Source organism: Amblyomma mixtum, chromosome 9, assembly GCF_055824585.1.
Source record: "Amblyomma mixtum isolate Tamu chromosome 9, ASM5582458v1, whole genome shotgun sequence".
NCBI classification, from domain to species: Eukaryota; Metazoa; Arthropoda; class Arachnida; order Ixodida; family Ixodidae; genus Amblyomma; species Amblyomma mixtum.
Window position 1 is genome coordinate 62,868,815 of NC_143020.1, and position 248,572 is coordinate 63,117,386.

The window sequence follows — 248,572 nt, forward strand, 5'->3', positions numbered from 1 at the left end:
ATTACCTTTTACCAGGTAAGTGGACATATGCAGGGTGTTTTCAGTTTGGGCATATTGCCGCTTTGCACATAGTTCCTCCACAGTGCCACGAGGTATGCCTTAACGAGGTTTTACTGTACTTATGAGTAGTAGGGTTGCTGAATTTGATGTGTCTCAATGTGAAATCTGAACCGATCGGTAAACCTCCTGCAGTGAGGCCCATGAGCCAACTATAAAACGGAAGTTCTGATCTACTGCTATGCGATGCATTCAGAACAGGTGCTGACCGTGAGGTCCTAGCAGATGACTTTGACAACAATGGCAACACAGACATCAAAGTTTGCGTTGTGGGTTCCTACGTGGACACAGGCCACCACCCACCGCGGGTTCGAGCTTCGCGCGAGCCAAGGGCCCCGATCAGCCGTCACCACACACACTGGGACACCGATGCAGCGCACTCAACCTCCGCTGGGAGGAGAGCGATTCGCCGCAAAGAAATAGGCCTCCAAGTTCACAAAGGAGACGTTTATTCACGTCGTCCTCTAGCAGATACACAAACACTCAATAGTCACCCCGTCCCGGGGGCGCGCGAGGAGCAAGGCTCCGCTGCGCGCACGAAGCGACCAGAGTAATGCGCGCCGCTAGCACGCCGCTGCAGGAGAATGTCCCCGCGGCAGTGCTGTGATCTCTCTCTCGTGTCGACCGTTGGGCCGGTTGCGAGAGAGAGTGGGCATTCAACGCAAGGTACGCCTGTCAGAGGTCGCTGGACCCCGCTGGACAGGCTCGAGCCGCTGCAGGTCAGAGGACACGTGCGGGCGAGCTCGAGTATGCACTGGTCCGAGCGGCAAAGCCGGCACGGACAAACAGTAACGTACGCACCTTACGCTGTCTCGGGAGGGATCTCCCTCTCTGGGCCCCGCTCGGACGGTCGCGCGGCGCGCGGCCGCCCAAAGCGGGGTCCCGAATTCCCGCCAAAAGGCGCCAATGGCAAAGGCCCTTGGGGAGCCGGGGCGGAGCTGTGGCTAAATGACAGTGATTAGTCACCCAGCCGCCTCTCCACCGCCTGAGGCGGGAGCAAGGGAAAGAGGAGAAACAACGCGGGCGGCCGGCACAGCCGCGCAAAGGCGACGGCGGAAAGCCAGGATTCCCACATCCCCCTCTCCTTAAATGCCCTCCTACCCATCGGCAAAGCACGCGGCCAAAATAAAGAAATCAATACACAAAAAAACTAAGCTACACTTCAGTTCCAAAATAAAGAAATGAATACACAAAACAAAACTAGCTACCCTTCAGTTCCAGCCAGAACAACGTAAGAAAACAAAGGGAAAAACAAGGCAAACAAACAAACACTGGCATACGCTTCAGTAAATCAAAACAGCTTGCAGATTATATACACGGTACACAAGAAGATGTGAATAGAACTGTACAGCTATGTTACAGGTGGATGCCAGCCTCAAAGTTCGATGGCGCGGCCCAGTGGGCCGGTCAGCGACTCACCGCTCGCAGACTTCGTTGAACGGGTTGGGAGGGCCGACGACTGATGGCGGTCTTCTTACCGTTGATGACGACGGGGCCGCGGCAGAGCATTAACCCCGCGCCCTTGGGCACGACATCACGTTCGGGCACAACAGAGTTAGTGCACCCCTTTCACGCTGGCTGAAACGGGCGAGGACGTTCGGCGGCGTCCTGATGTGTAACCTTGGCCACAGCGAGGGGTCCTTCTCATCCTCGCGCTCACGCAGAAGCACACAACGGCACAACTCACAGGCGTCGCCTTGGCTCATGGTTACGCGCGCACACAGTCACAGCCACAACCACGCATACACCGGCACGTGCGCGGACGCTGGTCGGCGACAACGACCCCCCATCAGAAGCGTCCAGAGGCGCCGCGGCGAGGGTCAAAGGGTGCACTTTCCGCCCCCCCATCGCTCCAAACGCCCCGCCAACTTCCCCTCCATACGGGCCGCACAAAACTCCACCGCGACACACGGCTCCTTAACGAGCCAACCACCCACAGTCGGGCCGCAAATGAGAAAAGGCGCGCTGTACAAACGACACCCATCGTTTTCTTCTTGAAGATAAGAGCAAGCTATGTATATACAAGTCTGGTAGAAAAAAAAACTGAACGCCAACACGACCGCATGTTACCTATGTACATCTCGGTACGTTAGAACGAAAACAGACGTACAAGCGGGGAAACGAAAGTGGCTAGAAACTGACTCAAACAAAACAAATAAATAAATAGATAAACGCACAAGGCTGGAACTGATCATGCTGCCAAAACAACAAAAGAAAAAAAATAACACACCGTGCTTCGCCTAGGTAGGGCCTGACGAGAAAGCTCGCCAGCTAGCTGAGGCTGCGTGCCTTCGGTTGCGGAAAAGTCCGCCGTCCGGCATCGATCACACCGGTGACCGTCGCCTCAGATTGTACCGGTGCTCCGTACGCTTGCGTTCCGCAGCACCAGTTGTGCCTTTGCGCTTGCCTTTGATACCAATGGGTACCGGCGCAAGCTCGTCAGACCGTGACGCGTAGGCCTTCAGGTCTATGAACCCCTGCTTGCTCCTGGGGAAAGGCCCCATCAAATCGCAGGTGGCCATCTGCCACGGACGCACACTGTCAATCGGTTTCATCATTCCAGGCGGCTTGCCGCCCCGTGACTTCACCGCTTGACAGACATGGCAGGAACGGCAATAGCGGAAAATGTCACGCTTCATGCCGGGCCACGTCACCGAATGACTCAGTTTCGCAAAAACTTTGGAGCCACTCAGATGACCGGCCAGTGGTTCGTCATGAGAGAATCGCAAAAGTGCGCCTCTCAGACTTTTGGGGATAACCACCTAGAACGGGTCGATGGACTCGTCATCGGTGGCTATGTACTTCAGCACGAGCCCGTCATGGTCCAGCAAATATGACTCCCCGGGGTTCGCCGCGACACACGCTGGCTTCTGCCCCCCTGCGCCCGCTACAATACAAGTAGCGTCACGGCGCTCCGTCTCCCTGAGACCGTCGCTCACCTCGCGACAAAAGGGGTCATTTTGCTGGGCTTTCAGTAGCTCTTACGGCTGAAAACGATTCCAGTCATCCCAGAGGGGAGCCTGGTCTCGTCCCCACTCAGGTTTGCAGCCAAAATTTCCGTTCGCGTCGGCAACTCCGAGGCGCTCACGAAGAGCTGTGCCTCTCGTCCGCTTTGCGAAGCGCTGCTCGCCTGGTTAGCGGAATGGGTTAACCCGTTTGCGGGTTCCCCCTCCTTGCCGCCCGGCGGCTCGTCCGCTGTTTCGCCCCCTCCGCCTACAGGCGTCAAGGCGCCGCTGGCGAGTGGGGCACGGGATAGCGCGTCAGCTACCACGTCGTGCTCCCCTTTCGATACTGCACCGAAAAGTCGTAATGCTGTATCAGGAGAGCCCAGCGCGCCAGCCGACCCGCAGGCTCGCGGAGCCGCATCAGCCAACTGAGCGCACTGCACCCCTGCCTCAGTGGAGGCTTGGGCGGGCTGCACGAACGAGGGAGGCAAGGCTCCTAGTTCGATGAGCGGCGCGGTTTCCGCAGGGAACCGGGCCAGCGCCTCGCCGTTTCCAGAGCAGAATTAACTGCTCGCGGGGCACGGCTGCTGCTGTTCGAAACTGCCGGTTGCGGCAGCGTGACACGAACTGCTTTCGCACTGGGCGGAAAGCTTGCGCAGCTGAGGCATGTGACCAGCGGATGCACCGCAGGGTGCTCCGGGTACAGCTCCAATGGGAGCCGCGTGGTCGACATTTTGGGTTGTGTCGCCGTAAACCCCAATGGGGGCCGTGGCCAACCACGGTGTCTAGCTATTCGAAGGAACAGCAGCCAGCGGATCAAACGACGCTACAACTCCGTAGGGAGCCGACATGTAGCTGCCGAGTGCCGCGCTGGGGGTGGTAGACACGGTGCGCAAGCGTGATCGTCAAGGCGACCTGCTCGGCTAATGTGCCATCAAAGGCGTAAGCGCCAATGACTTAGCACGTTGGGCGCCAGTTATGGGTTTCTGCGTGGACACAGGCCACCACCCACCGCGGGTTCGAGCTTCGCGCGAGCCAAGGGCCCCGATCAGCCGTCACCACACACACTGGGACACCGATGCAGCGCACTCAACCTCCGCTGGGAGGAGAGCGATTCGCCGCAAAGAAATAGGCCTCCAAGTTCACAAAGGAGACGTTTATTCACGTCGTCCTCTAGCAGATACACAAACACTCAATAGTCACCCCGTCCCGGGGGCGCGCGAGGAGCAAGGCTCCGCTGCGCGCACGAAGCGACCAGAGTAATGCGCGCCGCTAGCACGCCGCTGCAGGAGAATGTCCCCGCGGCAGTGCTGTGATCTCTCTCTCGTGTCGACCGTTGGGCCGGTTGCGAGAGAGAGTGGGCATTCAACGCAAGGTACGCCTGTCAGAGGTCGCTGGACCCCGCTGGACAGGCTCGAGCCGCTGCAGGTCAGAGGACACGTGCGGGCGAGCTCGAGTATGCACTGGTCCGAGCGGCAAAGCCGGCACGGACAAACAGTAACGTACGCACCTTACGCTGTCTCGGGAGGGATCTCCCTCTCTGGGCCCCGCTCGGACGGTCGCGCGGCGCGCGGCCGCCCAAAGCGGGGTCCCGAATTCCCGCCAAAAGGCGCCAATGGCAAAGGCCCTTGGGGAGCCGGGGCGGAGCTGTGGCTAAATGACAGTGATTAGTCACCCAGCCGCCTCTCCACCGCCTGAGGCGGGAGCAAGGGAAAGAGGAGAAACAACGCGGGCGGCCGGCACAGCCGCGCAAAGGCGACGGCGGAAAGCCAGGATTCCCACAGCGTTCAAACTATAGCTCTCCACCATTGGTGGCATGTTGCTCTGCTGTCATTCTCCACAGTAGCCCACTCACAACTCACCTCAATTCTGACCATGGTGCCAATCCAACAAACAACATTTACGTGGTACTGTGCGGATGAATCTTGTGGCCCTGGCTGAGCTTACAACTTTGTCATGCCCAAGTTGACAGCTCAGCAGCCATACACAGTGACAGTTTGAAAAATTTTGGGGGGGCGGGGGGGCTAAAGCCCCATAAGCCCTCCCCCTGGCTACGCCCCTGCTTAAGAGTGAATGTTTCCCTGTTTTCTTTTTCTTTCTTTCTAAAAAACTAGGGCAAAAAACTGCCGCCCACCCGAATGCAAATCAAATAGCCACATAACCATCCTTACCACAATGACCTGTCACACACTGCAACAGTGCCTTGTAAGCTTTATGCACCTGACAAGCTTCCAAAAAATCAAAGGACATCAAGCATCTTGTCCACAATGTTCATTCCTTAAGCTTAGAGGCCTTAAAAGGAAACTTACTTTTCCAGTCGGCCCAGGTGATCCATGCTAGTTAGCCACCTGGGTCCAAGCACCTTCCCCGTGTAAAACCGATGCTCAGTGCAGGTGGCACAGCACTAGTTTTAAAATTCACAGGAGGTGGAGAACTCACCTCGTGCAGCCTTAAAGCCTCTGCTGATTCCGCATTTTATCCCCCCATTTGTTCAGCCTCTGCGCCAGCGAGCGAACGCCGGACTCGAAGCAGGAATCGGGAAGGTCCGTGCACACGAGCAAACTGCATTTCTGTTCTTCAAATGCTGTTTTCTGAAATGAAAATAAATTTAGAAGAAGAACATGTTTACGCGCTGCAGACACCAAAGCGTAATCGCTTATCTCGCCGCAATTATTGCACCCGTTTCGGAAATCGTACCTTCCTAGCAGCGGGGCCACAACAAATCAGACCGCGTACAAAACTCATCGCATAAACGGTTAGTTCAACTGGACTGTTGTCAAAAGTCTCCCGCCTTTTTCTCGGGCGTTCGCAAAAGCTGGTAATCATGCGTGTTTTATGTGACCAAGAGTTACGCTGGGCTGGGCTGACAAAAGGCACAAAAACATGTTTAGAGCGTATTTTTTTCTGTCGAGCTGCACTGAGCTTTTGAGCAGAACTAAGGATAAAACGGATGAGTCTCCCCTTCAGTGCATTTGTCTCCACTGCCGGGCAAGCGGGCTCAGTGCTAGTCCTGGGTGATCTGCTAACAGAAAATATTCGGGCGCAAGCAAGTTGACAACGAAATGCCGAATGTAGTACATACCGAAAGACAGAAAGAACAGAGAAATTGCTCACAGTAGGCTCCACACACCGGCCAGACTGCTACTATGCTGCTCTCCATGATGCTGCTACCTACTGCAAGCTATGCTCGGCTCGGCTCAACCATGACTTCAACAAAAAAAAATTACCAGACGTGACGTCATTTTGAAAATAACGCTTGCGTTATTTCGACCTTTTTCCGATCACTTATACCTTGAGCACAAATCAAAATTTTTTTGCGTCATTAACTCCTAATTCAGGTTCTTTACATGGTTTTATTATTTTTTTTGTTGTATTTGAACTTCCCCACTTCAACCATGCCTTGGCGGCTGGCATCAACAATAGCGCAATCCAATCCAATCCAAAAACGTACGCTTGTGTTACTATAGCTGTGTTGCCGGTTGTGTGTGCTCCTAAATCTGTTTCTTTACATATTCGATTTTGTGTGTTTTCAGTCTGTGAGTAGAAGCTTTGCAGAAGGAAATCTATGTGCCTACAGAGCAAGGATAACTTTGTGTGACCCGGTGAACGTGACATTTGCAGCGTGCGCGTGTAAAGACATGGCCCGTCTTTGTGCGCGCGTTCCGAAATGTCACCGTGCAGTCACGGAAGATTCGGGCTTATTAGCGCCTTTACCAGTAACATAAAAGCCGCAGAACTGTGTAACCACAATATAGACAAATATGCTTCAATGAAGCCTGCTACTTCAACGCATGTGTCTGCGGGGAAGTAGACGCAATAGGCTGCAAAGATGTAATTGGCATTAATTTGTGAAAATTCATATGGCGTGTGTGTTCAGCTGTGTTTCCGGATAGGGTGTGTTCTGTCGTTTTTGTGTGTGTGCCTACAGAGCAAGGATAACTTTTGCCTTTTTTGTGTGTTCTCGGTTAAGCAGGCATTGGAGGAGCACCAGTAGCGAGGGGAACAAGGTTCCACCTGTCCTGTGAAATATGCAGTGGCGTAAATCGGAGGAGGGAACAGGGGTACCCCCCCCCCCCCCCCTTTCGCTTAGCGTGCTTGTGAATATACCCCCCCCCCCCCCCCCCCGAACATTTTTTCCGGGTCTCCTCGGTCGGCATTGAATGATACGAGCAGTACAAGCAATGCGGGGAAGCAGTGGGAGCGACGAGGCCTCTTCCCTTCCGCAGAATGGCTGAGTCAAGAAACAGTGCTGAAAGGTTGCTGAAATTTGCTGAAAGGTCTGCGACTTTGAACAGAGACCGAAAACAGCAACCTAAAATCATCGGGAGTAACGAAGGCAGTTTTTTGCTGTTCATGTTCATCAACCTCTATCTTCTAGTACCTGCTCTTTAAATCAGTCGAGGAAAAATATTTGGCGTCGTGAAATCGATCAATTACAGTCTCCCAACAATCAAAGGACATACCATGACTGCATGGGATTCCTTTTACTTTTACTGCAAGCCTCTTCTTTTCTGGCATAGAGTCAGTCTGTGATTCAGATAGATGTGAACGGGTAGACGCGCCTGCGTGTTCGGGGCTCGGTACCGCGCAAACCCTCGAAGGTTTCTTAGGGGTTTTTCTATTCTTCGGACTTGGCGAATGTTTTACCAGGGCGCAAGACAGGCGCTGATGGATACCACCTGACAGAATACGTAAAACTGCTTCATATTAGCTGGCCATCTTTATTCAAAAAAGGGAAATAAGTATACCACTGAGCACTACCGGCCACTGTCGCTTTCAGTCTCCTAAATATGCTTGTTCGATTAGAAAAATGAGAATGTCCCTTCCAACATCTCGGGTCCATGCCTTCTCTGAGTAAAAAATAAAGCAGCATAATGGATTATGGAGTGAGAAAGCTATGCTGCTTAAATGCTGATGAAATAGCATAACTGCTGTATTGTATTGGGATGCTTAAATGGCACAAAGCAGGCTTTAGATTCGAGGAAAGCTACAAGACAACATTATACTCGGCACTTGAGGTCTGCACAAACCAGTGTCACAGACGAGTTCCTACTCAAGCTGAACGCAACTGGAAAAATCGGGCTATAAAAAGATCGCTGCATGCCATCGTTTTCTGTGGCTCGTGAGGAAACACTTAAGAGAAAAATTTCTAAAACCAACAAATTTAGCGCAAGCATAACCTATTCCTCTCTCTTAAGAGTACTAGGATGCGTAACGTCCTGATGCACTATGAGTGCATTGTTATGGACCTAGCTTTGCTTACATTGCGAGAAGATTTCGTACAGCAGTGCATAATGCTTTCAAATAAGGGGAGAGTCCCCTTCAAGCAGCGCTGGTAGATTTATAAAGGCCGAACACACTCCAATTCCTGAGAGGCGGATTAGCAACCCCAAGAACCACATCCGCATTGGTTACGAATGCTTCTTCTTGGTCTGACACTCTTTGGGTTAGGTTTCTACCCTGATGTCTTCAATTCGATTTTCCAAGTTTCATAGGCTACATTTTTAAGGTAAATGCAGATAAGTGCTATTTCACCTTTATGCCAGCATTCGATAGCTTATCTATGTTTCACAAATGATTTAGTGATTGCAAGTCGTCGTGGTGATATGAACTCTCCACAGCATGGAGAGAATGGGACAAAAGTACCGGCTCATTACTGGACCCGCATAAAGTTAGCAATGTGAATGGGACAAAATGCCGTCTTCCTAGCTTCCGCAAAATCTCCTTCTTCGGTCGCTCGCAGACGTCGCCAGGCTGCCTCGCCCTCAAGTACACTTGGTCGCAGCCGTAAATCATTCCTGCTCTCCGCCGTCAGTAAACAAGGCAAAAAATCTAAGCGTCCACCATTATTGCGAAAACGATAATATGAGCCTGAGCCCAGACTCGCTCACGACTCGGGTCGCAATCTGAATTAGAGTCCGGGTCCGACTTGTTCACCACTCAGATAATCATGTGAATATGAGCCTAAGTGAGTCTACTCATGACTCAGTCCATTGATCTAGGAGCAAATTACGCGTATTCAACACACAAAGCATGTAAATAATGCAGTTGTGGCCTTGGAGACTTCTCCTTACTCTACTACTCATTGTTTCGAATTGCAGGCATGAGGAGCAGTGTTAGGAGGACGTAGAGTACATGCTTGAGGAAGAACCGTTGAATGCAATCTACTGCTGCAAACATATGCAGAACCTTGCCAAGAGAACTATCCAGACCAACTGTGCTACAAATATCACTAGCTTCATTGCACCTTAGCTGGTAGAGAACAACGTACGAGAATCTACCCGCCGTGGTGGCTCAGTGGTTACAGCGTTCGGCTGCTGTCCCAAAAGACCCGGGTTCGATCCCGGCTGCGGCGGGCGAATTTCGATGGAAGCGAAATTGTACAGGCCCGTGTACTGTGTGATGTCAGTGCACGTTAAAGAACCCCAGGTGGTCGAAATTTCAAGAGCCCTTCACTACGGCGTCCCCATAGCCTGAGTCGCTTTGACATTTTAAACCCCCATAAACCAACTAACCAGTTTCATAAATTTGTACTCCCAGTTTACAGTAGGTTGCCCTTGCACTTCTTTATCCCTACGTGTATCCTTTCACATTCTGTGCCTGCAGGAGGAAGAAAACAGCAGAATGTGTAGTCGGACATGGATTTTGTGCATTCTCGCTTCCTTGTGCGTTGCCATTGGCACAAAAGCACAAAGACCCCGCTGCTTGTGGCATTTGTGTTTGTTTTATTGTGACGCTTGTTTTTTCTCCGTTACTTTGCAGGCCATTATTGACAAGCCAATGCGTACAAGATTCGAGAGGAAGAAACCATCAATACCACACCTGACAACCTTGCATGACTCAATTGCTTGATGCTCATTACCTGAAAAATTGCATGTGAAATGTTCTCAATGCATTGTGTCTATGTACAAAGTGAGATGGAAGTGTTTTAAATTATTTTGCTTGAATTACAGGGATATAAAATAATAAGGAAAATGGGGACCGCCCTCAAAACAAACATTTATCTTTTGAACTCGTTTTGAAACTATTATAATTATTTTCACAGGAATGTCAGTAGGCTTGGAATCGAGAGTGAAGGAGGGGTTAACAGGAATAAAAATAGCCACCAAGTTCTTTTCTTCTTAGCTATGAGTCATATAGCAGGACTCACTGGCGTGCAATGGTTGAACAGTTTAAATAAAGCTCTCGGTGAGATTCCCATTACAGTGGTGGTACTAACAGAACTCCTGACCGGGTACATCACTCAACTGAAGCCTTCAATGTGTGTACTCTTGTCGTGGGCAATTAGTAGTAGTAGTAGAATCGCATTATGTGGTCAACAGGCTGAATGGCCATGGTGCATTCCAGAATGCAATATGTCGAATTGGCGCATGTTTTAGGGCAGTTATAACATTCAGGAGATGTTGCATAGTTTTGTAAGAAAGTCTGTGCAGGTGTCAGCAGGATATCGCGTGTCACTTCGTCAAGTAACTGTGATGCGGAGAATTGAAAAAAAAAATCTGGTCCGCACCTTTAGTGAAGGAAGCCCATTGGTTCCAAAATATGCTCAATCGAAAATACTAATGGCAGAGAATAATGCCTTTATTTTTTGTGCAAAATGGGGTAGATCAGACCCCATCCTGTTATTCAGAGACCAAAGCAAGATCACGTCTGAGGTGATGGTCATTGTGAAAAACTACATGTGTGACATCGCATGAAAGCACGAAATGAAGTTATGCTGGTACTCGTGTGAGCGTTCTGTTGTGTGGATGAATTGATTTTTCATTATATTCAATATTCTTTCATTTTTCAATCAAAGCAGAAGCATCAAGGATGAAAATTGCATGCATTGGAACTTTTAGCCTTTCGTGCCTCTGCGTCTATCACATCAATCTTTATCCTGATTCTTGTGCCATATGGCCTCGAATCTGCGAATTCTTGCTTACATCATTCAGTGTGACTTCGGCACTTCTTTCTTTGTCTCCTGGTTGGCGCTGTGTGATGATGGTAGCTCTGCCAAACGTGTGCTGTATCGTGTGGTGAATTTTATATTCTGTTGTATTTGCCGATGTTTACTGGTTTTTTGGGCGTCCATTTGTATTTGCTGAAGAGTACACTTTGTCCTTGTCGTTAGTCATAAGTGAATGACACTGATTTCGTCATGCACATAGCATTAGTGACTCTGTCCAAGCTATATCCATTGCTGTGTTCATTTAGCCTGCATTCTGACATCTTCCATTTCGTTTTGAGGCCTTTTCAAGAGCAGGTTACATTTGGCTGTATGGAGTGTGCTGTGCAAATGTTTATTTTAGTTTTCTAACAATACTGAATGTGTATCTGCACACCTGGAATTCATAGCGTATGAATTTCATTTCGAGATGGTAGTAGAGGCTTTTATTTGTCTTTAAGGTGAAAAGTGTTTTATTATAATGCGAAGCCATAAAAAAAAATTGGCCTATGCTTTTTTTTTAAGCTGCGTGCTCTATTGATGCTGTACACTGTTGTTCAAGGCTGCTCCAGTTTTACCGGATTTACTGACCCCCAGTGTTCTTGTTTAGTGTTGGCTGACCGGTTCCCTTGCATCACAAAATGTACGTAAGACGAGTGTTTTGCTGCTATAATTTCTGCTCAAAATATTGCAACAACTGATGACTAGTCGCACCTTTTCTTGCTGTTTCTCACTACGTTCACTCTGCCTGCAGCGGTGGCCTAGTCATTGGAGCGTGCATCTCGCATGTAGGATGTGCTGGGTTGGATTCCCTGTGCCACTGGGTACCCACCAGTGGTACAATACGCAAGCTTTCCCCCTAGCTTCTGCTGAATGGAATGCCTGGAGATGGGTATCAGACTTCCCCTAGTGTTGACGAAAGTGTCTCTTCCCACGGTGCTCTCTGACCAAACCTGCCCTTGCATAATGAAATTTCATCACTGTCGTCATCAGCTCTTACTCTCGTTGGTTCCGATGAGGTCACCTCATCACCATGTTACCAGGGATGGACTTCTGCCGTGTCATCCATGGTGTTAGAAAAGCTGGTCACCTTAAAGTGATTCTGAGGCGGTTTTCGAATCAGCTAACGCTCTAGGGTTTTGAAGTATTGTCATTGCTGATCACGTCTGTGAAGTTACTTTTTTGATTTTGGCTAAAACAGCAGCGCAGCCGCCAATTGAAAGCGCGATGCTTAAATCGCAGGAGCTCGCTGCTGTAACGAGGGAGAATTCAAGCCGACCAAAGCAAGCGTACTCTGCTCGAAGCACTTTCCTCAGAGTGTGTGCATGCAGAGCTTGTCCTTTATGTGACCTCTAGAGATTTCTGTCAAAAAGGCACGGCTGAACCGTTACAAAGTTCCTTCAATTTTCTCGCGTATGAGATGCGTGTCACCCTTGCCATGAAATGCCCCTTCTGAAAGTAGAAACATGCTCACTTAGCCCCTGCGGAACCTTTATAGAGGCTCAAACATGCATCGCTCTCCTCAGCTTAGGCGCGGCCAGACCACCGGAGGCGTGCTCAGAAGGTTCGGTTAGTTACTTTAGGCTTGGTTCGATGCGTCCAAGCATGGAAGCATCAATGCTACTGATATGCGGCATCTTGTTTAATCATAGCTAAGCGATTAAAATGAAAGTGTTCGGCAGAGGTCTGTCTGATTTCGGATGCAAATTTAAGGGAGGAATGAACGCCAACAAAGTTTTTGCATAAAAACACGATGTTTTGCAACCTTGCTCGGTTTCTTCATCAAGTTGTGGCAGCAGGCGAGTAGCAGCTAGTCTGGCTTTTCAGCACACATACAGTTAACCACCAGGTCACTGAACCTAAACTACAGATCTAGGAAGGGCAAACGTTTTCCAGGGAACAATTATTATTTCCCGGCATCTGCTACACGCGCCACGACTGAAGCAGCAGCCTTGTGCGCGTATGTGGCTTGGTTTCCAGTGCACATTGATTGCGGTACTATCCTGTGGTCAGATGCCTCGTAGTGCTAGGCCATTGCGCTTTGCTCATTTTGACATCAACTTTCTTCTGCATCATCGATTCTTTGAAATACTTTGTTGTTGCCCCAGCCTACAATGTTGGGCACTGAGAACAGGATTTTTTGTACACAACGCCTTGGGCCTTTTCTTTTGGATGACGCTCTTTCGGTCAAGCCTGGAGGCGTCTGCTGGTGGTCATTGGCTTGAGTATTGCTCGCACCCCTTCCTTTTCGAGGGTACGAGCAGAGGTTGTGCTGGCCCCTTTTACGCATGGACTGCATACGTGTCTTTCATGCTGGCGTATGCTTGTGCTAGGTGTAGAATTTTTTATTGCATCTTTCTTGGTTTCTGGTGACATTTGAAATGGACAAACTGTAGTATCCTTTTCTTTGAAGGTCATTGAAAAAATGGTCGCCATATTCACTTACACAACCCCACAGAGAGCTGCGATCTGCAATCAACGCAGCGCCGTATCCATATCGGTAGCTTCTCCGGTACTCAATGTGTCGTCACGGCCTCTTTGACCAATCACAGGCGGCGGCACACCACACGGTGTGTCCCGCGGCACAGGCCGGATACTTCTGCTAAAAAAGGGCAATTTGCGCTTGTTTTTGCCTTATTTCGATGCGATATTCCAGTATACAGCATGAAAAACTATAGAACTGCCAGTGCAATTTTTAAAAAAAGTGCTTCAGTGTCCCTTTAAACCTTTTACAGAGCAGCTCATTTAGGAAATCACTCTTGATAGTTTCTTCTCTTTTTTCCTTCTGGTTTCTCGTCCCCAAAATTGGTGGTGTGGGTACTAAACGAGTAAACATGGTATGCTCTAACTGCACTCAAGGCACAGTAGTGTGCAGTTTCAGATGTGGTTCTACTCACTTGGTTAATGGAACTCTTAGAGATGGTGGACGCGGTACATCATGTTGGGCATATTGGCTACATTCGTGGGTGGGTGCTGTAACCTAGGCTTTTTTTACCAGTAGTCATGCTCTGAATCCTTTTTCCTGTGCACAGTGCAATGGCTATAAAAAGTTTAATAGAATAATAATCGCTCGAACAATGTTTTGTGTCATTAAGCATGACTGAGACTCGTTAGTTCTTAAGCCTGTGTCGGCAGACTTTAACTGTCCTTCCCATGAAACCAGAAATTGTGCAAGTTCGTCAGTGCAATAATGGCCATTAAATCGGTTCCAATAGGTCTATAAATTTGTGGGCAGTTGTCAATTTTTCTTGATCGTAAGTATAATAATCATCTGCATGCAGAGTTAAAAGTTGGGAAATTTTGCTTTAGAACTCGCTTCTATTCACGCTCGCCCTACTGAATATACGTAAGCTGAAAAAGGTGTTTTACGAGTGTGTATTCCATATTTACCGCCTCATGCAGATAACACCGTGTGAGCTTTTGCAGTCGTAATCTTTTGTCCTAATGGATACAATCTGGCTTTCACATGCAGGTTCAAGCTCCGGGGACCACAAACATGGTGTACTTTCATGGCAGAACTCACCAGGTTAGAATCTGTGCTTCTTCTCCATATATGCTTTCCTGAAGGCTGTTTTTCAAAGAGCAGTTTGTAGGATACGGAAGCTTTAGTTTACTGAACTGTGGATAAGGATGGTGATATGTGCCTTCGATATTCTGGAAAGTTGTTTTCTCTGATATGTGAACTATACTCACTGAACTATGACCGATGTGAGTTCTATTCATTGCTGCAAGAAATTGTACAAGAGACCAAGGCCTCGTATGGCTTTTAGCCTTTAGCCTTTTCCTCCTATTAGACATTCTCTGAGGAGCGAATAAAACAAAACAAAATGGCATTGTGCATTGGGTGGTTAGCTGACTGCCACTTGTTTTCCTATGAAGCCCACCTGTGACTGTAAAGACATCTGGTTTCAGGCCTGAGTTCTCTGTTGCAGATCTGTTGAATGAAACTTTTGATAGAGATCCACTGCTTTTGATGAGTGTGTCGTCTGCATTCAACTTTTCTTCCCAATTCCAAGTGAACTGTGGATGGTTGGTTCATGCACTTTATTTAAATTACTCTGCCTCTGCAACACAGGTTCAGTCATGACGCAGAGCGACCATGGCACACCTGCTGTGGAAGATTCAACCAGTGAAAGGCACCCTGAGGACCATTGCATGGAATCTACTCCTTCTGGCATGGGTAACCACCGGGGTGTTCCCACAGGAAGTAAGGTTCACAAATGCACCCACTGCAACAAGGTATTCAAAAAGAGATACCAACTAGTGCAGCATCTCAGAGTCCACTCTGGCGACCGCCCTTACCACTGTGACGATTGTGGGAACAGCTTTGCAGATAAGTCCAATCTGAGGAAACACCAGCGCACTCACACTGGTGAACGACCTTACTGTTGCGACCACTGTGGTAGCAGCTTTGCACGAAAGGACAGTCTAGAGGCACACCAGCGCACTCATACAGGCGAGCGTCCTTACTGTTGCGACCACTGTGGTAGCAGCTTTGCACAGAGGAGTGACCTGGTGGGACACATCCGTACACACACGGGTGAAAAGCCGTTTCAGTGCCAGCTGTGCCCCATGACTTTTGCGAGACAGTCACATCTTGCAAGGCATACTAGATCCCATAAGCGCGAAAAGTCCTTCCAATGTGACTTATGTCAAAAGACATTCAGTGCAAGGAAAAATTTGGAGCAGCACAAACAGGCGACAAAAAGGTGTGCCAAGAGACATTCAGTGATAGGCGAAATTTGAACCTCCACGAGATGGCCTTTCAGAAAAAATAGTGGTCCGTGATGCTCTTAGTCGATATGTTTTGCTAGCTGCCACTTTTTATGCAAGCTAATGAAATTCTAGCTCTGTACCCTATGAAAGGCATTGGTAGCTAACCTCATCAAAATTTCATTAGTAAGTTTTGTTCACTCTAACGCAGTTTTCAGAAAAGAACATTTGTTCCTTTAGGCAACACATACACAGTCACTCAGTCTTTCCTGAACACAGAGAGTGAGCCTGCCATGCTCGTAAACTTGCATGAATGGAAATAAAATCACTGTCATACCTGTATGTCATCACTTCTTGTTGGAGGGTGCCATTGAAAAACTTGATCTCCAATGTTTATCGCAGCTGGCAGTTGTCAGCCTGCCTCAGTGAAGGAATTTTGTGGAGTAAAAGCGTAAAAACAGTTATTTTTAATCCTTAAGCCTGAGTGAGCTAATATTTGTGACAATCAAAATAAATTCAGTTATTTATATCACTGAATGTAAAAATGTTTGTAAGACAACCGAGGAAAACTTGTTCTTGTGTGAATCTTTGTGTGTTTATTCCAGCAGTGTTAGTGGCAAGAATGAGGGAGGACAAGCAGGTGTCCAGCCTCAAATTGATGTGTCTTAGGTTAGTTTGGTGGTTTGAAGAGTTCTCTGTTGTTTAGAACGGGGACTAGCGAAAGAGTTCGCTAACATCTGCTTTACCATTACAGAGAGCACTGTCTGCCGGATATAAATGGTATAATATTTGTGGATCATTGTGTCGGCACCATTTTTAATAATTTTTGATCGTGAGAATTTCAGTGGTTTGTGATGATTTCACATTGTGCTAGCTTGTGTTGTTTTGGTGTTACCTGAAAAAGCCTTCTCCATTTACATAAGGTGTTCATGATAACACGCTGCAAGGGTCGGGGCTGCTGAAACAAAAAGTACTATTATTAGTGCGTATGAAAAACACTGTAATCTTGTAATGTATTGTAAACCTCGTAATTTGGCTCCATTGTGTTAAATTCCATAGTGCACATTAGTATTTTAAGGGAGTTTCCATTAAAAAATGTTGAATACATTCTGGCTCTTTGTAAAACTCACTTGCTTGACATATTGTGCATTAAAATTCAAAAGCAGTGTAGTTATTCAAAAAGCTGCTGTTCGCTTTTATTTTATTGTTATAGCAGGAAAGAACTGCTATCACACATGACAGCACTAGTAGCAGCACTAAGTGATAGCACTGACTTATAGATTGCAGCAGTAAAGAATACTGCAAACACAGGTAGTGTTTTTTCAGAAGCTTCTCCAAGTTTTTGTCCCGTACTACAAACGGGTCATATCTTGAAAGAAGCCAAACACAATGGCAATGAGTTGGATTACCAGATGAGATTAGGATGTTTTTTGGGATGAGGTTGCTCGACCTGTCTGGAAGAGCACAGGGTGTATTTGAGGTGAGCGAGAGATACTTTTGTTGTGCTGTGGATGTAGTTCAGTTCACAAAATTGAAGAGAAAATGTTTGTCAGCAATTATACCAGTCGCCTTGTTTCCATGAAGCCACACTGAAGCCGCCATTGCAGCAGAGTGGGTCTAAACACTGCCGTTTTCTTCGTAGACCTATGGCCGTTCAAGCTCCAGGCTAAGAGCGTTCCTTTCGATGCCCTTAATTTATTTTTACCCTCTCCTCCGTGCAAAGTACAGAGAAGAGCAACATAACAGCCCCTACTGGACAGCTCAAACTGGCTGGAGTAAAGGGACAATGAAAGGGCCTGTCTTCCTCCTCTTGGGCTCCAGGAACCACTGGGCACTGGTTTGTCAGTCTACGCAGATTCCCCTTCCGCATGGCTAAATCTACGAGGCTCCTGATGACGAAGGCTCCTCTTCAAATAGAAAAATTGGCGTTAATTTATGAAAATTCATATGGGTTGTGTTTTCGGATTGGGTGTGTTTTGTCGTTTTTTTTTTTGTGTGTGTGTGCTCGTTTTTACAGGCTTTGGAAGAGCACCAGTAGCCAGGGGAAGAAGGCTCCAGCGGAACTGCTGTCAGCCTATGCTGACCTATAGCTTGATGTTCCTTGCGTCCTGTAAAATATGCAGTGGCGTAAATCCCAGTAGGGGACATGGGGTTCCTGACCCGCCCTTTCGCTTAGCGTGCAGGGGACCCCAATTGTGAATATACCCCCCCTCCCCCCCTCCGACATTCGTCCTGGGTCTCCTCGGTCGGCATTGAATGATGCGAGCGGTGCTACAAGCAATGCGGGGAAGCAGTGGGAGCGAGGAGGCCTCTTCCCTTCCGCAGAATGACTGAGTCAAGAAACAGTCCTGGAACGTCGCTGAAATTCACTGAAAGGTCGGCGACGTTGAACAGAGACCGAAAGCAACAACTGAAAATCATACAGGCCATCGGGAGTGACGAAGGCAGTTTTTTGCTGTTCATGTTCATCAACCTCTATCTTCTAGTACCCGCTCTTTAAATCAATCGAGGAAAAATATTTGGCGTGGCGAAGTCGATCAATTGCAGTCTGCCAGCAATCGAAGGACATGCCATGTCTGCATGTGATTCCTTTTACTTTTACTTGAAGCCTCTGCTTTTCTGGCATTGAGTCAGTCTGTGATTGAGACAGATGTTGAACTGTGGGCGCATCTGTGTGTTTGGGGTCACCACCACGCAAACCCTCGAAGGTTTCTTAGGCGTTTTTCTCTTTTTCGAACTTGGCGAATGTTTTACCAGTGCACAAGACAGGCGCTGATGGATACCACTTGACAGAATACGTAAAACTGCTTCATATCAGCTGGCCATCTTTATTCAAAAAAGGGAAATAAGTATACCACTGAGCACTATCAGCCACTGTCACTTTCAGTCTCCTAAAAATGCTTGTTCGATTAGAAAAATGGGAATGTCCCTTCCAACATCTTGAGTCCATGCCTTCTCTGAGTAAAAAATAAAGCAGCATGGATGCTGTGATTATGGAGTGAGAAAGCGATGCTGGTTAAATGCTGATGAAACAGCATAACTGCTGTATTGTATTGGGATGCTTAAATGGCTCAAAGCAGGCTTTAGATTCGAGGAAAGCTACAAAACGTAACATTATACTCTGCGCTAGAGGTCTGCACAAAGCAGTATCACAGGCGAGTTCCTACTCAAGCTGGGCACAACCGGAAAAATCGGGCTATTAAAAGATCGCTGCATGCCATCTTTTTCTTTGGCTCGTGAGGAAACACTCAAGAGAAAAATTTCTAAAAACAACGGATTTAGGACAAGCATAACCTATTCCTATCGTAAGTGCACCAGGATGCTTAGTGTCCTAACCCACTGTGAGGACATTGTTACGGACCTAGCTTTACTTACATTGCACGGAGATTTCGTACAGCAGTGAGAAATATAAAATCATAATGCTTTCAAATAAGGAGAGAGTCTCCTTCAAGCAGCGCTGGTAGATTTATAAAGGCTGAACACTCTCCAATTCCTGAGAGGCGGATTAGCAACCCCAAGAACTACGTCCACATTGGTTATAAATGCATGTTTTTGGTCTGACACTCTTTGGACAGTTTAAATTAAGCTTCAGGGGGATTCTCATTTCAGTTGGGGTACTAACAGAAAACCTGACTACATAGAGCAATTGAGGAAAGCCTCCAATGTGTGTACTCTTGTGGTGGGCAATTAGTAGTAATCATAGAATCACATTATTTGATCACTGAGAGGCTCAATGGCCATGGGACATCCCAGAAGTAATGGGTCAGATTGGCATTTGTTTTAGGGCAGTTATAAAATTCAGGAGTTGTATATTTCTGTAAGGAAGTCTGTGCTGGCGTCAGTAGGACATCGCATGTCACTTCGTCAAGTAACTTTGTGACAGAGAGAATTGATAAAAATAGGAGCATATAGTGTGCACCCTTAACAAAGGAGGCCCATTGGTTCCAAAAATATTATGCTCAATCGAAAATACAAATGGCATGAATCCGACCCCATCCTGTTATTCAAAGATCAATGCTAGATCACCTCTGAGGTGATGGTCATTGTGAAGAACTTCATCTGTGACATTGAATGAAAGCACAAAATGCAATTATGATTCTACTTGTGTGAACATTCTGTTATGTGGACAAATTGATTTTTTAATTTATACAATATTCTTTAATTTTTCAATTGAAGCAGAAACATCAGTGATGAAAATTGCACGCTTTGGAACTTTTTGCCTTTCGTGCCTCTGTGTCTGACACGTCAATCTTTATCCTGATTCTTGTGCTGTATGGTGTCGAATCTGCAAATGCTTGCTTACGTAATTCGATGCAACTCCACCACTTTGCACTCCTGGCTCTGGGGCTTTGTGAAGACTGTAGCTCTGCAAAACCTGTGCTGCATCGTGGGGTGAATTTGATATTCTATTGTGCTTGCCGCTGTTTACTGGTTTATGGGCGCCCTTTTAGCTTTGGTGAAGAGTGCAGTATGATTTCTTGTCATTGGTCACAAGTGACTGACCTCATTTTGTCATTGCACATAGCATTACTGACTCTGTCCAAACTATATTCACTGCTGTGTTCATTTAGCATGCATTCTGGGATCTTCCATTTTGTTTTGAGGCTTTTTTTAAGAGCAGGTTATATTTGGCTGTATGGAGTGTGCTGTGACAATGTTTATTTTAGTTTTCTAACAATATTGAATCTTGATCTGCACATATGGAATTCATCCTGTATGGTTTTCATTTCATGATGGTGGTACGGGCTTTTAATTGCATTTATGGTGGAAATTGTTTTATTATATTACAGAGCCATTTAAAAAAATTGGCCTATGCTTTTTTTTAGTTTTGTGCTGTAGTAATGCTATACACTGCTGGACAGTGCAGCGCCAGCTTTACCAGATTTTCTCACCCGCAGTGTCCATTTTTTAGTTTTGCCCGACTGGTTTCATTGCATCAGAGAATATCCGTAAACCGAGTATAGCACCGCTGTGATTTCTCCTCAGAATAATTCAATAACTGATGACAGTTGTCGCACCTTTACTCGCTGTTTCTCGCCACATTCACTCTCCCTGCAATGGTGGCCTAGTCATTGGAGTGTGCATCTCACACGTAGGATGTGCAGGGTTGGATTCCCTGTGCCACTGGGTAACCACCAGTGGTACAATACCCAACTTCCCCCCTGGCTTCTGCTGGGTGGAATGCCTGGAAATGGGTGTTAGGTTCACCCTTTGTGTTGACGAAGGTCCCCTATACCATGGTGCTCTTTGACCAAAGCTGCCCTTGCGTCATAAAATGTCATCGCTGTCATCATCAGCTCTCACTCTCATTGCTGTCCAGTGAGCTCACCTCATCACCATGTTCCCAGGGATGGACTTCTTCCGTGCCATCCATGGTGTTAGAAAAGCTGGTCACGATGAACCTCATTTAAAGCAGCGCTTTGAGAAACTCGGTCACGATAGTTTCTTCCTTTTTTTCCCCCCTCATTTCTTGCCCCAAACTTGGAGGTGTGGGTTTTGCACAAGTAAATGTGGTATGCTCTAACAGCACTTAAGACAGAGTAGTGTACAGTGTCAGATGTGCTTCTACTGTATTAATTGCACTCTTATAGACAGTGGAGGCGGAACATCCTGTTGGGCTTATTTGCAACATTTGTGGGCAGCTGTAACCTGGGTGTGTTTACCAGTAGTATTGCTCCGAAAGTTTTTTTCTGAGCGCAGTACAGCAACCATAAAAGCTTTAATACAAAAATGACGGCTACATCAATATTTTGTCATTATGCATGTAATGCACTCGTTAGTTCTTAGGCCTGTGTAGGCAGACTTTTACGGTCCTTCCCATGAAGCCAGGCTTTATGCAATTGCATTCTTTAGTGTAATGGCTGTTGGCTTGGTTCCGGTAGGCCTGTAAATTTATAGGTAACCGTTAGTTTTTCGTGAGTGCAAGTGGAGTAATCATGTGCATCCAGAATTATTAGTCAAGAATGTTTGCTTTGGAACACACTTTTTTCAAGCTCAACCTACTAAATGTACACACCGTGGAAAAGCTGTTTTACGATATTTTATTCTAGTGTCTTGCACATAACACCACACGAGCTGTTACACATGTAATTTTTTGTCTTAGTGGATGTGATCTGGCTTTCACATGCAGGTTCGAGCTCCGGGGACCACAAACATGGTGTACTTTCATGGCAGAACTCATCAGGTTAGAATCTGCACTTCTCCATATATGCTTTCCTGAAGGTTGTCTTTCAAACAGCAGTTTGTAGGATACAGAAGGTTCAGTTACCTGAACTGTGGTGAAGGATGGTGATATTGGTTTTGTTTATCGGGGTTTAACGTCCCAAAGCGACTCGGGCTATGAGGGACACCGTAATGAATGGCTCCGGAAATTTCAACCACCTGGGGTTCTTTAACGTGCACTGACATCGCACAGTACACGGGCCTTTGGAACTTCGCCTCCATCAAAATTCAGCCGCCGCAACCGGGATCGAACCCGCGTCTTTTGGGCCAGCAGCTGAGCGCTGTAACCACTGAGCCACCACGGCGGGGCAGATGGTGATATGTGTCTTCGATATTCTGGAAAGTGTTTTTCTGTGATATGTTAACTGTAATCACTGAACTGTCACTGCTGTGAGTTCTGTTCATTGATGCAAGAAATCACACAGGGGACCAAGGCTTCCTCAGGCTTTTGGCTTTTAGCGTTAGCCTCCCTGCAGAGACCAAACAAAAGAAAAAAATGCCTTTGGGCATTGGGTTAAGCATAGCTAACAGCTACTTGTTTAGCTGTTAACCCATTCCGGTCTAGTGTATTTTTTCCAGTGACTACTACACCGATCAGCATTCTTTTGTTCCTTCTAGCCCACCGCAAAGAAAGTGACTGCCACATGAAGATTTGGTTTTAGACACGTATTTAAAGCATTTTTGTTCAGCTTAGTTCGGGTCTCACCCGTACTTGTTTAGAGTGTGGTACCTCACAGGTGGAGGCCAGGCTTCCTCTCGCCAATCTTACAAAAAAAAAACACCGTCTCCCGTCTGCCTCCTTTTACCATTCTCTCGCAGCATACTCGTAATCCTTGTCGCCGAGGCACATAGTTTTCTTTGTCCCTAAAGTCATTTTCTTTTTTGCAATGCCATTAGACAACTTTCAATAATATTTGCCGACAGGAATGGGAGTCGTGCCTTGATTTTTTGGCGCAATTTATGGCCCTTAGAACCCTGTTAAATAGTTAATTTGCGGGCTACAATAATTCCAACCAGATGGCGCGAAATCTTTCCATGCCCTCAACTGACTAGACGTGCAACTTTTCACTGTCGAGCGTTGCGCGGCAGATGACCGGAAAGGGCTAAGCCCCATTAGGTGGACTTTGAGCAGTGTCAGTCATTATGCCAGTATTGTAAGTGCAAGGGTCAAATGCAGCAACGCTGGATCGATTTAGAACGCTGCCGTATTTTTTCAGGAGTGATAACATTTCTTGCAGCCTAAATGTTGTTTTTTTTCTGCCTGCATGCAGAATTGACTGTTGAGACGTCTTGTTTCAGGCCTGAGTTCTCTTAAAAAATTTGAAATTTTACAAATCCTTAGCTTTTGATGAGTGTGTCAGCTGCGTTCATCATTTATTTCTAATTCCAAGTGAAATGTGGATTGTTGGTTCATGCATTTTGTATAAAGGGCTCTGCCTGTGCAACACAGGTTCAGTCGTCACACCGAGCGACCATGCCGCACCTACTGTGCGAGATTCAACCAGTGAAAAGCACCCTGCGAGCCACTGCATGGACACTACTCCTTCTGACATGGGTAACCACCGGGGCAAACCCACAGGAGATAAGCTGCACGAATGCACCCACTGCAACAAGGGATTCAAAAGAAGATCCATGCTTGTGCGGCATCTCCGAGTCCATACCGGTGACCGCCCATACCATTGTAACGACTGTGGAAAGAGCTTTGCTCAACTGTCCACCCTAAGGCAGCACCAGCGCACCCACACAGACGAGCGACCTTACCGCTGTGACGACTGTGGGAACAGCTTTCACCACAAGAGTCACCTGGTGGTGCACAAACGCACCCACACAGACGAGCGACCTTACCGCTGTGACGACTGTGGGAACAGCTTTCACCACAAGAGTCACCTGGTGGTGCACAAACGCACTCACACTGGCGAACGTCCTTACCGTTGCGACCAGTGTGGTATCAGCTTTGCGTTCAGGAGCAGCCTGGTGGTACACCAGCGCTCTCACACCGGTGAACGTCCTTTCCGTTGTGACCATTGTAGTAGCACCTTTACAATGAGGAGCCTCCTGGTGGAACACATCCGTACCCACACGGGTGAAAAGCCTTTTCGGTGCCAGCTATGCCCCATGGCTTTTGCGGCACGTGCAGGCCTTGCAAGGCATGTTAGATCCCACACGGGCGAAAAGCCCTACCAGTGTGACTTATGCCAAAAGAGATTCACACAGAAGAAAGATATGAAATACCACAGGGAGGCTATTCACAAAAAATAGCAGTGTTCCATAATGCCCCTAGTATAAGTGTTTTGCTAACTGCCAATTTGTGTGCAAGCTAACGAGATTCTGGCTGAGTACCATATGAAAGGTTTTGATAGCCATTCTGCATCATTAACTTCATTTGTAAATATTGTTCACTTTAATGGAGTTCACAGAAATCCCTTAGGCAACACATAGCCTCAACACTCAGTCTTTCCTGAACACTGAGAGTAAGCCTGCTATGTTCGTAAACTTGCATGAATGGAAATAAATTCGTGGTAATATGTGGATGCTCCTTGGAGAGAGACTTTCAAAAACTCTATTTCCAGTATTTATCGCTGGTGCCAGTGTTCAACCTGCCTCAATGAAAAAATTTTGGGGTTTGGATTAAATTGGTATAACGTTTATTTGAGCCTGCAGTGAAGCATGTGCTTGCGCATGATTCACTGCACAATAAACAAAACAATTGTAATCTTTAAGCTTGAGTGAGCTAATCTTTGTGGCAATCAATATAAATTCACTCATTTGTATCACTGAACCTATAAATATTTGTATGACTGCAGAGGACAACTTGTTCTTGTTTAAGTCTTTGGGTGTTTATTTCAGCAGTTTTTGTGGCAGGAATGAGTGGGGACGTGAAATACATGGGGGGAATGAGGTGTCCAGCCTCAAAAGGATGTGTTTTGTGTTAGTTTGGTGGTTTGAACAGTTATCTCTTTTTTGAAATGAGAACTAACAAAAGTGTTCACTAACATCTGCTTTACCAATCCTCAGAGCACTGTCTCCGCTCAATATAAATGGCGTATTTGTGGATCATTGTATCTGCACCATTTTTAATCTATTTTGGTTGCCGGAATATCAACTGTTTGAGACCATTTCACTTTGTGCTAGCTTCTGGGTTGTGTTGATGTTACTTGAGAAAGCCTTCTTTAATTGTATAAGGTGTTCTTGATAACATGCTGCAAGGGTCGCGGCTGCTGAAACAAAAATATTCTGATTAGTTGCCTAGTCGTAGTTGCTTATGCGGCATAAAACTCAACGCAATACAAAGTACCATATCTTGTGAGCAATATTTGGTCTTGATATTTGTGCCGAGAAATTTTTTTTCAATCCGGCAACTAGATAAAAGCGGAAGTCTTTGTATGTTGCGGAAAAGGGAACAGGGGCTCGCACGCTAGGCTAATACCTTCCTTACTCTACAACGAATGTGTGCAAGCTAACAAGATTCATGCGAGCTGAGTGGTCTAATTTTTGTGACAGTCAATATAAATTCACTCATTTATGTCACTGAACCTAGAAATGTTTTCATGACATTAAAGGAAAACTTGTTCTTCTATAAATCTGTGCGTGTTTATTCCAACAGTGTTAGTGAGAACTAACAAAAGAGTTCACTAACATCTGCTCTACCATTTCTCAGAGCGCTGTTAGTGCTGAATATAGGTATATGGCATATTTGTTGACATTGTGTCCACACCATTTTTAATCTATTTTGGTTGTCAGAATGTGGACTGTTTGTGACCATTTCATATTGTGCTAGCTTGTAGCGTACAAGCGTTATCATCCCTGCCTACCACACCTCCAGGCACACGAACCATGAAAAGACCACCTATCCTCCGCCTGCCCGCACGTCTGCACATCTGTCTTCATTTTTTGTATGCACTGTGAAAGGCATGAAATGACTTGGCTGCCCACATTGTGCTCCACACTGACCCCATCACTATTGGTTTGGTTTGTTGGGGTTTAATGTCCCAAAGCGACTCAGGCTATGAGGGACGCCGTAGTGAAGGGCTCCAGAAATTTCGACCACCTGGGGTTCTTTAATGTGCCCTGACATTGCACAGTACACGGGCCTCTAGAATTTCGCCTTCATCGAAATTCAGCTGCCACGGCCGGGATCTTATCACTATCAAATCATCAACTGAAGCACTGTTATGCTCTGTAATGCACTCCCTCACATGATACCCCTTCAAAGGGCCTTTCGAGGTAGTAAGAAATATATAAATAAATGAACACCTAAATGAAATAATGAAGCAAATCTTAAGATACACCTAGTGAAACCTATTATAGCTGAATGGAATTCTGGAAATCATGGTCACTCCAAAAACGATTCATTGAAATCATTCTATGTATATATTGTCACGACCAGAGGAGCCGTGAAGGTAGACGTCGGGAAGAACCCAGGACTGGGAGCCTTCTTTTAATTATAGAGCCAGCTTCCATGACACAGAACAGAACAAGTGTGCCGCGAGATCCCACCGCCGCTTCGTCGTCGTCTTCGACTCAGCGCGGAGGCCGCGCGGCAGGTTAGGCGCGTGGCATTATATAGAAAAAATATGTTTAAAGATCCTTTAAGTTAGTGCTCGGGCAAAGTAAGACTCACTTCATTTTTACTTAAAGGTAAACCATTTTGATGAAGCAGAGAGGGAGAGCAAAGGTTAAAACTTTAATGTGGGACTCGATTACTTAATTGGGTATCTCAAAGCTGAACTTTTCTAATTAAATATAAGTAAAATAATTTGCTTAATGTTAAGTTTTCAGGTTGAAAGCTCTTAATGTTTGTTGTTACTAAAGTTACTCAGTCAAGCAAGAAAACTGTGTAAAGCATATATTGAATGTTATTGAAGGTGAAGCCTTGAGGAATATACTATCGGATGAATCTGTGCTCACAGCAGAAATGATACAACACATGTGCCAATAGCCTGTATAGAAGAATTTATATGCCAGATTGCAGTAAAAATCAATGATTTGCAACTACATGTGCAAGCATTAATTGTTCTGTACACATTATTTAGTGTACAGAACAATTAATGCTTGCACATGTAGTTGCAAATCAGTTTATGTACTGAGCGGAAGAAAATAAAAGGTACTGCACTCTGGCTATAAGTAAAGCATGAATGCCCGACAGTGTAGCAGCTGTCTTTCGTATTGAAGGCATTCATTGAAGTCATTTTATGCTGCCTTCGCATATCGTACGTGTACACTTATACACACAGCTTATTCTTGCAAAAGAGACCTCAACACGTGAGCTATACAGAGAAGTGGTCGCTATAAATCTTATTTGATGCTAATGCGCAAAGGTAGACAAAGTGATCAGGAAAAAAACATCTTCCATTGCTTTTTTCAGAATGTCTACTTGTCTTTTCGCCCTTGTTTGCTCGTTGGAGAAAGTGGGCTTGTGGACACATGTCTCGTGTTTTTATATATTTAAAAGAAGAATGCTTATCCAACTGAAAATTTAAGCATCAACGAGGTTTCTTAAAAGCAAACAAGTCCTATCCTTTGGTTGGCGCATGATAGTCGTAGTCGCTTATGTGCCATAAAACTCGACGCAATGCAAAAGTACGCTATCTTGTCAGCGATGTTTGGTTTTGATTCATTATTGCACCCAGAGTTTGTTTTTCTTTTTTTTTTTTTACTCCGGGAGATAAATACGGAAGTCCCTGTAAGATGGAAAAAAGGGAAGAGGGAGCTCTCACACTAGGGTACGGTCTCCTTTACTCCACTACGAATGCGCCGATATCCATTACAGCTGCCTAAGGAAAACGTTAGCAGCTGCAATCGCAACGAAGCCTACAAGGATCTCGTCGCAAAGCGTCACCTAATCGCGTTTTCTGAAAACACGCCCGGACAGGAGCTGTATTTTAAATCTCTACGCATGATCAGGTCCTTGTAACAAAGGCCCTAGCCATGCAGAGTTCAGGGTACGCGTGACACATGGCGTGACATGCATTGCGCGCGGCGGCATCGAGGTGGTCGCGTTCTAGCATTGTCATGGTTCTAGTACTGCGCATTCAAAGTAAAGGGGAGAAATATCTTCACACACGGTTTCTATTCGCGCAGTACGCAGAGGCGACGAGTAAACCATCGCACGAACAGGTTAAGCTACGGATACAAAATTCGGATGTAAAATAGACCTTTCCACAAATTCCGCCGCGCCACCAAGCGGCCGCGCAAAGCACTCTGGGAAAACGGAGCGCCGCGGCGCCCGCGGCGCCGCACTCTTGTCTTTTCGTACCGTCTCTCCGACTGCGCCTGATCACCGGAAAGCCTTCCTCTGCCATCTCGTCGCCATCGCTGTTTCTTATACCTGTGCTACACGGGAACGTTCGAATGACATCTGAGTCGAATGACATTCGAAAACTGGAATGACATTCGGACTCGACGGACGCGCGCGCGGTGCTACACGAAACCTTCCAAGCGCATTAGAAAGCCTCAGCTCGTTTTCAGTGTACAACGATGACGACGGCGGTGGTCACACTGCTCCGACAACGACACTATCACGGTCAACAGCAGCATGTGATTATAGTGAAATATCTAGTTTACTATAATATCATTGCAGTGGGACACATTTTTCAGGCCAACGACACCGACGAATCCAATCGGCGGACGGTCAGCCTTGTCGGCGGCTGAGCGAAAGCACGGTGATGAGGCGGCGGTGCAAATATGTTCGCGCTTCTGAATGAGCGAAACGAACGGCCATATTTCACATGTGCACACCTGGACAGTCACCAGCGATAAGCGCTTGCCAAATTAATTTCAGTCGACGACGACTCCCTTCCCCTCCGCGACGACTAGGCCTAGCGGGTCCGTGGGATATTATCTGTGATTGCGGCGGTTGTGATGAGCGAATCACTAGCTTTAGCGAATGAAAATGGTCACCGAGTGTAGTTTTGGCAATAGTGACCTGAAATTAATTATTGCTTACATCGCTGGGCACGCATATGATGAACGTGAAACGCCGGTGTGACCCAGACTGCCGAGCCGTGCTTTACGGCCAGCAGCAGTCGTCGCCATCGCTAGCTTGTGGATGACAAGTTAGGCCGTTTCAGTTAAAGCGAACGGTCGCCAAACATACTTCTGGATAAAGTAGTTTAAAATAAAGTGCTGGTCACGTCGGAGGAAGCCGGGACAAAAAACGAGAAGCGCCGGTCCTGCGCGATGTCAACAGCCCGCGGTTGTTAAGTGTTTCTCAGGCGTGCGATCGCACCATCGCTTCCCACACATTATCGCACTGCGTAAACAAGCACGGCTACAGCTGGTAAAAAAGAAAACAGGTTGATTAATAGAACTAAAGCGCCGATTGAGTTTTATGCCATAAAAACGAGTACTAACTGTTCGTACGCAGCGATGTAAACAACAGTATGAGTGCTGTCCTCATCGGCGCCCTCCTGGGGAAATTTCATGCTGACGCGGTAAATGTTCACTGCTGTAATATATAATCTTCAAGCACTCCCTTAGACAGAACACGAGCTATTTGCTAAACATGACACAGTTGGTTGGCACAGTAAGCGTGACACAGTCGGATGTTGCGTTCCGCGGCCACGGATCACTAGCCGAGCACCAGCAGGCGCTCCCAATGCATGTATATACACAGAGCCCTCGTCGCTCATGTGCCCATGGTGGTGGTGAATAACTTTATTCATAAAAGCCCCCCCCCCCCCCAAAAAAAAAACGAAAATTATGCAGTAGCATTGCGGACGGCCTTCAGGCTGCCGGTTGTGGCGTCCTGGCCGTACCTAGTCGCGACGCGCTCTGCCCCGGTCACCAGCCGAAGTTGGAGATTCGCATGTGCCCATTGCTCTGCGTAATCACAGCAGGCGTCCGTTCCGCATACACTCGGTGTGGAAAGATCGTGGAGAGACGATCCATGTATCCCTTGCGCCCGCTAGTGTTGAAATGCGTAGCATATATTTTGTGGTGTTTCGAATGCTTCCACAGGGTAAATCGCCCTTGCGAACCTTGCCGATTTATCCTGCGCACCCATTCTAGCTTCAGCTTCTTGTCCTTGGGGAATACGTGGTATGAAATGTTGATGTCCTTTCTCGTGTTGTTACTACAGCCGGGCACGCAGCACCTTTGACCGCCACCGCGATTCTAATCTGCCGACATGTCGAATGTCTAAAAAAATCCCCACATAATTGCAGAAAGACTAAGAGACAACCACCACAGCACTGCGCTGCAACATTTACAACGCGCACGAGAAGACGCACAACGCCTGAACACGGCGGCACAACACAGCAACACGCTTGACAGCAGACGACGCGGGCGGCGACCGCTCCTTTCTCCCATCATGCTTTGCGCGGATCCGCTAGGGGATGGCGCGGCGCTGCAATTTGTGGAAAGGTAGGGTGCCTCGATGCCCAGCGCTGCGCCGTACAGGGTGGAGACACGACCTTCGTGGGCGCCATCTTGGGGCAAGCGCTGAAATGCGGGCCTACGGAGCGTCGGCCGGTATCCTTCTTTAGAACGTGCTTTCGCTAGCAGGCTGAGCTGTATAAGGTTTCTCATATATGCTCACAGTTCTGAGCACTTTTTGCTTAGTGATATAAATGAGAAAAGAGCTAGCCTGTGCTTACAAGCGCAGCTTTTAGAGCAAATGACGACTGTGCAGCTAGGACAGCACTTACTTTTTGGCCGTCTCAGATGCTCAAAGCGGTTATTTTAACTGCAGTGACTGCTTTACAGAGCAATGCGTTTTGTACTGCCAGAGCATGACGGAGTTTATAAGGTGCATGACATGCAAAAGGCTTTAACTGCGTCTGTTGATGCAGATGAACAACTAGTTGACGTTTTAGTCAGCCGCGCATATCAAAAATATTTTGCATCGCAGTCGGCTCGGGTCTCTTCCTGGTCAGGTGGCGTCTCAGGGGTTGGCGAAGAGCCTTTTGTGGCGTCAGGTGTAGAATTACCAGGAAAAAGCCGCGGTGCAGGCGGCTTTCTTCGCTTCGGCTGCGCTGTTTGCGCAAGAAAGAAATTAATTCATCAGTACCCAAACATATCCGAGGCTCTAGTGCTCCTCAGATTATCTGATGCGGATACTAGGCTAGCAAGCCGAATGTGGGCAAACACGTCTAAAATCAAACAACGTCGGGACAGCCGTTGACTTGAGGAGCCGCCGTGCATCCATTCTGTTTCTCTCAACTGATCTTCCTCGAAGTGGCGTTAAAATGAGAGAGACGATGAAACTGTCATTTCGCGCCTCTGGTCGTGTGCACGCAAACAAATGAGATAATAAAAAAGCGTTAAGGAAGCGGTGCGATATTATAAGCACAGGATCACAAAGTATTTCTGTGGACGCCAACCAAGCGACAGCACTAATTCGGGTGTCGGACGGGCAAATTTAACTTCACTTAAATTTGGCTTAACCTCGGACCGGTATTTGCGCGTTTGACAACGGTGCACTCCGCCTCGCGATGTGTCATTACATGGAGAAGAAAGAGCTGTATTCGGGATGAACTTCTGTACTGCGCGGGCACCTTGCTTCCTCGCGACCGCTTTCTTAAAGCGACGGCCAGTTCACAATAGAAGTTTCTTCGCGACTTGTCGGATTGCCAGCCATATACTGTAACCGACTTAATTTTCGCGAGGGCCTAACGTTTGCGTTCGTTGCGAATCGCAAATACCTAGAAAAATTATTCCCGCGAATAATTTGAGAAAAGGGGCTTATTATTTGTGCTGCGCGGAATTTAGCACTTGCGAAAAGACCACTTGCAAAATTCCAGGACGGCTGACTCGTAGGCAGGTTTTTGCAACCAAAACTCCCTGTTCATAGACTGCATTTTCACTTCCTACTCTGGCCAGAAAAGTGGGTAGGTAGCACGTGGGAGGTTCACCCGTCAGCCTCTATTATATTCTTTTTTGAAAAGGAGAGAGGGGAATGCTCCTTAATCTGCGTGAACCGGAAGCCTCACAAGATCGAGTGTAAAGGGCAGCTGTTGAAAAAGTACAATGGCGCATTCCTTCGACAAATACCGGGCTCCACCTGCTTCACGTGTTTTCACCGCGGCTCTGAACAAAAAAAATGTGCGATCGCGAGAGAGTAAAGATCATCGTGAGACACTCCGTGAATGATACGGAATGAGTGTAGCTCACTGAAAGTGAAAAGACGCAATGATTCATATATTTAGCTTGTAAGCCTTCACATAACTGGTAATTCAAAATGTTCCGCCTCAAAAACAAAGCGCGCTACTTCCAATGCCAGGCAATACGATGCAACACGTGCTGTACTCACGTTTCTAACTAGGCTTCGAGCTGCAGCTTTGAAGGCACACAAAAATTCTTGTTGCGCACAGTGCGAGTTTGGCGAACAAGGCAAAAATATATATTCAAACCGCACAAAGTCAGTGCTTACAAGCGGATGGGCGGAGCGGTGTGGTATAATGTTATTCCTACTGAAAGCACATAACTGCTAGCGACATTTAGAAAAAGTTCTAAAATCTTTAGCGCAGACAACGACCAAGAGAAAGACGGTACACAAACACAAGCGCTTGTGTGTGTGTGTGTCTCTCATCTTCCTCGTGGTCTGTGTATGTTCGCGCTAAATTTTTTACATTATCTATATGAACAAACTAGCCAAAAAAAAAGAAGTTTTAATGATGCATAAAAACAGCACAGACATTGTGGCTTGCCTCGCAGATCTTCGCGTTGTCATTCGCCTTCCAGTTCTCACGCTTCACTTTCGCTTCCCATATTTTTCTCCGTCCCTCATCCCGTGGAAAAAGAAAACGTCGCGCTCCTTTCTTCGCCGAGCCGGCACACAATGGAACACAACACCCTGGCATGCTATTTTTCGTGAATTAAAGCAGTTCATCAGCTCAGAATCCAGCGCAAAACACAGCTTCGAACCCTCCCTAGCAGCGGCACGAAGAGCGACTTGCCCCAAGATGGCGAGCGCGGAGAAAACGGCGGCGCGGCGCATGCCAAAGCGTGTCACCACCCTGGACGGCGGCGCTGGCATCGAGGCACCCTATGGAAAGGTCTATTCAAGCCATAGAGTTTCTTACTATTACCTAGAGGGAAAGCTGGCAAGCCGTCTATGGGAGTTTGCATGGAGACCCCACGTGACCACCTCAGCCACCATGGGCGCTCAAAGCATCATGGGGCGGTGAGCTACTTGTTGCGGAACTGTAACTTTTGGCCAAAAAATAATAAAAAAATAAAGCTGTTTGATAGCTACAAACGTCCTAACATTCAATATCTTGTCTAATGATTGCAACAAACGAGCAGAAAAGTATTTAAGTGCAAAGTTTGCCTAAAATAAGACATGACTAGCTTTCCTATTGGCCAAGTGATGAACACTAAAAAAACTAATATTTCGTAATTAACAGGCGCACTTTTAAAAGTAAATATGTTTACAAAAAAAATGTTGTTGTTTAGATACTTTAAGAGGTTTTTTAATGGCATTTCGGAAGAGTAAAACCTTTTATTGACGTCGTGTGTCGTCGCGTCTTCACTACTATGGCTTTTGCACACTGCGTTCGCGCGAAAGTCGTCTGCGCACACACGAACTACGTTTTCGGAATGAAACGCCTTAGTACTGCCACTCTGTGTTCCCGAAAAACTACGACTGTGCCGCAACAAGTAGCTCACCGCCCCATGATGCTTTGAGCGTCCATGTTGGCTGAAGTGCAGCGCCGCCAGCTTTCCCTCTAGGTAGTAGTAAGAAACTCTATGATTCAAGCATTGCGCTCCATCAGGTGCGATATCGAAACCAACTGTGTCAAAATTCGGTTTTGCTTTCGATCGCGCTGGAAGGCCAACTGACAGCTAGGTTTCTAGGTTTCAATCAACTATGCCTTGCACACAGATCAAACTTTCTTTCGTCAATAATACTTAATTGAAATTGTCTGCATCGTCTTGATAATTATTTTATATTTATTTAAAATGTGCCCATGCCAACCAAGCAGGGAAGATGTAAGCACTGAAGCGATGTAAGTACGATGGCGCAAGCTGCATCGCGGAAGGCATCAACACTCGCACACATTTTATTTTTGTGTTTTGCTTGCATTGACAGTTCCACCATCTTTTGTATTACGTATTCGTTTTTGTGTGTTGTCAGTCTGTGAGAAGAAGCAACTTTGCAGCAGGAAATCTTTATGCCTAGAGAGCAAGGATAACTTCGTCCAACCCGGTAAATGTCACTTTTTCAGCGTACGCATGTGAAGGCATGGTCCGTCTTTGTGCGCGCGTGCCCAAATGTCACCGGGCAGTCACAAAAGATTCGGGCTTGTTAACGCCTTTACCACTGACATGAAAGCCACAGAAGTGTATAACCGCCGGCAGGCTTCGTGGATAATACATTTGTCATCAGCTTGACAAAAAACGCTCTTATTGCGAGCGAATCCATGTAATTTCGTGTTTTGCGTTTGTTGTGTTTGCTTTTCCATTTCACGTTTTCGCTGTCTCCGCAACCCTGGCTGCCGTGTTTACTTTTCCGGTTCCCCCTTCACTTTTGAGAAAATGGCGTCCAGCGCAGCGGCCCGGCCACCTCTCCTGTACGAATTTTCTCGAAGGTTCGTACATCCTAGCTGTCAAGGCTCGCCAAGCAAATAATTGCAAATGTGTACCAGGATCCGTTTTGCGGATCCGATTTCTGGAGTCTGTTCGGGAAGTACTGAGTGCTGTGAGCGAGGACACTTGAGTATCTCCCCGTACCGTTGCCAAAATCAAGGCGGAGCGTCTGCGTGTGTGCCTTTGGCGTCTCCGAAGAAAAGACCTCGCGACGTGAAGATTTCAAGCTCGTGAACAGTCAAGAATGACAGCTTCACAGTCCGTGCCATCCGTCTGAAAGTGCACAGTATGTACGCGAAGAGGGAAGAACCAACACTGGACAGTGTGCTAAAGGCTGTCAGTGAGGACTACGGCCTGCCGAACTTCAAGAAAACGACGTTGTGGAGGTTAGTAAAGGACATCCGATTCACATTTGAAAAAAGAAAATCGGGCTCTTTCCTCGTTGGCGTTGCATAATCCTCCTCGCAGCGCCGCCCCTCCTCCGCTTTAATGGTGTGTTCCTCGTATTTTCCCGTTTTCGTTTGTTTACTGGATGTTTCTGTTGCACTGATCTGTGCACCTTGTTTCAGTTATTCGTAGCGGCAACTTGAACTTACACTGATACCGCGGAAACGTTACCACGTTCGGGAATTGGCGGATAAGTGTTGTATTTGGCATTCGAGGGAAAAGGCGAGAAAATTTATTTATGTAATCCAGGGTTTGACGGAATCCCGTCTGGTCAGGTAGTGACATAGTAGAATGTAAACTTGGGTCACTCACCACGTCAAAAAGGGGTTAGTTGACGTTTCGGAACCACTACGGGTTCCTTGTTCACAATTGTTTATCAATGGGGCCAGACGAAAGAGACGGTAAAGATCAATGGTTCATTCGCTGACACAATTGTGAACAAGGAATTGTTTATCAATGGGGCCAGACGAAAGAGACGGTAAAGATCAAGGGTTCATTCCCTGACACAATTGTGGACAAGGAACTCGTAGCGGTTCCGAAATGTCAACTAACCCTTATGACGTGGTCAGTGACCCAAATTAATTTATGCTTTGAGCAACTGCAGCGGAAATGAAACAAACTAAATGCAGCATCAGTATTCTGTCTCTAGACTTTTTGAGAGCAGGATTCATTCCTTCTGGGACAGTGGCAAGCAGTAGGTTAACTGCACACAAATTTATTTTCTTCTGAAGCAAAATAAGGAGTGCAAACATAACTATAGAGACCTCTTTGTGCATGCAAACAAGGTGACATGAAAGGGCGTAGCCTGGTGGGAAAAGTCTATTCTGGTCTCCTCACATATCTTGCATGTGTCCACGCGCTTCTCCATTGCCGTTCACAGCTGACCTTGCATTTGATGCACCAAAAAAATAAGGAGTGCAAACATAAGAAAACCCAAGTCGCCTCTACAAATAATTCAAACAAGGTGCACAGATTAGTACAATAGAAACATCCAGTAAACAAACTAAAACGGGAAAAATACAACGAACACACTCTTACAGCGGAGGAGGCGGGGCCGCTGCGAGGAGGGTTATGCAACGCCAACGAGGAAAGAGCCCATTTCTTAGCCATTGAAGGCAGGGCAGAATAGAATGCGTCCACGCTCTCGGATGGTTGTTGTACACGCTTATGGAAGCGAACACTTTCATGAACTTTGTTGACTGGATGAATGAAGTGGGCCGTGAAGCGTACCTTAAAGGGACACTGAGGAGAGCTCTATTAATATTTGTTTTATAGCAAAATCCGACAGTTTGGCATTTCATGGCTTTGTTGCCACTTGGCTGGCAGCGAAAGATGCATTTATTTCTAAGAAATTTGGATTCGAAGTTGAAAAAGTTTTTCCCGCCGCTCTGATTCAAACTTGGGATTCTCCTATGACGACCCAGGACTAAGTGACGTGAAACATGACGTGCACATGACGTAACGCAGACTCCGTGATTTCTGGCGGCCAGCAGTGCGGCCCAGCAGCAGCCGAGAAGAAAGCTACCACCGGCCGCACGTTGAAGGCATCTATCGGCTATTGCGGCCGTCGCTACAGTCGCTTCGTTTACGTTTGCACCGGCGTTTAGCCAGCGTTACAATGGATCCCGTTCTCGAAGTTGTCAACGAAGTTCTCGCAAATAGACACCTTTAGCATACCGTGTACCTTGTTACCGTTAGCGGAATACCGGGAGCCCGCGTACCGCTGTCAGCAGGCGCTGATTGGTCCCGGCGCTGCAGGAAAGCGCGTAGCTGTCGGGTACATGGCGCCATCTGGCGACGTCAAGGAGATTTGCGCATGCATTTTCTGCGCCTCAGTGATTTGTGACTTCTCGTGTCCTAGTGTTGCTAGAACTATTGGTTCTAGCAACACTGTTTTGTCCTATGATGCCATGAAGCTTGTACTTGCGAGTTTGGCCTGTGGCGGCGATACCTGTATTTTGGTTCTTGCTCTTTTCTACGTTACAAGAGCTTTGTTGTCAGTATGAATGGCGTTTTTGTAATCAGGAGCTGGTATTCTGTCGATGCAAGTCAACTTCAATTTTTCCTCAGTGTCCCTTTAAGTTTAGCATATGACGCGCTTTCCAACTCGGTGAGCCCAAGTGAAGAGAGGATACGGCGTGCTTGAACACCCATGCAATAAAGAAGTGTGCGAATCCTTACTTCATCCGTTGCTGAAGACGCATCCGTGGCGACAGCAAAATCTTCAAATTGCTCCACCCACGATGACCAGGAGGCCGGGTCACCGAAGTCGAACGCTGGTGGCGGTGCTAGGCCAGACAAACCAGCGAACCGAGGTTGTGTCTCAGTTGAAGACGATAGAGCAGCTGCAGAAGCCTCGGCGTCCATGGCGCTGCATACGGTCTTGAGGTGGCTTGATTATTTCAGAATATCAGAATTCAAGGACTTCTGACATCATGTGGGAATCTTTTCCACATCCAGTCTCACTTCTGGCACCATGCAGAAATTGCCGAGATGGCACGGTTGCAGAGTTGGGCCGGCTGCTATGCTCCGTTTCATACATCAAGTGCAACGTTGTGAACGCTACGGAAGTAGTCTGCAGAAAAAAATAGTGAGGTGTGTCACTCCGTGCTGTTTTGTAGCCGTGTGCTCTAACGCGTCACTCCGGAGAGTCAACAGGCAACTGGAGGTGCGGGGGTGCAAATCCCGCATGGTGACACTTTTTTTTTTTTTCGCACATTTTTTTTTTTTCATCGCAAGTTGCATTTGCGTGACTTAAATGAAAAATCTCATTTTGTTCAGAATCGCTTGAATATTACACCATGTTCTGAAATGAATTGCATTCATCTGTTCATTTCATGCTTACCACGCCAATGTGAGCTGTCTGAAATTCATTGTCAGTGAGCTCGCACCGCCTTTTGGTCAGCAGTGGCAGTTTTCTTCCCGATTCTGCAGTATTGTGACTGTACTATAAGCGAGAGGTTTATGTGAAAAGATGATGTTCATCTGTCGGGTTTAATTAGCACAGTGGTGAGTGCTCTGTGGCCCGATTAACAAGTGGCCGTCTGCAACTTTCGATTTCGCCATTGCCGAGGAGCCCACCCTTTTGTGGGTCTCTCTTAAGGTACCTGGCATGTTATGAATTGTTCCGTGCAACCGGTTAGTGGTGAATGCAGTCTTCGCCATAAGTGTCTGGGACCGACCTTGGCACTTTGCTGTAGAGTAGCCCAAAAGGACTTGGTGAGAGCAATTATTTTTTTTCGGATCGTAATGTTCAGAAGAAAGATGTCTGTTAATTTAGAAAGCTGTTTTATCATACAGGAGCCTAGAAAATATATTCTACACATCTTAATCCCCTATTTTCTGACTGTGTATGCGTAACATTCTTGTGCATATCTGCAATTCTTTTATTTTTGTTAAGGTATCTTTTGTTTTTAAGCAAAGCGCGTTTTCCTTTGTCATTGAAGATAGCTCTATAACTTGGCTATTATATGCGGAAAAAGAGCAGTATATTTAAACTGATGGGTCAAATTATTTTTACACACACCACCTCGATATGCCCTGTTTTCCCATGTTAAGTGTTAAATTTAGAACATAGTGTTGATTCCACAGTGACAGAAAATAGTACTGCCTCAAGAGTTGCAGATTTGTTGTTGTGCACAAATGTATATGAAGGCAATACAGAGGCAAGTCAGCTTGTCTCGATTTCCCTGCTCTCCTAGCAGAGCAGAAGCTGCTCAGGCAGGATTTTTATGCAGCCAGGCAAAAAGATTTCCGAACTGGGGGAGCGTCAAGTAAGAATACAGAAAAAAATGTACAACGCTATGAAGAAATATTTCGAAAAGAGCAAACAATAAATGAGATAGGACAGTAAAGAATGTTGACCATGATGTATTCTGGAAACAGCCAGTGGCATGGATCACAGTGCATACAAATTAAAGGACACGTACAGTGAAGGTACACCACACAATCAGTCAAGTGCTCCAAAACTGGAAAAAAAAAATGTGGAGGCCATAGTACAACATTATTTCATACAACGAAAACCTGACCAATGTCTGAACAGGGTTGAAAAAGCAGTGCATTTTCAGTCAACAAAATCAAATTCCTGGGACATGTACTAACAAAGACATGACTGAAAACAAACAAGTTCACACTGAACTGAGCAAGAGCGAGCTCGGAATCATTCACACCCGCCAAAAATTAAGGACAGAACATACAGTACTGGCTACCTCAATACTGGCACTGCAGCATTGCTTAACATGTCAAAACGACCAGAGATTGACAGTAATGCAAGACAGCACCAAACCAGGACTCTCTTTTCAGGACATGAAGATCAGACACCCATGCATACCATTCCCAACCCTCACACACAAAATGAGGCCCATTCCTAGGGGTGTGTGAATGTCCGAAAGTTTTGGACTGCAAACTGAATAAATTCCTGTTCAATTAGTTGAACAAATCAAACAGTACATGTTCAAAATTATTTAAAATGAATTGAATTTTCCCTCAAATTTTCAGATACTTTTCGAATAATTGACACAATGCTTGGTTAAAGGGACTATGAAATAAATTTATTGAGATTACGTAAAGATAGGCAATCCATCACTCGTCACCCCAGCGCAAGAATTTTTGAGCTAGCATCAATAACAACGAAGTTATAGACGATTAAAAATCATGCTCCTCCTCTCCCCCCTCAACTCGTACGCGCGGGGCACCATAAAAAAAAATAAAGAACACAGCTCCGGGACTGGGCTCCGCCCATGAATACGTCATTCGCCGACGTTCGGTTTACGACTTCCGGTTGTCCCACTCCCGAGAAGCAGCGTGCGTCGGCAGCGTCTCTCCGGTCTCTGCGCTTTCTTGGTTCCCGAACTCGCGACAGAAAGAGGCGGCAGAGGTAAATTGAAAACATGCGCGAAGGCAATGCCCTGGATCGCGTTGCCCGAGGGGGGCGCGCGGCGGCTCGAGCAGACTATTTTCACAGCTACCGGAAGTGTGCCCGTGACGTCGTAGCTGCCGCAGCTCAAGAGAATGACAGCGTGTGGTGGCCTGCCGACGTCATGGGACTAGTGACGTCTGTTTTCCCGATTTTGGTTCCAAAATGGCTCCCTACGAAGACACCAAACGGCCCGCGAATTTTAAAAAACATGATTTTTAAAAATTTATAATAAATTGCCGGCTCAGTTCCGAAGACTCATACTTGGTGTCAATGCTTCTGAGCATCACTTCTAACATTTACAAGCGGCTTTTAATTCTTTGCATGGTCCCTTTAAGCTCCGCTGTATTTTTCTGCAATGAATCTTCCAAAAACTGCACACATTGACGACTTGTACCACTATTCATATTCTAATTGGAAAAAGTACTATTTGCACTCCCTTACAAATTCTACTTCTATACAGACACTATTAACATGACCACCACGTCCTTCACATCCACCTCACCACCTGCACTACAAGTTACTGCCTGATACAATTCGATGCTAATGAGCATGTGCTTTTGCACACACAAGAGTGGTCACAGCATGCCGATGAGTCCTCCCTCATTCCTCGGTAGACTGATCAAGATACACACACCCACATGCACACATTTTCATGTTTCCACCCACACAAGCACAAAGGTGATTACAGCATGCCGATGAGTCCTCTCTCTTTCCTCGGTAAACAGATCAACACACACCCACATGCACACATATTTTCACCTTTCCACCCACACACTCGCGACGTGTCCCTTCACCTGGCTCCATACAAGTTCAATGGGATTGAACTCGCAGTGGTACGGTGGTAAATGAAGCACTTCGTGGTCATGGGTAGCCGCCAGCAGGGTGTCAATCCAGTACAGTGTTTGGTGTGCTTACTTTTTGAGGAAGCTCCAGCAGTTCTTCCCTCACCACGTCCTGTGACCACGGAACACCTTTCTTTGTGAGCCAAAGCTGAATCTCAGCTTTGTGCGCAGACTTGGTAGGTGCTTTTTCAAGAGCCACACTACAATATGGAGCATTGCCCGTGACGACAATGCTATTGGCCGGAATGTTTGGCAAAAGCTTTTCGGTGAACCACTTCTCAAAGTAGTTGCCATCCACCTCAGAGTGGTAGTCAGCGTGGTTTCCCTTTTTTGCTCTGGAGAAGTCAGCAGTGTCTTGCAAGAATTCTGTTGCACTGCTCCCAGCATGTACAAGGATAAAATGGGTCCCTTTGCCCGAAGGCGCAACCAATCCAGTTGTTAAACCTTTCAGGAAGGCATCTAGGTTGATGATGCACCTGTAAGTGCGAAACAACCAAGTGCACAAGTTAATGCTTGTAAGTAAACAAACACTGCTGACCACTGTCTCACGCTCAAAGACAATCAAGAAAAAGAATTATCATGGCTTTATTGCCCCCTTGTTCGGGCTTATATTTTGCGCCCAGGCGGCATTTGGTAGCCAGTTTATATTCACTGTCTTGACTAATTCGGCAACATTTTAAATCTCTCCATTTGTGGCGACTGAGAACAAAAATTGCCAACGTTCGCAGCAGTAGCGCCAGTAACTCACATCACCGGAGCAACAGGCAGTGTACTGTGCGTGTTCATTCGTTCCTACGGTGACGACAAGATGGCACTACCCATTGCAGTGATACGTATTTGGCAGTTTTGTTGTTTTTGCTTGCCGCACCAACTGGGATTTAGCGATTAAATCTGACCCATGCAGACACGTGCCCCACCGAAACGTAGCGCAAAGGCCATGAAACCTCACCTCTACGCAAAAGGTCGGTAACAGCAACGTGGTTAAGACGATTTCTTTTAAATGTGTTATTCTGAAGCAGCGCTCACTGTTATGACTATGAGGTTGCAACGCTAATATCAACCACTATGAGAAGCCAGTCTAAACGTGCTGCATAAGAAAATAAGCAAGGAAAGACTCATACCTGCCCTGTCCTCGGAATTCCAGCTCTTTCCTCGTTGGCATTGCATAGCCCTCCTCGCAGCGGCGCCCCTCCTCCTTAGCTCTAAGATTGTGTTCGCCGTATTTTCCAGTTTTCGATTGTTTACTGGATGTTTCTATTGCACTGATCTGTCCAGTCTATTTGAATTATTTGTAGCGGCGACTTCGGTTTTCCCGCGTTGAACTCGCACTGATACCGTGAAAATGTTACCACGTTCAGGAATTGCCAGATAAGTGTTATATTTGGCATTCGAGGGAAAAGACAAGAAATTAATTTATGCTTTGAGCAAATGCAGCGGGAATGGAACAAACTAAGTGCAGCATCAGTATTCTGTCTGTAGACTTTTTCAGAGCTGGATCCATTCCTTCTAGGACAGTGGCAAGCAGTAGGTCAACTGCAAACAAATTTATTTTCCTCTGGTGCAAAGTAAGGAGTGCAAACATTATAAGAAACGAAGTCGCCACTACGAATAATTCAAACAAGGTGCACAGATCAGTGCAATAGAAACATCCAGTAAACAAACAAAAACGGAAAAATACGACGAACACACTCTTAGAGCAGAGAAGGAGGGCCGGCGCTGCGAGGAGGGTGATGCAACGACAACGAGGAAAGAGCCCCCGATGCAACCACTGCTCTTCCAGCGTCGAAGACAGGCTGGTTCGTGACCGCTTCGTTGTTGGCCTGTTCGATACCAAGCTTTCAGAACAGCTTTGTTGAACGCCGGATTTGACTCTCGATAAAACGCTTTCACATGCCCACTTGTATGAGGATGCGCAGAAGGAAAGCATGGAACGAGCGCACGACGGTACTTTGCCTGTGCATGTGGACACCACTGCGTGTCGCAAATCCATTCCGAGAGACTCTCGTCGAAATGCTTAGGAGAAACCCTGCAACTTCTGCGGACACAAAGCTCATGCATGTGATACCTGCCCTGCGCGCAACGCTGTGTGCAGGTTCTGCTAAAAGAAAGGTCATTTTGAGAGCGTCTCTGTCACCAAGCAACGCTCATCTGCAAAACACTCGCACTCCGTTTCTGTGCATCCTATTAAGAAGGAGAAGACAGAGAACGCCAAGTTCATGTGTGTTAAGGTCAACGGACTTCCTCTTGAATTTAAAGTGGACTCTGGTGCAGAAGTGACTGTGGTTCCCGACACCTTTGCAGGCATTCCGTCGCGGCTGGACGCGCTGGCGAGTCGCCTCACCGGGCCAGACAACCGGCAGCTGAGGGTTGCCGGCCAATTTTCAGCTACTCTTGGGTGGAAGGCTCGCACTTCGTAGCAGAGAATCTACGTCCTGCCATTGCAGTCGACGCCACTTCTGGGTTACTCAGCCATCACATTTCGTTGATGCGCTGGCACGTTCGCAAGTAAGTCAGGCTGCTCCTTCTCATTCTCCTGGTCAGTTGCCGACACAGGATATTTTTGAAGGCTTAAGGAATTTTGGTGTTGAGTACACTATCCGACTAAAACCGAACGCTGTACCTTTTGTTCTGAGTGTTCCCCGTAGGATTCCCCTGCTCCTCCATAACGGGGTTAAAGATTGTGGGGTTACTGGCACGGTTCGGACCCTGAACTCAGGGCCAACGCCACTCCGCTAGCTCGACCACACCTGTGGCCGCGAAGAACAACACCTCCGAGGAATAAGCCCGCAGGCAAGAGCTTTAATTGGGATCTCCCAATAGTTTTCCTCGGTCGCGCGCAGACAGCCGCGGCAGGCAACGGGCACAGGACACAGGCACAGGAGACAGGCACAGAGCAGTTCAGGTCACCTGGGCCGCCGCTGGTCTCGCGTCCGCTCTCTCTCAAGGCTCGCTGTCAACTCTCCATCAGACTGTGCCCGTGCGCGCGGCCCGCGCGGCCGCCGAAACCGAGAGGGCTGGGAAAGGAGGGCTGCCCACGTGACGACGCGTAGTCGCGGGCGCCTCCCCTCCGCTCCATGTCGGGGGCCGCCAGAGGAAGAGCCGTGGTAGGCCACGAGAGAGAGAAGGGTGCATCCGGCGGGCGAGGGGCAACATGAATCCCCACACCCTCCCTCTCTCAATAGTGACCTCCACCCGCTGAAGCGAACTCAGCGGATCAGCAGGTCCATGCCGCCTTTCCGGAGACTGGGCCCCGGGATGGTAGCTCTGCGCCTGGGGCGCGGGCCAGACCAGGATGGCGCCCGCGAAAGCCGGCCTCCTCCGCATTCAGGCCGCCCATCGTCAGCTCGGCCCGCGCTGTTCCGGAACCGCCGTCGAGGCCCCGTGCGATGGTGTGGGGGCGAAGTTCGGCGGCTCGACCCCGGCCGCGCGCCGCTCTCCGTGCCGTCGCTGAAGCCAGGGCCGTAAATCAGGGCAGCCGGAGGGGGGGGCTCGGCTCCTCCGAGCGGGCGTCTTGCAGTGCTCCGGGTACAGGAACTACACCGGCTTGTGTATCCACACAGGCAGGGTGGGCACGAGACCTCTCGCACCAGGCTTTGCCGTGGTCGGCATGGGTCACATTCGGCGATCTCGCCAAGTTCGGATATTGTGACGTCGGGGGCAAGGATCTCCTTGCATTCGGTCCACCGTGCGCGATCTCGCGCGTCTGGCGTTCCTTCGCCGTTTGCTCGATCTCGAGCTGTTTTGGCCAACCGACGCCGCCGTGTGCGTGATCTCACGTTTTCGGCATTCTCCCGTTCCCCCAGCGAGCTCGCTGGCTTCGGGTATCATAGCGATGCCTGTAGAGATCTCTCTGGGCTTCGCTCGCCTCTGCGCAATCTTGCGCGGGTGGCGTTTCTGCTTCCACAGCAACCTCCCTCTGGAAGTACTGTTTCAGCTCTCCCACGTGAATGGGTCCGCTGATTCGGCCCGATCTCGGGTCTTTCAGCCGGTAGTTGAGCCGCGAAAGCTTCTCAGCGATCAGGAAGGGTCCCACCCATTTGGGCGCTAGACTGGCCGCGAAACCTGCGGCTGCATCGCTGAGTGCGTGATTGCGCTTGAGAACGAGGTCTCCCATCTGAAAGTCCACGTCTCTGTGTGCGCGATCATAAGTGGCCTTTTGACTTTCCCTGGCCTTCGCGCGGCTGCGGTTCGCCTCCTTAATGGCATTTGCCAAACGCTCGCGCAATCGCCTTGCGTAGTCGTCAACATCTGCCGTGACTTCGCGGACACTCTCCGACCCTTCCATGAGAATTGTGTCCATAGGCGTGTTCAGCTCTCTGCCAAACATGAGAAAAGCCGGCGTGAAGCCGGTCGAGCGATTTGTGCTCGTGCGCAGGGCGAAGGAGATGGCGTCCAAGTGCTCATCCCAATCATTGTGCGATCTCGCATATGCGCCCAGGAGCGGCTTGATATCTCGATTTCGGCGCTCGCTCACATTGGACTGGGAATGGTAGCACGTGGTTTTCTGCTGCCGAACACCCATTGCTGCACACGTATCACGGAAAACTTTCGAAGTGAAATACGTGGCATTGTCAGTGATCAGCCGCTTTGGAAAGCCGTAGCGGCAAAACACTTCACACAGCTTTGCCAGGATCTCCCAGGCAGTCGCTTTTCGCAGCGGGTACAATTCAGCGATCCCACTGAAGTGACACGTGACTACCAGCACGTATTTGTACCCTCGTTTGCTGCGCGGCAGCGGCCCCATCAAATCGCACGCCAGGATCTCCCAGGGCTTGGTGCTTATGACGGGTTGGAGTAAGCCGGGTGCCTTTCCACCTCTAGGCTTTCTCTCTTGGCAGACGTGGCATGTTCGTACATATCTACATACGTCAGCCTTCATTCCCGGCCAGGTAGCAAACCGACAAAGCTTCTGCCATGTCTTTGGAGCGCTCCCGTGACCGTCTGCGTCGTGATAGTGCCGCATAGCGGCGCGCCGCAGTTTCCGCGGAATAACGGCTTTGAAACTCTCATCCGAGGCCTCTTTGCCTGGCACGTATTTTAGCAAAGCTCCATCACGGTCCAGGAGGAAGTTCTCCAACTCACTCGCCGCAATACCAGCGACACTAGAGTTAGCGCCAACCACACTACCAGTGGCTTCACAGCGCAATTTGGCCTGACTCGTCGGAGTGTCTGTCTCTTCACTAAGACTATTGATCAACTCCTGACAGAATGAGTCTTCCTGCTGAGCCTTGACAAGCTCTTCTCTGCTGAACGCAACCTCGAGAGGGATCCCCGCTCCAACGAGGTGCACGTGCTCTCGGGGCTTCGAAAACGGGGCACTCCCCGCAACGAGCTCCTTCCGCAGAGGGGGAGACAGCTGCCACTCTGCCTCCTCCTCGTCCTGGCCGGCCGGTTGGGTGTCAGTGACCGGCGCCCGTGACAGCGCATCGGCGACTACATTTGCAGTGCCTTTGCGGTAACGCACTTCGAACTCGAAGCGTTGCAGTGTCAGGGCCCATCGCGCAAGTCTCCCGCTGGGCTCACGCAGGTGTTTCAGCCAGGTTAAGGCCATATGGTCGGTCTCGACCGTGAACTTTGTTCCCTCTACGTACATCTCGAACCTTCGAAGTGCGTAGATGATGGCCAGGCATTCCTTTTCTGTCGCTGAGTAATTGCGTTCTGCCGGCGTCAGGGCGCGGCTCGCAAATGCCACAGGTAGGAGTTCATGCCCCTCCATCTGAAGGAGTACTGCTCCCACCCCGATATCACAGGCATCTGTCTGGATAACAAATGGGCGGTTCAGGTCGGGCAGCTTCAAAGCCGCCGTCTCAGCGATAGCGTGCGAGAGCTGATGAAAGCTCTTTTCCTGCTCGTCTCCCCATATCCACGGAGAAGACTTTCTTAGCAATCTTGCCAAGGGCGCTTGCAGTCGCACACAGTTAGGAATGAAATGGCGATAGTATCCCACCATGCCAAGGTAACGGCGAACACCGCTCACATCTTTAGGCGCAGGAAACTCCAGGATCCCCCGAAGCTTCTCTGGATCAGGAGACACCTGTCCCCGTTTTACTCGATATCCAAGCAAGCTCACCTGAGCCTGGCAGATTTGCACCTTTGCGGGATTGAGCGTGATGCCAGCCGCCCTGAGATTTCCCAGGACATCTCTCAGGTGATCGAGGTGCTCCTCGAAAGTTTGAGAGTAGACGATCACATCGTCCAGGTATGCGAGAGCGTGATGCCATCTGGCGTCTCCGAGTACACGGTCCATCAGCCTTTGGAATGTGCTCGGAGCTCCGGACAAACCGAAAGGCATTCTCGTGAAGTGAAACAGACCTCTGTGACACGTGAAGGCCGTTTTGCACTCATCGCCCGGTCGCATTTCGACCTGCAGGTACCCCTTACTTGCGTCAAGAATCGAGAAGAACTTAGCGCCGCCGAGATTTGAGACGATCTCGTCTATTCTCGGGAAGGGGTACGCATCTTTCTTTGTGACCGCATTCAGCCGCCGATAGTCAACGCACAAGCGCCACGTGCGATCTTTCTTCGGCACAAGAACCACTGGGAACCCCCAGGGACTGGAAGAGCGGCATATGAGACCAGCATCGAGCAACTCCTGGAGCGCCTCGTCGATAGCTTGCCGTCTGGCAGCACTGACGGGCCTTGGGTTACATTTCCAGGGCAGCGCGTCACTCGTATCTATGCGGTGCTGCACCAAACTAGTGCATCCCGGCTGGTCCGTGAATATCTCGTCAAAGTCATCCAACAACGACAAGAGGCGGTCACGTTCGAGCTGTGTCAGCGCACCGGCATCTGCCAGTAAGTTGTGCATTTTCTCCCCCGATCTCGGAGGAAACCCGTGCTGACATGCCGCCGCTGCCGATCTCGGCATTGGGCGGGGAAACCCGCTGTCTCTTAGCTCGCCGACATCTGTCGGTACAGCCTGCCTGCCCTTCTCCGATCTCGGAGAGGGAGCATTGAAGCGGGCCGCTGCTGCCGATCCCGGCATTTGGCGGTGCGGGCTTTGCTCGTGGGAGGTATTTCGCTCCTCCGCGGGCGTGTCGGCCGTGCGTTCTGACAACGATCTCATTGCAGTCGGCGGGTCGACCAAGGGCCTCAGTGGGGCGCACGGGTTCTCCCGATATCCGCCACGGGCGATGTCTACAACCAGTCCAGTTTTCGCCAAGAACTCTCGGCCTAGAATAACTGGCACTGTGAGACCAGGCAGGTGAACGAAACGCATTCTGCGCACACGCTGATCCCAGCGCACTGCGAGGCGAACGTCACCACAGGACCGCACTTCTCCGCTAGCTAGCTGGAGTGGCGTCCTTCGCTGTCGCAACCGGACGGATCTCCGCCGGAGCTGGGAAACGACCTCGTCTCCTATTAGCGAGATGCTTGCCCCCGTGTCCAGCAACGCCTTAAAGGTTCTCCCCGCAACTGCGAGGTCCATGAAAGGAGCAGGCGTGTTAGTTGGTTCTCCAACTTTGAATGCGGACGTGACGGGGTTGGGCTCCCGAGCGTTGGTAGCCTCCGCCGGTGCTGCTACCGGCGGCCTGCCTCGTTTCCCGATCTCGAGGGGCAGTTTCTGGCTATGTGACCACTCTGGCCACAATTAAAGCAGCGCACAGATCTCCATGCTTCTCGCTGCGAAGCTCGGGGGGTCTCAGTGGCACCTCGGCCATCCAGCCGTACATGGATCTCCGTGGGTGCTTTCTGAGCAGGCGTGGGCTTTTGTGGCGGTACCCCGCAGATCTCCGGGGGTTGTGTATCAGCACTCCGCAGCCCGTACCTGTAGGGATCCAGAGCACGATCCGATATTGCGAACGGCATCCGCTCGTTCGTGAACGCACCTGCCATGGGAGTGATCTCACCCCTTATCGCTGCAACGCCGCTCCAGGCACACCTTGGCTCGAGGCACTCCTCAGCCGGCGGTGGGGGCCGGTATTTACGGGCCGCTGAAATTTGAGCCTGGACTCGGCGCGCTTCAACGGCAAGCTCGTTCAAATCGCTGCATCTGCAGCCCCTCAAGTAGAGGGAATATGTCGGATGGCTCTGCCGGATGACACGTTCCACTCGCTCCGAACTCGGAGCTCCTGGGTCTGCATATTCATACAGCTCTTGCATCGCTCGTACGAACTCGACAAGCGATTCATCCGGGGCCTGTGTCCGCAGTTCAAGCTCTCGTCGCATACGCAGCTTGTAATCGTGTGGAAGGAACTCCTCCCTGAACAAGCGTCGAAAATCAGCCATGTTGCCTGCTGTGTGGCCAACCAACTGGTACCACCGGGCGGCTTGATCAACGAGTGCGACGGGGAGAACTCGTCTCAGAATCTCGCTCTCGCTCAGGTCACTCGCTAGCTCGTACCGGCGCAGGGCCAGCAAAAAGTCATTCGCACTTTGCTTGTCGCTGTAGCCACTGTAATTCGGTATCGGCACTCCGATCCGAGGGCCGGGCGAGCGCACTAATTGCAACATCTGCTGCAAAGCGTTTGCGAGGACGTTTGCGATGTTCTCTCCCTCTGCCGGACACACTGCGCGCTCTTCAGCCACCTGGCTGGGTGCGCGTCCCACATTTGCGGGCGTAGTTAGAGCGGGGCCAACTGGCCAGCTTTTGTTGCCTTCGCCAACTGGCGGTGGCTTGTAGTGGTGCTCGGGACCTCCCGGACCAAGTTGCGCTGCGTCACCCTCTGCCATCTGGCGGGGAGCGCGGCCCGCATCTGCGGGCGTTGACGCAGTTAGACCACCTGGTCTGAATGCGTGCGCAGGAGTTGAAATGAGCGAGTAGCCGACGCCAACTGGCAATGGCTCAACGAGCAGTCCAGGATCTCCTGGGTGGAAACTCGGTTTGCGAACCGCATCTGCGGACGCGCCTGAGACGTAGCGGAGCGTTTGGAAGCCACTGACACCTGACTTTGGCTTTCCTTGCTGGCCGGGATCTCCCGGCGCGTAACCAGTTGCGCGACCCACATCTGCGGGAGCGCCTGGGGACACGTTCAGCAGAACGGAACTCCTGTAGCCACAGCCATCTGGCTGCTCCAGCTCGGAGTATTCACCAGGAACTCCTGGCGCAATATTTCGGACGCCAGCCGCGCCTGCGGCTTCATGCATAGCGCCCGATGGACCTTGCGCTACCGCATCCGCGGTCGTTTTAGATGTGGCCACGGAAACGATGCTCGAGATCTCCCGTGCTTCGCCGCATACATCGGCCAACATCATTAGGTCCGGCAGCCCGTAGCGCGGGCTGGTCATGCTGTTCTTCGTGAGCTAGCACCCTACCTGGAACTCCAGAGGGGCCCCACGTTGGGCGCCAAAATGTGGGGTTACTGGCACGGTTCGGGCCCTGCACTCAGGGCCAACGCCACTCCGCTAGCTCGACCACACCTGTGGCCGCGAAGAACAACACCTCCGAGGAATAAGCCCGCAGGCAAGAGCTTTAATTGGGATCTCCCAATAGTTTTCCTCGGTCGCGCGCAGACAGCCGCGGCAGGCAACAGGCACAGGACACAGGCACAGGAGACAGGCACAGAGCAGTTCAGGTCACCTGGGCCGCCGCTGGTCTCGCGTCCGCTCTCTCTCAAGGCTCGCTGTCAACTCTCCATCCGACTGTCCCGTGGGCGCGGCCCGCGCGGCCGCCGAAACCGAGAGCGGTGGGCAAGGAGGGCTGCCCACGTGACGACGCGTAGTCGCGGGCGCCTCCCCTCCGCTCCCTCCGCCGCCGCGCCTAGTCGGGGGCCGCCAGAGGAAGAGCCGCGGTAGGCCACGAGAGAGAGAAGGGTGCATCCGGCGGGCGAGGGGCAACAAGGATCCCCACAAGATGAACTTGACTCGCTTGAAAGACTGGGAGTTATTAGGCGTATTGACAAGCCTACGGCATTGTGTGCAGGCTTGGTGGTGGTTCCTAAAGTTTCAGGTGAATACCGCCTCTGTGTGGATCTGACAAAACTTAGGAGGTTCTCAGGGAAAGGCACGTTTTACCTACGGTTTAATGGATCCTAGGACAACTAGGTGACACCAAAGTTTTCTCAGATCTGGACGCCACTGCTGGATTTCATCAAATTCATCTTTCGGAAGATTGTCTGAAATTCACTACATTCATCGCGCCTTTTGGTCGTTACTGCTACTGTCATTTATTGTTTGGAATAACATCTGCTCCGGAATTTTTTCAAAGGGAAACTGCTAGAATCTTGGAAGGCCAATCTTTCAAAGGGAAACTGCTAGAATCTTGGAAGGCCAATCTAACGTTGTCAATATGATTGATGACATTCTGGTTTTTGGGAAAGATAAAGAGGAACACGACCAGAAGTTATCTGAAGTTCTCGATTGTCTAAGCAGAGCAGGTGTAGAGCTTAACAAAAACAAATGTTGTGGACAACGGCAAATAGAGTTCCTAGGCGTAGTTGCGAGTGAAAACGGTATTTCTCCGAGTCCTGACAAGCTTGAAGCTATCCGTTCTTTACCAACTCCGACAGATGTTCATAGTGTTAGCCGGTTTCTTGGTATGGTGAACCACATTGGTAGCTTCCTTCCAAATCTGTCGCAGGCTACAGCACCAATTAGAGAACTCCTGAATATGCATAGCAACTGGTACTGGGGCTCTATGCAAGAGTCAACTTTCAACAAGGTCAAGTCACATCTTCACTGTGCGTAGCTAAGTATCATCCAAGCTACAACACAACTCTCTCATGTGATGCCAGTTCTTTTGCTCTGGCACAGTTCATTTGCAAGAACAGCCCACTGGCGAGCTACGTCCTGTAGCATTTGCATCTCATGCTCCGTCAGAGACAGAAAAACGCTACAGCCAGACCGAAAAAGAGGCTCTAACAGTGCCATGGGCAATTTACCGGTTTGACCAGTTCATTCGTGGTATCTCATTTATTGTGGAAACGGATCATCAGCCTCTAGTAACTCTTCTAGGGAAATCAGATCTTGACACGATGCCTCCTAGTATTCAGAGGTTCCGTATCAAACTGATGCGATATCAGTTCCGAGTTGTTTATGCTCGTGGTAAGCAGCTTGCTACTGCAGACACACTGTCTCGCTCTCCAGTAGCTCCACCTCCCCAACAAATGGACGTGGTCAAAAAATTCTTACAGCTGCATATTTCAGCCATTACTGAAACTCATCTACTCAGTCGTGATGACGTTCGCAGCCATCAACAACAGGATGGAGTCGTTTAGCTCAATACTGTACTCAGGGTTGGCTGCGTAAGGAAAGACTTCAAAAATATATAAAAAAGTATTAGGAGTATAGAGGTTATTTGTCCCTCAGATTCTATTCTCTTCAAGGACCATAGACTTGTCATCCCTGCTTCTCTCCAAAAGATGATAGAACTTTTCCACGAGGGTCACCAGGGTATAAATAGAACGTGTCAGCGGGCGCAAGAAGGTGTTTGGTGGTTTGGCATGTCCCAACAGATCCGTGACAAGGTACTCAAGCGCCGACAATGTGTTTCAACACGAATCTCTCGTCAGGAGTCACTTATGGTTACAAAAACTTCTTTGATGCCATGGGAGGAGGTTGGCATAGATTTGTTCAAGCACTGAGGTCATGAGTTCATGATTGTCTGTTGGTAGTTTACTATTACTCAAGATATCAGATGTCATTCATCTGAAGAATATTGCTTCTGTTGATGTTATAAATGCCATCAAAAGTATCTTTGCTTGGTTCAGCATCCCGCAGCTAGTAAGAAGCGACAATGGACCTCAGTTCACTTCAAAGCTGTTTTCCTCCTTTGCGGGTCAGTATGGTCTCGAACATAGAACGTCAAGCCCCAATTACCCGCGATCGAACGGTGAAGTTGAGCGAATGGTTCGCACCATCAAACACGTCTTCACCAAGTCTTCAGATCCATTTCTGGCATTGTTGGCCTGTCGTAATACTCCGGGTGCCACTGGGTACAGCCCAGCGCAGCTGTTGTTTGGTAGAAGATTGAGGGCAAGGTTGCCAATGGCTAAGTGCCAGTTGTGACTTGAATGGCCATCATCTACGACTTTCCACTCTAGGGATTGGCAGGCACGCGAGCTTCGGAAGAAGCATTACAACAAAAGACATGCAGTCAGTCGTCAGAGAGATTGAGAGGCTGGGGAATGTGCTTGGGTCCGAGGTGTAAAAACTCCTGCAGTGATACTTAGTCCCGCAGTTCGATCGCGCTCCTATGCGGTGGAGACTCTGACTAAGGTTTTAGTCTGCAACACGATTAATTTGATGCTTTTTATCGATGACATTTCTGTTCCAGTCGACAGAGCTTGTGTGGAATGACAATGGCCACTCGACCTCGTCTACTCAAACACAAGCAGCATCAGGGGCCGACAAGGTGTTAGTCCGCAACAGGATTCATTTGATGCCTTTTGTTGATGACATTTCTGTACCACAGTCGACGGAGCTTGTGTGGAATGACAACCACCACTCGACCTCGTCTACTCAAGCACAAGCAGCATCAGGGGCCGACAAGGTGTTAGTCCGCAACAGGATTCATTTGATGCCTTTTGTTGATGACATTTCTGTACCACAGTCGACGGAGCTTGTGTGGAATGACAACGGCCACTCGACCTCGTCTACTCAAGCACAAGCAGCATCAGGGGCCGACAAGGTGTTAGTCCGCAACAGGATTCATTTGATGCCTTTTGTTGATGACATTTCTGTACCACAGTCGACAGGGCTTGTGTGGAATGACAACGGCCACTCGACCTTGTCTACTCAAGCACAAGCAGCATCAGGGGCCGACAAGGTGTTAGTCCGCAACAGGATTCATTTGATGCCTTTTGTTGATGACATTTCTGTACCACAGTCGACAGGGCTTGTGTGGAATGACAACGGCCACTCGACCTTGTCTACTCAAACACAAGCAGCATCAGGGGCCGACAAGGTGTTAGTCCGCAACAGGATTCATTTGATGCCTTTTGTTGATGACATTTCTGTACCACAGTCGACGGAGCTTGTGTGGAATGACAACGGCCACTCGACCTAGTCTACTCAAGCACAAGCAGCATCAGGGGCCGACAAGGTGTTAGTCCGCAACAGGATTCATTTGATGCCTTTTGTTGATGACATTTCTGTACCACAGTCGACAGGGCTTGTGTGGAATGACAACGGCCACTCGACCTTGTCTACTCAAACACAAGCAGCATCAGGGGCCGACAAGGTGTTAGTCCGCAACAGGATTCATTTGATGCCTTTTGTTGATGACATTTCTGTACCACAGTCGACAGGGCTTGTGTGGAATGACAACGGCCACTCGACCTTGTCTACTCAAGCACAAGCAGCATCAGGGGCCGACAAGGTGTTAGTCCGCAACAGTTGCCTTTTGTTGATGACATTTCTGTACCACATTCGACAGGGCTTGTGTGGAATGACAACGGCCACTCGACCTTGTCTACTCAAACACAAGCAGCATCAGGGGCGTCCTCGGGCACAAGCACTGAACCTCAGAGTTCAAGCACGCTGGTGACTGACGAGTGCACATGACAGCAGCCCTGCTTCTACACCACCTCGAGGGTTGCATGGTCCCTCACCTCATCGTGAGATGCTACAGTCTTCACCAGAAAAAGTCCTGGACGCTCTCCCCTCTTCTTCGTCACCACCTGGGCGCACTACATGATCCAGTCGACGTGTCAGGGCACCTTGCATACTGAACCTATGTTGCTACAGGACAGTGAGTAGTGTCATGTGTGGGATAGGGGTCAGTATGTCAGGAAGGGGAGATGTAGAGGGTGCTTGTTCAGCCCTATAAATATAGACGCTGGCGGAAATAAAGGGTCTTTGACTTGCGGTCTTGAGAGAGTTCATTGCTGCGGCTTTGTCGGTAAGCGTGGGTCCTGGCTAGCCCTAGCAGTCGGCTCAACTCTGCAACCATGCCATCTCGGCAATCTCTGCAAGTTGTATATCTTCATCCATGACCAACTCACTGACTCGGTCGCCAGTGAGCTTTCCACGCCTCATTTTTCTTGTAGCAGGCTTTAGCAAAGACAGCACATCCGTGGAGATCGCGTTCGCATTTCTCCAACGTTTGTGTTCTTATGTGTTCGTAATCGCATAGCAGATGCAAAATGTAGTTCTTTTGCACCCGAGCTTTGCGGTAAAGAAGGTGATAATTTATGATTTCGATGATGATTTGTGTGATAACCGTTTATGGTGACTTGTGGAAGCTGATTCATTATATCCCGATGGTGGTGTCTTCTAACCAGCAGTTTACACCAAAAACTGGTACAAACAGCTTCTTCTTTCGGCATATCACCAGGCTTTTTTTGTTGTATACGGAAGTAGTCTCCTTCATGCTCGCATGGCATGAAAGTATAAAATTCTTTTTCGCGTCGTTAATACTTAGCTTGCACTGACGTTAATACATAGCTTGCACGGTGGCCGTGGGATGCCAGTTGGCTGTGCTGGAGAACCTCCGTCGGACCGCTCTTAGCTTGCAGCCGCCTCTGTTAGCTCGCATTGTGTTGGTTCTTATCCATCCGTAGCTTGAATATGGTAGCAACAGCTCCAGGCGAAAGAGGAAGCCGATTAAAACCTTCTTCCGCATTCGTAAGACAATCGTAGGCATGCAAGTGCGAGTGCTGCAAGACTCTCAGTATGAATCAGCACGGTCTGTGGCTGGCTAGCATTAGACGCAACGATTTGGACTCCGACAGCCCAAAGTCGCCGCGCAGCGTTCTTAGTGACAAGTAAGAGGCTTGTGCCGTGGACTAAATGTTTGCGAAAAGGTGGAATGCAAGGTCTGTTTGATTGACGCCATCCGATTTGTTTGAGAGCACAAGTCCAGACTGGAGTTCCATGTTGCATCTTGGCTACAGCACTATAGGCAAGCTGGTTCGGATCGCTACGACCATAGCGAGCAACGACGGCAGGAAAAGCGGCGTGCTGAGGCCGAGCTTTTCGTCTCATAGGCACATCGCAGGCAATCTTCTCACCCACCTGATGGAGAAATCTTTGCGTGCCTTCACTGATTTGAAGGCTTCCATTTCCTCCAACGTCACAAAGATGGAAGAGTACATGATATCCCCTTGGGTCACTTCAGGGAACACATCAGCGTATATACGGATCCATATCATCGCAAATTTTCACTTTGGCTGTCTAGTGTACGCACGCCGATCGAATAAGCTAACAGCAGTGGCCTGCACTGAATGGCTCATTCCTCTGTAGAGTAGGCATCACGCCCGAAAGGATAAGAAAATAATCCAAAGCATCCCAGGTGCGGTCAGGCGTCGCAAGGCTTGGAAGGGCGGAGATGGCCGAATGGTTCGGCAGCATGGCCACCAAGACTTCATGGCTGTGGAAGTGATGTCATGTGCAAACTATGTATAGCCGCTGCACAGGGATGAAAAATGCATGTTAGCCTTTGATCGCATGTAGGATGTGCCGGGTTGGATTCCCTGTGCCGCTAGGTACCCACCAGTTATACAATACGCAAGCTTTTCCCCTCCCTTCTGCTGGATGAAATGTCTGGAAATGGGTATTAGATCCACCCCTTGTGTTGACAAAAGTGCCTTATACCACAGTGCTCTTTGACCAAAGCTGCCCTTGCATCTTAAAAATGCATCACTGTCATCATCAGCTCACACTCTTATTAGTTCTAATGAGCTCACCTCATCATCATGTTCACAGAAATGGGATTCAGTGTCATCCAAGGTGTTAGAAAAACTGGTCACCTTAAGCCTTTTTTCAGAGCAGCCAATCTGTTAAACAAAACTTTTGATAAACATGTCCACCTGTTGATGTGTGTGTCCTCTGCATTCATCTTTTATTCCTAACTCGTAATGAAATGTGGATTGTAAGTCTTGCGTTTTATTGAAAGTACTTTGTCTTTAAAATGCAGGTTGTCTTCACGGAGACCGGACATGGTGCACCTCCTGTGCAAGCTTCAACCAGTCAAAGGCACGTTGTGAGCCAGTGCACAGCATCAACTGCCAGGGGTAATCACCGTGATAAGCCCTCAAGAAGCTTGACGAGTTCACCCACACTAGCAAGGGATTCAAAAAGAGATCCAAGTTGGTGGCGCATCTCCCAGTCCATACCAGCGACCACCCATACCATTGTGACCACTCTGGAAACAGTTTTGCTCAAAAAGCCAATCTAATGGCACACCATCGCACCCACACAGGCGAGCGTCCTTACCGTTGTGAGCATTGTGGTAGTGGCTTTATACGAAAGAACCATCTAGAGGCACACTATCACACCCACACAGGCGAGCGTCCTTACCACTGCGACCAGTGTGGTAGCAGCTTTGCACAAAAGAACACACTAGAGGCACACCATCGTACCCACACTGGTGAACGTCCTTACCGTTGTGACCACTGTGGTAGCAGCTTTGCACTTAAGTTCACCCTAGAGCAACACCAGCGCACTCATACGGGTGAGCGTCCTTACAATTGTGGCCAGTGTGGTAGCAGCTTTGCACGAAAGGAACATCTAGAGGCACACCATCGTACCCACACAGGCGAGCGTCCTTACCATTGTGACCAGTGTGGTAGCAGCTTTGCACGAAAGAACAATCTAAAGGCACACCAGCGCACTCATACGGGCGAACGTCCTTATCATTGTGACCAGTGTGGTAGCAGCTTTGCACTAAAGAACACTCTAGACGCACACCAGCGCACTCATACAGGCGAACGTCCTTACCGTTGCGACCACTGTGGTAGCAGCTTTGCACAAAAGAACAATCTAGAGGCACACAAGCGCACCCACACAGGCGACCGTCCTTACCATTGTGAACAGTGTGGTAGCAGTTTTGCACAAAAGAGCAGTCTAGAGGCACACCAGCGCACTCATACGGGCGAACGTCCTTATCATTGTGACCAGTGTGGTAGCAGCTTTGCACTAAAGAACACTCTAGAGGCACACTATCGCACCCACACAGGCGAGCGTCCTTACCGCTGTGACCAGTGTGGTAGCAGCTTTGCACAAAAGAACACACTACAGGCACACCATCAAACCCATACAGGCGAGCGTCCTTACAATTGTGACCATTGTGGTAGCAGCTTTAAACGAAAGGACCATCTAGAGGCACACCATCGTACCCACACAGGCGAGCGTCCTTACCATTGTGAACAGTGTGGTAGCAGCTTTGCACTTAAGTTCACCCTAGAGCAACACCAGCGCACTCATACGGGTGAGCGTCCTTACAATTGTGGCCAGTGTGGTAGCAGCTTTGCACGAAAGGAGCATCTAGAGGCACACCATCGTACCCACACAGGCGAGCGTCCTTACCATTGTGACCAGTGTGGAAGCAGCTTTACACGAAAGAACCATCTAGAGGCACACCATCGTACCCACACAGGCGAGCGTCCTTACCATTGTGAACAATGTGGTAGCAGTTTTGCACAAAAGAGCAGTCTAGAGGCACACCAGCGCACTCATACGGGCGAGCGTCCTTACCGTTGTGACCACTGTGGTAGCAGCTTTGCACGAAAGAACAATCTAGAGGCACACCAGTGCACCCATACAGGCGAGCATCCTTATCATTGTGACCATTGTGATAGCAGCTTTGCACGAAAGAACAATCTAGAGGCACACCAGTGCACCCACACAGGCGATCGTCCTTATCGTTGTGACCAGTGTGGTAGCAGTTTTGCACGAAAGAACAATCTACAGGCACACCAGCGCACTCATACAGGCGAACGTCCTTACCGTTGTGACCATTGTGGTAGTCGCTTTGCACAAAAGGGCCATCTGCTGGTACACCAGCGCACTCATACAGGCGAACGACCTTATTGTTGCGACCGCTGTGGTAACAGCTATATGCGGAGGAGTCACCTGGTGACACACATCCGTACCCACACGGGTGAAAAGCCGTATCAGTGCCAGCTGTGTCCCATGGCTTTTGCGGCACGTGTACACCTTGTGAGACACGTTAGATCCCATAAGAGTGAAAAGCTCTACCAATGTGACTTGTGCCAAAAGAGATTCACCCTGAGCCATAATTTGAGACGGCACAAAAAGGTGATTCACAAAGAATAGCAGTGGTTAGTGATGCCCTTAGTCAATATGTTTTGCTAGATACCATTTTGTATGCAAGCTAACGATATTCTGAGTACCCTATGAAATGTGGTGGTAGCTAAACTGCATCATTAACTTCATTTGTAAGTTTTGTTCACTCTAACGCAGTTTTCAGAAAACAACATTTCTTCCCTTAGGCAACAGGCAGACAGTCACTCAGTCTTTCCCGAACAAGGAATGTGAGCCTGCTATGCTCGTAAACTTGCATGAACGGAAATAGAATCATGGTAATAGGTGGATGGCATCTTTTCTTGTTGGAGAGACACTTTCAGTAACTTTATATCAAATGTTTACTGCTGGTGCCTGCTGTCGGTCTGCCTCAGTGAAGAAATTTCGTGGCGTAAAAGTGCACAAAAGAATTCCTTTTAATCTTTAAGCCTGAGTGAAATAATTTTTGCGACAATGAATATGAATTCAATCATTTATATCCCTGAACCTATAAATGATTATATGACAGCCAAGGAAAACTTGTTCTTGTGTAAATCTTTGTTTATTCCAGCAGTGTTAGTGGCCGGAATGAGTGAGGGCAAGCAGGTGTCCAGCCTCAAAATGATGTGTCTTGCATTAGTTTGGTGGTTTGAAGAGTTCTCTGTTTAGAACGGGGACTAACAGAAGAGTTCACTAACATCTGCTTTGCCATTACTCAAGGCATTGTTTCCGCTGTATATAAATGGCATAATATTTGTGGATCATTGTGTCGGCACCATTTTTAGTCGTTTTTGGTTGTCAGAATATCAGCTGTTTGTAACCATTTCACATTGTGCTAGCTTCTTTGTTGTTGTGTTACTTAAAAAATCCTTATCTGTTTACATAAGTTTTTCATGATAAGCTGCAAGGTTAGTGGCTACTAAGACAAAAATAACCGTGATTGGTGCGAAAAATATTGCACTCTTGTAGCATATTGTAAAGCTCGTAATTCGGATCTATTGCATGAAATTCCTTAGTGCACGTGATTATTTTGTAGCAGTTTCCATTTCAAAATGTTGAATACAGTCTGGCAGTTTGTAAAACTCACTTTTTTGACATATTGTGCATTGAAATTCAAAAGTAGTGCAGTTCTTCAGAAAGCTGCTGTTATCTTTTTTTTAGTGTTACACTTCGAGCATCCTTAGACAACATCGTGTCTTGCATCCAGAATGGATTGCTATCATCACTTTCTCTAGGACTCAGTGCTGTTCCCCACAAGCAAGCTATTTTGTCTGATGGAATTGCATTGCCAGTGGCTCAACAACTTGTTGCTTTTTTTGGTTGCTTGGGAGAAAAGTTCTCTCCAACTTATCATTTTATCACCCACTGTGTATTCAGTACATAGACATGCCATTGCACACATTCATTCTAATAAAGATCGATGAGCAACTTTTTAGGTGAATTCCAAATGAATAACCCCCGTTCTTCTCTGTTGCATGTTGTGCAGTCTTCCCCATGCAGGACACCGGTTTTGTGCATAGTAACTGTGAAAGTTTATTTAGCAAAAACATGGAGCTGCTAGCATAGGCTCTAGAGGGTCTATACTTTTTATCTGTAAGGATTGTGTTGAGTTTTTTAGCTTTTCTGTGTTCTATGTGCTCAGAAAGATCAAATGGTATTCTCTGGACACCAGTTTTGAAATTCAACACCATCGAATACATTGTAATTCCGCAATATAGAAACAGATCATTTCTATCTTTTGTCACTAAGGAAACCACTGCGTGTAATGCGAAATGCGATTTTAAAGTCTGTGTGCACACTAACAAGTTGTGAGTCTGCTGAGTATCCTGCATTGTAGGACGGCTTGAAAATTGGTGTTGAGAAATATATTTCGGCCAATAAGAGGATGATTCTGATTTGGTGTTGAAATAAACTTTTTGTATTAAAAATATTTAAATTCAATACTTTCAGATTTTAGAAGTTTCGGCATATACGAGTTCAGGTGTGTACTGAGAGAATGTTTACCTTGTGTACTCAAAAATGACTACAAAGCATGTCACAGCCGCCACCGTGGTCACTCAATGGTTATGGCGCTCGGCTGCTGACCCAAAAGACACAGGTTCGATTCCGGCCACGACGGTCAAATTTCAATAAACGCGAAATTCTAAAGGCCATTGCACTGTGTAATTTCAGTACACGTTAAAGAACCCGAGGTGGGCAAAATTTTGGGAGCTCTGCGGTCTGGCGTCCCTCAAAGCCTGAGTCACTTTGGGACGTCAAACCCCCATAAACTAAACTAGTTACAAAATCAATTGTGTGCAGACAATGCTTTCTATTTGCATAAAGAACATTGGCTTCTTTTTAGTTGCGCTGGCTCACAATTTCATGATGAGAGCTTGTAAGCAGCATCATTAAGGTCATGGTTCTCACGTACAGGGATACCATTTGTTGTTTTAAAATTTCATAAACAAAAGAGGACTTGCTTCTGACTATAATGCAAGAGGGATCTTTTCAAAGTACTCACCACAACTTTAAAACGCGTGATCACTATAGGTGATGTTAAGTGAGTGTTCACACGCATACCACCACATCCTTTACAGAGCAGAACCACAGGAGAGGGATCTCGCTGCTAGCCTTGAACCACCATGGTAGTTGCATGTGAAATATACTGCGGTGTAATAGCTCACAGTGCTGGCACCCCAGTTTCGCCAACATGTGAGCAACACCATGTCATGGGACAGGTTTGACCATTGGCGCGAAATTGACAAGCAGATGAGATATGAGTGCCAGCACAGTTTTGAAGTGGATGTGCATTGTTCTATGTTAACATGACAGCAGTGTGATGAGGTGCACTCGTGCGTCAGAGTTCATTGGTAGGCTGCACGTGCAGAAGCTGGCATTGCTCTGTCCAGCGCACTTCTGTGCAGTTCAGAGCTGTATTGCAGTGAATCATGGAACTGCTGACATCCACTCAAAAGGCTTTCTCTTGGTTAATCATGGCATAGACACAAGCACAGAAAATGTAGTCGTTTTTCGCTATATTGCAAGTTTGGAAAAAGCACAATATTTGAATAGGTACATTCAATAAAAAATCAGTCAAACAATAAATGTTAGTTAAACAGTACAAAAGCATTGTCTGCGTGTTATTTATCATCAGGGCCGGTCACATTTTGACGCTACGAGGCCTGGACATCCTACGCAGTTCTGTTGGTGTACCTTCCCTCATATCACATGGGATGAGAATAAGATCGCCTTTTCGATCAATCACAGTGCGAAAGCCTGCAGTTTTTGTTTTATCCATATTATGATACATGCTTAATGCCCATACCCATGACACTCATCTCATCGCCTTCACAGTTCTTCTAGCAAAGCTCCGCTATCTCTTGGTAATTAAGCCATGCGGGAAAGCCCACTTGTTGACTTTCGCATGGAGTTCCCAACGGAAGTGGGGGAGGGGGGGGGGGGGGGGGTCGAAGTGTCAATGGCTGTACAAGCGTAGTGTAAAAATCCCACCTATTGCATGGTGCACTGAGTCCATGCACCTCTGATGTGCCTATAGCAGCAGTAGTGCCGACAGTGCTGCTAGGCCCTGTATTAGCCGAGACATGTAGATTCAGTTTCTGAGCTTAACTGCTAGCTCGTGGCGATGCTAACTGGACGTCAACTGGCTTCCAGTGGGCACTGAAGCTTCCTCAGATGTCCTGGATGTCCAAGGGAGTGATAGGGCTCATTGCGTTGTCATGGGTCGTCTTTTTTATTTTATAAGCAGTCTCACCATTTCGACACCAACGGGTGTTCCTCTCATTTACGTCCGCTTTGTTCTTCCGGCACACCAAAGCTGCTCGTCACGTGCTGTTCTGGAGCCTGCTCATAAGCAGTCACTACATTTTCGACAGCTTTTATTTTTTTTTTCTAGGGGGGCGGGTGCCAATTGATACGTCAACGTTTGGATAATTCTGGCATTTCTTCTGGCCTGTTGAAATACTGGTTATGAAGTTTTTACCTAATCAGGAAGTACACACTTCAGTGCCCATGATTTTTTTTTTGCATGGTGCTGTGTCAGTGTAACTTTTCTTACTTGGGTTCTATAGTCCATACATTGTTTTGAAAACAATAAAGGCATTCGCGTATTGATCTTTTCTTGAAATTTTCTTTATGCTAAACAGATATCCGATATGCGATGCAATACTTAGTGGCATTTTTTCTTCACATTGGTGTTCAATTCATATTTGAAATTCGCAATATTTTCACATCCCAAATTTATAAGTCCATATGGCTGTGAGTGGAAAGACTGTAGGCTGAATTTACGCGTGAAAATTCATGCGTTAAAGGTACCAGAAATAAACGAGGCGGCATTTCGAGGAAAGGAAACTCTAAGTATTGAGATGAAAAGAACCAACAAGAGAAAGAAAAAACGGGAAAACAAAACAAAGCACTGGGGAAAGGTATTGAAGAGAGTTAAAAATGAAAGGCACACTCAAGTTTCTTTTGTGTCCCAGTGATGAGCCTGGGGGGTGGGTGATGCGTCGAGCGACAAGGTGTGGCTGGGTGTTGGCGCAGTCTTTAGGCAGGCGTCAGCGTCCCAGCGTTGAGGCACGGTTGACGACGTTGTCCACGGCGGCCTCAACGCTGCCGCAGGAAGTAGTCACACCTGTGGGCTCCAGGCACGGCCCTCAGGTCAGGTAGCCCGGGTGAGCAGCGCTGTCGACAGAGGCGGCCCCTGTTCAAAGGCTGTCTGACAGGAAGGGAGGAGTGGCGCCTGGGTCGACGACAGCTGTCCAGCTCTGGTAGCCCGGACGTCTGCGGCCGGAAGCCCAAGCCTGGGAACTCGGGGAGCCAGCTGAACTCGTCCACGTCCATCGCCGACCGCACTCTTCCTCTTCTCTCCCCGCACGTTCTCTTCGCCACGTATCATTTCCCTTTATCTTCTTCGTCCGCCACCTGTGCGTCTTCTGCAGCCGCAGCGTGGCGCTGGCTCCTTACAATGGCACAGTGGACCAGAGCTTCATCTGTTCTGTATTTGATGGCCTGATGACTTTTCATAAGAAAGCCAAAAGTAAAAGCTTCTTCTATTGAATTTTAAGAGTTTATAGATGACAGCAGTAAATAATATTACTAATAGTACTAGGAAACCATTAAATTCAAGTCTACTCGGCAGCAGTTGTACTGTCCTCTGAAATTACATGGGTATCATGTATCAGGCTACTTTGTCAAACATAGCTTCATGCCTCTAGTGCTCTCTAGCACCGGTTGTTGCCCTTGTATTCTTAAATCTGTACTCATGCTTTACTGATATTTGGACATAAATTTTAATTTCTTGGTTTGGTTTGGTTTATGGGGTTTAACGTCCCAAAGCGACTAAGGCTTGACCAATGTATTTGTTTGACACAAACCTGGCAGATAGCTCAAAATACAGGCAATGTTTGCAAACCTTGGAGTGATATGCATTTCCATGCATGAGGTAAGGAAAGAAACCACCTTTGGAATAATGCACTTCTAGCCCACAAAGACTTCCTTTTATCATAGAGCATACTCCTATCACGTCTATCATCATCATCAGCCTGACTACGCCCACTGCAGTGCAAATGCCTCTCTCATGTCTCTCCAGTTAACTCTGTCCTTTGCTAATTGCAACCACCGTATTCCCGCAAACTTCTTAATCTCATCCGCCTACCTAGCTTTCTGCTGCCTCCTGCTACGCTTACCTTCTCTTGGAATCCACTCCGTTACCCTTAAGGACCAGTGGTTATCGTGCCTTCGCATTACATGCCCTGCCCAAGCCCATTTCCTCCTCTTGATTTCGACTACGATGTCATTAACCCGCATTTGTTTCCTCACCCACTCCGCCCGCTTCCAGTCTTTTAACCTTACACCTATAATTTTTTTTTGCATAGCTCGCTGCGTTGTCCTCAACTTAAGCTGAACCCTCTTTGTTAGCCTCCACGTTTCTACCCCATAGGTGACTAATATAAGTCATTAAATGAAGTCATTTTATTATTTATTTATTTATTATTCCTCAAAGGTCCCTTTCGGGACATTACATGAGGGGTGGGGATAACACGGCAAAAAAAATATTATATATTTTATGTCGCCTTCGCATATATTAAAGGGACAAACTTATACACACAGTTGTATTTTTGCAAAAGAACAGTTGGCAACATGCGAGCTCTGCAGAGAACTGATCACCATAAATCATATTTTACGTTCATGCGGAGAACTGGACGTCAGGGAAAACATTTTCCACTGTTGAATGTCTACTGATCTTTTCACCCTTGTGTGCTCATTGGAGAAATTGCACTTGTGGACATGTCTCATGTTTGTATCGTTTTAAAAGAAGTAATAAACAATGAGAGTTTGAACATCAGATATTTCTTAGAAGCAAACAAATTCTATTCTTTGGTTGGTGCATGATAGACGTAGTCATTTATGCGCTATAAAACTCAATGCAAGACAAGTATGCTATCTTTTCAGCGATGTTTGGTGTTGATTATAAGACATTATGTTGCACTCGGGAATTTTTTTTTTTGGTCTGGCAGATTAATACGGAAGCCTCTGTATGTTGCAGTAGAGGGAAGACGAAAATTTCGAATTGGGATCTGCTGGTTCAAGCAGTGTTGGGTTCTTAGCACATTTCAAATATCTGCTGGGACCAATATAGCTGTTGGAACCAGTAGCTATTGGAACCAGCCGCCGCTTTAACCTACACTAAAATAACAGTCACCTGGCAGGACGGTGCAGATATTGCCTTTATAGCGAGAGAACACGTACAGCTTCAAACCCCACTCGACAAGCAGCTACAAGAGTAACAACAAACTGCAACACATATAGAACTTGCATGTAGAACCAACGACTCGTGCTTATATTTGCTCTCCGTATAGGACATACTATAGCACTGGCAGTGAGGAATGGTTAATAAGAAAAGTTTTCCCATCAAATACTGGCACTTTTTATGCAATTTATAGTGGGCACAATCTTTGAGATTTTGCTTAAAATTTCTATTAGCTGCAGGACTTTATTAATGCTAGCAATGGAAAATTTCTGTCCCTCATAGCCTGAGTCGGTTTGGGACGTTAACCCCCTCAAACCTAAACCAAACTACTGAGATCAGCTTAGCAGCACAAACAAGCAGATTCCCAGTTTTAAGTCTTCACCTGGGGAGGGAGCTCCCACACCAGGGTATGATCCTTTACTCCCCTACGAATGCGCCGATTACCGTTACAACTGCTCAAGTAGAACATTAGGACCTACAATAGCAACGATTTTTACGTAGCTCGAAAGGAACTCATTGCATAGCGTCACCTAATCGTGATTTTTGAAAACAAGCCCACACTGGAGCTGTATTTTAAAGCTCTAGGAATGTTCAGGTCCTTGTAACAAAGGCCCTGGCCATGCAGAAAGTTCAGGGTACGCGTGACATGCATTACGAGTGGTGGCACCGAGCCAGACGTGTTCTATATTGCATTCAGCAAATAAAAAATCGGCCACAACGGGTTGGTGGAGTGTCGGTGGAGTACGGCCTCTACTTCACTATGAATGCGCCGATATATCCATTACAACTGCCGAAGGATAACGTTAGCAGCTGTAATCGCAACGAAGCGTACAAGAATCTCGTTGCATAGCGTGAGCTAATCGCGTTTTCTGAAGACAAGCCCGGACAGGAGCTGTATTTTAAATCTCTACGCATGTTCAGGACCTTGTAGGGTACGCGCGCGGCCGCATCCAGGTGGTCGCGTTCTAGTATTGCGCATTCAACGCGTCGGCGGAGCGCAGTTTAGTAAAGGGGAGAACGGGGAGAAATGTCTTCACACACGGTTTCTATTCGCGCAGTACGCAGAGGCGACGAGTAAACCATCGCACGAACAGGTTAAGCCACGGATACAAAATTCGGGCGTAAAATTCAAGCATCGCTCTCCATCAGGTGCGATATCGAAACTAACTATTCGGTTTTGCTTTCGATCGCGCTGTTAGGCCAACTGAAAGCCAGTTTTCAATCAACTATTCCTTGCGCACAGATCAAACTTTCTTTTGTCATTAATACTTAATTAAGAGATTATACAATGTCCTGATAATTGTTTTTATATTTATTCAAAATGTGCCCATGCCGACTATGTAGGGAAGATGTAAGTACGGTGGCGCAAGCTGCATCGCGGGGAGCATCGACAGTCGCGTCTTTGTGTTGCCGGTTGTGCCGGATCGTCAGCTATTGCTTTGCATATTCGATTTTGTGTGTTGTCAGTGTGTGAGAACAAGAAGCTTTGCAGAGGGAAATCTATGCTCATACACAGCAAGGATCTCTATGCAATCCGGTAAATGTCACTTTTTCAGCGTGCGCATTTGAAAACTTGGTCCGTCTTTGTGCGCGTGTGCCCAAATGTCACCGCGTAGTAACGAAAGATTCCGGCTTGTTAAAGAAGTGTATAACCACAATGTATACAAACTTGCTTCCGTGAAACTTGCCGGAGTTATTCCTTTAGACGTGTTACTTGAACACTTGCATGTGCGGGCGAGTAGACGCAATAAATTGCAAAACTGCAATTGCCGTTAATTTATGTAAATTCTGACCATCTCACTGACTGGGTCGCCAGTGAACTTTCCATGTCTTATCTCTCTTGTAGCAAGCTTGAGCAAAGACAGCATGTTCGCGGAGATCGCGCCGTTCGCATTTCTTCTCGGATGTCTGCGTTCTTATGTATTCGTAATCGCATAGCAAATGCAACAGTTAGTTCCTTTTGCAGTCTAGAGCTTTGCGGTAAGAAGGCTGATGATTTATGAATTCGGTGGCGATTTGTGGGCTACCCGTTCATGGTGCATTGTGGTGACTTGTGGAAGGTGGTGAATCATAACCCGTTCGCGGTACCCGTAACCTGCAGTTACAACAAAAAATGGTACAAACAGCATCTTGTTGCGGCATATCACCTTACCTTACCGAATACAAAAAAAGTATTCGGAAGCAGTCTCTTTGTTCTTGCTCGCATGGCATGAAGCTATGAAATCCTTTTTCCGCGTCCTTATACAGCCGGTGCACAGGGATGAAAATTCATGTTAGCTTTTGATCGCTTATAGGATGTGCTTGGTTCGATTCCCTGTGGCACTGGGTACCCACCTGCGGTACAATGCGCAAGCTTCTCCCCTGGCTTCTGCTGGGGTGAATGCGGGGAAATGGGTATTAGATCCCCCCTGTGTTGACGAAAGTGCCTTGTGCCACGGTGCTCTTTGACTAAAGCTACCCTTGCTTCTTAAAAATTCACCATTGTCATCATCAGCTTTCACTGTCAGTTCGATGAGCTCACCTCATCACTTAGGTCCCAGGGATGGACTTGTTTTGTGCCATCCATGGTGTTTGAAAAAGCGGTTCACCTTAAACCATGTCTAGAGCAGTGCATTGAGAAATTGGTCACTATAGTTTCTTCCTTTTTTTTCTACCTGGTTTAATGATCCCAAAATTGGAGATGCGGGTTTTGCACCAGTAAATGTGGTATGGCTCTAACTGCACTTAAGACCGAGTTGTGTACAGTTTCAGACTTGCTTCTACTCAATGGGCCTTTTTCACGTTGGGAGAGCGCCCCTAGCGGCGGCCGCCGAATCACAATTGGTGGTCTGGTCGGTCGGTTCCCGTCCGTGCTTTGATCGGTTGCTGAAGTTTTCGTGCTCATCCAAACGTCGCCTATAGTGTTTCAGTATGGTTTTGCCTTAGTGCTGTGAACATTTTCTTTCTGTTGAGCTGACAATGGATTTCACGCAGTTTTTGGACGCGTGCAAGCAGTGGACGTATGATCTGACTTCTGTGTCTCCGGTTAGTGACAAAGTGATTGACATGCACTTTGGCGCATCGAACCGGCCACTGCGGAAATGACAGCCTTTCAAAGAGGAGAAATACATACGCCGCATTTAATGTTGCCTGCTTAAGCACTTGTCCGAAGACGAGCTGCTGATACTGTGATAGCGGGCGACAGCCCCGATGCGGCTAGCATTCTTGTGTTTGAAGATTGATGGGTTGAAAGCCCGATGGGGGTACCTAGTCGACCATGCTCGGTGTTTGATAAAAAGGCTGTGCCAGAGTGTTGGTGATGCACACACGATCTCGCAACGTGATACAGTGCTGTGGGGGTGCCGAGCCGCCTGACAACCGGCGCATTCGTCTTGCTCGCGAGCGCACGAGAGTTACGCTGAGGAAGCCGTCGCCTTGCACTAGCATAGTCCACTACACTGCGATGGTCTGAAATGGGCACAATCCACTGCAGCAAAAGATGTCGAGGCGACTGCTTTCGCAGAGAAGTTGCTCCTGTGCGAAAGGTACCCGGCGTTCTGAAGACGTCGTCGTCGTTTCGGCGAACACTGCTGTCCTCGGTCGTGCGCTCCCCTCGAGGGCAACCCTGCCAAGGCGCGCGCACATTCCCGCAGGCACACTACATTCATTTTACCTTTCACCCTATCTCTTAGGCTCTCTTCTATCCGCATGCGGCAAAAAAAAAAAAAAGAACTGCGCGAACGAGTCAGGGACGGCGAAAAGGTAAATACGCACACAAACACAGTCTTTGCCTCTTCGTAGTTCGCGTTCGCGAAGTTCTTCGCGTCCATGTGAACCAACTAGCTCGACAAGTTCTACTGAAGTTATTATAATCCACGGGGTGTAGTTGACAGACCCGCGCAGTTTCCGTTTATTCTTTTGTGCAGCCACTTCTGCTACACTAGCAAATGGACAACAGAGGCGTCGCACCCCGTGTTTCACGCTACAGCTTCTTAGAAAACAGTGCAAGAAAGAAGAAATTGAGCTTGCGCCTGTCACAAAGTGGTCGCTGCAGACACGCGAGTTTGCTTCCTCGCAGCTCCATCAACATTCACACTGCCTGCACCCACTTAGCCCTGTTGCTGCATGCAGTGATGCCACTGGGAACTTGAAAAATCTTACACTTCCTGATTTTTTGCTAGAATTAAAGCATCCCGTGGCGGCGCATCGCTGAGGCATCTCGCCAGCGATTTCACCAGGAACGCAAAGCGCAGAGTTGTCGACGACTAGGCAGCAGCGAAGTGCCGACCGAGCGACGCAACCGGCCGCTCAACTATAGTGCCTAGTAGCTCAACTGGCCGACGAACCACCAAAAAACGTGGCGGTCGCGCGCTTCCCGCAATGCATTGCGGGCGCATGCGCAGAGGGCCACCATGAAAAAGGTCCATTAATTGCACTCTTGGAGACTGTGGAGGTGGAACATCATGTGGGGCATATTGGCAACATTCCTGGGCAGCTGTAAACTATGCTTTTGTACAAGTAGCTATGCTCTGAAAGTTTTTTTTCCTGTGCGCAGTGCGATGGCTATAAAAGGTTTGATGAAAAAATAATGGGTCTATCAATGTTTTGTGTCATTATGCATGACTGACACTCGTTAGTTCTTAAGCCTGCGTAACTGTCCTTTGCCATGAAGCCAGAAAATGTGCAAGTTCATCTGTCAGTGCAGTGGCTGTTGGTTTGGTTTCAGTAGGCCTATAAATTTGTAGGCAAATGTCAGTTTTTTGAGCGTAAGTATAGCAGTCAAACGCGTGGAGAATTAAAAGTCGGGAATGTTTGCTTTGGAACTCACTTCTTTACAGGCTCGCCCTACTGAATTTACACAACCTGGAAAAGCTGTTTTACGAGATTGTATTCCATATTCACCATGTCATGGACATAACGCCATATGCATGTGCAGTCTTTTGTCTCAGTGGATGTAATCTGGCTTTCACATGCAGATTCGAGCTCCAGGGACCACAAACCTGGTGTACCTTCTGGACAGAACTCACCAGGTTAGAATCTGCAGTTTTTCTCCATGTATGCTTTCGTGAAAGTTGTCTTTCAAAGAGCAGTTTGTAGGATACGGAAGCTTTAATTTACTGCACTCTGGTGAAGGATGGTGCCTTCGATATTCTGGAAAGTTCTTTTCTTTGAAATAGAAACTTAAGACTGTGAACTGTCACCCTTGTGAGTTCTATTGAATGATGCAGATACTTGCACGGGGTTTGACGCCTCATCAGGCTATTAGCCTTGGCCCTCTCTTAGACAGTGTCTTGGGAGCAAATAAAGCAAAAAAATGGCATTGTTCTATGTGCTAAGCATAGCCCACTGCCATTTGTATAGTTATTCAGCCCATCCGAGTGGACTTTGTACTGTGTCTGTTGTGATGCCTGTAATGCTATTGCAAGGATCAAAGGCAGTGACTGGCAAGGACGACATTTCTTGTAGCCTAAATGTTTTCTTAACTGCGTGCAGAATTCACTGTAGGGACATCTTGTTTCAGGCCTGAATTGTCCTTATGGCCAGTCTGTTAATAAAACTTGATAATCTACACCTGTTGATGTGTGTGTCCTCCGCATTCATCTGTTATCCTTAACTCCTAATGAACTGTGGATTGTAAGTTCTTGCATTTTGTTGAAAGCACTTTGTCTTTAAAATGCAGGTTCAGTCTTCATGGAGACCGGACATGGCGCAACTCCTGTGCAAGATTCAACCATTCAAGAGCGTGTAATCAGCCACTGCCTGGAATCAACTTCTTCTGGCAGGGTCAACCACTGCGATCAGCCCACAAAAAAGAAGCTTGACGAGTTCACCCACTCTAGCAAGGGATTTAAAAAGAGATCCAAGCTGGTGGCGCATCTCCCAGTCCATACAGGTGACCGCCCATACCAGTGTGACCACTGTGGAAACAGCTTTGCAAAAAAGGCCAATCTGAAGGTACACCAGCACACCCACACAGGCGAGCATACTTACCGTTGTGACCATTGTGGTAGCGGGTTTACACATAAGAACCAACTAGAGGCACACCAGCTCACTCATACAGGCGAATGTCCTTACCGTTGTGAACATTGTGGTAGCAGCTTTGCACAAAAGAACCAACTAAAGGCACACCAGCACATCCATACAGGTGAGCGTCCTTACAGTTGTGACCAGTGTGGTAGCAGCTTTACACGAAAGGACCATCTAGAGGTACACCATCGCACCCACACAGGCGAACGTCCTTACCGTTGTGACCAGTGTGGTAGCAGCTTTGCACGAAAGAACAATCTACAGGCACACCAGCGCACTCATACAGGCGAACGTCCTTACCGTTGCGACCATTGTGGTAGCAGCTTTGCACAAAAGAACCATCTGGAGGTACACCAGCGCACTCATACAGGCGAACGTCCTTACCGTTGTGACCAGTGTGGTAGCAGCTTTGCACGAAAGAACAATCTAGAGTCACACCAGCGCACTCATACAGGCGAACGTCCTTATCATTGTGACCATTGTGGTAGCAGCTTTACACGAAAGAACCATTTAGAGGTACATCAGCGCACCCACACAATCGAGCGTCCTTTCCGTTGTGACCAATGTGGTGGTAGCTTTCCACAAAATAACAATCTAGAGGCACACCAGTGCACTCATACAGGCGAACGTCCTTACCGTTGCGACCATTGTGGTAGCAGCTTTGCACAAAAGAACCATCTGGAAGTACACCAGCGCACTCATACAGGCGAACGTCCTCATCGTTGTGACCAGTGTGGTAGCAGCTTTGCACGAAAGAACAATCTACAGGCACACCAGCGCACTCATACAGGCGAACGTCCTTACCGTTGCGACCATTGTGGTAGCAGCTTTGCACGAAAGAACCATCTAGACGTACATCAGCGCACCCACACAGGCGAGCGTCCTTTCCGTTGTGATGAATGTGGTAGCAGCTTTGCACTAAAGAACTATTTAGAGACACACCTTCGCACCCACACAGGCGAGCGTCCTTACTGTTGTGACTATTGTGGTAGTAGCTTTATTCAAAAGGTCCATCTGGAGACACACCAGCGCACTCATACAGGTGAACGCCCTTATTGTTGCGACCACTGTGGTAACAGCTATATACGGAGGAGTCACCTGGTGACACACATCCGTACCCACACGGGTGAAAAGCCGTATCAGTGCCAGCTGTGCCCCATGGCTTTTGCAGTACTTGCACGCCTTGTGAGACACGTTAGATCCCATAAGAGTGAAAAGCCTTACCAATGTGACTTGTGCCAAAAGAGATTCGCCCTGAGCCATCATTTGAAACGGCACAAAAAGGGGATTCACAAAGAATAGCAGTGGTTAGTGATGCCCTTAGTCAATATGTTTTGCTAGTGACCATTTTGTATGCAAGCTAATGATATTCTGTGTACCCTATGAAATGTGGTGGTAGCTAAACTGCATCATTAACTTCATTTGTAAGTTTTGTTCACTCTATCGCAGTTTTCAGAAAACAACATTTCTTCCCTTAGGCAACACGCACATGCACTCAGTCTTTCCCGAAAAAGGAATGTGAGCCTGCTCTTCTCGTAAACTTGCATGAACAGAAATAAAATCATGGTAATACGTGGATGGCTTCTTGTTGGAGAGACACTTTCAGAAACTTTATATCGAATGTTTACCGCTGGTGCCTGGTGTCAGCCTGCCTCAGTGAAGAAATTTCGTGGAGTAAAAGTGCACAAAACAGTTCCTTTTAATCTTTAAGCCTGAGTGAAATAATTTTTGCAACAATGAATATGAATTCAATCATTTATATCCCTGAACCTATAAACGATTATGACAGCCAAGGAAAACTTGTTCTTGTGTAAGTCTTTGTTTATTCCAGCAGTGTTAGTGGCCGGAATGAGAGGGCAAGCAGGTGTCCAGCCTCAAAATGATGTGTCTTGCGTTAGTTTGGTGGTTAAAAGATTCTTTGTTGTTTGGCACGAGCACTAACAGAAGAGTTCACTAACATCTGCTTTGCCATTACTCAGAGCATTGTTTCCGCTGGATATAAATGACATAATATTTGTGGATCATTGTGTCGGCACCATTTTTAATCTTTTTTCTTTGTCAGAATTTCAGCTGTTTGTGACCATTTCACATTGTGCTAGCTTCTGTGTTGTTTTGGTGTTACCTGAAAAAGCTTTCTCTATTTACATGAGGTGTTCATGATAACATGCTGGAAGGATTGTGGTTGCTGAAACAAAAAGTACTGTTATTAGTGCCTACGAAAACCACTGTAATCTTGTTGTGTATTGTAAAACTCGTAATTTGGGCCCATTGTGTGAAATTCCTTAGTGCACATGAGTAGTATTTTGTAGCAGTTTCCATTAAAAAATGTTGAATACATTCTGGCTGTTTTTAAAACTCACTTGCTTGACATAATGTGCATAAAAATTCAAAAACAGTGCAATTCTTCTAAAAGCTGCTGTTCGCTTTTTTTTAGTGTTATACTTGGAGCATCCTTAGGCGTCATTGTGCCTTGCATCCAGGAAGGAATTGCTATCACTTACAGATGACAGCACTAGTAGCAGCACTAACTGACAGCACTAACTTATAGATGACAGCTCTAAAGGATATTAGAAACACAAGTAGTGTTTTTTCAGAAGCTTCTCCAAGTTTTTGTCTCGTACTACAAAGCGGTCATACCTTGAAAGAAGCCAAATATAGCATTGGATGGTAATGAGTGGGATTAACAGATGAGATTAGGATGTTTTTTGGAATGGGGTTGCTCGATCTGTCTGGAAGGGCACAGGGTGTATTTGAGATGAGCGGGAGAGACTTTTGTGGTGCTGTAAATGTTCGGTTCACAAAATTGAAGAGATTCTTTTACCCTCTCCTGAGAGTGCAAAGTACAAAGAAGAGCATTATAACAGGCCCTCTTGGACAGTTCAAATTGGCTGGAGTAAATGGACAATGAAAGGGCCTGTCTGCCTCCGCTTGGGCTCCAGGAACCACTGGGCACTGGTTTGTCAGTCTACGCACATCCCCGTTGCGCAAGGCTAAATCTACGACCTTCCTGATGACGAAAGCTCCACTTCAAGAAAAAGGAAACTAACGTGGCTGAGGTGCATCACTGTATGCAACAGTGAATGAGAAAACATTGCTGAGAAATAAGGGTACGAATGCAGCCTATGCTGTGAGCTTAGGCTAGTGTTTCAGCCCCATAGTTATGTGCTGCTGTCAGCTTGGGCCTGAAGAACGATCATGAAGAATGTCGCTGACCAAAATGAGAAGTGCCGAGCAGTCTGATAGATTTAGCTATCTGGCAAACTAACAAAGATGAGCGCATAAATTTAGTAGACTGTCGAGAGTTTTTCATGTGTTTACTGCTGGTAATTGTGTTGCTCCACTGTGTCATCCCATCTTCCGAATGTATGCTATTGTAAATTAGAGAAAGAACGAAAACTGCGGAGCAGCGTTGAGTTTATTAATAAAACGGTGATCATTGCAATGAATAACATTCACTTTTAATGTGTCTTTGACGAATTGCTGTAATGCATCAGAGCCAAGGCAACTGGTAAGTTATAACAAACTCGTATTTATCACCTATGCGACTGACATCGGCATCTGCAGAGACTGCCGTAGCTATATGCTGGATTGAAAAGTTCCTGTATGTAAGATACTGACCTAATCATGAGCAAACATCACTCGCAGAGTAACAAATTATGGTTTGTGTTCTTTGAGATGTAACTAGACACTGGTAATTGCTTGCATTTTCTGGAATTAAGGAGAGACTCCTGTTGGCTGTGTGTACCGTGTCCGCAGATGTGAGCCAATTAAGCATCGGATCCGACGGGCTGCTTCACCTGCCAGGCAAAAAAGCAGTAGACATTCTGGCTCCGTGACTGGACGAGTTTTGCGCCTGTTTTAAAGATTACCATACGTATTGCATGTTTGCCGCGTTTTAGTTAGAGGAGTGATGGCTCTTCCTTTGGCTTTAATTCTAGCAATAAAATGAAACGGCATCTTCTAAGAACTGCAAAACTTGTCCACCTACCGAGCTAAGCAATCGCTTGCTTCTTCAACTGGCTGTGGGGCGCAGCTCATCGCTTTGGCTGCCCGGACAGCCTTTCTGGAAACTGTATGTATCAGTGGCACCAGTTTTGTATCAGTTACAGAAAATCCAGCCCAGTGCCGATGCTTCAAATTGCTTCTTAAAGAACGCAGATCATGATGCTATCTGGTACTTCACTTTAACGCACATTAGCACATTTTCAGAAAAAATAAACGGCTAATGAACATATATTACAAGAATGTTTAGGAAACAAAAAAAACCATGAATATGCAGCATTTTATGCCAATGGTTCAAAATCAGAATGCTACCTTGGCAGTGCCGTAGTACAAAACAATTGGGAAAGAGCAGTATACGGCTATCTCAAAGTGAGTCCATCTTCATTACAGAGTGTTACACCCTCTCTGAGGCTGTAGAAAAAATAATAAATGATAACAATGTGAACAGCATCATTTTAACTGACTCTCTGAGCATACTCACGTGCCAAACTTCACCATACAAATGCAGTTACACCTCTAATTGGAGACATCATACACAATGTAACAAGAGCCACAACACATGGACATGTCAAAATTTTTCTGGGTTCTGAGCGACTTCGGAATCAGTGGCAATTAGAAAGCAGATCAAGGTGGTGCACAAGCTCGACAAGAAGAAATCAAGGATGAACATTCCCTACAAATGGTACTCTATAAGCTCTAAACTTTATGAGCTTTCAACCACCATCGTTGAAATCATTAGCCTATGTAACATTTGTACTGTTGAGATCAGAGTGTGCATGAGTAATTCGGACCGTAATCTTAATAATTGAACAGTACACTGGAAGCAATGCAAAACCACGCCGCTGTAGGTTCATCTTCTCTGCTTGTTCTTATCGTGAAAGTGTCGCCAAACTAAAATGCAGTGCTCGTCTCACAAATTTAACTAAATGATGTCACATCACAAGACTATGTCTATGTCATGAATTCTGTTATGATATAGTGCACAAGTCTTGTCATCCCTGCCTACCACACCTCGAGGCACACGAACCATGGAAAGACCACCTATCCTCCACCTGCCCGCAAGTCTGAACATCTGTCTTCATTTTTTGTACGCACTGTGAAAGGCATGAAATGACTTGGCTGCCTACATTGTGCTCCACACTGACTCCATCATTATTGGTTTGGTTTATTGGGGTTTGTCGTCCCAAAACGACTCAGGCTATGAGGGACGCTGTAGTGAAGGGCTGCAGAAATTTCGACCACCTGGGGTTCTCATCACTATTCAAATCAACTGAAGCACTGTTATGCTCAGTAAAGCACTCATGTGATGTGGTACCGCTTCAGAGGGCTTTTGAGGAAGTATGAAATAAATAAGTAAATAAGTAAAGACTTCTAAATTAAATATTGAAGTAAATCTTAAGATACATCGAGTTGAATGGAATTCATGTTGACTCAAACGATTCATTGAAATCTTTATATATATCTGTATGTATAGAAAAAATATGTTTAAAGATCCTTCAAGTAAGTGCTCGGGTATAATAAGACCCATTTCATTTTTAATTAAAGGTAAGGCATTTTGATGAAATAGAGAGAGCAAGGGTTAAAACTTTCATGCAGGATTTTGGTCATATGATTACGTAACTGGACATCACGCAGCTGAACTGGTCTCATTAAATAGAAGTAAAAATAATTTGTTTATCGTTAAGTTTTCAGTTTGAAAGCTCTTGGCGTTTATCATCAAAGTTGCTCAATCAAGCAAGAAAACTGTGTAAAGCATATATCAAATTCCATTGAATGTAAAGCCTGGAGGTATATAGTATCAGATAAATCTGTGCTCACTGCAGAAATGATGCAGACAACACAATAATTGTCAAAGCCCCTATAGAAGAATTTAAATGCCCAGGTTACAGTATAAATCTATCGTAAATCAATAATATCGTCAGAGCAATGCATGCAAAGTCGCAAGTCTGTTCACTTGTTGAGCAAAACAAAAGAAAAGGCTCTGCACTATTTGTCTATACATTGATGTAAAGGCTTGAATGTTTGATAGTGCACGGGCTCTCTTTCCTATTGCATTCACTGAGGTCATTTTATGCCACTTTTGCATATTGGACGCACAAACCTATATGCACAGCTTAATGGGCAAAGCTGGACAAAGTTATCAGGAAAAAACATTTTCCATTGTTTTATTCTGAATGTAGGCCGATCTTTTCACCTTTGTTTTTTGCTCGCTAGAGAAAGCACTTGTGGACATATGTCTTGTCTTTATATTTTAAGAAAAAGAAAGCTTATCAAACTGTCAGATTTTAAGCTCCATAGAAGTTTCTTAAAAGCAAAGAAATTCTATGCTTTGGTTGGTGCATGATAGTCATAGTCGCTTATGCGCCGTAAAAGTCAACGCAAAACAACACGTACGCTATCTTGTCAGCGAGGTTTGGTCTTGATCACAGGTCATTAGATTGCGCCCAGAATTTTTTTTTTTTTTTTTTACTCTGGAAGATAAATACTGAAGTCCATGTATGTTGGGGAAAAGGAAGGGTACTTCGAAAGCGAATTAAAGGCGCGCATAACTGGCCCCCCTTGGACAATGGACACACCTTTTTTATTTTTTAAGCTACGAATCCGATGAAGAGCGGCAGCTTCGAAAGCGAAAGAAATGCGCATAACTGTCCCCCTGGGACGGTGGTTTCGCAGCTCAAAGCGTACCGGCCGCGGTGGCTCCGTGGTTGAGGCGCTCGTCTACTGAGCCTGAGTACCCGAGTTCGAACTCGACCGCGGCGGCCGCGTTCGATGGAGGCGGAACGTAAAAGGCGCCCGTGTGCTGTGCGATGTCAGTGCACGTTAATGAAACCCAGGTCGTCGAAATTAATGATGATGATGTCCTCAGGCTTAATCCGGAGACTTCCACTACGTCACCTCTTTCTTCTTTCACTCGCTTCCCTTCCCACAACGGCGCGGTCCAGGTATCCACCGAGATATGTGACACAGATACTGCGCCATTTCCTTTACTAAAAAAAAAAAAAATCAATTTAGCTTAATGCGCGACCAGCATAGTGAAGCTTTCGCCTCAAAACTTTGTGCATGATCAGGGCCTTATAAACAAAGGCCCTGGCCATATGCTGCGAGTTCAGGATACGTGCGTCATATACCGAAACCAACAGTGTATGTTTTGCTTTCGATCGCGCTGGAATGTCACAACCACTGATCTCCACTAGGGGCCCGATTCTCGATATTCGCCAATCCGCCATGAGCGGGGCGTACCCGTGACGTGTGAATCGGGGCGGTGCGAAAATACGTAACAGCAGAATAGAATGACGACATTGAAGAATAAAGAAAAAAGTATGACAAAAAAATAAAGTGTCGTCTGCTACTTGGCGCCAAGTACAAAAAACACCGCCGAGTTGCGTCGCGAAGGTGAGTTAGCACAGTAGCCAGTAGCGCCGTAGTGATGGACGGTGAAATGCGTTGCGGCGGCGGCAGCGGCGGTCTCGGCGTACTCGCCGCACACATTAGCTGGGTGATGGTGCTGAATGCGACGCTAAAGACCCTGTGGCCGGTCGTCACGGAAATAAGAGCGACCGCTTCCGAAGCCATCGCGCAGCGTGTCGCGTCTCCGTACTTGTGAGATGCGATCAGCGTCACGGGGAGAGGAATTGGCGGAGAAACGGCTGGCTCTCGATCGTAACCTCAACGCGTCAGTGGCGTTGGAAAGCTTTACCTCACCGTGTCACTTCTTCAGGTGCATAGAACTTAACGCTACCCTTGGTTACGTTTGCAAGCGGCCGAGCACGAAACGCGACTGCGAATCGCGTCAAGTGCAACGCTATGAGCGCGTACTTCTTATTATCAAAAGCGTCAAATGCGAAAGCAAAATAGGGAGATATTGTTTCCCGCCAGTACTTAAAGAAAAACAGACACAGCTAAAAGTCCACTGTCAACAGAAGCATGTATTTCACAGTGTTGGCGTTTCACTTAATCTGAATAGGACATGGAACTCATCTTTTGCTTTGTGAACATTAACTAAGTCTGCCTGCAAGCAGACTTCACGGCCTTTATTAAAAAAACCTCACGAATGCATGGCGTAGAGTGGCAGGTACATTATTTCATTCAAATAAAGAAAGGCTCTCAATAATGCTATTTAATTTCAATGTTTGAAAAGGCCCTCAATCTCTTTAATTCTGTCTAACAATGAGCACACAGCACTTACCAAGGGCATATAGGCAGCTACACCACTCGTGTGATGCAAGTACGCACCAAAATGTGAGAGGTGAAACAAAATTTGTCATGCACATCCTTACAATTCCTTTGCTGTAGGATAACAGTAATGCATCTACAGCAGCACCAGGCAGCTCCTTGCAATGCAGCAAGATTCCTTGTAAGAGGGCAACGTGTGATGTCAAGAGAGGTGAAGTCGGCTGGAAAAAGATATCTTCACATATGCTACTCAACATTGGGGAGTGGGACGAATATAGAAGAGGATAGTGAAAGTGGAGGGTGATGCCACATTACAAACAGCTAATGCAGTGTGCAAGACACTTGCTTTATTTGCTTCATGCAAGTTATTGGTTTGGTTTATTGGGGTTTAATGTCCCAAAGCAACTCAGGCTATGAGGGACGCCGTTGTCAAGGGCTCCGGAAATTTCGGCCACCTGGGAACGTGCATGCAAGTTATTATCATAGGATGCACATACACGCGTATTATCTAGTGCACATGCCATATTAAGCCTGAACATGCCTCGGTGTCAGGTCAAGGAGCTGAAGGAGAACAACGGTGAGTTAAGAAGGAAGAACAGCAACACAACAAGAAAAGCACAAGCATGCACAGCAGCAAGATAGCACACAAAGGGGGCAAGAAATGCAAGGCTAACATGGCCCACAGTATTTGAGGGAGGCAGCATCATAGACAAGCAGTGGTATTCTGGCAGAAGGTCCATTAATGCAGCATATGATAACACTGGATGATGTGGATTGGTTTTGGCAAGCCCTGTGCACTTCACGAGCAATCTACAAGAGGCCTCAGTCATGTTTCTAGCCTGATGTGCAAGTGCATGACTTTCCCTCTGTGCACACTCCTGACCACATACATATCAGGGCCATTGTTGGTTCTCTTTAAGCAGTGGATCACAATGCCGTTAGGCAACATTTACACCATACACTGATGCAATAAAGACCCTGTGATGCCACTATTGTGCACTGCACTGCATGCTCAATGAAATGCGTTCACTCTCAAAGTACTTTCCTTTACTGTGAACTAAAATAGACAACCCTCTATGTACACTCAAAATATGACATCTACAGTTCAGTGAAGGGCACCATACCAGATGTAGGTGCTGAAATGTCAGCAAATGTCTGAAAGGACACTGAGGACTAATCGAAGTTGCTCTGCAACAGTAGATTACCACATTCCAATAACAAAGGGCCGACCTGTACTGAGAACAAAGCTTGCATACAGCTCAGAGATTATTTGTTCAAAGAAGCAGTTCAAAATTACCATGGTGAAGTGCGTTGGCAGGAAGGCTATTACAGCCCTTGGTTGGTAATAACTTTATTAGTCCCACTTCAGTGGATCAGGTGAGGGTGGGTGAAGGGGTGTTGAACAGGTCGGTGACGGCCCTCAGGCCACTCTAGGTGACGAGGCACTGTTTGGCTGCGGTGACCTTCAAGGCCCAGGCCATGATGCAAAGCTGTAGCTCTGCCTGTGAGCTGCGCAGAGCAGCCTCCCATCGCTCCTGTGATTCCATCCCTTGGAAAGGAGGTTTCAGTTTGTTTGGGCAAGCCTGATATGTGCGTTTAAAATCCGCTCTGGTGCTCGAGCATAAGTGACAGGTTGGAGATTTCTCCCCTCTATGTATGTATTACACTCCACTGCATGAAAAAAAAAAAAATAGAACATTTAAAATGCCTAGTGGTGTGTGCACATGGAGGGTAAATTGTTTTTTTGAGCATGATTAAGGCAGCTTGAAAAATGTTAAGCAAGTCTGACTCAGAGTTTCCAAGAGGAAAACAGAACAGAAGTTATTCATCACCAATGTAATGATAGAACAGGTTGTAAAATGTTGATGAAATTGGAGTCATTGCAAGTGCCTGTGCACAAAATTTAAGCCCCCTGAAAAATTATATTGGGTGCCATGTGCAACCAGAAAAGAAAGGTACGGAAAGCCTGCACACACCACTGTCAAGGAGAGAGGCTGCGATTCAGCAGAAAAACCAGTGTTATCCAGCCGGCATTGCGTCAAAAAACAAGCTTCAGGCGTGGATGTCCGCAGTGAAAGTCACTGAAAAGAGGATTTGTAATCTGAATCAAACGTCAGCACATGTCTGAAGCTACTTCACGTTATAAAATAATAGACTTTACGTACAGAAAATTACTAAATTTCTGTCTGCCTTGAAACCCATGACCCCTGGATCGCCAGCCAGGCACACTACCAACTAGGCCATGTAGGCACATTGACTTTGCTGAGGTACAAAGGGGGGGGGGAGTGATGTGTGGGTGCTGTTGGCTTAATTTGAAGCTTAGTAATGTAATCACTGCAGTGAACCAGAGATGTGCCAATTAGTGAGAAACTAATTACAGTAACATTATGTAGGTGAACTGCAGTGTGGAAGAGTTCAAAGACAAGAATGTGGAACCTGTGTTGAGGCAATTGTGATAAATGTGTGAACACGAATGAAGAACAGCGACTGTGTGTGTGAAGACAAACCACTGCAGGGAGCCGTAAACACTGTCTCGTCATACCCATGAATGCTGAGCTTAAGTGTGCCCCCGTATAATTGGGGAGCGAGACAAGTTGCAATGCCTCTTTAGGTGCTGCAATTTGCCTAAAAGGAGTGAGGTGTCTCTTACATGCACAGTGAAAAGTTTGTGGAAGCCATTATTGGCAAAATAATTAATTTCCATCACTGATCCTAGAATTCATTAGGCAGCCTAACTGCGAATCATTACCTAGTGCAACAATACATATTGACGAATATGTCTCATCTACAAAGATAAGAATTTTTTCGGGACAGAGTAGTCTTTCATAAACGTTTGACAGTGGTGTACATGCACATTAGTGTTGCCTAGTTTGCAAACTGAGGTAGCCAGCTGAAGTAGCCACCTTTGCTAAACGGAAAAATGGCAGCACGGACACTGATACGGTCCAATCGCACTAAGGGTGCAGAGGGTAAACAGGTTGTCTAGGATTTGTCTTAAAATGACCAAACAGCAACCCCAACTTATATGAATCAAAGTGCAAGGGGACGAGTCAATGAAAATGGGATCTAACACAGTTTCACTGGGAGGACAGGTGGGCAGTGACCTTCCATTCAAGGTTGCATTCAAGGTTGATAGCCCAGCACAGAAAAAGATCCCGGACCTGGAAAAACCGCCTGCGTAACCCAGAAAGATCAAGAGCGTTTACTACTACTACTACTATTATGATCCATTTCCAGCTAACTTATTGAACCGGATCATGCCCTTCCAGCTACAAAATGCCATTTGGAGTTCCAGAAGAGGGCAAATACGGGCTGGTTGGTACATGTTTTACGAATTGGAAAAACAGCGCAGTGAAAGACAACACAAGAGAAGGACAAAACACCAGCGCTTGGAGCTTTATTATTGAAACACAAATTATGTCCAGCTGCATAATTTATACTTCCAGTTACCTTCAACTGAACTAATGTACAATTTGTAGGTTTTCGTCAGGGGTACAAATTTCAGCTAGAAGATGGGAATGGGTACACGCGTCAGAACGCTGGCCAGGCCTTGCATTTTCATCCGGGAAATTGAGCGTGAAACAACTGCGTGACTTTTCCTTCAGGAAAAATAGTTCACTGCTGTATAACTACGTGCAGCATGTGAAAGACGCAGTCGAAAGAAAGCAGACAAAGGAAACCAAATGCCATGAGGCAAAGCATGTTGTGATCTTATCACACAAACAGTGCCACACAAGACGTGTTGCACCCTGAAGAAGAGATGTTGTACATAACTAGAGACACAGCGACCATGCTGTATGTTGAGCATGTTCTGGACTGCTGGCTCTCAACAAACACCAAAGCAAACAGAAATGCATTGGTGAAAGCATGTCCAGTCAACACAATGGTGCTGGAAGGAAAACATTTTGGTGCCTTCCTGTGCTTCACTGAACTTAAGCACCAAATAAAATGTGCATTGTGTACAAGCAGGACACATAGGGAGGCACCACACGAAGGGATGGCACTTCTTCACAATCACCAAAGCATGTTTTGAAGCACGCACTCAGCAAGTTGGCAGACGGTAGGCTGAAAACACTTGGGGCACTTCCTGACTCACACAAAACTGCAGCACCAGACAAAAATGATTTCTACTGTCATGGATACCACCAATATGGTCCTATTCAAAGAACAGCACCAAAATGATGAAGACTTCACCAGCTTCCTAGCAGTATGCTATCAAACTTGAAGCAGAGCAAATGTACGCTGATTACTTGTGGCATAGCTACACGTGACAACCACAGCAGTGAGTGCAATTCCTGCACGCAGCTGCTGATCGTGCACTTCCTGTCTGTCAGGTAGAATCCAAATGGTGCTGTGTCCTCCTCCTTGTTGTAGATGTTGGTGCTCCTGCTATTATCACCACTTGCCAGAGGTGTCATGGTCCTGCAGCTGAGTGTGGATGAATATGTTGGGTTGCACAATGCAAGCTGTGGTGGCCTTCGCAGAGAACTCTTGCTCATGCTGTACCATGGCCTTTGCAGACACCTCAGGAGCCTGGTATGGCCACCCAGCTGGGTAACCAGACCAGCTGGGAGGTGACCAAACATGAATCTGGTATCCTGGCTCCAGAGCACGAGACCCCATGGTGAGGGTGGTCTGCCACGTCTGCATAAGATGCACACCATCACCTGCACACTAATCAATGCTGTGCACTGAAATCTCCCAACGAACTAGACATTGTGTTCAAAAATAGTCTAGTTTTACGTAAATATGTAAAATACGCTCACTGCAAAACCAATCATTAGTATCAAAACAAACTGTTTCTATATAGCTAGAGGTACTTGATGGCAGACTTCCCAAACTGATGCACACAAATAATTACTACAGTCTTTCTATACTCAAGAAAACCGCTACAGAATGCACTGCAAGGAAGGGCACAAGTTTAACTGTTTATGACTACCTTGAGTTTTTCAGTATATGCATGCTTTCGCATTTTGCACCAATCGAAATGGGGCTACCTTGACACTGCGGTCACTGAGAGAAATTCAAAACCACAGAACAACACTGTGTGTCACGCACACCTATCTCTGTTGTCACCTGAAAAGTACAGACATGATTAATTTACATTATTTTCATATCTGGTTCTATTTACACTGTTCTTGCTTGCTGAATAAACTATATATAAATGCAATCAGATATCATTAGCCGTACGCAATCTTAAAGGCAAACATGTTATCCCTTAATGCTTGCCCCAACACACTAAGCGCGTGCTCACCAGTTTGACGATTTCCATGCGGGCAGCACATGAAGAGAGATTGCACACAAACGGGTCATGGATGGATCCCGTACAGACTTCGAGTGAGCTGGAACCTTCACCGGCAGGAACAACACGCCTGTAAATAAAGTGTACAAGAGTCATACATGTTTGTTTGTCGCGCGCCCTAAGAGAGATGATTTTTTTCACCATCCTACGGTCATTTCCACGTGACTGCTGTGTAACTGATGATGTAACACTGTTAAGAAAATTTTACCTTGAATAGCAAAATCACTTTTCTGTGCTTCACTAATAATGCTTAAGCCAGGGTATAGTATTCTTTTAGAGTTTCACGCAATTTTTTTTTTTTTTTCCACACTTAAGGAAACGACGCCTTCCAGCTGATTTCACCTATGCTGCCTATCACATTCATCAACACCAAAAACAAAGCAATCGACCAACGTACTAGCATGCTAGACTTTGCTTTCTCAACTTGAGCTGTGTGCAAAAACTGAAAACAGTATGATGAAAAAAGCAACGCGAAATGCCGAATAAAAATTTCGGATTCGCAGCATGCATGCAAAAGGAATGAGAATGACGCTACACACACACGGATGTCCCGTCGAGAAGCCCGACACATTCCTGGAGTTTGTTGGTCGGCCGCGCGAACACCTGTCGTGTCATCCGCTCATCACGCGCGAAAGCCCATCCGTTCAGCGACGTTTCACAGCTGGCGATCACCCCTCAGAGCTCGACAGTTCGGTACTGCTTCTCGCCGCAATGCATCCTTGCATAGCCACCACACCATATGCCTCGTCAGGTGACTGCACAGACGAGCTGTCTAGTCAGAGACAACTCGAAAGCATCGCGGTGACCTCGAAAGTCGCTCACCTTTCCCACTTCTAGGGTTTAACAAACGACGAATGAATGCAAGGAGCAGCAAATCGCAGCGCCGGCACCGCCATTCGAGCAATTTTCGCGCAATTTTCGCGCTTCACTAACCGCACGGACGGATGATTTCTCACTGAGAGCGAAGGGTTTGCAACGGGAGAGCAGTTAGCGCCCCTATGCGGCTGTACACTTAAGCCTTCACTATTAACGCTCCCAAGGGTTGCTTATTTCAGATGTGCTCTTATAACGCCATACCATTACATTGTGCAATCAAAACAAGACTTTTGTAAGCTTAGTTTTGTCTTGAAATAAATACCCGTTAAAGTGCGGCTACCTAACGCCGTATAAATCAGCATTTCACAAACTCATTTGCATGATCGGGTGCCTTTCGCCGAGCGAAATGATGGCGGCGAATTTCAGCCATTTTTTGCAATGGCGGCACAACGTAAACGTGATGATACGTCATTCTGACATCACTCCAACATGTGTGCCTATCACGTGATTTACGTGATATTGTTCCAACCAATCAGATTTTAGGAAGCTGCCATTTCCGGTGTGCAGCTATTTTCTCCAAATAGACGATATGCGAAATTGCTTGGCGGTCTGGCAACACCGCGCCCACAACTTCCGGTTTCCATCTTGGCGCGGTCGAGCTCGTCGAGCTGGTGCATCGTTTGCTATGCGTACTTTCTTCTTGCGAGTGGAATTTCAACAGGCAAGCTTCAGCTGCTGCGTTGTTTTCACAGCTGATCTTCGACCAAATGTAGGTGCTTTCAATAAGCGCCAGCTTACTCCTACCGCATCCTTAGCTTCGCTTGAAGTCTGGCGCTGATGATCGCAATAATCCGCACTCGAAAGTGGGTTGGAAAGTCGAACCGTGACCGTGTGCTGTTGTCGTTTTAATGCTCGCATTAAAGCACCAGTTCAAGCATCACGCATTATCATGGATATTTTATTCCCAAGTGGACGCGAATTCATCTGGTAGGGTAGCGAGCGGTTATTTTGCGGTGAGTGAGCACGTGTGTTGACAAACTTCTGTGACAGTGCGAACTTTCGTTCGCGCCGATGCCAGGAGCTTCGTGCATTGCAGTATAATCACACAAGACCCTCGACCAGCTGCGTAATTCGATTCCTTTACTGTAATGTGCAATGCGCATCCGCGGTTTTCAACGTCACCGTTTCAGAGCCCGGCGTCGGTTGATTTTCGCCACAATTCGTTGAAACCGCGTCCTGCTCGCAGTCAGTCGACATTAACAAGAGGAAGTGGGCATGCACATATAATTCAAAATATTGTAAGCAAAGACGCAGCTTTTTTTTTTTTTTTTCAGATAAGCACTGAGCCACCGCGGCGGCTTGATTAGAGAAAGATGTCACAGCTGTAGGTGCATGCACGGACTCGATACGCTGGTCAGGCTGTGTGTGCAGGGGCGAAATTAGCATGTTCGGTTGCTTCCGAAACTTAATTAGCTTACTCCCAAACTTGGACAAATGGCTTTGTTGCGAGGCAAGCTGTTGGAGCTTGCCACAATGATAATAAAATCTGATGGCCTGAAGCGTTTTCAGAACACTGTTGCATTTACTTTCTAGCTTAGACATGCGTCCCTCCTTCATAATAAAGTAGCTATATTATTCGCTCCTTTTTTTTTAGATTTTGGTCGCCGCAGATATCGAAGGTATAGGAATCCTCAAGAAATAAACCATTCGCACCTCAGTTTTTATACGTAGGGTGTATTGCTTCACAAAGACTCCTTAACGCGCATAACATATGCGTATATGTTCCAGAGAGTTTGCTCGCCCTTCTAAAACTAACTGAACACGGGAAAAACTTAACTGAACACGTAGCAAACTAAGCAGTAATCGGCATATGGTTCTTCGAGTGAACTTATTTCGCCACGGCACAAGCGATTGGCCCGCTCAAAAAAATTACCTTCTCTATTACGTTGTTCAAGTATGCGTCTATATATATTCACGCCCGACCGGAGAGTTGATAAATGCACGAAATCGGCTTCTAATTTTGATCAGAGACAACAAAGGCTGTATCCTTATCTTAATTTAAACGCAAATCACCTCGAGAGATTTGTCAAAAATCAGCGCAGAAAGCGAAAGCTGCGCACTGATCCGCGTGCTGACACATGATACCTCGCATGGCGTTTTGTGTTACTAAAACGTTGGGACGGAGTAAAAAAAATAGAAAAGTGAAAAGCTTGAACGCACCTAGTTCTGGCACGCATCGTAGTGTCTTTTCACAGTGGAGAGGGTAGCGCAACACTGCATCGGCATTTTACTTTTCAAACGAAGCGCAGCCGTTTTAACCCAACGCTGGGCAGCGGTTTCGTTTTCCGTACCGTGCCAACATGGAGGACTTAGTTCTCGGAGCGCCGAGAGATGGCGCTGCGCATTTCGCATATCGTCTATTGGCAAGTCGAGCGCAAGTGCTCTCGCGCGGCCCACTTGTAGCTTCTTTTCCCTTCAAAATCACATATATGTACCAGCCGGGCACCAAGAATAGCGCTACGAAAATGCATTTTCAATGCCACGTCAAATCGACGTCACCGCGAAAAGTGCTTGTGTAACCGACCCTGATTGACACGCCCATTGACGGCGATTGACACTTCTGACAGCCAATCAGAGAGGCAATATGGCGCCGACAGGCGAATGTGAATATCGAGAATCGGGCCCAGCTGGATGCCGCATCGGGCGCCCGAAAGTGAAGCCACCGGAAGTAAGTGGCCTTGTCCCGGAAGTCAACCTTTGGCAGTGCATGAAATCGGAGCTGAGCACGGTTTTTCAGTTCCAGTTTTGTTTTCCCACTTAGCATTTCGTCTTTTCGCCGTTCTCGTCTTTTTCCATGTCAATGCCCACCTTTTGCGCCGCCAACTGAGCGAGGAGACCAGCGAAGTCTTCGGGAAGGACGTTTCAAAAATAAGGGCCCATTGCATTTCAATGGGGCGACACTAGCAGACGACAGGACGTCGCTACACACAGCAAGTATGGAGCCTCGTCTACTCGGCTCGGTGTCGTCTCGTTTGCCTAGCTTCGCCAACTCTGCTCTTTACTGCGATGCTTGTTCCCACGCTCAAGCCCAAGTTATGCTATCAATGGGGGATAAATATAAGAAAGAATAGGTTGAAACATTCCGCAGGCAGCTTACTTTGCAGCGACCATTTTACCGAATTATACAGACAGTTGCGCAAATCAGAGAAAATCGAAGAAAAATTCTCTCGGCTTAACCGCGCGTTTGTTCGGGCTCAAATTTCGCACAGAGGTTGCATTTAGTGGTCAGTTTTGTTTTATACTACATTTAGGTGGGGTACTTGCCTGATTCGAGCAGAATTATTTGGAAATCCCCATCGTCTGTGGCGACGGAGAACCAAAATCGAAAGACTTCGCAGCAATGGTACGCGTGGCGCCATCTCGCAGCCATCGGAGAAACGATCTCTCCACTTAGCACAGCTGGGTTTCTCCGGTGGGTGCGAGATGGCGCTACGGGTACCATTGCTGTAGGGTGCCTCGATGCGCGCGCGCCCCCTCTAGGGTGGAGTCACCCTTTGGGAGGGCGAGTGCCGCCTCGCCGGCCGTGACAGTCCATCGGCGGCCATTTTCATGCCCTTTCTCGCGGCGGCGCGGCGGCGCGGCGGCCGTAACACGTGCGTTCGCTTTGTCGCCTTTTCTCTTGGTGCTGACCGGGCGCGCATCGAAAAATGCCGGGTTGTTGTGTGCCGCAGTGCACCAACCACTCCAGAAATGGATGGAGAATATTTCAGTTCCCGAGGGACCCCAAGAAAAGGCTGCTTTTGACAGTAAATACTAAGCGCGACAAGTGGCAGCAGACAAACAGATCGTGCATTTGCAGCATGAGTAAAACTTTCCTTCGTACGCCATAGGATTCGCATGTGCGTGCCGTTGAGGTACGCAATTTATTTTTATTGAGAGAAAATGTGGAAGGTCTGAACAGGGAAATGTAAATATTATCGCTCTGAAATTAAGTGCCGCTGAGGATTAGCAACTTGGTGCACAGGGATTGTGTGGCGAATTTGGGAGCAAATTAGATTGCTCACAGAACAAGTATCAGTGCCCGGAAAGTTCGGCACCTTCTAAGAAAACAAAAATGCCCGCATTCACTCGACGAGATTGACTGCAAAAAAAGAAAAAAAAGGGCGTTGTTCGAGTATTTTCCTTTGAATGAGACTTTCTCGCTGATAAAAGTTTGAGGCCTGTTTTTGGTGCGCCTGCTCTTCTGACTCACTGACTGCATTTTAACTTGAAACAATGAACATGAAATCTCTTCACAATGGCGCGAACAATTCTCCTTCATAGTAAAATAAAGGAAAAGTGCAGTCCATTTCGATTATGGGGGCACTTAAGCAATCCTTGTTATGTGTAAATGCGAGAGCGTTACTTGTCTCTGAATGTAGGGTTGCGGGGAAATGCTACTGCAATGTTTAGTGCGGCTACGTAATTTTTGTGAGGCTCTGAAAGTTGCTGATTATGAGGTCGCGACAAAGCGAGACGACCATGCTCTGCCGCCTACGGCCACGCTTTGCTGTCTCGCGTGATGATGTGGACGCGAGTGATTGAACTTCAGATGGTGAAGACGGCATAGCACCGCAACCTCGCTCTCCGAAAACTGAAGGCCAGCTGATGTTGGCCGCGGGGATTTTCCTTTTAATGCACTCGGTAGCTGCAGGAATATTCCCCTGTCTGCTCGCTCCTTCCTTCACCATGCCGACAGGTTTAAACTTGTTCATTGTCACCCCCGCGGTGACAATACACTCGTCAGAACCCCCCCCCCCCCCCCTGGGTTAATTGCAGCGAGGGTGGTGGTGGTGGTAGTGGTTTATTTAAAAAAATAAAAATAAAAAAAAAAGTGAAGCAAAAGAGTGTTGCCGGCCGCGGCAATTGCTATCTAATATCTTGAGCACCCGAGCTGCAGCCGGCGGAAACGAAAGGGAAAGGGAGGGGATAGTGAGGAGAAGTATAGAGGGGAGCGACAGCGAGAAAGGACAGGGTAGAGCTTTGTACACTATTTACAAAATACAAAAGTAATCAAGTTCGCGCCGCTCGCGCGCTAATGTCCAAGCATTGTCCGAAAATAAGTGCGCGCGAGCGGCCACTGCGCACAATCACTTACACAAGAAGTAAACTGTATGTACATAGCCGCGCGCACGTAGCGTCCTGTCTCGGATTAATCGCGCGCGCGGCACACTGCACTAGCGGCCGGGGTGGGGCGCCCGGCCGCGTATACCGTCCGAGGTAGCACCCACGGAGCGTTCGTGTCACGCGTGCACTACCTGGCGTAGAGCAAGCGGGGAGTCAAGTCCGCCTGCTCGATGAACGCACAGAGGCTCACCATTGTTCTGTCACGAGTGCGCGCACTGCCGCGCGGCCACAGGAGCGCTTCGAGACTGTCCGGGATGATTCCCAGCGCCCTGTATGCCGCGAGCATCTCGCGACGCGGCACTGCAGAAGCGGTACAGCGAAGGAGCATGTGCTCCAATGTCTCCACTGCGCCGCATTCAGCGCACGCGTCGCTCGACGAAAGTCCGTGGCGCACCCGTCTTACCCCGGGCCACACGCAGCCGACGCGCACTCGGATGATCATCGCCCGCTGGAGGCGCGACAGTGAGCGCGCGCCGACGAGAGATATACGCTCTCCTCGCGCGATGCGAGGGTCCGGGTGTTGCTGACGGAGGTGGTCGTAGATCACCGCACGCACGTCTTCCAGGGCGAGCGGTTCGTCGCTGGGAGGAAGCTGATGTGCGGCGGTGGCGAGCTCGTCGGCTTGCTCGTTGCCGCGGATGCCGCAGTGACCGGGCACCCACTGCACGCGAATACTGCATCTGCGCTCCGCGAGGCGCTCAATGCGCTCGCGTAACGCGCACAGCAACGGGGTGCCACGGGCGGGAGTCTGCAGGCGGCTGAGGGCGGCACGGGAATCACACAGCAGAGCACACCTGGGTGGCGGCGGAGTAAGGGTGAGCACCAGGTCCAAGCCCAGGCGAAGACCCAGTAGCTCCGCCGTGGTCGAAGAGCCCAAGTAAGCCACTCTTTGCTGGCGGTGCAGCTGCAGGGCGGGGATGGTGGCCGCTGCGGCGAGCGAGCAGTTTTCGCTCACCACGGAGCCGTCAGTGAACACAAGCAGATGGTCGCGCAGTTGCTCGTAGATGACGGCTCCGGCTAGCTGCTGCACTGCACATAGTGGTGTGCTGCGTTTTCCCGCGATGCCGACGATCTCTCGCTGTACCTCCGTCGTGAGGGGCCAGGGGGAGCAGAGGCCGTAGGGGGGCGTGGCGCGCGTCAGCTGGTCATATTCCTGCAGTGCCGCGCCCATTCTTGAGCGCGGGTATTGACGAAGGCGCTGCAGGAGTTCCGCGCCGTCTGGTGCGCGGTGAAGGCGGTCAATGTGGTGCAGCGAGCGCTGCGTGGCCTGTAGCTGCAGCGGCCACGCGCCCGCCTCGGCCAGTGTCGCCTCGCATTGCGAGTTTCCGGGTAGACCGAGGCAGGTCCGCAGCGCTTTGCGATGCTGCACCTCCAGTGCCTTCCATGATGGTTTGCGCACCGTGACGAGGGGCAGCGCGTAGAGTATCGCCCCTAAGGCTGCGGCGTTGTAGAGGCGCAGCGCAGCCTGCTGAGAAATCCCCTGGCCCCGGGCGGTGAGCTTGTGCACAGCGGCTGTAGTCCTCTTCATCTGCTGGCAGGCCCTGGTCGCCGCGGGGCGGAAGGAGAGGCGCTGGTCGATTTCCAGGCCGAGGTACCGCACGGAGCTCTTCCACGGCAGCGGCGTCCCAGCCAACGTCAGCGGCGCCAGGCGGGCGCATCTGCGAGCTGCGCAGGCCATGGCTGCAGTCTTCTCCGCGCAAAGCGCCAGGCCGAGGCCCCGCAACCGGTCGCCGATAGCGTCAAGGGACCCCTGGAGACAGTCTCTCACGCGGGAAGCCTCGCCCGGAGGTCCCAAGCACCACAGAGCGATGTCGTCCGCGTATATGGAGATGTACACGCGGTGCCGGTTGCCTGTGGGCAGACAGCCCGGCACCGCCGACATCGCCACATTGAACAGGAACGGGGACAACACCGACCCCTGCGGCACGCCTAGATCCACCGGGCGGGGCTGAGAGAGAGCCGCTCCCACGCGCACGCGAATAGTGCGCGCGTTGAGGAACCCCTGCACATAACGCAACAGACGACCGGCCACGCCCGCCTCTTCCAGCCTCGCGAGAATTACCGCACGGTGGACGTTGTCAAACGCACTCGACACGTCGAGCAGCAAGAGCAGTGCTACCTGCCGCGCCGCCACGGCGTGCTCGAGTGCGGAGACAACGTCCGCGATTGAATCTGCCGCGCAGCGCATCCCGCGAAACCCTGTCTGACGCTCGTCGAACAAGTCTGCCTCCGCGGCCCGCGCATGCAGGCGTTGGAGCGCCATATGCTCCATCAGCTTGCATGCCGCCGACGTTAGCGCCACTGGCCGGTATCCGCTGAGCTCCGTGGGTGGGCGGCCTGGCTTCGGTATCGGGCAGACGACCGCTGTGCGCCACTCCTCAGGTAGCACCCCGCGTTCCCACACCAGGTTGAGCTGCCGCAGGAGGACTTGACGTTGTTCCGCGTCCAGGTTGCGCAGCATCTGGTACGTAACCCCGTCTGGCCCGGGCGATGAGCGGCGGGTGCAGTGGTGCAGCGCGTCGTTCAGTTCCGCCGCTGTGAAGAGCGCGTTGCACGGGCCGTCATCCGGGGCGGGGGAAGAGTACCTGGCGTCAAAACTGGGGCCCGATGTCGTCACTGCACTGCTCGCGGGACGCTGTGGCGCAAATCGGTCAGCGAACTGCTCAGCCAGCTGTTGGTTTGTTTGGCCGCTCGAGATGGCGAGAGCGGCCAGGGGCTGAGGGTTCGCCTGAGGTGTAGTGATGCGCCGCAGGGTGGTGAAGAGCCGCCGCGAGCTGCGATCCTTCTCCATCGTGTTGCAGAGAGAAGCCCACTGCCGTCGATAAAGCTTGTTGGAGTGACGCCTTGCCGCTGCGTCCAGCCGATTGTAGACCGTCCAGTCTTCTGGCTTGTCCGTCCGTCGCGCCCTGCGCTCCGCCTTGTCCCTTTTGTCGCGCAGATCGAGCAGCTTATTGTCGGGTGTTGGCTGACCTGCCCGCACCTCTGCGCGACGCGTGGCTGCGAGGGCGCTCCGGACAAGACTGGTGAAGTAATCGGCGCCGGACGCAGCGGCGGCGTCCACCTCTTGGCGGAAGCGGCCCCAATTCACGATTGCGTACGTACGCATGGGGCGCGCCTCTTTGGCAGTGGGCTCTATGGTGATGGAGAAGTGATCCGAGCCCCAGAGTGATGGTGCACGACGCCAGGTCGCCTCGATGCCGCTGGACGCGAACGCAACGTCGATGCAGGAGCCTGACGATCCACGCCGTCGGAAGGTGGGCTGGCCAGTGTTGAGAGGAGTGAGTCCCAGCTGCGTTGCTGTGTCATGCAGGTCGTCGCCGCGCCGGTCGTTGCGCGCACTGCCCCACGCACAATGATGGGCGTTGAAGTCACCAACTATGAGCTGGCGCGGGGCACAACACGACGACACTGCACGAAAACACAGCGCGTTCCACGCCACAGCTGGGCGCACATAAACACTGGCCACTGATGTGTCAACACCCCCGACGCGCACTGTCACTGCCACGCACTCCTGAACGTCACTCGTCGCCGCCGCCGTGCCGACGAGCGCGTGCTGGACGTCGCGTCGCACATAAATGGAGGCCCGCGATTTCCCGGGTCGATGGGCTGGGTCGCCGCAGGGGATCGATGCACATGACTCCTCCTCACACTTCGTTGGTGAATGGTAACCGATGTAGCCGGGCAGCCGCCTTTGGGGCTCCCCATCCCGCAGCCGGACGTAAGTTTCCTGCAGCGCGATCACCTCTGGTTGTTCGGATGTTATGCGTGAGCGGAGCTCAGCGTATCGCGCTGCAAGGGAGCGGACGTTCCATTGCAGGACTGTGGGAATGCGGGGTACTGCCCGGCGACTAGCCATGTTGTTGGCTGTTTAGTGCAGGAGGGCATGTCGCTTCCTCACAGATGCGGCGACCCTCGGAGCCCTCTGGCAGGAGCACGCTTAGTGCTCGCAGCGCGGCCTGCAGGCGCTCGATTAAGGCGTCGCGTGCGTCCAGAGGGGAGCCACCGGAGGTAGTCGGTGCGGGCCTCACTGGTGCGGTGCGGGAACCGGCCTGCTGCTTGGGATGCTGCCCCCGCTGCTTCTGAGGCCGGAGCTGCTGAGAAGGCTGCTGCTGCTGCTTGCTGTGGCCCGCAACCTGCGCATAGCTGCGCTTGCTTGGTTGCTGCTGTGCAGCCTGCGGAGCCGTTTCTTCGCATACAACCGCGCGCACGGCCCGTCGTGAGAGAGGCACCTCTGACGAAGCCAAAATCGTGGCGACATGCCTCTCTCGTTGCCAGTGGGGGCATGAAGGGTCCGTGGCAGGGTGTCGACCGCCGCAATTTGAGCAGCGCGATTTTCCGCTGGTGCACGCTCCAGTGTCGTGTGGCGCACCGCAGCGGGCACAGCGGGCAGCAGCTCTGCAGGCCTCGGTGGCATGGCCCAGGCTGGAACAGCGGGAACACTGCAGTGGGCGCGGGCGGCAGGGCCGGACAGCGAGGCGCCGCCTGTAAATGAACACATGCGGCGGCGGGATCGGCGCCGCAAATCGGAGATGCAGCGTGCTTCCCGACAGCGACGCCGACGTCACTGCCACCGCCGACTCCACTGCGGCAAGCAGCTGATCCGCTGAGCGGCGCGCGTCCACGCCGAACACGAGCCCACTGGACTGGTTGCGAGGAGCTGGCTCCCTGGCGCACACAGCCAGGCCACGGATGACAGTCGTGGCCAGAAGCGAGCCGAAGGTAGCTGCGCAGCCGGTGTCCACCGCCACGACGTTCCGCCGCGTGTTAACGCGAACCGCCAGCACGCCAGGGCGCGGGCCCAGCTCCTCAGCAATCTCCCAGCCCTGTTCCCTGCTTATGGCCACGCCGCGTTCCGCTGGCCGGAACAGGACTGTCCAGTGGAGCTCCTCATGGACCGCCACAGCAGCAGCAGCTCTCTGCAGGGCAGCCTTACGCCTTCGCTGTGCTCGGGTTGAAGCCTGGCGCCAGGGGATCAGGCTGGCGGTCTCCAGTGAGCATGAGGATGCCAGGGGGGCGTGGCGTTCGTTGCTGTCAGGCACGCTGGCAGCGTGCGCCGCGCTCCGTCTGAGAGCCGCAGCTGCGGCCTCTGGGTCACGTGCTGGGTTTGCTGGCTTCTGCGCCGCGTCAGCCGATGTCGTCACCGGCAGCTGGTCCCTCAGAGTGGGGGCTTGCGTTCCGGTGAGAGCAGGGGGAAAGCAGCCAGCACTGGCAGACACGCCATTGTCGGCTGTCACCTCCCTGGCTCTTTGTCCTGTGGTCGCTCCCTCAGGACGCGGAGGGGGAGGTGAGACAGGTGCAGTTAGCTGCAGCGCTTCGCGCTTAGCAGCAGATTCCTCGCCCCCGCTGCCTTTGTTCCCCTCCCCCTCTTCAGAGTGGGTGGAACGGCGCCGCTTGCGATGGATGCTTTGATCCATGGCGTCGTCCCCCTCTGGCTCTTCTACAGCTGCTTCCACCGCTGCTGGAATGTAGCCGCCGCCGAGTGGTGGCTGCAGGACCGGGCTGGCAATGGCGGCTCCCACGTGTTGGTCCGCGCGCGCCGCCATCGCAGCAGCACGTGGCGGAAGGGCCAAGGTGCGTAGCGTTGCCTTCGCCGTCTCCGGAGTCAGGGCAGCGCGCTGTGTTGCGCGTTGCACGCACTCTATCCACCTCTCTAGCAGCGGAGATGATTCGATAGACCGGTCGCGGCGTGCGCTCTGCGAACGAGGTCCGTCCGGCACAGTCCTAGGCTTGCGTATTCCGCGGCCGCGGGCCTCCTGGTGGGGCTCCATGGCCGGGGGGCCACGGGAGGTGGCTATCCTAGGTCCAGGTCCGTTGCCTGCGGGTCGTACGTGCAGGCGATGCGGGCCCAACCCGGTTGCTGCACGGCGTAGCTAGGCCCGGCCGAAGTCGAAGGAGCGTCAAAAAACACGTCCGACTCGGTCAAAGGTCAGAACCGGTCTCCGCAGCGAGGGAGCCCTGCCGCGCATTCCTGCCGCGGTGACGGCGGGCTTTTCGCACAACGAGCCAAGGAATGCGAGAGCTGCTCTCGCATTAAAACGTTTAGTGACAGCCGTAACAGTCTGCCGACTGCAGCTCACATCGGTGATGCCACCTGCCTGATTTCATTGCTGGATATGATATGCGCGGAAAGCCGCTTATAGTACACATGGCATAATTGTGCCCCTGAGCTTGTTACAAATAAAATTAGTTGTACTCTCCTAAACATTTTATAACAGCTGAGAAAAAGTGAATTTGTTCGATTAGTCATCCATGCGAAAATAAAGCTTCACTTTTTCAGTGCATCTGCATAGGTTTTTTTTGGTACCTGCTATCACTTATTGGAGCGTTCTTAATTATTTACATTTGAGTGATTGAATGCAATCTACCTGCTTACGATATTGCTGTTATTATTTATTTTAATCCTGCAGTTAGGTTCCTAGTGCGCTCTATGAACTATTTCCAATCCAGCACCGGAGTCGTCGTGTGCGAGGAGAAACGACCGTCCAAATCTTAAAATATTTGGACAGTTGTCCCTTACAAGCCTATTCTGTTGCCACTTCATTAGAAAAGGCGCGAAACGCAGTTGTGTTTTCTTTTGGTCGCGAAGACAAGCGCGTTTTTGCAGCGGGAAGTGCACAAAGCCTGTTGGAGCACGCCCCGCGCCTTTGAAGTGGGCATGGCAATGGCGGCCGCCGTAGCAGACGACGCAGTTGTCTTCACCCTCAACGGAGCGCGCGCGCATCGAGGCACCCTACATTGCTGCGATGTCTTTCAGGTTTGGATCGTCGTCGCCACATACGATGGGGATTTCCAAAAAATTCTGACTGAATCAGGCAAGTACCCCACCTAAATGTAGTATAAAACAAAACTGACCACCAAATGCAACCTCTGTGCAAAATTTGAGCCCAAACAAACGCGCGGTTAAGCCGAGAGAATTTTTCTTCGATTTTCTCTGATTTGCGCAACTGTCTGTATAATTCGGTAAAATGGTCGCTGCAAAGTAAGCTGCCTGCGGAATGTTTCAACCTAACTGTTGTGTAGGGACCGAAGTTACCGCCAGGTGTCGCCTGGACTAACCTCCACAGTAAAGTCACTGTGACTTTACCCCCACAGCAGACGATGCGATGTCGTGCGCGACGGTCCTGGCTGGTCCTGACGCACTGCAGTGCGCGTTCTTCTGTTTGTTTTTCGTGTTCCTAGCGCGTAGATTGACTGATTCATGGGGTTCAACGTCTCAAAGCAGCACTCGGGCCATGAGAAGCACCGTAGCGGAGGGTTCCGAAATACGATTGACTACCTGATCCAGTGCACGAGCGATTTTGCCGTGGGAACGCATAGGTATGAAAAACAAACAACAGTATTATACAGCGCATGGCCTGGAAAATGCAAGTCTTATATTCCTTTCCTTGCTTCATTTTGTGCAGCAACGCTTCGCTGTCTGGTGCAAAAGTAATTCGTGCATGGGTAGTCAATACATTGATCTTGAAAACCATTCCTGCAGCGCGAAAAAAATACAATTAGCGTACACTGTCACCCGTATAAGTCGGTTACCTTTACGACCTGCTCATTCCAGGTTCCGTAAACTTTACCTTTATCATCCTGTCCAGAAGGGAGGATAATAGAGAACGGCAGGGGCGCCCGCGTTTTATGCGTCGGGGTCTAGTAATATGACCTTCTAACAACGAAAGCAACACAAGTCGGCGTGCCGCTACGTGCTACAGCGACTATTCGCGCCTACAGTATCTTGAAAATGACCCCTAACAGCGTTAATTCTCGCGGTTATGGCCACTGTTTGCCCAGCAAACCATGAATATGCAGAGGATGTCCACTAACGGTCCTAACGTCCAATGTCTATGTATCGATATCCTCTGCATGTTGAGAGGACTATCGGATTCAGATATCAGTTAGTGGATATTCAAATGACATTCATACATGTTTTTCTTTCAGCACAGTGGAAGATTTGGAAATGTGCAAACAGCTTACCAGAAAACACATTAAAATTATGTTGCCTTTAAATTTTAATTTTTTTTTGCTTTCGCAATCTGAAGTTTTCAGGAATGAATTATTTAGGCAGTCAGCAATTACATGCTTTGATTTTATTTTATGCAAGCACATGCATGTGAAGTACGAGTATTTGAAGAAACTTCTCAAGTTAGACTGAAACCCACAAACGCCGCGAATTTCAAACCAGAACCGCAACTAGAACTGTATTGATATTAGGCAGCCCAACGGCCATGGGCATCATCATTAGCCGCGGCGGCCGCGAAGCGACGTTTTCTTGGTCCCTTTCAGCGTTCGTTTGCACAATTTATTTTTTCGCGTGTTCACATTTTCTTCGTTGTGGCGGCAAGCTTGTACGCGTCGTATACCGTCCTGTGCCAGCATTGTGCAGTGTACTGGGGGACTACGTGAAGAACGGCAATAATGGTGAGTTTTTGCACACTTTTCTCTCAAACAAGTGTTAGTGCTCGTTTGTGGCATTGTGCAGTTTTCGTGCTGGCGATTTCACCAGTCGGTTTATCAGTTCGTGGAGTGCATAGATAGCTTAAAAATGCGTGGCGTTTAGTTAACTGGATTTGTCCCTGAAGCGGAGGCATGGTACAGTAGTGGCGCGGGAATGCCTGTGGCGGCCGCCTGGCATGCTATGACCCTCACTACAAAGGTAGAGTTTCCAGTCTCCGGCGGCTCAAGAAGACAGTTTTGGCAGATCTTGTGTTGGTGTAAAATTTGCTAACAGGTCCCCTTTCGTTGCAGCTCTTCTCTTCAAAACTAACTGGGCTTTGTTTTTAGTCAAGCTCTTCTGTTTAAATTTGCCTATTGCGATCTGACATTGCTTTTTCATCTTTGTGCTTGTAAAAAACCTTTGTGGGTTCTTTCTTATTTGTGTGTTGTTGTGTTGTGTTGTGTTGTGTTGGGTTTATTGGCGCATAAGCATCTAAGGCTATCATGCGCCAAGAACAACTCTTTCTTATTTGTAATTTTCTCCTATTTCAGTTGTTGCTCACTTCATGATATTTGGTTCTTGACTGTCTTTTTCATGCAGCTTATTGCCGTCCTGCTGATGACACCGGCGGGGCATGTGCGATCATTCCAACCGACAGAAGCTTGGACGACACAGCTGATCTACAATCACAGCTCACTCGTGCGGATAACGCCACCGATTCTGGATAGCTGGGACTGCCGACAAGGCCGCCACGTCTCGGCGACACTCAGCGTCAACGTGGCTTACGGCGCTACCCCGGTGGACAAGATGCATTCTTCGTGCATAAATCCGGGACCGGACCTTCCTTGGGCCAATGGGCGCGGCAGCACGACCAGTATGCGGATCGATAACCCGCTCGTCTTTTTCATGCAGGTAAGAAAACGTTACGGAAAATGCTTTCGTTCGGACGACCTGTGTTTGGTTGTGCTGCCGTGCCCTGGCCTGCTCTGTACGCTTGCATATGATTTAGCCTGTCTTGCTATGAAAGTGTTGCTGCTGTCCGGTGACGTTGAGACGAACCCCGGACCCGATATTGACCAACTCGTACGCCAACTGCAACAGATTTCAGAAGATATCAGGGAAATTAAGGATGGGCGCTTAGCTTCCATCGATGCGAAGTTGGAACGACTAGCTGCTCTGGACAGCAAATTATCAGAGTGTGTTAACGAAGTTACTAACCTGCAGAAGGTAGTCACTTTCCTCGAATCAAGACTGGAGGACCTAGAAAATCGTTCTAGACGCTCGAATTTGATAGTATACGGTGTCCGAGAAAACCCAGAAGAAAATACCGAATCACTCGATAAGCTAATGAATGAAAAAATTGTCAAGAAAATTCTTAAAATTGATCCAGTTGCCATTGAAAGGATACACAGGTTAGGTCGGCCAGTCAAAGATGAAACCAGGCCGATAATACTTAAACTACTGGACTACCGCGACAAAGTAAATGTGTTAAGAAATTGTCGTAAGTTGAAGGGTTCTAATTACTCGATAGGCGAGGACTTCTCGGTACGTGTGAGGGAAGTAAGAAAAAAGTTGTGGAACTGGGCAAAAGAGAATAAGGAAGAGGGAGGCAAGGTGTCATTAACGTATGACAAACTACGCCTAAATGGGCAATTATATCGCTGGGATAACACAAAAGGTTGTCCAGTACACATGGAACTTGTAACTGACAATACTGACAGCCGAAAAAACATGCTAGACGACCAAGGCCAACTTGAAACTGACATCATTGAAAGCCAAAAAAACATGCAAGAAAAACAAGGCGAGGGACCCGCATTACGCCCACGACGGCCGCAACATCCTCGCAGATAAGTTTTGCAAACGTTAACGCCCGCAGCATCCTGAACAAATCTGACTCACTCGAAGCGTTACTTCTTGGTATCGAGCCAGACTTTGTGGCTATAACAGAAACTTGGTTAACGGCTGATATCCTGGACACCGAGATTACACCTCCGAATTACGTAATTATTCGCAAGGACAGGCCAACACGTGGCGGAGGAGTGGCTATTCTAATAAAAAAGCACATTCCTTTCTCTATTCTGCCAGAAGTTCAGGATGCAGAGGCAATCTTTTGCAAGATGAAGCTTGGCTCGCACTTTATCACAGTGGGGTGTGTTTATCGTAGCCCTTCATTTGGCCATTCCGCTATGACTTCATTGTATAACTATATGCAGCGTCACACGCTAGGTTCAAGACTTATCTTACTAGGAGACTTTAATCTTCCAGATATAGAATGGCAAACTTTGCAGTTTAATTCCCCTAGCTCTGAAGTCGTTTTAGATATTATGCTCCAGTTCAATCTTTACCAAATAGTAAGCGAACCTACACGTGTACAGGGAACAACGTCTAATATACTTGACCTTATATTTTTAAGTGATCACTTTTCAGTACACACAGCAGAACTCGAAATCATTGATGGTATATCAGACCACAAGCTAGTTCTATGCGCTATCCCTACATGTAACAAAGATGCTCCTCCAAGTTCGAAAATTACATACCTCGACTACAATAATGCTCAAGATTCTGACATAATCGATCACCTCACTGATGAATTCTGGGCATTTGAAGAAATGTATGAGAAGCCCTCCACACATATTGAATCTTTATGGTCCATGTTCAAAGATACCGTATTCTTCTGCATCCGTAGCTACGTACCAACTAAAACAAAAAGAACTAGGAAACATAACCCTTGGATAACACGCGATGTGATTCATGCCAAACGCAAAGTAAAACGGCTGAGAAAATCGTTGAAGACAAAAAGCAAACCTCGAACCAATGATCGCCTTGCCAAGGCTATTAGTGATTTAAAATCAAAGATTAAGTCAGCAAAAACCACTTATTTCTCGAAAACACTGCCCAATTTTCTAAAAAGCTCTCCCTTAAAATTTTGGAATTTTCTAAAGCCTAATAAAGGACGTAAGAACCCTAATTCCCAAGAACAAGATATAAATTATGCTAATTCTATGAATAATTACTTCAAATCCGTTTTTACTGTTGGTGATGGTGTTATCCCCCCTTTAAGTACTGTATTTATAGAACACCTTTGACACCGACAAGTAAAAGCGAAAGAGGTGTGTTAAATCTTTTACTTAACTTAGACACAAAAAAAGCGCCTGGTCCTGACAACATACCTAACATATTCCTCAAACGATATGCCGAATGGATCGCTAAGTACTTATACTTACTATTTAACAAATCATTATCGACTTCCACTCTACCGAGAGAATGGAAAATCGCCAAGGTTATCCCTGTTCACAAATCTGGAAACAAGAACGAACCCTCTAACTTCAGACCCATATCGTTAACCTGCACAATATGTAAACTTCTTGAGCACATCATTACTAAGCATATAACCACATTCCTTGAACAAGAACGCATTCTATCCCCCTTCCAGCATGGTTTTAGAAGTGGCTTATCAACAGTGACTCAGCTCCTGGAACTAGTACATCATCTGTCTTTGAGCATTGACAACCAAAAACAGGTAGATATGATTTTTTTCGACTTTTCGAAAGCATTCGACCGCGTTTCACACAAAAAATTAATCAAAAAATTGGAATGCACACTTGGTAACAGCCCCATTGTTAACTGGATTGGGGACTACCTCTCTGGTCGCTCCCAATACGTTGTGATTAACCACCAGCCTTCCTCATTAGAACGTGTAACATCAGGAGTACCTCAGGGTTGCGTCTTAGCTCCAGTTTTATTCTTAATCTTTATCAACGATCTGCCCTCATATGTCAATGTTAATATTAAACTCTTTGCTGATGACTGTATAATTTACCGCGAAATTAACACACCAGATGACCACATGGCCCTAAACCTCGCTGCAGAAGCCGTATCTAGGTGGTGTAAAGACTGGCAGATGGCCCTTAACATTAATAAGTCCGCTCTCCTCACAATAACCAGAAAAAAACATCAGTCGTCCTACACTTACGTTGTCAACAACGCCCCCCTCACTCGAGTTAACAGCTATAAATACCTCGGTATAATAATATCCCATGATCTCAGATGGGATTCACATATCACCATGTCACATCAGCCGCCGTTAAAAGACTCCTGTTCCTCAAAAGGCATCTTCAACAAGCTCCTCCTCCAACAAAACTAATTGCATACAAAGCTTTCGTACGATCGGTACTCGAATATGCGAACATTGCATGGTTTCCGCATACTAAATATCTCGTAGGAAAATTAGAAGCAATCCAAAGAAAGGCAGTAAGATTTATGTTTAATAAATACAGGCCTACTGACTCACCCACCGAACTACTCAAGACAGCCGGCATTCTCACTCTGGAAAATAGAGCTAAACTTGCACGACTAAAAATACTTTACCAGTTACTCCATAACCAGCTTAACCTTGATAAAACTAGGTACCTTATGGCCCCAGAGACAAGACCTACACGTCACAGACATTCAGAAACATTAAAAGAGCACACATTTCGTACTGACTGCCTGAAATACTCCTTTTTTCCACTCACAATAAGAGAATGGAACACCCTTGACCACTCTATTACCCGCAGCACATCACTAGATATCTTCACTCAGTCAGTAGAAAATTATCTTCACTCGTAAACACACTTGAATTCTGAACCTTTGTTGAAAACTTCCTTTTTTGCCTTGCTATTTTTCTTACCAGTGCTTGTTCGTTTCTAATGTCATATATATCCCATGTATTGATTATGTTATCTTGTCTTGAACTAACTGTACAATCCGACGATCCTATTGCTGTTCCCGTGACTTTTATGTATTGAACCTTAATTAAGTGCGACACTGTAGTCGTTTATATTGTCCTTCAATCCTTCTTCTTGTTCACTCTTTGTGTCCATTATTCATGACGTTGTTGTAGTTTTTACTTTGATGGGCCTTGTTCCTGCGCCCTTCCTGTTAAAATCCCCAGTGGATTGACAGTATCTCTAAAGAAATAAATAAATAATTTTCTCCTATTTCAGTTGTTGCTCACTTCATGATATTTGGTTCTTGAGTGTTTTTGTTTTTCAGCTTGTGGTTTCTATAACTTTTGCTGAAATTATCTTTTTATTGCAGTGTGTCAATGCAAGTAGTGCTGAGAAAATTCTTGCTACTGTTCGTGTGCCCCAGTACGGGGTTACATTATATAAAATGAGAGTTGCAAATTGTAAACCTGTAATGCAACTGGGTGTGACCATTCTTCTCTCCTGTTCATTTTCAGGTATTTTGGAGAGCATGTTCAGAAAAGAGGCTGTCTGTATGTTGTCACTCACTAGCTGCATTTGCTCCATCAAGACAAAGAGCTGGTATGAAACTGTTTTTCGCGCTTCATTCTTAGGTTATTAGTCATGACCTATGGAAAGCAAATAGCTTTCACCAAATATATTCTAGTTCTTCATTAAAGACAGGCTAATTGCCAACTACTGCCACATCTTTCGTCTTAACATAACGCAAAAAAATTCAAGCAATCACGTTTCACTGGCGTAATTAACTCACTTGAGTTAAACCTGTTTTCTCACACATCCCAACTTTGGTTCCGCAAATGCTTTCATGAAGCACAATTTATAATGTTCGGTAGTGATTAACATACATTTATAGCTTCTGGGTCTGGAAAGAGCTTTGATTTTAGACGTCTCCAAGGCATGTTTCTATGTTAAACTCCAGGTTTCTACAATAAGACTAAGGCACCTCAACAATGACTATTTGGTTTTCTACAGGGTTGCTGACTTTCTTTCTGACTGCACATCATTTGACTGTTAATGCAACCAACTCTTATGGTGTTCCAATCCTTTCAGGCATGCCTCAAGGATGTGCTTTAGCATGTTAACTTTTTCTGACCTGTATTAGCAGTTCATTTAGTGTTGTTTCTGCTTGTTTTTTGCTGCTGATTGTGTCATCTACTGTTTAATAACTGATGGTTCTGACACTGCATCACTTCAGACTGAATTCAGTAACGCTGTGTAACGCTTTCTCTAGAATGTGGAGCTTTACTTTCTGTTACAAATTTATGAGCATTTCTCATAACCAGGCACCCTGTTCTTGTTATTTTTACAAATAGTTGCCTGGACTTTCTGCATAGAAGTACTTTAGCATGCATTATACAACTTTTAGCAAAAATTTATGGAAGTCCAACTAGTATTGCTTAAGTAATATCAAAATCTAATTGCATGCTGATGCATTTGGAAAACAATTTTCACAATGGCAATGAAAAAGTACGTGCCAGCCCATTCCAATTTTGTTCCCATCCGTGTTTCCTCATGCTGCATTCCCCGATTATGATCTGCCAACCAGACTTATTACAATATCGACTATTCATGGCTCTTTTTTTCATGTGTGCTTTCATACTGAATGAGTCCTATCATTCTGCATAGATGCTGTTCGATCGAACAAGATGTGCTCAACAACACTGGCCGAGATAGAAGAAATGGTAAAAAAATGGCTGCAGCATGCGTCCTGCAGGCGGAAGCAGCTCCAGGAAAGGCACGCAAAGAAAGCTGAGGCAAGCTGATTCCCTTATACCTTTTGTGAGCTTGAGACTGTTTTTGTGTGTACAGTGATGACCAAAAGTGTGCTTGTCTGCATAGACCTGGCATACCTAAAGGTTACATTCCACACCTCGTGTTATCCACTTTTATGGAAAAAGATACTTTTGATTTTTGTGAGCATTTGTGTGCACACTATTAGTTTTTTGGTTTGCTGCCTCATGTAGCCTAACATTTTTAGTCCCCTGGTACACAATTAGGTGCACTGCAAATTCACAAAGCTTGGAGCATAGTCTGCGTAGCTTAGATTGTTTCATTTAAGGCTAATTAACTGAGCAGATAGAACGCTTTGTATACAACTGAAAGAGCAAATATATTTCACAAAATCGTAAGCTTGGCACTGTGACCTCCAATGTATTGGTGGTAGATTTTGGCCCTATAACTGATGTCATTATTTTTTCTCAGAATTCGGTTTTATTTGGTTCATGGGATTTAACGTCAAAAAGCGACTGGCTATGAGGGATGCTGTGTGGAGGGCTGTGGATAATTTTGACCACTCTGGGTTTTTTTTTATCATGCACTGACATTGCTACACAGGCACCTTCCATGCCTGTGTAGCCTCCACAGCCAGGATCAAACCTTGGGTTGCCAGGCTAAATAGTCGAGTGCCCTAACCACTGACTGGTTAGAGCCCATGCGCCCTTGCATCACATCTTTCTTCAAAATGATTTGAAGATGCCTAGGGTGACAATTTCATAGATCTGGATTTTAAAAATTTTGTTTCCAATTTTTTAGCAGTTTCCATACCTAGAAAACGTTCGCCATTTGTGTTCTCTCTCCGCTGGAATGATAAGGACTGTTTTGAATCGAAGTTTGTTTTATGGGGTTTAACGTCCCAAAGTCACTCGGGCTATGAGGAACGACGTAGCGAAGGGCTCTGGAAATTTCGACCACCTGGGGTTCTTTAACGTGCACTGACATAGCACAGCATACGATAAATGGCGCCTAAATGCAGTCACTTTCTGAAAAGTTCTGTGATTTAGTACAAATAGCACATCATTGAATGTTTTGATTCCTAGTTGCATTTGTATTCGCCTGTAGTGTCATTCTGTAGCTAATTTTTTCCAAGCAGAAACTGCTTTAGCATGCACGTTTTTCTCCACAAAGTGCATTTTTTAGTTACTTGAGGAGAAAAATAGCCTCGAACCGGCGCGCGCGCGCCGCCGCTTCTCTTCCTCCTCTCCTACTGGTATGCGCGGGCGGCGAAGTACGCGTTGAGTTACGTTCGTGTCCTGCTGTCTTTTGCACGAGAAAACAGTTTTTACGTGTTCTGACGCTGACTGTGAACATGAATCGTGAGCCGAGGTCATCAGGATACCACTGCGCTGTTTTTGGCTGCACCAACAGCTATTGCAAGCGAAAAAAACTAGCCGCCGAGCCATGAGCACAGCATCAACAGCCGCGGCGTCATTGCGGCTGCGACGTGTTCCACCTGCATCGCTTTCCGTCAGGTGAAGACGAGCGATGTCTTTGGCTGGCTAGCGTCAACAGAGAGGATCCTGTGCCTCCTTGATGTCACATGCTTTCTTCTCTAGCCAATAAAAAGTAATGTGTGGCATCCGGACGTTTGGCCACTTCAGTCAGTGACAACAGTTGGATGCCTGCACAGCTCGTGTCCTGCAGACAAGTATGAAGGCCACAATATCGGAGCAATGGAAGTAGATAGCTCAGATAAGCAGAAAAAAGACCTCTCCGAAGTTTTTGTTGCATGCTAAGTATGACAGCAAATGATATGCGATATTACAGCACTGCTGGGTAAGCAATGTTGTTGCAGCAGTGTTGTTACCGCGAACAACTGGGCTTTGGCAGAAGCAAAAGAGCGTGCTCACTGCACCAGTCAAGATACCAAAAACTTGTGTGAAGACACATAGCGTGCTTAACGACAACCGCAAAGGCGCTTGCTCACCAAAGTACAATCGAGCTGCGGGTGGCGTGGCGAATTTCTACTGCCGCGGGGCAAATACCCATGCAACCTCTCATCTAACTTTCTCTGTACAGTGCGGACATTTATTTAGGGCCGCAACATTTTTCTTTCGACGAGTGAAGAGTGGACACGTACGCGAAAAAAAGCGGCGAGGCAGCGAGAACGACCATTGCTCGTGCTCGCTCGGTGGCCAAGCACCGAAGCAAGCAATGATGACATACGCGATGTCAACTAGCCTAGAAAGTGCTTTCGTTCGGTGCCTGACCGCTCTGGCTTAGTAAACATTCTTGCACCTACCACCTAGACCTGCTCGTAGGCGAGCATTTATCTCGAAGTGATAACAAGCTGAAAGGCAGAGAGGACGCCAGGCATCAGACGCCTGAATCTGGCACGATGCGTATCTCGCTGAGAAGTGCACTGTAATACCTGCCTGAAATTGTGAAGTGTATACGGGTCAGCTTTCACGAAAGAAACTCATCAACGTAAACATTCATCAACGTAAACATTCATGAAGTGACTTTGTTATGCTGGCGGTAATCGTAGTCTATCGAACTCAATCAGATAGCATAAAAGAAGCTTGGCGGCTGCCTGTGTCGCTTCTTCGACCGCCGTCGTAGGTAGCGATGCGACCGTTGCTATGCGCTAGAGCAAACAAACAACTCGTAAGCAAGTTTCGTTTGCCTAGGTCAGTCATCTGAACGATGGTGGAAGTGCCTCCTGCCCCATAATCCGATGGTGTTCCGGCCATCACTAAACCAAACGGCGGCAGTCTTGCTCGAAAAGCTTTTCCCGTCACCCAGGCGCATTTCTAGCATTCACACATACGCACCAAAAAATCAGAAGCTCCGAAACGCCAATTTGCGACGCCTCCGTACTGCACCGTGGGGGCAGCACAAATGCGCGCGCGCATACCAGCATGGTGCTAGGGACAAGAACAGAACATAGACGGCGCCACCTCCCCAAAATGGCGGCGCTCTAGGTAAAATGGTCTATAGAGGAGGTCGTGACTAAAACTCTCTGAGGGGATAAGTTGCTTGCGGCACGCTAACGTAATTTCCCTTAGGTCCGCTATCACGCTAACGCTATACTAAAACTCTCTATATCAGGCCCACGTAGACCACACAAGAACACAAGCTGGCTGTTCACTGCTTTTTGAGGCTAGGACAGGGTACCCTGAGGACAAAAACGTGTAGGTCTAGATTTGAAGAATCAAGGGAAGGGGTGAATTTGGAAAAAAAAAAAGATATTCAAACTAGACATTGTAAGAGCAAAATTGAAAGAAGGAGAAAAGAAAAATCAATTAACGATGGGGGAAGTATAGGCTAGGTGGCGCTAACTGCCGGCTTATACAAAGGATAAAGCCAATATCATCCATCCACCCATCCGTATGTTGTGCGTTGCTGGTTGTGCTAGCTCCTCATTCTGTTTGTTTACCCATTCGTTTTTTGTGTTGTCAGTCTTTGAGAAAAAGTTTTGAAGAAGGAAATCCATGTGAGGATGAAGAAGAAGAATGTGCTTACAGAGCTTCTTCGTCCGTGTGCGTTGCTTTTGCCTTTACTATGTACATACAGGTGAATACCAACCTTACGAAGACAACAACAACCTCCCGATTCTTGGCCGATCCCCAAGTGTGGGTATGTGCCATTCTGTCAAAGGCCACAACAACAACAACAACTTCTTCGCCGGAGTTCTGCTGTTCCCTGTCGTCCCCGTTGGTGCTGCTGTTCCACGGGCTGCCTCTGCGTCTTCTGACCTGTCTTCGCCTGTCTTCAAATTTTGGTGAGGCCGTTCCGAGAGTGGGGGATTTGGCCAGGTTTTCCCCCTTTGGATGTAGGTTCGAAGGCTTTGCAGTCTTTTCGCCATGGCTATGTCTTCCCCGGGCTCAGGTCCGGTAACCTGGTTCGCCAGTTTACCGGCTGAAAATCTGCCGCTAACATCTTTTAGTCAAAACGTTGTCAAGCTTATCCCTGTGGCGCTGGTCCCTGTAGGAGATGGTGTAATTAAAATAAACTCTCGAATGATCCAGGAGCAGCTGAATGCAGCCACCAGCCGCTGTCGAGATTTCGGAGGTGCGACCATTTGGCATGAGAGGAATTCTGTGCAAGTCGGCTGACTTTGATTGTGTTGCCGATTTACTGCATGCACCTCTTTCGCCTCACTGCCGGTGAAGGTATTTATTCCAGAGCAACTTGCCTGCGTAAAAGGAATTATCCGCGGTGTGGATCCTTCCGCTACACCAGGGGAAATTCTTGCAGACTTTCATGACGCCGGTGTTGGCATCCTCTCAGTTTACTGCTGCAGCAGAGAGGCTGGAGGCTCTCGTACATCAACTGAGTCGGTTATTGCAACATTTGCAGAGTCCTCTTGCCCATCCGAGATCAAAGTTTGGCCTATTGTGCACCGTGTGGACCCACTGCAGCCCCGTTCCTTTACAGTGTAAGAACTGCTGGCGGTTCGGTCACAGTGCCAAATCTTGCAAGTCCGTTTGCGGCGGTGATCATGAACACGACATTTGCACTTCCTGAGTCGCTTAGCTGCTGCCTTTGCCACTGTGATCACACAGCTGACGACCCCACCTGCCCGAAGCGTGCCGATGAGCAGATTGTCTTGGACATTATTCAGCGTGGCAGGTGCTTGCGCGCTGATGCATACGCCCGCCTTGACAGTCGGCAGAGCTCATACGCAAGTATTCCCCGCTCGACCGCTACTGATGTGGAGGCAGCCTTAACTAAGTCCGTTGTTGCCCCGGTGGAGAAGGCTGTTGCTGGTGTACTTGACCGCATGATCAGTACGTTCAGCAATGCCTTGACCCAGGTCATTTCCGCGCAGGCTGCTTCCTCAGCTTTAGGTAACCTAGCCCCGTCTGCCTGTCCTCCCTCCTCTGCAACTGCTGATAATATTCAGCCCACCACCTCTTCTGCCTCCACGTCCGTGGGTGTAAATGACTCTGACCAAGTCTCCCTCTCTAACGCTTGTCAGTCAGATGTTGAAAGGACTACTCCATCTCGGAAGCGTCGTGCTTCCTCTTCTTTTTTAAAATCTGACCATCCGCATAATAAGACTAAGAAAGGTTCGCCTGGAATTTCAAAGAAAACAGATGTGTTGAAAGAGGCTGTTGCGGCTTCGTTCTTAAAGCAATAATCATGGCAGGAATATCTGTTCTCTAGTGGAATTGTCGCTCTATCTCATCTTTCCCCGACTTACAGCAGCTTATACTTAAACATAGTCCAGACATTATTTTAATACAGGAATCGTGGCTCAATCCTAATCGCCCATTCGCAACTAAAAATTTCTCCGTTTTTCGAAATGATCGCCCAAACGGCAGGGGTGGGGGTTTACTAAATAGGTTTCAATGAAACTGTTTCATCGTGCTAAAGTGTCTCACAAAATTATGCTACCTGATTGTGAGATACTAGCAGTTGAAATAATTATTCTGCAGTGCACCCCTGTTACGGTGGCAAATATCTACTTCCCCGCAGGTGTCCGTAGGACGGATGGGCTCGATGCGTTACTGCGCAACAACAGAGGAGTAGTTCTAGCTGGGGACTTCAATTCACATCATGTTATTTGGGGTTTCAGAACAGACTTTAGCGGGCATTTACTTTGGTCTTAGATGTCAGCAAACGATGTGTGCTGTTACAATAGTCGTGCCATAACTTACATGAGGGCAAATTCTTGCTCAGCTATTGATTTAACATTAGCTGTTAGTGGTATAGCTGTATCTTCGTGGTGTACAGTTGACTGTGGTACATCAAGTGACCACTACCCAATCACTTTCACTAAGCTCCCTCAGGTGGTGTTCACTAATTCCCTGCTGTCAAATATTTCTGTGTCAATGAGGTCTTTAGTACTAGTCAACCACAGGTGGGCTGATACGGCAGTCTTCTTTGACAACACCCTCCCAAGGAATGGTAGGAACCTGCCTGCCATTGTGTTAAATGTGCTTATAGAGGGATAGAGGAGTACCTAGACAATTTCACTAACCATACTGCCGTTTTTGCAGATACCTCCCAGCAAAATGAAAAGGCAGCTATTGGCATTTACTCAGGGGCTCTTGATTGGAGCTACTCATTTCGGGCCCCTGACTATACCCCTATTTTTGTAGCTGAGTTTCTGGCCATGGAGTTGGCCTTAATAAGGATTCCCTGCAGTATCACTCAGGTCATTATACTCTCAGAAAACCTTTGTTTCGACAGCGCTCGAAAACTCGAGGGATACTCCTTTGAGCCGTTCCCTTCAATTTTTTATTTCTCCACATGTTACAGAAGTACGCTTTCACTGGGTCCCTGGGCACTGTGGCATTGTTTCTAATGAGAGGGCTGATTTTTTAGCAAAGTCTGCCCTTGATGGACCTATTGTCCCTTTCATCCCAAATACTGTTCACTTGACTCTAGCACGCTTTCAGCGATTCCAGCGTCCCCACTCCTTGAGCCATGAGCCTCTCCTTGCTGCAGCGGATTTTCAACACCTGGCGTTTCCTTGGAGTGTGCGGATGTGCAGTTCGAGGCAACGTGAGGTGTCCATGACCCTTTTGTGCTGCAGGATACCGCGGCTAAATCTTTATTTATGCCGATCGGGGCTTTCGATATCCAACCTTTGTGAGTCTTGTGGCGAAATTGAGTCTATAGAACATTTTTTCCTCTTCTGCCGGCGGCTCGTTCCTCTCCGTAGAATTTACTTGGAGATCCCCCTCGCTCGGCTTGGGCTTCCTCGATCTATTCCGATTCTCCTTTCCTTCGGGGCAAGCGCCAACGGATATGCCCTGAAAGCAGTGTTCGATTATATTCACGATTATTTAATTTCATCTGGTAGATTCCTGTGCTCGAATGTGAATTCACTACATTTCCTTCTCCGTATTTTTTGTTTTGTACAAATTCTAGCTTTGTGTCCCAAAATTATCAAAATACTTCATTCCCTGTACATGAGTGCGTTTGTATCCGCTATGCACCCTGGCCAATCTCCCGCCGAGGGTATGTGCCATTCAGCCCGGAGACATCACCATCATCATCATCTACAGAGCAACGATAACTTCGTATGACCCGGTGAACGTCACTTTTGCGGCGTGCGCTAGTGAAGACACGGTCCGTCTTTGTGCGCGCGTTCCCAAATGTCACCTCGCAGTTATGAAAGATTCGGGCTTGTTAGCGCCTTTACCAGTAACGTGAAAGCCGCAGAAGTGTATAACCGCAATGCCAGACAAATTTTCTTCAGTGCAACTTGCCGGAGTTATGACTTTAAACCTGCCACTTCAACACTTGCAACTTCGGGCAAGTAGATGCAATGAATTGCAAAGCTGTAATTGGCGTTGATTTATTTAAATTCATTAGGTGTGTATCTTCAGCCGTGACCATCTCACTGAATCGATCGCCAGTGAACGTCTATTTCTCATGTAGCAGGTTCTTGGAGAAAGCGCGCACGTTCGCATTTCTTCTCAAATGTCTGTGTTCTGTCATCGTAATCGCAGAGGAAATGCAACAGTCAGTTATTTTTCAGTCTAGAGCTTTGCGGTAAAAAGGCTGATGATTTATGAATTCGGTGGCTATTTTTGTGTGATAGCTGTTCGTGGTGCATTATGGTGACTTTTGGAAGCTGGTGAACCTCATCCCGATGGCGGTACCTGTAACCAGCAGTTTACGCCCAAAACTGGTACAAACAGCTTCTAGTTATGGCATATCAACAGGCTTTTTTTTTGTATACAGAAGTAGTCTTCTTGGCCTGCAAGTATAAAATCCCTTTTTCCGCATCCTATTATAGCTGCTACACAGGAATGAAAAATGCATGATGCCCTCCAGTTCCAATGAATGGTCTACTTTAAAGAGCAGGACTACATGCCGTAGCCATATCGAACAAGGCTGGTGTCGTTTGTGTGTGTTTTGTGCCTTTTTTGTGTGTTCTCAGTTTTGCAGGCATTGGAGAAGCACCAGAGCCAGGGGAAGAACATTCCAGAGGAAGAACTGCAGCCAGTCTACACCGACCCATAGCTTGATGCTGCTGTCCGGTAAAACATTGTATTGCGGGACCTGTCTTTGTACGGTGCACCAAGAGATCTCCCCTAGATAAATGGATAACTGTTGGCATCCTTTTTACATTAGGCCGGTGGCGAGTGCGACCTCGCCTAGAAAGTTAATGGGGTTCATTGTTTTCTTCTACTGGCTGTTTTTTTTTTTTTTGAGCTTTGATTAATCCTTGTCTGTTTATTTTTTTCCCATTCAAAGCTGTCATTTCTATTTTACCCTATATTCCTTCGATTTCTGTGAAGTGTTGTGCAATTTTTTCATTCTGCTCTTTCTTGGTGTCTGATGGCTCATTTGCCATTGTGTGTTTTGTGAGAGTTCCTTGCAACTTACGCACTATCTCCTCTAGGTTCACAAATTGTTGCCTTTCTTAGTTGTGGTAAAGCCTCTTGTTCTAGCCATCGTTTTATTTATTTCATATCGGCGTTTTTGTTTGTTATTAGGCATAATATTTGTGCTTGGAAGTTTCAGGTGAAAAAATTGCTTAAAAGTAAGCCAGTGGTTGTTTTTGCATTGCAGTTGGATATTCAGCTTGAAATCACAACTGAAGCATTCTTTTTCTGGTTGAGTATATCCTAGTTTGGTAGCGCACATGCTTCTCACTTCTCAGATCGAAAATGCTGTATTGAATTTGTACTGGATGGTTGTATTGCATGACTAGTGCGATATGTTTATGTTTAATAGTACCTTCAAAGGGTCAGTGGAGGAGGTCTCTTCCTGGTTGAGTAAATCCTAGTTTGGTAGCGCACATGCTTCTCACTTCTCAGATCGAAAATGCTGTATTGAATTTGTACTGGATGGTTGTATTGCATGACTAGTGCGATATGTTTATGTTTAATAGTACCTTCAAAGGGTCAGTGGAGGAGGTCTCTTCCTGGTTGAGTAAATCCTAGTTTGGTAGCGCACATGCTTCTCACTTCTCAGATCGAAAATGCTGTATTGAATTTGTACTGGATGGTTGTATTGCATGACTAGTGCGATATGTTTATGTTTAATCGTACCTTCAAAGGGTCAGTGGAGGAGGTCTCTTCCTGACCTACGCACTGTATTGCCAGATGTCACGACAGCGACCACTATTCAACAGCCACAAACTTAGTCATGTGGCGTCGCAAATCAAAATTTGCCGGTGGCAAGGCATAGGGTCGGACTATAAGCTTGCAGTTGGTCGATGTCATGGTAAAAATTCTCAATGTTGGACGCGGTGCATTATCCCGTGACGTCCCTGCGGCCTCATATGTGGCCAGAACGCATGACCAGTTTCTTATCTGCTGCCTGCTTAGTAATTTGGTCATGCTTTTTCGCCTTGCATATGTGTGGCTAAAGAGAACCAAATTAAAGGGACAGTGAGGAGAGCTCTATTAATATTTTTTTTACAGCAAAATCCGATAGTTCGGCATTTCATGGCTTTGTTGCCACTTGGCAGACAGCGAAAGATGCATTTATGTCCACGAAATTTGGATTCGAAGTTGAAAAAGTTTTTCCCGCCGCTCTGATTCAAACTTGGGATTGTCTTCTGACGACACAGGACTAAGTGACGTGAAACATGACGTGCACATCACGTAACGCAGACTCCGTGATTTCTGGTACCCAGCAGTGCGGCCTCGCAGCAACCGAAAAGAAAGCTACCGCCGGCCGCACGTTGAAGGCATATATCGGCTATTGCGGCTGTCGCTACCGTCGTTTTCGTTTACATTTGCACCACGTTTTGCCAGCGTTACGATGGATCCCGTTCTCGAAGTCGTCAACGAAGTCCTAGCAAACAGACACCTTTAGCATACCGTGTACCTTGTTACTGTTAGCGGACTACAGGGAGCCCGCCTACCGCCGTTGAGCAGGCGCTGATTGGTTCCGATGCTGCAGGCGCGCGCGTAGCTGCCGGTACGTGGTGCCATCTGGCGATGTCAAAAAGATTTGCGCATGCATTGGCTGCGCCTCAGTGATTCGTGGCTTCCTGCGTTCTAGTGTAGCAACACTGTTTTGTCCTATGACGTCACCACGCTTGTACTTGCGAGTTTGGCCTGTGGCGGCGATACCTGTATTTTGATTCTTGCTCTTTTCTACGTTACAAGAGCTTTGTTTTCAGTATGACTGGTGTTTTTGCAATCAGGAGCTGGTATTCTGTCGATACAAGCCAACTTCAATTTCTCCTCAGTGTCCCTTTAAGGCTTATGAACGCATGCTCTTGGTCTGATGCTCTTTGGATTAGGTTTGTACACTGATGTTTTCAGTTACATGTTTAATGTTGCCTGGGCCACATTTTTTAAGCGTAATGCTGATCATTTCTATTTTGCCTTTACGCCACAACTCTCAACAGCATGGAAGGACTCGGACAAAGCTACCAGCTCATTACTGCACCCACGTAAACTAGCAATAGGGATCGGAGAAAATGCCGTCTTCCTTGCTTCTCTGATATCCTCTTCTTCGGTCTCTCACAGAAGTCGCCAGCTTTCCTCGCCCTCAGGTGTCCTTGACTGTGGCAGTAGATCATTCCTCCTCTCCGCTGTTTTAAAAAATTAAGGAAAGAACAACTAAGCATGCACCGTTGTTGCGAAAACAAATTATAATATGAGCCTGAGCGCGGACTTGCTCACGACTCGCATCATAACCTGAATGTGAGTTTGGACGCACTGAGAACTCGGATCATCATCTGAATATGAGCCTGAGTTTATGGTTTATGGGAGTTGAACCTCTCAGAGCAACTCAGTCTATCAGGTACACCCTAGTGAAGGGCTCCAGAAATTTCAACCACCTGGGGTTCTTCAATGTGCCCGGACTTTGCAGAGTACGTGGGCTTCTGGAATTTCGCCTCCATCAAAATTTGACTGCTGCGGCCGCGATCCAACCCACATCTTTTGGGTCAGCAGCTGAGCATCATAAGCACTGAGCCACCCCGGTTGCTGAATATGAGCCTCAGTGAGTGTACTTGTAGCGCCCGGCGGCGCTGGCGCTGATATCGGCGTTCCCGCGCTAGAGGAAAATAAAGATGAACAGCGCGTGCTGGGCGCGCACGCCCGGCACGGGCAGTCCGGAACTAGAAGTCTGCCACGCTGGTCGTCTCTGTCTGGTGCTCCGCTGCGACCCCGCAAAATCCTCAACAGTGGTGACCTGGCGAACCGTGCCTTCTATCGCAGCGGCGTTCCAGCATGGCGTACTGGCAGCACCCAAGTTTCGACCCGCCGCTCCCGGCGTTCCGGCCTGCAGGCGTCGGCGGGTGGTTCGCCCAACTGGAGGCTGCGATGTACCTGAACGGCATCACCATCCAGCCGTTCAAACACGAAGTCCTTTGTGACATCCTCCCGGCCGACCTCCTGCGTCGGCTCACCTACTCTGCTTTCGGCGGCCGGCCATACGATGAGCTGCGTGCGGCCGTCTTGGCGTATTTCGGCGCCTACTACGTTCCGCCGCCGCTCTACGACGCAGCGGACCCGTTTTCGCCGCCGCCAGCCTCTGGCCCTGCACCGGCCTCGCTCGCGCCCACGCAGCCTTCATCAGAACCCGGCCCGCCTCAGCAGCCCCTCGCCGCAGTGCCGCCACTCCCGTCCAGCGTCTCCAGCCCGGTTGTCTCTCTCGACGCCACACCAGGTGGGATCCGCACGAGCTCCGCCTCGCGCCCTGCTCCCTCTACTATCCGACCCGCGTCTCTGGCTCTGCCTCCTTGCGCTTCAGTGGCATTGTCGCCAGAGCCTCCTGCAGCCAAGGACAACTCTGCGGCAGCAGCCGTGCCGAGGCTTCCGGCATCTCCACCTACCTCGTCACTACCGTCAACAGCTCTGCAGGCCTCTGCTGTGAGGTTGAAGCCGCCACCACAGCATCTGTCAGATACCAATTCCACTACCCAGGCAGCCACACCGCCTGCCCAAAGGGCCACGCTCCAAACCCTCGGTACTGTCACCCACTTCTCGGCGTCTGACCCTGGCAACTCGACACTGTCGCAGCAAGCGCCTGTTTTGGTGCCTGACTTGAGCAACCTTCAGCACCGAATGATCAAGTTACCCACACCGAGTAGTGCGGCAACTGTCCATCCACCAGCTGTGTCTCTTGCTGTCCGCCAGCCGTCTGATGTAGCAGTCTCAACTACACGGCCTGTCACTGCCACAACCTTCTTGCAGACACCCACAGCTGATCATGCCCACACGCGCCTCGACACTGGCGAGGTGCTCCGGACTATCACTCCCGTTTCATCCAAGCACCTTGGATTGAGCCCAGCAACTTGCTCCGGCATCGTCACAGCTGTCACCGTTGTGTCGACGGTCCCACCACATCTGCTGTCAGTCCATGGAGCCGTTTCGGCCGCTCCTGTGCTTGTGATCGCGTACACGGTGCGTCAGATCCCCATGGACATCAGCCGCAACACTCCAACATCGCTGACACTTGTGTCAGCGGGCAGCACTACAGCCGGTGACGGCCTGACCATGGCCTCCCCTGCCTCCATGTCCATTGTCAGCTCGCTACCCTGCATCATTCGCCCATTGCGCAGCAGCCAGGCTCGTCCACCTGAGCCCGCGCACTCCACCCGACAGCTCTTCCCGGCTCCTGACATGAACTTACTGGACACTTCTACTCTCTTTTCTTTTACCGAGCGCACATTCCAACGTTCCGTCTAGGCGGGGGGCCCTGTAGCGCCCGGCGGCGCTGGCGCTGATATCGGCGTTCCCGCGCTAGAGGAAAATAAAGATGAACAGCGCGTGCTGGGCGCGCACGCCCGGCACGGGCAGTCCGGAACTAGAAGTCTGCCACGCTGGTCGTCTCTGTCTGGTGCTCCGCTGCGACCCCGCTAATACCTCAACATACTCATGGCTCAGTCTGCTGATCTAGGACTGCATTATATGTATTCAATACACAAAGCATATAAACAATGCTGTGTGCCGTTGGATACTTCTCCTTACTCTGCTGCGCTCTGTTCAGAATAGCAGGCATGAGGAGTGTTAGGAGGACACAGAGTAAGAACCTTTGAATGCAACCTGCTGCTATGAACATATGTAGAACAAAGAAGATGACAGAATGGATAGTCAGACTTGGATTTTGTGCGTTCTGGTTTCTTTGTGCATTGCCCTTTACACAAAAGCACAGACCCTGCTGTTTGTGGCATTTGTGTTTGTTTTATAGTGACGCTTACTTGTTTTCCGTTATTTTGCTGGCTGTTACTGATAAGCCAATGTGTACAAGGTTCCAGAGGAAGAAACCTTCAATACCACACCTGCCAGCCTTCCATGACTCCATTGCATGATGCTCATGAGCTAGAAGATTGCATGTGCAATGGTCCCAGTGCACTGTGTTTATGCACAAAGTGAGATGGAAGCGTTTTTATCGATTCTTCTTGAATTACAGGGATTTAAATAATAAGAAACGTGGGGACTGCCCTCAAAACGTTTATTTTGTGAACTCATTTCAAAAATAGTTATTTTCACAGGAATGGCTTTTAGGTTTTGGACAGAGAGGGAATAAGGGAATAAAAATAGGCGCAAAGTTCTTTCTTCTGCTTAGCTCAAAAGTCATATAGCAGAAATCACTGGTGTGCAGTGGTTGAACAGTGTAAATTAAGCTCTCAGTGGGATTCCGATACCAGTCAGGGTACTAACAGAACACCTGACCACATAGAGCAATTCAGTAAAGCCTGCAACGGGTGTACTGTTGTTGGACAATTAGTAGTATTAGTAGAATCGGGTTAGTTGGTCACTCAGAGGCTGAATGGCCATGGGACATTCCTGAAGTTAATGCATCAGATTGGCATATGTTTTAGGGCACTTATAACATTCCAAATATGTTGCATATTTTTGTAAGAAAGTCTGTGCCGGTGTCAGTAGGACATCGCATGTCACTTCGTCAAGTAACTTTGTGACACGGAGAACTGAAAAAAAAAAAACAAGCATCTGGTGCGCACCCTTAACAAAGGAGTCCCATTGATTCCGAAATATTATGCTCAATCAAAAATATACATGGCAGAAAGTGATCCCTTTAGTTTTGGTGCAAAATTTGGCGGATCAACCCCATCCTGTTTTCCGGAGATCAAAGCAAGGTCACCTATCGGGTGATGGTCATTGTGCAGAACTTAATGTGTGACATCGCCTGAAAGCACGAACTGCAATTGTGCTGGTACTTGTGTGATTGTTCTGTTATGTGGAAGAAATGATTTTTTCAATTATACAGTATTTAATTTTTCAATCGAAGCAGAAACATCAATGATGAAAACTGCATGCTTTGGAACTTGTAGCATTTTGTGCCTCTGGGTATGGCACATCAATCTTTTTCCTGATTCTTGTGCTGTAAGGCCTCAAATATGCGATCGGTTGCTTACGTAATTCAATGCAACTCCACCACTCTGCTCTCCTGGTTTTATGATGACTGTAGCTCTGCGAAATCTGTGCTGTATCGTGTGGTGAATTTTATATCCTATTGTATTTGCCGCTGTTTACTGGTTTATGGGTGTCCTTTTGGGTTTGCTGAAGAGTACACTATGATCCCTTGTGGTTGTTCACAACTGAGTGGTGTCATTTTGTCATTGCACATAGCATTTCTGACTCTGTCCAAACTGTATTCATTGCTGTGTTCCTTTAGCCTGCATTCTGACATCGTTCATTTTGGCTGTATGGAGCGTACTATGACAATGTTTATTTTAGTTTTCTAACAATACTGAATGTTGATCTGCACACGTGGAATTAATCGTGTATGGATTTCATTTCATGATGGTGGTACAAGCTTTTTTTTTGCTTTAAGGTGGAAATTGTTTTGTTATATTGCGAAGCCTTTTAAATACCTTCCCTATGTTTATGTTAACCTGTGTGCTGTAGTGATGCTATGCACTATTGCACAATGCAGCGCCAGTTTTACCAGATTTTCTCACCCGCAGTGTCCGTTTTGTAGTTTTGCCCGACCGGTTCCCTTGCATCACAGGATGTCCGTGAAACGATTATAGTGATGCTGTGATTTCTGCTCAAAGTAATTCAACAGTTGATGACAGGTCGCACCTGAACTCGCTGTTTCTCGCCACATTCACTTTCCCTGCAATGGTGGCCTAGTCATTGGAGCGTGCATCTCGCATGTAGGATGTGCAGGGTTGGATTCCCTGTGCCACTGGGTACCCACCGGTGGTACAATACGCAAGCTTCCCCCCTGGCTTCTGCGGGGGTTAATGCCTGGAAGTGGGTCTTAGACTTCCCCTGGTGTTGATGATGGTCCGTTATACCACGATGCGTCATGAGCTCTCACTCTCGTTACTGTCCAATGAACTCACCTGATCAGCACGTTCTCAGGGATGGACTTCTTCCGTGCTGTCCATGGTGTTGGAAAAGCTGGCCACCTTAAACCTTTCAGAGCAGCGCATTGAGAAACTTGTGTCACGGTTGTTTATTCCTTTTTTGCCCTGATTTCTCGTCCCAAAATTTGAGCTGCGGGTGTCACAAAAGTAAATATGGTATGCTCTAACTGCACTCAAGACAGAGTAATGTGCAGTTTCAGATGTGCTTCTACTCGATTAATTGCACTCTTCGAGACGATAGAGGCAGAACATGATGTTGAGCACATTGGCAACATTCGTGGGCAGCTGTGTCCTGGGTGTGTTTACCAGTAGCCATGCTCTGAAAGTTTTTTTCCTACAAGTTTTTTTCCTGAAAGTTTTTTTCCTGCTGTACAACGGGTGTAAAAGGTTTATTAAGAGATGAGTGCTCTCTCATTGTGTTGTGTTATTAAAAGTAACTGACACTCATTAGTTCTTAGGCCTGTGTAGGCAGACATTTACTGCTCTTCTCTTGAAGCCAGGAATTGTGCAAGTTCATTCGTTGATGTAATGGTTGTTGGCTTTGTTCCAGTAAGCCTATAAATTTGTAGGCAGGTGTCAGTTTTTCATGAGTGTAGGCACAGTATTCATCTGCATGGAGATTTAAAAGTTGGGAATGTTCGCTTTGGATCTCACTTCTTTTCAAGCTCGCCCTACTGTATTTACACAACCTGAAAAAGCTGTTTTACGAGTGTGTATTTCATATTCACCGCCTCATGTAGATAACACCGTGTGAGCGTTTGCACTCGTAATCTTTTGTGTTAATGGATACAATCTGGCTTTCACATGCAGGTTTGAGCTCCGGGGACCACAAACATGGTGTACTTTCATGGCAGAACTCACCAGGTTAGAATCTGCAGTTTTTCTCCCTATATGCTTTCGTGAAGGTTGTCTTTCAAAATGCAGTGTTTAGGGTATGGAAGCTATAGTTTAATAAACTGTGGTGGATGATGATGATATGGGCCTGCGATATTCTGGAAAGTAGTTTTCTGTGATATGTCAACTTTACTCATGGAACTAGGACCGATGTGAGTTCTATTCATTGCAGCAAGAAATTGTAGAGGAGACCAGGGCCTCCTAAGGCTTTTAGTCTTTAGCCTTTTCCTCCTATTATACACTCTCTGAGGAGCAAATAAAAAAAAAAAAATGGCATTGTGCACTGGGCTAAGCATAGCTGACTGCCACGTGTTTTGCTATGAAGCCCACCTGTGACTGGAGAGACATCTTGTTTCAGGCCTGCGTTCTCTGTTGCAGATCTGTTGAATAATACTTTTGATGGACATCCACAGCTTTTGATGAGTGTGTCCTCTGCATTCAACTTTTCTTCCTAATTCCTAGTGAACTGTGAATTGTTGGTTCATGAATTTTATTTGAAGTACTCTGTCTGTGCAACACAGGTTCAGTCGTCGCACAGAGCGACCATAGCACACCTCCTGTGCAAGATTCAAGCAGTGAAAGGCACCTTGTGGGCCACTGCATGGAATCTACTTGTTCTGACATGGGTAACCACCGGGGTAATCCCGCAGGAAATAAGGTTCATAAATGCGCCCACTGCAGCAAGTTATTCACAAGAAGATGCCGTCTAGTGCAGCATCTCAGAGTTCATACAGGCGACCGCCCATACTATTGTAACGACTGTGGAAAGAGCTTTGCAGAAAAGCACCATCTGGGGAGACACCAGCGGACTCACACAGGCGACCGCCCTTACCATTGTGACGATTGTGGGAACAGCTTTGCAGATAAGTCCAATCTGAGGGCACACCAGCGCACTCACACTGGTGAACGACCTTACCGTTGTGACAGCTGTGATAGCAGCTTTACAGTGAAGGCCCATCTGAAGGCACACCAGCGGACTCATACAGGCGAACGTCCTTACCGTTGCGACCACTGTGGTAGCAGCTTTGCAGAGAAATGTAACCTGGTGGTGCACATCCGTACCCACACGGGTGAAAAGCCGTATCAGTGCCAGCTGTGCCCCATGGCATTTGCTGTACATTCAAGTCTTGCGAGGCATGTGAGATCCCATAAGGGTGAAAAGCCCTAACAATGTGACTTGTGCCAAAAGGGATTCATCCAGAGTGATAATTTGAAACGGCACAAAAAGGCGGTTCACAAAAAGTAGCAGTGGTTCGTGATGCCCTTAGTCAAAATGTGTTTCTAGCTGCCATTTTGTATGCAAGCTGAAGAGATTCTAGCTCAATGCCCTATGAAAGGTGCTGGTAGCTAACCTGCATCATTAAATACCTTTGTAAGTTTTGTTCATTATGAGGGAGTTTTCAGAAAACAACGTTTGCTGTTCCCTTAGACTACACATTCCCGCTAAATATTTCCGGAACATGGAGAGTCAGCATGCTGTGCTCTTAAGCGTGCATTGATAGAAGTGAACTCACTGTCATACCTGTATGGCATCACTTCTTGTCGGAGAGTGCCTTTCAGAAACTTGATATATAATGTTTATCGCTGCTGGCAGTTGTTAGCCTGCCTCACTGAAGAAATTTTGTGGAGCAAAAATGCACAAAACAATTATTTTGAATCCTTAAGCGTGAGTGAGCTAATTTTTGTGACCAGTACAAATTCAATCATTGAGATCACTGAACTTGTAAATGTTTGTATGATAACCGAGGAAAACTTGTTCTTGTGTAAATCTTTGTGTGTTTATTCCAGCAGTGTTAGTGGCAGGAATGAGTGAGGACTAGCAGGTGTCCAGCCTCAAAATGATGTGTCTTGCGTTAGTTTTGCGATTTGAAGAGTTCTCTGTGGTTTGGAACGAGGACTAACAAAAGATTTCACTAACATGATCTGCTTTACCATTACTCAGAGCACTGTCTCTGCTGGATATAAATGGTATAATATTTGTGGAGCATTGTGTCGGCACCATTTTTAATCTTTTTTCGTTGTCAGAATCTCAGCTGTTTGTGACCATTTGACATTGTGGTAGATTCTCTGTTGTTTTGGTGTTACTTGAAAAAGCCTTCTCGATTTACATAAGGTGTTCATGATAACACGCTGCAAGAGTCGTGGCTGCTGAAACAAAGAATACTGTGATTAGAGCCTGCAAAAAACACTGTAATCTTGTAGTGTATTGTAAAGCTCGTAATTCAGGTCCATTGTATGAAATTCCTCGGTGTACATGAGTAGTATTTTTTAGCAGTTTCTATTTCAAAATGTTGAATACATTCTGGGTGTTTGTAAAACTCACTTGCTTGGCATATTGTGCATTAAAATTCAAAAGCATTGCAGTTTTTCAAAAAGCTGTTGTTTGCTTTATTTTGTTGTTTTACTTCGAGCATCTTTAGACATCAGATTGCCTAGCATCCAGGAAAGAATTGCTATCAGTTACAGATGACAGCACTAGTAGCAGCACTAACTGACAGCACTAACTTATAGATGACAGCACTAAAGAATACCACAAGCACAGGTAGTGTTTTTTCAAAAGCTTCTCCAGGTTTTTGTCTCGTACTACAAACGGGTCATATCTTGAAATAAGCCAGACACAGTATTGGATGGTAATCAGTTGGATTACCAGATGAGATTAGAAAGTTTTTTGGGATCAAGTTGCTCGATCTGTCTGGAAGAGCACAGGGTGTATTTGGGGTGAGCGAGAGAGACTGTTGTTTGTGCAGTGGATGTAGTTCGATGCACAGAATTGAAGAGAAAATGTTTTTCAGTAATTATACCAGTCGTCTTGTTTCCATGAAGCCACACTGAAGCCGCCATTGCAGCAGAGTGGCTCTAAACACTGCCATTTTCTTCGAAGACCTATGGCCGTACAAGCTCCAGGCTAGGAGCGTCCCTTCCGATGCCCTTAATTTATTCTTTTACCCACTCTTCTGAGTGCAAAGTACAAAGAAGAGCCTCATAACAGTCCCTATTGGACAGTTCAAACTGGCTGGTATAAATGGACAGTGAAAGGGCCTGTCTGCCTCCGCTTGGGCTCCAGGAACCACTGGGCACTGGTTTGTCAGTCTACACACATCCCCCTTACGCATGGCTTAATCTACGAGCCTCCTGATGACGAAGGCTCCACTTCAAAAAAAAGTGGCTGCGGTGCATCACTGTATCCAACAGTGAATGGGAAAAGCAGAATGCTGAGAATAGGGGTATGAATGCAGCCTATGCTGTGAGCTTAGGCCAGTGTTTCAGCCCCATAGTTATCTGCTGCTGTCAGCTTGTGCCTGAAGAACGATCATAAAAGAACAGTGGAAGAAAAGAGGCAACCCAAGATGCTTTGCACTACCAAGCCAGCAATACTACAAATAAAGCTATTATTTATTTGAAGTACTCTGCCTGTGCAACACAGGTTCAGTCGTCACACAGAGCGACCATGGCACACCTCCTGTAATTTCACTTTACCATACATTAACACATTTTCACAAAAAATAAACGGCTAATGAACATATATTGCAAAAATGTTTAGAAAACTAAAAATACGATGAATATGCAGCATTTTATGCCAATGATTCGAAATCAGAATGCTACCTTTGCAGTGCCATAGTACAAAACAATTGAGAAAGACATTGCTACTACCTCGGAGTGCACCCATCATCATCGCAGAGTGTTACGCCCTCTCTGAGACTAGAAAAAATAATAAATGATAACATTGTGAACGGCATCATTTCAACTGACTCTCTAAGCATACTCAAGTGCCTGACTTCACAGTACAAATGCAGTTACACCACAAATCGGCGACATCATGGACAATGTAACAAGAGCCGTTTTGCAGAGTTCCGAGCAACTTCGGAATCAGTGGCAATTAGAAAGCAGATGAAGTTGCTGCACAAGCTCGGCAAGAAGAAATCAAGAGTGAACATTCCCTACAAACGGCACTCTATAAGCTCTATACTTTATAAGCTTTCAACCAGCATCGTTGAAATCATTAGCTTATGTAACATTTGTACTGTCGAGACTAGAGTGTGCATGAGTAATTGGGACCCTAATCTTAATAATTGAAGAATACACTGGAAGCAATGCAAAACCACGCCGCTGTAGGTTCATCTTCTCTGTTTGCTCTTATCGTGAAAGTGTCACCAAATTAAAATGCAGTGCTCATCTCGCAAATTTAACTAAATGATGTCACATCACAAGACTATGTCTATGTCATGAATTCTGTTATGATAAAGTGCACAAGTCTTGTCATCCCTGCCTACCACACCTCGAGGCACACGAACCATGGAAAGACCACCTATCCTCCGCCTGCCCGCAAGTCTGAACATCTGTCTTCATTTTTTGTACGCACTGTGAAAGGCATGAAATGACTTGGCTGCCCACATTGTGCTCCACACTGACCCCATCACTATTGGTTTGGTTTGTTGGGGTTTGTCGTCCCAAAACGACTCAGGCTATGAGGGACGCCGTAGTGAAGGGCTCCAGAAATTTCGACCACCTGGGGTTCTCATCACTATTCAAATCAACTGAAGCACTGTTATGCTCAGTAAAGCACTCATGTGATGTCATACCGCTTCAGAGGGCCTTTGAGGAAGTACAAAATAAATAAGTAAATAAATAAAGACTTCTAAATGAAATATTGAAGTAAATCTTAAGATACATCGAGTTGAATGGCATTCATGTTGACTCAAACGATTCATTGAAATCATTATATATATATATATATATATATATATATATATATATATATATATATATATATATATATATAGAAAAAATATGTTTAAAGATCCTTCAAGTAAGTGCTCAGGTAAAATAAGACCCATTTCATTTTTAATTAAAGGTAAGGCATTTTGATGAAATAGAGCAAGGGTTCAAACGTTCATGCAGGACTTGGGTCATATGATTACGTAATTGGGCATCACGCAGCTGAACTGGTCTGATTAAATGGTAGTAAAAATAATTTGCTTATTGTTAAGTTTTGAGGTTGAAAGCTCTTGGCGTTTATCATCAAAGTTGCTCAATCAAGCAAAAAACTGTGTAGAGCATATATCGAATTCCATTAAATGTGAAGCCTGGAGGAATATATACTATCAGATGAATCTGTGCTCACTGCAGAAATGATGCAGACAACACAACAAGTGTCAAAGCCCCTATAGAAGAATTTAAATGCCCAGATTACAGTATAAATCTATCGTAAATCAATAATATCTTCAGAGTCATGCATGCAAAGTTTCAAGTCTGTTCATTTGTTGAGCAGATCAAAAGAAAAGGCTCTGCACTATTTGTCTATACATTGATGTAAAGGCTTGAATGTTCGATAGTGCACGGTCCCTCTTTCCTATTGGAGGCATTCACTGAAGTCATTTTATGCCACCTTTGCATATTGGACGCACAAACATATACATGCAGCTTAACGGGCAAAACTGGACAAAGTTGTGAGGAAAAAACATTTTCCATTGTTTTATTTTGAATGTAGGCCGGTCTTTTTGCCTTTGTTTTTTGCTCGCTAGAGAAAGGGCTTGTGGACACGTCTTGTTTTTATATTTTAAGAAAAAGAAAGCTTATCAAACTGTCAGATTTAAGCTCCATAGAAGTCGCTTATGCGCCGTAAAACTCAACGCAAAGCAACACGTACGCTATCTTGTCAGCGAGGTTTGGTCTTGATTACAGGCCATTAGATTGCGCCCAGATTTTTTTTTTTTCTCTGGCAGATAAATACTTAGGTCCCTGTATGTTGGGGAAAAGGAAGGGTACTTCGAAAGCGAATTAAAGGCGACACCTTTCTTATTTTTTAAGCTACGAATCCGATGAAGAGCGGCAGCTTCGAAAGCGAAAGAAATGCGCATAACTGGACCCCTGGGACAGTGGTTTCGCAGCTCAAAGCGTACCGGCCGCGGTGGTGGCGGTGGCTCCGCGGTTGAGGCGCTCGTCTACAGAGCCCGAGTACCCGAGTTCGAACCCGACCGCGGAGGCCGCGTTCGATGCAGGCGGAACGTAAAAGGCGCCCGTGTGCTGTGCAATGTCAGTGCACGTTAATGAAACCCAGGTGGTCGAAATTAATGATGATGATGTCCTCAGGCTTAATCCGGAGACCTCCACTACGTCACCTCTTTCTCTCTTTCTTCTTTCACTCGCTTCCCATAATGGCGCGGTTCAGGTATCCACCGAGATATGTGACACAGATACTGCGCCATTTCCTTTACTGAAAAAAACAAAAACAATTTAGCTTAAAGCGCGACCAGCGTAGTGAAGCTTCCGCTTCAAAACTTTGTGCATGACCAGGGCCTTTTAAACAAAGTCCCTGGCCATATGCTACGAGTTCAGGATACATGCGTCATACATTGCGCGTGGTGGCACCGAGCAAGACGCTTCCAGTTCTGCGCATTCAACGCGTCCGGTAGTTTGAATACCGTGGAGGAGTGTCTCCACATATGGTTTCTATTCGCGCAGTACGCAGTTGCGACCAAAAACGTTGGTTGCGACGAGTAAATCATCGCACGTACAAGCTAAGCCGGATACAAAATTCGGATATAAAATTCACCCCTTGGGCTCCTTCGGGCGCAATACCGAAACCAACAGTGCCGGTTTTGCTTTCGATCGCGCTGGAATGTCACAACTGACAGCCAGTTTTCAAAGAACTATATCTTGTGCACAGATCAGATTTTGTTTCGTCACTAATACTTATTTGAGGTTGTATACATGGTCCTGATAATGTTTTTTGATATATATATATTTAATTAAACATGCCTACAGCAATGTTGAGAGGATTTATGACGGCGAAAGCTGCATCGCGGGCCGCATCAACAAATGCCCGCTTGCGTGTGTTGCCTGTTTTGACAGTTCCTCAGTATGTTGCTTTACATTATAGTGAACTATACTTTACATACTCGATTTTGTGTGTTGCCAGTCTGTGAGAAGGAGAAACTTTGCAGAAGGAAATCTATGTGCCTACGGACAGAGCAAGGATAACTTCGTGCAACCCGGTGAACGTCACTTTTGCAGCGTGCGCGTGTGAAGACATGGTCCGTGTTTCTGCGCGCGTGGCCAAATGTCACGTCGCAGTCAGGAAAGATTCGGGTTTGTTAACGCCTTTACCAGTGACATGAAAGCCGCAGAAAAGTCTAACTGCAATACCAGACAAATTTTCTTCAGTGAAACCTGTCGGAATTATTTCTTGAAACCCGTTACTTGAACACTTTCATCAACTGCGGACAAGTAGACGCAGTAGGCTCTAATTTCCGTTAATTTGTGAAAATTCATTAGGTGTGTGTCTTCAGCCGTGACCATCTCAATGAGTCGGTCGACAGTCAACTTTCCACGCCTTATTTCTCTTGTAGCAGGCTTTAGCACAGACAGCACGCGTTCGTGGAAATCGCGCGGTTCGCATTTTTTCTCGGATGTCTGCGTTCTTATATGTTCGTAATCGCATAGCAAATGCAACAGTTAGTTCTTTTGCAGTCAAGAGCTTTGCGGTAAAGAGGGTGATGATTTATGAATTCTTTGGCGTTATGTGTGAAAAGCGTTCACGGTGCGTTGTGGTGACTTGTGGAAGCATACTAGCAAAAATCCTTTTTTCCCCGTTTTAGTGACACTACAGACGAATGAACAATGCATCCTACGCTTCGATTGCACTAAATGGTCTACTTGAAAGTCGTTCTTTTCTCTTCGTGGAGGGGGAAAGGGGGCTATTTTGTGTGTTCTCGGTTTTGCAGGCATTGGAGGCGTAACAGTAGCCAGGGGAAGAACTGCAGCCAGTTTATGCCAACCCGTATCTCGGTGCTCCTGTCCTGTAAAACATATGTATTGCGGGACGTGTCTTTGTACAGCACATCAAGAGATCTCCCCTAGATTAATAGATAGCTTGACATCTTTTTTACATCAGGCCTGTGGCGAGTGCCTCCTCGCCTAGTTGGTTAAAGTGGTGAATTGTTTTGTTTTTCTACTGGCCCTTCTTATTTGTAAGCTTTGGATCCTGTTCTGTTTATATTTTTTTCCATCGAAGGCTACTTTTTGTATTCTACGCTATATTCCTTCGATTTCTGTGATGTGTTGTGCAGTTTTTTTAGTTCTGATGTTTATTGGAGTCTGATGGCTCGTTAGCCATTGTGTTGCAAGTTACGCACTGGCTCCTTCGCGTTCACGCAATGTCCTGCCTTCTTTAGTTGGGATAATGCCTCTTCTTTTAGCCATCTTTTTATTTATTTCATATCTGCTTTTTTTGTCTGCTATTTGGCTTAATATTTTTTGTTGGAAGTCTCAGACGAAAATATTGTATAAAAGTAAAGCAGGAGTGATTTCTGCATTGCAGTTGTGTATCCCGTTTGAAATCACAACTGAATCACTCTTTTCTTGGTTGAGAAAATTCGATGATTGGTAGTGCACATATTTCTCACGTCCTGAATTGAAGATGCTTGATTGAATTTGTATTCGATGGTTGTAATGCATGAATATTGCCATATTTTTATGTTTGATCATGCCTTCAAAGGATCAGTGGAGGACATCTCATCCTTACCTACGTACTCTGTTGGCACATGTCACGACAGTGGCCATTAGGCCACAGCCACAAACGTAGTCATGTGGCGTCAAAAGTCAAAATTTTTCTGTGGCAAAGCATAGGGTCGCATTGTAAGCTGGCAGTCTGTCGGTGTCATGGTGAACAAAACCTCAGTGTTGGATACGCTGCATTTTCCCCTGACGTCCCTGTAGCTGCATATGTGGCCAGAAAGCATGACCACTTTTTGAGCTTCTTATCAGCTGCCTGCTTGGTAATGTGGTCATACTTTTCGGCCACGCGTATGTGTGGCTACAGAGATCCAAATTAAGGCTCACGAATGCATCTTCTTGGTCTGACGCTCTTTGGATTAAATTTGTACCCTGATGTTTTCAATTTCATTTTTCAAGTTGCATGGTCCGCATTTTTAAACGTAATGGAGATAAGTGCTATGTTGCCTTTATGCGAGAATTGGACAGCTTACATATGTGTCATGAATGATTTACTGATTGCACGTCGTCGTGGTTATATGAACTCTCAACTGCATGGAGGGACTCTGACAGAGCTACCGGCACATTACTGCACCCATGTAAAACCGGCAATGGGGATGGGACAAAATGTCGTCTTCCCAGCTTCCGCGGAATCCCCTTCTTCGCTCGACCGCAGATGTCGCCAGCCTGCCTCGCCCTCAGGCATCCTTTTTCGCGGCAGTTAATCATTCCTCCACTCTGCTGTCAGTAATAAAGGAGGCAAAAAAATCTAAGCGTGCACCGTCGTTGCGAAAACACAGATCATGATACGAGCCTGCGCCCGGACTCGCTTACGACTCGGGTTGCGATCTGAATTTGAGTCCTGATCCAACTCGCTTACCACTCAGATAATCATCTGAATATGAGCCTGAGTGAGTCTCCTCATGAGTGCTTCCGCTGATCTAAAACTGCATTATACGTATTCAATACACAAACCCTATAAACAATGCTGTTGTGGCCTTGGTGACTTCTCCTTACTCTACTATGCATTTTTTCAAGTTACAGGCATGAGGAGCAGTATTAGGAGGACACTGAGTAAATGCTTGAGGAAGAACCTTCGAATGCAGCCTACTGCTGTGAACATATGCATAACCTTACCTTCACTTATGTGCATGTGGAAAGTTAGGTGCATCAGAATCCATCTGTGTGCACAAAGAGAACTGTCCAGACCAGCTGTGCTAAAGATATCACATGTGACAGTGCATTTTAGCTGTTGGAGAACATCAGTTTCAAAAATTTGTCCCCGCCGCGGTGGCCCAGTGATTACGGTGCTCGGCTACTGGCCCGAAAGACGCGGGTTCGATCCCGGCTGCGGCGGCTGAATTTCGATGAAGGTGAAGTTCTAGAGGCCTTTGTTCTGTGCGATGTCAGTGCACATTAAAGAACCCCAGGTGGTCGAAATTTCCGGAGCCCTCCACTACGGCGTCCCTCATAGCCTCAGTCGCTTTGGGACGTTTAACTCCAATAAACCAGTTTCAAAAATTTGTACTCACAGTTTACAGTACATTGCACTTCTTTTTCCCTATCCATATCCTTTCACAATTTGTGCTTACAGAGCAAAGAACATTACAGAAAGTGTATTGAGACATTGATTTTGTGCACCGCCATTTACATAAATGCACTGACCCTGTTGCTTGTGGCTTTTGTGTTTCTTTTATAGTGACACTTAACTGTTCTCCGTTATTTTGCAGGCCGTTACTGTTAAGCCAACGTGTACAAGGTTCCAGAGGAAGAAACCTTCAATGCCATACCTTCCAGCCTTCCATGGCTCCATTGCTTGATGCTCATGAGCTTGAAAATTGCATATGCAATGGTCTTAGTGTACTGTGTCTATGCACAAAGGGAGACGTTAGTGTTTTTTAATGGTTTTTACTTGTATTGCGCGGGTTTAAATAAGGACAATGGGGAGCGCACTCAAAACAAAAAATTTTTTAGCAAACTCGTTTCGAAAATAATGTGATTCTTATCATAGGAATAGCATTAGGCTTGGGATGTAGAAGGAAGGAGGGAATAACGGGAATAAATATAGGCACGAAGTTCTTTCTTCTTCTGAGCTCAAAAAACTTGTTGCAGAAATCACTGGCTTGCATTGGTTGAATAGTTTAAATTAAGCTTCAGGGGGATTCTCATTTCAGTTAGGGTACTAACAGAACACCTGACAACATAGAGCAGTCGAGTGAAGCCGGCAACTTGTGTGCTCTCGTGGTGGGCAATTAGGTGTAGAATCGCATTATTTGGTCAGTGGGAGGCTGAATGGCCGTGGGGCATTCTAGAAGACAAAATGTTTCAGTTTGGAATGTGTTTTAGGGCAGTTATAACATTCAGGAGATGTTGCAAAGTCCCTTTGCCAAGTAACTTTGTGATTGGAGAACTGAAGAAAAAAAACAAGCATCTGGTGCGCACCTTTAACAAAGGAGGCCTGTTGGTTCCAAATGTTATGCATAATCAAAAATAGAAATGGCACAAAATGATGCCTTTATTTTTGGTACAAGATGGTTTGAATCTGACCCCATCCTGTTATTCAGAGATCAAGGCAAGACCACCTCTGAGATGATGGTCATTGTGAAAAACTTCATGTGCGACATCGGGTGAAGCCACAAAATGCAGTTGTGCTAGATGTGTGACCATTCTGTTCAGCCTGCAAATTGGTTTTTTCATTTATTAAGTATTCTTTCATGTTTTTCACTCTAAGCACGAACATAAAGGGTGAAAATTGTGTGCGTTAAAATAATTGGCCTTTTGTTGCATCTGTGTTTGACACGTTAATCTTTGTCCTGATTCTTGTGCTGTATGGCCTCGAATCCTTGCGAATTCTTGCTTACATCATTCAGTGTGTGACTCCAGCACTTCGCACTCTTCCGTTGTGTGTGGTTGGGGTTTTGTGAAGACTGTACGTACCTCTGCAAATCCTGTGCTGTATCGTGTGGTGTATTCTACATGCTATTGTATTTGCCGCCGTTTACTGGTTTTTGGGCATCCTTAGAGCTTTGCTGAAGAGTACGCTATGATTCCTCACGGTTGGTCACAAGTGACTGACCTCATTTTGTCATTGCACGTAGTATTATTTATTCTGTCCAAACTGTATCCATTGCTGTGTTCATTTAGCCTCTATTTCGACATCTTCCTTTCCGTTTCGAGGCCTTTTTAATAATAATGCGACAATGTTTATTTTAGTTTTCTAACAATACTGAATGCTGACCTGCACACCTGGAATTCTTAGTGTATGGATTTCATTTCATGATTGTAGTGCGGGCTTTTATTTGTCTTTAAGGTGGGAACTATTTATTATAATGCGAAGCCATTTAAAAAAATTGGCCTATGTTTTTTTTAAGCTGGTTGCTCTGGTGATGATATACAGTGTTGCTCAATGTAGCACCAGTTATACCGTACTGACCCAGAGTGTTCGTTTTTTAGTTTTGCCCGACTGCTTGTCTTGCATCACAAAATGTCCGTACAACAAATATAGTGCTGTTGTGATATCTGCTCAGCGTAACTCAACAACTGATGATAAGTCGTACTTTTGTTCGTTGTTTCTCGCCACGTTCACTCTCCCTGCAACGGTGGCCTAGTCATTGGAGCGTGCATCTCGCATGTAGGATGTACAGTGTTGGACTCACTGTTCCACTAGGTACCCACCTGTGGTATATTATGCAAGCTTTGTCCCTGCCTTTCGCTGAATGTAATGCCTGAAAATGGGTATTGGACCCCCCCTTGCATTGACGAAAGTGCCTTGCACCATGATGTTCTTTCACCAAAGCTAACCTTGCATCATAAAAATTCATCACCGTCATCACGACCTTTCACTGTTATTAGTTCCAATGAGCTCGCCTCGTCATTATGTTCACAGAAATGTGCTTTAGTGCCATCCATGGTGTTAGAAGAACTGGTCACCTTAAACCTTTTTCAGAGCAGTGCATTGGGAAACTCGGTCACACTAGTTTCTTCCTTTTTTTTCCCCCCTCATTTCTTGCCCCAAACTTGGAGGTGTGGGTGTTGCACAAGTAAATATGGTATGCTCTTACTTCACTTAAGACAGAGTAGTGTGCAGTTTCAGATGTGCTTCTACTCCATTAATTGCACTCTTGGAGACGGTGGAGGCAGAGCATCATTTTCGGCAAATTGGCAACATTCGTGGCCAGCTGTAACCGGGACGTTTTTCCCAGTAGTCATCCTCCGGAAGTTTTTTTTCTATGCACAGTACAGTCACTATAAAAGGTTTAATAAAAAATGATGGCTCTATGAAGTTTTTTTGTCATGAAACATAACTGACACGTGTTAGTTCTTAAGCCTGTGTTAGGCAGACTTGTGCTGTCCTCCCCATGAAGCCAGAAATTGTGCAAGTTCATTCTTCAGTGCAATGGCTGTTGGCTCGCTTCCAGTAGGCCTGTAAATTTGTAGACAATTGTCAGTGTTTCGGGAGCATAAGTATAGTAACTGTCTGCAGGCAGAATTACGACAAATGTTTGCTTTTGAACGCACTTCTTTTCAAGCTCGACCTACTGAATATATACAACCTGGAAGAGCTGTTTTACGAGTTTTATTTCGTATTCACTGTGTTATGCGCATAACACCGCATAAACTGTGCCACGTGTAATCTTTTGTCTTAGTGGATGTGATCTGGTTTTCCCATGCAGGTTCGAGCTCCGGGGACCACAGCCATGGTGTACTTTCATGGCAGAACTCACCAGGTTAGAATCTGCAGTTTTTGTCCATATATGCTTTCCTGAAGGTTGTCTATCAAAGAGCAGTTTGTAGGATATGGAAGCTTTAGTTGAAGCTGTGGTGAATGATGATGATATTGCCTTCGGTGTTCTGAAAAATTGTTTTCTGTGATATGGGAACTATTCTCGCCAAACTGTCACCACCGCGAGTTCTGTTCATTGATGCAAGAAATTGTACAGGACACCAAGGCCTCATAAGGCTTTTAGCCGTTAGCCTTTTCCTCCTTATAGACGCTGTCTAAGGAGCAAATAACTAAAAAAAATGGCATTGGGCTAAGCATAGCTGACTGCCACTTGTTTAGCTATTAACCTTTTCGCTGTCGGCTGTTTCTACCCGTGACGCACCCCCAGTGTCGCACACTTCCGGGATGATGGTCCCGCCGTTTCAACGTCAGAATCTGACGATGCGGGACTCGCCTCTTCCTCGGATGAGACGCTGTCAGAGTCCGAATCCGAGCTCGGCTCGTATTTAGAATCTGAAGAGCCACCGCTCCAATGCGCAGAGGAAGGTCCCGCGCGGTCAGCCATATCCGAAAGTAACTGCGCGCAGCGGGGGTGTGCTTTCAGTGGCCCGCAAAACGGAGAGAAATGGGACGCTGTGTGATAAAGATGAGAGAGGGAGATGGAAAAAGGCTAAAACAAAGTTGAGGGGCTTTGCTTTTGCTGCTGCCAGCCGCAAGCGAGGGTGCGACGAGAGAGTGAAAGCAGCGATCGGGTCATGTGTCAGTCTCTTTGACTCTCGGAGTGGCAACGGCGCGCGCCCTTGAACTTGAAGCGCCATAGCTCACACACCGATAGAAGAAAAATAAAAACCTGCAAAACAGCGGCAGATGGCAGAACAACCCTTGGACCCATAACCATACGCGTGCGTCATGATCCGGCGAACGCGGAGCGACCGCAAAGAGAGAGGGGTGGGATGGCAGTCGCTCCGTACTCTTCAGTGCACATACCAAAACAGTAAGGGGCGAAAATACTAACTTGTAGAAATATTCAACAGATGGCGCAGCTAGTCCAAGAGCGTCAGCTTTGCACTCAAGCGCGAAATTTTGAACGCACGATACAGAACGTACCGGTACGTCAGTGACACTGTGGGGGGGGAGTGCAAAAACGTACCGGTACGTCCGTGACAGTGAAAGGGTTAAGCCTACCTGTGTGGACTTTGGACAATGTCCGTCATGATGCCAGTAAGATGTCGGGGTCAAATGCCGCAACTTTGGATAGATTACAAAGGCTGCCCAATTTTTTTTGCAGTGATAACATCTGATGCAGCCGAAACGTTTTTTTTTTTGCCTGCGTGCAGAATGGACTGTAGGGACATCTTGTTTCAGGCCTGATTTCTCCTTAAGGCAGATCTGTTGAACGAAACTTTTGATAGTTATCCACCACTTTTGATGAGAGTGTCCTCTGCATTCTACTTTTATTTCTAGCTCCATGAGAAGTGTGGATTGTTGATTCTTTCATTTTATTTAAATTACTCTGCCTGTGCAACACAGGTTCCGTCGTCACAAAAGGTGACCGTGGCACACCTCCTCTGCAAGATTCAACCAGTGGAAGGCACCCTGTGAGCCACTGCATGGAATCTACTCCTTCTGGTATGGGTAGCCACCACAGTAATCCCTCAGGAAATAAGCTGCACAAATGCACCCACTGCAACAAGGGATTCAAAAGAAGATACCTGCTAGTGCGGCATCTCCGAACCCATACCGGCGACCGGCCATACCATTGTAACGACTGTGGAAAGAGCTTTGCAGAAAAGGTAAATCTGGAGACACACCAGCGCACTCATACAGGCGAACGACCTTACTTTTGTGACCACTGTGGGAGCAGCTTTAGACAAATGGTTACCCTGAAGAGACACGAGCGCACTCACACAGGTGACCGCCCTTACCATTGTGATGAATGTGGGAACAGCTTTGCAGATCAGTCCAATCTGAAGGTACACCAGCGCACTCACACTGGTGAACGTCCTTACCATTGCGACCACTGCGGTAGCAGCTTTGCACAAAAAGTCACCCTTGAGCAACACCAGCGCATACACACAGGCGAGCGACCTTACCGTTGTGACAGCTGTGGTAGCAGCTTTGCACAGAGGAATCATCTGGCGAGACACGTCCGTACACACACAGGTGAAAAGCCTTATCAGTGCCAGCTGTGCCCCATGGCGTTTGCAGGACATTCAGGTCTTGCGAAGCATGTTAGATCCCATAAGGGTGAAAAGCTCTACCAATGTGACTTGTGCCAAAAGAGTTTCATCCACAGCGATAATTTGAAACGGCACAGAAAGGCGATTCACAAGGAATAGCAGTGGTTCGTGAATCCTTAGTCAATATGTTTTCCTAGCTACCTTTTTATATGCAAGCTAGCGAGATTCTAGCTGAATGCCCTAGGAAATGTGTTGGTAGCTAACCATTAATCACATTTGTAAGTTTTGTTCACTTTTGCGGAGTTTTCAGAAAACAACATTTGTTCTCTTAGGCAATATACAGACTGTCAGTCTATCCTGAACACAGAGAGCCAGCCTGCTATGCGTGTAAATTTGCATGAATGGAAATGAAATCATGGCCTTGCGTGGATGGCATCATTTCGTGTTTAAAAGAGACTTTCAAAAACTTTATACCGAATATTCTTCACTGGTGCTAAATGTTACTCTGCTTCATTGATGTTTCGGAGAGTAAAAGTGCACAAAAGAATTATTTTTAATCCTTTAGCCTGAGTGGGCTAATTTTTGTTACACTCATTATCAGTTCACTCATTTATATCCGAACCTATAAATGTTTGAATTACAATAGAGGAAAACTTGTTCTTGTTAAATCTTTGTGTATTTATTCCAGCAGTGTTAATGGCAGGAATGAGTGAGGAGAAGCAGGTGTCCAGCCTCAGAATGATGTGTCTTGCATTAATTTGGTGGCTTGAGGAGTTCTTTGTTGTGTCTCCTGAAACGAAAAAAAAATACTGTGCTTAGTACCATTGGAAAACGTAATCTTATGAGCTGTGTGAGGCTCATAATTTGGGTCAACTGTGAAAAATTGCTTAGTGCACATTACTATTTTATTGCAGTTTCCCCTTTCAAAATGTTGAATGCATTCCAGCTGTTTGTAAAACTTCCTTGCTTGACATATTGTGCATTAAAATTCAATAGTAGTGCAGTTCTTCAAAAAGGTGCTGTTTGCTTTTGTTTAGTGTTGTACTTGGAGCATCCTTAGACCTCATTGTTCCTTGAATCCAGGAAAGAATTGCTATCATCACTCTCTTCAGGAGTTTGTACTGTTCCCCACAACAAAGCTATTTTGTCTGTTGACATTGCATTACCAGTGGCACAGCTACTTTTTTTTTTGGTGGCTTTGGAGAAAAGTTTAAACTTTTCACTTTCTCAAACGCTGTGTTTTTGTTCATAGACATACCATTGCACACGTTCATTCTAATGAAGATCGATGAGCAACTTTTTGGGTGAATTCCAAATGAGTAACCTCCATTCTTCTCTGCTGCATGTTGTGCAGTCTTCCCCATGGAGGACACCGCTTTTGTGCGGAGTAACTCTGAAAGTTTATTTACCAAAAACTTGCGCCTACTAGCACAGGTTCAAGAGGGTCTAGAGGTCCGTATCTTCTGCAATGTTAGTGCATGTTAAAGTACCCTTGGTGGTCGAAATTTCTGGAGCCCTTCATTGTGGTGTCTTTCCTATCCTGGGTCGCTTTAGGATGTTAAACCCTGATACACAAAACTAAAGTTGCTATAAAGCCAACTCTGTACACACAATGCCCTCTCTTTGACTGCACAGAAAGGAAATCACGTGCTTTTGATTTATGTTGGCTCACGATTTCATGATAAGCGAAAGGGCTTGTAGGCAGCGTCATTGAGGCCATGGCTCTCACTTGTAGGGACCTCATTTTTTGCTTAAAACTGCATGGACTAAAGAGGAATTGCTTCTGACTTTGCGCAATGCACGAGTGACTTTTCTCATCATACACCCCGCATCTTTGAAATGCTTCATCGCCATAGATGATGTTATGTGAGTGGTCACATGCATACCACCACATCCCAGAGACACCAGAAACACAGGAGAGGGATCTTGCTGCCAGCCTTGAACCACTGTGGTAGCTGCATGTGAAATATACTGCGGTGTAGTGGAGCACAATGCTGGCACCCTAGTTTTGTCAGCATGTGTGCAACACCATGTGTGGGACAGGTTTGACCATTGGTGTGAAGTCAACAAGCAAATTAGACATGAGTGCTGGCACAGTTTTGGACTGGATGTACAGTCTTTGTCAAAAGTTTAGAGCCCAGGGGGTTTGCTTCTAAGCCTCGTAGTGGGACTCCTGTAACATTCGGGGTTGTCCTACCCAACGGAGGAGGCAGGACCAGAAATCTTCTTACCTTCAGCAAATTTCGAGCGCTGGAGATGCATTACGAACCAGACAGTGTGCTTCAGAAGCAAACCCCCTGGGCTCCTAACTTCTGACAAAGGCTGTGTATTGTTGTCTGTTAACAACGCAGCAGTGTGACGAGGTGCACTGCTGCGTCACAGTTCGCTGCTCGGCTACACATGCAGAAGCTGGCATTGCTCCGTCTAGTGCACTTCTGTGCAGTTCAGAGCTGTATTGTTTCAGTGAATCATGGAACTGCTGACATGCACTGAAAGGCTTTCTGTTGGTGTATCATGGCATTGCTGACAGGCACAGAAAAGGTAGCCTTTTTTTTGTTATAATACAGGTGCAGAAAAAGCACAATATCTGAGCAGGTATAACCGCCATAACCGCGGTGGCTCAGTGGTTATGGTGCTCGGCTGCTGACCCGAAAGACGCGGGTTCGATCCCGGCTGCGGTGATCCAGGCCCGTATACTGTGCGATGTCAGTGCACGTTAAAGAACCCCAGGTGGTTGAAATTTCCGGAGCCCTCCACTACGGCATTTCTCATAGCCTTAGTCGCTTTGGGACGTAAAACCCCATAAACCAAACCAAACCGAAAATCAGCCAAGCAATGAATGCTAGGAAAAAAACTACAAAGGTATTATCTTTGCGTTATTTATCATGTGTTCCGGTCACATTTGGAGGCTGGTAGGCTTGGACCTCCTGCGCAGTTCTGTGTTCTGTTGGTGTACCTTCCGACATATCACGTGTGATGCGAACAAGTTGGCCGACCACCCCTTTCGAAGAATCACAACACTAAAGCCTGTAGTTTTTTACTGAAGCGAAAGCTTCACTATGGGGACCTTGAGCTTCGATCATCGGGTGTCTAGTTTTGACCTTCAGCTAAGTTAGAGGTCAGACCATGAAAAAGAGAAAAAGAAATTCAGTCAATATCCATGACTGGGAGTCGAACCCGCGGCTGCACGAACAGATGTCCTTTAAGGGCCGCTTAGCGAGACCACTGGGCTATTGCTGCAGCCAACGCTCCTCGTGTTAAACTGCACCACACTCTCACGCTGTGCATTGGAGAGCGTCGTCTTCAACAACTTCCATCTGCTTCGTCCCGCGGCACTGCCTGCTCACTGTCGTCGTCTCTACGTAGCACAGATCCGTGCTTTCGCTCCGATTTGAATCTAGTAAACATTCTCAGTAGTTTTTTGTCCATGATGTGATATATGCTTAATGCCCACACCCATGGCACTCGTCTCGTTGCCTTCACACCTCTTCTAGCATGAGCTCTACTATCTCTTGGTAGGCTTAAGTATGTGGCAAAGCCCACTTGTTGACTTTCGCATGGGGTTCCTGACGAAGGTTGCAGAGGTGTCACCAGCAGTGGAAGCGGTAGTGTAAAAATTTCACCTATTGCATGGTGCATTGTAGTCCATGCACCTGTGTTGTGCCTACAGCAGATGTAGGGCTGACAATGGAAGAGTCCTTGCTGCTAGGCCAAGAAATGGCCTAGACATGTAGATTCAGTTTGTTAGCCCATGGCGATGTCAGCTGGACGTCATCTGGCTTCCAATGGGCACCGAAACTCCTTTCGACGTGCTGTGGATGTCCATGGGACGTCCAAGGGAGTTTCAGTGCCCTTTGGGTTGTCTTATGTCAAATGTTTTTTTTTATAAGCAGTCTCACCATTTTTTCGCCAGTGTGTTCCTCTAATTTACGTCCGCTTTGTTCTTCCAACACACCAAAGCTGCCCGTCAGCTGCTGTTTGGGCAACGGAGCCTCCTCATGAGCTGTTGCCGCATTTTGGGCAGTTTGTAGGGGGGTGGCATTTCATGGGTGTACCTTCGGATAACTAAGGAATTCCTTCTGGTCTTTTGAAATGAGAGTTTTGAAGGTTTTTTTACCTGTCATGATGTTAATTAGGGGCCACTTAATTGTCAGTTCATGGCTTTCAATTTGTCACTCATTTTCCACCACCACATCACAGGTTGTATGCTGTTTATGCTGCCTAATCAAGAAGCAGACAATTCTGTACACTTGATGTATTTTTTTGTTCATTTGTTTTTGAAGATATCAATATTTGAACCTCCCATATTTGCATGTCTATATGGCACAGGGGACAAGTGCAGCATCTCTTCTGTGTTTGATGTCCTGATGAGACTTTACAGGCAATCCTAAAGTATAAGCTTGTAATAAATTTAAAACAAAAGTGTTGATGACAGCTCGAAAGAATATTGCAACAAGTAGTGTTTTAAAGGGACACTGAGGAGAAATTGAAGTTGGCTTGTATCGACAGAATATCAGCTCCTGATTACAAAAACGCCACTCATACTGACAACAAAGCTCTTGTAACGTAGAAAAGAGCAAGAACCAAAATACAGGTATCGCCGCCACAGGCCAAACTCGCAAGTACAAGCGTTGTGAGGTCATAGGACAAAACAGTGTTGCTAGAGCCAATGGTTCTAGCAGCACTAGGAACCGAGAAGCTACAAATCACTGAGGCGCAGCCAATGCATGCGCAAATCTCCTTGACGTCGCCAGATGGCGCCACGTGCCCAGCAGCTACGCGTGAACCTGCAGCATCGGGACCAATCAGCGCCAGCTAAACGGCGGGAGGCGAGCTCCCGGTATTTCGCTAACGGTAACAAGGTACACGGTATGCTGAAGGTGTCTATTTGCGAGAACTTCGTTGACGACTTTGAGAACGGTATCCATCGTAACGCTGGCAAAACGCCGGTGCAAACGTAAACGAAGCGACTGTAGCGACGGCCGCAATAGCCGATAGATGCCTTCAACGTGCGGCCGGCGGTAGCTTTCTTTTTGGCTGCTGCTAGGCCTCTCTGCTGGAGGCTAGAAATCATGGAGTCTGCGTTACGTCATGTGCACGTCATGTTTCACGTCACTTAGTCCTGTGTCGTCATAAGATAATCCGAAGTTTGAATCAGAGCGGTGGGAAAAACTTTTTCAACTTCGAATCCAAATTTCTTAGAAATAAATGCATCTTTCGCTGCCGGCCAAGTGGCACCAAAGCCATGACATGCCGAACTATCAGATTTTGCTATAAAAAAATATTAATAGTGTTCTCCTCAGTGTCCCTTTAAAGAAGTTTCTCCAAATTTTTATGTCCTACTACAAAAGGGTCATACCTTGAAAGAAGCCAAAGATAGTATTGGTGGTAATGAGCGGAGTCAGCAGATGAGATTAGGAAGTTTTTGGGATGAGGTGGCTCGATCTGTCTGGAAGAGCACAGGGTGTATTTGAGATGAGCGGGGGAGACTTTTGCTATTCTGTGGATTTAGTTTGGTTCGCAGAATTGAAGAGAAAATGTTTGTCAGTAATTATACCAGTCGCCTTGTTTCCATGGAGCCACACTGAAGCCATCATTGCAGCAGAGTGGCTCTAAGCACTGCTGTTTTGTTCGCAGACCTTTGACCGTATGAGCTCCAGGATAGGAGCAAACCATCCAGTGCGCTTTATTTATTCTTTTACCTTCTGTTCCGAGCGTAAAGTACAAAGAAGAGCCTCATAACAGGCCCTATTGGATAGTTCAAACTGGCTGGAGTAAACGGACAATGAAAGGGCCTGTCTGCCTCCGCTTGGGCTCCAGGAACCACTGGGTCCCCATTTGTCAGTCTATGCACATCCCGCTTACGCATGGCTAAATCCACGACCCTCCTGATGACGAAGGCTCCACTTCAAAAAAAAAAAAAAGTGGCAAAAGAAAAGCAGAATGTTGATAATAGGGCTATGAATGCAGCCTATGCTCTCTGAGCTTAGATCAGTGTTACAGCCCAAGAGTTATATGCTGCTGTCAGCTTGTGCCTGAAGAACGATCATAAAAGAACACTGGAAGAAAAGAAGGACCCCAGGATGCTTCCCACCATCAAACCAGCGATGTTGTGTTGTTTCAAGAGGAGCATCCATCCTGGGAATGTTGCTCTCAAAACTTTAATGGCATCCTGTAGAGAAAAGGCAGGTAGTGGAACTATGGGAAACTCCCAGTTCACCTTCGGGAGATGTGAGAAAGAGAAGATGCTTAAGCAGAGAAAAATTTATGCTTTCAAGCCACTAAAGGTTGAATGCAGCAGAGGGAGTGCATACTCTGATGGTTAAATTGAGGAGCACATATGAAATACCTTGGATCAAATCTGGAGCTGAGTGTTAAGTACTGTCAGTAGCTCAAGCCAGCCTCCTAGAATGCACATCAGTAACAACAGTTTGAAACAGAACTAAAAGCAAGCTCCAGTAAAGAATTATGCACCATAGCCAACGGCAGGCAAACTACTCATTCGTGCTTTTTCTTTCAGATTCTTAGTGTATATCCTTAACTGAGTTCATAAGCAGCATGGTTGTGATGTCCAATATGGGGTGATTCACGAGAACCAGGTACAGATTATGGAGACGCCCATGCAAGGAACGCGTTTAGTTCAGTCGGCTACAGTTATACTGTCCTCTGAAATCAGATGAGTATCCCCTACAGTATTTAAACATAGCTTCATGCGTCAAGTGCTGTCTATCACCGGTTGTCTTAACTGTATACTTTAATCTGTGCTCTTGCCTAACTGGTATCTGGACATAAATTTTGATTTCCTCATCAAAGTATTTGTTTGACAAAAATTTACCAGGCAGCTCAATATTCAGTCAATGTTTGTTAGCCTTGGTATGAGTGGTATCCATTTTCAGGCATGAGGCAAGGAAAGAAACCTTCTCATTTACCAGTAATACACTTCTGGCCTGAAAAGACTTCCTGTTACCATAGAGTATATTCCTAGCACATCTGTTGCATGGTCTGAATAATGTAGCTGACCAAAATGAGAAGTGCCGGGCAGTCTGATATATTAGCTATCTGGCAAACTAACAAAGATAGCCGCATAAGCTCAGTAGACCGCCGAGAGTTGCATATGTGTTTACTGGTGGTAATCGTGTCCCTCCACTGTGCCACCCCACCTTCCGAATGTATGCTATTGTAAATTGAAAAAAGAATGAAAACTGCGGAGCTCCTCTGAGTTTTCATAATAAAACGGTGATCATTGCTATGAATATCATTCACTTTTAATGTGTCTTTGACGAATTACTGTAATGCACCAGAGCCAAGGTAACTGGTTCGTTATAACAAACTCCTATTTATCACCTATGCAACTGACGTCGGCATCTGCGGAGACTGCCGTAGTTATATGCTGGATTGAAAAGATCCTGTATGTAAGATACTGACCTAATCATGAGCAAACATCACTCACAGAGTAGCAAGTTATGGTTTGTGTTCTTTGAGATGTAACTAGACACTGGTAATTGCTTGCATTTTCTGGAATTAAGAAGAAACTCCTGTTGGCTGTGTGTACCGTGTCTGCAGATGTGAGCCAATTAAGCATCGGATCCGACGGGCTGCTTCACCTGCCAGGCAGAAAAGCAATAGACATTCTGGCTCCGTGACTGGACGAGTTTTGCGCCTGTTTTAAAGATTACCGTACGTATTGCATGTTTCCCGCGTTTTAGTTAGAGGAGTGATGGCTCTTCCTTTGGTTTTAATTCTAGCAATAAAATGAAACGGCATCTTCAAAAACTGCAAAACTTCTCCACCTACCGAGCCAATTAATTGCTTGATTCTCCAACTGGCAGTGGGGCGCAGCTCATTGTTTTGGATGCTTGGACAGCCTTTCTGGAAACTGCACGTGCCAGTGGCACCAGTTTTCCATCAGTTGCAGAAGGTCCAGCCCCGTGCTGATGTTTTAAATTGCTTCTTAATGAATGCAGGTCATGATGCTATCTTGTATACTTCACTTTAACGCACAATAACAAATTTTAAGAAAAAATAAAGGCTAATCAACATATGTTACAAGAATGTTTAGGAAAGAAAAATTATGATGAATATGCAGCATTTTATGCCAATGGTTCAAAAGCAGCATGCTACCTTGGAAGTGGCGTAGTGCAAAAGAATTGGGAAAGAACGCTAAAACTATCTCAGAGTGCGTCCATCTTTATTGCAGAGTGTTGCGCCTTCTCTGAGGCTGTAGAAAAATAATAAATGATAACAGTGTGAACTGCATCATTTCAACTGACTCTCTGAGCATACTCACGTGCCAAACTTCACCATACAAATGCAGTTACACCACAAATCGGCGACATCATACAAAACATAACAAGACCCACAACACGTGGACACGACAAAATTTTGCAGAGTTCCGAGTCACTTTGTCATCAGCGGCGATTAGAAAGCAGATCAAGGTGCTGCACAAGCTCGACATGAAGAAATCAAGGATGAACATTCCCTACAAATGGTACTCTATAAGCTCTATAGTTTATGAGCTTTCAACCGCCATCATTGAAATCATTAGCCTATGTAACATTTGTAAGGCCCAAACTAGAGTATGCCTGAGCTAATTGGGATCCTAATCAAAATAATCTACTGCACTAGAAGCAATACAAAACTGTGCCTCTATAGATTCATCTTCTCTACTTGTTCTTATCATGAAAGTGTGACCAAACAAATTCAATGCTCATCTCAACAATTTATGCGACGTCACATTAGAGGAATATGTATGTGTCTTAAATTCTGTTATGCTATAGCGCCCAAGTCTTATCATCCTTGCGTGCCGCACCTTCAGGCACACAAGCCAAGAAAAGACCACCTATCCTCTGCCTGCCCGGATGTTGAAGAACCCCAGGTGGTCGACATTTCCGGAGCCCTTCACTATGGCGTCTCTCATAGCCTAAGTAGCTTCGGGACGTTAAACCTCATAAAACCAAACCAAACATCTGCACATCTGTCTTCATTTTTGGTATGCACTGCGGAAGACATGAAATGACTTGCGTGCCCACGTTGTACTTCACACTGACCCCATCACTATTCAGATCATCAACTGAAGCTCTGTTGTGCTCTGTAACACACTCCCTCATGTGATACCCCCTCAAAGGGCATTTGAGGTAGTGCGAAATATATGAATAAATGATTGGTTTATGGTTGGTTTATGGGGTTTAACGTCCCAAAGCGACTAAGGCTATGAGAGACGCCGTAGTAGAGGGCTCCGGAAATTTAGACCACCTGGGGTTCTTTAACGTGCACAGTACAGGGGCTCTAGAATTTCTCCTCCAAAGAAATTCAACCGCCGCGGCCGGGATCGAACCCGCGACTTTCGGGTCAGCAGCCAAGCACCATAACCACTAAGCCACCGCGGCAGCTTATATGAATAAATGAACCTCTGAATGAAATATTGAAGCAAATCTTAAGATACACCTAGTAAAACCTGTTATAGCTGAATTGAATTCACGGTAACTCCAAAAACGAATCATTTAAATAAGTTTATATGTACATACATATGTATAGAAAAAAAATTTGTATGTGCTGAGGTAAAATAAGACCCACTTATTGTAAGGCATTTTGATGAAACGGAGAGAGAGAATGCAAGGATTAAAACTTTAATATGGGACCTATGTCATATAATTACTTAATTGGGCGTCCCAAAGCTGAACTGTTCTTATTAAATGGAAGTAAAAATAATTTGCTGATTGTTAAGTTCTCAGATTGAAAGCTCTTGGCATTTGTTATCAGAGTTGCTCAATTAAGCAAGAAAACTGTGTAAAGCATATATTGAATTCCATTAAATGTGAGGCCTGGAGGAATATACTATCAGGTGAATCTGTGGTCACAGCAGAAATAATGCAAACAATAGAATAAGTTCCAATAGCCCCTATAGAAGAATTTAAATGCCCAGGTTACAGTATAAATCAACCATAAATCAATAATGTGTTAAGAACAGTGCTTGCAAAGTTGCAAATCGGTTCATTTATTGAGCAGACAAAATAAAAGGTACTGCACTCGTTCTGTCCATACATTGATGTAAAAGCATGAATGCCTCACAGTGTACGAGCTCTCTTTCCTATTGAAGGCATTCATTGAAGTCATTTTATGTCGCCTTCGCATATTGGACGTACACACTTATACACACAGCTTATTCTTAGAAAAAGACCTCAACATGCGAGCTGTGCGGAGAAGTGGTCACTATAAATCATATTTGATGTTGTGCGCAAAGCTGGACAAAGTGGTCAGGAAAAGCATTTTCCACTCTTTTGTTCTGAATGCCCACCGGTCTTTTCACCTTTGTTTGCTCTTTGGAGAAAGTGCGCTTGTGGACATGTCTTGTGTTTTTATATTTTTAAAAGTAGAAAGCTTATCAAGCTATGAGATTTTAAGCACCATAGAGGTTTCATAAAAGCAAACAGGTTCTATGCTTTCGTTGGCGCATGATAGTCGTAGTCAGTTATGCTCCATAAAAGTACAATAGAACACATACCCTATCTTGTCAGCAATTTTGGTTTTGATTACAGGCCCACCATTAGATTGCACCCAGAGTTTTTACTTTTTTTTGCTCCGGCAGATAAATAGGGATGTCCCTGTGTGTTGGGGCAAAAGCAAGAAGGTGCTCGCACCCTAAGGTATGACCTCCTGTACTCAATTAGGAATGCACCGATATTCATTACAACTGCTGAAGTAGAACGTACTTTAGTACCTGCATTTGCAGTGAAGCATACAAGGATCTTTGTGCAGTGTCACCTGATCGCGTTTTCTGAAAACAAGCCCGGACAGGAGCTGTATATTAAAAATTAGTTGCAGTTTAACTACCGTTGAACCTGGTTAAAGAGCAAAAGCTATGGCATATACGCAGTTTGATGTCTGTGATGCTGAGTGCGTTACAGTGCAAACCCTACTACCCTGGTAGGTGGCAGTTAATGGCTGATCACGGGATGAACACTGCGCGGCCTATTGCTATTGCTGTTATGCCTCATGCCTGCCACAGTTAACGTTGTCAGCGCTAACTGCAACCCACATCTCTCTCACCACCTGACCTACTACCTGATAGTGCAATTCAGGCGTCCCCTGACCCAGGTAGCCAGTTATGCAAACATCACAGGAATGTTCGGACGACCATGCTCCAGGGACCCAAGGGGGGTCTAACACACTTGCCATAATAAAGATTTTCTCTCTCTCTCTCATGCATACTTCCTTTCATTAAAACTCATTGGAGTCTAAATTAAAACATCAACGGCAATGAAAATGTTGAATGCCGATGGACTACGGTAAAATTGGTGAATTGGTTTTGAGGAGAGGAAATGGCGCCGTATCTGTCTCATATATCACGGTGGACACCTGAACCACGCCGTAAGGAAAGGGAGGAAGGTCAGAGTGAAAGAAGAAAGAGAGGTCGTCCGGCGCTTCGCCACGGCGTTGTCAATGTTAACGCATGCAGCGGAAATCTGTCACTCAGCATGATCGACTCAGGTATCGACTGTCCCCGGGGGGCCAGTGGTGGACATTGTTGTTTGCTTTCGCTTCCGGGTAAGCGCCGGCATAGGTCCAAACTGAGGTGCGTCCCCTAGCAGACGTCGGCTTGCGCGGTGGACTAGAGTCGGGTCCTCCGATGTATGACTCAGAGGGCTGGCGTCACGACTTGCAGGGGGCGTCCGGGATACGGAAGGCTATACCGATCGCACCTTCTGCAGATACCACGTTTAGTGATGGCAGTCCAGCGGTCCGGAAGACAGCACCAATTAAGACTTGAAAACGAAGCTCTTTGGGCTGACTTGCGACCGCAAAAGAACTAAACAGCATGGCAGCGGCATAAGCAACAATCGTGCTCGTCAGTCATCGAACTACGAATGCCCGTCGCTTGCTGCATCGCTCGATTTAAAGCCGGCGAGAAAACTTTGAGATAGCAGGTCAAAATCAACTACAGTAATCTGGAAAAACGTAGATGCAGTTCTTCATGGCTGTGATCAGTCGAGATTAGTCCGGTCGCTTCTCGCGTCTCGAACAAAAAAATTACCAGGAACTTTAGCGGCTAAAGTGAAAAAGCCGAAAGCCTGAGTGCTACATTCTGCTACGCGATTGTTCACTTCAAAATCTGTTGGTGCATTAATTAACTGCCAATTAATAACGCTTAATCTTTGCCTTTAGGATTGGAACTCGACAGCGTGTTGTAGCGCGTCCAGGGAGTACACGGAAAGCCACCATCCGTTCGGCGCGATGTGTTGTCCTTTGAACGCAACGCTTTTTGAGGAGAGGAAATGGCGCTGTGATTCTCTGTCATCTCAGTGGACACCTGAACCGCACCATACTAAGAAGGGAGGAAGTGGAGTGAAAGAAGAAAGAGGGTCCGTAGTGAAGAAAATGGAAATTGTATTTGAGGGAAGGAAATTGCGCAGTAACTGTCTCGCATATCTCGGTGGACACCCGTCAAAATTCGCGCGCCATGACATCACACGACCATTTCGACCAATCTGAAACGCGGACAAATTTGCTAACACGTCTCGGTCACAACAGTATGAGCCATTAATTTTTTTCGTTTTAAAATGATAACGCCCTGTTCCTGCGGGCGAACGAACGGACACTACAGTGATACGCGATACTATTATCAGGTGCGATATCGAAACCAACGGTGTCGAAATTCGGTTTTGCTTCCGATCGCGCTGGAAGATCAGACTTTGCTTCGTCACTATACTTAAATGCGGTTGTCTATACATGATCCTGATATGTTTATTTTTATTTATTGTAACGTTCCTACGCCAAACATGCAGGAAAATTGTACGAAGGCGCAAGCTGCATCGCGGGCGGCATCAATAATGGCACTCATTCGACTTTGGACCGTTTCAGCATCCGGCACGGAACCGGGCCTCGAGAAGTTAGGCCCGGTGCAGCAACAGGCATTGAAAGAAGCCCTCAGCACCTCTCTGGAGCCAGGGGAAATACCTGCTGGCTCGAAACTTGGAAGAATGCTGCTCTTGCGCAAAGGCTGCGACGACCGCGGCAGCTGTTCGCTCAAGTCCTGCGCAGACGGACGCAAGCACGGGCGGAGCGGGAAAAGGTGGTGGGTGAGTTGCAGCGAGGCTTTCGCCAGTGTCGGTGGTTGGAGGACAACCTGTTCATCCTGACCCAGTGCACAGAGCTCGCGACAGGTCAGGGCAGACAGTTGTGGGCTGCCTTCCTGGATGTGGAGAAGGCCTATGACTGCGTAGACCATTGGAGTCCTGCGGAATAGGCTGCGCCTCAGGGGACTGCCCGAAGAGGTATTCGCCCGGCTTCGCGCGCTCTACACGGACACTAAAGTGGTGGTGGAGTGGCAGGGCCTCCGGTCTCGCCCGATTGAGGTACAGCGGGGTCTTCGTCAGGGACGCCCACTCTCCTCACTGCTGTTCATGCTGCTGCTGAGCGATCTGGAAGGCGAGCTGGAGCGGTGCGGCGCAGGGTTCGACCTAACATACGTGGACGGTGGGCGGGTGGTGCGACAGGTCCTCCCAGGCCTGTTGTATGTATGCTGACGACATCGTGCTTGTGGCGGGCTCGGAACCAGGCCTCCAGAAGCCGCTGGATGTTTGCACCGCCCATGCAGAACAGTTGGGTCTTCGATTCAGCGCAGGGAAAAGCGCAATGTTGTGCTGGTGCCGAGTCCCGACGGACGTTTAGCCGAAACCGATGTTACAGGGACGTGAACTACTGTGGGCGCATGCCTACAGGTACCTCGGAATAGAGCTCACGACACAGCAGGCATGCGTAGAAGTCTATGGAGTGGCCTCCGTGCGAAGGTGCTACGAAACCAATGTGTCCTGATAGGCAAGGCGCTATGGTCGTTCAACAGACTGGAAGTACTACGCACCATTTGGAAGGCGGTGATGGTGCCGGGACTGACCTATGCGAACGCTGTGCTGTGTGTCTCGTTGGGAACCGGTGAATTTCTGGAGCGGCGACAGAGAGAGGTGGGATGGCAGGCTCCGGGTGCCTACTGTACATCCCCGAACAAGGCTGTGCAGGCAGACGTGGGGTGGTCCTCTTTCGAGGCACAGAAGGCAACGACTAAGCTCAATCGCAAGATACGGTCGTAGACTCTTGGGGAGGAGCGCTGGGCCCATAAAGCACAGCGTTATCTGCTCTACTCTGCTATGTGTACGCACTGGAAGAGGAGGGTACGAAAGTTGGGGAGCAAATATGGCGTGCCACTGCCTACGATCACTGACACCGAAGGCACCTGCTGGAGAAAAACGAAGGTGGGGCAGCGTGTGGCGGCGACAGAGACAGCGCTGTGGAAGACCGGTGCGGAGGCCAAGCCAGCTCTCGGACTGTACACTGTGCACAAGCGAGAGATTGTGCAGGAGCGCTTCTATGACAACTTCCTTGGCAGTGCCCTACTCTTCGAGGCTCGGGCGGGGGTGCTGCGCACGAAGAAGTGGCAAGCCCGCATCGCCGGCCAGGACTATGCAGTCTTCTTGTGCACGATTTGTGAGCAGGAAGAGGGCACGATCGAACATGTGGTTCTAATATGTTGATCGCTCCACCCCTGCCAACCGAGTGGAAGTACCCTTCTGCAGGCGCTGGGTTTTGAATCGGGTCAACCGACAGAGGGCAGTACGACTGACAGCGAAGGGAGCGAACAGGAACCCATTTCCAAGGCCAGGGTGCTCGAAACAACAAAACGCCACCTTGAAAATTGGAATACGCTGAAATGTTATGTGGTGGTGACGACACGGCGGGACAGACTCCGCCGTAGCGTCACAAAGTTGGCTAGGACTTTGGTTTAACGTCTGCCCATTATGAAAGGATAAGCCCCACATCTAAATTCAAATCTAACGTTTCGTGTGTTTTCGGTTGTGCCAGTTCTTCAATCCTTTGCTTGACATATTCGTTTTTGTGTGTTGTCAGTGTGTGAGAAGAAGCTTTGCAGAAGGAAATCTATGCGCATACAGAGCATACTTCATGCGACACAGTGACGTCGCTTTTGCAGCATGCGCGTGGGAAGGCATGCTCCGTCTTTGTGCACGCGTGGCCAAATGTCACCGCACAGTCACGAAAGATTCGGGCTTATTAACGCCTTTACAGGGACATGAGAGCCGCAGAAGTGTATAAGCACAATATAGACAAATTTGCTTCCGTGAAACCTGCCGGAGTTATTCCTTGAAATGTGTTACTTGAACACATGCATGTGCGGGCAAGTAGACGCAATGAATTGCAAAGCTGTAATTGGTGTTAATTTATGTAAATTCTTTAGGTGTGTCTCTTCAGCCGTGACCATCTCACTGACTCGCTAGCCAGTGAACTTTCCAGGCCTTATCTCCCTTGTAGGAGGCTTTAGCAAAGACAGCGCGTTGACGGAAATCGCGTCGTTCGCATTTCTTCTCGGATGTCTGTGTTCTGTGTTCGTAATCGCATAGCAAATGCAACAGTCTGTTATTTTGCAGTCTAGAGCTTTGCGGTAGAAAGGCTGATGATTTATGAACTTTGTCGCGGTATGTGTGGCAGCCGTTCATGGTGTGTTACGGTGACTTGTGGAAGCTGGTGAACCATATCCCGATGATGGTACCTATAGCAAGTGGTTTACGCCAAAAACTAATACACGCAGCTTCAAGCTGTATCACCAGTATTTTTTTTTGTATACGAAAGTAGCCTCCTTGATGCTCGCATGACATGAAAGTACAACGGTATTTTTTGGCATCCTAATATGGCCGCTTCACAGGAATGAAAAATGCATGCTACCCTTCGATTGCGCTAAATACTTTGCTTTTAAAAGCAGGACTGCATCCTAAAGCCATATTGGACAATGATGGTGTCGCGTTTTCTGTGTGTTCTGGGCCTGTTTTGTTTGTTCTCGGCTTTGCAGGCTTTGGAGGCGTACCATTAGCCAGGGGAAGAAGATTCCAGAGGAAGAACTGCATGCAGTCGATTCCGACCAATAGCTTGATGCTCCTGTCCGGTAAAATATGTATTGCGGGACATGTCTTTGTGCCACGCACCAAGAGATCTCCCCTTGATACATAGATAACTGTTGGCATCCCCTTTGTTTCAGGCTTGTGGCGAGTGCCGCCTTGTCTCGGAAGTTAAAGTGGTTCACTGTTGTATTTTTCTACTGGCCCTTCCTATTTGTAAGCTTTAAATTCTGTTCTGTTTATTTTTTGCCATTCAAGGCTACTTTGTGTATTCTGCGCTATATTCCTTTGATTTCTGTGATGTGTTGTGCAATTTTTTCATTCTTATGATTCTTGGAGTCTGATGGCTCATTAGCCACTGTGTGCTTTTCTAAGAGTTCCTTGCAAGTTATGCACTATCTCCTCCAGGCTCACAAATTGTCCTCGCTTTCTTAGTTGTGATAATGCCTCATCTTCTAGCCATCATTTTATTTATTTCATATCTGCTTTTTTGTCTGTCTTTTGGCATAATATTTTTGGTAGGAAGTTTCAGACGCAAAGATTTCATAAAAGTAAGGCAGGAGTCTCTTTTGCATCACCTTAAGATTGCAACAGAAGCATTCTTTTTCTGGTTGAGCAAACCTTTGGTTGGTTGTGCACGTATTTCTCATGTTCCGAATTGAAAATACTTTATTGAATTTGTATTGGCTGGTTGTAATGCATAAATATTGCCATATTTTTATGTTTAATCATGCCCTCAAAGGGTCAGTGGAGGACATCTCATCCTGACCTACGTACTGTGTTGCCACATGTCACGACAGCGACCATTTGGCCACAGACACAAACGTGGTCGTGTGGCGTCAGAAGTCAAAATTTTTCTGTGGCAAGGCATACGGTCCCATTGTAAGCTGGCATTCGGTCGATGCCATGGTGAAAAAAACATCAATATTGGATGCGCTTCATTATCCTCCTCTGACGTCCCTGCCGCTGCATATGTGGCCATAAAGCATGACCAGTTTGTGAACTCCTTATTGGCTGCCTGCTTGGTAATTTGGTCACACTTTTCGGCCACACGTGTGTGGCTACAGAGTTCCAAATCAAGGCTCACGAATGCATGTTCTCAGTTTGACGCTCTTTGGATTAGGCTTGTACCCTGATGTTTTCACTTACATTTTTCTATTTGCCTGGGTTGCATTTTTAAGCTTAATGCAGCTAAGTGCTGTTTTGCCCCCGTGAAAAAATTATACAGTTTTTATACGTATCACGAATGATATATCAATTGCAAATCATTGTGGTAATATGAAATCATCTGAATATGAGCCTGAGTGAGTCCACTCATGACTCAGTCCGCTGATCTATGACTGCATTATACGTATTCAATATACAAAGCATATAAAAAATGATGCTTGTGGCCTTGAAGACTTCTGCTTACTCTACTACACATTGTCTCAAGTTGCAGGCGTGAGGAGCAGTATTAGGAAGACAAACAGTACATGCTTGAGGAAGAACCTTTGAATGCAACCTACTGCTACGAACATATGCAGAACCTTACCTTGAGTTATGTGTTTGTAATAAGGGAGTAATTACTCATTGACGTCCACCCGAGCGCAGCCATACGGCGACAAAGGAAAGCTATACAGCTTTCTCAGAAACTTCGTAGTTAAAGAAAAATTCGTCCTGGTCTGGGGATCGAACCCGGGACCACCGCTTCACCGGAGCAGTCGCTCTACCAATTGAGCTAACCGGGACGGCAAGCTTATGGTAGGGCGAGAGCGAATTGATCAATAACTCGAAGTGGGAACAGTGTTGACCAAATGTTTTTAGGGAAATCCCCCAAGGTGGAGTAGATTTACGGGAGTAATTACTCATTGGAGTAATTACTCATTTTTCTTTAACTACGAAGTTTCTGAGAAAGCTGTATCGCTTTCCTTTGTAGCCATATGGCTGCGCTCGGGTGGACGTCGATGAGTAATTACTCCCTTACTACAAATCTACTCCACCTTGGGGGAGTAGACAGCACAGACCCTGCTGCTTGTGGCATTTCTGTTTCTTTTATAGTGACGCTCATTTGTTCTCCATTACCTTGCAGGCCGTTACTGTTAAGCCCGTGTGTTCAAGGTTCCAGAGGAAGAAACCTTCACTACCACGCCTGCCAGCCTTCCATGACTCCATTGCTTGATGCTCATAAGCTTGAAAATTGCATATGCAATGACGTCAGTGCATTGTGTCTATGTACAAAGTGAGACGGAAGTGTGTTTAATGATTTTGCTTGAATTACAGGTATCTGAAAAGGGAAATGGGGACCGCCCTCAAATCAAATTTTTTTGATGAACTCGTTTAGAAAATAATGTAATTTTTTTCGTGGGAATGGCACTAGGTTTGGGATGGAGGGAATAACGGGAATCAAAACAGGCACCAAGTTGTTGTTTCTTCTTAGCTCAAGGGTTGTGTAGCAGGACTCACTGGCATGCATTGTTGAACAGTTTAATTTTTGGATGCCCCACTCCAACTGTACTGCGCATTCTGTCATGCGCCTGTGTTTGTTTTCTACCTAATTAGTTGAACACGCGCGTGCGACCTGTGTATATGTTAATATGTCAGTATGTAAATAGATTTCTTGTATAGTGTGCCTCTTCCTCTATCCTTCCTTAACTGCCCCCCCCCCCCCCCCCTCTTTCATTTCATTTCTACACTTTGCCTGCTGTCCAATTATTTCAGCTGCCCCAGCTCACGTGCTTCCCGTAGCAATGGCAGATGCCGGGGCTAGCAAAAATCTTTTCCTTCCTTTTATTATGTTTATTAAAACCACTACTACTGCTACTACAGTTTAAATTAAGCTCTAAGTGGGATTCTCATTTCAGTCGTGGTAGTACCTGAACACCTGACCAGATAGAGCCATGAGGTGAAGCCTGCAACATGTGTACTCTTGTGGTGGGCAGTTGGTAGTAGCAGTAGAATCACATTATTTGGTCACCCAGAGGCTGAATGGCCATGGGGCATTCCAGCAGGCAATGGGTCAGATTGGCACTTGTTTTAAGGCAGTTGTAACAATCAGGAGATGTTGGATATTTTTGTAAGAAAGTCTGTGCAGGTGTCAGCAGGGCATCGCATGTCAGTTCGTCAAGTAGCCTTGTGACTTGGGTAACTAAAAAAAATCAGCATCTGGTGTGTACGTTTAATGTGCTGGAGTGGATTTATGTGTGCTTAATTCTGTGTTAGAGCAGACGTGACCTGTAAAGGAGGCCTATTGGTTCCGAAACATTATGCGTAATCAAAAATGGCAAAAAATGGTGCCTTGATTTTTGGTGCAAAATGGGATGAATCAGACCCCATCCCGTTATTCACAGATAAAAACGAGACCAGCTCTGAGATGATGGTCATTGTGAACAACTTCATGTGTGACATGGTATTAAAACACAAAATGCAGTTGTGCTAGATGTGTGATCATTCTGTTTAGCCTGCAATTTGTTTCTTTCATTTATTCATTATTCTTTCATGTTTCTCACTCGAAGCGCAAACATAAAGGGGGAAAATTGCATGCGTTCACATTATTGGCCTTTTGTTGCATCTGTGTTTGACACATCGATCTTTGTCCTGATTCTTGTGGTGTATGGCCTCGAATCTTTGCGAATGCTTGCTTACGTCATTCAGTGTGTGACTCGAGCAGTTTGTGCTTTTCCTTTGTGTGTGGTTGGGGTTTTGTGAATACTGTACGTACCTCTGCAAATCCTGTGCTGTATTCTACATGCTACTGTATTTTCCGCTGTTCACTGGTTTATGGGCATCCTTATTAGCTTTGCTGAAGAGTACGTCATGATTCCTTGTGGTTGGTCAGAAGTGACTGACCTCATTTCGTCATGCACTCAGCATTGCTGACTCTGTCCAAACTAGTATATTTATTGCTGTGTTGTGCATTTAGCCTGCATTCTGACATTTTTCTTTTTTCTTTTATCCTTTTTTCACAGCATGCAACATTTGACTTTATGGACTGTACTTCGAAAATTTTTTTTTTGTTTTCACAAAATACTGAATGTTGATCTGCACATCTGGAGTTCATTGTGTATGGGTTTCGTTTCATGATGGTGGTATAGGCTTTGATTTGTTTTTGAGCTGGAAATTGCTTTATTATAATGGGAAGGCATTTTAAAAAATTGGCCTACGCTTTGTGCCTCTAGCTGTGTGCTCTAGTGATGCTATACACCGTTGCTCCATGCCACACCAGTTTTACCGGATTTACTGACCCACAGTGTTCATCTTTAGTTTTGCTCGACTGCATCACAGAACGTCCATAAAATGAATATAGTGCTGCTGTGATTTCTCCTCTGAGTAATGCAACAACTGATGACAAGTCGCACCTTTACTCAATATTTCTCGCCACATTCACTCTCCCTGCAACGGTGGCCAAGTCATTGGAGCGGGCATCTCGCATGTAGGTTTAATGCCTGGAAATGGGTATTAGGCCCACACCCTTGTGTTGACGAAAGTGCCTTGCACCATGATGTTCTTTCACCAAAGCTGCCCTTGCATCATAAGAACTCATCACTGTCATCGTCAGCTGTCACTGTTATTAGTTCCAATGAGCTTGCCTCATCATCATGTTCACAGAAATGTGCTTTAGTGCCATCCATGGTGTTAGAAGAACTGGTCACCTTAAACCTTTTTCAGAGCAGTGCATTGGGAAACTCGGTCACGCTAGTTTCTTTCTTTTTTCTCCCCCTCATTTCTTGTCCCAAAATTGGAGATGTGGGTGTTGCACACGTAAATGTGGTACGCTCTAACTGCACTTAAGACAGAGTAGTGTGCATTTGCAGATGTGCTTCTACTCCATTAATTGCACTCTTGGAAACGGTGGAGGTGGAACATCATGTTGGGCAAATTGGCAACATTCGTGGGCAGCTGTAACCTGGGCAATTTTGCCAGGAGTCATCCTCCGAAAGTTTTTTTTTCTGTGCGCAGTACAATGACTATAAAAGGTTTAATAAAAAATGATGGCTCTATCAAGTTTTTTTGTCATGAAACATAACTGACACGTGTTAGTTCTTAAGCCTGTGTTAGGCAGACTTGTACTGTCCTTCCCACGAAGCCAGAAATTGTGCAAGTTCATTCTTGAATGCAATGGCTGTTGGCTCGTTTCCAGTAGGCCTGTAAATTTGTCGACAGATGTCAATTTTACATGAGTGTAAGTATAGTAGTAACTGTCTGCATGCAGAATTAAGACATATGTTTGGTTTTGAACGCACTTCTTTTCAAGCTCGACCTACTGAATATATACAACCTGGAAGAGCTGTTTTACGAGTTTTATTTCGTATTCACTGTGTTATGCGCATAACACCGCATAAACTGTGCCACGTGTAATCTTTTGTCTTAGTGGATGTGGTCTGGTTTTCCCATGCAGGTTCGAGCTCCGGGGACCACAGCCATGGTGTACTTTCATGGCAGAACTCACCAGGTTAGAATCTGCAGTTTTTGTCCATATATGCTTTCCTGAAGGTTGTCTATCAAAGAGCAGTTTGTAGGATATGGAAGCTTTAGTTGAAGCTGTGGTGAATGATGATGATATTGCCTTCGGTGTTCTGAAAAATTGTTTTCTGTGATATGGGAACTATTCTCACCGAACTGTCACCACCGCGAGTTCTGTTCATTGATGCAAGAAATTGTACAGGACACCAAGGCCTCATAAGGCTTTTAGCCGTTAGCCTTTTCCTCCTTATAGACGCTGTCTAAGGAGCAAATAACTAAAAAAAATGGCATTGGGCTAAGCATAGCTGACTGACACTTGTTTAGCTATTAAGCCTACCTGTGTGGACCACTGATCTCCACTAAGGGAGCTGGATGCCACATCGGGCGCCTGAAAGTGAAGCCACCGGAAGTAAGCAGCCTTGTCCCGGAAGTCAGCCTTTGGCAGTGCATGAAATCGGACCTCGGCACAGTTTTTCAGGTCCAGTTTTGTTTTCCCACTTAGCATGACAATGCCTACCTTTTGCACCGCCAACTGAGCGAGGAGACCAGCGAAGTCTTCGGGAAGGACGTTTCAAAAATAAGGGTCCATTGCATCGCAATGGGACGGCACTAGCAGACAGGATGTCGCTACACGCAGCAAGTATGGAGCCTCGTCTACTCGGCTCGGTGTCGTCTCGTTTGCCTAGCTTCGCCAACTCTGCTCTTTACTGCGATACTTGTTCCCACGCTCAAGCCCAAGTTATGCTATCAATGGGGGATAAATATAAGAAAGAATAGGTTAAAACATTCACCAGGCAGCTTACTTTGCAGCGACCATTTTACCGAATTATATTTAGACCGAACCGGAGCGAGGTCTAGGCTACTATCTTGTGAGGTGTCGACGGTGTTCTGTTGGTTCACATTAGCGCCTCCAAAAGGTATGGTACTGCTTTTTCGACGGAGCGTGTCATGTACTGTTTCGTATTGTAGCAAGTTAAGCCTGAATGGTCTTTAAATCGTGGTGCTTGGTGCAGTTGACTTCTGACAGCGCTTCTCACGTGCACTGCACCGTTCGTCTTTCTTGTCAGTCGTTCCTCTCGCGCTGTGCCTTTTCTTTCCTGCAGGAAAATTCGGTTTTAAGGTGGCCTAGCCTCATCGTCATTCCACTACTCCTCCTTTACGCTCGGAATACAAGAACCAAGGAAGAACATAGTGTTTAATGCATGTACCCCTTTGTTGCGGCAGGGTGAGAGCTGCATGCCTGTTTTATTGGGTTTCTCTGAAATTACAGGGTTCTGCACACAATGCTCACATTTCTCGCGTTCAGCTTGCTTGTTGCTTTCATACAACAGCAGACATCACATGAAAACAACGCAAAAAACTGAGAACGAAAGGGCGAAAGACGCGGCTTTTTGCGTTGAAATTCACAGCAGACACCCGAGTTCTGGGACAAGCGGTCCAACTTCCGGTGGCTTCACTCGCGCTCGTCTCGGAAAGCGGGAATGCGGCATCCAGCCACCTAGTGGAGATCAGTGGTGTGGACTTTGGACAATGTCCGTCATGATGCCAGTAAGATGTCAGGGTCAAATGCCGCAACTTTGGGTGCATTACAAAGGCTGCCCTATTTATTTTTTTGCAGTGATAACAGCTCGTGCAGCCTAAATGTTTTTTTTTTGCCTGCGTGCAGAATGGACTTTAGGGACATCTTGTTTCAGGCCTGATTTCTCCTTAAGGCAGATCTGTTGAACAAAACTTTTGATAGACATCCACCACTTTTGATGAGAGTGTCCTCTGCATTCTACTTTTATTCCTAGCTCCATGAGAAGTGTGGATTGTTGGTTCTTTCATTTTATTTAAATTACTCTGCCTGTGCAACGCAGGTTCAGTCGTGACACACAGCAACCATGGCACACCTCCTCTGCAAGATTCGACCAGTGAAAGGCACCCTGTGAGCCGCTGCATGGAATCTACTCCTGGTATGGGTCGCCACCGTGGTAATCCCGCAGAAAATAAGCTGCACAAATGCACCCGCTGCAGCAAGGGATTCAAAACAAGATGCGATCTTGTGCGGCATCTAAGAGTCCACACTGGCGACCGGCCACACTATTGTAACGACTGTGGAAAGAGCTTTGCACAAAAGCCAAATCTGGAGAGACACCGTCGCACTCACACAGGCGAGCGACCTTACTTTTGTGACCACTGTGGTAGCAGCTTTACGGTGAAGGCCCATCTGGAGGCACACCAGCGCACTCATACAGGCGAACGCCCTTACCGTTGCGACCACTGTGGTAGCAGCTTTGCGCAGAGGTATCACCTGGTGAGACACATCCGTACCCACACGGGTGAAAAGCCGTATCAGTGCCAGCTGTGCCCCATGGCTTTTGCGGCACGTGCACACCTTGTGAGACACGTTAGATCCCATAAGGGTGAAAAGCCCTTCCAGTGTGATTTGTGCCATAAGACTTTCACTCGGGGGAAAAATTTGAACCAGCACAAAAAGGCGATTCACAAAGAATAGCAGTGGTTCGTGATGCCCTTAGTCAATGTGTTTTCCTAGCTACCTTTTTATATGCAAGCTAACGAGATTCTAGCTGAATGCCTTATGAAATGTGTTGGTAGCTAACCATTAATTACATTTGTAAGTTTTGTTCACTTTTGCGGAGTTTTCAGAAAACATTTGTTCTCTTAGGCAACAGTCTTTCATGAATACAGAGAGTGAGCCTGCTAAGCTCATAAATTTGCATGAATGGAAATTAAATCATGGCCTTGCATAGATGGCATCATTTCCTGTTTAAATGAGACTTTCAAAAACTTTATACCCAATATTCTTCACTGGCGCTAAATGTTACCCTGCCTCATTGATGTTTCGGGGAGTAAAAGTGTACAAAATAATTATTTCTAATCTTTAAGCCTGAGTGGGCTAATTTTTGTTACTCTCATTATCAGTTCACTCATTTATATCCGAACCTATAAATGTTTGTATGACAATAGAGGAAAACTTGTTCTTGTTAAATCTTTGTGCATTTATTCTAGCAGTTCTAGTGGCAGGAATGAGTGAGGAGAAGCAGGTGTCCAGCCTCAGAATGATGTGTCTTGCATTAATTTGGTGGTTTGAGGAGTTCTCTGTTGTTTGAAATGAGAACTAGCAAAAGAGTTCACCAACATCTGCTTTACCATTACTCAAAGCACTGCCGATGCTGACTATAAATGGCGTATTTGTGGATCATTGTGTCTGCATCATTTTTAATCTATTTTGGTTGTCAGAATACCAGCCGCTTCTGACTATGTCACATTGTGTTAGCTTCTTTGTTGTGACGGTGTTACTTGAAGAAAGCTTTCTCTGTTTACATAAGGTGTTCCTGATAACAGGCTGCAAGGATCGTGGCTGCTGAAACAAAAAATACTGTGATTAATGCGTACGAAAAACATTGCAGTCTTGTAGTGTATTGTGATGTTTGTAATTTGGGTCAGTTGTGGGTCAGTTGTGCACATTAGTATTTTACTGCAGTTTTCATTTCAAAATGTTGACTATAGTCTGGCTGTTTGTAAAACTCGCTTGACATATTTTGCATTAAAATTCAGTAGTAGTGGAGTTTTTCAAAAAGCTCCAGTCTTGAAATTCAACCCCATTGAATACATTGTAATTCTTCAATAAAAACAAATCATTTCTGTCCATTGTCACTAAGGAAACCACCGCACATGATGATAAACGCGGTATTGAAGTCAATGTGAAACGCTTGAGGGTTTACGACATGTAACAGGCTGCGAATCTGCATAGTATCCTACATTGTAGGATGGCTTAAAAGTTATCATTGAGAAAAATATTTCCGCCATTAAAAAAATAATTCTGGTTTGGGGTGAAAGAATGTTTTATATTAAAATGTATTTATATTTTTTTTAATTCCTTAAATCTGTGCACTTACGAGCTCAGCTGCGTATGCAAGGAATGTTTACTTTGTGTGCTCGAAGAAGGATTGCAAAGTACGTTGCAGTTAGAAAGCCACCGCCACGGTGGCTCAGTGGTTATAGCACTCAGCTGCTGACCTGAAAGACGCGGGTTTGATCCTGGCCACGGTGGTCGAATTTCGATGGAGGCGAAATTCTAGAAGTCCGTGTAATGTGCAATGTCAGTGCACCTTAAAGTACCCCAGGTGGTCTAAACTTCCGGAGCCCTTCACTACGGCATCTTTCCTAGCCTGAGTCACTTTGGGACGTCAAACCCCCATAAATCAAACTAAAGTTGTTATAAAGCCAGCTCTGTACGCACAACGCCTTCTCTTTGACTACACAAAAAGCACATCGTGCTTTTGATTTATGGTGGCTCATGATTTCATGATAAGAAAGAGGGCTCATAAGTAGCATCATTAAGGTCATGGCTCTCACTTGTAGGGATCCCATTTGTTGCTTTAAACGGCATGGACTAAAGAGGAATAGCTTCTGACTCTGCACAGTGCACGAGTGACTTTTTTCAGCATACACACCGCAACTTTGAAATGCTTCATCGCCATAGATGACGTTATGTGGGTGGTCACATGCATAGCACCACTTCCCTTACACAGCAGAACCACAGGAGAGGGATCTTGCTGTCAGCCTTGAACCACTGTGGTAGCTGCATGTGAAATATACTGCGATGTAGTAGTGCACAGTGCTGGCACCCTAGTCTTGCCAGCATGTGTGCAACACAATGTGTGGGACAGGTTTGGCCATTGATTAGAAGTCAACGAGCAGATGAGACATGAGTGGAGGCACCGTTTTGGAGTGGATGTGCATTGTTGTATATTAACGTCACAGCAATGTGACGAGGTGCACTCATGCGTCACAGTTCGTTGCCCGGGTGCACATGCAGAAGCTGGCATTGCTCTGTCTAGTTCACTTCTCTGCTCTGTCCCGTGGCACTGCCTGCTCACTGTCGTCGACTCTACATAGCACAGATCCGTGCTTTTGCTCCGATTCGAATCTAGTAAACATTCTCAGTAGATTTTTGTCCATGATGTGATACGTGCTTAATGCCCACACCCATGGCACTCGTCTCGTTGCCTTCACCCCTCTTCTAGCATGAGCTCCACTATCTCTTGGTAGGCTTAGGTATGTGGCAAAGCCCACTTGTTGACTTTCGCATGTGTAAAAATTTCACCTGTTGCATGGTGCATTGTAGTCCATGCACCTGTGTTGTGCCTACAGCAGATGTAGGGCTGACCATAGAAGGGTCCTTGCTGCTAGACCAAGAAATTGCCTAGACATGCAGATTCAGTTTGTTAGCCCGTGGCGATGTCAGCTGGACGTCATCTGGCTTCCAATGGGCACCGAAACTCTTTCCACGTGCTGTGCATGTCCATGGGACGTCCAAGGGAGTTTCAGTGCCCTTTGGGTTGTCTTATGTCAAATGTTTTTTTTATAAGCAGTCTCACCATTTTTTCGCCTATGTGTGTTCCCGTCAGTTCCGTCCGCTTTGTTCTTCCGACACACCAAAGCTGCTCGTCAGGTGCTGTTCGCTGTTTGGGCAATGGAGCCTCCTCATAAGCTGTTGCCGCATTGTGGTCATTTTATAGGGGGGTGGCATTTCATGGGTGTACCTTCGGATAATTGAGGCATTTGTTCTGGTCTTTTGAAATGAGAGTTATGAAGGTTTTTTTACCTGTCATGATGTTAATTAGAGGCCACTTAATTGTCAGTTCATGGCTTTCAATTTGTCACTCATTTTCCATCACCACATCACAGGTTGTATGCTGTTTATGCTGCCTAATCAAGAAGCAGACACTTGTGTACACTTGGTGTATTTTTTTGTTGATTTGTTTTTGAAAATATCAATATTTGAACGTCCCATATTTGCATGTCTATATGGCACAAAGGACCAGTGCAGCATCTCTTCTGTATTTGATGTCCTGATGAGACTTTATGAGCATGCCAAAAGTATAAGCTTCTTCTAATAAATTTTAAGAACGTGTTGATGACAGCTCTAAAGAATATTGCAAACAAGTAGTGTTTTAAAGAAGTTTCTCCAAATTCTTGTGTCCTACTCCAAAAGGGTCATACCTTGAAAGAAGCCAAACATAGTATTGATGGTAATGAGTGGAGTCAGCAGATGAGATTAGGAAGTTTTTGGGATGAGGTGGCTCGATCTGTCTGGAAGAGCACAGGGTGTATTTGAGATGAGCGGGGGAGACTTTTGCTGTGCTGTGGATTTAGTTCGGTTCACAGAATTGAAGAGAAAATGTTTGTCAGCAATTATACCAGTCGCCTTGTTTCCATGGAGCCACACTGAAGCCATCATTGCAGCAGAGTGGCTCTAAGCACTGCTGTTTTGTTCGCAGACCTTTGACTGGATGAACTCCAGGATAGGAGCAAACCATCCAGTGCGCTTTATTTATTCTTTTACCTTCTGTTCCGAGCGTAAAGTACAAAGAAGAGCCTCATAACAGGCCCTATTGGACAGTTCAAACTGGCTGGAGTAAACGGACAATGAAAGGGCCTGTCTGCCTCCGCTTGGGCTCCAGGAACCACTGGGTCCCCATTTGTCAGTCTATGCACATCCCCCTTACGCATGGCTAAATCCACGACCCTCCTGATGACGAAGGCTCCACTTAAAAAAAAAAAAAAAGTGGCAAAAGAAAAGCAGAATGTTGATAATAGGGGTATGAATGCAGCCTATGCTCTCTGAGCTTAGATCAGTGTTACAGCCCAAGAGTTATGTGCTGCTGTCAGCTTGTGCCTGAAGAACGATCATAAAAGAACACTGGAAGAAAAGAAGGACCCCAGGATGCTTCCCACCATCAAACCAGTGATGTTGTGTTGTTTCAAGAGGAGCATCCGTCCTGGGAACGTTGCTCTCAAAACTTTAATGGCATCCTGTAGAGAAAAGGCAGGTAGTGGAACTATGGGAAACTCCCAGTTCACCTTCGGGAGATGTGAGAAAGATAAGATGCTTAAGCAGAGAAAAATTTATGCTTTCAAGCCACTAAAGGTTGAATGCAGCAGAGGGAGTGCATACTCTGATGGTTAAATTGGGGAGCACATATGAAATACCTTGGATCAAATCTGGAGCTGAATGTTAAGTACTGTAAGTAGCTCATGCCGGCCTCCTAGAACACACATCATTAACAGCAGCTTAAAACCGAACTGAAAGCAAGCTCCAGTAAAGAATTATGCTCCACAGCCAACGGCAGGCAAACTACTCATTCGTGGTTTTTCTTTCAGATTCTTAGTGTATATCCTTAACAGAGTTCATAAGCAGCATGGTTGTGATGTCCAATATGGGGTGATTCACGAGAACCAGGTACAGATTATGGAGACGCCAATGCAAGGAACGCGTTTAGTTCAGTCGGCTACAGTTATACTGTCCTCTGAAATCAGATGAGTATCCCCTGCTTTAAACATAGCTTCATGCATCAAGTGCTGGCTATCACCGGTTGTCTTAATTGTATACTTTATTCTGTACTCTTGCCTAACTGATATCTGGATATAAATTTTGATTTCCTGACCAAAGTATTTGTTTGACAAAAATTTAGCAGACAGCTGAATATACAGTTAATTGACGAACTAAAAAAAAAAGCAGCATCTGGTGCATACGTTTAACAAAGGAGGCCCATTGGTACCAACAATATCATATTCAATCAGAGGTAAACGTGGCAGAAAATGATGCCTTTAGTTTTGGTGCTAAATGGGGTGAATCTGACCCCATCCTGTTATTCACAGATCGAAGCAAAATTACCTCTGAGGTGATGGTCATTGTGAAAAAGCTTCATGTGCGACATCGAATGGAAGCACAAAATTCAGTTGTGCTAGGCGTGTGACCATTCTGTTCTGCCTGCAAATTGTTTCTTTCATTTATTCAGTATTCTTTCATGTGTTTCACTCAAAGCACAAACATGAAGGGTGAAAATTGCATGCGTTGAAATTATTGGCCTTTTGTTGCATCTGTGTTTGACACATCAATCTTTGTCCTGATTCTTGTGGTGTTTGGCCTCGAATCTTTGCGAATGCTTGCTTACGTCATTCGGTGTGTGACTCCAGCAGTTTGCGCTTTTCCTTTGTGTGTGGTTGGGGTTTTGTGAATACTGTACGTACCTCTGCAAATCCTGTGCTGTATTCTACATGCTACTGTATTTTCTGCTATTCACTGGTTTATGGGCGTCCTTATTAGCTGTGCTGAAGAGTACGTCATGATTCCTTGTGGTTGGTCAGAAGTGACTGACCTCATTTCGTCATGCACTCAGCATTGCTGACTCTGTCCAAACTAGTATATTCATTGCTGTGTTGTGCATTTAGCCTGCATTCTGACATTTTTCTTTTTTTTTAGCCTTTTTTCACAGCACGCAGCATTTGACTTTATGGACTGTACTTCGAAAATATCTTTTTTTGTTTTCTCACAATACTGAATGTTGATCTGCACATCTGGAGTTCATTGTGTATGGGTTTCGTTTCATGATGGTGGTATAGGCTTTGATTTGTTTTTGAGCTGGAAATTGCTTTATTATAATGGGAAGGCATTTAAAAAAATTGGCCTACGCTTTGTGCCTCTAGCTGTGTGCTCTAGTGATGCTATACACCGTTGCTCCATGCCACACCAGTTTTACCGGATTTACTGACCCACAGTGTTCATCTTTAGTTTTTCTCGACTGCATCACAGAAGGTCCGTAAAATGAATATAGTGCTGCTGTGATTTCTCCTCTGAGTAATGCAACAACTGATGACAAGTCGCACCTTTACTCAATATTTCTCGCCACATTCACTCTCCCTGCAACGGTGGCCAAGTCATTGGAGCGGGCATCTCGCATGTAGGTTTAATGCCTGGAAATGGGTATTAGGCCCACACCCTTGTGTTGACGAAAGTGCCTTGCACCATGGTGTTCTTTCACCAAAGCTGCCCTTGCATCATAAGAATTCATCACTGTCATCTTCACCTCTCACTGTTATTAGTTCCAATGAGCTTGCCTCATCATCATGGTCACAGAAATGTGCTTTAGTGCCATCCATGGTGTTAGAAGAACTGGTCACCTTAAACCTTTTTCAGAGCAGTGCATTGGGAAACTCGGTCACGCTAGTTTCTTCCTTTTTTTCCCCCCTCATTTCTTGCCCCAAAATTGGAGGTGTGGGTGTTGCACACGTAAATATGGTTTGCTCTAACTGCACTCACGACAGAGGAATGTGCATTTTCAGATGTGCTTCTACTCCATTAATTGCACTCTTGGAGACGGTGGAGGCGAAACACCATGTTGGGCAAATTGGCAACATTCGTGGGCAGCTGTAACCTGGGCAATTTTTCCAGTAGTCATCCTCCGAAAGTTTTTTTTTCTGTGCGCAGTACAATGACTATAAAAGGTTTAATAAAAAATGATGGCTCTATGAAGTTTTTTTGTCATGAAACATAACTGACACGTGTTAGTTCTTAAGCCTGTGTTAGGCAGACTTGTACTGTGCTTCCCACGAAGCCAGCAATTGTGCATTTGCATTCTTCAATGCAATGGCTGTTGGCTCGTTTCCAGTAGGCCTGTAATTTTGTCGACAGATGTCAATTTTACATGAGTTTTATAGTAGTAACTGTCTGCATGCAGAATTAAGACATATGTTTGGTTTTGAACACACTTCTTTTCAAGCTCGACCTACTGAATATATACAACCTGGAAGAGCTCTTTTACGAGTTTTATTTCGTATTCACTGTGTTATGCGCATAACACCGCATAAACTGTGCCACGTGTAATCTTTTGTCTTAGTGGATGTAACCTGGTTTTCACATGCAGGTTTGAGCTCCGGGGACCACAACCATGGTGTACTTTCATGGCAGAACTCACCAGGTTAGAATCTGCAGTTTTTGTCCATATGTGCTTTCCTGAAGGTTGTCTATCAAAGAGCAGTTTGTTGGATATGGAAGCTTTAGTTGAAGCTGTGGTGAATGATGATGATATTGCCTTCGGTGTTCTGAAAAATTGTTTTCTGTGATGTGGGAACTATTCTCACCGAACTGTCACCACCGCGAGTTCTGTTCATTGATGCAAGAAATTGTGCAGGACACCAAGGCCTCATAAGGCTTTTAGCCGTTAGCCTTTTCCTCCTTATAGACGCTGTCTAAGGAGCAAATAACTAAAAAAAATGGCATTGGGCTAAGCATAGCTGACTGACACTTGTTTAGCTATTAAGCCTACCTGTGTGGACCACTGATCTCCACTAAGGGAGCTGGATGCCGCATCGGGCGCCCGGAAGTGAAGCCACCGGAAGTAAGCAGCCTTGTCCCGGAAGTCAGCCTTTGGCAGTGCATGAAATCGGACCTCGGCACAGTTTTTCAGGTCCAGTTTCGTTTTCCCACTTACCATGACAATGCCTACCTTTTGCACCGCCAACTGAGCGAGGAGACCAGCGAAGTCTTCAGGAAAGACTTTTCAAAAATTAGGGCCCATTGCATCGCAATGGGACGACACTAGCAGACGACAGGACGTCGCTACACGCAGCAAGCATGGAGCCTCGTCTACTCGGCTCGGTGTCGTCTCGTTTGCTTGTTCCCACGCCCAGGCCCAAGTTATGCTATCTATCAATGGGGGATAAATATACGAAAGAATAGGTTGAAACATTCACCAGGCAGCTTACTTTGCAGCGACCATTTTACCGAATTATATTTAGACCGAACCGGAGCGAGGGCTAGGCTACTATCTTGTGAGGTGTCGACGGTGTTCGGTTGGTTCACATTAGCGCCTCCAAAAGGTATGGTACTGCTTTTTCGACGGAGCGTGTCATGTACTGTTTCGTGTTGTTGCAAGTTAAGCCTGAATGGTCTTTAATTCGTGGTGCTTGGTGAAGTTGACTTCTAACAGCGCTTCTCACGCGCACTGCACCATTCGCCTTTCTTGTCAGTCGTTCCTCTCGCGCTGTGCCTTTTCTTTACTGCACGAAAATTCGGTTTTAAGGTCATCGTCATTCCACTACTTCTCCTTTACGCTCGGAAGACAAGAACCAGGCAAGAACATAGTGTTTAATGCACATACCCCTTTGCCGAGGCAGGGTGAGACCTGCATGCCTGTTTTCTTCACTTTCGCAGAAATTACAGGGTTCTGCACACAATGCTCACATTTCTCGCGTTCAGCTTGCTTGTTGCTTTCATACAACAGCAGAGATCACACGAAAACAACGCAAAAAACTGAGAACGAAAGGGTGAAAGACACGACTTTTTGCATTAAAATACACAGCAGACACCCGACTTCTGGGACAAGCGGTCCAACTTCCGGTGGCTTCACTCGCGCTCCTCGGAAGGCGGGAATGCGGCATCCAGCCACTTAGTGGAGATCAGTGGTGTGGACTTTGGACAATGTCCATCATGATGCCAGTAAGATGTCAGGGTCAAATGCCTTAACTTTGGATGGATTACAAAGGCTGCCCAATTTTTTTTTGCAATGATAACAGCTCGTGCAGCCTAAATGTTTTCTTTTTTTGAGTGCGTGCAGATTGGACTTTAGGGACATCTTGTTTCAGGCCTGATTTCTCCTTAAGGCAGATCTGTTGAACAAAACTTTTGATAGGTATCCACCACTTTTGATGAAAGTGTCCTCTGCATTCTACTTTTATTCCTAGCTCCATGAGAAGTGTGGATTGTTGGTTCTTTCATTTTATTTAAATTACTCTGCCTGTGCAACGCAGGTTCCGTCGTCACAAAGAGTGACCATGGCACATCTCCTGTGCAAGATTCGACCAGTGAAAGGCACCCTGTGAGCGACTGCATGGAATCTACTCCTTCTGGTATGGGTCGCCACCGCGGTAATCCCACAGGAAATAAGCTGCACAAATGCACCCGCTGCAGCAAGGGATTCAAAACAAGATGCGATCTTGTGCGGCATCTAAGAGTCCACACTGGCGACCGTCCATACTATTGTAACGACTGTGGAAATAGCTTTGCACAAAAGCCAAATCTGGAGAGACACCGTCGCACTCACACAGGCGAGCGACCTTACCATTGTGACAGCTGTGGTAGCAGCTTTACACTGAAGGCCCATCTGGAGGCACACCAGCGCACCCATACAGGCGAACGCCCTTACCGTTGCGACCACTGTGGTAGCAGCTTTGCGCAGAGGTATCACCTGGTGACACACATCCGTACCCACACAGGTGAAAAGCCGTATCAGTGCCAGCTGTGCCCCATGAGTTTTGCGGTACGTTCTGGTCTTGCGAAGCATGTTAGAACCCATAAGGGTGAAAAGCCCTTCCAATGTGAGTTATGTCAAAAGAGATTCAGCAAGAGGGAAAATTTGAAACTGCATAAAAAGGCGATTCACAAGGAATAGCAGTGGTTCGTGATGCCCTTAGTCAATATGTTTTCCTAGCTACCTTTTTATATGCAAGCTAATGAGATTCTAGCTGAATGCCCTATGAAATGTGTTGGTAGCTATCCATTAATTACATTTGTAAGTTTTGTTCACTTTTGCGGAGTTTTCAGAAAACAACATTTGTTCTCTTAGGCAACATACACTATCAGTCAGTCTTTCCTGAACACAGAGAGTGAGCCTGCTATGCTTGTAAACTTGCATGAATGGAGATGAAATCATGGCCTTGCGTGGATGGCATCATTTCCATTTTGAAAGAGACTTTCAAAAACTTTATACAAAATATTCTTCACTGGCGCTAAATGTTACCCTGCTTCATTGATGTTTCGGGGAGTAAAAGTGCACAAAATAATTATTTCTAATCTTTAAGCCTGAATGGGCTAATTTTTGTTACACTCATTATCAGTTCACTCATTTATATCCGAACCTATAAATGTTTGAATGACAATAGAGGAAAACTTGTTCTTGTTAAATCTTTGTGTATTTATTCTAGCAGTTTTAGTGGCAGGAATGAGTGAGGAGAAGCAGGTGTCCAGCCTCAGAATGATGTGTCTTGCATTAATTTGGTGGTTTGAGGAGTTCTCTGTTGTTTGGAATGAGAACTAGCAAAAGAGTTCACCAACATCTGCTTTACCATTGCTCAAAGCACTGTCGACGCTGACTATAAATGGCGTATTTGTGGATCATTGTGTCTGCATCATTTTTAATCCATTTTGGTTGTCAGAATACCAGCCGCTTCTGACTATGTCACATTGTGTTAGCTTCTTTGTTGTGATGGTGTCGCTTGAAGAAAGCTTTCTCTATTTACATAAGGTGTTCGTGATAACAGGCTGCAAGGGTCGTGGCTGCTGAAACAAAAAATACTGTGATTAGTGCCAACGAAAAACATTGCAGTCTTGTAGTGTGTTGTGATGTTTGTAATTTGGGTCAGTTGTGTGAAAGTGCTTAATGCACATTAGTATTTTACTGCAGTTTCCATTTCAAAATGTTGAATACAGTCTGGCTGTTTGGAAAACTGACTTAATTTACATATTTTGCGTTAAAATTCAATAGTAGTGCAGTTCTTCAAAAAGCTGCTGTTCGCTTCTCTTTAGTGTTATACTTCGAGCATCCTCAGACATCTTTGTGCCTTGCATCCAGGAAGGAATTGCTATCATCGCTTTTATCAGCACTTGGTGCTGTTCCCCACAACAAAGATATTTTGTCTGATCGCATTGCATTACCAGTGGCACAGCTACTTTTGTTTGTTTTTTTTGGTTGCTTTGGAGAAAAGTTTAAACTTCTCACTTTCTCAAACGCTGTATTTTTGTTCATAGACATACCATTGCACACGTTCATTCTAATGAAGATCGATGAGCAACTTTTTGGGTGAATTCCAAATGAGTAACCTCCATTCTTCTCTGCTGCATGTTGTGCAGTCTTCCCCATGGAGGACACCGCTTTTGTGCGGAGTAACTCTGAAAGTTTATTTACCAAAAACTTGTGCCTACTAGCATAGGTTCAAGAGGGTCTGAAATTTTCATGTGCAAGGGCTGTGTTGAGTTGTGTCACTTTCCTGCATTGTATGAGCTCAGAAAGATCAGTCTTCTCTGGACACCAGTTTTGAAATTCAACCCATTGAATACATTGTAATTCTGCAATAAGAACAAATAATTTCTGTCCATTGTCACTAAGGAAACCACTGCACATGATGAGAAATGCGATTTTAAAATCAATGTCAAACGCTTGAGTGTTTACGACATGTAACAGGCCGCGACTCTGCAAGTATCCTATATTGTAAAACGGCTTAAAAGTTATCATTGCGAAAAATATTTCCGTCATTAAAAGAATAATTCTGATTTGGGGTGAAAGGATCTTTTATATTGAAAAATAATTGTTTTTTTTTTTTTTGATCCTGGCCCCGGCAGTCGAATTTCAATGGAGGCGAAATTCTAGAGGTCCGTGTATTTTGCAATGTTTGTGCACGTTAAAGTACCCCTGGTGGTCGAAATTTCTGGAGCCATTCATTGCGGCGTCGTTCCTATCCCGAGTCGCTTTAGGATGTTAAACCCCCATACACTAAAGTTGTTATAAAGCCAACTCTGTAGAAGAAGTGCTTTTGATTTATGTTGGCTTATGATTTCATGATAAGAGAAAGGGCTTGTAGGCAGCATCATTAAGGTCATGGCTCTCACTTGTAGGGATCCCATTTGTTGCTTTAAACTGCATGGACTAAAGAGGAATTGCTTCTGACTTTGCGCAATGCACGAGTGACTTTTCTTAGCGTACACCCCGCATCTTTGAAATGCTTCATCGCCATAGATGATGTTATGTGAGTGGTCACATGCATACCACCACATCCCTTACACAGCAGAACCACAGGAGAGGGATCTTGCTGCCAGCCTTGAACCACCGTGGTAGCTGCATGTGAAATATACTGCGGTGTAGTGGAGCACACAGTGCTGGCACCCTAGTTTTGTCAGTGTGTGTGCAACACCATGTGTGGGACAGGTTCTATCATTGGTGCGAAGTCAACAAGCAAATTGGACATGAGTGCTGGCGCAGTTTTGGAATGGATGTGCATTGTTGTATGTTAACGTGACAGCAGTGTGACGAGGTGCACTGATGCGTCAGAGTTGGTTGCCCGGCTGCACGTGCAGAAGCTGGCATTGTTCCGTCTAGTGCACTTCTGTGCAATTCAGAGCTGTATGGTTGCAGTGAATCATGGAACTGGTGGCATGCACTGGAAGGCTTTCTGTTGGCGTATCATAGCAGTGCTGACAGACACAGAAAAGGTAGCCTTTTTTTTGTTATGGTACAGGTGGGGAAAAAGCACAACATCTTAACAGGTACAGTCAATCAAAAGATCAGTCAAGCAATGAATGCTAGGAAAAATCTACAAAGGTATTGTCTTTGCGTTATTTATCATGTGGGCCGGTCACATATGGGTGCTGGGAGGCTTGGACCTGATGCGCAATTCTGTGTTCCGTTGGTGCACCTTCCCACATATCACATGTGATGCATTTGTCTGGCTTTCATTGGTTGCTGTCTCATAAAGTGAAGTGCATATCTGCACATGTTTTTGTAAATAAGCTCTCCAGCAGTGCAGCCTGGAATAAAAGCCTTTATGTCCAACTTTCGTTTTTCAAGCGAACGCAGCCTCTGACTGAGCCTTTGCACATCCTCATCTGATCACCAACCCCGACCATGAATCTTGTAAATCGATCTTTCGGCCTTTGCATAGCAACAGCGACACCACATTAAATTCGTTGTGTGTGAAATGAATAATAAAGTAAATATCGCCGTGTCTGGAATTCGAGCCTGCAGCGGCGTGAACAGATCAGCTTTGCTGGCCAGTGCTCGAGAGCACTGTGCTATCACCACAGCCGATCACGCCTCGAGTTAAACTGCAACACACTCTTGTACTCTGCATTGCATATTGTCATGTTCATCAGCTTCCAGGCACGAATAGATCGGATCACCTTAGCGTTGATCAGAGCTTAAGCTAGTCTAATGTCCTTGCCAGACTTGCCGACGACCCGGCAAAGCAAAACCAAGAGCCAATCAGGCTAAACACATGCTTTCGCATGTCTATTCCGGTTAACTGTGTTAAAATCCTTCCCTTTTTCATCTGTGTTCACAATAATTAGGTCATTATTTCTTGTCTGACGAAGTGGGAGCTGCAGTTGGAAATGGTGCATTGCATATCTTGGTTGCACATACGAGGATGTACGTGCCGACGTAAAATGCGTGGACTGGGTGAAGGTAGCTTTGGATTCTGTTTTTCGAAACAGTTGAACAGATTCTTGTAGGATATTAACTACATTTTCCTAGCTGTGTCTTTGCAAGTTTTTCTTTCTTGAGCCCTTTTCGCAAAATTGTTTCATCTGCTGCTGTTCCATCCACTCTTCCAAATTAAACCACTGCAGTGGGTCAGCGGCCTTACCGCGGCGCCTGGCCATGTCGGTAGGACTTCAGTCAAGAAGAAATTCAGAAATCCTCATTTGCTGTGAATTGCACGTGCACCCTAAAGAGCCCCAGGTGGTTAAAATTAATCTGGACCAATGATATGGCATCCCTCATAGCTCACATGTCGCTGACAGATGGTAAGTGACACGATTTACATTTTATTTTTTTTCTAATTACTAGGGAGCTCAAGTTAGTCTTGTGTCTGACGAAGTTAATGTACAATCCCTCCATAGGAGAGTAGGGAGACATTTACACGCATTCGTGTTTAATTGTTATGTACGAAGGTGACCGGTACCATAGGTGGAGCACAAAACTACGTGGGAACACGTAATTTCCTCCCCCTCATTATCCCTCGAAAGGATAGAGCAGGCCACAGAAAGCGCCTGAAACGTCTGAGCTCTAAGACACTTTAGTAGATCCCTAGAGCCAAAAATACTATGCTGATATGACTTATTTTGCAGTTTTTATAGTCACCTAAGTATGCCTGCAGTGCCACATTTAAGAGAAGAACCTTACTTGTTTGGCGGAAAGGCTCTTGGGAAAGCTGAAGATAAAGGCGACGCCTTCCCCTCAGGGGCACCAGGAAGGGACACGAAAGAAGGTCGGGTCCATCCCGTATCTGCACGGTGTCTCTCATCGTCCAAAAAAGATCGCAGCGTGACACAGTGTGCAGGCGGTGTTCTCCACCAATCATTAAGTTTGGAAAGTGTGTGCTGCAATGAATAAGAAGCTGCGACTGACCTCTTCCAGAAAGGACGTTCAAAGGTGCTTTGCGTCGTTCATTAGTTTCAAAAAACGGGTGGTGTATAGGATTCCTTTGTCATGCGGAAAGATATACTATGGTCGAACGGCTAGGTGCAGAAATGTCACATTGTAAGGGTACGAAAATTCCCTTGACAAGAAAAAAATCCCCTTCTTCTAACCTCGTGCTGCACTGCTACAAATGCAAGAACATGAAGATCATCCTTGCAGGCCGGACTTGCATAATACATCAGTAGCATGCAAGAGTAGCAACCACATAGCCAGGGAAATTCTCAAAGGATATTGCATCGCTAAGAACTCATACACGTGTGTGGCAAACCCGTCTGTTGCTTTGCAGAGAAACAAGACAGCATTCCTTGATAAGTGCCTTTCCTCTCCTGTGTAATTATTGATGTTTTCCTGTTCTTTGTTTCGTTTAAGTTTCGCGCGTTTTCACCTTATTTATTTCCCGAGTTTTCCATTATACCTTCAGTTGTTAGACAGCGCCCGTGTCATCTCCTCTTTCGTTGGTCCTTTGTCTGTTTTGCGCTCTTCTTAAAGGTGAACTACATCCAACTCGTCCAATACAGTGTACTGGCAAATTTAAAGCAAGAACAATTTGGCTGCAGTCTTATGATTTTATTTGTTAGGGTAATTGATAACTCAAGCAGTGTACTTTTTTTGAAGGAAAAAAAATTTGTACCAGTTACCTTGACAGAGTAATGTACATAACATTTCTTCTCTTTCATTGAGTTTTATGGCACGTAAGCGACTACGACTATCATGCACCTACCAAAGGATAGAATTTGTTTGCTTTTGAGAAACCTCTGAGATTCCTATAAAATATCATAGCTTGATAGGCTGGCTTTTTTTTAAATATATATATAAAAACACGAGACATGTCCGCAAGCGCACTTTCTCCAATGAGCAAACAAGGGTGGAAAGACTGGTAGGCATTCAACAGTGGAAAATGTTTTCCTCAGTTTGTCCAGATTTGCGCATGAACATAAAATACGTGATTTATGGTGACCACTTCTCCACACAACTCGCATGCTGATGACTCCTCTTTTGCAAGAACAAAACTGGGTAATGTGTGCTTCCAATATATGCAAAGGCGACATAAAACGATTTCAATTTATGACTTCCATGGGGAAGAATTAAGGGCGCTCGTACACTGTCAGGCATTCATGCTTTTTCATCAGCATATAAAGAGAATGAGTGCAGTACCTTTTATTTTGTTCTGCTTAATAGATGGCCTGATTTGAAACTTTCCAAGCGTTGTTCTGAACATATTGATTTATGATTGATTTATTCTGTAATCTGGGCATTTAAATTCTTCTAGTTATAGTTCTTGCTCTTTTTCTCTGCTTGATCAAAATGCGATGCTTTTAAGATGCAATTAGTCCCAATTTACCTCAGCATCGATGATCTAACGTTCTGAAGGTGAGATGCAGTATGGCTTTGATTGAATTGGTTACGCAGATCCAGAATTTATCATGTGATGGGTACGAGAAGCTGGTATTGGCGGTGGACGGTCGTGAGCGAAGTCAAACACATCCGCATGCTGCAAAAGAATGGCCACCAATATCCAACGGTCGCCGATGAGTAGGGGTTTGTTGATCATGGCCAGGAACTGCGATTCGGTCAGGTCGCGCCGTCTACTTGGATGGGAAATGTTGTCAGTGAGCGAGGCAACTGGCACAGAAAGCCGTTCTTCAGAGCCGGCGAGCTTCAAACCACGTGGCAATACGGCAGGTTCGCTGGAATGATTGACAGTCCAAAGAGTGGCTTGGCCCTTGGTCACACGGACACGGCTGCGGGGTACCAGCACACTTTTTTTTGCGCAGTTAAGTGTCCCACCACAGCATCGAAGGCATCAGAAACAGTGCTCGACGACACAGTGGGAACGAATATGGCAGGCATTGCTGGAACGACGGTGTCTGTGGAGACAGAAAATGCTTGGGCAACCAATGGCAAGTCTTCTATGAGAGCCAACAGAAGACTAGGACTTAATGATGAGCCGCCACTGTGGAAGTTGAGACTGGCACCGCACCGGTGTAAAAAGTAATACCTGGGATGATGTCATGCGTAAACCGAGGGAGCACCATGAATTCAGTTCGGAACACATGGCCAGCGATCACTATGTTTACAAAACAGACACCAATCGGAACTGATGATTCTCCCTCTACACCACAGAATATCAAAGCACTATCCCAAGCGAACATTATTTTATGACCGAGATGGTTCTTGAAAGCTAAACTCATCACAGACTCTGGCACCAGTGTCCACTAAGGCCACGATGGAAATACCATCCACTAACACTTCAAGGCGGTTCTTTAACATACCTAACAATTGGCAGAGGAATTGACAGTATCGATGACCCTATGACCGCACCTCCATCGGCCGCACACGGTAGTTTCCCGGTGATGGTGGGTCGACGACGTTGGGGAGGTGGTGGTGGAGTCAGGCTTCGGTCAGAGGCAGGGGAGTCATTTCGTGGCGGTGCATAACTGGATGGGCGCTGGGGAGATGTCAAGATAAGGTCACGAACAGGTGCATTGGAACCCGAGTGGGGGTTCGACCACTGGCGCTGGTAGCGGGAAATCTGTCCCCGGCGAAGGCAAAATCAGGAGATGTGACCGACCAGACCATGTCGGTAACAAACTGGTGGGTCGCGAGGGCACTCTGAATAACACTCCTCGTAGCCACTGTTCGATCGAAGAGGCCATCGTACTCCTGCCGCTGCTAGTGGCGTTGAGGGCGAGCTGGTGCACTGGGGTAGGGACGGGTGATCATGGAATCGTCGCCGTAATCGATGCAAGTTTCACAGGGAGAGGAGTGACTGGACGAGCCCCAAGAGGAGGAGCGATGAGCTGCAGCAGCCTGCAGAGAACAGCTCTCGTACGGAACTTCACTGCGGCACCCAAGATCTTGATGCCGGAGAGTTCATCGCGAACAATTTGATGAATGACTTCAGAGAGATTCACAAATTCACAGGCTCATGAAAATTCATGCTACCAATGGTGCTGACATCAGGCAGGCGGCCAAACATTGGAGTAATTCGACACATTAAGAGTTTCAAAGGTACGGCAATGCTTGATGATGCCGATGGGACAGTCTAAGCTGTCTGTACTTATAAGAAAACTGTAGATGACCTCCGCGGTGCCTTTTCAGAGATGCCCCATGCGAACTTTTTCAGACATACATGGATTAACGACTTTGCGGATCTTCAATATCTCCTCTACCTCTATATAGGTCATGAACATTTCACCAGGCATTTGCGCTCTCTGAAGCAAGGACTGCTCAGCACATTTCCTCTTGGTAGCGGTATCCCCAAAGCAGTTGCAGATCTCTTTCATGAAATGGTCCCAACTCATTAAGATTGCTTCATGGTTTTCAAACCATGTTAACGCGCTACCGTCTAGAAAGAAAGCAGCTTAACGGCGATATCCCAGCGGTTGTATTTCCTCACCCACTGATAATTGGCGAGTCACTCATCTAAGTGTTCGCCAGCATTTTTGGAAAACGTCCGTGGCTCTCGGAAGTGCTGCTATGTGGGAGCTGTTGCTCCAGACTGACGGGCGTCGGCTTCCTGGGTCATTGGCATGGACAACTGGAACTGGGCAGTCCGACAAGTCTGCCGCTCCAGCAAAGTCGAGAGGGTTCCGTGGTGATAAACTCAGCACCTCCACCACACTGTTACAAGTTCTATTTACAAAGTCTATTTACATAGGCAGGTCGACCCGAACTCCATGCGTCAGCGGGAAGATACCGAGCGTCTTTTGCGTGCGCACTTCTTCGTTGTTCTTTCAGAGTTCATAGGTAGCGCGTGACAATATGGCAGCTTCAGTATGGCTTCATGGAAAAGTGGTGACTAAAATACCAACTAACAAACCTTTTCTCTTCATTTTTGTGACCCTAACACATCTACAGCACCACAAAGGTCATTCCCGCTCAAATCGAACGCACTCAGTGCTTTGTCAGCCAGAGCCACCTCATCCCCACAAGCTTCCAAATATCATCTACTAAACCGACCCATTGCCGTCCACTGCTATGTTTGAATTCTTTCGTAATGACCCTTTTGTAGTATTGTCCAGCTGCTTGTAAAAACCTCTGGAAAAAACATTACTTGTTTCTGTTATAATCTTTTGTGCTATCATCCGTAAGTCTTTAAAATCTGACAACAAGCTTTTACATTCGGCTCCCTTACGAAGAGTCATCAGGTCATCAAATGCAAAACAATTTGGGACGTGCAAATATTGAAATTTTGGAATATCAATTCAAAATGCCTTTGAATATCGCATCGAGTATCACATATCCGTTCGCTCTAAAAAAAATTTCAGAAGATCAACAGGCAACCTTTATTATTTTCAGAACAGTGTATGGACTTTGGAACGCAAGTAAGCAAAGTTATACAGACACAGCACCAAGCAAAAAAAAATAACATGATGTGCGCAGCAGTGTGTGCTTCATGATTAACATAATGACAAGTAGTAAAATCTTCACAACTCGTATTACAAGAGACCAGAAGAAATGCCTGATTTATCTGAAGGTTGACACACGAAATGCCACCACCACTCTAAAAAAAATAAAAATAATAAACACCAAAAGTGCGGTGACAGCTTACGAGGAGGCTCCATTGCCCAAACAACAAACAGCATGTGACGGGCAGCTTCGGCGTGTCAGAAGAGATAAGTGGACGTAAACGAGGAGAACACAAGTTTGCATCGAAAACAGAGAGACTCTTTTTATGTATATATGAAAAGATATGAGCCTTGACAAGCCAGCTGACATCACCACGGGTTAGCACTTAAGCTCAGAAACTGAATCTACATCTAGGTTATTTCTTAGGCTAGCAACGAGGAAGCTCCTTGCATCCTCATCACTGCTTCAGAAAAATTATCCCACTCAGAATGCAAATAAAATGAATTGTTATGCGAAATTTCACTCTCCCAAATCTTTTTATTGAGACAGGGTGACAACTACCGCCAGTGAATAATACCGGGTACAATGTTCTTGAAAGTCTCAGCCCAACAAGAAGTGATCGCATTCATGCATGACCGTGATTTTATTCCCATTCATGCGGGTTTATAAGCACAGCAGGCTTCCTGTTCGTCTTCAGGAATGACTCAGAACGGGTGTGTTGTCTAAAGACACAAAAAAATGTCATTTTCTGACAAGTTTGTCAAAATGAAAAAAAAAGCTTAAAATGTAATTAATGATGCAGATTAGCTACCCACACCTTTCAAAGGGTAGCCATATAGAATCTTGCTAGCTTGTACATAAATTGGCAGTTAGCAAAGCACTTATACAAGGGGCATCACGGACCATTGCTATTTTTTGTGAGCAGTGTTCTTGTGGTAGTTCAAATTATGGCTCCGAGTGAATCTCTTCTCGCACAAATCACATTGGTAGGGTTTTTCACCCTTATGGGATCTAACGTGACTCACAAGGGTTGAACGTACCGCAAAAGCCATGGGGCACAGCTGGCACTGATACGGCTTTTCACCCGTGTGGGTACGGATGTGTGTCACCAGGTCGCCACTCTGTGCAAAGCTGCTGCCACAGTGGTCGCAACGGTAAGGATGTTCACCAGTGTGAGTGCGCCGGTGTGACTCCAGATTGGCCTTTAGTGCAAAGCTACTACCACACTGGTCACAATGGTATGGACGGTCACCTGTGTGAGTGCGCTGGTGTACCCGCAGATGTGCTCTTTGTGAAAAGCTGCTACCACAGCATTCACAACGGTAAGGACGCTCGCCTGTGTGAATGCGCTGGTGTTGCTCTAGGGTGAACTTTCTTGCAAAGCTATCTCCACAGTCGTTACAATGGTATGGGCGGTCGCCTGTATGGACTCGTAGGTGCTGCACTAGATGGCATCTCCTTTCGAATCCCTTGCTGCAGTGGGTGCATTTGTGCAGCTTATTTCTTGCAGCTTTACTCCGGTGGTTCCCCATGCCAGAAGGAGCAGATTCCGTGCAGTGGCCCACAGGGTGCCTTTCGTTGGCTGAATCTTCCACAGCAGGTGCGCCATGGTCGCTCTGTGTCACGACTGCACCTGTGTTGCACAGGCAGAGTAAGTTAAATAAACAGCATGAACCAACAATCCAATGTTCACTTCAAATTCGAAATAAAAGTTGAATGCGGAGGATACACTCATTATATCTATGGGTATCTGTCAAGTTTTATACAGCAAATCTGCCTTAAGGAAAAATCAGGCCTGAAACAAGACGTCTCTATCATCAATTCTGCGCGCAGGCAAAAAAAAAAACTAGGTTACAAGAAATGTTATCACTGCCAAAAAATAGGGCAGCCTTTGTAATCCATCCAAAGTTCCTGCATTTGACTCCAAGGCTTGCACTATTCGCAACATGATAGATGTGTACTGTGCGATGTCAGTGCACGATAAAGAACCCCAGGTGGTCGAAATTTCCGGAGCCCTTCACTACGGCGTCTCTCATAGCCTGATTCGCTTTGGGACGTTGAACCCCATAAACTAAACTAGACACTGTACAAAGTCGACACGGGTAGTCTTAAAAGTGACAGTAAGGTATGCTTAGCATTTTTTTTTTGTTTCATTTGCTCCTCACACAGTGTCCAATAGGAGGAAAAGACTAAATGCTAAAACCCGGAAGAGGCCTTGAGACCTGTAAAATTTTTGCATCAATGAACTGAACTCACAAGGATGACAGTTCAGTCAGTAGTTCACACATCACATAAAACAGAATATCAAAGGCGTATACCGTCATTCGCCACAGTTCAGTAAACTAAAGCTTTTATGTCCTACAAACTGCTCCTTGAAACATAACCTTCAGGAAAGCATATATGGAGAAGTGCAGATTCTAACCTGGAGAGGTCAGTGATGAAGGAACCCCATGTTTCTGGTTCCTGGAGCGCAAGCCTGCATGTGAAAAGCAGATTACATTCCCCAAGACAAAAGATTACACATGCAACAGCTCATGTAGTGCCATGTGTACAACACAGTGAATATGGAATACACTCTCGTAGAACAGCTTTTTGAGGTGAAGTAAATTGAGTAGGGCGAGCCTGAAAATATGTGAGCTTGAAAGCAAACATTCCAGACTTTTAAATCTGCATACAGATGGCTGCTATACCTGCGCTCGAATAGCTGACAACTGCCCACAAATTTATAGACCTACTAAAACCGAGCCAAGAGCCATTGCATTGAAGAATGAACTTGGCCAATTCCAGTTTTCATGGGAAGGACAGTAAAAGTTTGCCTACACAAGTTTAAGAAATAACGAGTGTCATTAATGCCACATTTTTTTATTATCCCATTTGTAGTAGCTGTATTGCGCACAGGAAAAGAACTTCAAGAAAATGGCGACTGGTGAAAACGCTCAGGTTAAAGCTTGCCACGAATGCTGCCAATTTTCCCAACATGATGTTCTGCCTCCACCGCCTTCAACACTGCAATTAATAGAGTAGGAACACATCTAAAACTGCACACTACACTCTCTTAAGTGCAGTTAGAGCATACCACATTTACTTGTGTAGTAGCAGCATCTCCAATTTTGGGACAAGAAACCAGGGGGAAAAAAAGAAGAAACTATTGTGACCGAGTTTTTCAATGCACTGCTCTGAACAAGGTATAAGGTGACCAGTTTTTCTAACACCATGGATGGCATGGAAGCCCATTTCTGTGAACATGATGATGAGGTTGATGATGCTCTAATTGAAAGCAATGAGAGTGTGAGGCTGACGATGACAATGATGAATTTTTTAAGAGGCAAGGGAAGCATTGGTCAAAGAGCATCGTGGTATAGGGACCTTCATCAACACCAGGGGAAGTCTAATACCCATTTCCAGGCATTCCACCCAGAAGCCAGGAGGGAAGCTTGCGTATCGTACCACCGGTGGGTACCCAGTGGCACAGGGAGTCCAACCCAGCACATACTACGTGCGAAATGCACACTCCAATGACTCGGCCACCATTGCAGGGAGAGTGAATGTGGCGAGAAAGAGCGAATTAAAGTGCGACTTGTGATTAGTAGTTGCATTATTTTGAGCGGAAATCACAGCAGCACTTTACTCGTTTTACGGACATTTTGTGATGCAAGGGAACCAGTCAGGCAAAACTAAAAAACGAACACTGTGGGTCAGTAAATCTCGTAAAACCGGCACGACCTTGAGCAACAATGTATAGCATCACTAGAGCGCACAGCATAACAAAAACATAGGCCAACTTTTTTAAATTGCTTCGCATCATAATAAAACAATTTCCAGCTCAAAAACAAATCAAAGCCCATACCAACACCATGACATGGGAATCCGTACACGATGAATTCCACGTGCGCAGATATACATTCAGTACTGTTAGAGAACTAAAACAAACACTGTCGCATTACAGTGCATACAGCTAAATGTACCCTGCTCTTAAAAAGACCTCGAAATGAAATGGAAGATCTCAGAACACAGGCTAAATGAACACATCAAGGAATATAGTAAGGAAAGTCACTAATGCTATGCGCAATGACAAAATAAGGTAGGTCACTAGTGACCAACGACACCGAATCCTAGCCTACTCTTCAGGAAAGCCAAAAGGACACTCATGAACCAGTAAACAGCGGCATGTACAATAGAATATAAAATTCACCACACGATACAGCACAGGTATTGCAGAGCAACAGTCATCTACCCCAAAACATGCGGCAATTTAACAAGCTGTCTTCTGGAATGCCCCAAGGCCTTTCAGCCTCTAAGTGACAAAATATTGTGATTCTATGACTACTACTAAATGCCCACCACTAGAGTACACACACTGCAGGCTTTATTTACTCTATTGCTCTATGTCGTCAGATGTTCTCTGATTACCACGACTCAAATGGGAATCCCAATGACAGCTTACTATAAGCTGTTCAACCACTGCACGCCAGTGAGTTCTGCCAAACAACCCTTGAGCAAAGAAGAAGAAAGAACTTGGTGCTCAATTTAATTCTCATTATTCCTTCCTTCCCTTTCTATTTCAAGCCTAATGCCGATCCTGCGGAAAGATATATTCGAAAAGAGTTCACTAAAAAAGTTTTTGCTCTGAAGGCAGTCCCCATTACCCTCACTATTTAAATCCCTCTAATTCAAGCAAAATCATTGAAAACACTTCCATGTCACTTTGTACATTGACACAGTCCAGTGAGATCATTGCACACGCAATTTTTCAGGTCATGAGCATCAAGCACTGCAGTCATGGAAGGCTGTGAGGTGTGGTATTGAAGGCTTCTTCCTCAGGAACCTTGTACACATCAGCTTGTCAATAATGGCCTGAAAAATAACGGAGAACAAATGAGCGTCACTATAAAACAAACACAAAGGCCACAAGCAGCGGGGTCTGTGTGCTTTTGTGCCAATGGCAATGCACAAGGAAGCGAGAATGCACAAAATTCATGTCCGACAATACATTCTGCTGTTTTCATTCTTCTGCAGGCACATAATGTGAAAGGACATGGATAGGGAAAAAGAAGTGCAATGGCAATATATTGCAAACTGCGAGTACAAATTTTTGAAACTGATGTTCTCTACCAGCTAAAATGGATTGTCACATGTGATAGTTTTAGCACAGCTGGTCTCTTTGTGAAGACAGATGGATTTTGAAGCACCTAACTTTGCACATGCACATAAGTGAAGGTAAGGTTCTGCATATGTTCATTGCATTAGGTTGCCTTCAAAGGTTCTTCCTCAAGCATGTACTCTGTGCCCTCCTAATACTGCTCCTCACACCTGCAATTTGAAACGGAGCATAGTAGCATAACGAGAAGTCTCCAAGGACACAACGGCATTGTTTATATGCTTTGTGCATTGAATAAGTATAATGCAGTCCTAGATCAGAACACTGACCCATGAGTAGACTCACTCAGGCTCATATACAGATGATCATCTCAGTGGTGATCGAGTCGGATCCGGACTCAAATTCAGATTATGATCCGAGCCAACAGTAAGTCTGAGCTCAGGCTCATATTATGATCTCTGTTTTTGCAACAACATTCCAAGCTTAAGGTCTTCTTGCCTCCTTTACTACCGACAGCGGAGAGCAGGAATGATTAACTGCCGCGACCAAGGACGCTTGAGGGCGAGGCAGGCTGGAGGTGTCTGTGGGCGACCGAGGAAGGGGATTCCTTGGAAGTAAGGAAGATGTTATTTCGTCCCGTCCCCACTGCTAGTTTATGTGGGTGCAGTAATGAGCCGGTAGCTTTGTTCGAGTCCCTCCAGGCTGCTGAGAGTTCATATTACTACAATGATTTGCAATCAGCATAATGTTCGTGACAGGTAGAAAAGCTGTCCACTTTTGGCATAAACTTAACCCAAACAGCGTCAGACCAAGAACATGCGTTCGTGAGCCTTAATTAGGATCTCTGTAGCCACACATATGCGCGGCTGAAAAGTATGACCAGACTACCAAGCAGGCAGCAGATAAGAGGATGAGATACTGGTCACGCCTTCTGGCCACACATGCGGCTGTAGGGTTGTCAGGGGATAATGTAGAACATCCAACATTGATGTTTGTTTACAAGGCATTAACCAACTGACCGTTTACAATGCGACCCTATGCGCTGCCACAAAAAAATTTTGACTTGTGATATCACATGACTATGTTTGTGGCTGTTGAATAATGGTCGCTGTCGTGACATGTGACAACAAAGTACGTAGGTCAGGAAGAGATCTCCTCCAATGGCCCTTTGAAGGCATGATCAAACACAAAAATATGGCTACATTCATGCATTACAGCCAGCAAATACAAATTCAATACACTATTTTCAATTTGGGACATGAGAGATGCGTACACAACCAACCAAACATTTGCTCAACCAGAAAAAGAATGCTTCAGTTGCGATTTCAAGCTTAATATCCAACTGGAATGCAAAATCACTCCTGCCTTACTTTTATACTCTTTTCCTCTGAAACTTTCAAGCACAAATATTTTGCCAAATAACAGACAAAAAAGCAGATATGAAACAAATAAAATGATGGCTAGAAGTATAGGCGTTACCACAACTAAGAAAGGCAGGACAATTTGCGAGCCTGGAGGAGCTAGTGCGTAACTTGCAAGGAACTCTTACAAAAACACAGAATGGCTAATGTGCCATCAGACTCCAAGAAACATCAAAATGAAAAAATTGCATGACACATCACAGAAATCGGAAATAGAGCATAGAATAAAAAATAGCCTTGAATGGTAAAAACAATAAACAGAAAAATAAACAGCATCAAGCTATGGGTTGGCATAGACTGGCCGCAGTTCCGCTGGAATCTCTTCCCCTGGCTACTGGTGCTCCTCCAAAGCCTGCAAAACCGAGAACACATAAAGCAGGCACAATGCACACATAAGAAATGCACTGGCTTTGTTCAAATGCTATGGGATTAGTCCTGCTTTTTAAAGTAGACCATTTAGTGGAACTGAAGGGTGTCATGCATTTTTCATTCCTGTGAAGCGGCTGTATTAGGATGTGAAGGAGGGATTTTATCCCAGCAAACCAAAAGAGGTTTTTGGTTTGCTGGGATGCCAAGGAGACTACTTCCGTATATACGCACACACACAAAAAAAGATGATGATATGCCGTGAAGCTAATTGTACCAGCCTTCCGCGTAAACTGCTGGTTTCAGGTACCGCCATCGGGATATGGTTCACCAGCTTCCACAAGTCACCGTAACGCACCATGAACGGTTTTCACACTTAACGCCACAGAATTTATAAATCATCACCCTTTTTAGCGCAAAGCTATAGACTGCAGAAGAACTAATTGTTGCATTTGCTACGCGATTACGAACACAGACATCCGAGAAGAAATGCGAACGGCGCGATCTCCCCGAACATGCTGTCTTTGCTAAAGCCTGCTGCAAGAGAAATAAGGTGTGGAAAGTTCACTGGCGACCGAGTCCGTTAAATCGTCACGGCTGAAGACACACACCTATCAGATTTATATAAATTAGCGCCAATTATAGCTTTGCAGCGAACAGCGTCTACTTGCTCGAAGTTGCAAGTGTTGAAGTGACAGGTTTAAAGTTAACTCCGGCAGCTTTCACTGAAGAAAATTTGTCTGGTATTGCGGTTATACACTTCTGCGGCTTTCATGCTGCTGGCAAAGGCGTTAATAAGCCCGAATACTACGTAACTGCGCGGTAAGATTTGGGCACGCGCGCACAAAGACGGTAGACGGACCATATCTTCACACGCGCACGATGCAAAAGTGACGTTCACCGGGTCGCATGCAGTTATCATTGCTCTGTATGCGCACAGAATTCCTTCTGCAAAGCTTCTTTCTTCTTCTCACAGACTGACAGCACACAAAATCTAATATGTAAAGCAACGAATTAAGTAACTAGCACAACTATAGCACAACCGGCAACACACGAAAAGTGTGCATTGTTGATGCCGCTCGCAATGCCGCTTGCGCCATCGTACACTTTCCCTGCTTGATTGGCAGGGGGCACATTTAATTAAAAAAAAAAGATAACGAAGACCACATATACAGCCTCAATTAAGTAGTAATGACGCAGGAAAGTTTGATCTGTGTGCAAGGTATAGTTGATTGAAAACTGGCTGTCTGTTGTGACCTTCCGGGAAGATCGAAAGCAAAACCGAATTTTGACAATTCTGGTTTCGATACCGCACCCGATGGAGCGCAACGCTTGAATTTTATATCCGAATCTTATATCCGGCTTAGCTTGTACGTGCGATGGTTTACTCGTCGCAACTGCGTACTGCGCGAATAGAAATCATATGTGTACATACTTATCGACTGTATTGAAAGTACACTCCGCTGACGCGCTGAATGCGCAGCACTAGAACGCGAACAGCTCCATGCCGCCACGCGCAACGCTTGTCAGCTGCTTGCGTGGAGGAATGCGAAAGCATGTTTTTTTGATGAAAGGAATGGTCGCAGTAGCTCTCAAATCTCGGCATCTCGGTAGACACCTCAACTGCGCATTTGAGCATGCAACTGAAGGTGCGTCATTGGTCCGAACCCCTGTCGAAGTTAGCCTCTAACTTGAATAAAACACATGTAAGATGCTACGACACCACACAGAACGCTGTATGAGCGCTGTATGCTCAAAATTTTGAATGTTTTCGGGAACACTCCCACCACTTTGAGGGAGTGGGGTATCTGTTGCAGCCAGCTTCGTCGCTTTGGCGGACGCGGTGGTTGCGACGTGCGTGGTTGCGGTGGTTGCGACGACGTATACTTCGCTATATACTCTTTAAGCAGTCAAGTGCTTCATGCTCCTGCAACCTATATATATATATATATATATATATATATATATATATATATATATATATATATATATATATATATATATATATATATATATATATTCCTTTCATGAATTGTTTATCGAGTGACCATGACTTGCATTCTGCAATATAGGTTTTACTAGTATCTTATGATTTACTTCAAATTTCATTTAGACATTTTTTATTTATTAGTACCTCAAAGGCCCTTTGAACGGGCATCACATGACGGAGTGGGTTACAGAGCATAACACTGCTTCACTTGATGACTTGAATAGTGATGGGTCAGTTTGGAGCACGACGTGGCCGGGAAAGTCATTCGTCTTTCGCAGTGCGTACAGAAAATGAAGACAGATGAGCGGGCAGGCAGAGGATATATGAGGTCTTTTCATGGTTCGTGCAGCTCTAGGTACAGCAGGCAGGGAGGATAACAGACTCGTGTGGAACATGATAATAGAATTTGTGATGTAGACAGTCTTGCAATATGACATCGGTTAGCTAAAATTCCGAGATGAACCTTGCATTTTAGTTTGGCGATGCTTTCATGATACGGATAAGCAGACACGAACCCAGCAGCGCAGTTTTGTATTGCTTCTAGTGTATTCGAAACATTATTTTGATTAGGGTTCCAAATAGCACATGCATACTCTAGTTTGGGCCACACAAATGTTACATAGGCTCATGATTTCAATGACGGTGGTTGAGAGCTTACAGGGTACCATTTGTAGGAAATGTTCACTGTTGATTTCTTTGTGCCAAGCATGTGCAGGTCATTGACCTACTTTCTCACTGCCACCGATTCTGATGTCGCTCGGAACACAGCAAAATTTTTTCGTGCCCATGTGTTGTGTATGATGTCTCCTAATAGTGGTGTAACTGCATGTCTATGGTGAAGCGAGGGAAGTACGCTCAGAGAATCAGTGGAAATGATGCTGTTCTCGATGTTATCCTTCATTATTTTTCTATAGCCACAGAAATCCTTCCCTTTTTCATCTGTGTTCACAATAATTAGGTCATTATTTCTTGTCTGACGAAGTGGGAGCTGCAGTTGGAAATGGTGCATTGCATATCTTGGTTGCACATACGAGGATGTACGTGCCGACGTAAAATGCGTGGAATGGGTGACGGTAGCTTTGGGTTCTGTTTTTCGAAACACTTGAACAGATTCTTCTAGGATATTAACTACATTTTCCTAGCTGTGTCTTTGCAAGTTTTTCTTTCTTGAGCCCTTTTCGTAAAATTGTTTCATCTGCTGCTGTTCCATCCACTCTTCCAATTTAAACCACTGCAGTGGGTCAGCGGCCTTACCGCGGCGCCTGGCCATATCGGTAGGACTTCAGTCAAGAAGAAATTCAGAAATCCTCATTTGCTGTGAATTGCACGTGCACCCTAAAGAGCCCCAGGTGGTCAAAGTTAATCTGGACCCATGATATGGCATCCCTCATAGCTCGCATGTCGCTGACAGATGGTAAGTGACACGATTTACAGTTTAATTTTTTTCTAATTACTAGGGAGCTCAAGTTAGTCTTGTGTCTGACGAAGTTAATGTACAATCCCTCCGTAGGAGAGTAGCGAGACATTTACACACATTCGTGTTTAATTGTTATGTACGAAGGTGACCGGTGCCATAGGTGGAGCACAAAACTACGTGGGAACACTAAATTTCCTCCCCCTCATTATCCCTCGACAGGATAGAGCAGGCCACAGAAAGCGCCTGAAACGTCTGAGCTCTAAGACACTTTGGCAGAGTCCTAGAGCCTATCCTGATATGACTTATCTTGCAGTTTTTATAGTCACCTAAGTATGCCTGCAGTGCCAAATTTAAGAGAAGAACCTTACTTGTTTGGCGGGAAGGCTCTTGGGGAAAGCTGAAGAAAAAGGCGACGCCTTCCCCTCAGGGGCACCAGGAAGGGATGCGGAAGAAGGTCGTGTCCATCTTGGTATCTGCACGGTGCCTCTCATCGTCCAAAAAAGATCGCAGCGTGACACAATGTGCAGGCGGTGTTCTCCGCTCATAAAGATTCGTGCTGCAATGAATAAGAAGCTGGGACTGGCCTCTTCCAGAAAGGACGTTCAAAGCTGCACTGTGTCATTCATTAGTTTCAAAAAAGGGGTGGTGTGTAGGATTCCTGTGTCATGCGGAAAGATATACTATGCTCGAACAGCTAGGTGGGCATAAACATCAGATTGAAAGGGCACGAAAATTCCCTTGACAAGAAAAAATCCCCTTCTGTTATAACCTCGTGCTGCACTGCTATGAATGCAAGAACATGAAGATCATCCTTGCCTGCCGGACTTGCATATTACACCAGTAGCATGCAAGGGTAGCAACCAGATAGCCAGGGAAATTCTCAAAGGATATTGCATCGCTAAGAACTCATACACGTGTGTGGCAAAACCGTCTGTTGCTTTGCAGAGAAACAAGACAGTGTTCCTTGATAAGTGCCTTTCCTCTCCTGTGTAATTATTGATGTTTTCCTGTTCTTTGTTTCATTTAAGTTTCGCTAGTTTTCACCTTATTTATTTCCTGAGTTTTCCATTATACCTTCAGTTGTTAGACAGCGCCCATGTCATCTCCTCTTTCCTTGGTCCTTTGTCTGTTTTGTGATGGTCTTAAAGATGAACTACATCCAACTCGTCCAATACAGTGTACTGGCAAATTTAAAGCAAGAAGAATTTGGCTGCAGTCTTATGATTTTATTTGTTAGGGTAATTGATAACTCAAGCAGTGTACTTTTTTTGAAGGAAAAAAAATTTGTACCAGTTACCTTAACAGAGTAATGTACATAACATTTCTTCTCTTTCATTGAGTTTTATGCCACGTAAGCGACTACGACTATCATGCGCCCACCAAAGGATAGAATCTGTTTGCTTTTGAGAAATCTCTGAGATTCCTATAAAATATCATAGCTTGATAGGCTGGCTTTTTTTTAAAATATATATATGTAAAAACACGAGACATGTCCACAAGCGCACTTTCTCCAATGAGCACACAAGGGTGAAAAGACTGGTAGGCATTCAACAGTGGAAAATGTTTTCCTCACTTTGTCCAGCTTTGCGCATGAACATAAAATACGTGATTTATGGTGATCATTTCTCCGCACAACTCGCATGCTGATGACTCCTCTTTTGCAAGAACAAAACTGGGTAATGTGTGCTTCCAATATATGCAAAGGCGACATAAAACAATTGTAATTTATGACTTCCATACAGAAGAATTAAGGGCGCTCGTACACTGTCAGGCATTCATGCCTTTTCATCAGCATATAAAGAGAATGAGTGCAGTACCTTTTATTTTGTTCTGCTCAATAAATGACCTGATTTGAAACTTTGCAAGCAATGTTCTGAACGTATTGATTTATGATTGATTTATTCTGTAATCTGGGCATTTAAATTCTTCTAGTTCTAGCTCTTGCTCTCTTTCTCTGCTTGATCAAAATGCCACATTTTTAAGATGCAATTGGTCCCAATTTACCTCAGCATCGATGATCTAACGTCCTGAAGGCGAGACACGGCATTGCTTCGATTAAATTGGTTATGCAGATCCAGAATTTATCATGTGATGGGTACGGGAAGCTGGTATTGGCGGTGGACGGTCGTGAGCGAAGTCAAACACATTCGCATGCTGCAAAAGAATGGCCACCAATATCCAACGGTCGCCTATGAGTAGGGGTTTGTTGATCATGGCCAGGAACTGTGATTCGGTCAGGTCGCGCCGTCTACTTGGATGGGAAATGTTGTCAGTGAGCGAGGCAACTGGCACAGAAAGCCGTTCTTCAGAGCCGGCGAGTTTCAAACCACGTGGCAATACGGCAGGTTCGCTGGAATGATTGACAGTCCAAAGAGTGGCTTGGCCCTTGGTCACACGGACACGGCTGCGGGGTACCAGCACACTTTTTTTTGCGCAGTTAAGTGTCCCACCACAGCATCGAAGGCATCAGAAACAGTGCTCGACGACACAGTGGGAACGAATATGGCAGGCATTGCTGGAACGACGGTGTCTGTGGAGACAGAAAATGCTTGGGCAACCAATGGCAAGTCTTCTATGAGAGCCAACAGAAGACTAGGACTTAATGATGAGCCGCCACTGTGGAAGTTGAGACTGGCACCGCACCGGTGTAAAAAGTAATACCTGGGATGATGTCATGCGTAAACCGAGGGAGCACCATGAATTCAGTTCGGAACACATGGCCAGCGATCACTATGTTTACAAAACAGACACCAATCGGAACTGATGATTCTCCCTCTACACCACAGAATATCAAAGCACTATCCCAAGCGAACATTATTTTATGACCGAGATGGTTCTTGAAAGCTAAACTCATCACAGACTCTGGCACCAGTGTCCACTAAGGCCACGATGGAAATACCATCCACTAACACTTCAAGGCGGTTCTTTAACATACCTAACAATTGGCAGAGGAATTGACAGTATCGATGACCCTATGACCGCACCTCCATCGGCCGCACACGGTAGTTTCCCGGTGATGGTGGGTCGACGACGTTGGGGAGGTGGTGGTGGAGTCAGGCTTCGGTCAGAGGCAGGGGAGTCATTTCGTGGCGGTGCATAACTGGATGGGCGCTGGGGAGATGTCAAGATAAGGTCACGAACAGGTGCATTGGAACCCGAGTGGGGGTTCGACCACTGGCGCTGGTAGCGGGAAATCTGTCCCCGGCGAAGGCAAAATCAGGAGATGTGACCGACCAGACCATGTCGGTAACAAACTGGTGGGTCGCGAGGGCACTCTGAATAACACTCCTCGTAGCCACTGTTCGATCGAAGAGGCCATCGTACTCCTGCCGCTGCTAGTGGCGTTGAGGGCGAGCTGGTGCACTGGGGTAGGGACGGGTGATCATGGAATCGTCGCCGTAATCGATGCAAGTTTCACAGGGAGAGGAGTGACTGGACGAGCCCCAAGAGGAGGAGCGATGAGCTGCAGCAGCCTGCAGAGAACAGCTCTCGTACGGAACTTCACTGCGGCACCCAAGATCTTGATGCCGGAGAGTTCATCGCGAACAATTTGATGAATGACTTCAGAGAGATTCACAAATTCACAGGCTCATGAAAATTCATGCTACCAATGGTGCTGACATCAGGCAGGCGGCCAAACATTGGAGTAATTCGACACATTAAGAGTTTCAAAGGTACGGCAATGCTTGATGATGCCGATGGGACAGTCTAAGCTGTCTGTACTTATAAGAAAACTGTAGATGACCTCCGCGGTGCCTTTTCAGAGATGCCCCATGCGAACTTTTTCAGACATACATGGATTAACGACTTTGCGGATCTTCAATATCTCCTCTACCTCTATATAGGTCATGAACATTTCACCAGGCATTTGCGCTCTCTGAAGCAAAGACTGCTCAGCACATTTCCTCTTGGTAGCGGTATCCCCAAAGCAGTTGCAGATCTCTTTCATGAAATGGTCCCAACTCATTAAGATTGCTTCATGGTTTTCAAACCATGTTAACGCGCTACCGTCTAGAAAGAAAGCAGCTTAACGGCGATATCCCAGCGGTTGTATTTCCTCACCCACTGATAATTGGTGAGTCACTCATCTAAGTGTTCGCCAGCATTTTTGGAAAACGTCCGTGGCTCTCGGAAGTGCTGCTATGTGGGAGCTGTTGCTCCAGACTGACGGGCATCGGCTTCCTGGGTCATTGGCATGGACAACTGGAACTGGGCAGTCCGACAAGTCTGCCGCTCCAGCAAAGTCGAGAGGGTTCCGTGGTGATAAACTCAGCACCTCCACCACACTGTTACAAGTTCTATTTACAAACTCTATTTACATAGGCAGGTCGACCCGAACTCCATGCGTCAGCGGGAAGATCAACGTCTTTTGCATGCGCACTTCTTCGTTGTTCTTTCAGAGTTCATAGGTAGCGCGTGACAATATGGCAGCTTCAGTATGGCTTCATGGAAAAGTGGTGACTAAAATACCAACTAACAAACCTTTTCTCTTCATTTTTGTGACCCTAACCACATCTACAGCACCACAAAGGTCATTCCCGCTCAAATCGAACACACTCAGTGCTTTGTCAGCCAGAGCCACCTCATCCCCACAAGATTCCAAATATCATCTACTAACCCGACCCATTGCCGTCCACTGCTATGTTTCAATTCTTTCGTAATGACCCTTTTGTAGTATCGTCCAGCTGCTTGTAGAAACCTCTGGAAAAAACATTACTTGCTTCTATAATAATCTTTCGTGCTATCATCCGTAAGTCTAAAATTTGACAAGCTTTTACTTTCGGCTCTCTTAAGAAGAGTCATCAGGTCATCAAATGCAACACAATTTGAGAGGTGCAAATATTGAAATTTTGGAATATGAATTCAAAATGCCTTTGAATATCGCGTCGAGTATCACATATCTGTTCACTCTAAAAAAAATTTCAGAAGATCAACAGGCAACCTTTATTATTTTCAGAACAGTGTATGGACTTTGGAACGCAAGTGAGAAAAGTTATACAGGCACAGCACCAAGCAAAAAAAAAAAACATGATGTGCGCAGCAGTGTGTGCTTCATGATTAACATAATGACAAGTAGTAAAATCTTCACAACTCGTATTACAAGAGACCAGAAGAAATGCCTGATTTATCTGAAGGTTGACACACGAAATGCCACCACCACTCTAAAAAAAATAAAAATAATAACTACCAAAAGCGCGGTGACAGCTTACGAGGAGGCTCCATTGCCCAAACAACAAACAGCATGTGACGGGCAGCTTCGGCGTGTCAGAAGAGATAAGTGGACGTAAACGAGGAGAACGCAAGTTTGCATCGAAAACGGAGAGACTGTTCTTATGTATATATGAAAAGATATGAGCCTTGACAAGCCAGATGACATCACCACGGGTTAGCACTTAAGCTCAGAAACTGAATCTACATCTAGGTTATTTCTTAGGCTAGTAACGAGGAAGCTCCTTGCATCCTCAGCACTGCTTCACAAAAATTATCCCACTCAGAATGCACAAACAAAATGAATTGTTATGCGACCTTTCACTCTCCCAAATCTCTTTATTGAGGCAGGGTGACAACTACCGCCAGTGAATAATACTGGGTACAATGTTCTTGAAAGTCTCGGTCCAACAAGAAGTGATCGCATTCAAGCATGACCGTGATTTTATTCCCATTTTCCCATTCATGCAGGTTTATAAGCATAGCAGGCTTCCTATTCGTCTTCAGGAATGACTCAGAACGGGTGTGTAGTCTAAAGACACAAATGTCATTTTCTGAGAAGTTTGTCAAAATGAACAAAGCTTAAAATGTAATTAACGATGCAGATTAGCTACCCACACCTTTCAAAGGGTAGCCAGCTTGAATCTTGCTAGCTTGTACACAGTTAGCAAAGCACTTATACCAGGGGCATCACGGACCATTGCTATTTTTTGTGAGCAGCGTTCTTGTGGTAGTTCAAATTATGGCTCCGAGTGAATCTCTTTTCGCATAAGTCACATTGGTAGGGTTTTTCACCCTTATGGGATCTAACGTGACTCGCAAGGACTGAACGTACCGCAAAAGCCATGGGGCACAGCTCGCACTGATACAGCTTTTCACTCGTGTGTTTACGGATGTGTCTCACCAAGTTGTTCCTCTGTGCAAAGCTGCTGCCACATTCGTCACAACGGTATGGCTGCTCACCTGTGTGAGTGCGCTGGTGTACCACCAGGTGACTCTTCAATGCAAAGCTGTTCCCACAGTCATCACATTGGTATGGGCGGTCGCCTGTATGAGTGCGCTGGTGTACCCGCAGATTTGCTCTTTGTGAAAAGCTTCTACCGCAGCATTCACAACGGTAAGGACGCTCGCCTGTGTGAATGCGCTGGTGTTGCTCTAGGGTGAACTTTCTTGCAAAGCTATCTCCACAGTCGTTACAATGGTATGGGCGGTTGCCTGTATGGACTCGGAGATGCTGCACTAGATGGTATCTTCTTGTGAATAACAGGCTGCAGTGGGTGCATTTGTGCAGCTTATTTCTTGCAGCTTTACTCCGGTGGTTCCCCATGCCAGAAGGAGTAGATTCCATGCAGTGGCCCACAGGGTGCCTTTCACTGGTTGAATCTTCCACAGCAGGAGCGCCATGGTCGCTCTGTGTCACGACTGAACCTGTGTTGCACAGGCAGAGTAAGTTAAATAAGCAGCATGAACCAACAATCCAATGTTCACTTCGAATTAGAAATAAAAGTTGAATGTGGAGGATACACTCATCATATCTATCGGTATCTGTCAAGTTTTATTCAGCAAATCTGCTTTAAGGAAAAATCAGGCCTGAAACAAGATGTCTCTACCATCAATTCTGCACGCAGGCAAAAAAAAAATTAGGTTACAAGAAATGTTATCACTGCCAAAAAATAGGGCAGCCTTTGTAATCCATCCAAAGTTCCTGCATTTGACTCCAAGGCTTGCACTATTCGCAACATGATAGACGTGTACTGTGCGATGTCAGTGAATGTTGAAGAACCCCAGGTGGTCGAAATTTCTGGAACCCTTCACTACGGCGTCTCCCATAGCCTCAGTCGCTTTGGGACGTTAAACCCCATAAACTTAAACTAAACTAGACACTGTACAAAGTCCACACGGGTAGTCTTAAGAGCGACAGTGAGGTATGCTTAGCATTATATTCTTCATTTGCTCCTTACACAGCGTCCAATAGGAGGAAAAGACTAAATGCTAAAACCCGGAAGAGGCCTTGACCCCTGTAAAATTTTTGCATCATTAAACTGGACTCACAAGGATGACAGTTCAGTCAGTAGTTCACACGTCACATAAAACAGAATATCAAAGGCGTATACCGTCATTTGCCACAGTTCAGTAAACTAAAGCTTTTATGTCCTACAAACTGCTCTTTGAAACATAACCTTCAGGAAAGCATATATGGAGAAGTGCAGATTCTAACCTGGAGAGTTCTGCGATGAAGGAACCCCATGTTTCTGGTCCCTGGAGCACAAGCCTGCATGTGAAAAGCAGATTACATCCACTAAGACAAAAGATAACACATGCAACAGCTCATGTAGTGTCATGTGTACAACACAGTGAATATGGAATACACTCCCGTAAAACAGCTTTTCCAAGTTGCGTAGATTGAGTAGGGCGAGCCTGAAAATAGGTGAGCTTGAAAGCAAACATTCCAGACTTTTAAATCTGCATACAGATGACTGCTATACCTGCGATCGAATAGCTGACAACTGCCCAAAAATTTATAGACCTACTAAAACCGAGCCAAGAGCCATTGCATTGAAGAATGAACTTGGCCAATTCCAGTCTTCATGGGAAGGTCAGTAAAAGTTTGCCTACACAAGTTTAAAAAATAAAGAGTGTCATTAATGCTTCATGACACAAAAGATTGATACAGCCACTATTTTTTTATTAAACCATTTGTAGTAGCTGTACTGCGCACAGGAAAAAAAACTTCCTGAAAATGGCGACTGGTGAAAACGTCCAGGTTACAGCTGCCCACGAATGTTCCCAATTCGCCCAACATGATGTTCCGCTTCCACTGTCTCCAAGAGTGCAATTATTAAAGTAGGAACACATCTGAAACTGTTCACTATTCTGTCTTAAATGCAGTTACAGGATACCACATTTACTTGTGTAGTAGCAGCATCTCCAATTTTGGGACGAGAAACCAGGGGGAAAAAAGGAAGAAACTATCGTGACCGAGTTTTTCAATGCGCCGCTCTGAAAAAGATTTAAGGTGACCAGTTTTTCTAACACCATGGATGGCATGGAAGAAGTCCATCCCTGTGAACATGATGATGATGTGAGCTCATCGAAAGCAATGAGAGTGTGGGGCTGATGATGGCAATGATGAATTTTTTAAGAGGCAAGGGAAGCAATGGTCAAAGAGCATCGTGGTATAGGGACCTTCATCAACACCAGGGGAAGTCTGATACCCATTTCCAGGCATTCCACCCAGCAGAAGGCAGGGAAAAGGCCTGCATAATGTAGCGGTGGGTACCCAGTGGCACAAGGAATCCAACCCAGCACATCCTGCATGCGAGATGCACACTCCAATGACTAGACCACCGTTGCAGGGAGAGTGAATGTGGTGAGAAAGAGCGAATTAAAGTGAGACTTGTGATTAGTTGCTGCATTATTTTGAGCGGAAATCACAGCAGCACTTCACTCGTTCTATGGACATTTTGTGATGCAAGGGAACCAGTCAGGCAAAACTAAAAAATGAACACTGTGGGTCAGTAAATCTCGTAAAACTAGCACTACATTGTGCAATGGTGTATAGCATCACTAGAGCGCACAGCATAACAAAAACATAGGCCAACTTTTTTAAATTGCTTCGCATGATAATAAAACAAATTCCAGCTCAAAAACAAATCAAAGCCCATACCAACACCATGGCATGGAATCCGTACACGATGAATTCCAGGTGTGCAGATATACATTCAGTATTGTTACAGAATTAAAACAAACACTGTCGCGTTACACTGCATACAGCTAAATGTAACCTGATCTAAAAAAAACCTCAAAATGAAATGGAAGATCTCAGAATACAGGCTAAATGAACACATCAAGGAATATAGTAAGGAAAGTCACTAATGCTATGTGCAATGACAAAATAAGGTAGGTCACTCAACGACACCGAATCCTAGTCTACTCTTCAGGAAAGCCACAAGGACACTCATGAACCAGTAAACAGCGGCAAGTACAATAGAATATAAAATTCACCACACGATACAGCACAGGTATTGCAGGGCTACAGTCACCTACCGTAAAACATGAGCCAATTTGACAAGCTGTCTTCTGGAAGGCCCCATTTCCTTTCAGCCTCTAAGTGACCAAATAGTGTGATTCTATGACTACTACTAAATGCCCAGCACTGGAGTACACACACTGCAGGCTTTATTTACTCTATTGCTCTATGTCGTCAGATGTTCTCTTATTACCACGACTCAAATGGGAACCCCAATGACAGCTTAATATAAGCTGTTCAACCACTGCACGCCAGTGAGTTCTGCCAAACAACCCTTGAGCAAAGAAGAAGAAAGAACTTGGTGCCCAATTTAATTCTCATTATTCCTCCCTTCCCTTTCTATTTCAAGCCTAATGCCGATCCTGTGGAAAGATATATTCGAAAAGGGTTCACTAAAAAAATTTTTGCTCTGAAGGCAGTCCCCATTACCCTCACTATTTAAATCCCTCTAATTCAGGCAAAATCATTGAAAACACTTCCATGTCACTTTGTACATTGACACAATCCAGTGAGATCATTGCACACGCAATTTTCCAGGTTATGAGCATCAAGCAGTGCAGTCATGGAAGGCTGTGAGGTGTGGTATTGAAGGCTTCTTCCTCAGGAACCTTGTACACATCAGCTTGTCAATAATGGCCTGAAAAATAACGGAGAACAAATGAGCGTCACTATAAAACAAACACAAAGGCCACAAGCAGCGGGGTCTGTGTGCTTTTGTGCCAATGGCAATGCACAAGGAAGCGAGAATGCACAAAATTCATGTCCGACAATACATTCTGCTGTTTTCATTCTTCTGCAGGCACATAATGTGAAAGGACATGGATAGGGAAAAAGAAGTGCAATGGCAATATATTGCAAACTGCGAGTACAAATTTTTGAAACTGATGTTCTCTACCAGCTAAAATGGAATGTCACATGTGATATTTTTAGCACAGCTGGTCTCTTTGTGAAGACAGATGGATTTTGAAGCACCTAACTTTGCACATGCACATAAGTGAAGGTAAGGTTCTGCATATGTTCATTGCATTAGGTTGCCTTCAAAGGTTCTTGCTCAAGCATGTACTCTGTGCCCTCCTAATACTGCTCCTCACACCTGCAATTTGAAACGGAGCATAGTAGCATAACGAGAAGTCTCCAAGGACACAACGGCATTGTTTATATGCTTTGTGCATTGAATAAGTATAATGCAGTCCTAGATCAGCACACTGACCCATGCGTAGACTCACTCAGGCTCATATACAGATGATCATCTCAGTGGTGATCGAGTCGGATCCGGATTCAAATTCAGATTATGATCCGAGCCAACAGCAAGTCTCAGCTCAGGCTCATATTATGATCTCTGTTTTTGCAACAACATTCCAAGCTTAAGGTCTTCTTGCCTCCTTTACTACCGACAGCGGAGAGCAGGAATGATTAACTGCCGCGACCAAGGACGCTTGAGGGCGAGGCAGGCTGGAGGTGTCTGTGGGCGACCGAGGAAGGGGATTCCGTGGAAGTAAGGAAGATGTTATTTCGTCCCGTCCCCACTGCTAGTTTACGTGGGTGCAGTAATGAGCCGGTAGCTTTGTTCGACAACCTCCAGGCTGCTGAGAGTTCATATTACTACAATGATTTGCAATCAGCATAATGTTTGTGAGAGGTAGAAAAGCTGTCCACTTTTGGCATAAACTTAACCCAAACAGCGTCAGACCAAGAACATGCGTTCGTGAGCCTTAATTAGGATCTCTGTAGCCACACATATGCGCGGCTGAAAAGTATGACCAGACTACCAAGCAGGCAGCAGATAAGAGGATGAGATACTGGTCACGCCTTCTGGCCACACATGCGGCTGTAGGGTTGTCAGGGGATAATGTAGCACATCCAACATTGATGTTTGTTTACAAGGCATTAACCAACTGACAGTTTACAATGCGACCCTATGCGCTGCCACAGAAAAATTTTGACTTGTGATATCACATGACTATGTTTGTGGCTGTTGAATAATGGTCGCTGTCGTGACATGTGACAACAAAGTACGTAGGTCAGGAAGAGATCTCCTCCAATGGCCCTTTGAAGGCATGATCAAACACAAAAATATGGCTACATTCATGCATTACAGCCAGCAAATACAAATTCAATACACTATTTTCAATTTGGGACATGAGAGATGCGTACACAACCAACCAAACATTTGCTCAACCAGAAAAAGAATGCTTCAGTTGCGATTTCAAGCTTAATATCCAACTGGAATGCAAAATCACTCCTGCCTTACTTTTATACTCTTTTCCTCTGAAACTTTCAAGCACAAATATTTTGCCAAATAACAGACAAAAAAGCAGATATGAAACAAATAAAATGATGGCTAGAAGTATAGGCGTTACCACAACTAAGAAAGGCAGGACAATTTGCGAGCCTGGAGCAGCTAGTGCGTAACTTGCAAGGAACTCTTACAAAAACACAGAATGGCTAATGTGCCATCAGACTCCAAGAAACATCAAAATGAAAAAATTGCATGACACATCACAGAAATCGGAAATACAGCATATAGAATAAAAAATAGCCTTCAATGGTAAAAACAATAAACAGAAAAATAAAGAGCATCAAGCTATGGGTTGGCATAGACTGGCCGTAGTTCCGCTGGAATCTCTTCCCCTGGCTACTGGTGCTCCTCCAAAGCCTGCAAAACCGAGAACACATAAAGCAGGCACAATGCACACAAAGAAATACACTGGCTTTGTTCAAATGCTATGGGATTAGTCCTGCTTTTTAAAGTAGACCATTTAGTGGAACTGAAGGGTGTCATGCATTTTTCATTCCTGTGAAGCGGCTGTATTAGGATGTGGAAGAGGGATTTTATCCCAGCAAACCAAAAACCTCTCAGAGACGTCTAACTAGACGTCTCTGAGAGGTTTTTGGTTTGCTGGGATGCCAAGGAGACTACTTCCGTATATACGCACACACACAAAAAAAAGATGATGATATGCCGTGAAGCTAATTGTACCAGCCTTCGGCGTAAACTGCTGGTTGCAGGTACCGCCATCGGGATATGGTTCACCAGCTTCCACAAGTCACCGTAACGCACCATGAACGGTTTTCACACTTAACGCCACAGAATTTATAAATCATCACCCTTTTTAGCGCAAAGCTATAGACTGCAGAAGAACTAATTGTTGCATTTGCTACGCGATTACGAACACAGACATCCGAGAAGAAATGCGAACGGCGCGATCTCCCCGAACATGCTGTCTTTGCTAAAGCCTGCTGCAAGAGAAATAAGGTGTGGAAAGTTCACTGGCGACCGAGTCCGTGAGATCGCCACGGCTGAAGACACACACCTATCAAATTTATATAAATTAGCGCCAATTACAGCTTTGCAGCGAATTGCGTCTACTTGCTCGAAGTTGCAAGTGTTGAAGTGACAGGTTTAAAGTTAACTCCGGCAGCTTTCACTGAAGAAAATTTGTCTGGTATTGCGGTTATACACTTCTGCGGTTTTCATGCTACTGGCAAAGGCGTTAATAAGCCCGAATCTTACGTAACTGCGCGGTAAGATTTGGGCACGCGCGCACAAAGACGGTAGACGGACCATATCTTCACACGCGCACGACGCAAAAGTGACGTTAACCGGGTCGCATGCAGTTATCGTTGCTCTGTATGCGCATAGATTTCCTTCTGCAAAGCTTCTTTCTTCTTCTCACAGACTGACAGCACACAAAATCTAATATGTAAAGCAACGAATTAAGTAACTAGCACAACTATAGCACAACCGGCAACACACGAAAAGTGTGCATTGTTGATGCCGCTCGCAATGCCCCTTGCACCATCGTACATTTTCCCTGTATGGTTGGCAGGGGCACGTTTAATTACAAAAAAAAAATAGATAACGAAGACCACGTATACAGCCTCAATTAAGTAGTAATGACGCAGCAAAGTTTGATCTGTGTGCAAGGTATAGTTGATTGAAAACTGGCTGTCTGTTGTGACCTTCCAGGAAGATCGAAAGCAAAACCGAATTTGGCACTTCTGGTTTCGATATCGCACCCGATGGAGTGCAACGCTTGAATTTTATATCCGAATCTTATATCCGGCTTAGCTTGTACGTGCGATGGTTTACTCGTCGCAACTGCGTACTGCGCGAATAGAAATCATATGTGTACATACTTATCGACTGTATTGAAAGTACACTCCGCCGACGCGCTGAATGCGCAGCACTAGAACGCGACCAGCTCGATGCCTCCACGCGCAACGCTTGTCAGCTGCTTGCGTGGAGGAATGCAAAATCATGTTTTTTGAAGAAATGAAAGGTCGCAGTAGCTCTCAAATCTCGGCATCTCGGTAGACACCTCAACCGCTTATTAGAGCATGCAACTGAAGGTGCGTCTTTGGTCCGAACCCCTGTCGAAGTTAGCCTCTAACTTGAATAAAACATGTAAGATGCTACGACACCACACAGAACGCTGTATGAGCGCTGTATGCTCAAAATTTTGAATGTTTTCGGGAACACTCCCACCACTTTGAGGGAGTGGGGTATCTGTTGCAGCCAGCTTCGTCGCTTTGGCGGACGCGTCTGTTCTTTCACTCTTCCATCCGAACGTGGCAGCGGTAGTGGTACAGCTTGAACCAGTAAGCAGGCCCGTGCAATTTCCTTTTCATCCTTCCTTCAGTCGCAGCAGCAGCAACCACCACCTCGATCTATTATTCTGTTGCTCAGCTCGCACTCAAAATTTTTCGTTATCCTGCCGCGTCATCTAGTACGCCGGCAGCCCGGGTAAAATTCCCAACTAGCCCCCACTTTCTTTTTATTCATATTTCTTTTCATTCTAATGTCTCGTGACGTCATATCTGACCGATGACGTCACAGCTATATAGGGACCAACATCCGGAGACACATTTTGCGGACATCTCCGGCGTCAATATATAAACCTTCTAATGCTTTCGCATTAATAAGCAAGCATGCGGCCGGTGCTTAAAAGGCAGAGGCCGCATCGGGATATTGTATACTCCTCACATGTTCTGCGCATTCTCCACTTTTCGGGTGTGTTCGGCAACCCTATTTCCTACAATATTACTACTCTCTGTTTCTCGCTCACGTACCTGTTGTGTCCAACCCCTATAAAAGGGGAAACACCAGCCAAGACAAATCACTCGAAAAACATCGGTCTTGCGAAGGAAACGTTAAGACAAATATGTTTCCTTTAACAAAGCGCATACTTCGCTACACACTTTTTTCAGCAGTCAAGTGCTTCATGCTCCTGCAAACTATATATATATATATATATATTCCTTTCATGAATTGTTTATCGAGTGACCATGACTTGCATTCTGCAATATAGGTTTTACTAGTATCTTATGATTTACTTCAAATTTCATTTAGACATTTTTTTATCTATTAGTACCTCAAAGGCCCTTTGAACGGGTATCACATGACGGAGTGGGTTACAGAGCATAACACTGCTTCACTTGATGACTTGAATAGTGATGGGTCAGTATGGATCATGACGTGGCCGGGAAAGTCATTCGTCTTTCGCAGTGCGTACAGAAAATGAAGACACATGAGCGGGCAGGCAGAGGATATATGAGGTCTTTTCATGGTTCGTGCAGCTCTAGGTACAGTAGGCAGGGAGGATAACAGACTCGTGTGGAACATGATAATAGAATTTGTGATGTAGACAGTCTTGCAATATGACATCGGTTAGTTAAATTTCTGAGATGAACCTTGCATTTTAGTGTGGCGATGCTTTCATGATACGGATAAGCAGAGACGAACCCAGCAGCGCAGTTTTGTATTGCTTCTAGTGTATTCGAAACAATATTTTGATTAGGGTTCCAAATAGCACATGCATAATCTGATTTGGGCCACACAAATGTTACATAGGCTCATGATTTCAATGATGGTGGTTGAAAGCTTACAGGGTACCATTTGTAGGAAATGTTCACTCTTCATTTCTTTGTGCCAAGCATGTGCAGGTCATTGACCTACTTTCTCACTGCCACCGATTCTGATGTTGCTCAGAACACAGCAAAGTTTTTTCGTGCCCATGTGTTGTGTATGATGTCTCCTAATAGTGGTGTAACTGCATGTCTATGGTGAAGCGAGGGAAGTACGCTCAGAGAATCAGTGGAAATGATGCTGTTCTCGATGTTATCCTTCATTATTTTTCTATAGCCACAGAAATCCTTCCCTTTTTCATCTGTGTTCACAATAATTAGGTCATCATTTCTTGTCTGACGAAGTGGCAGCTGCAGTTGGAAATGGTGCATTGCATATCTTGGTTGCACATACGAGGATGTACGCGCCGACGTAAAATGCGTGGACTGGGTGACGGTAGCTTTGGGTTCTGTTTTTCGAAACGCTTGGAACAGATTCTTATAGGCTATTAGCTACATTTTCCTAGCTGTGTCTTTGCAAGTTTTTCTTTCTTGAGCCCTTTTCGTAAAATTGTTTCATCTGCTGCTGTTCCATCCACTCTTCCAATTTAAACCACTGCAGTGGGTCAGCGGCCTTACCGCGGCGCCTGGCCATATCGGTAGGACTTCAGTCAAGAAGAAATTCAGAAATCCTCATTTGCTGCGAATTGCACGTGCACCCTAAAGAGCCCCAGGTGGTCAAAGTTAATCTGGACCCATGATATGGCATCCCTCATAGCTCGCATGTCGCTGACAGATGGTAAGTGACACGATTTACAGTTTAATTTTTTTCTAATTACTAGGGAGCTCAAGTTAGTCTTGTGTCTGACGAAGTTAATGTACAATCCTTCCATAGGAGAGTAGGGAGACATTTACACGCATTCGTGTTTAATTGTTATGTATGAAGGTGACCGGTGCCATAGGTGGAGCACAAAACTACGTGGGAACACTTAATTTCCTCCCCCTCATTATCCCTCGAAAGGATAGAGCAGGCCGAAGGAAACGCCTGAAACGTCTGAGCTCTAAGACACTTTAGCAGAGTCCTAGAGCCTATCCTGATATGACTTATCTTGCAGTTTTTATAGTCACTTAAGTATGTCTGCAGTGCCACATTTAAGAGAAGAACCTTACTTGTTTGGCGGGAAGGCTCTTGGGAAAGCTGAAGAAAAAGGCTACGCCTTCCCCTCAGGGGCACCAGGAAGGGACGCGGAAGAAGGTCGTGTCCATCCCATATCTGCACGGTGTCTCTCATCGTCCAAAAAAGATCGCAGCGTGACACAATGTGCAGGCGGTGTTCTCCACCAATCATTAAGTTTGGAAAGTGTGTGCTGCAATGAATAAGAAGCTGGGACTGACCTCTTCCAGAAAGGATGTTCAAAGGTGCTTTGCGTCGTTCATTAGTTTCAAAAAGGTGGTGTGTAGGATTCCTTTGTCATGCGGAAAGATATACTATGGTCGAACAGCTCGGTGGGCATAAACTTCAGATTGAAAGGGCACGAAAATTCTCTTGACAAGAAAAAATCCCCTTCTTCTAACCTCCTGCTGCACTGCTACGAATGCCAGAACATGAAGATCATCCTTGCATGCCGGACTTGCATAATACGTCAGTAGCATGCAAGAGTAGCAACCAGATAGCCAGGGAAATTCTCAAAGGATATTGCATTGCTAAGAACTCAGACGTGTGTGGCAAAACCATCTGTTGCTTTGCAGAGAAACAAGACAGCGTTCCTTGATAAGTGCCTTTCCTCTCCTGTGTAATTATTGATGTTTTCCTGTTCTTTGTTTCATTTAAGTTTCACGCGTTTTCACCTTATTTATTTCCCGAGTTTTCCATTATACCTTCAGTTGTTAGACAGCGACCGTGTCATCTCCTCTTTCGTTGGTCCTTTGTCTGTTTTGTGATGGTCTTAAAGATGAACTACATCCAACTCGTCCAATACAGTGTACTGGCAAATTTAAAGCAAGAACAATTTGACTGCAGTCTTATGATTTTATTTGTTAGGGTAATTGATAACTCAAGCAGTGTACTTTTTTTGAAGGAAAAATTTGTACCAGTTACCTTAACAGAGTAATGTACATAACATTTCTTCTCTTTCATTGAGTTTTATGGCACGTAAGCGACTACGACTATCATGCGCCCACCAAAGGATAGAATTTGTTTGCTTTTGGGAAACTTCTTGAGATTCCTATAAAATATCATAGCTTGATAGGCTGGCTTTTTTTAAAAATATATATATATATATAAACACGAGACATGTCCACAAGCGCACTTTCTCCAAGGAGCAAGCAAGGGTGAAAAGACCAGTAGGCATTCAACAGTGGAAAATGTTTTCCTCACTTTGTCCAGCTTTGCGCATGAACATAAAATACGTGATTTATGGTGAGCATTTCTCCGCACAACTCGCATGCTGATGACTCCTCTTTTGAAGAACAAAACTGGTTAATGTGTGCTTCCAATATATGCAAAGGCGACATAAAACGATGTTAATTTATCGCTTACATAGGGAAGAATTAAGGGCGCTCGTACACTGTCAGGCATTCATGCTTTTTCATCAGCATATAAAGAGAATGAGTGCAGTACCTTTTATTTTGTTCTGCTTAATAGATGGCCTGATTTGAAACTTTCCAAGCAATGTTGTGAACATATTGATTTATGATTGATTTATTCTGTAATCTGGGCATTTAAATTCTTCTAGTTATAGTTCTTGCTCTTTTTCTCTGCTTGATCAAAATGCGATGCTTTTAAGATGCAATTAGTCCCAATTTACCTCAGCATCGATGATCTAACGTTCTGAAGGCGAGATGCAGTATGGCTTTGATTGAATTGGTTATGGAGATCCAGAATTTATCATTTGATGGGTACGGGAAGCTGGTATTGGCGGTGGACGGTCGTGAGCGAAGTCAAACACATCCGCATGCTGCAAAAGAATGGCCACCAATATCCAACGGTCGCCGATGAGTAGGGGTTTGTTGATCATGGCCAGGAACTGTGATTCGGTCAGGTCGCGCCGTCTACTTGGATGGGAAACGTTGTCAGTGAGCGAGGCAACTGGCACAGAGAGCCGTTCTTCAGAGCCGGCGAGCTTCAAACCACGTGGCAATACGGCAGGTTCGCTGGAATGATTGACAGTCCAAAGAGTGGCTTGGCCCTTGGTCACACGGACAAGGCTGCGGGGTACCAGCACACACTTTTTTGCACAGTTAAGTGTCCCACCACAGCATCGAAGGCATCAGAAACAGTGCTCGACGACACAGTGGGAACGAATATGGCAGGCATCGCTGGAACGACGGTGTCTGTGGAGACAGAAAATGCTTGGGCAACCAGTGGCAAGTCTTCTCCTAGTCTTCTATGAGAGCCAACAGAAGACTAGGATTTAATGATGAGCCGCCACTGTGGAAGTTGAGACTGGCACCGCACCGGTGTAAAAAGTAATACCTGGGATGATGTCATGCGTAAACCGAGGGAGCACCATGAATTCAGTTCGGAACACATGGCCGGCGATCACTATGTTTACAAAACAGACACCAATCGGAACTCATGATTCTCCCTCTACACCACAGAATATCAAAGCACTATCCCAAGCGAACATTATTTTATGACCGAGATGGTTCTTGAAAGCTAAACTCATCGCAGAATCTGGCACCAGTGTCCACTAAGGCCATGGCGCAAATAGCGTCCACTAACACTTCAAGGCTGTTCTTTAATATAACAATTGGCAGAGGAATTGACAATATCGATGACCCTATGACCGCACCTCCATCGGCCGCACACGGTAGCTTCCGGTGATGGTGGGGCGACGACGTTGGGGAGAAGGTGGTGGTGGAGTCAGGCTTCGGTCAGAGGCAGGGGAGTCATTTCGTGGCGGTGCATAACTGGATGGGCGCTGGGGAGATGTCAAGATAAGGTCACGAACAGGTGCATTGGAACTCGAGTGGGGGTTCGACCACTGGCACTGGTAGCGGGAAATCTGTCCCCGGCTACAGCAGAATCTGGAGACGTGACCGAGCAGACTGCATCGGTAAAAAACTGGTGGTCGCGAGGGCACACTGAATAACACTCCTCGTAGCCACTGTTCGATCGAAGAGGCCATTGAACTTCTGCTACTGCTAGTGGCATTGAGGGCGAGCTGGTGCACTGGGGTAGGGACGGCTGATCATGGAATCGTCGCCGTAATCGATGCAAGTTTCACAGGGAGGGGAGTGACTGGACAAACCCCAAGAGAAGGAGCGATGAGCTGTAGCAGCCTGCAGAGAACAGCTCTCGTACGGAACTTCACTGCGGCACCCAAGATCTTGATGCCGGGAGAGTTCGTCACAGACAATTTGATGAATGACTTCAGGGAGATTCACAAATTCACAGGCTCATGGAAATTCATGCTAGCAACGGTGGTAACGTCAGGCAGGCGACCAAACTTCGGAGTAATTCGACGTATTAAGAGTTTCAACGTTGCGGCATGCTTGATGATGCCTGTGGGAGAGTCTAAGGTTTCTTTAATAATCAGAAAACTGTAGACGTCCTCCGCAATGCACTTTCAGAGATGGCCCATGCGATCTTTTTCGGATATACGTGGAATAACGACTTTGCAGAGCTTCACTAGCTCGTCTGTTTCTATGCATGTCGTGCAAGTTTAACCACGGATTTGCACTCTCTGAAGCAAAGACTGCTCAGCGCATTTCCTCTTGGCAGCGGTATCCCTGAAGCAGTTGCGAATCTTTTCCATGATGCGGTCCCAACTCGTTAAGGATGCTTCATGGTTTTCAAACCATGTTAACGACATGCTTACTATCCAGAAAGAAAACAGCATTGGCCAGCTTAACGGTGGTATCCCAGCAGTTGTACTTGCTCACCCTCTGGTAACTGGTGAACCATTCCACTTCTTCGCCAGCATTTCTGGAAAACGTCCGCGGCTGTCGGCAGTGCTGCCATGTGGGAGGTGTTGTCCCAGACTGACAGGCGTTAGCTTCCTGGGTCATTGGCATGGGCAACGTGGCAGTCCGACAAGTATGTGGCTCCAGTGCTGTCAAGAGGCATCCGTGGTGATCGACCCAGCACCTCCACCACACTGTTACAAGTTCTATTTACAAAGTCTATTTACATAGGCAGGTCGACCCGAACTCCATGCGTCAGCGGGAAGATACCGACCGTCTTTTGCGTGCGCACTTCTTCTTTGTTCTTTCAGAGTTCATAGGTAGCGCGTGACAATATGGCAGCTTTAGTATGGCTTCATGGAAAAGTGGTGACTAAAATACCAACTAACAAACCTTTTCTCTTCATTTTTGTGACCCTAACCACATCCACAGCACCACAAAAGTCTATCTCGCTCACCTCAAACCCACCCACTGCTTTGTCAGCCAGAGCCACCTCATCCCCACAAGCTTCTCTACTCACCTGCTAACCCGACTGATTGCCGTACACTGCTATTTCTGGCTTCCTTCACAATGACCCTTTTGTAGTATTGACCAGAAGCTTGAAGAAACTTCTGGAAAAAACACTGCTTGTTTCTATAATAATCTTTTGTGCTATCATCCGTAAGTCTTTAAAATTTGACAAGCTTTTACTTTTGGCTCCCTTACGAAGAGTCATCACGTCATCAAATACAACACAATTTGGGAGGTGCAAATATTGAAATTTTGGAATATGAATTCAAAATGCCTTTGAATATTGCATCGAGTAACACATATCTGTTCAGTCTAAAAAAAATTTTAGAAGATCAACAGGCAACCTTTATTATTTTCAGAACAGTGTATGGACTTTGGAACGCAAGTACGCAAAGTTATACAGGCACAGCACCAAGCAAAAAAAAAAAACATGATGTGTGCAGCAGTGTGTGCTTCATGATTAACATAATGACAAGTAGTAAAATCTTCACAACTTGTATTACAAGAGACCAGAAGAAATGCCTGATTTATCTGAAGACTGACACACGAAATGCCACCACCACTCTAAAAAAAAATAATAATAACTACCAAAAGCGCAGTGACAGCTTACAAGGAGGCTCCATTGCCCAAACAACAAACAGCATGTGACGAGCAGCTTCGGCGTGTTCGAAGAGATAAGTGGACGTAAACGAGGAGAACACAAGTTTGCATCGAAAACGGAGAGACTGTTTATATGTGTATATATGAAAAGATATGAGCCTTGACAAGCCAGATGACATCACCACGGGTTAGCACTTAAGCTCAGAAACTGAATCTACATCTAGGTTATTTCTTAGGCTAGCAACAAGGCAGCTCCTTGCATCCTCAGCACTGCTTCACAAAAATTATCCCACTCAGAATGCACAAATAAAATGAATTGTTATGCGACCTTTCACTCTCCCAAATCTCTTTATTGAGGCACGGTGACAACTACCGCTAGTGAATAATACTGGGTACAATGTTCTTGAAAGTCTCGGTCCAACAAGAAGTGATCGCATTCAAGCATGACCGTGATTTTATTCCCATTCATGCAGGTTTATAAGCATAGCAGGCTTCCTATACGTCTTCAGGAATGACTCAGAACGGGTGTGTAGTCTAAAGACACAAAAAATGTCATTTTCTGACAAGTTTGTAAAAATGAACAAAGCTTAAAATGTAATTAACGATGCAGATTAGCTACCCACACCTTTCAAAGGGTAGCCAGCTAGAATCTTGCTAGCTTGTACACAGTTAGCAAAGCACTTTACCAGGGGCATCACGGACCATTGCTATTTTTTGTGAGCAGCGTTCTTGTGGTAGTTCAAACTATGGCTCCGAGTGAATCTCTTCTCGCACAAATCACATTGGTAGGGTTTTTCACCCTTATGGGATCTAACGTGACTCACAAGGGTTGAACGTACCGCAAAAGCCATGGGGCACAGCTGGCACTGATACGGCTTTTCACCCGTGTGGGTACGGATGTGTGTCACCAGGTCGCCACTCTGTGCAAAGCTGCTGCCACAGTGGTCGCAACGATGAAGACGCTCGCCTGTGTGAGTGCGCTGGTGTGCCACCAGGTGACTCCTCTGTGCATAGCTGCTACCACAGTGGTCACATCGGTAGGGACGTTCCCCTGTGTGAGTGCGCTGGTGTACCCGCAGATTTGCTCTTTGTGAAAAGCTGCTACCGCAGCATTCACAACGGTAAGGACGCTCGCCTGTGTGAATGCGCTGGTGTTGCTCTAGGGTGAACTTTCTTGCAAAGCTATCTCCACAGTCGTTACAATGGTATGGGCGGTCGCCTGTATGGACTCGTAGGTGCTGCACTAGATGGCATCTTTCTTTGAATCCCTTGCTGCAGTGGGTGCATTTGTGCAGCTTATTTCTTGCAGCTTTACTCCGGTGGTTCCCCATGCCAGAAGGAGTAGATTCCGTGCAGTGGCCCACAGGGTGCCTTTCACTGGTTGAATCTTCCACAGCAGGTGGGCCATGGTCGCTCTGTGTGGCGACTGAACCTGTGTTGCACAGGCAGAGTAAGTTAAATAAACAGCATGAACCAACAATCCAATGTTCACTTCAAATTCGAAATAAAAGTTGAATGCGGAGGATACACTCATCATATCTATGGGTATCTGTCAAGTTTTATTCAGCAAATCTGCCTTGAGGAAAAATCAGGCCTGAAACAAGATGTCTCCATCATCAATTCTGCGCGCAGGTAAAAAAAAAATTAGGTTACAAGAAATGTTATCACTGCCAAAAAATAGGGCAGCCTTTGTAATCCATCCAAAGTTCCTGCATTTGACTCCAAGGCTTGCACTATTCGCAACATGATAGACGTGTACTGTGCGATGTCAGTGCATGTTAAAGAACCCCAGGTGGTCGAAATTTCCGGAGCCCTTCACTACGGCGTCTCTCATAGCCTGATTCGCTTTGGGACGTTAAACCCCATAAACTAAACTAAACTAGACACTGTACAAAGTCCACGCGGGTAGTCTTACATGTGACAGTGAGGTATGCTTAGCACAGAGGACAACGCCTTTTTTTTTGTTTTATTCGCTGCTCACACAGTGTCCAATAGGAGGAAAAGACTAAATGCTAAAACCCGGAAGAGGCCTCGAGCCCTGTAAAATTTTTGGATCAATGAACTGAACTCACAAGGATGACAGTTCAGTCAGTAGTTCACACACCACATAAAACAGAATATCAAAGGTGTATACCATCATTCGCCACAGTTCAGTAAACTAAAGTGTCTGTATCCCACAACCTGCTTTTTGAAAGAGAACCTTCAGGAAAGCATACATGGAGAAAAACTGCAGATTCTAACCTGGAGAGTTCTGCGATGAAGGAACCCCATGTTTCTGGACCCTGGAGCGCAAGCCTGCATGTGAAAAGCAGATTACATCCACTAAGACAAAAGATTACACATGCAACAGCTCATGCAGTGTCATGTGTACAACACAGTGAATATGGAATACACTCTCGTAGAACAGCTTTTCCAAGTTGCGTAGATTGAGTACGGCGAGCCTGAAAATAAGTGAACTTGAAAGCAAACATTCCAGACTTTTAAATCTGCATACAGATGACTGCTATGCCTGCGCTCAAATAGCTGACAACTGCCTACAAATTTATAGACCTACTAAAACCGAGCCAAGAGCCATTGCATAGAAGAATGAACTTGGACAATTCCAGTCTTCATGGGAAGGACAGTAAAAGTTTGCCTACACAAGTTTAAGAAATAACGAGGGTCATTAATGCTTAATGACACAAAAAATTGATACAGCCACTATTTTTTTTATTAAACCATTTGTAGTAGCTGTACTGCGCACAGGAAAAAAACTTCCAGAAAATGGCGACTGGTGAAAACGCTCAGGTTAAAGGTTTGGTTTGGTTTATGGGGTTTAACGTCCCAAAGCGACTAAGGCTATGAGAGACGCCGTAGTGAAGGGCTCCGGAAATTTCGACCACCTGGGGTTCTTTAACGTGCACTGACATCGCACAGTACACGGGCCTCTAGAATTTCTCCTCCAAAGAAATTCTAGCCGCCGCGGAATGTTGCCAATTTGCCCAACATGATGTTCCGCCTCCACTATCTCCAAGAGTGCAATTATTAGAGTAGGAACACATCTGAAACTGTTCACTATTCTGTCTTAAGTGCAGTTACAGGATACCACATTTACTTGTGTAGTAGCAGCATCTCCAATTTCGGGACGACAAACGGGGGAAAAGGAAGAAACTATCGTGACCAAGCTTCTCAATGCACTGCTCTGAAAAAGGTTTAAGGTGAACAGTTTTTCTAACACCATGGATGGCATGGAAGCCCATTTCTGTGAACATGATGATGAGGTTGATGATGCTCTCATTGAAAGCAATGAGAGTGTGGGGCTGATGATAACAATGATGAATTTTTTAAGAGGCAAGGGAAGCATTGGTCAAAGAGCATCGTGGTATAGGGACCTTCATCAACACCAGGGGAAGTCTAAGACCCATTTCCAGGCATTCCACCCAGCAGAAGCCAGGGGGGAAGCTTGCGTATTGTACCTCTGGTGGGTACCCTGTGGCACAGGGAATCCAACCCTGCACATCGTACATGCGAGATGCCTGCTCCAATGACTAGGCCCCCGTTGCAAGAAGAGTAAATGTGACGAGAAAGAGCGAATTAAAGTGCGAATTGTGATTAGTTGCTGCATTATTTTGAGCGGAAATCACAGCAGCACTTTACTCGTTCTACGGACATTTTGTGATGCGAGGGAACCAGTGAGGCAAAACTAAAAAACAAACACTGTGGGTCAGTAAATCTCATAAAACTGGCACTGCATTGTGCAATAGTGAATAGCATCACTAGAGCGAACAGCATAACAAAAACATAGGCCAACTTTTCTAAATTGATTCGCATTATAATAAAACAATTTCCAGCTCAAAAACAAATCAAAGCCCATACCAACACCATGACATGAAATCCGCACACGATGAATTCCAGGTGCGCAGATATACATTCAGTATTGTTAGAGAACTAAAACAAACACTGTCGCGTTACACTGCATACAGCAAAATATAACCTCATCTAAAAAAAAACCTCAAAATGAAATAGAAGATATCAGAATACAGGCTAAATGAACATATCAAGGAATATAGTAAGGAAAGTCACTAATGCTATGTGCAATGACAAAATAAGGTAGGTCACTGGTGACCAACGACACCGAATCCTAGTCTACTCTTCAGGAAAGCCACAAGGACACTCATGAACCAGTAAACAGCGGCAAGTACAACAGAATATAAAATTCACCACACGATACAGCACAGGTATTGCAGAGCTACAGTCACCTACCCTAAAACGTGCGCCAATTTGACAAGCTGTCTTCTGGAATGCCCCAAGGCCTTTCAGCCTCTAAGTGACAAAATATTGTGATTCTATGATTACTACTAATTGCCCACCACAAGAGTACACACATTGCAGGCTTTATTTACTCTATTGCTCTATGTCGTCAGAAGTTCTCTTATTACCACGACTCAAATGGGAACCCCAATGACAGCTTAATATAAGCTGTTCAACCACTGCACGCCAGTGAGTTCTGCCAAACAACCCTTGAGCAAAGAAGAAGAAAGAACTTGGTGCCCAATTTAATTCTCGTTATTCCTTCCTTCCCTTTCTATTTCAAGCCTAATGCCGATCCTGCGGAAAGATATATTCGAAAAGAGTTCACTAAAAAAATTTTTGCTCTGAAGGCAGTCCCCATTATCCTCACTATTTAAATCCCTCTAATTCAAGCAAAATCATTGAAAACACTTCCATGTCACTTTGTACATTGACACAGTCCAGTGAGATCATTGCACACGCAATTTTTCAGGTTATGAGCATCAAGCAGTGTGCAGTCATGGAAGGCTGTGAGGCGTGGTATTGAAGGCTTCTTCCTCAGGAACCTTGTACACATCGGCTTGTCAATAATGGCCTGAAAAATAACGAAGAACAAATGAGCGTCACTATAAAACAAACACAAAGGCCATAAGCAGCAGGGTCTGTGTGCTTTTGTGCCAATGGCAATGCACAAGGAAGTGAGAACACACAAATTTCATGTCCGACTACACATTCTGCTGTTTTCGTTCTTCTGCAAGCACATAATGTGCAACGACATGGATAGCGCAAAAGAAGTTCAATGGCAATCTATTGCAAACTGCAAGTACAAATTCTTTGAAATGATGTTCTCTAGCAGCTAAAATGCAATGTCACTTGTGATATTTTTAGCGCAGCTGGTCTGGACAGTTCTCTCTGTGCAGACAGATGGATTCTCATGCACGTAACTTTGCACATGCATAGAAGTAAAGCTGAGGTTCTGCATATGTTCGTAGCAGGTTCTTCATCAGGCATGTACTCTGTGTCCTCCAAATACTGCTCCTCATGCCTGCAACTTGAAACAACGTGTAGTAGATTAAGAAGTCTCCAAGGACACAACAGCATTGTTTATATGCTTTGTGCATTGAATAAGTATAATGCCGTCCTAGATCAGCACACTGACTCATGAGCAGACTCGCTCAGGCTCATATACAGGTGATCATCTCAGTGGTGATCGAGTCGGATCCGGACTCAGATTATGATCCAAGCCAACAGCAAGTCCGAGCTCAGGCTCATATTATGATCTGTGGTTTTGCAACAACGTTCCAAGCTTAAGGTCTTCTTGCCTCCTTTGTTACCGACAGCGGAGAGCAGGAATGATTCATTGCCGCTATTAAGGACGATTGAGGGCGAGGCAGGCTGGCGATGTCTGTGGCCGACCGAAGAAGGGGATTCCTTGGAAGTAAGGAAGATGTTATTTCATCCCATCCCCACTGCTAGTTTACGTGGGAGCAGTAATGAGCCGGTAGCTTTGTTCGAGTCCCTCCATGCTGCTGAGAGTTCATAATATTACTACAATGATTTGCAATCAGCATAACATTTGTGACAGGTAGAAAAGCTGTCCACTTTTGGCATAAACTTAACCCAAACAGCGTCAGACCAAGAACATGCTTTCGTGAGCCTTAATTACGATCTCTGTAGCCACACATATGCGTGGCCGAAAAGTCTGGCCAGATTACCAACCGGGCAGCAGATAAGAGGATGAGAAACTGGTCACGCGTTTTGGCCACATATGCGGCTGTAGGGTTGTCAGGGGATAATGTAGCACATCCAACATTGATGTTTTTTTACAAGGCATTAACCAACTGACAGTTTACAATGCGACCCTATGCGCTGCCACAGAAAAATTTTGGCTGCTGACACCACACAACCACATTTGTGGCTGTTGAATAATGGTTGCTGTCGTGACATGTGACAACACAGTACGTAGGTCAGGATGAGATCTCCTCCACTGACCCTTTGAAGACATGATCAAACACAAAAATGTGGCTACATTCATGCATTACAAGCAAATACAAATTCAATACACTATTTTCAATTTGGGACAAGAGAGATGCGTACACAACCAACCAAATATTTGCTCAACAAGAAAAAGAATGCTTCAGTTGCGATTTCAAGCTTAATATCCAACTGGAATGCAAAATCACTCCTGCCTTACTTTTACACTCTTTTCCGCTGAAACTTCCTAGCAGAAATATTTTGCCAAATAACAGACAAAAAAGCAGATATGAAACAAATAAAATGATGGCCAGAGGAAGTGGCATTAATTATCACAACTAAGAAAGGCAGGACAATTTGCGAGCCTGGAGAAGCTAGTCCATAACTTGCAAGGAACTCTTACAAAAACACAGAATGGCTAATGTGCCATCAGACTCCAAGAAACATCAAAATGAAAAAATTGCACAACACATCACAGAAATCGGAAATAGAGCATAGAATAAAAAATAGCCTTGAATGGGAAAAAAATATAAACAGAAAAATAAAGAGCATCAAGCTATGGGTTGGCATAGACTGGCCGCAGTTCCGCTGGAATCTCTTCCCCTGGCTACTGGTGCTCCTCCAAAGCCTGCAAAACCGAGAACACATAAAACAGGCACAAAACACACATAAGAAATACACTGGCATTGTTCAAATGCTATGGGATGTAGTCCTGCTTTTTAAAGTAGACCATTTAGTGGAACTGAAGGGTGTCATGCATTTTTCATTCCTGTGAAGCGGCTGTATTAGGATGTGGAAGAGGGATTTTATCCCAGCAAACCAAAAACTTACCTCTCAGAGACGTCTACGTCTCTGAGATGTTTTTGGTTTACTGGGATGCCAAGGAGACTGCTTCCGTATATACGCACACACACACACACACACACAAAAAAGATGATATGCCGTGAAGCTAATTGTACCAGCCTTCGGCGTAAACTGCTGGTTGCAGGTACCGCCATCGGGATATGGTTCACCAGCTTCCACAAGTCACCGTAACGCACCATGAACGGTTTTCATACTTAACGCCACAGAATTTATAAATCATCACCCTTTTTAGCGCAAAGCTATAGACTGCAGAAGAACTAATTGTTGCATTTGCTACGCGATTACGAACACAGACATCCGAGAAGAAATGCGAACGGCGCGATCTCCCCGAACATGCTGTCTTTGCTAAAGCCTGCTGCAAGAGAAATAAGGTGTGGAAAGTTCACTGGCGACCGAGTCCGTGAGATCGTCACGGCTGAAGACACACACCTATCAAATTTATATAAATTAGCGCCAATTACAGCTTTGCAGCGAATTGCGTCTACTTGCTCGAAGTTGCAAGTGTTGAAGTGACAGGTTTAAAGTTAACTCCGGCAGCTTTCACTGAAGAAAATTTGTCTGGTATTGCGGTTATACACTTCTGCGGCTTTCATGCTACTGGCAAAGGCGTTAATAAGCCCGAATCTTACGTAACTGCGCGGTAACATTTGGGCACGCGCGCACAAAGACGGTAGACGGACCATATCTTCACACGCGCACGACGCAAAAGTGACGTTCACCGGGTCGCATGCAGTTATCGTTGCTCTGTATGCGCACAGATTTCCTTCTGCAAAGCTTCTTTCTTCTTCTCACAGACTGACAGTACACAAAATCTAATATGTAAAGCCACGAATGGCAGAGTTTCGTGAGACGTACCCGCCGTCTGCTATCCCAGTGTTGCCATACTATAGTGTTGCCAGACTTGCGCGACTTCCAGTGTTGCCAGGCTATAAGGTTGCCAGATTGTGAACTAAAACCCAGTGTGGCCAGACTATTTGTTCCCTCTCCCTTTTACATTCTCCTCCGCCTACAGCTACGCTGTCGCGCCGCAACCGCCCAGCTCGTTAGAGCAGCCTTGCCCGGAGTGGCCGCCGCCTGTTCGCCAAGCGAAAGAGCACGTCCGCGGCGGTTGAGGAATTGTTTGTTTAGTGACTTGTCGAGCAGACGGGTAGCACAGACGAAATCTGCCGATGCGTGGCCCCAGTGAGAGTATTAAGAGGAGAGAAACGCGTGATCGTGATTTTGTTGAAATAAGCGTGCTGTGCTCAAATTCACTTGTCGAGCAGACGGGTACGACAGACGAAATCTGCCGATGCGTGGCCCCAGTGAGCGTATTAAGACGAGAGAAACGCGTGATTTTGTTGAAATAAGCGTGCTGTGCTCAAATTCACTTGTCGAGCAGACGGGTACGACAGACGAAATCTGCCGATGCGTGGCCCCAGTGAGCGTATTAAGACGAGAGAAACGCGTGATTTTGTTGAAATAAGCGTGCTGTGCTCAAATTCACTTGTCGAGCAGACGGGTACACCAGACGAAATCTGCCGATGCGTGGCCCCAGTGAGCGTATTAAGACGAGAGAAACGCGTGATTTTGTTGAAATAAGCGTGCTGTGCTCAAATTCACTTGTCGAGCAGACGGGTACGACAGACGAAATCTGCCGATGCGTGGCCCCAGTGAGCGTATTAAGACGAGAGAAACGCGTGATTTTGTTGAAATAAGCGTGCTGTGCTCAAATTCACTTGTCGAGCAGACGGGTACGACAGACGAAATCTGCCGATGCGTAGCCCCAGTGAGCGTATTAAGACGAGAGAAACGCGTGATTTTGTTGAAATAAGCGTGCTGTGCTCAAATTCACTTGTCGAGCAGACGGGTACGACAGACGAAATCTGCCGATGCGTGGCCCCAGTGAGCGTATTAAGACGAGAGAAACGCGTGATTTTGTTGAAATAAGCGTGCTGTGCTCAAATTCACTTGTCGAGCAGACGGGTACGACAGACGAAATCTGCCGATGCGTGGCCCCAGTGAGCGTATTAAGACGAGAGAAACGCGTGATTTTGTTGAAATAAGCGTGCTGTGCTCAAATTCACTTGTCGAGCAGACGGGTACGACAGACGAAATCTGCCGATGCGTAGCCCCAGTGAGCGTATTAAGACGAGAGAAACGCGTGATTTTGTTGAAATAAGCGTGCTGTGCTCAAATTCACTTGTCGAGCAGACGGGTACGACAGACGAAATCTGCCGATGCGTGGCCCCAGTGAGCGTATTAAGACGAGAGAAACGCGTGATTTTGTTGAAATAAGCGTGCTGTGCTCAAATTCACTTGTCGAGCAGACGGGTACGACAGACGAAATCTGCCGATGCGTGGTCCCAGTGAGCGTATTAAGACGAGAGAAACGCGTGATTTTGTTGAAATAAGCGTGCTGTGCTCAAATTCACTTGTCGAGCAGACGGGTACGACAGACGAAATCTGCCGATGCGTAGCCCCAGTGAGCGTATTAAGACGAGAGAAACGCGTGATTTTGTTGAAATAAGCGTGCTGTGCTCAAATTCACTTGTCGAGCAGACGGGTACGACAGACGAAATCTGCCGATGCGTGGTCCCAGTGAGCGTATTAAGACGAGAGAAACGCGTGATTTTGTTGAAATAAGCGTGCTGTGCTCAAATTCACTTGTCGAGCAGACGGGTACGACAGACGAAATCTGCCGATGCGTAGCCCCAGTGAGCGTATTAAGACGAGAGAAACGCGTGATTTTGTTGAAATAAGCGTGCTGTGCTCAAATTCACTTGTCGAGCAGACGGGTACGACAGACGAAATCTGCCGATGCGTAGCCCCAGTGAGCGTATTAAGACGAGAGAAACGCGTGATTTTGTTGAAATAAGCGTGCTGTGCTCAAATTCACTTGTCGAGCAGACGGGTACGACAGACGAAATCTGCCGATGCGTAGCCCCAGTGAGCGTATTAAGACGAGAGAAACGCGTGATTTTGTTGAAATAAGCGTGCTGTGCTCAAATTCACTTGTCGAGCAGACGGGTACGACAGACGAAATCTGCCGATGCGTGGCCCCAGTGAGCGTATTAAGACGAGAGAAACGCGTGATTTTGTTGAAATAAGCGTGCTGTGCTCAAATTCACTTGTCGAGCAGACGGGTACGACAGACGAAATCTGCCGATGCGTGGTCCCAGTGAGCGTATTAAGACGAGAGAAACGCGTGATTTTGTTGAAATAAGCGTGCTGTGCTCAAATTCACTTGTCGAGCAGACGGGTACGACAGACGAAATCTGCCGATGCGTAGCCCCAGTGAGCGTATTAAGACGAGAGAAACGCGTGATTTTGTTGAAATAAGCGTGCTGTGCTCAAATTCACTTGTCGAGCAGACGGGTACGACAGACGAAATCTGCCGATGCGTGGTCCCAGTGAGCGTATTAAGACGAGAGAAACGCGTGATTTTGTTGAAATAAGCGTGCTGTGCTCAAATTCACTTGTCGAGCAGACGGGTACGACAGACGAAATCTGCCGATGCGTAGCCCCAGTGAGCGTATTAAGACGAGAGAAACGCGTGATTTTGTTGAAATAAGCGTGCTGTGCTCAAATTCACTTGTCGAGCAGACGGGTACGACAGACGAAATCTGCCGATGCGTGGTCCCAGTGAGCGTATTAAGACGAGAGAAACGCGTGATTTTGTTGAAATAAGCGTGCTGTGCTCAAATTCACTTGTCGAGCAGACGGGTACGACAGACGAAATCTGCCGATGCGTAGCCCCAGTGAGCGTATTAAGACGAGAGAAACGCGTGATTTTGTTGAAATAAGCGTGCTGTGCTCAAATTCACTTGTCGAGCAGACGGGTACGACAGACGAAATCTGCCTCTGCGTGGCCCCAGTGAGCGTATTAAGACGAGAGAAACGCGTGATTTTGTTGAAATAAGCGTGCTATGCTATGCTAAGGGATGATCCCCACGCTGGCGTCGCTGCGTCTCATGGTGGGATAGGTGGTAGCGATTTATTTTAAAGAAAAAATAAAAAAAGGCGAACGAAAGGAATGTTGCCGGCCGCGTCAATTGCCATCTGTAGCACGCGAGCTGCAGCCGGCGGAGGTGAAAGGGAAAATATAGCGAGGAGAAGTATAGCGGGGAGCGATGGCAAGAATGGACAGGGAAGAGCTTTGTATGCTATTTATAAAATTCAAAAAGTAATCAAGTTCGCGCCGCTCGCGCGCAAATGTCCGGGCTCTGTCCGAAAGCAAGAGCGCGCGAGCGGCCACTGTGCACAATCATTTACAGAAAACGACAAATTGTACGTAGCGTCCTGTCTCTAACTAATCGCGCGCGTGGCACACTGCCTTCGTCCACTCCTCCGGCGACACGTTGCCGGTTGGGGCAGCAACTCCAAACTTCTTGAGAAGCAAAACTATTTTCTTGAAGACGGAAACAAAAATAAAGACAACAGGAGAAAAAGGCGGTTAAAAAAAAAGGCGGTTTGAAAAAGGTCTGTAGAAAAGCGGCCGAGATTGGGACTCGGCGCGCTCCTCTTCTTTGTTAGCAGCTGGTTTTAATACCTTCGATAATTGGGCGGACCTTTTAAATCTGCTCTCGCGCAATTTCAATCAATACTGCTGCAGTGGCACTGTAGGCACAAGTGGGCGGCGCCCAGTGCTCGCCAGAGCCCGACTCTAGAGGCGCCAGTAATGTCCGCTGCTTAGCTAGACAGTCCAGGTTTTCAGAAGTCGCCGACCTTACTGACCCCCCCCCCCCCCCCCACCCCCCCCCCCCACTTGAGAGCTAATCTCTTTTCAATAGGAAACGGTCGTTGGCCCTTTGGTCCCCGTTTCCCGCGGCCTTGGAGAGCGTACAAAGCGCGCGACGCGCTGTCACCATTCCTAACCCCTCTAGACTTCCGATGGACACGGTAGTTACCGTCAAAAGGGGGAAGGAACCTACTGGCGCCGTAGGCGTCTAGCAACATGGACACTTTTAATTGGGGTAGGCAGTGTTGAACTGAATAACTGATAACAACGAAATTGTAGGCTGTGCTTGGTGAGCTTCGAAAAAAGTGCGAAATTCGGGCGTCTTCAGAAGCAGCCTTGCAGAAATAATTACTTCATGTGCGTGCATCCAATTATTGCCCAGGCACTTCGTAGTGGCTGGATATTTTTTTCTTCTGGCAGTTAAGAATGCTCTGGAGCTCGTGCTGCGTTGAAAGCCGCATTCAGAACAGTAATTGTAGGAACGAAAACATCTTCGACCGAAGTCCGTCTTTATGGGTTTTTGAGATAGTTGAGAGGAAACTGACGCCAACCAATATTTTTATTTTTTTGCCCACCGTTTCGGGACCAACTTGGTCCCTTCTTCAGGGGTGGGTGCTGCCTTCGCTCTGCCTTTGTTAGCCCGTGGCGCTGTGCACTAACGCACGAGGAGGGAAGCGTTCCTGGAGTCCTATTCATCGCCGCCTTTGTGAACCGGCCGGATGTGTCATGACTCCACATGTCGCCTCTTGAACGGTTTTATTTTTTTCGCGCAGATTTAAAAGGTTTATTAAAACGGAATACAAATGAGCTGTAAGTTTCATAAAAAAAGTTAGTACAGTAGGAGGTCCCAAAGTGGAAACTGTCTGGGGGACCTCCCATCAGGAATACATAAGAAAAGTGCACAAGTTTGGCAGGGGAGCTGGAACAAAAGTATACAATTAAGTTAAAACCGATTGGTGTAATTTGCGCCAATGAATAAGTCATACAATAGTTAGCGGGCATAATTTAACAAAAAAGGCATAAAACAGCAAAGCATAAGAGCAAGAGAAAGAACACAAAAAGACATCGGATAGCAATGGGCATTGAATAAATGCAGATATAAAACATAGGCGGAGGGAAAACCAAGAGGTTCCAGATGAGTAACAAATGACCGTTTGCTGTCAGAGTGGGGAACAGAAAATGAGATTAAGGCAACCTTAAGCATGGCATGAGGCTTAATGGGTTGATGAGAGATGTTTTTTTAGTAAAGTGTAGAAAGCGGGCTGCGAACGTGCGGATTTGATTGCTAGTGGTAATGAATTCCAGGTTTTGATGGCGGAGAAAAAAGCAGTTTGTTTTCCATAATTTGTACTCACTTTTGGTAGAAGAATATTGTTTTGTTCAGAGAATCTAGTGTTATTGCTATTAGCAAGGAAAGATGCGGAAAAACAGAGAAGTTGATTATTATCATTGCGAGCGCGGTAGATTAGAAGGCCTAACCTAAGATTAAGGAGGCATTTCAACGGCAGAATGTTTAGGTCAGAGTAAAGAGGTGAAGCAGAGGCTGTGTATGGGCTGAAAGATAAAATGCGAAGCGCTTGACTTTGAAGATGAGAAATACATGACACATGGCATGAATAGGTATTTCCCCATGATGACAGGCAATAATTAAGGTGACTGTTAATGAAATCATAGAACAGGGATAAGAGAACATGGCGTTGAAAGAAATGTCTAGTTTTTATTAACACCCTTATTCCAAACGAAATTTTTTTACTGATAGATTTCGTGTGTAGATGAAATTTTAGATGGCAGTCAAGCGTGATGCCGAGAAATGTAACGGATTCGGAGGCAGTGATAATATGATGTCCCAGATAAACGTGTGGGCTCGGGATGACATGCTTTTGATGAGATCGGAATATCATGAAAGTGGTTTTTATAGGATTAAGTTGTAGCAAGTTATATTCACACCATAAAACAATATTCTGTAAGTCTATGTTTAATTTGTTTATTAGGCTTGTGAAAATGCTGTCCTGAGTGAATAATGTCGTATCATCCGCGTAAAGTATACATATTGTGTTAATTAAGGACAAAGGTAAGCCATTGATGAAAATGAGAAAAAGAAGCGGACCTGAAATGGAACCTTGTGGCACTCCTAAATTAATAGTTAAAGGGGAAGACAGTGTTTCTTGTAGCTGGACAACTTGTATGCGGTTAGTAAGATAACTGCGTAAAAGAGCTAAAGCAGGCCCACAGATGCCTAGAGATTCTAATTTAGTGTACAGTATAGTAAAGTTTCGCCTACACCAAAGGCGAAAAGGTTCTTTTCCTCTTCTTTCCTTTTGCACCAGGGGTGCAAAATCTCTGGGACCGCCACTGGCGCGACGTGCCCTTCGAACTGCTAACCACATACGATCATGGACGAAACGGCCATTCCGACGACGATCCGGAGGAGAAACTTAACTGGCGCCGTGACCATTACGACCAGAGTTTCAAGTTAACTGGTGCCATGACCAGGATGAGTATGACCAGTGTTTCAAGTTAACTGTACCCGTCTGCTCGACAAGCGAATTTGAGCACAGCACGCTTACTTCAACAAAATCACGCGTTTCTCTCGTCTTAATACGCTCACTGGGGCCACGCAGAGGCAGATTTCGTCTGTCGTACCCGTCTGCTCGACAAGTGAATTTGAGCACAGCACGCTTATTTCAACAAAATCACGCGTTTCTCTCGTCTTAATGCGCTCATTGGGGCCACGCAGAGGCAGATTTCGTCTGTCGTACCCGTCTGCTCGACAAGTGAATTTGAGCACAGCACGCTTATTTCAACAAAATCACGCGTTTCTCTCGTCTTAATACGCTCACTGGGGCCACGCAGAGGCAGATTTCGTCTGTCGTACCCGTCTGCTCGACAAGTGAATTTGAGCACAGCACGCTTATTTCAACAAAATCACGCGTTTCTCTCGTCTTAATACGTTCACTGGGGCCACGCAGAGGCAGATTTCGTCTGTCGTACCCGTCTGCTCGACAAGTGAATTTGAGCACAGCACGCTTATTTCAACAAAATCACGCGTTTCTCTCGTCTTAATACGCTCACTGGGGCCACGCAGCGGCAGATTTCGTCTGTGGTACCCGTCTGCTCGACAAGTCACTAAAAAAACAATTTCGTAACCGCCGCGGACGTGCTCTTTCGCTTGGCGAACAGGCGGCGGCCACTCCGGGCAAGGCTGCTCTAACGAGCTGGGCGGTTGCGGCGCGACAGCGTTGCTGTAGGCGGAGGAGAATGTAAAAGGGAGAGGGAACAAATAGTCTGGCCACACTGGGTTTTAGTTCACAATCTGGCAACCTTATAGCCTGGCAACACTGGAAGTCGCGCAAGTCTGGCAACACTATAGTATGGCAACACTGGGATAGCAGACGGCGGGTACGTCTCACGAAACCCAGCCGCAACGAATTAAGTAACTAGCACAACACACGAAAAGTGTGCATTGTTGATGCCGCCCGCGATGCCCCTTGCACCATCGTACATTTTCTCTGTATGATTGGCAGGGGCACGTTTAATTACAAAAAAAAAATAGATAACGAAGACCACGTATACAGCCTCAATTAAGTAGTAATGACGCAGCAAAGTTTGATCTGTGTGCAAGGTATAGTTGATTGGAAACTGGCTGTCTGTTGTGACCTTCCAGGAAGATCGAAGCAAAACCGAATTTTGACACTTCTGGTTTCGATATCGCACCCGATGGAGCGCAACGCTTGAATTTTATTTCCAAATTTAAAATCCGGCTTAGCTTGTGCATGCGATGGTTTACTCGTCGAAACTGCGTACCGCGCAAATAGAAATCATATGTGTACATACTTATCGACTGTATTGAAAGTACACTCCGCTGACGCGCTGAATGCGCAGCACTAGAACGCGACCAGCTCGATGCCGCCACGCGCGTCGCTTGTCAGCTACTTGCGTGGAGGAATGCGAAATCATGTTTGTTGAAGAAAGGAAAGGTCGCAGTAGCTCTCAAATCTAGGCATCTTGGTAGACACCTCAACCGCGCATTAGAGCATGCAACTGAAGGTGCGTCATTGGTCCGAACCCCTGTCGAAGTTAGCCTTTAACTTGAATAAAACATGTAAGATGCTACGACACCACACTGAACGCTGTATGAGCGCTGTATGCTCAAAATTTTGAATGTTTTCGGGAACACTCCCATCACTTTGAGGGAGGGGGGTATCTCTTGCAGCCAGCGTCGTCGCTTTGGCGGACGCGGTGGTTGCGACGTGCGTCCGTTCTTTCACTCCTCTATCTGCACGTGGCAGCTAGCGGTTGTGGCTCAGCTCGAGCCAGTAAGCATGCCCGTGCAATTTCCTTTTCATTCGTCCTTCAGTCGCAGCAGCTGCAACCACCACCTCTGTTGCTCAAACCAGCGTCGTCGCTTGGGCGAGCGCGGTTTTGCGCCGCGCGTCTCCATCATTCTTCCTCTCACCTGTGTGCACGTGGCAGCGGTTGTGAATCAGCTCGCACTCTAAATTTTTCGTTATCATGCCGCGTCGTCTAGTACGCCGGCGGCCCGGGTAAAATTCCCACCTAGACCCCTAATTTTCTTTTTATTCAATTTTCTTTTCATTCTAATGTCTCATGACGTCATATGTGACCGATGACGTCAGTGCTAGGGACCAACATCCGGAGACACATTTTGCGGGCATTTCCGGCGTCAATATATAGCCTTATAATTCTTTCGCATTAATAAGCAAGCATGCGCTGCTTAAAAGGCAGAGGCCGCATCTGGATATTGTATTTTCTTACTCCTTACATGTTCTGCGCGTTCTCCACTTTTCGTGTGCGTTCGGCTGCTCTATTTCCTACCATATTACTACTCTACATAGTTTTGTACTCTCTATCTGTTTCTCGCTCACATACCTGTTGTGTCCAATCCCTATAAAAGAGGAAACACCAGCCAAGACAAATCACTCGAAAAACATTGGTCTTCCGATCGAAACGTCAAGTGAAATATGTTTGCTTTAACGAAGCATATACTTCGCTATATACTCTTTTAAGTAGTCAACTGACATTTTTTTATTTATTTCTTACTACCTCAAAGGCCCTTTGAAGGGATATCACATGACGGAGTGGGTTACAGAGCATAACATTGCTTAACTTGATGACTTGAATAGTGAGGGGTCAGTATGGTTTGGTTTATTGGGGTTCAACGAACTCAGGCTATGAGGGATGCCGTAGTGAAGGGCTCCGGAAACTTCGACCACCTGAGGTTCTTTAATGTGCACCGACATCGCACAGTACACGGGCCTCTAGAATTTCGGAGCACGACGTGGCTGGGAGTCATTCGTCTTTCACAGTGCATACATAAAATGAAGACAGATGTGACGGCAGACGGAGAATAAGAGTTCTTTTCATGGTTCATGCAGCTGGAGGTGCAGTAGGCAGGGAGGATAACAGACTCCTGTGGAACATGATAATAGAATTTCTGATGTAGACAGTCTTGCAATATGAGATCGGTTGGTTAAATTTCTGAGATGAGCCTTGCATTTTAGTTTGGCGATGCTTTCACAATACGGATAATCAGAGATGAACCCAGCAGCGCAGTTTTGTATTGCTTCTAGTGTATTCGAAACATTATTTTGATTAGGGTTCCAAATAGCACCTGCATACTCTAGTTTGGGCCGCACAAATGTTACATAGACTCATGATTTCAATGATGGTGGTTGAAAGCTTACAGGGTACCATTTGTAGGAAATGTTCACTCGATTTCTTTGTGCCAAGCATGTGCAGGTCATTGACCTACTTTCTCACTGCCACCGATTCTGATGTCGCTCGGAACACAGCAAAATTTTTTCATGCCCATGTGTTGTGTATGATGTCTCCTAATAGTGGTGTAACTGCATGTCTATGGTGAAGCGAGGGAAGTACGCTCAGAGAATCAGTGGAAATGATGCTGTTCTCGATGTTATCCTTCATTATTTTTCTATAGCCACAGAGACAGATGCACACAGAGATAGCCGTACTGTTTTTTTCCCAACTGTTTTGTACTGTGGCGCTAGTAATATAATGTGCCAATTTTAAACCATCAGCATAAAATGCTGGGCATTCCTTCTATTTTTCGTTTCCTAGATATTCTTGTAATAGGTTTGTTGTTATAGGAGGTTGTGGGCAGGTACTACACCAGGGTGGCCAAATTCTGTCTAGTGAGGGAGTCCATTCTCAGTTCTAGCCACCGAGATCAATGCCTGGTTATTGATTTTTGAAACCCGGCAGAGAATTGCGCGGCAGCAGGATTCGAACCTCGGTCCTCTTGCATGCGAGACTGACGCTCTTTTTCCACTCCATTGCTGCCCGTTCTTCCTAGTAGACATCGAGAGGAAGAAATAGGCCTGGCCAGGGCAGGTAATGCAAAAGGCATGTTAACCGATGGTCCATAACGGACCACTGGTTATCATCCCTTTGAACTGGACTCGGACTGAATTGGATTTGCATCGGACTGGACTCCAACGGAGGGGAAGCACAGCAGGGGGTTGCAGAAAGTTAGGTGGGCAGATGAGATTAAGAATTTTTGTGGGGATAGAGTGGCCACAACCGGCAAAGGACAGGGTTAATTGGAGAGGCCTTTGCCCTGCAGTGGGTGTAGTCAGGCTGATGATGATGATGATGAAATATTTTTAAATTTATGTTTAAATGCTGTTTATTTTCTGAAACATGCTAATGTAAAGTATGTACAAGACAGCATTTTGATCGGCGTTCTTTGCAAAGCATTTTAAAACGTCAGTACTAGCCTGGACTTTCTGTAGTTTATGAAAAACTGGTGCCACACGCACATACAATTTCCAAAAAGGCTGTCCGAGCAGCCAGAAGAATAGGCTGTGCCCCACTACCAGTCGGAGTAGCAACCGAAAGCTTGGCTCGGTAGACGGGCAAGTTGTGCGGTTGTTCGAAGACACCGTTTCATCTTCTTGCTAAAATGAAGACGAGAAGTGGGGTCTTAGGAAAAAACTTCCTTAATGAAGTCTTGAGGGAAAGTATATTTTTGCGCACCGATGCCCGTGTCATTTAATTTTATGTACAATAAGTCCTTCTGAACTAATGCAATATTTTATGTAACATTTTTCCACATCTTTTATAGAAATTTTGCTGCAAGGAACTTGCTAGAACACAAGCCATTGGTTTCTCTTGACATCAAGCTATGGAATAAGGGTACAATTCTCGTCCTGCCTGTCATACAAGTTATGGGATTTTGAAGTTCACACTTCAGAAACAGGAATACATATTTCTCTTCCCGTTCATGAAGCAAGTGGCAAATTAAAAACATTGTAACTCAACTTCTATGATAGGCAGGCTAATAAATTTACCCTTTTTGCAAAGCTTGATGTCAAGAGAATCAAATAGCATGCATTCTAGCAAGTTCTCTACAGAAAAATTTCTTGAAAGCTTTCGGGAAAAAAGTTACATAAAGTGTACAAGGAGTTGTTTTCCACAAAAAATTAAATGACATATTTGGAATCAGTACACAAAAAAACACCTTCCATGAAGATTCCATAATCATGACTTCATTAGCATACATTTTTTTTAAGACCACTTCTCCCCAAAACCAAGGGAAGAGCCACCACTCCTGTTGAGCCATCACATCACCTGCAGGTATGTATGAAGCGCATACTCATGAGTACGCCCTCCCTCTGATGCGTTCAACGTTTCATGGTTTCAAAGCACAAAATTTTTCTGCTGCAGCATCCAGTCTTCCTCACATCTTTTGAAGATGAACTGGGAGGTTCCCATACCTCCTTTATCTGTCTTTTATCTCTATTTGATGCCATTAAAGTTTTGAAAGCAACATTCGCAAGATGGATGCTACTCGTAAAACAGCACGTATCCCTGGTTTGATAGTGGGAAACGTCTTGGGTTCCTTCTTTTCTTCCACTGTTCTTTTATGACCGTTCTTCAGGCCCAAGCTGACAGCAGCACATAACTACAGGGCTGTAACACTAACCCAAGCTCACAGCATAGGCTGCATTCATACCCCTATTTCTCAACATTCTGCTTTTCTCATTCACTGCTGCATACAGTGATGCACCACAGTCACGTTAGTTTCCTTTTTCTTGAAGCAGAGCCTTCGTCATCAGGAGGCTCGTAGACTTAATCATGGGTAAGGGGGATGTGCGTAGACTGACAAACCGGGGCCCAGTGGTTCCTGGAGCCCAAGCGGAGGCAGCCAGGCCCTTCCACTGTCTGTTTACTCCAGCCAGTTTGAACTGTCCAGTAGGGCCTGTTATGAGGCTCTTCTCTGTACTTTGCACTCAGGAGAGGGTAAAAGAACAAATTAAGGGCATCGGAAAGTACGCTCCTAGCCTAGAGCTTGTACGGCGATAGGTCTACGAAAGAAAACGGCAGTGTTTAGAGCCACTCTGCTGCAATGGTGGCTTCAGTGTCGCTTCATGGAAACAAGGCGACTAGTATAATTGCTGACAAACATTTTATCTTCAATTTTGTGAACCGAACTACATCCACAGCACAACAAACGTCTCTCTTGCTCACCCCAAATACACTCTGTGCATTTCCAGACAGATCCAGCCACCTCATCCCAAAAAACTTCCTAATCTCATTTGCTAATCCCACCCATTACCTATGTTTGGCTTCTTTGGCTATGTTGTTCTTGCTCGGCTATGTTCTTTGGCTTTTGCTATGTTTGGCTTCTTCCAAGGCATGACCCTATTGCAGTAGGTCACAAAAACTTGGAGAAGCTTCTGAAGAAACACTACCTGTGTTTGCAATATTCTTTACTGCTGCAATCTATAAGTTACCGCTGTCAGTTAGTGCTTCTACTAGTGCAGTCATCTGTGATAGCAGTTCTTTCCTGGATACAAGGCAATACGATGTCTAAGGATGCTCGAAGTATAACAATAAAAAAAGTGAACAGCAGCTTTTTGAAGAACTGCTTTTGAATTTTAATGCACAATATTTCAAGCAAGTGAGTTTTACAAACAGCCAGAATGTATTCAACATTTTTAAATGAAGAAGAATGGAAGTCTGGGCGAGTTGGTACTGCCTCATAATTTTTGCAACAGCACTACACAACGCGCAAAGAGTTTCAGCTCCGTCTCTTTGCTCGTTGTCCTCGTTGTGTAGCGCTGTTGCAGAAATTATGATTTTTTAATGGAAACTGCAACAAAATAAGAGTGCACTGAGCAATTTCATACAACTGACCGAAATTACGAACATAACAATACACTACAAGATTACAATGCTTTTCGTAGGCACTAATCACAGTATTTTTTTGTTCCAGTAGCTACGACCCATGCAGCTTCTTATCATAAACATCCTATGTAAATAACAAAAGCTTCTTCAAGTAACACAGAGAACAAAGATGCTAGCACAGTGTGAAATGGTTACAAACCGCTGATATTCTGACAATAAAAAATTATTAAAAATACTGCGGACACAATGTTCCACAAATACTATACCATTCATATCCAGCAGACACATTGCTCTGAGTAATGGTAAAGCAGATGTTACTGAACTCTTTCGCTAGTCCCCGCTCTAAACAACAGAGAACTCCTCAAACCACCAAACTAACGCAACACACATCATTTTGAGGCTGGACACCTGCTAGTCCTCACTCATTCCTGCCGCTAACACAGCTGGAATAAACACACAAAGATTTACACAAGAACAAGTTTTCTTCGGTTGTCATACAAACATATATAAGTTCAGTGATATAAATGATTGAATTTATACTGATTGTCACAAAAATTAGCTCACTCAGGCTTAAGGATTAAAAATAATTGTTTTGTGCACTTTTGCTACACAAAATTTCTTCAGTGAGGCAGGCTGACAACTGCCATCAGCGATGAACATTGGATATCAAGTTTTTGAAGGTCTCTCCCCAAAAAGAAGTGATGCCATACAGGTATGACAGTGATTTTATTTCCATTCATGCAAGATTACGAGTACAGCAGGCTCACTCTCCGCCTTCAGGAAATACTTAGCGTGAATGTGTATGCGTTGCCTAAAGGAACAAATGTTGTTTTCTGAAAACTGCGTTAGAGTGAACAAAACTTAGAAAAGTTAGAGATGAGGTAAGTGACCAACACCTTTCATAGGGTAGCCAGCTAGAATCTTGGTAGCTTGTACACAAATTGGTAGTTAGCAAAACACTTATACCAGGGGCATCATGGACCACTGCTATTTTTTGTGAACAGCCTTCTTGTGGTAGTTCAAATTATGGCTCTGAGTGAATCTCTTTTCGCACAAGTCACATTGGTAGGGCTTTTCACCAGTATGGGATCTGATATGACCCACAAGAGTCGAGTAAACCGCAAAAGTCATGGGGCACAGTTGGCACTGATATGGCTTTTCACCCGTATGGGTACGGATGTGTCTCACCAGGTTGTTCCTCTGTGCAAAGCTGCTGCCACATTCGTCACAACGGTACGGCTGCTCACCTGTGTGAGTGCGCTGGTGTTGCTCTAGGGTGAACTTTTGTGCAAAGCTGCTACCACAGTAGTCGCAATGGTAAGGACGTTCACCTGTATGAGTCCGCTGGTGTGACTCCAGATGGGCTTTCAGTGCAAAGCTGCTAGTACAGCTGTCACAACGGTAAGGTCGCTCGCCTGTGTGAGTGCGCTGGTGTCTCTCTAAATGGGCCTTTTGTGCGAAGCTATTTCCACAGTCGTTACAATAGTATGGGCGGTCACCTGTATGGACTCGGAGATGCTGCACTAGATGGTACTTTCTTCTAAATACCTTGCTGCAGTGGGTGCATTTGTGAACCTTATTTCCTGTGGGAACACCCTGGTGGTTACCCATGCCAGGAGTAGATTCCATGCAATGGTCCTCAGGGTGGCTTTCACTGGTTGAATCTTCCACAGCAGGTGTGCCATGGTCGCTCTGTGTGACGACTGAACCTGCGTTGCACAGGCAGAAGACTTCAAATAAAATGCATGAACCAACCATCCACAGTTCACTAGGAATTGGGAAGAAAAGTTGAATGCAGACGACACACTCATCAAAAGCTGTGGATGTCTATCAAAAGTTTTAATCAACAGAACTGCAACAGAGAACTCAGGCCTGAAATAAGATGTCTGTAGAGTCAAGATGTCTCTCCAGTCACTGGTGGGCTTCACAGCAAAACAAGTGGCAGTCGGCTATGCTTAGCACAATGCCATTTCCTTTTGTTTTATTTGCTCCTGAGACAGTAGGAGAAAAAGGCTAAATGATAAAAGCCATACGAGGCCTTGGTCTCTTGTACAATTTCTTGCAGCAATGAATAGAACTCACATCGGTCATAGTTCAGTGAGTATAGTTCACATATCACAGAAAACAACTTTCCAGAATATCGAAGGCACATAATCACCATCCCTCATCACAGTTCAGTAAACTAAAGCTTCCATATCCTACAAACTGCTCTTTGAAGGACAGCCTTCAGGAAAGCATATATGGAGAAGAAGCGCAGATTCTAACCCGGCGAGTTCTGCCATGAAAGTACACCATGTTTGTGGTCCCCGGAGCTCGAACCTGCATGTGAAAGCCAGATTGTATCCATTAGGACAAAAGATTATGACTGCAAAAGCTCACACGGTGTTACCTGCATGAGGCGGTAAATATGAAATACACACTCGTAAAACAGCTTTTTCAGCTTACGTATATTCAGTAGGGCGAGCCTGAAAAGAATTGAGTTCTAAAGCAAAATTTCCCAACTTTTAATTCTGCATGCAGATGATTACTATACTTACAATCAAGAAAAATTAACAACTGCCAGCAAATTTATAGACCTATTGGAACCGATTTAACGGCCATTATTGCACTGACAAACTTGCACAATTTCTGGTTTCATGGGAAGGACAGTTAAAGTCTGCCGACACAGGCTCATGAACTAATGAGTCTCAGTCATGCTTAATGACACAAAACATTGTTAGAGCGATTATTACTCTATTAAACTTTTTATAGCCATTGCACTGTGCACAGGAAAAAGGAATCAGAGCATGACTACTGGTAAAAAGAGCCCAGGTTACAGCAACCACCCACGAATGTAGCCAATATGCCCATCACGATGTACCGCCTCCACCATCTCCAGGAGTTCCATTAACCAAGTGAGTAGAACCACATCTGAAACTGCACACTACTGTGTCTTGAGTGCAGTTAGAGCATACCATGTTTACTCGTTTAGTACCCGCACCACCAGTTTTGGGGACGAGAAACCAGAAGGGAAAAAGAATAGAAACTATCAAGACCGAGTTTCTCAATGAGCTGCTCTGAAAAAGGTTTAAAGGGACACTAAAGCACTTTTTTTGGAAATCAGGCTGGCAGCGGCGTCCTATAGTTTTTCATGCTGTATACTGGAATGTCGCATTTTAATAAGGCAAAAACAAGTGAAAATTGCCATTTTTATTCCCGTTATTCCCTTCTTCTCTCTCCGTTCGAAGCCTAATGCCATTCCTGTGGAAAGAATTCTAGTATTTTAGAAACGAGTTCACTAAAAAAATGTTTGTTTTGAAGGCGGTCCCCATTTTCATTATCATTTCAAATCCCTGTAATTCAAGCAAAATCATTTAAAACACTTCGATCTCACTTTCTACATAGACAAAATGCACTGAGATCATTTCACATGCAATTTTCCAGGTTATGACCATCAAGAAATGGAGTCATGCAAAGTTGTCAGGTGTGGTATTGAAGGCTTCTTCCTCTCGAATCTTGCACGCATTGGCTTGTCAGTAACGGCCTGCAATGTAATGGAGAAAAAACAAGCGTCACAATAAAACAAACACAAATGTCGCAAGCAGCGGGGTGTGTGTGCTTTTAAGCAAATGGCAATGCACAATGAAGCGAGAATGTACAAAATCCACGTCCGACTACACATTCTGTTTTCTTCCTCCTGCAGGCACAGAATTTGAAAGGACATGGATAGGGAAAAAAAAGTTCAATGGCAACCTAATGTAAACTGGGAGTACAAATTTATGAAACTGGCTAGTTGGTTTATGGGGGTTTAACATGTCAAAGCGAGTCAGGCTATGAGGGACGCCGTAGTGAAAGGCTCCTGAAATTTCGACCACCTGGGGTTCTTTAACGTGCACTGACATTGCACAGTACATAGGCCTGTAGAATTTCGTCTCCATTGAAATTCGGCCGCTGCAGCCGAGATCGAACCCGTGTCTTTTGGGTCAGCAGCCGAACGCCGTAACCACTGAGCCACCACAGCGGGTAAATTCTGGAAACTGATCTTCTCTACCAGCTAAAAAGGAATGTCGCTTGTGATATTTTAAGCACAGTTGGTCTGGACAGTTCTCTTGGCAAGGTTCTGCATATGTTCGCAGCAGTCGGTTGCATTCAAAGGTTCTTCCTCAAGCATGTACTCTACGTCCTCCTAACACTGCTCCTCATGCCTGCAATTCGAAACAACATCTAGTAGAGTAAGGAGAAGTCTCCAAGGCCACAACTGCATTGTTTACACGCTTTATGTATTGAATACTGTAGAAGAACTGCAGATTGGGCTAGTTGGTGTAGATTCATAGTGATGGTTCAACAGCGCAAACACACACAGACCAAGAAGGAGACAAGACACACACAGCGTGAACTTACAACTTACAACTGTGTGTCTTGTCTCCTTCTTGGTCTGTGTGTGTTTAAGCTGTTGAACCATCACTATGTATTGAATACGTGTAATTCAGTCCTAGATCAATGGGCTGAGTTATGAGTAGACTCACCTGGGCTCATTTTTAGATTGTTATCTGAGTGCTGAGCTAGTCGGATCTGAACTCAAATTCAGATTGCGACCCGAGTCGTGAGTGAGTGTCGGCTCAAGCTCATATTATCGTTTTCGCAATAACGGTGCAGGCTTAGATTTTTTGCCTTGTTGTTTACTGATGGCGGAGAGCAGGAATGATTTACGGCTGTGACCAAGGGTACTCGAGGGCAAGGCAGCCTGGTGACGTCGGCGAGCCACCAAACAAGGGGATTCTGCGGAAGCTAGGAAGGCGGCATTTTGTCCCAATCCCAGTGCTAACTTTATGCGGGTGCAGTAATGAGCCGGTAGCTTTGTCCGAGTCTCTCCATGCTGTTGAGAGTTCATATCACGATGATGATTTGCAATCACTATATCATTTGTGACACGTACATAAGCAATCAAATTCTGGCATTAAAGGTGAAATAGCACTTATCTGCATTAACCTTAAAAATGTGGCCTACGAAACTTGGAAAATCGAATTGAAGACATCAGGACGGAAACCTAACCCAAAGAATGTCAGCCCAAAAACATGCATTCATAACCAATGCGCACATAGCTCTTGGGGTTGCTAATCCCCCTCTTGGGGACTGGAGAGTGTTCGGCCTTTATAAAGCTAACAGTGCCGCTTGAAGCGGGCTCTCTTCTTATTTGAAAGCATTATGATTTAATATTTCTCAGTACTGTACGAAATCTCCTCGCAGTGTAAGTAAAGCTAGGTCCATAAAAATGCGCTCATAGTGCGTCAGGGCGGTAAACATCCTAGTGCTCTTAAGATAGGAATAGGTTATGCTTGTGCTAAATCCATTGTTTTTATAAACTTTTCTTTTGAAGTGTTTCCTCACGAGCCGCAGAAAAGGATGGCATGCAGCGATCTTTTTATAGCCCGATTTTCCCAGTTGTGTCCAGCATGAGTACGAACTCGTCTGTTATACTGGTTTGTGCAGACCTGGAGCACAGAGTATAATATTATGTTTTGTAGCTTTCCTCGGATCTAAAGCCTGCTTTGAGCCATTTAAGCATCCCAATACAATACAGCAGTTATGCTATTTCATCAGCATTTAACCAGCATCGCTTTCTCACTGAACAATCACGGCCTCCATGCTCTTTTATTTTTTACTCTGAGAAGGCATGGACCCGAGATGTTGGAAGGGCCATTCCCATTTTTCTGATCGGACAAGCAGTTTTAAGAGACTGAAAGTGATGGCAGCAGTCATTTCTGAGTGTTTTACTTATTTCCATTTTTTGAATAAAGAGCTGATATGAAGTAGTTTTACGTATGCTGTCAAGTGGTATTCATCAGCACCTGTCTTGTGCACTGGTAAAACATTTGCCGAGTCCGAAAAAGAGAAAAACCCCGAAGAAACCTTCGAGGGTTTGCGTGGTAGTGACCCCCGAACGCACACATGCGCCCACAGTTCAACAGCTTTCTCAATCACAGACTGACTCAATGCCAGAAAAGCAAAGGCTTGAAGTAAAAGTAAAAGCAGTCACATGCAGTCAGGGCATGTCCTTTGATTGCTGGCAGACTGCAATTGATTGACTTCACCATACCAAATATTTTTCCTAGACAGATTTAAAAAGCGGGTACTGGCAGATAGAGTTTAACGAACATGAATATGAAAAAACTGCCTTCGTCACTCCCGATGGCCTGTATGATTTTAAGCTGCTGCCTTCGGTCGCTGTTCAGCGTCACTGACGTTTCAGCAAATTTCAACGAAGTTTCAGCACTGTTTCTTCACTCAGCCATTCTGAGGAAGGGAAGAGGCCTCCTCGCTCCGACTGCTTCCCCGCATTGCATGTACTGCTCGTATCATTCGATGCGGACTGAGGTGTCCCACGACGAATGTCAGAGGGGAGATATTCGCAAGCGGTGTCCCCCCAGGCTAAGCGAAAGGGGGGTCAGAACCCCTGTCCCCTACTGTGATTTACGCCGCATATTTCACAGGACAGCAATATCAAGGTATAGTTCAGCATAGGCTGGCAGCAGTTCCACAGGAACCTTTTTCCCCTGGCTACTGGTGCTCTTCCAAAGCCTGCAAAACCGAAAACACACAAAAAAGGTACAGCAAACACACACACAAAAAACGATAAAACACACCCCATATGAAATTTCATAAATTGATGCAGCCTACTGCTTCTACTTCCCCGCAGATGCAAGTATTGTAGCAGGTTTAAAGGAGTAATTTTGTCTACATTGTGGTTACACAGTTCTGCGGCTTTCATCATACTGGTAAAGGCGGCCCGAACCTTTTGGTGACTGCGCGGTGACATTTGGGAACACGCGCACAAAGACGGACCATGTCTTCACACGCGCACGCTGCAATAGTGACGTTCACCGGGTTGCACGAAGTTATCCTTGCTCTGTAGGCACAAAGATTTCCTTCTGCAGAGCTTCTTCTTCTCACAGACTGACAACACACAAAAATAATATATATAAAGCAACAGACTGGGGATCTGGCACGACCGGCAACGGGAAAAGTGCGCGAAGCCGGGGCTTGAAGTGCTAGCGACATCAAATTAGTGGTGGAACTAAAGCGCCAAAATGAAATGAGTGGACAAACACGACTAGAAGAGGAAAATAATTAGGACAAATTTTGTGTTTCAAAAGCATTCAAAAACAATTGCAGTGATTCCGTTTTAAAATGTTTTAGTTGTGTGCATTTTGTTAGAAAGTATAGCGCTTGCTTTGTAAAAATTTTTTGACAGCGTTCGCTCAGAGCAGCGGCAATGGCCTCTATGGCAATCATAGAGTTTCTTACTATTACCTAGAGGGAAAGCTGGCAAGCCGTCTATGGGAGTTTGCATGGAGACCGCACGTGACCACCTCAGCCACCATGGGCGCTCAAAGCATCATGGGGCGGTGAGCTACTTGTTGCGGAACTGTAACTTTTGGCCAAAAAATAATAAAAAAATAAAGCTGTTTGATAGCTACAAACGTCCTAACATTCAATATCTTGTCTAATGATTGCAACAAACGAGCAGAAAAGCATTTAAGTGCAAAGTTTGCCTAAAACAAGACATGACTAGCTTTCCTACTGGCCAAGTGATGAACACTAAAAAAACTAATATTTCGTAAATAATAGGCGCACTTTTAAAAGTAACTATGTTTTAAAAAAAAAATGTTGTTGTTTAGATACTTTAAGAGGTTTTTTAATGGCATTTCGGAAGAGTAAAACCTTTTATTGGCGTCGTGTGTCGTCGCGTCTTCACTACTATGGCTTTTGCACACTGCGTTCGCGCGAAAGTTGTCTGCGCACACACAAACTACGTTTTCGGAATGAAACGCCTTAGTACTGCCACTCTGTGCTCCCGAAAAACTACGACTGTGCCGCAACAAGTAGCTCACCGCCCCATGATGCTTTGAGCGTCCATGTTGGCTGAAGTGCAGCGCCGCCAGCTTTCCCTCTAGGTAGTAGTAAGAAACTCTATGATGGCAACGGCAGCGGGACGATGCCAAGGTTGACGGTGCTCTGATGTAATACCCTGGTCATATCTTTTGACATGAAGGAAGAACTCCATGTCTTTTGACCATTCTGCTTGCTTTTGTTTGAAACTCGATTCTGCTAGCCCTACTTTTTCTTCGTTATTTGTTGCTCGAGTTCTTGGTGTGCATCGTTCGTGTACAGTTTCCGCTTTTCCCTTTTGCCAGCGCTTCTGTCGCTTTTGCCTCAAAAGGGCATCGTCTGTGGCCATGGGGCCCCCGTACGCAAAAAAGAGGTGTGCGGTTGCACGATGTGCGAGCGATAACCTGTCTGGCGGCGTCACATTTCATCGCTTCAGCGCTACACCTGCGACATTCAGCGCGACACCTGAGGCGAGGACGAAGGAAAAAAGCACAACGAGAACTGACTACCTAAAAATAGCGTTGGTGGTCGGCACTCGTCGTGTCTTCTTTCTTCGTTCTCGTGTCGGGTGTCGTGCTGAAGCGTCGCGGCGTTCAGCTGTTTATTTTTCCCGCCAAGCAGCACGTGACGCTGACGTCACAAGTATGACGTCACTGAAACACGTGACTTTGACGTCGCGTTTTTGTTTTAATTATGACGTCACTTTTTAGTTGTCCACGCATTTCGAAGACGGCGCTGGCTGCGCACCACAAGCCGCCATGTTTTGAACGTATGGGCTTCTATGCAGCCTACGCTACCATAGTACATCTACCTTGGTGTACGCATGGATAGCATGAAATCCATGCGTCCTGTGCATGCATGGAGGAAGAAAAACTTTTTTTACCTCCATGTGTGCATGAAATCAGAAGTACAGTCAGGGCTAGAGGTCAGACAAAGAAGTGTGGGAAGGCTAGCCTTGGGAGCCCATGGGAACACTCCGAATGAGGGAGTCCAGGGAGATATGGGTTGGGCGTCGTTCGAGGTTCGGGAGGCCATCAGCAAACTGAAATACTGAAATATGATCAGAGACTAACTCAAATGGAGGAAACAAGGTGGGCAAAAAAGGTGTACAAGTATCTGTACATGAAAAGTATTAACACAAAATGGACTAATAGAACCCGAAAGCTAAGAATGAAGTATTTACGGGTGAGGGATGGGACGCAACAAAAGACTAACGTGAAAGCGGAGGTAAAGGAGACGGAAAGAAGGATGTGGAAAGAAAGAATGCAGGAAAAATCGGCGCTAGGCATATATAGGACACGAAAACAGGACATCAAAAAAGAGCGATTATTCGATAATTCGCGGGGCAGTTCACTGCTTTTTGAGGCTAGGACAGGGACTCTGAGAACAAAAACGTATAGGTCCAAATTTGAAGAAGTGGATATTTTGTGCTCTGCTTTTTAAAGTAGACCATTTAGTGGAACTGAAGGGTGTCATGCATTTTTCATTCCTGTGAAGCGGCTGTATTAGGATGTGGAAGAGGGATTTTATCCCAGCAAACCAAAAACCTCTCAGAGACGTCTAACTAGACGTCTCTGAGAGGTTTTTGGTTTGCTGGGATGCCAAGGAGACTACTTCCGCCAAGGAGACTACTTCCGCACACGCGCGCACACGCGCGCGCGCGCGCGCGCGCGCGCACACGCACACGCACACACACACACACACACACACACACACACACACACACACACACACACACACACACACAAAAAAAAAAGATGATGATATGCCGTGAAGCTAATTGTACCAGCCTTCGGCGTAAACTGCTGGTTGCAGGTACCGCCATCGGGATATGGTTCACCAGCTTCCACAAGTCACCGTAACGCACCATGAACGGTTTTCACATTTAACGCCACAGAATTTATAAATCATCACCCTTTTTAGCGCAAAGCTATAGACTGCAGAAGAGCTAATCGTTGCATTTGCTACGCGATTACGAACACAGACATCCGAGAAGAAATGCGAACGGCGCGATCTCCCCGAACATGCTGTCTTTGCTAAAGCCTGCTGCAAGAGAAATAAGGTGTGGAAAGTTCACTGGCGACCGAGTCCGTGAGATCGCCACGGCTGAACACACACCTATCAAATTTATATAAATTAGCGCCAATTACAGCTTTGCAGCGAATTGCGTCTACTTGCTCGAAGTTGCAAGTGTTGAAGTGACAGGCTTAAAGTTAACTCCGGCAGCTTTCACTGAAGAAAATTTGTCTGGTATTGCGGTTATACACTTCTGCGGCTTTCATGCTACTGGCAAAGGCGTTAATAAGCCCGAATCTTACGTGACTGCGCGGTAAGATTTGGGCACGCGCGCACAAAGACGGTAGACGGACCATATCTTCACACGCGCACGACGCAAAAGTGACGTTCACCGGGTCGCATGCAGTTATCGTTGCTCGGTATGCGCACAGATTTCCTTCTGCAAAGCTTCTTTCTTCTTCTCACAGAGTGGCAGCACACAAAATCTAATATGTAAAGCAACGAATTAAGTTACTAGCACAACTACAGCACAACCGGCAACACACGAAAAGTGTGCATTGTTGATGCCGCTCGCAATGCCGCTTGAGCCATCGTACACTGTCCCGTTTAATTAAAAAAAAATAGATAACAAAGACCACGTATACAACCTCAATTAAGTAGTAATGACGCAGCAAAGTTTGATCTGTGTGCAAGGTATAGTTGATTGAAAACTGGCTGCCTGTTGTGACCTTCCAGGAAGATCGAAAGCAAAACCGAATTTTGACACTTCTGGTTTCGATATCGCACCCGATGGAGCGCAACGCTTGAATTTTATTTCCAAATTTAAAATCCGGCTTAGCTTGTGCATGCGATGGTTTACTCGTCGAAACTGCGTACCGCGCAAATAGAAATCATATGTGTACATACTTATCGACTGTATTGAAAGTACACTCCGCTGACGCGCTGAATGCGCAGCACTAGAACGCGACCAGCTCGATGCCGCCACGCGCGTCGCTTGTCAGCTACTTGCGTGGAGGAATGCGAAATCATGTTTGTTGAAGAAAGGAAAGGTCGCAGTAGCTCTCAAATCTAGGCATCTTGGTAGACACCTCAACCGCGCATTAGAGCATGCAACTGAAGGTGCGTCATTGGTCCGAACCCCTGTCGAAGTTAGCCTTTAACTTGAATAAAACATGTAAGATGCTACGACACCACACTGAACGCTGTATGAGCGCTGTATGCTCAAAATTTTGAATGTTTTCGGGAACACTCCCATCACTTTGAGGGAGGGGGGTATCTCTTGCAGCCAGCGTCGTCGCTTTGGCGGACGCGGTGGTTGCGACGTGCGTCCGTTCTTTCACTCCTCTATCTGCACGTGGCAGCTAGCGGTTGTGGCTCAGCTCGAGCCAGTAAGCATGCCCGTGCAATTTCCTTTTCATTCGTCCTTCAGTCGCAGCAGCTGCAACCACCACCTCTGTTGCTCAAACCAGCGTCGTCGCTTGGGCGAGCGCGGTTTTGCGCCGCGCGTCTCCATCATTCTTCCTCTCACCTGTGTGCACGTGGCAGCGGTTGTGAATCAGCTCGCACTCTAAATTTTTCGTTATCATGCCGCGTCGTCTAGTACGCCGGCGGCCCGGGTAAAATTCCCACCTAGACCCCTAATTTTCTTTTTATTAAATTTTCTTTTCATTCTAATGTCTCATGACGTCATATGTGACCGATGACGTCAGTGCTAGGGACCAACATCCGGAGACACATTTTGCGGGCATTTCCGGCGTCAATATATAGCCTTATAATTCTTTCGCATTAATAAGCAAGCATGCGCTGCTTAAAAGGCAGAGGCCGCATCTGGATATTGTATTTTCTTACTCCTTACATGTTCTGCGCGTTCTCCACTTTTCGTGTGCGTTCGGCTGCTCTATTTCCTACCATATTACTACTCTACATAGTTTTGTACTCTCTATCTGTTTCTCGCTCACATACCTGTTGTGTCCAATCCCTATAAAAGAGGAAACACCAGCCAAGACAAATCACTCGAAAAACATTGGTCTTCCGATCGAAACGTCAAGTGAAATATGTTTGCTTTAACGAAGCATATACTTCGCTATATACTCTTTTAAGTAGTCAACTGACATTTTTTTATTTATTTCTTACTACCTCAAAGGCCCTTTGAAGGGATATCACATGACGGAGTGGGTTACAGAGCATAACATTGCTTAACTTGATGACTTGAATAGTGAGGGGTCAGTATGGTTTGGTTTATTGGGGTTCAACGAACTCAGGCTATGAGGGATGCCGTAGTGAAGGGCTCCGGAAACTTCGACCACCTGAGGTTCTTTAATGTGCACCGACATCGCACAGTACACGGGCCTCTAGAATTTCGGAGCACGACGTGGCTGGGAGTCATTCGTCTTTCACAGTGCATACATAAAATGAAGACAGATGTGACGGCAGACGGAGAATAAGAGTTCTTTTCATGGTTCATGCAGCTGGAGGTGCAGTAGGCAGGGAGGATAACAGACTCCTGTGGAACATGATAATAGAATTTCTGATGTAGACAGTCTTGCAATATGAGATCGGTTGGTTAAATTTCTGAGATGAGCCTTGCATTTTAGTTTGGCGATGCTTTCACAATACGGATAATCAGAGATGAACCCAGCAGCGCAGTTTTGTATTGCTTCTAGTGTATTCGAAACATTATTTTGATTAGGGTTCCAAATAGCACCTGCATACTCTAGTTTGGGCCGCACAAATGTTACATAGACTCATGATTTCAATGATGGTGGTTGAAAGCTTACAGGGTACCATTTGTAGGAAATGTTCACTCGATTTCTTTGTGCCAAGCATGTGCAGGTCATTGACCTACTTTCTCACTGCCACCGATTCTGATGTCGCTCGGAACACAGCAAAATTTTTTCATGCCCATGTGTTGTGTATGATGTCTCCTAATAGTGGTGTAACTGCATGTCTATGGTGAAGCGAGGGAAGTACGCTCAGAGAATCAGTGGAAATGATGCTGTTCTCGATGTTATCCTTCATTATTTTTCTATAGCCACAGAGACAGATGCACACAGAGATAGCCGTACTGTTTTTTTCCCAACTGTTTTGTACTGTGGCGCTAGTAATATAATGTGCCAATTTTAAACCATCAGCATAAAATGCTGGGCATTCCTTCTATTTTTCGTTTCCTAGATATTCTTGTAATAGGTTTGTTGTTATAGGAGGTTGTGGGCAGGTACTACACCAGGGTGGCCAAATTCTGTCTAGTGAGGGAGTCCATTCTCAGTTCTAGCCACCGAGATCAATGCCTGGTTATTGATTTTTGAAACCCGGCAGAGAATTGCGCGGCAGCAGGATTCGAACCTCGGTCCTCTTGCATGCGAGACTGACGCTCTTTTTCCACTCCATTGCTGCCCGTTCTTCCTAGTAGACATCGAGAGGAAGAAATAGGCCTGGCCAGGGCAGGTAATGCAAAAGGCATGTTAACCGATGGTCCATAACGGACCACTGGTTATCATCCCTTTGAACTGGACTCGGACTGAATTGGATTTGCATCGGACTGGACTCCAACGGAGGGGAAGCACAGCAGGGGGTTGCAGAAAGTTAGGTGGGCAGATGAGATTAAGAATTTTTGTGGGGATAGAGTGGCCACAACCGGCAAAGGACAGGGTTAATTGGAGAGGCCTTTGCCCTGCAGTGGGTGTAGTCAGGCTGATGATGATGATGATGAAATATTTTTAAATTTATGTTTAAATGCTGTTTATTTTCTGAAACATGCTAATGTAAAGTATGTACAAGACAGCATTTTGATCGGCGTTCTTTGCAAAGCATTTTAAAACGTCAGTACTAGCCTGGACTTTCTGTAGTTTATGAAAAACTGGTGCCACACGCACATACAATTTCCAAAAAGGCTGTCCGAGCAGCCAGAAGAATAGGCTGTGCCCCACTACCAGTCGGAGTAGCAACCGAAAGCTTGGCTCGGTAGACGGGCAAGTTGTGCGGTTGTTCGAAGACACCGTTTCATCTTCTTGCTAAAATGAAGACGAGAAGTGGGGTCTTAGGAAAAAACTTCCTTAATGAAGTCTTGAGGGAAAGTATATTTTTGCGCACCGATGCCCGTGTCATTTAATTTTATGTACAATAAGTCCTTCTGAACTAATGCAATATTTTATGTAACATTTTTCCACATCTTTTATAGAAATTTTGCTGCAAGGAACTTGCTAGAACACAAGCCATTGGTTTCTCTTGACATCAAGCTATGGAATAAGGGTACAATTCTCGTCCTGCCTGTCATACAAGTTATGGGATTTTGAAGTTCACACTTCAGAAACAGGAATACATATTTCTCTTCCCGTTCATGAAGCAAGTGGCAAATTAAAAACATTGTAACTCAACTTCTATGATAGGCAGGCTAATAAATTTACCCTTTTTGCAAAGCTTGATGTCAAGAGAATCAAATAGCATGCATTCTAGCAAGTTCTCTACAGAAAAATTTCTTGAAAGCTTTCGGGAAAAAAGTTACATAAAGTGTACAAGGAGTTGTTTTCCACAAAAAATTAAATGACATATTTGGAATCAGTACACAAAAAAACACCTTCCATGAAGATTCCATAATCATGACTTCATTAGCATACATTTTTTTTAAGACCACTTCTCCCCAAAACCAAGGGAAGAGCCACCACTCCTGTTGAGCCATCACATCACCTGCAGGTATGTATGAAGCGCATACTCATGAGTACGCCCTCCCTCTGATGCGTTCAACGTTTCATGGTTTCAAAGCACAAAATTTTTCTGCTGCAGCATCCAGTCTTCCTCACATCTTTTGAAGATGAACTGGGAGGTTCCCATACCTCCTTTATCTGTCTTTTATCTCTATTTGATGCCATTAAAGTTTTGAAAGCAACATTCGCAAGATGGATGCTACTCGTAAAACAGCACGTATCCCTGGTTTGATAGTGGGAAACGTCTTGGGTTCCTTCTTTTCTTCCACTGTTCTTTTATGACCGTTCTTCAGGCCCAAGCTGACAGCAGCACATAACTACAGGGCTGTAACACTAACCCAAGCTCACAGCATAGGCTGCATTCATACCCCTATTTCTCAACATTCTGCTTTTCTCATTCACTGCTGCATACAGTGATGCACCACAGTCACGTTAGTTTCCTTTTTCTTGAAGCAGAGCCTTCGTCATCAGGAGGCTCGTAGACTTAATCATGGGTAAGGGGGATGTGCGTAGACTGACAAACCGGGGCCCAGTGGTTCCTGGAGCCCAAGCGGAGGCAGCCAGGCCCTTCCACTGTCTGTTTACTCCAGCCAGTTTGAACTGTCCAGTAGGGCCTGTTATGAGGCTCTTCTCTGTACTTTGCACTCAGGAGAGGGTAAAAGAACAAATTAAGGGCATCGGAAAGTACGCTCCTAGCCTAGAGCTTGTACGGCGATAGGTCTACGAAAGAAAACGGCAGTGTTTAGAGCCACTCTGCTGCAATGGTGGCTTCAGTGTCGCTTCATGGAAACAAGGCGACTAGTATAATTGCTGACAAACATTTTATCTTCAATTTTGTGAACCGAACTACATCCACAGCACAACAAACGTCTCTCTTGCTCACCCCAAATACACTCTGTGCATTTCCAGACAGATCCAGCCACCTCATCCCAAAAAACTTCCTAATCTCATTTGCTAATCCCACCCATTACCTATGTTTGGCTTCTTTGGCTATGTTGTTCTTGCTCGGCTATGTTCTTTGGCTTTTGCTATGTTTGGCTTCTTCCAAGGCATGACCCTATTGCAGTAGGTCACAAAAACTTGGAGAAGCTTCTGAAGAAACACTACCTGTGTTTGCAATATTCTTTACTGCTGCAATCTATAAGTTACCGCTGTCAGTTAGTGCTTCTACTAGTGCAGTCATCTGTGATAGCAGTTCTTTCCTGGATACAAGGCAATACGATGTCTAAGGATGCTCGAAGTATAACAATAAAAAAAGTGAACAGCAGCTTTTTGAAGAACTGCTTTTGAATTTTAATGCACAATATTTCAAGCAAGTGAGTTTTACAAACAGCCAGAATGTATTCAACATTTTTAAATGAAGAAGAATGGAAGTCTGGGCGAGTTGGTACTGCCTCATAATTTTTGCAACAGCACTACACAACGCGCAAAGAGTTTCAGCTCCGTCTCTTTGCTCGTTGTCCTCGTTGTGTAGCGCTGTTGCAGAAATTATGATTTTTTAATGGAAACTGCAACAAAATAAGAGTGCACTGAGCAATTTCATACAACTGACCGAAATTACGAACATAACAATACACTACAAGATTACAATGCTTTTCGTAGGCACTAATCACAGTATTTTTTTGTTCCAGTAGCTACGACCCATGCAGCTTCTTATCATAAACATCCTATGTAAATAACAAAAGCTTCTTC

General features: G+C 46.1%; 11 protein-coding genes and 1 pseudogene across 24 annotated transcripts; 8 read left to right on the plus strand and 4 right to left on the minus strand.

Annotated features, from left to right (window-relative positions):
* Window positions 1-6,466: 6,466 nt before the first annotated feature.
* LOC149329327 (uncharacterized) lies at window positions 6,467-25,445 on the plus strand. Of its 3 annotated transcripts, none has more exons than XM_089561892.1 (5): window positions 6,467-6,538; window positions 9,765-14,455; window positions 15,005-15,136; window positions 21,773-21,826; window positions 23,315-25,445. In XM_089561892.1, the coding sequence occupies exons 2-5, from the start codon at window positions 14,374-14,376 to the stop codon at window positions 24,121-24,123; spliced, it is 1,077 nt and encodes a 358-aa protein (XP_089418018.1). In that variant the 5' UTR covers window positions 6,467-6,538; window positions 9,765-14,373; the 3' UTR covers window positions 24,124-25,445. The 3 variants fall into 3 exon arrangements, with proteins under 3 accessions (XP_089418018.1, XP_089418017.1, XP_089418019.1); XM_089561891.1 differs by having other exon boundaries at window positions 6,468-6,833; XM_089561893.1 differs by lacking the exons at window positions 6,467-6,538; window positions 9,765-14,455 and having other exon boundaries at window positions 15,011-15,168.
* An 8,822-nt stretch (window positions 25,446-34,267) lies between these two features.
* Window positions 34,268-73,619, plus strand: LOC149329328 (uncharacterized). Of its 3 annotated transcripts, none has more exons than XM_089561860.1 (5): window positions 34,268-34,781; window positions 42,904-43,107; window positions 56,399-56,457; window positions 70,210-70,263; window positions 70,914-73,619. In XM_089561860.1, the coding sequence occupies exons 1-5, from the start codon at window positions 34,684-34,686 to the stop codon at window positions 72,560-72,562; spliced, it is 2,064 nt and encodes a 687-aa protein (XP_089417986.1). In that variant the 5' UTR covers window positions 34,268-34,683; the 3' UTR covers window positions 72,563-73,619. The 3 variants fall into 3 exon arrangements, with proteins under 3 accessions (XP_089417986.1, XP_089417987.1, XP_089417985.1); XM_089561861.1 differs by having other exon boundaries at window positions 34,317-34,397; XM_089561859.1 differs by lacking the exon at window positions 34,268-34,781 and adding an exon at window positions 35,915-37,437.
* Window positions 56,440-59,947, plus strand: LOC149329329 (uncharacterized). The gene has a single exon (XM_089561862.1). It carries the CDS (start codon window positions 56,659-56,661, stop codon window positions 58,537-58,539), a length of 1,881 nt encoding a protein of 626 aa, XP_089417988.1. The 5' UTR covers window positions 56,440-56,658; the 3' UTR covers window positions 58,540-59,947.
* A 24,082-nt stretch (window positions 73,620-97,701) lies between the features above and the next one.
* LOC149329330 (uncharacterized) lies at window positions 97,702-124,150 on the plus strand. 4 transcript variants are annotated; one of them, XM_089561881.1, is made up of 7 exons: window positions 97,702-99,125; window positions 99,742-100,053; window positions 102,575-102,661; window positions 104,366-104,450; window positions 105,516-105,643; window positions 109,182-113,608; window positions 121,690-124,150. In XM_089561881.1, the coding sequence occupies exons 1-6, from the start codon at window positions 99,123-99,125 to the stop codon at window positions 109,503-109,505; spliced, it is 939 nt and encodes a 312-aa protein (XP_089418007.1). In that variant the 5' UTR covers window positions 97,702-99,122; the 3' UTR covers window positions 109,506-113,608; window positions 121,690-124,150. The 4 variants fall into 4 exon arrangements, with proteins under 4 accessions (XP_089418007.1, XP_089418008.1, XP_089418005.1 ...); XM_089561882.1 differs by lacking the exon at window positions 102,575-102,661; XM_089561879.1 differs by lacking the exon at window positions 121,690-124,150 and having other exon boundaries at window positions 99,742-104,450; window positions 105,516-109,315.
* On the plus strand, window positions 113,605-124,150 carry LOC149329331 (uncharacterized). Its single transcript, XM_089561868.1, has 2 exons — window positions 113,605-117,206; window positions 117,291-124,150. The coding sequence occupies exons 1-2, from the start codon at window positions 116,768-116,770 to the stop codon at window positions 118,226-118,228; spliced, it is 1,377 nt and encodes a 458-aa protein (XP_089417994.1). The 5' UTR covers window positions 113,605-116,767; the 3' UTR covers window positions 118,229-124,150.
* Window positions 121,627-124,150, plus strand: LOC149329332 (uncharacterized; annotated as a pseudogene). Its single transcript, XR_016285785.1, has 2 exons — window positions 121,627-121,743; window positions 122,295-124,150. The product of XR_016285785.1 is annotated as an uncharacterized LOC149329332 (transcript).
* A 4,416-nt stretch (window positions 124,151-128,566) lies between these two features.
* LOC149329333 (uncharacterized) lies at window positions 128,567-139,299 on the plus strand. Of its 2 annotated transcripts, XM_089561936.1 has the most exons (3): window positions 128,567-128,768; window positions 131,997-134,993; window positions 136,520-139,299. In XM_089561936.1, the coding sequence occupies exon 3, from the start codon at window positions 136,600-136,602 to the stop codon at window positions 137,326-137,328; it is 729 nt and encodes a 242-aa protein (XP_089418062.1). In that variant the 5' UTR covers window positions 128,567-128,768; window positions 131,997-134,993; window positions 136,520-136,599; the 3' UTR covers window positions 137,329-139,299. The 2 variants fall into 2 exon arrangements, with proteins under 2 accessions (XP_089418062.1, XP_089418061.1); XM_089561935.1 differs by having other exon boundaries at window positions 128,567-134,993.
* Window positions 136,720-181,330, plus strand: LOC149329334 (uncharacterized). Of its 4 annotated transcripts, XM_089561947.1 has the most exons (6): window positions 152,988-153,115; window positions 153,209-153,284; window positions 155,137-158,496; window positions 160,367-160,462; window positions 168,224-168,277; window positions 170,109-181,330. In XM_089561947.1, exons 4-6 carry the CDS (start codon window positions 160,447-160,449, stop codon window positions 170,747-170,749), a joined length of 711 nt encoding a protein of 236 aa, XP_089418073.1. In that variant the 5' UTR covers window positions 152,988-153,115; window positions 153,209-153,284; window positions 155,137-158,496; window positions 160,367-160,446; the 3' UTR covers window positions 170,750-181,330. The 4 variants fall into 4 exon arrangements, with proteins under 4 accessions (XP_089418076.1, XP_089418075.1, XP_089418073.1 ...); XM_089561950.1 differs by lacking the exons at window positions 152,988-153,115; window positions 153,209-153,284 and adding an exon at window positions 136,720-136,782; XM_089561949.1 differs by lacking the exons at window positions 152,988-153,115; window positions 153,209-153,284 and adding an exon at window positions 146,468-150,245.
* On the minus strand, window positions 179,825-184,496 carry LOC149329335 (uncharacterized). Its single transcript, XM_089561956.1, has 2 exons — window positions 182,325-184,496; window positions 179,825-181,535 (listed from the first exon to the last, which is right to left on the minus strand). Exon 2 carries the CDS (start codon window positions 181,432-181,434, stop codon window positions 180,811-180,813), a length of 624 nt encoding a protein of 207 aa, XP_089418082.1. The 5' UTR covers window positions 181,435-181,535; window positions 182,325-184,496; the 3' UTR covers window positions 179,825-180,810.
* A 137-nt stretch (window positions 184,497-184,633) lies between these two features.
* LOC149329336 (uncharacterized) lies at window positions 184,634-198,615 on the minus strand. Of its 2 annotated transcripts, XM_089561919.1 has the most exons (3): window positions 197,621-198,615; window positions 196,366-196,830; window positions 184,634-184,756 (listed from the first exon to the last, which is right to left on the minus strand). In XM_089561919.1, exons 1-3 carry the CDS (start codon window positions 197,742-197,744, stop codon window positions 184,746-184,748), a joined length of 600 nt encoding a protein of 199 aa, XP_089418045.1. In that variant the 5' UTR covers window positions 197,745-198,615; the 3' UTR covers window positions 184,634-184,745. The 2 variants fall into 2 exon arrangements, with proteins under 2 accessions (XP_089418045.1, XP_089418044.1); XM_089561918.1 differs by lacking the exon at window positions 184,634-184,756 and having other exon boundaries at window positions 195,125-196,830.
* On the minus strand, window positions 188,827-219,237 carry LOC149329337 (uncharacterized). Its single transcript, XM_089561955.1, has 3 exons — window positions 213,539-219,237; window positions 209,074-212,729; window positions 188,827-193,178 (listed from the first exon to the last, which is right to left on the minus strand). Exon 2 carries the CDS (start codon window positions 212,626-212,628, stop codon window positions 212,005-212,007), a length of 624 nt encoding a protein of 207 aa, XP_089418081.1. The 5' UTR covers window positions 212,629-212,729; window positions 213,539-219,237; the 3' UTR covers window positions 188,827-193,178; window positions 209,074-212,004.
* Window positions 219,238-233,004: 13,767 nt separating this feature from the next.
* Window positions 233,005-236,648, minus strand: LOC149329338 (uncharacterized). The gene is made up of 2 exons (XM_089561929.1): window positions 234,561-236,648; window positions 233,005-234,004 (listed from the first exon to the last, which is right to left on the minus strand). The coding sequence occupies exons 1-2, from the start codon at window positions 234,640-234,642 to the stop codon at window positions 233,283-233,285; spliced, it is 804 nt and encodes a 267-aa protein (XP_089418055.1). The 5' UTR covers window positions 234,643-236,648; the 3' UTR covers window positions 233,005-233,282.
* Between the last annotated feature and the right edge of the window lie 11,924 nt (window positions 236,649-248,572).

Coding starts and splice junctions, on each gene's coding strand:
- LOC149329327 (XM_089561892.1), top strand. CDS start 14,374: ATGGATACAATCTGGCTTTCACATGCAGGTTCAAGCTCCGGGGACCAC. Junction 14,456..15,004: donor TTCATGGCAGAACTCACCAG/GTTAGAATCTGT, acceptor TCTGCAACACAG/GTTCAGTCATGACGCAGAGC. Junction 21,827..23,314: donor TTCATGGCAGAACTCATCAG/GTTAGAATCTGC, acceptor TGTGCAACACAG/GTTCAGTCGTCACACCGAGC.
- LOC149329328 (XM_089561859.1), top strand. CDS start 37,319: ATGCAGAAATTGCCGAGATGGCACGGTTGCAGAGTTGGGCCGGCTGCT. Junction 43,108..56,398: donor ATGCGCTGGCACGTTCGCAA/GTAAGTCAGGCT, acceptor TTTAAAATGCAG/GTTGTCTTCACGGAGACCGG. Junction 70,264..70,913: donor TTCTGGACAGAACTCACCAG/GTTAGAATCTGC, acceptor TTTAAAATGCAG/GTTCAGTCTTCATGGAGACC.
- LOC149329329 (XM_089561862.1), top strand. CDS start 56,659: ATGGCACACCATCGCACCCACACAGGCGAGCGTCCTTACCGTTGTGAG.
- LOC149329331 (XM_089561868.1), top strand. CDS start 116,768: ATGGCGTACTGGCAGCACCCAAGTTTCGACCCGCCGCTCCCGGCGTTC. Junction 117,207..117,290: donor CTCTCTCGACGCCACACCAG/GTGGGATCCGCA, acceptor CTTGCGCTTCAG/TGGCATTGTCGCCAGAGCCT.
- LOC149329333 (XM_089561935.1), top strand. CDS start 136,600: ATGGAATCTACTCCTTCTGGTATGGGTAGCCACCACAGTAATCCCTCA.
- LOC149329334 (XM_089561950.1), top strand. Junction 168,278..170,108: donor TTCATGGCAGAACTCACCAG/GTTAGAATCTGC, acceptor TGTGCAACGCAG/GTTCCGTCGTCACAAAGAGT.
- LOC149329335 (XM_089561956.1), bottom strand. CDS start 181,434: ATGGGGAACCACCGGAGTAAAGCTGCAAGAAATAAGCTGCACAAATGC.
- LOC149329336 (XM_089561918.1), bottom strand. CDS start 197,744: ATGACACTACATGAGCTGTTGCATGTGTTATCTTTTGTCTTAGTGGAT. Junction 196,831..197,620: donor TTCATCGCAGAACTCTCCAG/GTTAGAATCTGC, acceptor TGTGCAACACAG/GTTCAGTCGTGACACAGAGC.
- LOC149329337 (XM_089561955.1), bottom strand. CDS start 212,628: ATGGGGAACCACCGGAGTAAAGCTGCAAGAAATAAGCTGCACAAATGC.
- LOC149329338 (XM_089561929.1), bottom strand. CDS start 234,642: ATGGATACAATCTGGCTTTCACATGCAGGTTCGAGCTCCGGGGACCAC. Junction 234,005..234,560: donor TTCATGGCAGAACTCGCCGG/GTTAGAATCTGC, acceptor TGTGCAACGCAG/GTTCAGTCGTCACACAGAGC.